The sequence below is a fragment of the Myxine glutinosa genome, chromosome 5, assembly GCF_964187855.1.
Source record: "Myxine glutinosa chromosome 5, kmMyxGlut1.1, whole genome shotgun sequence".
NCBI lineage: Eukaryota > Metazoa > Chordata > Myxini > Myxiniformes > Myxinidae > Myxine > Myxine glutinosa.
The window spans coordinates 138559269-138800015 of record NC_136265.1 but is presented as its reverse complement, the minus strand read 5'-3'; the positions used below and the strand labels follow the sequence as shown (position 1 = coordinate 138800015).

The window sequence follows — 240747 nt, the reverse complement described above, 5'->3', positions numbered from 1 at the left end:
CACATTACATACATCTATCTATAATTCCAGTAATCTCTGTGTGTCTGTGTGTCTGTGTGTTTGTGTGTTTGTGTGTTTGTGTGTTTGTCTGTGACCGCTGTTTCTCGACAACCACGGGTCCGATATACTTGAAACTTGCCAGGTATATTGCTGGGGACCCGAGGATGTGCCTTTTCAAGGTTTGAAATTAATCGGACAAGTGGTTCCCAAGGTATGGTCACCGTACTCGCAAGCCGTTCGCTTTGGCTTTGCGAATGGACCAAACCATATTAATCGGACAAGTAGTTACCGAGCTATGGCGATTTCTTTACCAAACTCCGCAAGCCGTTCGCTTTGGACCAAACCATTTCATGTAAATAGAGGGGGGGGGGGGGGTTCTGTGGTCGTTGCGAATGGACCAAACCATTCATGTAAATAGAGGGGGGGGGGGGGGTTCTGTGGTCGTTACTGCCACGTGGTTTCAAAGTTTTTTTTTGTTGTTGTTGTTTGCACGCATGTTTTTTTGCACCCACGTACGGGCACGCCCTAGGATGTTTACACACACACACCCCTACACAAATTTTTTTTTTTTTTTTTTTTTTGGCAAGGAACGGGCACCCACGTACGGGCACGTCCTAGTTATGTATAAACGAGATAAACAATGAAGGTGAATGTTTGGTAAATAATTTGGAAACAATAAATAAGTTTCGAATTTTAATGTTTGATAAAAGGGAATGTGGGATAGTGCTGTGGGATGCTCGTGGGATAGTCTTGAGGTATGCATTCTTATCTTTCTGTCCTGGGTATGAATCCCGACCCAGGTATGAACTGTCATCCCGGTGTTTCACAGGTAGGGTGATTGATCAATGTGTGTCGGCAATCGGATGGATATTAAACTGGGAATCCCACCTTCCAGAATTAGTTGGTGAACATTAATGACCCCACAATGTCCTTCATGAAGTGGAGGTGAGTTATCACCGGCACCCTGAACAAATTACAAATTCCTACCCTGATTGACTGCTGGGAAGGCAATGGCAAACCACCCAGGATAACCTTGCCAATCAAATTATTTGACAGAACCATCGTTATTTAAGGCGTACGGTACATCATCCTTATCGTTCTTCTCCTCGTCATCCTCATAATTCTTGTAATTTAGATAATCTCAACTCGATTCTCCAAGATGTCGATAAAATGGGTCGTGATATCCGGATGTACGTCAGCAGGATCGCCCGGTCTTAGAGGTTTCAATTTCGTATCTGAGGGCTCCAATGAGGGCCTCCCAGAGAATCGGAGGGGCTCCAATGAGGGCCTCCCAGAGAATCAGAGAGGTTCCAATGGGGGCCTCCCAGAGAATCAGGGGGGCTCCAATGGGGGTCTCCCAGAGAATCAGGGGGCTCCAATGGGGGGCTCCCAGAGAATCAGGGGGGCTCCAATGGGGGCCTCCCAGAGAATCAGAGGGGCTCCAATAGGGGTCTCCCAGAGAATCATGGGGGCCTCCCAAGGAATCAGGGGGCTCCAATGGGGGTCTCCCAGAGAATTAGGGGGCTCCAATGGGGGCCTCCTAGAGAATCAGAGGGGCTCCAATGGGGCCCCCCAGAAAATCAGAGGGGCTCCAATGGGGGCCTCCCAAAGAATCAGAGGGGCTCCAATGGGGGCCTCCCAGAGAATCATGGGGGCTCCAATGGGAGCCTCCCAAAGAATCAGGGGGGCTCCAATGGGGGCCTCCCAAAGAATCAGAGGGGCTCCAATGGGGGCCTCCCAGAGAATCATGGGGGCTCCAATGGGGGCCTCCCAAGGAATCAGGGGGGCTCCAATGGGGGCCTCCCAGAGAATGAGGTGGGCTCCAATGGGAGCATCCCAGAGAATCAGAGGGGCTCCAATGGGGGCCTTCCAGAAAATCAGAGGGGCTCCAATGGGGGCCTCCCAAAGAATCAGAGGGGCTCCAATGGGGGCCTCCCAAAGAATCAGAGGGTCTCCAATGGGGGTCTCCCAGAGAATCAGGGGAGCTCCAATGGGGACCTCCCAGAGAATCATAGGGGCTCCAATGGGGGGCTCCCAGAGAATCAGGGGGGCTCCAATGGCGGCCTCCCAGAGAATCAGGGGGCTCCAATGGGGGTCTCCCAGAGAATCAGAGGGGCTCCAATGGGGGTCTCCCAGAGAATTAGAGGGGCTCCAATGGGGGCCTCCCAGAGAATCAGGGGGGCTCAAATGGGGGCCTTCCAAAGAATCAGAGGGGCTCCAATGGGGGTCTCCCAGAGAATTAGAGGGGCTCCAATGGGGGCCTCCCAGAGAATTAGGAGGGCTTCCAAAGAATCAGAGGGGCTCCAATGGGGGTCTACCAGAGAATTAGAGGGGCTCCATTGGGGGCCTCCCAGAGAATCAGGGGGGCTCAAATGGGGGCCTCCCAGAGAATCAGGGGGGCTCCAATGGGGGCCTCCCAGAGAATGAGGTGGACTCCAATGGGGGCCTCCCAGAGAATGAGGTGGGCTCCAATGGGGGCCTCCCAGAGAATCAGAGGGGCTCCAATGGGAGCCTTCCAGAAAATCAGAGGGGCTCCAATGGAGGCCTCCCAAAGAATCAGAGGGGCTCCAATGGTGGTCTCCCAGAGAATCAGGGGAGCTCCAATGGGGACCTCCCAGAGAATCATAGGGGCTCCAATGGGGGGCTCTCAGAGAATCAGAGGGGCTCCAATGGTGGTCTCCCAGAGAATCAGGGGAGCTCCAATGGGGACCTCCCAGAGAATCATAGGGGCTCCAATGGGGGGCTCCCAGAGAATCAGAGGGGCTCCAATGGGGGCCTTCCAAAGAATCCGAGGGGCTCCAATGGGGGTCTCCCAGAGAATCAGGGGGGCTCAAATGGGGGCCTTCCAAAGAATCAGAGGGGCTCCAATGGGGGTCTCCCAGAGAATTAGAGGGGCTCCAATGGGGGGCTTCCAAAGAATCAGAGGGGCTCCAATGGGGGTCTCCCAGAGAATTAGAGGGGCTCCAATGGGGGCCTCCCAGAGAATCAGAGGGGCTCCAATGGGGGTCTCCCAGAGAATTAGAGGGGCTCCAATGGGGGGCTTCCAAAGAATCCGAGGGGCTCCAATGGGGGTCTCCCAGAGAATTAGAGGGGCTCCAATGGGGGTGTCCCAGAGAATTAGAGGGGCTCCAATGGGGGTCTCCCAGAGAATTAGGGGGGGCTCAAATGGGGGGCTTCCAAAGAATCAGAGGGGCTCCAATGGGGGTCTCCCAGAGAATTCGAGGGGCTCCAATGGGGGCCTCCCAGAGAATCAGGGGGGCTCCAATGGGGGCCTCCTAAAGAATCAGAGGGGCTCCAATGGGGGTCTCCCAGATAATGACAGGGGCTCCAATGGAGGCCTCCCAGAGAATTCAGCGACATTTGTGATGTTGTAAATATATGATCCTGATCAAACAGTTTCTATTTACTTGGTATATCCACACATTATCAGGAAACGTTCTTCTCAATAAAACACTCAGTTATTCTTTCAGACAAAATGAACGTTTGTAACAAATGTGGGGGTCGAGGAGGAAAGTGGGAAATTTAACAAATAACTTACCTGTTGGGACAGACCCCAAGATCATCATCATCAGAGCGCAAAAAATGTGAAAGATCATTGTATTAACTCTGAAGGGAGAAGAAGATCCTCGAGTTGGTGCTGATATGAGATTGGTCCCTGAGATCAGAGATTATGAACCCAGTACCGAGTTCCAGATCCCGATATCAAACACTCCCGATAACACTAAGAACACTTGTGGGTAATTCACTTCACATGCAATCAGAACGTGCCACAATCTCCTCCCACAAGGGGGCGGAGCCTGAACGATATCGAGGAGATTCGAAACACCAACAAATAAATAAATATTTACATCACACTGCACTTGTAGATCAACACACTTATTGTTATTTATTTAATACCGTGGTTATTAACTTTGTACACAACAATGAAATAATGTATAATTGTTTTAATTGTATTTCTGAATGAGGTGAGTAAATCATTCTTTCTGTTGCTTGTTCTGAGAAATACAGAAAAAGAGAAGGAATTAATAGGTTTTGTGTTCATAGTTTGAGGAACTTAAAAATAAAATGGTTTTACATTATGTTCACACATACAGGTTCACATCATACAGGTGCACAAACACATTTATCACATGAATCCATTTTATATGTACACCTGTATCACTGTATCGCCAGGTTTCACTCGAAAAAACAACAATAAGTCTCAATATAAATCATGATAATCCTGATTAATAGTCTGGATAATCATCTCTCTCATTTCTCCATGTTTTTTTTTACTTTAATCTCATTTCAACCTTGTGGGAGGGTCACGTTGGTGTAAGGTGAGCCACCTCTTGGTGATGTAGATCTGGAGTTCAAGGTATCAAATGGTCAAAGATGACATATATCTTGTTTTAAATATCAGTGGGAATATCAGACCTCGCCTGTCAGTGGGATACAAAAGGTAAACTGTTCAACCTGGTGGAGGTATGCGCTCTACAGAGTGCTGTTCTAGCTTTACTTTATGTGTTGTCTGATCTGCTCGTCCACCTGTACCAACGACCCCCCTGACAACCTCCAACCCCTAAAACGTTTGTCCTCCAGCTCTTCCATGAGCCTCAACCTTTAATTATAAATATTGCTTTACAAGGTTGGTCCAGGTCTTCAGTTCCTCCCATTTGGAGTGTTCATTGATTTTAAATGAGAAGATTTTTTGTTGAAGAAGATTTTTTAAAATGATGTTCGATTGTACCAATTATGGGAAACCATCAACCTTACTCAGGATTTATTACTTTAATTAACCTTTTACAGATCCTCCATGATTCAGCACCTCTACAGCTCCTTTCCCTTCCTCAACATTCACCATTTATATTCACAATAATTGTGTTTAATTCCTTAACCTATGAAGTAGAGGATTGGTTAAAAATAAATAATTTATGTGTGAATATATAGATATAGCACCAACTGTGATATGTCATTTCAAACCCTCGCACAAGTTGATGTAAATCTGCCTTGAATCGAGATGCTCCTTCCAGCACCTCCTAACTTGATCAAATTGTTAAATAAAAAACCCGTTTAGTTGAAGCAGCCAATCAGGTGAAAGGATTTCGGTCACGTGATCGATTACGATATTTAAAATGGCAGCCTGCACTGAATCAACACCGTCGAACTGGTGTATAAGGGGGAACAAACTAAGTTCACATGATATGATTACATTTTCTGATTCCTTGTTCCAAAACTGGTAAAGCAATCTCAGGATACCTTCATCTTAAAGAACATGAGTGTCTCAAAACCAAGCACATACGGGATATGTCAAACAAAAACAGCAGAGGAAGGAGGAAACGAACAAACACTGTTGTGTGGTTTGTGAGTGTTGCAATGTTTTATCTTTTTATTTTGAATGCAGGAGTTCAGGCTCAAGGAGGAACCAAACGACTGAGGGCCCAAGTTCACAGGTAACAGAGCGTCCAATGTGGAATATGCAGGTAAATTTAAAAATTCGACGAAGACGCCATTTTGTCTTTCGGTGGTTTCGTCAAAAAACGAACTTGTGGTTTAGAAATAAGACAACTTCATGGGGTTTATATTTCAAATGGTTTCACAATATGGAACACGAAAGCAGAGACAAACAAGTATTGTGAAATTACCTCCACCGGAAAACCCAACAAAGAAGTTTGTGCAAGAATGCGGATCTGATGCCATGAAGAATGTTGTGCAGTTTATTTCTTGTCAATTATCAAGGAGTTAATTATTATTATTATTTTTTTTCTCTATTTAGGATGTGGAGGATTTTCAAAGATGAGGACCTTGAAATGCCAATGAAATATTCCCTCCACCACAAGGTCCTCACAATCCATGGAGTGACACATGTTCATTCTGTGAAGGCAAGCCAGTTCACATCTAGACGATTGCAGACAAAATAAAGAATACCGAGTTGGTGACTGAAGTGGACCATGAGATGATTGTGTCGTTCTGGGATCGTCCCTTCGTCCATGTGTAATCCATAATATAATTTTATCCTTCCTCTTTTCAATTCAAACTTCCTCTCTTTTATTCCTTAATCAAATTAATTTATACCAATTTTATAGTCCTTATCGAGGCCAGGCCTTAAATGAAAGAGCTGCATTGATTTTAAAGTGAAGAAAGAGAGAATTGCCTAAGAGTTTATGAGGAAGTTAAAAAAAATCTGCTTTTGAAAAGGGGAAGATCATAATTGTTGAGAAATACATGGGAAGGTAAAGAGTTCCAGAATTTGGCAGTGGAAAGGAAGAAACAAACATAATACGGGCCCACCCTTGAGTTGCCAATGGCCACACAATAATAATTTGATGTAGTGGCTTGTTGGGTATTCCATGGTCTTGCTCATGGCGGAGGTACACAAGCAGCAAGTTCTTGCGAGCAGAAACCGAAGTAATATCTGGAGAAAAGAGAAAGAGAGCCAACTTTGCGGCGTAGTTCCAGCGGGTCAAGTTTTGAGGTCAGATATTGGGAGAGTTGATAAGTCAGATTACTTTAGATTCAATTCTGTCCAATAAGTATGCGGAGCTAGAACCGCCCCAGATGTGAAAGCAGTACTCGATACAAGGACTAATCAATCCTTTATATAGTTGAAGCAACTGTTGAGAGAAGAATAATCTTCCACATTTGAATCGGACTCTTGGTTTATTAGAGGCAGACCTAGCTATTTGTGTAATGTGTGGATTCCCGGATAAATGTGTTGTCAGGGTAATACCTAGTAGGTTTATTGTATCACATGGTGTAATTGTGGCGATTTCAAACGAGATTGGAGAGTTGAGAGAAGTTTTGGAGTGAAAGATGGGAAGAAATTGAGTTTTAGAAGTATTAAACCCAACTTGATCCATTTGCTTCATTGGGAAATCTCGTACAAATCCAAATTTAAAGAGGTGGCTGTGATTAAACGAGATGTAGATCGAGTGGGGGAAGATGTGGCAGATGGGAAAACATGGAGGAATGTAATGTTGGGGCATCAGCACACAATTGCATTTGGTTATTTGTAGAAGAAAGAAGGTCATTGATATTTTACCTCAATCATTCATTTACCACACCCATACCCTTAAATATTTTGCAAACACAATTTGTAGATGGTTTTGAAGCACGTGTTTGATTGAAATATCGTTAGTCAGACCATGATTTCCGGTTAGGGTTCAGTGGAGAAGATTCTGATCATGATGTGATTTCCAACACCGGAATTCATGTTCCATCTTCTCACGAGAACCTTCTGTGTCGAAATTTTCCTTTTTGGTCAGGTCAGTCTTTTGGAATGCCACCGGTAACATGTAACCCAGTGCTGCCTGCCCCATGAAATGGAACCGACACTCCTCACTGGCTTTGCTGGTGAAGATGGTGACTGTTGCACCTGCCAGGACTAAAAACAACACCTGACAAAGATTGAATGTGCTAACAAAGGGAGCCAATGGCTATTCAGTAAGAAGATGGTGCTCCTAAAAACCACCCATCCAGATTGGACAGGTTCGAGTCACAGCAAAAACTTTGAAAAAATTGGTTGTGCTGCTTCCTTGCTTGACGTTCACATTTAAAAGGATAAATCTCAGAGAATCCCCATCGGTTGGCATCCATCGGGAGGAGGAAATTCCCGCTGAGTACGGTGAGAAAAGAGGTGCCATTGTTAATTGTTGTGATGTCACTGGTACCCAGAGTATCCCAGGAAGTGACGGCAGTAACAGCACTTCCCCTAAGCTCAGCGACTGTGTTGTGTTTGTTTGGCAGTATGTCCATTTGTGTGTGTGCGGGTGTCTCAGCTCAATTACATGCTTTAGACCATGTGTTAAATAAAGAAATAACTTTGTCCTTTTTTTTTTGTCCATAAACTCACCTGAATATCACAAACTAATGGGTTTCTCCACCATATGAATAATGTTCTTTTCTGCTGTGGATTCCGTTTTTCATCCCTTCCTGAGTCAGGGCCAGTAACCTGCAAATTTTAGATGTTTTTGATGATGAACTTTGTTGTTGTGCAGGAGTGAATGGTGTGATGGTCGTGTCGATTTGGTTGCTGAGTTTGCGTCTTGTAATTCATCTTTCCTCTTTTCTGGGTCATTTGTGACTTGTGTTTGTGTAATGGTCCATGAGGATGTTAGCTCATTGTTTTTCTGATGGTATTGTGGTGTTCCTGGTGATTAAAATCTTCCGAGGAAACAGATTTCCGAACGAGCTTTATCTCCGAGGCATTCAGTCAAAAAAATGACGGTATTCTTTACACACGAGGGAAAGGAGAATGACAAACTTACCTGGACGGCCTCCACCCGACGTCTTCACATCTGGATATGTTAACTCAAACAACACGGAATTAAAATGGACAAAAATACCAGATTTTTAAACAAAATGCCGGTCACAAAGAAAACACGATAAAACTATATTCCTAATTGGAGCGTTCCTAGACAGACCCGAATACAGACAAAGGATAAAATAACTGAAAATAAATATGTGTTATTTCGTGGGCACTTAGCTCAAATTGTCTGGTGTATCTCGTCAGGAATCGGCAAAGATCATCTGAGGCCTCCAAGTCTTTGCGCGCGAAACGCACTCGTTGGCGCAAAGTAGGCCTCGCGTGCGGCCCGCTCACTCCTGGCTCCACGCACGAAGCGAACAACCTTGGTGTGCAGCTCACTCCCCCAGCCGTGCTTGTCCTCACGATCTCTGCATGGAAACCGCAGCTCTCCGTCTGCAGTTCCGCCTCCTCACGATCACTCGCAAGATGTCAGAACACGACCGTTCGCGATTAAGCTTCCTTGCTCAAGAGCAATAGCGACCGTTCACCAATAGATCCCAAAACGAGAAGAACCAAAAGGACGTCAATGCTGAGAGAGATAAAATGTCGTTGCTGAGAGAGCTTTTCGGCGACCATTCACCAAAAAAGTCCGGACCCACGAGAGTTGAGAAAATGTCGCCTTCACCACTCGTTCCAAAATGAGAAAGGAAAATGTCCGCCGTTCCAACATTTTGTATGCGCGGCTCTGACGTCATCCGTGCCTGCTTCACCAATCCCATAGCCCCATCATACCTAGCGCTGTGCCAATCAAATCCCGGTCCAATCACTGCCCTTCGGGGCGTGGCTCATGGCCCTGCCTGTGCCTCTGCGCTCACCAAGTCGGTGTTATCAGCGATAGTGCTTGATGCTTGGGTTCCGGTTGGTTTTTAAGTCGTGTGGTTAATGGCCGATTTCTGGCTAGGTGTCTGTAGTGCGGTGTAATAAGGAACACAGTAAAAGATGACAGAGGCAATTACAAACAGGGAATTAATTACCCACAATCCCTTGCTAATTAACAATCCCCACCCCTCTGATGGGGACGAAGATACAAGCTTACCCGACATCCGGTCTACACAAATTTCCTACTTATGATAAATCGAGGTTTCTTGTTCTTCCCGACAGTCGGAGCACACTACCTATGCAATCTACCTGGACGAAGGTATCCCGACCCCCAACAAACATAACCGTATATTGTCTATGGTAGTTGTGGCTGCACGTGAGGGTGTTATTCCGATGTTGGAGTTTTTGATGCTGTTCATGGATTTGTACAAGTGGTTGGTAGTGGTTTAGTGTTTGTAGAAAGGAGCACCAGTTTGGTGTTTTTTCACCAGTATTTTATTGTTGATTTCTGTGTTTCGTGTTTGAATCCTTTCTGCTATGTCTGGTGCTTTGGGTGTTAATGTGTTTTATTTTAGATTGTCTCGTTCGTTGTTGGATGAGGTGTGCGATTTCTGGTGAGTAGTTGGGGTTGTATTTTTTTATATTGCGCGTTGGAATGTATTTGGTAGCTGCGGTTGTAATGATATTGAACTGTTTGATGTGGATGTTCATGGTCGTGATGTTGTTATTTTTGAAATGTTGGAATTTTTGTTGTGTCGTGCTCAAAGTTGTCCCACTTTGTTATTTTGTAATTGGTGAAAGTTTTTTTTTTTGTGTGTTGATGTCTATAGTTGTTTGTGGTAATCATGACAGGTAGGTGATCTGACGAGAGTTGTACTGTTGCGCTGTGGTCCACATGATTGTCGTACAAAGTGATTGAGAATGTTATTGTTGTTGTTGTTCTCCTCTCTGCTTCCTCTTTGTTTAACTTCTGATTTGTCTTTTCTTTTCTTTTCTTCTCAGGACTTTCATCATTTTTTTTCTTTACATTAACTAAAGGTTCATTATAGAGCTTGAACACAAATTATATGGAGGACAAAGACATAGGGAGACAATATTGTACATTCATATGAATTACACAGATGGACCATGGATAGATACACATTGGATATATGGGATTTAAACTTGCATTCCCTTTTAGGCCACAGAGTTCAGATGGGGATTCCTGCAGGTTAACCCATGTGTTGTTCCAGCATAACACGAACCTTTTTACTGCACGTGTGAAGTGTGAAGCGTGTGAAGCAAAAAGCAAGGTTAACCAATTAGTTCACTTTGGCTGTCTCTGCCTCCATCCATGATGCTGTGATGAAGGAACTACTTGATCGCAATTGAATGTTTTATTTTTTGAAATACTGTATAGCATGAATTGGAACACTAATAGGGACACAAACCTGCAGTTTTGGAGTACTTTGGCTCTGGATTTGGCGATTGTTCGGAATCTCGTCCCGATCACACATCCACAAAGAGGAGTAAGGTAATTTTTTTAGCCTGTCTGCTTTTCTGACAAATAAAATTGAAAATCATTCCAAACAGGAAACTTAATGTTTTTGGAATGTCATGAAGAGACAAACAAGAGGCATCAATAACTAATGAAATGTGTTAAATAAGTTGGAGTAAAAGACGGTGGGTAAACCGGGTTTAACTTCTGAAAAACGTTTGTTTTGTTTTTCTTCGACAGCATTTAAAATGTTCATTTATTTCAGTTGAAATATATACAATCACGTGAAAAAGTAAGTACACCCCATGTAAAGTTTTGACTTTTTCAACATATATCAACATACAGCTATTTGATCTTCATTTCAACAATATTGAAAGATAAAGGTGATATAATATAACAAATATCATGAAACATTTACATTTTGTAGTCCATTGTATAATTTAAATAAACATCAATGCAAATTTCGCATGTGGAAAAAGTAAGTACACCCTGACATTTATCACTACTTCAAATACCTAAAATTAGAATCAGGTGCACCAGCTCAGGTGCAAATGATTAGAACATCGTTAGAGAGGATCTTGGAGGAACCTGTCTTACTTAAACCTCAGACATTTCGTTTGGTTTGCTCTTTGTTGTTGAAGTGTGCGGCGTCACAATCCCCAGATCAAAAGAGCTCTCTGAGGCCTTCAGAAAGAAGGTTATAGATGCCTACGAGTCTGGGAAGGGATTTAAAAAGATCTCCAAACAATTTGAAATCAATCATTCGACTGTCCGGAAGATCATCTACAAGTGGAGAAGATTCCATACAACTGCCAACTTGTTCAGGCCAGGCCGCCCCAGCAAGTTCAGCCCGAGAGCAGACCGCAAGATGCTGAAAGAAGTCTCTAAGAACCCCAGAATATCATCACAGGACCTACAGGTAGCTCTTGCCACTGTTGATGTCAAAGTGCACGAATCTACCATTCGAAAGAGGCTGCACAAATTTGATCTACATGGGAGGTGTGCCAGGAGGAAACTTTTGCTGTCCAGAAAGAACATCAGGCAACACTAAAGTTTGCCAATGAACACCGATGCAAAGACCACCACTTCTGGAACAATGTGCTCTGGACAGATGAGTCAAAGGTAGAGCTATTTGGCCACAGTACCAGAAGACATGTTTGGCGAAAACCAAAGACAGCATTTGACCACAAGAACCTGATACCAACTGTAAAGCATGGTGGTGGAAATATTATGGTTTGGGGCAGCTTTTCTGCATCAGGGCCGGTGCAGCTCACCATCATAAAATCCACTATGAATTCTTCATTGTACCAGAGGGTGCTTGAGGATAATGTGAGGCCATCTGTCGGAAAGTTGAAGCTCAGCCGAAGGTAGACCTTGCAACATGACAATGACCCTAAACATACCAGTAAATCCACCAAGGAATGGCTGAAAAGAAAGAAATGGAGGGTTCTGGAATGGCCATTCAAAGCCCGGATCTAAATCCCATCGAGATGTTGTGGGGGGATTTGAAACGAGCTGTGCATGGAGGAAACCCCTCAAAATCGCATAGCTGAAAAAATTCTGCATGGAGGAGTGGGCAAAAATTTCTCCCAGTCGATGTCAGAGACTGGGTAGAGTTATAAGAAATGCCTACTTGAGGTTGTTTCTGCCAAAGGGGGGCAATACCACCTATTAGAGCCAAGGGTGTACTTACTTTTTCCACATGCGAAATTTGCATTTATGTTTATTTAAATTATACAATGGACTACAAAATGTAAATGTTTCATGATATTTGTTATATTATATCACCTTTATCTATCAATATTGTTGAAATGAAGATCAAATAGCTGTATGTTGAAATATGTTGAAAAAGTCAAAACTTTACATGGGGTGTACTTACTTTTGCACGTGACTGTACTTGAGGACACACTGAATAACAAAAACCACATTATTTGCACTTTGAAAAACCTTCCGTTTATTATTACTTGGACACAATATCAATGCCATTTCATGCACTGAGGGCAGGGTAACTGAGAATCGGCATTCATGCCATCTCATGCCCTGAGGGCAGGATAACTGAGAATATATTGTTGCGGTTTTGAGTTTGCACAGTGAGTCTAATAAAGGTTAAAATTTGCCCCATAATAGTTAGTCACACAAGCAACATGTAGCCTCGCGATAGTATAGTTATGTCTTAGTATTTGTAAGCTTAGTCCTTTTCCATTGTTAGTTCTGCGTTGAGTAGAGCCAAGAGAATAGGCCCTACTGTCACCGACATTCCAGCGTCTGTAGCCTCATGCCATTTTGCGCCAACGTTGAGTTCATTTTGGGCGAGTTAACACGAGGCAGGCTAGGAAGGTCAGGAGGACTGAGGCGGAGCGGCAGAAGCGCTGACGGTAAGCCCGAGCCGCCAATCAGAGCTCAGAGGTGGTGGTGGTGGCGTGGCGTCACAGGGCATGGTGAGAGGGTTCGAGAGGGATCCAGAAGGTTCAGGGGACATAGCTATAAAACCCGCTGAGCAAAGCCCTCAAAATGACTGGCGCGCACGCAACAGTAAAGAGGACTCGCGGCAGTTGATGAACTTAATTAAGGACTAGCGCGGGAAAGTCGATGAACAAAGGACTCTCGCAGATGGACTTGCACTCGATAGGACTCGCAAGTGGAGAGCGTCCAAGAACTCACGTGCACTAACCAGCTCAGAGGATCGAGGAAGAAGAGTTGGCAGAGAACTGTGAAAGACGCACGGGCGCAGCCAGACGCGCATGAACCGATATACAGCGCAATTAAGTCGCGCGAGTGAGAACGGCTGAGTAATCGCCAGCCACACTGAGAGTCCCGCCCTTTGCTGTTCCACCTCATCATTTGCCTTGTTCGGGAGAGGCGCTACGAGTTCCAGCCATCGCCTGCTACCATCTTCGCGGGACGTTCTGGGGCCGTGGAGAGCCGGACGGGGACCGTCTCTGGACGACCACGTCGACGCATTGGGGAACATCTACCCATATGCAATTCCTTGTGTGAGTGTTAGACGGGCCCGTTTGTCTGGGGAATAACATAAGATTGTCTAAGGCTGCTCTGTGTCTCTGCGTCCTCGATCAATGTACATACGTGTGGGAATAATGAAACCTGTGTTCTTCCTTTCTTCCATTCGATCGTTTAAGTGGTTTCTTGATTGGCTAAGCATGGTACGAATCGGATCGCTCGAATCGGGTTCCACTAATTAAGACTGCACGGACCACATGGTACTCAATCCGCTCGGCGTACTCAAACCACACATGGCTCGTGCGAGGCTTGTTTCCTCGCTTCCAGGGCAGCGCGGGGAATTAGGTACGAGCAATAAGTGGCCCCGAGACCCTACTCCGCGTTTGTCCGGAAGGGACTTTGCAAGTCTCGGTTCCGCCAGGCCCAGCCAGAACAAGGGGATTAATCCCCCCACCCCCCCTTTGGTAAAGGGAAGTAGGGCGGTGAAGAACCGCAACAATTGGTGCCGGGAGTGGGATTTGGAACCCAACCAAATTTTTTTGGACGAATTGGCTCCAAATTACGAGCGACCAAAATTTCGTATAATACCCAAATTTTAATTAGTACCATGGCTAGTCAAGATGGTCGAATGCCGGTGGGGGTAGAAAATGAGGTAGATGAGGAGGAATTAATGACCCAGGACCAACGGGAAGAATTGGTAGAAGAGGAGGAAGCAGAAGAAGGGCCGGCAGAAGGGGTAGAAAATGGCGGTGCCTCGCATGTGGCGGCGGAAGCCGAGCCCGCGACGCCGAGGTACATGCCACTATTCCTGGCTCAAATAAAAGAAATGAGGGATGAAGCAAGGTGTAATAAGGGCGAGCTGAAGAATGACATAAATAAAATACATGGGAGAATGGACATCCAAGAGAAAAAGATGGACGCCCAAGGTGACAAATCCACCTGAGAAATGAGAGAAATGAAAGACGGGTTAATGGGGCTGGAAAACAAAATGGATGCCCAAAGTGACAAATACATCAGGGGAATAAAAGAAATGGGGGAGGACATTGGGCGCAAGTTGAGCGAGGAGGTCGCATTGGGACACGACTAGGTGACGCGGTGTGAGGAGCGTGTAGCCAGCGAGCTTGGGCAGAGTGCAGCCAAGTTGACCGGAAGCATAGAAATCGCGACTCGGGGTGTGGAAAAGCCGACGGCCGCCAAATTGGAAAAGAAAATTTTGTGCGCGCCGGCAGTCGTCGAGGAAATAATTAAAATAAAGGAAATGATTATAGTTGAAATTGGGGCCGAAGAGACGGCAGAAATAGAGGATATAGCACAGAGGGAAGAAATGGGATTTGCACAAAGTCTGCATTTGCACCGTGATGACGTGCTTGCTAACCCCAATAAAAGTTTGCAGGTGCTGTTGCCAGAGAAGAAGGCCCCCAGGTGAGTAGCGGTGTGTATGGCATGAAAGTGTTTGGCGGGAAAAGATTTTTGGCGCGCTTGGGATCAAGACGAAACCCGGGCGGTCGTGGAAGGTCCGTGGTGCGGTGTGTGAGGGTGACTGGCGCGCGTGTGCGAGAAAGGTGTGCACCGGAGTGCGAGTGTATGATGGAGTGTGTCGGGGAAGAGTGTGTAACAGGAGAGTGTGTTACAGAATGTGCGATGGCCGAGGAGAGTGAGAGAGAATGCACACCAGAGGGTGTTGTAGAGAGTGTGCAGGAGTGCACACCAGAGCATGTTATTGGGTGTGTACCAGGAGAGTGCACACCCGTGGACGTTATGGAGTGCGTAACGGAAGAGTGTGCGCCAGGGTGTGCATGAGGGTGTACGATGGCCGATTGTGTAACGGAGTGTGTGAGTGGTATGAGTGCACCAGGGTGTGCGTGAGGGTGTGTGATAAAGGAGTGTGCGAATGGTGTGAGTGCGCTTAGGTGTGCAGGTGCGAGTATGGTGTGCGAGGGAGAATGCACACCAGAGGATGTAAGAGAAGAGTGTGCACAGGAGAGTGCAGTAACGGAGTGTATGGGAGGCGCAGGGACGCCTAGGTGTGCGAGTGTGGAGGGGGTCGCGTGTGGTGAGAGCGCGGCTCAAGCATCGACGCAGACCGGGGTAGCGTTTTGCGCGACGGATAGCCGACGTGAGCCCTCGGTGAGTTGTGTGATGCAGGGACCGGCGGGGATCAATGCCGCGGCGGTATCACAAGGACCGCCATGCATGATTCGTGCCGGGCCCCGCCCTCTATGGTTGGTGCCGCGCCGTGGCGGCAAAGGCGGTCGGCGAGGTTCAAGAGGAGGTAGGAGAGTTTGGAGCCACGCCCCCTGGCGGGTGCGGTGCTCCGACCGTGGTCGGTTGGGCCATCGTGCGTGGGACCGCGAGGCCCCGCGCAGAGATGGCGCTCTGAACCTCGGCCCTTCCATGCCTCCTCCCCTGGATCGAAAATGCCGGATGGATCCAACCTACAGCAGACTAACCACCTGCACGGATTGCTCAGCCTCTCGAGGTCGAGCCATAATGGCGATGTATTTCAGCACAAAGAGGCTCCAGTGTAGTGGACGAATAGCAATAGTGTTGGGGAATGGTACCCTGCGTGGGGGAATGGCAGTTTTACCATTCCTCACACCGGGCTCATGAGCATTAGATTAGGGGGATGGCAGTGACAAGCACATGGGGGGCCAGCGATGGTTACCTCCATGGGGCACCGAAGCTAGCCAAGGGAGGGCTAGGATAATTGTTAGGGAATTAGATGACTTTGGGAGACATGAGAATTAAGTAGTGACATTTGTTCTGTAGAGGGGACGTAGAGAGATCAGATGGTTGTTAATGACGAAGGGTGTGCTTAGTTTAATGGGATGACAGGGAAGCATGAGTTTTAGGGGAGAAGCAGGTAGTTAGATGATGCTGTGTGTATGAGGAATTGTGTTGAGATAAAAGCAACTGTGTTTGATGTGTGCATGGAAAAACGTGTGAAAGCACGAAAGGTGTGCAAGAGATTTGGGAAGAGAGCACAAAAGGTGTGCGAGATGAAAGGTGTCTGAAATTTATCATTGGTGTGCGAATAAATGGTGTGGAATGCTTGGTGTGGAATAAAAGGTGTGGAATGCATGGTGCGAAGGAGTGAATGGGGGGAGATGGACCCATTCACGAATACCCGGGGATGGTAGTTTAAAGCCAGGTAGAGGGCTTAGGTTAATTGTTTGGATATTGACACCTGTGGTGCGGGAAGTTGCAAGTAGTGCTTTGGTTGGGTGCATGAGTCAGTGACATGGCTGGGCGTGTGGCTTGCTTGGTGTGTATGGTTATTGGGGCACTCTGTCACTGGTGGTTTGTCGGCCAGGTGAGGCCGCAGGTAGGCTCTGGGAGCCAGTTAGAGTAGTCGTGAGTTGTTCAGTGGGGCCCGAGGATCCAAGGGAAGGACCCGGGTAGCCCAATGCCAAGGAGGGCATCAGAGGGGTAAAGTGCCAGGAAGGGGCCTTCCCCAGTTTAGGTAGTCGCAGGAGCAGGTCAGCTCGGGTGGCGACATCAGTGGCGGAGGTGCGCAGGTAGTTGGACCGGCTAGTGGAGCCACACGACCCAGCCACGAAATTGTGCAAGGGCACAGTATGAAAAAATGGGGAGTGAAACCCAAATTCGTAGGGCACCGCAGAGTGGTCAATGGGGATTCGGTTTTTAGAACCACATAGTTTAAAGATGGCCGATTGGCAGGGTACGACCCCGGGTAGTTTAAGAGTTAATGTCAGGAGAGTAGTTAGGATGAGAGAAATTCCCTTCGCGCCATCCACATCCATTCACCAAGGAGAAAGAAGCTCCGCACCAGTACCAAGTGCAATGTTTGAGTGTAAGACGCATCACGACGTAGAGGGACATTCTGTCTGTTCCATTCCTTCCTTCCTGGGAGGGATTGGGAGACGAATTTGGTTTAGAGGGGGATATGGGAGACAGGACGTAGAGACGAATTTGACTTTGTAAATACAGGGAAGGGCAAGGGTAGTGTAAGCTGACGTTGGGGGGTGGGGGGGGGGCACGGGCGGTTAGGGACGAGCCTGCTCTGCTCGCTCTTCTGTGCCCCTTGCGCTGCATTACCTTGTGTTTTTGTGTACCTTTGTGCCCTTTCCGCTTTGCTGGTGGTGCTGTGTCTCTCCCCCCACCCCAGGACCATTTTGGAGGTGGAACTGTGCAGCACCATCGACCTGTGCAGCATTCCAGTGCAGATGCACCTTGCTACACCTGTGCAGCACCCCTGCTGCACTTTGTTACATCGGTGCAGTCAAACTGCGCAGCATTTGCTGCCATATCCTTTTGTAACTTTTCTGCACATTTGCAGCACCCTGCTGCCACAAACACTTTGCTGCACATTATCACATTACACTTATGGACCACAAGTTTTGTGACCTTACGCTTCTGCTGTGCAGCACTTTGCTGCAAACTCACCTTGCTTCTTCGGACCACTTGTTTTGAGTGGCATCAATGTCACGCAGTCGGACCACATAGGGTTGGCCCTGCTGGCAAATAAACGAACACACTTGTTGAGCATTTTTTAATTTTTGTGTGCTAGGGCCAAGAAGATTGTTAGCCTATTAAGCCCCAAAGAGCAGGAATGGCCTGTATGCCGGTCTGGGGGCTTGCCGGTTCGATATGTGCACACAGAAGATAGAAGATGCCAGACAACAGCAAATGAAATGTGATTTTTGAATGTGTATTTGTGCTTTGCTGTGCTTTTTTCCCCTCCAATCTTCTTTCCAAAAAGGACAGGTCCTGGGTCATAGAATTGTAAATAAGGTTAGGTTTTTGTGCTTGTATATAAAAATGCTGCCCACCGGCTCTATGTCTAGTTTGAAAACAATTCCGCAATTCGGTTAATTGTGGGCGTGAGTCTGTTAGAGTAGCTACTCAACGCAGTAGGTGGGACATATTTAGTGTTGTAAAACTGTCGCACACATGGGTTAGAGTAAATGTTAGGGGGAACCATATCTGTATGTCACACGTAATTAAAAGTTCATCCCAGATCTTTCTCAAAACCCGTCGTTCCAGTTTTTGTAGGTTCGATTCGGGGACGAGTCTGATGAGGGAGTGGGGCAGTGTTGCGGTTTTGAGTTTGTACAGTGAGTCTAATAAAGGTTAAAATTTGCCCCTCATAGTTAGTCACACAAGCAACATGTAGCCTCACAATAGTATAGTTATGTCTTCGTATTTGTAAGCTTAGTCCTTTTCCATTGTTAGTTCTGCATTGAGTAGAGCCAAGAGAATAGGCCCTACTGTCACCGACAATCCAGCATCTGTAGCCTCATGCCCTTTTGCACCAACGTTGGGTTCATTTTGTGCGAGTTAACATGAGGCAGGCTAGGAAGGTCAGGAGGATCGAGGCGGAGCGGCAGAAGCGCTGACGGTAAGCACGAGCCGCCAATCAGAGCTCAGAGGTGGTGGTGGCGTCACAGGGCGTGGTGAGAGGGTTTGAGAGGGATCCAGAAGGTTCGGGGGGCGAAGCTATAAAACCCGCTGTGCAGAGCCCTCAAAAGGACTGGAGCGCACGCAACAGTAAAGAGGACTCACGGCAGTTGATGAACTTAAGGACTAGCGCGGGAAAGTCGATGAACAAAGGACTCTCACAGATGGACTTGCACTCGATAGGACTCGCAAGTGGAGAGCGTCCAAGAACTCGCGCGCACTAACCAGTTCAGAGGATCGAGGAAGAAGAGTTGGCAGCGAACTGTGAAAGACATGCGGGCGCAGCCAGACGCGCATGAACCGATATACAGCATAATTAAGTCACGTGAGTGAGAACGACTGAGTAATCGCCAGCCGCGCTGAGAGTCCCGCCCCTTACCGTTCCACCTCGTCATTCGCCTTGTTCGGGAGACGTGCTTCGAGTTCCTACCATCGCCTGCTACCATCTTCGCGGGATGTGCTGGGGCCGTGGAGAGCCGGACGGGGACTGTCTCTGGATGATCATGTCGACGCGTTGGGGAACATCTACCCATCTGCAATTCCCTGTGTGAGTGTGAGACGGGCCCGTTTGTCTGGGGAATAAGATAAGATTGTCTAAGGCTGCTCTGTGTCTCTGCGTCCTCGATCAATGTACATACGTGTGGGAATAATTAAACCTGTGTTCTTCTTTTCTTCCATTCGACCGTTTCAGTGGTTTCTTGATTGGCTAAGAATGGTACGAATAGGATCGCTCGAGTCGGGTTCCACTAATTAAGACTGCACGGACCACGTGGTACTCAATCGGCTCGGCGCACTCAAACCAAACGTGGCTCGTGTGAGGCTTGTTTCCTTGCCTCCAGGGCAGCGCGGGGAATTAGGTACGTGCGAGAAGTGGTCCCGAGACCCTACTCCGCATTTGTCCGGAAGGGACGTTGCAAGTCTCGGTTCCGCCAGGCACAGCCAGAACAAGGGGATTAATCCCCCCTTTGGTAAGGGGAAGTATGGTGGCGAAGAACCGCAACAATATATATATATATATATTTTTTGTGTAGAAGATCGAGCCTCGTGTAAGAGCTAACATTAATCACAAAAAAACAAACTGACACATAAAACATATGATAAAGGGAGTGGGAGACAAGATGGGGAGAGAGAGGGAAGCACACAAGTACAAAAGTGGAGAACAGGGACATTGGAAGATCTGTGGGAGGGAGAGGGCTTGGGGGAGGAGGCACGGGAAGGGAGAGGCATGGGAAGTGGGGAATCGGCATTCATGCCAACTCATATCCTGAGGGAAAGGTAATTGAGAATCGGCATTCATGCCATCTCATGCCCTAAGGGCAGGGTAACTAAGAATCGGCATTCATGCCCTGGGGGCATGGTAACTGAGAATCGGCATTCATGCCATTTCATACCCTGAGGGTAAGGTAACTGAGAATTGGCATTCATGCCATCTCATGCCCTGAGGGCAGGGTAAATGGGAATCGGCATTCATGCCATCTCATACCCTGAGGGCAGGGTAACTGAGAATCAGCATTCATGCCATCACATGCCCTGAGGGCAGGGTAACTGAAAAATCAGCATTCATGCCATCACATGCCTTCAGGGAAGAGTAACTGTGTGAGATTCTACATTCAGATACATATGGCAGCGTCGAGCATTGTTTCACTCTTCAGCGTTGGCTCAAATACCTTATTCACGTTAAATAAAATATCTCCTTTTACCAATAATTCCTTTTTCAAAAAAAAATACATCGGAATCTTCTTCATGTTTATCTGTTCATTGTTTATTCATGTGTAAAGATTCAGAAAACGAAAAAGTAATTGAAATGCCTGAAGGTATCGCAAATCATTCAATCACCAGAAAATGCAAACATGATTTACAATGCCCTTTTTATATATTTATCTAAACAGCCGAAATGGATTTGGACTATAAATGTATGTATTGCCGTACACCCATTGGATGGACAGATGGCCTGACTCCACCCATAATTAAAATCATGCGCTGCCATTTTTATAAGCTGCACAGACGGCAGGCCTCAGGCCTTAGATCTGGGTGTCAGTCCCATGCCAAGTGCAATTGGAATGATCCCAGGTGTATAACTACGATGTAATATATGTGCACATAAGCCATACACATGTTTTTGCTTCATGTATGTACATAGGGTTATTTTTATTATTTTTGGAAATCAAATGTGGCAGCGATCTGTGGCATTATACACTTTCCAAATAAAGGGATGTGTGTGTCCATGAGTTGTGGGAAGGGTTTGTTGCGGGTGTGTGGCTTACTAAATTGGTGTGTTGATTTGAGTGGTGTGTTAGGCTGACAAGATGGCCTCGGAACATGAGGTATGCACACTTGCCTCTCAGTTGACCGTCAGTCCACTCAGTGCTATTTATTCAGGTTGGCTTTGCCCTCTTGGTTTGATGATAGTCAGAAAAAGCACTCCGAGTCTCGGAGGTTTGTGGTTTGATTCTGGCCCTGGCCAAGTCACACTAAAGCCAAAACATGCTACATATTCCTTGACACTCAGCACTAAGGTAATTGAGCATGGAATATATGACATATTAATTATAAGTGTTGGCATAAAGGTCGGGGGTTGGGGGAGAGAGAGAGAGAGAGAGAGAGAGAGAGAGAGAGAGAGAGAGAGGGGGAGAGAGAGAGCGAGAGAGAGAGAGAGCAGGAGAGAGAGAGCGGGAGAGAGAGAGTGGGAGAGAGAGAGCGGGAGAGAGAGAGCGGGAGAGAGAGAGCGGGAGAGAGAGAGCGGGAGAGAGAGAGCGGGAGAGAGAGAGCGGGAGAGAGAGAGCGGGAGAGAGAGAGCAGGAGAGAGAGAATTTGGAAATTGGAACAAGGGGCAGGTTGAGTAAATTAAAATGTAGAGAAACACATGACATGAGGGAGGGATCTAATTCCCAATTCTCTCGTACACCGGGGACTCAGGGACCTGGGAAGTCTTTGCCAGCCCCATGTAAGTCTTGTCGTCGCTCTGATCCTGTTGCGTGAATACAAGAGTTTTCAAAAATGATTATTTTATGATCTGTGCTTAACCATCTGCATGCTACATTTAGATATATGTCAAAACGGCATGCTTTTAATATAAATAGACATATAATAATATTACATATAATATTATAACAGACATTGTGAACAGTAATTAGGGAAACGAGTTTCCTCTTCCATCACATTCGACTTTAGAAAATATAGAGAAATAGAACTGCACAGAAAAAGTGAGAGAAGGATGGAACGGAGGTTTACAGGACAAAAGACCCAGAGAAGTGAAAGGAAAGTGATAATATGGATCTCTTTTGTCCTGTCAACCTCCTTTTCCATAGTCACCTACATTTTCCATCTACCTCCAGATGTACCATTCCTTTTCCAAAAATTGTTTTTTCAAAACCCTCCTCCCAGTCTTTCACCACTCATTTGCACATGTGTATACTCCATGGTAAGTGTAGGTGTCAAATGTAGAAGTATAAAAACTTCCAGGTAAGTGAGTTATCGTGGGCATTCCAATTGAAAACCTGTCCCTTGTCATCTTAATTGATAAAATGCATTATAATGACAACAAACTCCGATGTCGTTCAGTAATTTGATGAATCTTAACAATACTATGCAATAGTTCATAAGAATCTTGTAGGAAAAGGATTCATTATATTATTAAGGATCCGTGTATATATATATATATGTGTTACATTCATCTCAAACTTAGGAATTCAAGAGTATAATTCAGACTCTGGTGGACTCGAGAGTTGCCTTTGTGATGGAAAGATATTCATTTCCAGTTCTGTGTAAATACTAATTGGGGACAAGGTTTGTGAAAGTTGCTGGACAAAGACAATGATCTTTTGGTTCAAGTGACCCACTGAGAAGATAACAGTTTAATCAGGGATCACCCCATACCCCGCTCCATCTCCTCCCCACTCTCTACTTCCTAATCAGTAACCTCAAACCCCGATTTACCCCTTCCTAATCCCTTATCAGAATCCCTCGTCCCCCGATCTCCTCCTTCATACCCCCTCCCACTGTGAGGACTCAATCAAATCGTCTCCATTGTCTTCAATTGCTGCAAGTATTCAAAAAAGGTTCGATCGGGGAAGAATACTCGTGTCGACCCAGGGTCCTTGTGCTGTGTAAGTTGGTTTGACCATGTATTTCTGTTGTAACGGAATGAGTATTTTCCCAGTGTTATGAAATCTTACAAGTATTCAATGAGTGAACACGATTTGGTTTATGTACACAAATTGTTCCACGACACAATGCAGGATATTACATAAACACTAAGATAGTTTTGAAGAATGAAAATGAAGGAGGGAAGGAATGTTGGATTGATTTATGGTGTTCAACTTGTCGTGAAACAAGTTCACTTGTAGTTAAAACAGCTGTTCACCACCATCTCTTATCTTCCCCCATCCAAACCCTCGATCTTTTCTACCCCCGTTAATTCACCCCAGATCCACTTTTATGAAATACCGACTTCTTTCCTGGAAGTCCGAGCAGTGTCCATGTGTTTTTTTTTTACCTCTCCCACCTCCCCACCCTTCCCATGCCTCCTCCCCCCAAGCCCTCTCCCTCCCACAGATCTCCCGATGTCCCTGCTCTCCATCTTATCTCCCGCTGCCTTTATCATATGTTTTATGTGTCAGTTTGTCTTTTTGTGATCAATGTTAGCTCGAACACAAGCCTCGATCTTGTATTCAAAAAAATAAAAAATAAAAATGAATGGAGCTCACCTGCTCTTGGATATCGCTTGTCCCTGTACAACCTGTTCTTCCTGCACGGCAAACAGTTAAATCATCAACAATTTGATAATTACAACAAAATACAGCAACAACAAGAGTGAGAATTGCCTCCCGCAATACATCTCCCCGTCTCATAAGTCTAAAAAGGCATAACTCTGAGAAATTGATGAAAAGACGTGAAACTCAAACTTGTTATGGGAAAAAGGTCTGAAAACCCACAGGTGCGATGGACAGGCAGAGAACAAACAGGTATATTGAGAGAACAAACAGCTATCCCCCTTCCATGAAAACCATAGGGGGTTAATACCAAGAACCACAATGTCACGTGTTGCCAAGTACTGCAATGTGCAACTCGATTGTGCGGATATCATAGGCCCCAGCTCGTGAACAGAAAATAGGTTTTGAGGACGGAAAAGTCAAAGTTTTCTTCAGGAAGATCTCATCATCCTCGAATCAAGGTGTAGCAGAAGAGGAAGAAGAGGGAGTGCGAATCACCATTCACACCGAGCTTGGAAGTGTTTCCGGGCCTGGAATCAAATGTCATTGCACGACCTCTGATTCTCCTTCTTCTTCTTCTTCTTTAACCGGCTATTCATCGATTTTAATATAAACTGGTGGATTAGTGCTTCCATCCCAAAATCAGCCTGTCTAGGATCAGGTCAAGCTCATTGGTATTCCATCTGCAAGCATTCGTTGTTCGATGTTAAAATCCCTCAATATCTTAAGAAGAGAGGAGTTTCAATCATCAGAAACCTGGACAAATTCTGTTGTACAATTAGGAAGGCAAAAGCAAACCACCCAGTGTAATCATTGGACTGTTTGGAAACACTGAATCTGCCTGCATTTGGAGCACCAGAGAGAACAATTGGGGAGAATGTCGAGTCAGGGAATCAATTGAGAGAAAGAGACATGGAGAGAAAATAACTTCAGAAGAGTGAAGATCAGAAGGGAAGGAAACAAGAAATTTTGGAAACATTTCCAACTTGGAAATTCTTCTGTGTTTTTTGTAGTTAATTAGCCTCATCTACTCAGGAGATCGTGACGATCATTTTGTTGCATCACACTCCACATCAGAACGTATAACTCCACCAAAACATGGCTTGCTCTCACACACACACACACACACACACACACACACACACACACACACACACACACACACACACACACACACACACACACACACACACATCTAATCCATTTATGGTAGATAATGATTTATTGAAAATGAACACGTGGAACAAGGAAGGACAGGACACTGTAAATATACAGAACAGATCTGATGGTCGAACAAACACGAATATTGAAGGAAAGAGAGAACAATTCAACTTATCTGCAATAAAACTAAACGCTGCTGATAGTGCCAGGAGTACCACGATCAAACCACACAAAGGGACATAATCACCGAGATGAGTTGTTAAAACAGATGATAGGTTTATTTATTAAACCAGCATTCTCATTATTGATGAAACCAGCACAAACATAACGTGTGATTTAACAGATGAAACCATCACAAAAATAACATGTCATTTAACATCTGAAACTAGCACAAACATAATGTGTGATTTAACAGATGAAACCATCACAAAAATAACATGTCATTTAACATCTGAAACTAGCACAAACATAGTGTGTGATTTAACATCTGAAACCAGCACAAACATAATGTGTGATTTAACAGATGAAACCAGGACAAACATAATGTGTGATTTAACAGATGAAACCATCACAAACATAATGTGTGATTTAACATCTGAAACTAGCACAAACATAATGTGTGATTTAACAGATGAAACCATCACAAAAATAACATGTCATTTAACATCTGAAACTAGCACAAACATAGTGTGTGATTTAACATCTGAAACCAGCACAAACATAATGTGTGATTTAGCATCTGAAACCAGCACAAACATAATGTGTGATTCAACATATGAAACTAGCACAAACATAATGTGTGATTCAACATATGAAACCAGCACAAACATAATGTGTGATTCAACATATGAAACCAGCACAAACATAATGTGTGATTTAACAGATGAAACCATCACAAAAATAACATGTGATTTAACAGATGAAACCATCACAAAAATAACATGTCATTTAACATCTGAAACTAGCACAAACATAATGTGTGATTTAACAGATGAAACCAGCACAAACATAATGTGTGATTCAACATATGAAACCAGCACAAACATAATGTGTGATTTAACAGATGAAACCATCACAAAAATAACATGTGATTTAACAGATGAAACCATCACAAAAATAACATGTCATTTAACATCTGAAACTAGCACAAACATAATGTGTGATTTAACAGATGAAACCATCACAAACATATTGTGTGATTTAACAGATGAAACCATCACAAACATATTGTGTGATTTAACAGATGAAACCAGCACAAACATAATGTGTGATTTAAACAAATGAAACCAGCACAAACATATTGTGTGATTTAACAGATGAAACCAGGACAAACATAATGTGTGATTTAACAGATGAAACCATCACAAAAATAACATGTGATTTAACAGATGAAACCAGCACAAACATAATGTGTGATTTAACAGATGAAACCAGCACAAACATAATGTGTGATTTAACAGATGAAACCATCACAAACATATTGTGTGATTTAACAGATGAAACCAGGACAAACATAATGTGTGATTTAGCATCTGAAACCATCACAAACATAATGTGTGATTTAACAGATGAAACCAGCACAAACATAATGTGTGATTTAACAGATGAAACCATCACAAACATATTGTGTGATTTAACAGATGAAACCAGGACAAACATAATGTGTGATTTAACAGATGAAACCAGCACAAACATAATGTGTGATTTAACAGATGAAACCAGCACAAACATAATGTGTGATTTAACAGATGAAACCAGCACAAACATAATGTGTGATTTAACAGATGAAACCATCACAAACATAATGTGTGATTTAACAGATGAAACCATCACAAACATATTGTTTAATTTAACAGATGAAACCAGGACAAACATAATGTGTGATTTAACAGATGAAACCATCACAAACATATTGTGTGATTTAACAGATGAAACCAGGACAAACATAATGTGTGATTTAACAGATGAAACCAGCACAAACATAATGTGTGATTTAACAGATGAAACCAGGACAAACATAATGTGTGATTTAACAGATGAAACCAGCACAAACATAATGTGTGATTTAACAGATGAAACCAGCACAAACATAATGTGTGATTTAATAGATGAAACCAGCACAAACATAATGTGTGATTTAACAGATGAAACCAGCACAAACATAATGTGTGATTTAACAGATGAAACCATCACAAACATAATGTGTGATTTAACAGATGAAACCAGCACAATCATAATGTGTGATTTAACAGATGAAACCAGCACAAACATAATGTGTGATTTAACAGATGAAACCAGCACAAACATATTGTGTGATTTAACAGATGAAACCAGGACAAACATAATGTGTGATTTAACAGATGAAACCAGGACAAACATAATGTGTGATTTAATAGATGAAACCATCACAAACATAATGTGTGATTTAACAGATGAAACGAGCACAAACATAGTGTGTGATTTAACAGATGAAACCAGGACAAACATAATGTGTGATTTAACAGATGAAACCACGACAAACATAATGTGTGATTTAACAGATGAAACCATCACAAACATAATGTGTGATTTAACAGATGAAACCAGCACAAACATATTGTGTGATTTAACAGATGAAACCAGCACAAACATAATGTGTGATTTAACAGATGAAACCATCACAAACATAATGTGTGATTCAACAGATGAAACGAGCACAAACATCGTGTGTGATTTAACAGATGAAACCAGGACAAACATAATGTGTGATTTAACATATGAAACCAGCACAAACATAATGTGTGATTTAACATATGAAACCAGCACAAACATAATGTGTGATTTAACAGATGAAACCATCACAAACATAATGTGTGATTTAACAGATGAAACCATCACAAACATAATGTGTGATTTAACAGATGAAACCATCACAAACATAATGTGATTTAACAGATGAAACCAGGACAAACATAACTTTTGATTTAACATATCAAACCAGCACAAACATATTGTGTGATTTAACATCTGAAACCAGCACGAACATAATGTGTGATTTAACAGATGAAACCAGGACAAACATAATGTGTGATTTAGCATCTGAAACCAGCACAAACATAATGTGTGATTCAACATATGAAACCAGCACAAACATAATGTGTGATTCAACATATGAAACCAGCACAAACATAATGTGTGATTCAACATATGAAACCAGCACAAACATAATGTGTGATTTAACAGATGAAACCATCACAAAAATAACGTGATTTAACAGATGAAACCATCACAAAAATAACATGTCATTTAACATCTGAAACTAGCACAAACATAGTGTGTGATTTAACATCTGAAACCAGCACAAACATAATGTGTGATTTAACAGATGAAACCAGCACAAACATAATGTGTGATTTAACAGATGAAACCATCACAAACATATTGTGTGATTTAACAGATGAAACCAGGACAAACATAATGTGTGATTTAACAGATGAAACCAGCACAAACATAATGTGTGATTTAACAGATGAAACGAGCACAAACATAGTGTGTGATTTAACAGATGAAACCAGGACAAACATAATGTGTGATTTAACAGATGAAACCACGACAAACATAATGTGTGATTTAACAGATGAAACCATCACAAACATAATGTGTGATTTAACAGATGAAACCAGCACAAACATATTGTGTGATTTAACAGATGAAACCAGCACAAACATAATGTGTGATTTAACAGATGAAACCATCACAAACATAATGTGTGATTCAACAGATGAAACGAGCACAAACATCGTGTGTGATTTAACAGATGAAACCAGGACAAACATAATGTGTGATTTAACATATGAAACCAGCACAAACATAATGTGTGATTTAACATATGAAACCAGCACAAACATAATGTGTGATTTAACAGATGAAACCATCACAAACATAATGTGTGATTTAACAGATGAAACCATCACAAACATAATGTGTGATTTAACAGATGAAACCATCACAAACATAATGTGATTTAACAGATGAAACCAGGACAAACATAACTTTTGATTTAACATATCAAACCAGCACAAACATATTGTGTGATTTAACATCTGAAACCAGCACGAACATAATGTGTGATTTAACAGATGAAACCAGGACAAACATAATGTGTGATTTAGCATCTGAAACCAGCACAAACATAATGTGTGATTCAACATATGAAACCAGCACAAACATAATGTGTGATTCAACATATGAAACCAGCACAAACATAATGTGTGATTCAACATATGAAACCAGCACAAACATAATGTGTGATTTAACAGATGAAACCATCACAAAAATAACGTGATTTAACAGATGAAACCATCACAAAAATAACATGTCATTTAACATCTGAAACTAGCACAAACATAGTGTGTGATTTAACATCTGAAACCAGCACAAACATAATGTGTGATTTAACAGATGAAACCAGCACAAACATAATGTGTGATTTAACAGATGAAACCATCACAAACATATTGTGTGATTTAACAGATGAAACCAGGACAAACATAATGTGTGATTTAACAGATGAAACCAGCACAAACATAATGTGTGATTTAACAGATGAAACCAGCACAAACATAGTGTGTGATTTAACATCTGAAACCAGCACAAACATAATGTGTGATTTAACAGATGAAACCAGCACAAACATAATGTGTGATTTAACAGATGAAACCATCACAAACATATTGTGTGATTTAACAGATGAAACCAGGACAAACATAATGTGTGATTTAACAGATGAAACCATCACAAACATATTGTGTGATTTAACAGATGAAACCAGCACAAACATAATGTGTGATTTAACAGATGAAACCATCACAAACATATTGTGTGATTTAACAGATGAAACCAGCACAAACATAATGTGTGATTTAACAGATGAAACCAGGACAAACATAATGTGTGATTTAACAGATGAAACCAGCACAAACATAATGTGTGATTTAACAGATGAAACCAGCACAAACATAATGTGTGATTTAACAGATGAAACCATCACAAACATATTGTGTGATTTAACAGATGAAACCAGGACAAACATAATGTGTGATTTAACAGATGAAACCAGCACAAACATAATGTGTGATTTAACAGATGAAACCAGCACAAACATAGTGTGTGATTTAACATCTGAAACCAGCACAAACATAATGTGTGATTTAACAGATGAAACCAGCACAAACATAATGTGTGATTTAACAGATGAAACCATCACAAACATATTGTGTGATTTAACAGATGAAACCAGGACAAACATAATGTGTGATTTAACAGATGAAACCATCACAAACATATTGTGTGATTTAACAGATGAAACCATCACAAACATAATGTGTGATTTAACAGATGAAACCATCACAAACATATTGTGTGATTTAACAGATGAAACCAGCACAAACATAATGTGTGATTTAACAGATGAAACCAGGACAAACATAATGTGTGATTTAACAGATGAAACCAGCACAAACATAATATGTGATTTAACAGATGAAACCAGCACAAACATAATGTGTGATTTAACAGATGAAACCAGCACAAACATAATGTGTGATTTAACAGATGAAACCATCACAAACATATTGTGTGATTTAACAGATGAAACCAGGACAAACATAATGTGTGATTTAACAGATGAAACCATCACAAACATATTGTGTGATTTAACAGATGAAACCAGGACAAACATAATGTGTGATTTAACAGATGAAACCAGCACAAACATAATGTGTGATTTAACAGATGAAACCAGCACAAACATAATGTGTGATTTAACAGATGAAACCATCATAAACATATTGTGTGATTTAACAGATGAAACCAGGACAAACATAATGTGTGATTTAACAGATGAAACCATCACAAACATATTGTGTGATTTAACAGATGAAACCAGGACAAACATAATGTGTGATTTAACAGATGAAACCAGGACAAACATATTGTGTGATTTAACAGATGAAACCATCACAAAAATAACATGTCATTTAACATCTGAAACTAGCACAAACATAGTGTGTGATTCAACATATGAAACCAGCACAAACATAATGTGTGATTTAACAGATGAAACCATCACAAAAATAACGTGATTTAACAGATGAAACCATCACAAAAATAACATGTCATTTTACATCTGAAACTAGCACAAACAGAGTGTGTGATTTAACATCTGAAACCAGCACAAACATAATGTGTGATTTAACAGATGAAACCAGCACAAACATAATGTGTGATTTAACAGATGAAACCAGGACAAACATAATGAGTGATTTAACAGATGAAACCAGCACAAACATAATGTGTGATTTAACAGATGAAACCAGCACAAACATAATGTGTGATTTAACAGATGAAACCATCACAAACATAATGTGTGATTTAACAGATGAAACCAACACAAACATAATGTGTGATTTAACAGATGAAACCAGCACAAACATAATGTGTGATTTAAGAGATGAAACCAGCACAAACATAATGTGTGATTTAACAGATGAAACCAGCACAAACATAATGTGTGATTTAACAGATGAAACCAGCACAAACATAATGTGTGATTTAACAGATGAAACCATCACAAACATAATGTGTGATTACCTTCGCAAATGCGGAAGGTTATGTTTTGATCGCTGTGTATTTATTTGTATGTCTGTGTGTGTGTGTGTGTGTGTGTGTATGTTATTCGCATAACTCAAAAAGTATTCAACCGAATTGCATGAAATTTGGTGGGATGATTGGTTATTATACGGGACACATTTGATTAGATTTTGGGAGCAATCGGGTCAAAGGTCAAGGTCAAGGTCACGAAAAGGTCAAAATCGTATTTTTACCATAGCGCGGTCAATTTTTATCCAATTGGCATGCAACTAATGCCAAAATGTTCAGAATTCAATGCCCGATCTTGTGATATACGACATGACCCAGTGAAGACATTACCCTTGTTAGCGGTTGGGGGTCAAAGGTCAGGGGGGTCACGACCTTGCAAAATGTGCGTTTTTTGTCATAACTCGGTCAATTCTTATCCGATTTGCATGAAATCAGCACCAAACTGTTCACTGTTCTGTTCCCTACACTCCCATGCCAAGTACAGAACAGTAGCTGCGGCGAAGGTATGCGCTCTACCGAGTGCCCGTTCTAGTTTAACAGATGAAACCAGCACAAACATAATGTGTGATTTAACAGATGAAACCAGCACAAACATAATGTGTGATTTAACAGATGAAACCAGCACAAACATAATGTGTGATTTAACAGATGAAACCAGCACAAACATAATGTGTGATTTAACAGATGAAACCAGCACAAACATAATGTGTGATTTAACAGATGAAACCAGCACAAACATAATGTGTGATTTAACAGATGAAACCAGCACAAACATAATGTGTGATTTAACAGATGAAACCATCACAAACATATTGTGTGATTTAACAGATGAAACCAGGACAAACATAATGTGTGATTCAACAGATGAAACCAGGACAAACATAATGTGTGATTTAGCATCTGAAACCAGCACAAACATAATGTGTGATTTAACAGATGAAACCAGCACAAACATAATGTGTGATTTAACAGATGAAACCAGGACAAACATATTGTGTGATTTAACATATGAAACCAGGACAAACATATTGTGTGATTTAACAGATGAAACCAGCACAAAAATATTGTGTGATTTAACAGATGAAACCAGCACAAACATATTGTGTGATTTAACAGATGAAACCAGGACAAACATATTGTGTGATTTAACAGATGAAACCAGGACAAACATATTGTGTGATTTAACAGATGAAACCAGCACAAACATATTGTGTGATTTAACAGATGAAACCATCACAAAAATAACATGTGATTTAACATCTGAAACCAGCACAAACATATTGTGTGATTTAACATCTCAAACCAGCACAAACATAATGTGTGATTTAACAGATGAAACCATCACAAACATAACATGTGATTTAACATCTGAAACCAGCACAAACATAATGTGTGATTTAACATATGAAACCAGCACAAACATAATGTGTGATTTACCATCTGAAACCAGCACAAACATAACATGTGATTTAACATCTGAAATGAGCACAAACATAGTGTGTGATTTAACATCTGAAACCAGCACAAACATAATGTGTGATTTAACAGATGAAACCAGCACAAACATAATGTGTGATTTAACAGACGAAACCAGCACAAACATAATGTGTGATTTAACATATGAAACCAGCACAAACATAATGTGTGATTTAACATATGAAACCAGCACAAACATAACATGTGATTTAACATCTGAAACGAGCACAAACATAGTGTGTGATTTAACATCTGAAACCAGCACAAACATAATGTGTGATTTAACAGATGAAACCAGCACAAACATAATGTGTGATTTAACAGATGAAACCAGCACAAACATAATGTGTAATTTAACAGATGAAACCAGGACAAACATATTGTGTGATTTAACATATGAAACCAGCACAAACATAATGTGTGATTTAACAGATGAAACCATCACAAACATAATGTGTGATTTAACAGATGAAACCAGGACAAACATAATGTGTGATTTAACAGATGAAACCAGCAAAAACATAATGTGTGATTTAACATATGAAACCAGCACAAACATAATGTGTGATTTAACAGATGAAACCATCACAACCATAATGTGTGATTTAACAGATGAAACCAGGACAAACATAATGTGTGATTTAACAGATAAAACCATCACAAACATATTGTGTGATTTAACAGATGAAACCAGGACAAACATATTGTGTGATTTAACAGATGAAACCAGCACAAACATAATGTGTGATTTAACAGATGAAACCAGCACAAACATAATGTGTGATTTAACAGATGAAACCAGCACAAACATAATGTGTGATTTAACAGATGAAACCATCACAAACATATTGTGTGATTTAACAGATGAAACCAGGACAAACATATTGTGTGATTTAACAGATGAAACCAGCACAAACATAATGTGTGATTTAACAGATGAAACCAGCACAAACATAATGTGTGATTTAACAGATGAAACCAGCACAAACATAATGTGTGATTTAACAGATGAAACCATCACAAACATATTGTGTGATTTAACAGATGAAACCAGGACAAACATAATGTGTGATTCAACAGATGAAACCAGGACAAACATAATGTGTGATTTAGCATCTGAAACCAGCACAAACATAATGTGTGATTTAACAGATGAAACCAGCACAAACATAATGTGTGATTTAACAGATGAAACCAGGACAAACATATTGTGTGATTTAACAGATGAAACCAGGACAAACATATTGTGTGATTTAACAGATGAAACCAGCACAAAAATATTGTGTGATTTAACAGATGAAACCAGCACAAACATATTGTGTGATTTAACAGATGAAACCAGGACAAACATATTGTGTGATTTAACAGATGAAACCAGGACAAACATATTGTGTGATTTAACAGATGAAACCAGCACAAACATATTGTGTGATTTAACAGATGAAACCATCACAAAAATAACATGTGATTTAACATCTGAAACCAGCACAAACATATTGTGTGATTTAACATCTCAAACCAGCACAAACATAATGTGTGATTTAACAGATGAAACCATCACAAACATAACATGTGATTTAACATCTGAAACCAGCACAAACATAATGTGTGATTTAACATATGAAACCAGCACAAACATAATGTGTGATTTACCATCTGAAACCAGCACAAACATAACATGTGATTTAACATCTGAAATGAGCACAAACATAGTGTGTGATTTAACATCTGAAACCAGCACAAACATAATGTGTGATTTAACAGATGAAACCAGCACAAACATAATGTGTGATTTAACAGACGAAACCAGCACAAACATAATGTGTGATTTAACATATGAAACCAGCACAAACATAATGTGTGATTTAACATATGAAACCAGCACAAACATAACATGTGATTTAACATCTGAAACGAGCACAAACATAGTGTGTGATTTAACATCTGAAACCAGCACAAACATAATGTGTGATTTAACAGATGAAACCAGCACAAACATAATGTGTGATTTAACAGATGAAACCAGTACAAACATAATGTGTAATTTAACAGATGAAACCAGGACAAACATATTGTGTGATTTAACATATGAAACCAGCACAAACATAATGTGTGATTTAACAGATGAAACCATCACAAACATAATGTGTGATTTAACAGATGAAACCAGGACAAACATAATGTGTGATTTAACAGATGAAACCAGCAAAAACATAATGTGTGATTTAACATATGAAACCAGCACAAACATAATGTGTGATTTAACAGATGAAACCATCACAACCATAATGTGTGATTTAACAGATGAAACCAGGACAAACATAATGTGTGATTTAACAGATGAAACCATCACAAACATATTGTGTGATTTAACAGATGAAACCAGGACAAACATATTGTGTGATTTAACAGATGAAACCAGCAAAAACATAATGTGTGATTTAACATATGAAACCATCACAAACATAATGTGTGATTTAACATATGAAACCAGTACAAACATAAAGTGTGATTTAACATCTGAAACCAGCACAAACATAACATGTGATTTAACATCTGAAACCAGCACAAACATAATGTGTGATTTAACATATGAAACCAGCACAAACATAATGTGTGATTTAACATATGAAACCAGCACAAACATAACATGTGATTTAACATCTGAAACGAGCACAAACATAGTGTGTGATTTAACATCTGAAACGAGCACAAACATAATGTGTGATTTAACAGATGAAACCAGCACAAACATAATGTGTGATTTAACAGATGAAACCAGCACAAACATAATGTGTGATTTAACAGATGAAACCAGCACAAACATAATGTGTGATTTAACAGATGAAACCAGCACAAACATAATGTGTGATTTAACAGATGAAACCAGGACAAACATAATGTGTGATTTAACAGATGAAACCATCACAAACATAATGTGTGATTTAACAGATGAAACCAGCACAATCATAATGTGTGATTTAACAGATGAAACCAGCACAAACATAATGTGTGATTTAACAGATGAAACCATCACAAACATAATGTGTGATTTAACAGATGAAACCAGCACAAACATATTGTGTGATTTAACAGATGAAACCAGGACAATCATAATGTGTGATTTAACAGATGAAACCAGCACAAACATAATGTGTGATTTAACAGATGAAACCAGCACAATCATAATGTGTGATTTAACAGATGAAACCAGCACAAACATAATGTGTGATTTAACAGATGAAACCAGCACAAACATATTGTGTGATTTAACAGATGAAACCAGGACAAACATAATGTGTGATTTAACAGATGAAACCAGGACAAACATAATGTGTGATTTAACAGATGAAACCATCACAAACATAATGTGTGATTTAACAGATGAAACGAGCACAAACATAGTGTGTGATTTAACAGATGAAACCAGGACAAACATAATGTGTGATTTAACAGATGAAACCATCACAAACATAATGTGTGATTTAACAGATGAAACCAGCACAAACATATTGTGTGATTTAACAGATGAAACCAGCACAAACATAATGTGTGATTTAACAGATGAAACCATCACAAACATAATGTGTGATTTAACAGATGAAACGAGCACAAACATAGTGTGTGATTTAACAGATGAAACCAGGACAAACATAATGTGTGATTTAACATATGAAACCAGCACAAACATAATGTGTGATTTAACATATGAAACCAGCACAAACATAATGTGTGATTTAACAGATGAAACCATCACAAACATAATGTGTGATTTAACAGATGAAACCATCACAAACATAATGTGTGATTTAACAGATGAAACCATCACAAACATAATGTGATTTAACAGATGAAACCAGGACAAACATAACTTTTGAATAAACATATCAAACCAGCACAAACATATTGTGTGATTTAACATCTGAAACCAGCACGAACTGAATGTTTTATTTAACATATGAAACCAGCACAAACATAATGTGTGATTTAAACAAATGAAACCAGCACAAACATATTGTGTGATTTAACAGATGAAACCAGGACAAACATAATGTGTGATTTAACAGATGAAACCATCACAAAAATAACATGTCATTTAACATCTGAAACTAGCACAAACATAGTGTGTGATTTAAACAAATGAAACCAGCACAAACATAACATGTCATTTAACAGATGAAACCAGGACAAACATAATGTGTGATTTAACAGATGAAACCATCACAAAAATAACATGTGATTTAACATCTGAAACCAGCACAAACATAATGTGTGATTTAACAGATGAAACCAGGACAAACATAATGTGTGATTTAGCATCTGAAACCAGCACAAACATAATGTGTGATTCAACATATGAAACCAGCACAAACATAATGTGTGATTCAACATATGAAACCAGCACAAACATAATGTGTGATTCAACATATGAAACCAGCACAAACATAATGTGTGATTTAACAGATGAAACCATCACAAAAATAACATGTGATTTAACAGATGAAACCATCACAAAAATAACATGTCATTTAACATCTGAAACTAGCACAAACATAGTGTGTGATTTAACATCTGAAACCATCACAAACATATTGTGTGATTTAACAGATGAAACCAGCACAAATATAATGTGTGACTTAACAGATGAAACCAGCACAAACATAATGTGTGATTTAACAGATGAAACCAGCACAAACATAATGTGTGATTTAACAGATGAAACCATCACAAACATATTGTGTGATTTAACAGATGAAACCAGGACAAACATAATGTGTGATTTAACAGATGAAACCAGCACAAACATAATGTGTGATTTAACAGATGAAACCAGCACAAACATAATGTGTGATTTAACAGATGAAACCATCACAAACATATTGTGTGATTTAACAGATGAAACCAGGACAAACATAATGTGTGATTTAACAGATGAAACCATCACAAACATATTGTGTGATTTAACAGATGAAACCAGGACAAACATAATGTGTGATTTAACAGATGAAACCAGCACAAACATAATGTGTGATTTAACAGATGAAACCAGGACAAACATAATGTGTGATTTAACAGATGAAACCAGCACAAACATAATGTGTGATTTAACAGATGAAACCATCACAAACATATTGTGTGATTTAACAGATGAAACCAGGACAAACATAATGTGTGATTTAACAGATGAAACCATCACAAACATATTGTGTGATTTAACAGATGAAACCAGGACAAACATAATGTGTGATTTAACAGATGAAACCAGGACAAACATAATGTGTGATTTAACAGATGAAACCAGCACAAACATAATGTGTGATTTAACAGATGAAACCAGGACAAACATAATGTGTGATTTAACAGATGAAACCAGCACAAACATAATGTGTGATTTAACAGATGAAACCAGCACAAACATAATGTGTGATTTAACAGATGAAACCAGCACAAACATAATGTGTGATTTAACAGATGAAACCATCACAAACATAATGTGTGATTTAACAGATGAAACCAGCACAATCATAATGTGTGATTTAACAGATGAAACCAGCACAAACATAATGTGTGATTTAACAGATGAAACCAGCACAAACATATTGTGTGATTTAACAGATGAAACCAGGACAAACATAATGTGTGATTTAACAGATGAAACCAGGACAAACATAATGTGTGATTTAACAGATGAAACCATCACAAACATAATGTGTGATTTAACAGATGAAACGAGCACAAACATAGTGTGTGATTTAACAGATGAAACCAGGACAAACATAATGTGTGATTTAACAGATGAAACCAGGACAAACATAATGTGTGATTTAACAGATGAAACCATCACAAACATAATGTGTGATTTAACAGATGAAACCAGCACAAACATATTGTGTGATTTAACAGATGAAACCAGCACAAACATAATGTGTGATTTAACAGATGAAACCATCACAAACATAATGTGTGATTTAACAGATGAAACGAGCACAAACATAGTGTGTGATTTAATAGATGAAACCAGGACAAACATAATGTGTAATTTAACAGATGAAACCAGGACAAACATAATGTGTGATTTAACAGATGAAACCATCACAAACATAATGTGTGATTTAACAGATGAAACGAGCACAAACATAGTGTGTGATTTAACAGATGAAACCAGGACAAACATAATGTGTGATTTAACAGATGAAACCAGGACAAACATAATGTGTGATTTAACAGATGAAACCATCACAAACATAATGTGTGATTTAACAGATGAAACCAGCACAAACATATTGTGTGATTTAACAGATGAAACCAGCACAAACATAATGTGTGATTTAACAGATGAAACCATCACAAACATAATGTGTGATTTAACATATGAAACCAGCACAAACATAATGTGTGATTTAACAGATGAAACCATCACAAACATAATGTGTGATTTAACATATGAAACCAGGACACACATATTGTGTGATTTAACAGATGAAACCATCACAAACATAATGTGTGATTTAACATCTGAAACCAGCACAAACATAATGTGTGATTTAACATCTGAAACCAGCACAAACATAATGTGTGATTTAACAGATGAAACCATCACAAACATAATGTGTGATTTAACAGATGAAACCAGGACAAACATAATGTGTGATTTAACAGATGAAACCAGCACAAACATAATGTGTGATTTAACATCTGAAACCAGCACAAACATAATGTGTGATTTAACATCTGAAACCAGCACAAACATAATGTGTGATTTAACAGATGAAACCAGCACAAACATAATGTGTGATTTAACAGATGAAACCAGGACAAACATAATGTGTGATTTAACAGATGAAACCAGCACAAACATAATGTGTGATTTAACAGATGAAACCAGCACAAACATAATGTGTGATTTAACAGATGAAACCAGCACAAACATAATGTGTGATTTAACAGATGAAACCAGCACAAACATAATGTGTGATTTAACAGATGAAACCAGCACAAACATAATGTGTGATTTAACAGATGAAACCAGCACAAACATAATGTGTGATTTAACAGATGAAACCAGCACAAACATAATGTGTGATTTAACAGATGAAACCAGCACAAACATAATGTGTGATTTAACAGATGAAACCATCACAAACATATTGTGTGATTTAACAGATGAAACCAGGACAAACATAATGTGTGATTTAACAGATGAAACCAGGACAAGCATAATGTGTGATTTAGCATCTGAAACCAGCACAAACATAATGTGTGATTTAACAGATGAAACCAGCACAAACATAATGTGTGATTTAACAGATGAAACCAGGACAAACATATTGTGTGATTTAACAGATGAAACCAGGACAAACATATTGTGTGATTTAACATATGAAACCAGCACAAACATAATGTGTGATTTAACAGATGAAACCATCACAAACATAATGTGTGATTTAACAGATGAAACCATCACAAACATAATGTGTGATTTAACAGATGAAACCATCACAAACATAATGTGATTTAACAGATGAAACCAGGACAAACATAACTTTTGATTTAACATATCAAACCAGCACAAACATATTGTGTGATTTAACATCTGAAACCAGCACGAACTGAATGTTTTATTTAACATATGAAACCAGCACAAACATAATGTGTGATTTAAACAAATGAAACCAGCACAAACATATTGTGTGATTTAACAGATGAAACCAGGACAAACATAATGTGTGATTTAACAGATGAAACCATCACAAAAATAACATGTCATTTAACATCTGAAACTAGCACAAACATAGTGTGTGATTTAAACAAATGAAACCAGCACAAACATATTGTGTGATTTAACAGATGAAACCAGGACAAACATAATGTGTGATTTAACAGATGAAACCATCACAAAAATAACATGTGATTTAACATCTGAAACCAGCACAAACATAATGTGTGATTTAACAGATGAAACCAGGACAAACATAATGTGTGATTTAGCATCTGAAACCAGCACAAACATAATGTGTGATTCAACATATGAAACCAGCACAAACATAATGTGTGATTCAACATATGAAACCAGCACAAACATAATGTGTGATTCAACATATGAAACCAGCACAAACATAATGTGTGATTTAACAGATGAAACCATCACAAAAATAACATGTGATTTAACAGATGAAACCATCACAAAAATAACATGTCATTTAACATCTGAAACTAGCACAAACATAGTGTGTGATTTAACATCTGAAACCATCACAAACATATTGTGTGATTTAACAGATGAAACCAGCACAAACATAATGTGTGATTTAACAGATGAAACCAGCACAAACATAATGTGTGATTTAACAGATGAAACCAGGACAAACATAATGTGTGATTTAACAGATGAAACCAGGACAAACATAATGTGTGATTTAACAGATGAAACCAGCACAAACATATTGTGTGATTTAACAGATGAAACCAGCACAAACATAATGTGTGATTTAACAGATGAAACCATCACAAACATATTGTGTGATTTAACAGATGAAACCAGGACAAACATAATGTGTGATTTAACAGATGAAACCATCACAAACATATTATGTGATTTAACAGATGAAACCAGGACAAACATAATGTGTGATTTAACAGATGAAACCAGCACAAACATAATGTGTGATTTAACAGATGAAACCAGGACAAACATAATGTGTGATTTAACAGATGAAACCAGCACAAACATAATGTGTGATTTAACAGATGAAACCATCACAAACATATTGTGTGATTTAACAGATGAAACCAGGACAAACATAATGTGTGATTTAACAGATGAAACCATCACAAACATATTGTGTGATTTAACAGATGAAACCAGGACAAACATAATGTGTGATTTAACAGATGAAACCAGCACAAACATAATGTGGGATTTAACAGATGAAACCAGGACAAACATAATGTGTGATTTAACAGATGAAACCAGCACAAACATAATGTGTGATTTAACAGATGAAACCAGGACAAACATAATGTGTGATTTAACAGATGAAACCAGCACAAACATAATGTGTGATTTAACAGATGAAACCAGCACAAACATAATGTGTGATTTAACAGATGAAACCAGCACAAACATAATGTGTGATTTAACAGATGAAACCATCACAAACATAATGTGTGATTTAACAGATGAAACCAGCACAATCATAATGTGTGATTTAACAGATGAAACCAGCACAAACATAATGTGTGATTTAACAGATGAAACCAGCACAAACATATTGTGTGATTTAACAGATGAAACCAGGACAAACATAATGTGTGATTTAACAGATGAAACCAGGACAAACATAATGTGTGATTTAACAGATGAAACCATCACAAACATAATGTGTGATTTAACAGATGAAACGAGCACAAACATAGTGTGTGATTTAACAGATGAAACCAGGACAAACATAATGTGTGATTTAACAGATGAAACCAGGACAAACATAATGTGTGATTTAACAGATGAAACCATCACAAACATAATGTGTGATTTAACAGATGAAACCAGCACAAACATATTGTGTGATTTAACAGATGAAACCAGCACAAACATAATGTGTGATTTAACAGATGAAACCATCACAAACATAATGTGTGATTTAACAGATGAAACGAGCACAAACATAGTGTGTGATTTAACAGATGAAACCAGGACAAACATAATGTGTGATTTAACAAATGAAACCAGCACAAACATAATGTGTGATTTAACATATGAAACCAGCACAAACATAATGTGTGATTTAACAGATGAAACCATCACAAACATAATGTGTGATTTAACATATGAAACCAGGACAAACATATTGTGTGATTTAACAGATGAAACCATCACAAAAATAACATGTCATTTAACATCTGAAACTAGCACAAACATAATGTGTGATTTTACAGATGAAACCAGGACAAACATAATGTGTGATTTAACAGATGAAACCAGCACAAACATAATGTGTGATTTAAACAAATGAAACCAGCACAAACATATTGTGTGATTTAACAGATGAAACCAGGACAAACATAATGTGTGATTTAACAGATGAAACCATCACAAAAATAACATGTCATTTAACATCTGAAACTAGCACAAACATAGTGTGTGATTTAACATCTGAAACCAGCACAAACATAATGTGTGATTTAACAGATGAAACCAGGACAAACATAATGTGTGATTTAGCATCTGAAACCAGCACAAACATAATGTGTGATTCAACATATGAAACCAGCACAAACATAATGTGTGATTCAACATATGAAACCAGCACAAACATAATGTGTGATTCAACATATGAAACCAGCACAAACATAATGTGTGATTTAACAGATGAAACCATCACAAAAATAACATGTGATTTAACAGATGAAACCATCACAAAAATAACATGTCATTTAACATCTGAAACTAGCACAAACATAGTGTGTGATTTAACATCTGAAACCATCACAAACATATTGTGTGATTTAACAGATGAAACCAGCACAAACATAATGTGTGATTTAACAGATGAAACCAGCACAAACATAATGTGTGATTTAACAGATGAAACCAGCACAAACATAATGTGTGATTTAACAGATGAAACCATCACAAACATATTGTGTGATTTAACAGATGAAACCAGGACAAACATAATGTGTGATTTAACAGATGAAACCAGCACAAACATAATGTGTGATTTAACAGATGAAACCAGCACAAACATAATGTGTGATTTAACAGATGAAACCATCACAAACATATTGTGTGATTTAACAGATGAAACCAGGACAAACATAATGTGTGATTTAACAGATGAAACCATCACAAACATATTGTGTGATTTAACAGATGAAACCAGGACAAACATAATGTGTGATTTAACAGATGAAACCAGCACAAACATAATGTGTGATTTAACAGATGAAACCAGGACAAACATAATGTGTGATTTAACAGATGAAACCAGCACAAACATAATGTGTGATTTAACAGATGAAACCATCACAAACATATTGTGTGATTTAACAGATGAAACCAGGACAAACATAATGTGTGATTTAACAGATGAAACCATCACAAACATATTGTGTGATTTAACAGATGAAACCAGGACAAACATAATGTGTGATTTAACAGATGAAACCAGCACAAACATAATGTGTGATTTAACAGATGAAACCAGGACAAACATAATGTGTGATTTAACAGATGAAACCAGCACAAACATAATGTGTGATTTAACAGATGAAACCAGGACAAACATAATGTGTGATTTAACAGATGAAACCAGCACAAACATAATGTGTGATTTAACAGATGAAACCAGCACAAACATAATGTGTGATTTAACAGATGAAACCAGCACAAACATAATGTGTGATTTAACAGATGAAACCATCACAAACATAATGTGTGATTTAACAGATGAAACCAGCACAATCATAATGTGTGATTTAACAGATGAAACCAGCACAAACATAATGTGTGATTTAACAGATGAAACCAGCACAAACATATTGTGTGATTTAACAGATGAAACCAGGACAAACATAATGTGTGATTTAACAGATGAAACCAGGACAAACATAATGTGTGATTTAACAGATGAAACCATCACAAACATAATGTGTGATTTAACAGATGAAACGAGCACAAACATAGTGTGTGATTTAACAGATGAAACCAGGACAAACATAATGTGTGATTTAACAGATGAAACCAGGACAAACATAATGTGTGATTTAACAGATGAAACCATCACAAACATAATGTGTGATTTAACAGATGAAACCAGCACAAACATATTGTGTGATTTAACAGATGAAACCAGCACAAACATAATGTGTGATTTAACAGATGAAACCATCACAAACATAATGTGTGATTTAACAGATGAAACGAGCACAAACATAGTGTGTGATTTAATAGATGAAACCAGGACAAACATAATGTGTGATTTAACAGATGAAACCAGGACAAACATAATGTGTGATTTAACAGATGAAACCATCACAAACATAATGTGTGATTTAACAGATGAAACGAGCACAAACATAGTGTGTGATTTAACAGATGAAACCAGGACAAACATAATGTGTGATTTAACAGATGAAACCAGGACAAACATAATGTGTGATTTAACAGATGAAACCATCACAAACATAATGTGTGATTTAACAGATGAAACCAGCACAAACATATTGTGTGATTTAACAGATGAAACCAGCACAAACATAATGTGTGATTTAACAGATGAAACCATCACAAACATAATGTGTGATTTAACATATGAAACCAGCACAAACATAATGTGTGATTTAACAGATGAAACCATCACAAACATAATGTGTGATTTAACATATGAAACCAGGACACACATATTGTGTGATTTAACAGATGAAACCATCACAAACATAATGTGTGATTTAACATCTGAAACCAGCACAAACATAATGTGTGATTTAACATCTGAAACCAGCACAAACATAATGTGTGATTTAACAGATGAAACCATCACAAACATAATGTGTGATTTAACAGATGAAACCAGGACAAACATAATGTGTGATTTAACAGATGAAACCAGCACAAACATAATGTGTGATTCAACATCTGAAACCAGCACAAACATAATGTGTGATTTAACATCTGAAACCAGCACAAACATAATGTGTGATTTAACAGATGAAACCAGCACAAACATAATGTGTGATTTAACAGATGAAACCAGGACAAACATAATGTGTGATTTAACAGATGAAACCAGCACAAACATAATGTGTGATTTAACAGATGAAACCAGCACAAACATAATGTGTGATTTAACAGATGAAACCAGCACAAACATAATGTGTGATTTAACAGATGAAACCAGCACAAACATAATGTGTGATTTAACAGATGAAACCAGCACAAACATAATGTGTGATTTAACAGATGAAACCAGCACAAACATAATGTGTGATTTAACAGATGAAACCAGCACAAACATAATGTGTGATTTAACAGATGAAACCAGCACAAACATAATGTGTGATTTAACAGATGAAACCAGCACAAACATAATGTGTGATTTAACAGATGAAACCAGCACAAACATAATGTGTGATTTAACAGATGTAACCAGCACAAACATAATGTGTGATTTAACAGATGAAACCATCACAAACATATTGTGTGATTTAACAGATGAAACCAGGACAAACATAATGTGTGATTTAACAGATGAAACCAGGACAAGCATAATGTGTGATTTAGCATCTGAAACCAGCACAAACATAATGTGTGATTAAACAGATGAAACCAGCACAAACATAATGTGTGATTTAACAGATGAAACCAGGACAAACATATTGTGTGATTTAACAGATGAAACCAGGACAAACATATTGTGTGATTTAACAGATGAAACCAGCACAAAAATATTGTGTGATTTAACAGATGAAACCAGCACAAACATATTGTGTGATTTAACAGATGAAACCAGGACAAACATATTGTGTGATTTAACAGATGAAACCAGGACAAACATATTGTGTGATTTAACAGATGAAACCAGCACAAACATTGTGTGATTTAACAGATGAAACCATCACAAAAATAACATGTGATTTAACATCTGAAACCAGCACAAACATATTGTGTGATTTAACATCTGAAACCAGCACAAACATAAAGTGTGATTTAACAGATGAAACCATCACAAACATAACATGTGATTTAACATCTGAAACCAGCACAAACATAACATGTGATTTAACATCTGAAATGAGCACAAACATAGTGTGTGATTTAACATCTGAAACCAGCACAAACATAATGTGTGATTTAACAGATGAAACCAGCACAAACATAATGTGTGATTTAACAGACGAAACCAGCACAAACATAATGTGTGATTTAACATATGAAACCAGCACAAACCTAATGTGTGATTTAACATATGAAACCAGCACAAACATAACATGTGATTTAACATCTGAAACGAGCACAAACATGGTGTGTGATTTAACATCTGAAACCAGCACAAACATAATGTGTGATTTAACAGATGAAACCAGCACAAACATAATGTGTGATTTAACAGATGAAACCAGCACAAACATAATGTGTGATTTAACATATGAAACCAGCACAAACATAATGTGTGATTTAACAGATGAAACCATCACAAACATAATGTGTGATTTAACAGATGAAACCAGGACAAACATATTGTGTGATTTAACATATGAAACCAGCACAAACATAATGTGTGATTTAACAGATGAAACCATCACAAACATAATGTGTGATTTAACAGATGAAACCAGCACAATCATAATGTGTGATTTAACAGATGAAACCAGCACAAACATAATGTGTGATTTAACAGATGAAACCAGCACAAACATATTGTGTGATTTAACAGATGAAACCAGGACAAACATAATGTGTGATTTAACAGATGAAACCAGGACAAACATAATGTGTGATTTAACAGATGAAACCATCACAAACATAATGTGTGATTTAACAGATGAAACGAGCACAAACATAGTGTGTGATTTAACAGATGAAACCAGGACAAACATAATGTGTGATTTAACAGATGAAACCAGGACAAACATAATGTGTGATTTAACAGATGAAACCATCACAAACATAATGTGTGATTTAACAGATGAAACCAGCACAAACATATTGTGTGATTTAACAGATGAAACCAGCACAAACATAATGTGTGATTTAACAGATGAAACCATCACAAACATAATGTGTGATTTAACAGATGAAACGAGCACAAACATAGTGTGTGATTTAATAGATGAAACCAGGACAAACATAATGTGTGATTTAACAGATGAAACCAGGACAAACATAATGTGTGATTTAACAGATGAAACCATCACAAACATAATGTGTGATTTAACAGATGAAACGAGCACAAACATAGTGTGTGATTTAACAGATGAAACCAGGACAAACATAATGTGTGATTTAACAGATGAAACCAGGACAAACATAATGTGTGATTTAACAGATGAAACCATCACAAACATAATGTGTGATTTAACAGATGAAACCAGCACAAACATATTGTGTGATTTAACAGATGAAACCAGCACAAACATAATGTGTGATTTAACAGATGAAACCATCACAAACATAATGTGTGATTTAACATATGAAACCAGCACAAACATAATGTGTGATTTAACAGATGAAACCATCACAAACATAATGTGTGATTTAACATATGAAACCAGGACACACATATTGTGTGATTTAACAGATGAAACCATCACAAACATAATGTGTGATTTAACATCTGAAACCAGCACAAACATAATGTGTGATTTAACATCTGAAACCAGCACAAACATAATGTGTGATTTAACAGATGAAACCATCACAAACATAATGTGTGATTTAACAGATGAAACCAGGACAAACATAATGTGTGATTTAACAGATGAAACCAGCACAAACATAATGTGTGATTCAACATCTGAAACCAGCACAAACATAATGTGTGATTTAACATCTGAAACCAGCACAAACATAATGTGTGATTTAACAGATGAAACCAGCACAAACATAATGTGTGATTTAACAGATGAAACCAGGACAAACATAATGTGTGATTTAACAGATGAAACCAGCACAAACATAATGTGTGATTTAACAGATGAAACCAGCACAAACATAATGTGTGATTTAACAGATGAAACCATCACAAACATAATGTGTGATTTAACAGATGAAACCAACACAAACATAATGTGTGATTTAACAGATGAAACCAGCACAAACATAATGTGTGATTTAACAGATGAAACCAGCACAAACATAATGTGTGATTTAACAGATGAAACCAGCACAAACATAATGTGTGATTTAACAGATGAAACCAGCACAAACATAATGTGTGATTTAACAGATGAAACCAGCACAAACATAATGTGTGATTTAACAGATGAAACCAGCACAAACATAATGTGTGATTTAACAGATGAAACCAGCACAAACATAATGTGTGATTTAACAGATGAAACCAGCACAAACATAATGTGTGATTTAACAGATGAAACCAGCACAAACATAATGTGTGATTTAACAGATGAAACCAGCACAAACATAATGTGTGATTTAACAGATGAAACCAGCACAAACATAATGTGTGATTTAACAGATGAAACCAGCACAAACATAATGTGTGATTTAACAGATGTAACCAGCACAAACATAATGTGTGATTTAACAGATGAAACCATCACAAACATATTGTGTGATTTAACAGATGAAACCAGGACAAACATAATGTGTGATTTAACAGATGAAACCAGGACAAGCATAATGTGTGATTTAGCATCTGAAACCAGCACAAACATAATGTGTGATTTAACAGATGAAACCAGCACAAACATAATGTGTGATTTAACAGATGAAACCAGGACAAACATATTGTGTGATTTAACAGATGAAACCAGGACAAACATATTGTGTGATTTAACAGATGAAACCAGCACAAAAATATTGTGTGATTTAACAGATGAAACCAGCACAAACATATTGTGTGATTTAACAGATGAAACCAGGACAAACATATTGTGTGATTTAACAGATGAAACCAGGACAAACATATTGTGTGATTTAACAGATGAAACCAGCACAAACATTGTGTGATTTAACAGATGAAACCATCACAAAAATAACATGTGATTTAACATCTGAAACCAGCACAAACATATTGTGTGATTTAACATCTGAAACCAGCACAAACATAAAGTGTGATTTAACAGATGAAACCATCACAAACATAACATGTGATTTAACATCTGAAACCAGCACAAACATAACATGTGATTTAACATCTGAAATGAGCACAAACATAGTGTGTGATTTAACATCTGAAACCAGCACAAACATAATGTGTGATTTAACAGATGAAACCAGCACAAACATAATGTGTGATTTAACAGACGAAACCAGCACAAACATAATGTGTGATTTAACATATGAAACCAGCACAAACCTAATGTGTGATTTAACATATGAAACCAGCACAAACATAACATGTGATTTAACATCTGAAACGAGCACAAACATGGTGTGTGATTTAACATCTGAAACCAGCACAAACATAATGTGTGATTTAACAGATGAAACCAGCACAAACATAATGTGTGATTTAACAGATGAAACCAGCACAAACATAATGTGTGATTTAACATATGAAACCAGCACAAACATAATGTGTGATTTAACAGATGAAACCATCACAAACATAATGTGTGATTTAACAGATGAAACCAGGACAAACATATTGTGTGATTTAACATATGAAACCAGCACAAACATAATGTGTGATTTAACAGATGAAACCATCACAAACATAATGTGTGATTTAACAGATGAAACCAGGACAAACATAATGTGTGATTTAACAGATGAAACCAGCACAAACATAATGTGTGATTTAACATATGAAACCAGCACAAACATAATGTGTGATTTAACATATGAAACCAGGACAAACATAATGTGTGATTTAACAGATGAAACCATCACAAACATATTGTGTGATTTAACAGATGAAACCAGGACAAACATATTGTGTGATTTAACAGATGAAACCAGCACAAACATAATGTGTGATTTAACATATGAAACCAGCACAAACATAGTGTGTGATTTAACATCTGAAACGAGCACAAACATAATGTGTGATTTAACATCTGAAACGAGCACAAACATAACATGTGATTTAACATATGAAACCGGGACAAACATAATGTGTGATTTAACAGATGAAACCATCACAAACATATTGTGTGATTTAACAGATGAAACCAGGACAAACATATTGTGTGATTTAACAGATGAAACCAGCACAAACATAATGTGTGATTTAACATATGAAACCAGCACAAACATAGTGTGTGATTTAACATCTGAAACGAGCACAAACATAACATGTGATTTAACATCTGAAACGAGCACAAACATAGTGTGTGATTTAACATCTGAAACGAGCACAAACATAATGTGTGATTTAACAGATGAAACCAGCACAAACATAATGTGTGATTTAACAGATGAAACCAGCACAAACATAATGTGTGATTTAACAGATGAAACCAGCACAAACATAATGTGTGATTTAACAGATGAAACCAGCACAAACATAATGTGTGATGTAACAGATGAAACCAGGACAAACATATTGTGTGATTTAACATATGAAACCTGCACAAACATAATGTGTGATTAAACAGATGAAACCATCACAAACATAATGTGTGATTTAACAGATGAAACCAGGACAAAGATAATGTGTGATTCATCAGATGAAACCATCACAAACATAATGTGTGATTTAACAGATGAAACCATCACAAACATAATGTGTGATTTAACAGATGAAACCAGGACAAACATAACTTTTGATTTAACATATCAAACCAGCACAAACATATTGTGTGATTTAACATCTGAAACCAGCACGAACATAATGTTTTATTTAACAGATGAAACCAGCACAAACATATTGTGTGATTTAACAGATGAAACCAGGACAAACATAATGTGTGATTTAACATCTGAAACGAGCACAAACATAGTGTGTGATTTAACATCTGAAACCAGCACAAACATAATGTGTGATTTAACATCTGAAACGAGCACAAACATAGAGTGTGATTTAACAGATGAAACCATCACAAATATAATGTGTGATTTAACATATGAAACCATCACAAACATAATGTGTGATTTAACAGATGAAACCATCACAAACATAATGTGTGATTTAACAGATGAAACCAGCACAAACATAATGTGTGATTTAACAGATGAAACCATCACAAACATATTGTGTGATTTAACAGATGAAACCAGGACAAACATAATGTGTGATTTAGCATCTGAAACCAGCACAAACATAATGTGTGATTTAACAGATGAAACCAGCACAAACATAATGTGTGATTTAACAGATGAAACCAGGACAAACATATTGTGTGATTTAACAGATGAAACCAGGACAAACATATTGTGTGATTTAACAGATGAAACCAGCACAAACATAATGTGTGATTTAACAGATGAAACCAGCACAAACATAATGTGTGATTTAACATATGAAACCAGCACAAACATAATGTGTGATTTAACATATGAAACCAGGACAAACATAATGTGTGATTTAACAGATGAAACCATCACAAACATATTGTGTGATTTAACAGATGAAACCAGGACAAACATATTGTGTGATTTAACAGATGAAACCAGCACAAACATAATGTGTGATTTAACATATGAAACCAGCACAAACATAGTGTGTGATTTAACATCTGAAACGAGCACAAACATAATGTGTGATTTAACATCTGAAACGAGCACAAACATAACATGTGATTTAACATATGAAACCGGGACAAACATAATGTGTGATTTAACAGATGAAACCATCACAAACATATTGTGTGATTTAACAGATGAAACCAGGACAAACATATTGTGTGATTTAACAGATGAAACCAGCACAAACATAATGTGTGATTTAACATATGAAACCAGCACAAACATAGTGTGTGATTTAACATCTGAAACGAGCACAAACATAACATGTGATTTAACATCTGAAACGAGCACAAACATAGTGTGTGATTTAACATCTGAAACGAGCACAAACATAATGTGTGATTTAACAGATGAAACCAGCACAAACATAATGTGTGATTTAACAGATGAAACCAGCACAAACATAATGTGTGATTTAACAGATGAAACCAGCACAAACATAATGTGTGATTTAACAGATGAAACCAGCACAAACATAATGTGTGATGTAACAGATGAAACCAGGACAAACATATTGTGTGATTTAACATATGAAACCTGCACAAACATAATGTGTGATTAAACAGATGAAACCATCACAAACATAATGTGTGATTTAACAGATGAAACCAGGACAAACATAATGTGTGATTCATCAGATGAAACCATCACAAACATAATGTGTGATTTAACAGATGAAACCATCACAAACATAATGTGTGATTTAACAGATGAAACCAGGACAAACATAACTTTTGATTTAACAGATGAAACCATCACAAACATAATGTGTGATTTAACATCTGAAACCAGCACGAACATAATGTTTTATTTAACATATGAAACCAGCACAAACATAATGTGTGATTTAAACAAATGAAACCAGCACAAACATATTGTGTGATTTAACAGATGAAACCAGGACAAACATAATGTGTGATTTAACATCTGAAACGAGCACAAACATAGTGTGTGATTTAACATCTGAAACCAGCACAAACATAATGTGTGATTTAACATCTGAAACGAGCACAAACATAGAGTGTGATTTAACAGATGAAACCATCACAAATATAATGTGTGATTTAACATATGAAACCATCACAAACATAATGTGTGATTTAACAGATGAAACCATCACAAACATAATGTGTGATTTAACAGATGAAACCAGCACAAACATAATGTGTGATTTAACAGATGAAACCATCACAAACATATTGTGTGATTTAACAGATGAAACCAGGACAAACATAATGTGTGATTTAGCATCTGAAACCAGCACAAACATAATGTGTGATTTAACAGATGAAACCAGCACAAACATAATGTGTGATTTAACAGATGAAACCAGGACAAACATATTGTGTGATTTAACAGATGAAACCAGGACAAACATATTGTGTGATTTAACAGATGAAACCAGCACAAAAATATTGTGTGATTTAACAGATGAAACCAGCACAAACATATTGTGTGATTTAACAGATGAAACCAGGACAAACATATTGTGTGATTTAACAGATGAAACCAGGACAAACATATTGTGTGATTTAACAGATGAAACCAGCACAAACATATTGTGTGATTTAACAGATGAAACCATCACAAAAATAACATGTGATTTAACATCTGAAACCAGCACAAACATATTGTGTGATTTAACATCTGAAACCAGCACAAACATAAAGTGTGATTTAACAGATGAAACCATCACAAACATAACATGTGATTTAACATCTGAAACCAGCACAAACATAATGTGTGATTTAACATATGAAACCAGCACAAACATAATGTGTGATTTAACATCTGAAACCAGCACAAACATAACATGTGATTTAACATCTGAAATGAGCACAAACATAGTGTGTGATTTAACATCTGAAACCAGCACAAACATAATGTGTGATTTAACAGATGAAACCAGCACAAACATAATGTGTGATTTAACAGACGAAACCAGCACAAACATAATGTGTGATTTAACATATGAAACCAGCACAAACATAATGTGTGATTTAACATATGAAACCAGCACAAACATAACATGTGATTTAACATCTGAAACGAGCACAAACATAGTGTGTGATTTAACATCTGAAACCAGCACAAACATAATGTGTGATTTAACAGATGAAACCAGCACAAACATAATGTGTGATTTAACAGATGAAACCAGCACAAACATAATGTGTGATTTAACATATGAAACCAGCACAAACATAATGTGTGATTTAACAGATGAAACCATCACAAACATAATGTGTGATTTAACAGATGAAACCAGGACAAACATATTGTGTGATTTAACATATGAAACCAGCACAAACATAATGTGTGATTTAACAGATGAAACCATCACAAACATAATGTGTGATTTAACAGATGAAACCAGGACAAACATAATGTGTGATTTAACAGATGAAACCAGCACAAACATAATGTGTGATTTAACATATGAAACCAGCACAAACATAATGTGTGATTTAACATATGAAACCAGGACAAACATAATGTGTGATTTAACAGATGAAACCATCACAAACATATTGTGTGATTTAACAGATGAAACCAGGACAAACATATTGTGTGATTTAACAGATGAAACCAGCACAAACATAATGTGTGATTTAACATATGAAACCAGCACAAACATAGTGTGTGATTTAACATCTGAAACGAGCACAAACATAATGTGTGATTTAACATCTGAAACGAGCACAAACATAACATGTGATTTAACATATGAAACCAGGACAAACATAATGTGTGATTTAACAGATGAAACCATCTCAAACATATTGTGTGATTTAACAGATGAAACCAGGACAAACATATTGTGTGATTTAACAGATGAAACCAGCACAAACATAATGTGTGATTTAACATATGAAACCAGCACAAACATAGTGTGTGATTTAACATCTGAAACGAGCACAAACATAACATGTGATTTAACATCTGAAACGAGCACAAACATAGTGTGTGATTTAACATCTGAAACGAGCACAAACATAATGTGTGATTTTACAGATGAAACCAGCACAAACATAATGTGTGATTTAACAGATGAAACCAGCACAAACATAATATGTGATTTAACAGATGAAACCAGCACAAACATAATGTGTGATTTAACAGATGAAACCAGCACAAACATAATGTGTGATGTAACAGATGAAACCAGGACAAACATATTGTGTGATTTAACATATGAAACCTGCACAAACATAATGTGTGATTAAACAGATGAAACCATCACAAACATAATGTGTGATTTAACAGATGAAACCAGGACAAACATAATGTGTGATTTAACAGATGAAACCATCACAAACATAATGTGTGATTTAACAGATGAAACCATCACAAACATAATGTGTGATTTAACAGATGAAACCAGGACAAACATAACTTTTGATTTAACATATCAAACCAGCACAAACATATTGTGTGATTTAACATCTGAAACCAGCACGAACATCATGTTTTATTTAACATATGAAACCAGCACAAACATAATGTGTGATTTAAACAAATGAAACCAGCACAAACATATTGTGTGATTTAACAGATGAAACCAGGACAAACATAATGTGTGATTTAACATCTGAAACGAGCACAAACATAGTGTGTGATTTAACAGATGAAACCATCACAAATATAATGTGTGATTTAACATATGAAACCATCACAAACATAATGTGTGATTTAACAGATGAAACCATCACAAACATAATGTGGGATTTAACAGATGAAACCAGCACAAACATAATGTGTGATTTAACAGATGAAACCATCACAAACATATTGTGTGATTTAACAGATGAAACCAGGACAAACATAATGTGTGATTTAACAGATGAAACGAGCACAAACATAATGTGTGATTTAACAGATGAAACGAGCACAAACATAATGTGTGATTTAACAGATGAAACGAGCACAAACATAATGTGTGATTTAACAGATGAAACCAGGACAAACATAATGTGTGATTTAACATATGAAACCAGCACAAACATAATGTGTGATTTAACATATGAAACCAGCACAAACATAATGTGTGATTTAACATATGAAACCAGCACAAACATAATGTGTGATTTAACATATGAAACCAGCACAAACATAATGTGTGATTTAACAGATGAAACCATCACAAACATAATGTGTGATTTAACATATGAAACCAGGACAAACATATTGTGTGATTTAACAGATGAAACCATCACAAAAATAACATGTGATTTAACAGATGAAACCATCACAAAAATAACATGTCATTTAACATCTGAAACTAGCACAAACATAGTGTGTGATTTAACATCTGAAACCAGCACAAACATAATGTGTGATTTAACAGATGAAACCATCACAAAAATAACATGTCATTTAACATCTGAAACTAGCACAAACATAATGTGTGATTCAACATATGAAACCAGCACAAACATAATGTGTGATTCAACATATGAAACCAGCACAAACATAATGTGTGATTCAACATATGAAACCAGCACAAACATAATGTGTGATTTAACAGATGAAACCATCACAAAAATAACATGTGATTTAACAGATGAAACCATCACAAAAATAACATGTCATTTAACATCTGAAACTAGCACAAACATAGTGTGTGATTTAACATCTGAAACCAGCACAAACATAATGTGTGATTTAACAGATGAAACCAGCACAAACATAATGTGTGATTTAACAGATGAAACCAGCACAAACATAATGTGTGATTTAACAGATGAAACCATCACAAACATATTGTGTGATTTCACAGATGAAACCAGGACAAACATAATGTGTGATTTAGCATCTGAAACCATCACAAACATATTGTGTGATTTAACAGATGAAACCAGCACAAACATAATGTGTGATTTAACAGATGAAACCATCACAAACATATTGTGTGATTTAACAGATGAAACCAGGACAAACATAATGTGTGATTTAACAGATGAAACCAGCACAAACATAATGTGTGATTTAACAGATGAAACCAGCACAAACATAATGTGTGATTTAACAGATGAAACCAGCACAAACATAATGTGTGATTTAACAGATGAAACCATCACAAACATATTATGTGATTTAACAGATGAAACCAGGACAAACATAATGTGTGATTTAACAGATGAAACCATCACAAACATAATGTGTGATTTAACAGATGAAACCAGCACAAACATAATGTGTGATTTAACAGATGAAACCAGCACAAACATAATGTGTGATTTAACAGATGAAACCAGCACAAACATAATGTGTGATTTAACAGATGAAACCAGCACAAACATAATGTGTGATTTAACAGATGAAACCAGCACAAACATAATGTGTGATTTAACAGATGAAACCATCACAAACATAATGTGTGATTTAACAGATGAAACCAGCACAAACATAATGTGTGATTTAACAGATGAAACCAGCACAAACATAATGTGTGATTTAACAGATGAAACCAGCACAAACATATTGTGTGATTTAACAGATGAAACCAGGACAAACATAATGTGTGATTTAACAGATGAAACCAGGACAAACATAATGTGTGATTTAACAGATGAAACCATCACAAACATAATGTGTGATTTAACAGATGAAACGAGCACAAACATAGTGTGTGATTTAACAGATGAAACCAGGACAAACATAATGTGTGATTTAACAGATGAAACCAGGACAAACATAATGTGTGATTTAACAGATGAAACCATCACAAACATAATGTGTGATTAAACAGATGAAACCAGCACAAACATAATGTGTGATTTAACAGATGAAACCATCACAAACATAATGTGTGATTTAACAGATGAAACGAGCACAAACATATTGTGTGATTTAACAGATGAAACCAGCACAAACATAATGTGTGATTTAACAGATGAAACCATCACAAACATAATGTGTGATTTAACAGATGAAACGAGCACAAACATAATGTGTGATTTAACATATGAAACCAGGACAAACATATTGTGTGATTTAACAGATGAAACCATCACAAACATAATGTGTGATTCAACATATGAAACCAGCACAAACATAATGTGTGATTTAACAGATGAAACCATCACAAAAATAACATGTGATTTAACAGATGAAACCATCACAAAAATAACATGTCATTTAACATCTGAAACTAGCACAAACATAGTGTGTGATTTAACATCTGAAACCAGCACAAACATAATGTGTGATTTAACAGATGAAACCAGGACAAACATAATGTGTGATTTAGCATCTGAAACCAGCACAAACATAATGTGTGATTTAACAGATGAAACCAGCACAAACATAATGTGTGATTCAACATTTGAAACCAGCACAAACATAATGTGTGATTTAACAGATGAAACCATCACAAAAATAACATGTGATTTAACAGATGAAACCATCACAAAAATAACATGTCATTTAACATCTGAAACTAGCACAAACATAGTGTGTGATTTAACATCTGAAACCAGCACAAACATAATGTGTGATTTAACAGATGAAACCAGCACAAACATAATGTGTGATTTAACATATGAAACCAGCACAAACATAACAAGTGATTTAACATCTGAAACGAGCACAAACATAGTGTGTGATTTAACATCTGAAACCAGCACAAACATAATGTGTGATTTAACAGATGAAACCAGCACAAACATAATGTGTGATTTAACAGATGAAACCAGGACAAACATATTGTGTGATTTAACATATGAAACCAGCACAAACATAATGTGTGATTTAACAGATGAAACCATCACAAACATAATGTGTGATTTAACAGATGAAACCAGCACAAACATAATGTGTGATTCAACATATGAAACCAGCACAAACATAATGTGTGATTTAACAGATGAAACCATCACAAAAATAACATGTGATTTAACAGATGAAACCATCACAAAAATAACATGTCATTTAACATCTGAAACTAGCACAAACATAGTGTGTGATTTAACATCTGAAACCAGCACAAACATAATGTGTGATTTAACAGATGAAACCAGCACAAACATAATGTGTGATTTAACATATGAAACCAGCACAAACATAACAAGTGATTTAACATCTGAAACGAGCACAAACATAGTGTGTGATTTAACATCTGAAACCAGCACAAACATAATGTGTGATTTAACAGATGAAACCAGCACAAACATAATGTGTGATTTAACAGATGAAACCAGGACAAACATATTGTGTGATTTAACATATGAAACCAGCACAAACATAATGTGTGATTTAACAGATGAAACCATCACAAACATAATGTGTGATTTAACAGATGAAACCATCACAAACATAATGTGTGATTTAACAGATGAAACCATCACAAACATATTGTGTGATTTAACAGATGAAACCAGGACAAACATAATGTGTGATTTAACAGATGAAACCAGCACAAACATAATGTGTGATTTAACATATGAAACCAGCACAAACATAATGTGTGATTTAACATATGAAACCAGGACAAACATAATGTGTGATTTAACAGATGAAACCATCACAAACATATTGTGTGATTTAACAGATGAAACCAGGACAAACATATTGTGTGATTTAACAGATGAAACCAGCACAAACATAATGTGTGATTTAACATATGAAACCATCACAAACATAATGTGTGATTTAACATATGAAACCAGTACAAACATAAAGTGTGGTTTAACATCTGAAACCAGCACAAACATAACATGTGATTTAACATCTGAAACGAGCACAAACATAGTGTGTGATTTAACATCTGAAACGAGCACAAACATAATGTGTGATTTAACAGATGAAACCAGCACAAACATAATGTGTGATTTAACAGATGAAACCAGCACAAACATAATGTGTGATTTAACAGATGAAACCAGCACAAACATAATGTGTGATTTAACAGATGAAACCAGCACAAACATAATGTGTGATGTAACAGATGAAACCAGGACAAACATATTGTGTGATTTAACATATGAAACCTGCACAAACATAATGTGTGATTAAACAGATGAAACCATCACAAACATAATGTGTGATTTAACAGATGAAACCAGGACAAACATAATGTGTGATTTAACAGATGAAACCATCACAAACATAATGTGTGATTTAACAGATGAAACCATCACAAACATAATGTGTGATTTAACAGATGAAACCAGCACAAACATATTGTGTGATTTAACATCTGAAACCAGCACGAACATAATGTTTTATTTAACAGATGAAACCAGCACAAACATAATGTGTGATTTAAACAAATGAAACCAGCACAAACATATTGTGTGATTTAACAGATGAAACCAGGACAAACATAATGTGTGATTTAACATCTGAAACGAGCACAAACATAGTGTGTGATTTAACATCTGAAACCAGCACAAACATAATGTGTGATTTAACAGATGAAACCATCACAAATATAATGTGTGATTTAACATATGAAACCATCACAAACATAATGTGTGATTTAACAGATGAAACCATCACAAACATAATGTGTGATTTAACAGATGAAACCATCACAAACATAATGTGTGATTTAACAGATGAAACCATCACAAACATAATGTGTGATTCAACATATGAAACCAGCACAAACATAATGTGTGATTTAACATCTGAAACCAGCACAAACATAATGTGTGATTCAACATCTGAAACGAGCACAAACATAGTGTGTGATTTAACAGCTGAAACCAGGACAAACATAATGTGTGATTTAACAGATGAAACCAGGACAAACATAATGTGTGATTTAACAGATGAAACGAGCACAAACATAATGTGTGATTTAACAGATGAAACGAGCACAAACATAATGTGTGATTTAACAGATGAAACCAGGACAAACATAATGTGTGATTTAACATATGAAACCAGCACAAACATAATGTGTGATTTAACATATGAAACCAGCACAAATATAATGTGTGATTTAACATATGAAACCAGCACAAACATAATGTGCGATTTAACATATGAAACCAGCACAAACATAATGTGTGATTTAACAGATGAAACCATCACAAACATAATGTGTGATTTAACATATGAAACCAGGACAAACATATTGTGTGATTTAACAGATGAAACCATCACAAAAATAACATGTCATTTAACATCTGAAACTAGCACAAACATAGTGTGTGATTTAACATCTGAAACCAGCACAAACATAATGTGTGATTTAACCGATGAAACCATCACAAACATAATGTGTGATTTAACAGATGAAACCAGCACAAACATATTGTGTGATTTAACATCTGAAACCAGCACGAACATAATGTTTTATTTAACAGATGAAACCAGCACAAACATAATGTGTGATTTAAACAAATGAAACTAGCACAAACATTTTGTGTGATTTAACAGATGAAACCAGGACAAACATAATGTGTGATTTAACATCTGAAACGAGCACAAACATAGTGTGTGATTTAACATCTGAAACCAGCACAAACATAATGTGTGATTTAACAGATGAAACCATCACAAATATAATGTGTGATTTAACATACGAAACCATCACAAACATAATGTGTGATTTAACAGATGAAACCATCACAAACATAATGTGTGATTTAACAGATGAAACCATCACAAACATAATGTGTGATTTAACAGATGAAACCATCACAAACATAATGTGTGATTCAACATATGAAACCAGCACAAACATAATGTGTGATTTAACATCTGAAACCAGCACAAACATAATGTGTGATTCAACATCTGAAACGAGCACAAACATAGTGTGTGATTTAACAGATGAAACCAGGACAAACATAATGTGTGATTTAACAGATGAAACCAGGACAAACATAATGTGTGATTTAACAGATGAAACGAGCACAAACATAATGTGTGATTTAACAGATGAAACGAGCACAAACATAATGTGTGATTTAACAGATGAAACCAGGACAAACATAATGTGTGATTTAACATATGAAACCAGCACAAACATAATGTGTGATTTCACAGATGAAACCAGCACAAACATAATGTGTGATTTAACATATGAAACCATCACAAACATAATGTGTGATTTAACATATGAAACCAGCACAAACATAATGTGTGATTTAACAGTTGAAACCATCACAAACATAATGTGTGATTTAACAGATGAAACCATCACAAACATAATGTGTGATTCAACATATGAAACCAGCACAAACATAATGTGTGATTTAACATCTGAAACCAGCACAAACATAATGTGTGATTCAACATCTGAAACGAGCACAAACATAGTGTGTGATTTAACAGATGAAACGAGCACAAACATAATGTGTGATTTTACAGATGAAACCAGGACAAACATAATGTGTGATTTAACATATGAAACCAGCACAAACATAATGTGTGATTTAACATATGAAACCAGCACAAACATAATGTGTGATTTAACATATGAAACCAGCACAAACATAATGTGCGATTTAACATATGAAACCAGCACAAACATAATGTGTGATTTAACAGATGAAACCATCACAAACATAATGTGTGATTTAACATATGAAACCAGGACAAACATATTGTGTGATTTAACAGATGAAACCATCACAAAAATAACATGTCATTTAACATCTGAAACTAGCACAAACATAGTGTGTGATTTAACATCTGAAACCAGCACAAACATAATGTGTGATTCAACATATGAAACCAGCACAAACATAATGTGTGATTTAACAGATGAAACCATCACAAAAATAACATGTGATTTAACAGATGAAACCATCACAAAAATAACATGTCATTTAACATCTGAAACTAGCACAAACATAATGTGTGATTTAACATCTGAAACCAGCACAAACATAATGTGTGATTTAACAGATGAAACCAGGACAAACACAATGTGTGATTTAGCATCTGAAACCAGCACAAACATAATGTGTGATTTAACAGATGAAACCAGCACAAACATAATGTGTGATTCAACATATGAAACCAGCACAAACATAATGTGTGATTTAACAGATGAAACCATCACAAAAATAACATGTGATTTAACAGATGAAACCATCACAAAAATAACATGTCATTTAACATCTGAAACTAGCACAAACATAGTGTGTGATTTAGCATCTGAAACCAGCACAAACATAATGTGTGATTTAACAGATGAAACCAGCACAAACATAATGTGTGATTTAACAGATGAAACCAGCACAAACATAATGTGTGATTTAACAGATGAAACCATCACAAACATATTGTGTGATTTAACAGATGAAACCAGGACAAACATAATGTGTGATTTAGCATCTGAAACCATCACAAACATATTGTGTGATTTAACAGATGAAACCAGCACAAACATAATGTGTGATTTAACAGATGAAACCATCACAAACATATTGTGTGATTTAACAGATGGAACCAGGACAAACATAATGTGTGATTTGACAGATGAAACCAGCACAAACATAATGTGTGATTTAACAGATGAAACCAGCACAAACATAATGTGTGATTTAACAGATGAAACCAGCACAAACATAATGTGTGATTTAACAGATGAAACCATCACAAACATATTGTGTGATTTAACAGATGAAACCAGGACAAACATAATGTGTGATTTAACAGATGAAACCATCACAAACATATTGTGTGATTTAACAGATGAAACCAGGACAAACATAATGTGTGATTTAACAGATGAAACCAGGACAAACATAATGTGTGATTTAACAGATGAAACCAGCACAAACATAATGTGTGATTTAACAGATGAAACCAGCACAAACATAATGTGTGATTTAACAGATGAAACCAGCACAAACATAATGTGTGATTTAACAGATGAAACCATCACAAACATAATGTGTGATTTAACAGATGAAACCAGCACAAACATAATGTGTGATTTAACAGATGAAACCAGCACAAACATAATGTGTGATTTAACAGATGAAACCAGCACAAACATAATGTGTGATTTAACAGATGAAACCAGGACAAACATAATGTGTGATTTAACAGATGAAACCATCACAAACATAATGTGTGATTTAACAGATGAAACGAGCACAAACATAGTGTGTGATTTAACAGATGACACCAGGACAAACATAATGTGTGATTTAACAGATGAAACCAGGACAAACATAATGTGTGATTTAACAGATGAAACCATCACAAACATAATGTGTGATTTAACAGATGAAACCAGCACAAACATATTGTGTGATTTAACAGATGAAACCAGCACAAAATAATGTGTGATTTAACAGATGAAACCATCACAAACATAATGTGTGATTTAACAGATGAAACGATCACAAACATAATGTGTGATTTAACATATGAAACCAGGACAAACATATTGTGTGATTTAACAGATGAAACCATCACAAAAATAACATGTCATTTAACATCTGTAACCAGCACAAACATAATGTGTGATTCAACATATGAAACCAGCACAAACATAATGTGTGATTTAACAGATGAAACCATCACAAAAATAACATGTGATTTAACAGATGAAACCATCACAAAAATAACATGTCATTTAACATCTGAAACTAGCACAAACATAGTGTGTGATTTAACATCTGAAACCAGCACAAACATAATGTGTGATTTAACAGATGAAACCAGGACAAACATAATGTGTGATTTAGCATCTGAAACCAGCACAAACATAATGTGTGATTTAACAGATGAAACCAGCACAAACATAATGTGTGATTTAACAGATGAAACCAGGACAAACATATTGTGTGATTTAACATATGAAACCAGCACAAACATAATGTGTGATTTAACAGATGAAACCATCACAAACATAATGTGTGATTTAACAGATGAAACCAGCACAAACATAATGTGTGATTCAACATATGAAACCAGCACAAACATAATGTGTGATTTAACAGATGAAACCATCACAAAAATAACATGTGATTTAACAGATGAAACCATCACAAAAATAACATGTCATTTAACATCTGAAACTAGCACAAACATAGTGTGTGATTTAACATCTGAAACCAGCACAAACATAATGTGTGATTTAACAGATGAAACCAGCACAAACATAATGTGTGATTTAACATATGAAACCAGCACAAACATAACAAGTGATTTAACATCTGAAACGAGCACAAACATAGTGTGTGATTTAACATCTGAAACCAGCACAAACATAATGTGTGATTTAACAGATGAAACCAGCACAAACATAATGTGTGATTTAACAGATGAAACCAGGACAAACATATTGTGTGATTTAACATATGAAACCAGCACAAACATAATGTGTGATTTAACAGATGAAACCATCACAAACATAATGTGTGATTTAACAGATGAAACCATCACAAACATAATGTGTGATTTAACAGATGAAACCATCACAAACATATTGTGTGATTTAACAGATGAAACCAGGACAAACATAATGTGTTATTTAACAGATGAAACCAGCACAAACATAATGTGTGATTTAACATATGAAACCAGCACAAACATAATGTGTGATTTAACATATGAAACCAGGACAAACATAATGTGTGATTTAACAGATGAAACCATCACAAACATATTGTGTGATTTAACAGATGAAACCAGGACAAACATATTGTGTGATTTAACAGATGAAACCAGCACAAACATAATGTGTGATTTAACATATGAAACCATCACAAACATAATGTGTGATTTAACATATGAAACCAGTACAAACATAAAGTGTGGTTTAACATCTGAAACCAGCACAAACATAACATGTGATTTAACATCTGAAACGAGCACAAACATAGTGTGTGATTTAACATCTGAAACGAGCACAAACATAATGTGTGATTTAACAGATGAAACCAGCACAAACATAATGTGTGATTTAACAGATGAAACCAGCACAAACATAATGTGTGATTTAACAGATGAAACCAGCACAAACATAATGTGTGATTTAACAGATGAAACCAGCACAAACATAATGTGTGATGTAACAGATGAAACCAGGACAAACATATTGTGTGATTTAACATATGAAACCTGCACAAACATAATGTGTGATTAAACAGATGAAACCATCACAAACATAATGTGTGATTTAACAGATGAAACCAGGACAAACATAATGTGTGATTTAACAGATGAAACCATCACAAACATAATGTGTGATTTAACAGATGAAACCATCACAAACATAATGTGTGATTTAACAGATGAAACCAGCACAAACATATTGTGTGATTTAACATCTGAAACCAGCACGAACATAATGTTTTATTTAACAGATGAAACCAGCACAAACATAATGTGTGATTTAAACAAATGAAACCAGCACAAACATATTGTGTGATTTAACAGATGAAACCAGGACAAACATAATGTGTGATTTAACATCTGAAACGAGCACAAACATAGTGTGTGATTTAACATCTGAAACGAGCACAAACATAGTGTGTGATTTAACATCTGAAACCAGCACAAACATAATGTGTGATTTAACAGATGAAACCATCACAAATATAATGTGTGATTTAACATATGAAACCATCACAAACATAATGTGTGATTTAACAGATGAAACCATCACAAACATAATGTGTGATTTAACAGATGAAACCATCACAAACATAATGTGTGATTTAACAGATGAAACCATCACAAACATAATGTGTGATTCAACATATGAAACCAGCACAAACATAATGTGTGATTTAACATCTGAAACCAGCACAAACATAATGTGTGATTCAACATCTGAAACGAGCACAAACATAGTGTGTGATTTAACAGCTGAAACCAGGACAAACATAATGTGTGATTTAACAGATGAAACCAGGACAAACATAATGTGTGATTTAACAGATGAAACGAGCACAAACATAATGTGTGATTTAACAGATGAAACGAGCACAAACATAATGTGTGATTTAACAGATGAAACCAGGACAAACATAATGTGTGATTTAACATATGAAACCAGCACAAACATAATGTGTGATTTAACATATGAAACCAGCACAAATATAATGTGTGATTTAACATATGAAACCAGCACAAACATAATGTGCGATTTAACATATGAAACCAGCACAAACATAATGTGTGATTTAACAGATGAAACCATCACAAACATAATGTGTGATTTAACATATGAAACCAGGACAAACATATTGTGTGATTTAACAGATGAAACCATCACAAAAATAACATGTCATTTAACATCTGAAACTAGCACAAACATAGTGTGTGATTTAACATCTGAAACCAGCACAAACATAATGTGTGATTTAACCGATGAAACCATCACAAACATAATGTGTGATTTAACAGATGAAACCAGCACAAACATATTGTGTGATTTAACATCTGAAACCAGCACGAACATAATGTTTTATTTAACAGATGAAACCAGCACAAACATAATGTGTGATTTAAACAAATGAAACTAGCACAAACATATTGTGTGATTTAACAGATGAAACCAGGACAAACATAATGTGTGATTTAACATCTGAAACGAGCACAAACATAGTGTGTGATTTAACATCTGAAACCAGCACAAACATAATGTGTGATTTAACAGATGAAACCAGCACAAACATAATGTGTGATTTAACAGATGAAACCAGCACAAACATAATGTGTGATTTAACAGATGAAACCAGCACAAACATAATGTGTGATGTAACAGATGAAACCAGGACAAACATATTGTGTGATTTAACATATGAAACCTGCACAAACATAATGTGTGATTAAACAGATGAAACCATCACAAACATAATGTGTGATTTAACAGATGAAACCAGGACAAACATAATGTGTGATTTAACAGATGAAACCATCACAAACATAATGTGTGATTTAACAGATGAAACCATCACAAACATAATGTGTGATTTAACAGATGAAACCAGCACAAACATATTGTGTGATTTAACATCTGAAACCAGCACGAACATAATGTTTTATTTAACAGATGAAACCAGCACAAACATAATGTGTGATTTAAACAAATGAAACCAGCACAAACATATTGTGTGATTTAACAGATGAAACCAGGACAAACATAATGTGTGATTTAACATCTGAAACGAGCACAAACATAGTGTGTGATTTAACATCTGAAACCAGCACAAACATAATGTGTGATTTAACAGATGAAACCATCACAAATATAATGTGTGATTTAACATATGAAACCATCACAAACATAATGTGTGATTTAACAGATGAAACCATCACAAACATAATGTGTGATTTAACAGATGAAACCATCACAAACATAATGTGTGATTTAACAGATGAAACCATCACAAACATAATGTGTGATTCAACATATGAAACCAGCACAAACATAATGTGTGATTTAACATCTGAAACCAGCACAAACATAATGTGTGATTCAACATCTGAAACGAGCACAAACATAGTGTGTGATTTAACAGCTGAAACCAGGACAAACATAATGTGTGATTTAACAGATGAAACCAGGACAAACATAATGTGTGATTTAACAGATGAAACGAGCACAAACATAATGTGTGATTTAACAGATGAAACGAGCACAAACATAATGTGTGATTTAACAGATGAAACCAGGACAAACATAATGTGTGATTTAACATATGAAACCAGCACAAACATAATGTGTGATTTAACATATGAAACCAGCACAAATATAATGTGTGATTTAACATATGAAACCAGCACAAACATAATGTGCGATTTAACATATGAAACCAGCACAAACATAATGTGTGATTTAACAGATGAAACCATCACAAACATAATGTGTGATTTAACATATGAAACCAGGACAAACATATTGTGTGATTTTACAGATGAAACCATCACAAAAATAACATGTCATTTAACATCTGAAACTAGCACAAACATAGTGTGTGATTTAACATCTGAAACCAGCACAAACATAATGTGTGATTTAACCGATGAAACCATCACAAACATAATGTGTGATTTAACAGATGAAACCAGCACAAACATATTGTGTGATTTAACATCTGAAACCAGCACGAACATAATGTTTTATTTAACAGATGAAACCAGCACAAACATAATGTGTGATTTAAACAAATGAAACTAGCACAAACATATTGTGTGATTTAACAGATGAAACCAGGACAAACATAATGTGTGATTTAACATCTGAAACGAGCACAAACATAGTGTGTGATTTAACATCTGAAACCAGCACAAACATAATGTGTGATTTAACAGATGAAACCATCACAAATATAATGTGTGATTTAACATACGAAACCATCACAAACATAATGTGTGATTTAACAGATGAAACCATCACAAACATAATGTGTGATTTAACAGATGAAACCATCACAAACATAATGTGTGATTTAACAGATGAAACCATCACAAACATAATGTGTGATTCAACATATGAAACCAGCACAAACATAATGTGTGATTTAACATCTGAAACCAGCACAAACATAATGTGTGATTCAACATCTGAAACGAGCACAAACATAGTGTGTGATTTAACAGATGAAACCAGGACAAACATAATGTGTGATTTAACAGATGAAACCAGGACAAACATAATGTGTGATTTAACAGATGAAACGAGCACAAACATAATGTGTGATTTAACAGATGAAACGAGCACAAACATAATGTGTGATTTAACAGATGAAACCAGGACAAACATAATGTGTGATTTAACATATGAAACCAGCACAAACATAATGTGTGATTTCACAGATGAAACCAGCACAAACATAATGTGTGATTTAACATATGAAACCATCACAAACATAATGTGTGATTTAACATATGAAACCAGCACAAACATAATGTGTGATTTAACAGTTGAAACCATCACAAACATAATGTGTGATTTAACAGATGAAACCATCACAAACATAATGTGTGATTCAACATATGAAACCAGCACAAACATAATGTGTGATTTAACATCTGAAACCAGCACAAACATAATGTGTGATTCAACATCTGAAACGAGCACAAACATAGTGTGTGATTTAACAGATGAAACGAGCACAAACATAATGTGTGATTTTACAGATGAAACCAGGACAAACATAATGTGTGATTTAACATATGAAACCAGCACAAACATAATGTGTGATTTAACATATGAAACCAGCACAAACATAATGTGTGATTTAACATATGAAACCAGCACAAACATAATGTGCGATTTAACATATGAAACCAGCACAAACATAATGTGTGATTTAACAGATGAAACCATCACAAACATAATGTGTGATTTAACATATGAAACCAGGACAAACATATTGTGTGATTTAACAGATGAAACCATCACAAAAATAACATGTCATTTAACATCTGAAACTAGCACAAACATAGTGTGTGATTTAACATCTGAAACCAGCACAAACATAATGTGTGATTCAACATATGAAACCAGCACAAACATAATGTGTGATTTAACAGATGAAACCATCACAAAAATAACATGTGATTTAACAGATGAAACCATCACAAAAATAACATGTCATTTAACATCTGAAACTAGCACAAACATAATGTGTGATTTAACATCTGAAACCAGCACAAACATAATGTGTGATTTAACAGATGAAACCAGGACAAACACAATGTGTGATTTAGCATCTGAAACCAGCACAAACATAATGTGTGATTTAACAGATGAAACCAGCACAAACATAATGTGTGATTCAACATATGAAACCAGCACAAACATAATGTGTGATTTAACAGATGAAACCATCACAAAAATAACATGTGATTTAACAGATGAAACCATCACAAAAATAACATGTCATTTAACATCTGAAACTAGCACAAACATAGTGTGTGATTTAGCATCTGAAACCAGCACAAACATAATGTGTGATTTAACAGATGAAACCAGCACAAACATAATGTGTGATTTAACAGATGAAACCAGCACAAACATAATGTGTGATTTAACAGATGAAACCATCACAAACATATTGTGTGATTTAACAGATGAAACCAGGACAAACATAATGTGTGATTTAGCATCTGAAACCATCACAAACATATTGTGTGATTTAACAGATGAAACCAGCACAAACATAATGTGTGATTTAACAGATGAAACCATCACAAACATATTGTGTGATTTAACAGATGGAACCAGGACAAACATAATGTGTGATTTGACAGATGAAACCAGCACAAACATAATGTGTGATTTAACAGATGAAACCAGCACAAACATAATGTGTGATTTAACAGATGAAACCAGCACAAACATAATGTGTGATTTAACAGATGAAACCATCACAAACATATTGTGTGATTTAACAGATGAAACCAGGACAAACATAATGTGTGATTTAACAGATGAAACCATCACAAACATATTGTGTGATTTAACAGATGAAACCAGGACAAACATAATGTGTGATTTAACAGATGAAACCAGGACAAACATAATGTGTGATTTAACAGATGAAACCAGCACAAACATAATGTGTGATTTAACAGATGAAACCAGCACAAACATAATGTGTGATTTAACAGATGAAACCAGCACAAACATAATGTGTGATTTAACAGATGAAACCATCACAAACATAATGTGTGATTTAACAGATGAAACCAGCACAAACATAATGTGTGATTTAACAGATGAAACCAGCACAAACATAATGTGTGATTTAACAGATGAAACCAGCACAAACATAATGTGTGATTTAACAGATGAAACCAGGACAAACATAATGTGTGATTTAACAGATGAAACCATCACAAACATAATGTGTGATTTAACAGATGAAACGAGCACAAACATAGTGTGTGATTTAACAGATGACACCAGGACAAACATAATGTGTGATTTAACAGATGAAACCAGGACAAACATAATGTGTGATTTAACAGATGAAACCATCACAAACATAATGTGTGATTTAACAGATGAAACCAGCACAAACATATTGTGTGATTTAACAGATGAAACCAGCACAAAATAATGTGTGATTTAACAGATGAAACCATCACAAACATAATGTGTGATTTAACAGATGAAACGATCACAAACATAATGTGTGATTTAACATATGAAACCAGGACAAACATATTGTGTGATTTAACAGATGAAACCATCACAAAAATAACATGTCATTTAACATCTGTAACCAGCACAAACATAATGTGTGATTCAACATATGAAACCAGCACAAACATAATGTGTGATTTAACAGATGAAACCATCACAAAAATAACATGTGATTTAACAGATGAAACCATCACAAAAATAACATGTCATTTAACATCTGAAACTAGCACAAACATAGTGTGTGATTTAACATCTGAAACCAGCACAAACATAATGTGTGATTTAACAGATGAAACCAGGACAAACATAATGTGTGATTTAGCATCTGAAACCAGCACAAACATAATGTGTGATTTAACAGATGAAACCAGCACAAACATAATGTGTGATTCAACATATGAAACCAGCACAAACATAATGTGTGATTTAACAGATGAAACCATCACAAAAATAACATGTGATTTAACAGATGAAACCATCACAAAAATAACATGTCATTTAACATCTGAAACTAGCACAAACATAGTGTGTGATTTAACATCTGAAACCAGCACAAACATAATGTGTGATTTAACAGATGAAACCAGCACAAACATAATGTGTGATTTAACAGATGAAACCATCACAAACATATTGTGTGATTTAACATATGAAACCAGCACAAACATAATGTGTGATTTAACAGATGAAACCAGCACAAACATAATGTGTGATTTAACAGATGAAACCATCACAAACATATTGTGTGATTTAACAGATGAAACCAGGACAAACATAATGTGTGATTTAACAGATGAAACCAGCACAAACATAATGTGTGATTTAACAGATGAAACCAGCACAAACATAATGTGTGATTTAACAGATGAAACCAGCACAAACATAATGTGTGATTTAACAGATGAAACCATCACAAACATATTGTGTGATTTAACAGATGAAACCAGGACAAACATAATGTGTGATTTAACAGATGAAACCATCACAAACATATTGTGTGATTTAACAGATGAAACCAGGACAAACATAATGTGTGATTTAACAGATGAAACCAGCACAAACATAATGTGTGATTTAACAGATGAAACCAGGCCAAACATAATGTGTGATTTAACAGATGAAACGAGCACAAACATAGTGTGTGATTTAACAGATGAAACCAGGACAAACATAATGTGTGATTTAACATATGAAACCAGCACAAACATAATGTGTGATTTAACATATGAAACCAGCACAAACATAATGTGTGATTTAACAGATGAAACCATCACAAACATAATGTTTGATTTAACATATGAAACCAGGACAAACATAATGTGTGATTTAACAGATGAAACGAGCACAAACATAGTGTGTGATTTAACAGATGAAACCAGGACAAACATAATGTGTGATTTAACATATGAAACCAGCACAAACATAATGTGTGATTTAACATATGAAACCAGCACAAACATATTGTGTGATTTAACAGATGAAACCATCACAAAAATAACATGTGATTTAACAGATGAAACTAGCACAAACATAGTGTGTGATTTAACATCTGAAACCAGCACAAACATAATGTGTGATTTAACAGATGAAACCAGCACAAACATAATGTGTGATTTAACAGATGAAACCAGGACAAACATAATGTGTGATTTAACAGATGAAACCAGCACAAACATAATGTGTGATTTAACAGATGAAACCAGCACAAACATAATGTGTGATTTAACAGATGAAACCATCACAAACATAATATGTGATTTAACAGATGAAACCAGCACAAACATAATGTGTGATTTAACAGATGAAACCAGCACAAACATAATGTGTGATTTAACAGATGAAACCAGCACAAACATAATGTGTGATTTAACAGATGAAACCAGCACAAACATAATGTGTGATTTAACAGATGAAACCAGCACAAACATAATGTGTGATTTAACAGATGAAACCATCACAAACATATTGTGTGATTTAACAGATGAAACCAGGACAAACATAATGTGTGATTTAACAGATGAAACCAGCACAAACATAATGTGTGATTTAACAGATGAAACCATCACAAAAATAACATGTCATTTAACATCTGAAACTAGCACAAACATAGTGTGTGATTTAACATCTGAAACCAGCACAAACATAATGTGTGATTTAACAGATGAAACCAGCACAAACATAATGTGTGATTTAACAGATGAAACCATCACAAACATATTGTGTGATTTAACAGATGAAACCAGGACAAACATAATGTGTGATTTAGCATCTGAAACCATCACAAACATAATGTTTTATTTAACAGATGAAACCAGCACAAACATAATGTGTGATTTAAACAAATGAAACCAGCACAAACATATTGTGTGATTTAACAGATGAAACCAGGACAAACATAATGTGTGATTTAACATCTGAAACGAGCACAAACATAGTGTGTGATTTAACATCTGAAACCAGCACAAACATAATGTGTGATTTAACAGATGAAACCATCACAAATATAATGTGTGATTTAACATATGAAACCATTACAAACATAATGTGTGATTTAACAGATGAAACCATCACAAACATAATGTGTGATTTAACAGATGAAACCATCACAAACATAATGTGTGATTTAACAGATGAAACCATCACAAACATAATGTGTGATTCAACATATGAAACCAGCACAAACATAATGTGTGATTTAACATCTGAAACCAGCACAAACATAATGTGTGATTCAACATCTGAAACGAGCACAAACATAGTGTGTGTGATTTAACAGCTGAAACCAGGACAAACATAATGTGTGATTTAACAGATGAAACCAGGACAAACATAATGTGTGATTTAACAGATGAAACGAGCACAAACATAATGTGTGATTTAACAGATGAAACGAGCACAAACATAATGTGTGATTTAACAGATGAAACCAGGACAAACATAATGTGTGATTTAACATATGAAACCAGCACAAACATAATGTGTGATTTAACATATGAAACCAGCACAAACATAATGTGTGATTTAACATATGAAACCAGCACAAACATAATGTGCGATTTAACATATGAAACCAGCACAAACATAATGTGTGATTTAACAGATGAAACCATCACAACCATAATGTGTGATTTAACATATGAAACCAGGACAAACATATTGTGTGATTTAACAGATGAAACCATCACAAAAATAACATGTCATTTAACATCTGAAACTAGCACAAACATAGTGTGTGATTTAACATCTGAAACCAGCACAAACATATTGTGTGATTTAACAGATGAAACCAGCACAAACATATTGTGTGATTTAACATCTGAAACCAGCACGAACATAATGTTTTATTTAACAGATGAAACCAGCACAAACATAATGTGTGATTTAAACAAATGAAACCAGCACAAACATATTGTGTGATTTAACAGATGAAACCAGGACAAACATAATGTGTGATTTAACATCTGAAACGAGCACAAACATAGTGTGTGATTTAACATCTGAAACCAGCACAAACATAATGTGTGATTTAACAGATGAAACCATCACAAATATAATGTGTGATTTAACATATGAAACCATCACAAACATAATGTGTGATTTAACAGATGAAACCATCACAAACATAATGTGTGATTTAACAGATGAAACCATCACAAACATAATGTGTGATTTAACAGATGAAACCATCACAAACATAATGTGTGATTTAACAGATGAAACCATCACAAACATAATGTGTGATTCAACATATGAAACCAGCACAAACATAATGTGTGATTTAACAGATGAAACCAGCACAAACATAATGTGTGATTTAACAGATGAAACCAGGCCAAACATAATGTGTGATTTAACAGATGAAACGAGCACAAACATAGTGTGTGATTTAACAGATGAAACCAGGACAAACATAATGTGTGATTTAACATATGAAACCAGCACAAACATAATGTGTGATTTAACATATGAAACCAGCACAAACATAATGTGTGATTTAACAGATGAAACCATCACAAACATAATGTTTGATTTAACATATGAAACCAGGACAAACATAATGTGTGATTTAACAGATGAAACGAGCACAAACATAGTGTGTGATTTAACAGATGAAACCAGGACAAACATAATGTGTGATTTAACATATGAAACCAGCACAAACATAATGTGTGATTTAACATATGAAACCAGCACAAACATATTGTGTGATTTAACAGATGAAACCATCACAAAAATAACATGTGATTTAACAGATGAAACTAGCACAAACATAGTGTGTGATTTAACATCTGAAACCAGCACAAACATAATGTGTGATTTAACAGATGAAACCAGCACAAACATAATGTGTGATTTAACAGATGAAACCAGCACAAACATAATGTGTGATTTAACAGATGAAACCATCACAAACATAATATGTGATTTAACAGATGAAACCAGCACAAACATAATGTGTGATTTAACAGATGAAACCAGCACAAACATAATGTGTGATTTAACAGATGAAACCAGCACAAACATAATGTGTGATTTAACAGATGAAACCAGCACAAACATAATGTGTGATTTAACAGATGAAACCAGCACAAACATAATGTGTGATTTAACAGATGAAACCATCACAAACATATTGTGTGATTTAACAGATGAAACCAGGACAAACATAATGTGTGATTTAACAGATGAAACCAGCACAAACATAATGTGTGATTTAACAGATGAAACCATCACAAAAATAACATGTCATTTAACATCTGAAACTAGCACAAACATAGTGTGTGATTTAACATCTGAAACCAGCACAAACATAATGTGTGATTTAACAGATGAAACCAGCACAAACATAATGTGTGATTTAACAGATGAAACCATCACAAACATATTGTGTGATTTAACAGATGAAACCAGGACAAACATAATGTGTGATTTAGCATCTGAAACCATCACAAACATAATGTTTTATTTAACAGATGAAACCAGCACAAACATAATGTGTGATTTAAACAAATGAAACCAGCACAAACATATTGTGTGATTTAACAGATGAAACCAGGACAAACATAATGTGTGATTTAACATCTGAAACGAGCACAAACATAGTGTGTGATTTAACATCTGAAACCAGCACAAACATAATGTGTGATTTAACAGATGAAACCATCACAAATATAATGTGTGATTTAACATATGAAACCAGGACAAACATATTGTGTGATTTAACAGATGAAACCATCACAAAAATAACATGTCATTTAACATCTGAAACTAGCACAAACATAGTGTGTGATTTAACATCTGAAACCAGCACAAACATATTGTGTGATTTAACAGATGAAACCAGCACAAACATATTGTGTGATTTAACATCTGAAACCAGCACGAACATAATGTTTTATTTAACAGATGAAACCAGCACAAACATAATGTGTGATTTAAACAAATGAAACCAGCACAAACATATTGTGTGATTTAACAGATGAAACCAGGACAAACATAATGTGTGATTTAACATCTGAAACGAGCACAAACATAGTGTGTGATTTAACATCTGAAACCAGCACAAACATAATGTGTGATTTAACAGATGAAACCATCACAAATATAATGTGTGATTTAACATATGAAACCATCACAAACATAATGTGTGATTTAACAGATGAAACCATCACAAACATAATGTGTGATTTAACAGATGAAACCATCACAAACATAATGTGTGATTTAACAGATGAAACCATCACAAACATAATGTGTGATTTAACAGATGAAACCATCACAAACATAATGTGTGATTCAACATATGAAACCAGCACAAACATAATGTGTGATTTAACAGATGAAACCAGCACAAACATAATGTGTGATTTAACAGATGAAACCAGGCCAAACATAATGTGTGATTTAACAGATGAAACGAGCACAAACATAGTGTGTGATTTAACAGATGAAACCAGGACAAACATAATGTGTGATTTAACATATGAAACCAGCACAAACATAATGTGTGATTTAACATATGAAACCAGCACAAACATAATGTGTGATTTAACAGATGAAACCATCACAAACATAATGTTTGATTTAACATATGAAACCAGGACAAACATAATGTGTGATTTAACAGATGAAACGAGCACAAACATAGTGTGTGATTTAACAGATGAAACCAGGACAAACATAATGTGTGATTTAACATATGAAACCAGCACAAACATAATGTGTGATTTAACATATGAAACCAGCACAAACATATTGTGTGATTTAACAGATGAAACCATCACAAAAATAACATGTGATTTAACAGATGAAACTAGCACAAACATAGTGTGTGATTTAACATCTGAAACCAGCACAAACATAATGTGTGATTTAACAGATGAAACCAGCACAAACATAATGTGTGATTTAACAGATGAAACCAGGACAAACATAATGTGTGATTTAACAGATGAAACCAGCACAAACATAATGTGTGATTTAACAGATGAAACCAGCACAAACATAATGTGTGATTTAACAGATGAAACCATCACAAACATAATATGTGATTTAACAGATGAAACCAGCACAAACATAATGTGTGATTTAACAGATGAAACCAGCACAAACATAATGTGTGATTTAACAGATGAAACCAGCACAAACATAATGTGTGATTTAACAGATGAAACCAGCACAAACATAATGTGTGATTTAACAGATGAAACCAGCACAAACATAATGTGTGATTTAACAGATGAAACCATCACAAACATATTGTGTGATTTAACAGATGAAACCAGGACAAACATAATGTGTGATTTAACAGATGAAACCAGCACAAACATAATGTGTGATTTAACAGATGAAACCATCACAAAAATAACATGTCATTTAACATCTGAAACTAGCACAAACATAGTGTGTGATTTAACATCTGAAACCAGCACAAACATAATGTGTGATTTAACAGATGAAACCAGCACAAACATAATGTGTGATTTAACAGATGAAACCATCACAAACATATTGTGTGATTTAACAGATGAAACCAGGACAAACATAATGTGTGATTTAGCATCTGAAACCATCACAAACATAATGTTTTATTTAACAGATGAAACCAGCACAAACATAATGTGTGATTTAAACAAATGAAACCAGCACAAACATATTGTGTGATTTAACAGATGAAACCAGGACAAACATAATGTGTGATTTAACATCTGAAACGAGCACAAACATAGTGTGTGATTTAACATCTGAAACCAGCACAAACATAATGTGTGATTTAACAGATGAAACCATCACAAATATAATGTGTGATTTAACATATGAAACCATTACAAACATAATGTGTGATTTAACAGATGAAACCATCACAAACATAATGTGTGATTTAACAGATGAAACCATCACAAACATAATGTGTGATTTAACAGATGAAACCATCACAAACATAATGTGTGATTCAACATATGAAACCAGCACAAACATAATGTGTGATTTAACATCTGAAACCAGCACAAACATAATGTGTGATTCAACATCTGAAACGAGCACAAACATAGTGTGTGTGATTTAACAGCTGAAACCAGGACAAACATAATGTGTGATTTAACAGATGAAACCAGGACAAACATAATGTGTGATTTAACAGATGAAACGAGCACAAACATAATGTGTGATTTAACAGATGAAACGAGCACAAACATAATGTGTGATTTAACAGATGAAACCAGGACAAACATAATGTGTGATTTAACATATGAAACCAGCACAAACATAATGTGTGATTTAACATATGAAACCAGCACAAACATAATGTGTGATTTAACATATGAAACCAGCACAAACATAATGTGCGATTTAACATATGAAACCAGCACAAACATAATGTGTGATTTAACAGATGAAACCATCACAACCATAATGTGTGATTTAACATATGAAACCAGGACAAACATATTGTGTGATTTAACAGATGAAACCATCACAAAAATAACATGTCATTTAACATCTGAAACTAGCACAAACATAGTGTGTGATTTAACATCTGAAACCAGCACAAACATATTGTGTGATTTAACAGATGAAACCAGCACAAACATATTGTGTGATTTAACATCTGAAACCAGCACGAACATAATGTTTTATTTAACAGATGAAACCAGCACAAACATAATGTGTGATTTAAACAAATGAAACCAGCACAAACATATTGTGTGATTTAACAGATGAAACCAGGACAAACATAATGTGTGATTTAACATCTGAAACGAGCACAAACATAGTGTGTGATTTAACATCTGAAACCAGCACAAACATAATGTGTGATTTAACAGATGAAACCATCACAAATATAATGTGTGATTTAACATATGAAACCATCACAAACATAATGTGTGATTTAACAGATGAAACCATCACAAACATAATGTGTGATTTAACAGATGAAACCATCACAAACATAATGTGTGATTTAACAGATGAAACCATCACAAACATAATGTGTGATTTAACAGATGAAACCATCACAAACATAATGTGTGATTCAACATATGAAACCAGCACAAACATAATGTGTGATTTAACATCTGAAACCAGCACAAACATAATGTGTGATTCAACATCTGAAACGAGCACAAACATAGTGTGTGATTTAACAGATGAAACCAGGACAAACATAATGTGTGATTTAACAGATGAAACCAGGACAAACATAATGTGTGATTTAACAGATGAAACGAGCACAAACATAATGTGTGATTTAACAGATGAAACGAGCACAAACATAATGTGTGATTTAACAGATGAAACCAGGACAAACATAATGTGTGATTTAACATATGAAACCAGCACAAACATAATGTGTGATTTAACAGATGAAACCAGCACAAACATAATGTGTGATTTAACATATGAAACCATCACAAACATAATGTGTGATTTAACATATGAAACCAGCACAAACATAATGTGTGATTTAACAGATGAAACCATCACAAACATAATGTGTGATTTAACAGATGAAACCATCACAAACATAATGTGTGATTCAACATATGAAACCAGCACAAACATAATGTGTGATTTAACATCTGAAACCAGCACAAACATAATGTGTGATTCAACATCTGAAACGAGCACAAACATAGTGTGTGATTTAACAGATGAAACCAGGACAAACATAATGTGTGATTTAACAGATGAAACCAGGACAAACATAATGTGTGATTTAACAGATGAAACGAGCACAAACATAATGTGTGATTTAACAGATGAAACGAGCACAAACATAATGTGTGATTTAACAGATGAAACCAGGACAAACATAATGTGTGATTTAACATATGAAACCAGCACAAACATAATGTGTGATTTAACATATGAAACCAGCACAAACATAATGTGTGATTTAACATATGAAACCAGCACAAACATAATGTGCGATTTAACATATGAAACCAGCACAAACATAATGTGTGATTTAACAGATGAAACCATCACAAACATAATGTGTGATTTAACATATGAAACCAGGACAAACATATTGTGTGATTTAACAGATGAAACCATCACAAAAATAACATGTCATTTAACATCTGAAACTAGCACAAACATAGTGTGTGATTTAACATCTGAAACCAGCACAAACATAATGTGTGATTCAACATATGAAACCAGCACAAACATAATGTGTGATTTAACAGATGAAACCATCACAAAAATAACATGTGATTTAACAGATGAAACCATCACAAAAATAACATGTCATTTAACATCTGAAACTAGCACAAACATAGTGTGTGATTTAACATCTGAAACCAGCACAAACATAATGTGTGATTTAACAGATGAAACCAGGACAAACACAATGTGTGATTTAGCATCTGAAACCAGCACAAACATAATGTGTGATTTAACAGATGAAACCAGCACAAACATAATGTGTGATTCAACATATGAAACCAGCACAAACATAATGTGTGATTTAACAGATGAAACCATCACAAAAATAACATGTGATTTAACAGATGAAACCATCACAAAAATAACATGTCATTTAACATCTGAAACTAGCACAAACATAGTGTGTGATTTAACATCTGAAACCAGCACAAACATAATGTGTGATTTAACAGATGAAACCAGCACAAACATAATGTGTGATTTAACAGATGAAACCAGCACAAACATAATGTGTGATTTAACAGATGAAACCATCACAAACATATTGTGTGATTTAACAGATGAAACCAGGACAAACATAATGTGTGATTTAGCATCTGAAACCATCACAAACATATTGTGTGATTTAACAGATGAAACCAGCACAAACATAATGTGTGATTTAACAGATGAAACCATCACAAACATATTGTGTGATTTAACAGATGGAACCAGGACAAACATAATGTGTGATTTGACAGATGAAACCAGCACAAACATAATGTGTGATTTAACAGATGAAACCAGCACAAACATAATGTGTGATTTAACAGATGAAACCAGCACAAACATAATGTGTGATTTAACAGATGAAACCATCACAAACATATTGTGTGATTTAACAGATGAAACCAGGACAAACATAATGTGTGATTTAACAGATGAAACCATCACAAACATATTGTGTGATTTAACAGATGAAACCAGGACAAACATAATGTGTGATTTAACAGATGAAACCAGGACAAACATAATGTGTGATTTAACAGATGAAACCAGCACAAACATAATGTGTGATTTAACAGATGAAACCAGCACAAACATAATGTGTGATTTAACAGATGAAACCAGCACAAACATAATGTGTGATTTAACAGATGAAACCATCACAAACATAATGTGTGATTTAACAGATGAAACCAGCACAAACATAATGTGTGATTTAACAGATGAAACCAGCACAAACATAATGTGTGATTTAACAGATGAAACCAGGACAAACATAATGTGTGATTTAACAGATGAAACCATCACAAACATAATGTGTGATTTAACAGATGAAACGAGCACAAACATAGTGTGTGATTTAACAGATGACACCAGGACAAACATAATGTGTGATTTAACAGATGAAACCAGGACAAACATAATGTGTGATTTAACAGATGAAACCATCACAAACATAATGTGTGATTTAACAGATGAAACCAGCACAAACATATTGTGTGATTTAACAGATGAAACCAGCACAAAATAATGTGTGATTTAACAGATGAAACCATCACAAACATAATGTGTGATTTAACAGATGAAACGATCACAAACATAATGTGTGATTTAACATATGAAACCAGGACAAACATATTGTGTGATTTAACAGATGAAACCATCACAAAAATAACATGTCATTTAACATCTGAAACTAGCACAAACATAGTGTGTGATTTAACATCTGTAACCAGCACAAACATAATGTGTGATTCAACATATGAAACCAGCACAAACATAATGTGTGATTTAACAGATGAAACCATCACAAAAATAACATGTGATTTAACAGATGAAACCATCACAAAAATAACATGTCATTTAACATCTGAAACTAGCACAAACATAGTGTGTGATTTAACATCTGAAACCAGCACAAACATAATGTGTGATTTAACAGATGAAACCAGGACAAACATAATGTGTGATTTAGCATCTGAAACCAGCACAAACATAATGTGTGATTTAACAGATGAAACCAGCACAAACATAATGTGTGATTCAACATATGAAACCAGCACAAACATAATGTGTGATTTAACAGATGAAACCAGGACAAACATAATGTGTGATTTAGCATCTGAAACCATCACAAACATATTGTGTGATTTAACAGATGAAACCAGCACAAACATAATGTGTGATTTAACAGATGAAACCATCACAAACATATTGTGTGATTTAACAGATGAAACCAGGACAAACATAATGTGTGATTTAACAGATGAAACCAGCACAAACATAATGTGTGATTTAACAGATGAAACCATCACAAAAATAACATGTCATTTAACATCTGAAACTAGCACAAACATAGTGTGTGATTTAACATCTGAAACCAGCACAAACATAATGTGTGATTTAACAGATGAAACCAGCACAAACATAATGTGTGATTTAACAGATGAAACCATCACAAACATATTGTGTGATTTAACAGATGAAACCAGGACAAACATAATGTGTGATTAAACAGATGAAACCATCACAAACATATTGTGTGATTTAACAGATGAAACCAGGACAAACATAATGTGTGATTTAACAGATGAAACCAGCACAAACATAATGTGTGATTTAACAGATGAAACCAGCACAAACATAATGTGTGATTTAACATATGAAACCAGCACAAACATAATGTGTGATTTAACAGATGAAACCAGCACAAACATAATGTGTGATTTAACAGATGAAACCATCACAAACATATTGTGTGATTTAACAGATGAAACCAGGACAAACATAATGTGTGATTTAACAGATGAAACCAGCACAAACATAATGTGTGATTTAACAGATGAAACCAGCACAAACATAATGTGTGATTTAACAGATGAAACCAGCACAAACATAATGTGTGATTTAACAGATGAAACCATCACAAACATATTGTGTGATTTAACAGATGAAACCAGGACAAACATAATGTGTGATTTAACAGATGAAACCATCACAAACATATTGTGTGATTTAACAGATGAAACCAGGACAAACATAATGTGTGATTTAACAGATGAAACCAGCACAAACATAATGTGTGATTTAACAGATGAAACCAGGCCAAACATAATGTGTGATTTAACAGATGAAACGAGCACAAACATAGTGTGTGATTTAACAGATGAAACCAGGACAAACATAATGTGTGATTTAACATATGAAACCAGCACAAACATAATGTGTGATTTAACATATGAAACCAGCACAAACATAATGTGTGATTTAACAGATGAAACCATCACAAACATAATGTTTGATTTAACATATGAAACCAGGACAAACATAATGTGTGATTTAACAGATGAAACGAGCACAAACATAGTGTGTGATTTAACAGATGAAACCAGGACAAACATAATGTGTGATTTAACATATGAAACCAGCACAAACATAATGTGTGATTTAACATATGAAACCAGCACAAACATATTGTGTGATTTAACAGATGAAACCATCACAAAAATAACATGTGATTTAACAGATGAAACTAGCACAAACATAGTGTGTGATTTAACAGATGAAACCAGCACAAACATAATGTGTGATTTAACAGATGAAACCAGGACAAACATAATGTGTGATTTAAGAGATGAAACCAGCACAAACATAATGTGTGATTTAACAGATGAAACCAGCACAAACATAATGTGTGATTTAACAGATGAAACCATCACAAACATAATATGTGATTTAACAGATGAAACCAGCACAAACATAATGTGTGATTTAACAGATGAAACCAGCACAAACATAATGTGTGATTTAACAGATGAAACCAGCACAAACATAATGTGTGATTTAACAGATGAAACCAGCACAAACATAATGTGTGATTTAACAGATGAAACCAGCACAAACATAATGTGTGATTTAACAGATGAAACCATCACAAACATATTGTGTGATTTAACAGATGAAACCAGGACAAACATAATGTGTGATTTAACAGATGAAACCAGCACAAACATAATGTGTGATTTAACAGATGAAACCATCACAAAAATAACATGTCATTTAACATCTGAAACTAGCACAAACATAGTGTGTGATTTAACATCTGAAACCAGCACAAACATAATGTGTGATTTAACAGATGAAACCAGCACAAACATAATGTGTGATTTAACAGATGAAACCATCACAAACATATTGTGTGATTTAACAGATGAAACCAGGACAAACATAATGTGTGATTTAGCATCTGAAACCATCACAAACATATTGTGTGATTTAACAGATGAAACCAGCACAAACATAATGTGTGATTTAACAGATGAAACCAGCACAAACATAATGTGTGATTTAACAGATGAAACCATCACAAAAATAACATGTCATTTAACATCTGAAACTAGCACAAACATAGTGTGTGATTTAACATCTGAAACCAGCACAAACATAATGTGTGATTTAACAGATGAAACCAGCACAAACATAATGTGTGATTTAACAGATGAAACCATCACCAACATATTGTGTGATTTAACAGATGAAACCAGGACAAACATAATGTGTGATTTAACAGATGAAACCATCACAAACATATTGTGTGATTTAACAGATGAAACCAGGACAAACATAATGTGTGATTTAACAGATTAAACCAGCACAAACATAATGTGTGATTTAACAGATGAAACCAGCACAAACATAATGTGTGATTTAACAGATGAAACCAGCACAAACATAATGTGTGATTTAACAGATGAAACCAGCACAAACATAATGTGTGATTTAACAGATGAAACCAGCACAAACATAATGTGTGATTTAACAGATGAAACCATCACAAACATATTGTGTGATTTAACAGATGAAACCAGGACAAACATAATGTGTGATTTAACAGATGAAACCAGGACAAACATAATGTGTGATTTAGCCTCTGAAACCAGCACAAACATAATGTGTGATTTAACAGATGAAACCAGCACAAACATAATGTGTGATTTAACAGATGAAACCAGGACAAACATATTGTGTGATTTAACAGATGAAACCAGGACAAACATATTGTGTGATTTAACAGATGAAACCAGCACAAAAATATTGTGTGATTTAACAGATGAAACCAGCACAAACATATTGTGTGATTTAACAGATGAAAGCAGGACAAACATATTGTGTGATTTAACAGATGAAACCAGGACAAACATATTGTGTGATTTAACATCTGAAACCAGCACAAACATAATGTGTGATTTAACATATGAAACCATCACAAACATAACATGTGATTTAACATCTGAAACCAGCACAAACATATTGTGTGATTTAACAGATGAAACCATCACAAAAATAACATGTGATTTAACATCTGAAACCAGCACAAACATATTGTGTGATTTAACATCTGAAACCAGCACAAACATAATGTGTGATTTAACAGATGAAACCATCACAAACATAACATGTGATTTAACATCTGAAACCAGCACAAACATAATGTGTGATTTTACATATGAAACCAGCACAAACATAATGTGTGATTTAACATCTGAAACCAGCACAAACATAACATGTGATTTAACATCTGAAACGAGCACAAACATAGCGTGTGATTTAGCATCTGAAACCAGCACAAACATAATGTGTGATTTAACAGATGAAACCAGCACAAACATAATGTGTGATTTAACAGACGAAACCAGCACAAACATAATGTGTGATTTAACATATGAAACCAGCACAAACATAATGTGTGATTTAACATATGAAACCAGCACAAACATAACATGTGATTTAACATCTGAAACGAGCACAAACATAGTGTGTGATTTAACATCTGAAACCAGCACAAACATAATGTGTGATTTAACAGATGAAACCAGCACAAACATAATGTGTGATTTAACATATGAAACCATCACAAACATAATGTGTGATTTAACAGATGAAACCAGCACAAACATATTGTGTGATTTAACATCTGAAACCAGCACAAACATAATGTGTGATTTAACATCTGAAACCAGCACAAACATAACATGTGATTTAACATCTGAAACGAGCACAAACATAGCGTGTGATTTAACATCTGAAACCAGCACAAACATAATGTGTGATTTAACAGATGAAACCAGCACAAACATAATGTGTGATTTAACAAATGAAACCAGCACAAACATAATGTGTGATTTAACATATGAAACCAAGACAAACATAATGTGTGATTTAACAGATGAAACCTCCGCTCTGCTGGTACCAACCTCCTGACCCCCTCCATCCGGACCAAATTCAGATCCTGGGGGGACAGGGCCTTCTCCATCGCTGCTCCCACCCTCTGGAACTCACTACCTCACACCATCAGAGACTCCTCCTCACTCACCACATTCAAAACATCACTAAAGACCCACCTGTTCAACGCTGCATTCAACATTCAACCCACAGCATTTAACCCCTGACTATCTCTTCTCCTTCTCCCTCCTTTTGCTTTAAATATTTCCCTATTGATTCTTGTCTTGTCTTTTTGATTCTTGTCTTATATATATGCCGTATATCGCTGCTGTTTGTTTTCTTGATTCTTGTCTTTTTGCAATTGTTGTTTTCATGTATTGTTATGCATTATGTTTTCCACTCTGTCAAAGCGCCTTTGGGCTTCTGGAAAAGCGCTATACAAAATAAATGAATTATTATTATTATTAACAGACGAAACCAGCACAAACATAATGTGTGATTTAACATATGAAACCAGCACAAACATAATGTGTGATTTAACATATGAAACCAGCACAAACATAACATGTGATTTAACATCTGAAACGAGCACAAACATAGTGTGTGATTTAACATCTGAAACCAGTACAAACATAATGTGTGATTTAACAGATGAAACCAGCACAAACATAATGTGTGATTTAACAGATGAAACCAGCACAAACATAATGTGTGATTTAACAGATGAAACCAGGACAAACATATTGTGTGATTTAACATATGAAACCAGCACAAACATAATGTGTGATTTAACAGATGAAACCATCACAAACATAATGTGTGATTTAACAGATGAAACCAGGACAAACATAATGTGTGATTTAACAGATGAAACCAGCACAAACATAATGTGTGATTTAACAAATGAAACCAGCACAAACATAATGTGTGATTTAACATATGAAACCAAGACAAACATAATGTGTGATTTAACAGATGAAACCATCACAAACATATTGTGTGATTTAACAGATGAAACCAGGACAAACATATTGTGTGATTTAACAGATGAAACCAGCACAAACATAATGTGTGATTTAACATATGAAACCATCACAAACATAATGTGTGATTTAACATATGAAACCAGTACAAACATAAAGTGTGATTTAACATCTGAAACCAGCACAAACATAACATGTGATTTAACATCTGAAACGAGCACAAACATAGTGTGTGATTTAACATCTGAAACGAGCACAAACATAATGTGTGATTTAACAGATGAAACCAGCACAAACATAATGTGTGATTTAACAGATGAAACCAGCACAAACATAATGTGTGATTTAACAGATGAAACCAGCACAAACATAATGTGTGATTTAACAGATGAAACCAGCACAAACATAATGTGTGATGTAACAGATGAAACCAGGACAAACATATTGTGTGATTTAACATATGAAACCTGCACAAACATAATGTGTGATTAAACAGATGAAACCATCACAAACATAATGTGTGATTTCACAGATGAAACCAGGACAAACATAATGTGTGATTTAACAGATGAAACCATCACAAACATAATGTGTGATTTAACAGATGAAACCATCACAAACATAATGTGTGATTTAACAGATGAAACCAGGACAAACATAACTTTTGATTTAACATATCAAACCAGCACAAACATATTGTGTGATTTAACATCTGAAACCAGCACGAACATAATGTTTTATTTAACATATGAAACCAGCACAAACATAATGTGTGATTTAAACAAATGAAACCAGCACAAACATATTGTGTGATTTAACAGATGAAACCAGGACAAACATAATGTGTGATTTAACATATGAAACCATCACAAACATAATGTGTGATTTAACAGATGAAACCATCACAAACATAATGTGTGATTTAACAGATGAAACCATCACAAACATAATGTGTGATTTAACAGATGAAACCATCACAAACATAATGTGTGATTCAACATATGAAACCAGCACAAACATAATGTGTGATTTAACATCTGAAACCAGCACAAACATAATGTGTGATTCAACATCTGAAACGAGCACAAACATAGTGTGTGATTTAACAGATGAAACCAGGACAAACATAATGTGTGATTTAACAGATGAAACCAGGACAAACATAATGTGTGATTTAACAGATGAAACGAGCACAAACATAATGTTTGATTTAACAGATGAAACGAGCACAAACATAATTTGTGATTTAACAGATGAAACCAGGACAAACATAATGTGTGATTTAACATATGAAACCAGCACAAACATAATGTGTGATTTAACATATGAAACCAGCACAAACATAATGTGTGATTTAACATATGAAACCAGCACAAACATAATGTTCGATTTAACATATGAAACCAGCACAAACATAATGTGTGATTTAACAGATGAAACCATCACAAACATAATGTGTGATTTAACATATTGTTGCGGATATGGGATTTGGCCTCCATCCATATCCGCTTGTAAATATTCCCCTATTTCCCCAATACTCCCCAACTATCCCCAATCCCCCATTCCCTAGTCCCATTATCTGTAAACAACACTCTGTAGCCCCGACCTTCCCCTTTTTCCCCCATTAAATGTCGTACCCAGGTTCACCGCATCTCACGTAGACAACTATAGGACATCTTGCTAGTTATTCTTAGTCTATGTCAGTTAAGGACTCGTTTCCATTAATTCTGACTCTTCGTTGCACCAGAATGTGATTGTATGGCACCGTTAGAAAGTTTAGGACCTCCCAATACCTCCCCGCAGCTCTTCCTCATGCTACAACCACAACAACAACAACAGCGGCGGCGGCGCGGGGAGTGTGCGTCCTCACTCCGGCTTGGTTAGCCGCCATTGAACATGTGCTCCGACGGGGTTACCACGCAGGGGCTCACTGTCAGCTCCTCGTCAAGGGCGGAGCCCGGTAACCCCCCGCACCCAATAAGAAGCGGCGGACCGATTCTATCTGGGGCGGAGCTAACGAGCCGAGGGCGTGTCACTCCCCGCTGGGCATGCGCAGGAAGACGGAGGTGACGTCAGATGCGCCTCAGCTTGGAGAAGAAAGGACGCCACCTCCTAGCGCTGAGAAATACCTCCCCGCCTCTCTGGACCGGACCGGGTCGATTCTGCCCCTGAGCCAAGGTGCACCTTGAGCTATCGACTGCCTGCCCTCCCCTGCCATCAATCCCCATGTAAGTCAGTCTTGTCCCGTTTGTCTGTGGTCTGTCGGGAATAAGATAAGACTGTGTCTAAGTGCCCATCTTGCTGTGCTTTACCTCTTGCCGTGTAATCTAACCGTTCTGCATAACCAATATTATATCCTCCTCCGGAGGTCTTGAGAACTGTACCCCTTGTGTCGTTGCCTTAATCCCAGCCGTTGTGTCCTTTCCTTCATTGATTTAGCATAGCGCGATTCGGCCAACGTTCGAGTGTAATCGGGTAAACTGTGCGAACACGGCGGCCATTCCGCTCGGTCAAGCAACATCTAAGTCGTGTCCGTAACAATATGAAACCAGGACAAACATATTGTGTGATTTAACAGATGAAACCATCACAAAAATAACATGTCATTTAACATCTGAAACTAGCACAAACATAGTGTGTGATTTAACATCTGAAACCAGCACAAACATAATGTGTGATTCAACATATGAAACCAGCACAAACATAATGTGTGATTTAACAGATGAAACCATCACAAAAATAACATGTGATTTAACAGATGAAACCATCACAAAAATAACATGTCATTTAACATCTGAAACTAGCACAAACATAGTGTGTGATTTAACATCTGAAACCAGCACAAACATAATGTGTGATTTAACAGATGAAACCAGGACAAACATAATGTGTGATTTAGCATCTGAAACCAGCACAAACATAATGTGTGATTTAACAGATGAAACCAGCACAAACATAATGTGTGATTCAACATATGAAACCAGCACAAACATAATGTGTGATTTAACAGATGAAACCATCACAAAAATAACATGTGATTTAACAGATGAAACCATCACAAAAATAACATGTCATTTAACATCTGAAACTAGCACAAACATAGTGTGTGATTTAACATCTGAAACCAGCACAAACATAATGTGTGATTTAACAGATGAAACCAGCACAAACATAATGTGTGATTTAACAGATGAAACCAGGACAAACATAATGTGTGATTTAGCATCTGAAACCAGCACAAACATAATGTGTGATATAACAGATGAAACCAGCACAAACATAATGTGTGATTCAACATATGAAACCAGCACAAACATAATGTGTGATTTAACAGATGAAACCATCACAAAAATAACATGTGATTTAACAGATGAAACCATCACAAAAATAACATGTCATTTAACATCTGAAACTAGCACAAACATAGTGTGTGATTTAACATCTGAAACCAGCACAAACATAATGTGTGATTTAACAGATGAAACCAGCACAAACATAATGTGTGATTTAACAGATGAAACCATCACAAACATATTGTGTGATTTAACAGATGAAACCAGGACAAACATAATGTGTGATTTAGCATCTGAAACCATCACAAACATATTGTGTGATTTAACAGATGAAACCAGCACAAACATAATGTGTGATTTAACAGATGAAACCATCACAAACATATTGTGTGATTTAACAGATGAAACCAGGACAAACATAATGTGTGATTTAACAGATGAAACCAGCACAAACATAATGTGTGATTTAACAGATGAAACCAGCACAAACATAATGTGTGATTTAAGAGATGAAACCAGCACAAACATAATGTGTGATTTAACAGATGAAACCATCACAAACATATTGTGTGATTTAACAGATGAAACCAGGACAAACATAATGTGTGATTTAACAGATGAAACCATCACAAACATATTGTGTGATTTAACAGATGAAACCAGGACAAACATAATGTGTGATTTAACAGATGAAACCAGCACAAACATAATGTGTGATTTAACAGATGAAACCAGGACAAACATAATGTGTGATTTAACAGATGAAACCAGCACAAACATAATGTGTGATTTAACAGATGAAACCATCACAAACATAATGTGTGATTTAACAGATGAAACCAGCACAAACATAATGTGTGATTTAACAGATGAAACCAGCACAAACATAATGTGTGATTTAACAGATGAAACCATCACAAACATAATGTGTGATTTAACAGATGAAACCAGCACAAACATAATGTGTGATTTAACAGATGAAACCAGCACAAACATAATGTGTGATTTAACAGATGAAACCAGCACAAACATATTGTGTGATTTAACAGATGAAACCAGGACAAACATAATGTGTGATTTAACAGATGAAACCAGGACAAACATAATGTGTGATTTAACAGATGAAACCATCACAAACATAATGTGTGATTTAACAGATGAAACGAGCACAAACATAGTGTGTGATTTAACAGATGAAACCAGGACAAACATAATGTGTGATTTAACAGATGAAACCATCACAAACATATTGTGTGATTTAACAGATGAAACCAGGACAAACATAATGTGTGATTTAACAGATGAAACCAGCACAAACATGTGTGATTTAACAGATGAAACCAGGACAAACATAATGTGTGATTTAACAGATGAAACCAGCACAAACATAATGTGTGATTTAACAGATGAAACCAGCACAAACATAATGTGTGATTTAACAGATGAAACCAGCACAAACATAATGTGTGATTTAACAGATGAAACCAGCACAAACATAATGTGTGATTTAACAGATGAAACCATCACAAACATAATGTGTGATTTAACAGATGAAACCAGCACAAACATAATGTGTGATTTAACAGATGAAACCAGCACAAACATAATGTGTGATTTAACAGATGAAACCAGCACAAACATAATGTGTGATTTAACAGATGAAACCAGGACAAACATAATGTGTGATTCAACATATGAAACCAGCACAAACATAATGTGTGATTTAACAGATGAAACCATCACAAAAATAACATGTGATTTAACAGATGAAACCATCACAAAAATAACATGTCATTTAACATCTGAAACTAGCACAAACATAGTGTGTGATTTAACATCTGAAACCAGCACAAACATAATGTGTGATTTAACAGCTGAAACCAGGACAAACATAATGTGTGATTTAGCATCTGAAACCAGCACAAACATAATGTGTGATTTAACAGATGAAACCAGCACAAACATAATGTGTGATTCAACATATGAAACCAGCACAAACATAATGTGTGATTTAACAGATGAAACCATCACAAAAATAACATGTGATTTAACAGATGAAACCATCACAAAAATAACATGTCATTTAACATCTGAAACTAGCACAAACATAGTGTGTGATTTAACATCTGAAACCAGCACAAACATAATGTGTGATTTAACAGATGAAACCAGCACAAACATAATGTGTGATTTAACAGATGAAACCAGGACAAACATAATGTGTGATTTAGCATCTGAAACCAGCACAAACATAATGTGTGATATAACAGATGAAACCAGCACAAACATAATGTGTGATTCAACATATGAAACCAGCACAAACATAATGTGTGATTTAACAGATGAAACCATCACAAAAATAACATGTGATTTAACAGATGAAACCATCACAAAAATAACATGTCATTTAACATCTGAAACTAGCACAAACATAGTGTGTGATTTAACATCTGAAACCAGCACAAACATAATGTGTGATTTAACAGATGAAACCAGCACAAACATAATGTGTGATTTAACAGATGAAACCATCACAAACATATTGTGTGATTTAACAGATGAAACCAGGACAAACATCATGTGTGATTTAGCATCTGAAACCATCACAAACATATTGTGTGATTTAACAGATGAAACCAGCACAAACATAATGTGTGATTTAACAGATGAAACCATCACAAACATATTGTGTGATTTAACAGATGAAACCAGGACAAACATAATGTGTGATTTAACAGATGAAACCAGCACAAACATAATGTGTGATTTAACAGATGAAACCAGCACAAACATAATGTGTGATTTAACAGATGAAACCAGCACAAACATAATGTGTGATTTAACAGATGAAACCATCACAAACATATTGTGTGATTTAACAGATGAAACCAGGACAAACATAATGTGTGATTTAACAGATGAAACCATCACAAACATATTGTGTGATTTAACAGATGAAACCAGGACAAACATAATGTGTGATTTAACAGATGAAACCAGCACAAACATAATGTGTGATTTAACAGATGAAACCAGGACAAACATAATGTGTGATTTAACAGATGAAACCAGCACAAACATAATGTGTGATTTAACAGATGACACCATCACAAACATAATGTGTGATTTAACAGATGAAACCAGCACAAACATAATGTGTGATTTAACAGATGAAACCAGCACAAACATAATGTGTGATTTAACAGATGAAACCATCACAAACATAATGTGTGATTTAACAGATGAAACCAGCACAAACATAATGTGTGATATAACAGATGAAACCAGCACAAACATAATGTGTGATTTAACAGATGAAACCAGCACAAACATATTGTGTGATTTAACAGATGAAACCAGGACAAACATAATGTGTGATTTAACAGATGAAACCAGGACAAACATAATGTGTGATTTAACAGATGAAACCATCACAAACATAATGTGTGATTTAACAGATGAAACGAGCACAAACATAGTGTGTGATTTAACAGATGAAACCAGGACAAACATAATGTGTGATTTAACAGATGAAACCATCACAAACATATTGTGTGATTTAACAGATGAAACCAGGACAAACATAATGTGTGATTTAACAGATGAAACCAGCACAAACATAATGTGTGATTTAACAGATGAAACCAGGACAAACATAATGTGTGATTTAACAGATGAAACCAGCACAAACATAATGTGTGATTTAACAGATGAAACCAGCACAAACATAATGTGTGATTTAACAGATGAAACCAGCACAAACATAATGTGTGATTTAACAGATGAAACCAGCACAAACATAATGTGTGATTTAACAGATGAAACCATCACAAACATAATGTGTGATTTAACAGATGAAACCAGCACAAACATAATGTGTGATTTAACAGATGAAACCAGCACAAACATAATGTGTGATTTAACAGATGAAACCAGCACAAACATATTGTGTGATTTAACAGATGAAACCAGGACAAACATAATGTGTGATTTAACAGATGAAACCAGCACAAACATAATGTGTGATTTAACAGATGAAACCATCACAAACATAATGTGTGATTTAACAGATGAAACCAGGACAAACATAATGTGTGATTTAACAGATGAAACCAGCACAAACATAATGTGTCATTTAACATATGAAACCAGCACAAACATAATGTGTGATTTAACATATGAAACCAAGACAAACATAATGTGTGATTTAACAGATGAAACCATCACAAACATATTGTGTGATTTAACAGATGAAACCAGGACAAACATATTGTGTGATTTAACAGATGAAACCAGCACAAACATAATGTGTGATTTAACATATGAAACCATCACAAACATAATGTGTGATTTAACATATGAAACCAGTACAAACATAAAGTGTGATTTAACATCTGAAACCAGCACAAACATAACATGTGATTACCTTCGCAAAAGCGGAAGGTTATGTTTTGATCGCTGTGTATTTATTTGTATGTCTGTGTGTGTGTGTGTATGTTATTCGCATAACTCAAAAAGTATTCAACCGAATTGCATGAAATTTGGTGGGATGATTGGTTATTATACGGGACACATTTGATTAGATTTTGGGAGCAATCGGGTCAAAGGTCAAGGTCAAGGTCACGAAAAGGTCAAAATCGTATTTTTGTTGTTCTGTTCCCTACACTCCCATGCCAAGTACAGAACAGTAGCTGCGGCGAAGGTATGCGCTCTACCGAGTGCCCGTTCTAGTTTAACATCTGAAACGAGCACAAACATAGTGTGTGATTTAACATCTGAAACGAGCACAAACATAATGTGTGATTTAACAGATGAAACCAGCACAAACATAATGTGTGATTTAACAGATGAAACCAGCACAAACATAATGTGTGATTTAACAGATGAAACCAGCACAAACATAATGTGTGATTTAACAGATGAAACCAGCACAAACATAATGTGTGATGTAACAGATGAAACCAGGACAAACATATTGTGTGATTTAACATATGAAACCTGCACAAACATAATGTGTGATTAAACAGATGAAACCATCACAAACATAATGTGTGATTTAACAGATGAAACCATCACAAACATAATGTGTGATTTAACAGATGAAACCATCACAAACATAATGTGTGATTTAACAGATGAAACCAGGACAAACATAACTTTTGATTTAACATATCAAACCAGCACAAACATATTGTGTGATTTAACATCTGAAACCAGCACGAACATAATGTTTTATTTTACATATGAAACCAGGACAAACATATTGTGTGATTTAACATATGAAACCTGCACAAACATAATGTGTGATTAAACAGATGAAACCAGCACAAACATAATGTGTGATTTAACAGATGAAACCAGCACAAACATAATGTGTGATGTAACAGATGAAACCAGGACAAACATATTGTGTGATTTAACATATGAAACCTGCACAAACATAATGTGTGATTAAACAGATGAAACCATCACAAACATAATGTGTGATTTAACAGATGAAACCATCACAAACATAATGTGTGATTTAACAGATGAAACCATCACAAACATAATGTGTGATTTAACAGATGAAACCAGGACAAACATAACTTTTGATTTAACATATCAAACCAGCACAAACATATTGTGTGATTTAACATCTGAAACCAGCACGAACATAATGTTTTATTTTACATATGAAACCAGCACAAACATAATGTGTGATTTAAACAAATGAAACCAGCACAAACATATTGTGTGATTTAACAGATGAAACCAGGACAAACATAATGTGTGATTTAACATCTGAAACGAGCACAAACATAGTGTGTGATTTAACATCTGAAACCAGCACAAACATAATGTGTGATTTAACAGATGAAACCATCACAAATATAATGTGTGATTTAACATATGAAACCATCACAAACATAATGTGTGATTTAACAGATGAAACCATCACAAACATAATGTGTGATTTAACAGATGAAACCATCACAAACATAATGTGTGATTTAACAGATGAAACCATCACAAACATAATGTGTGATTTAACAGATGAAACCATCACAAACATAATGTGTGATTCAACATATGAAACCAGCACAAACATAATGTGTGATTTAACATCTGAAACCAGCACAAACATAATGTGTGATTCAACATCTGAAACGAGCACAAACATAGTGTGTGATTTAACAGATGAAACCAGGACAAACATAATGTGTGATTTAACAGATGAAACCAGGACAAACATAATGTGTGATTTAACAGATGAAACGAGCACAAACATAATGTTTGATTTAACAGATGAAACGAGCACAAACATAATGTGTGATTTAACAGATGAAACCAGGACAAACATAATGTGTGATTTAACATATGAAACCAGCACAAACATAATGTGTGATTTAACATATGAAACCAGCACAAACATAATGTGTGATTTAACATATGAAACCAGCACAAACATAATGTTCGATTTAACATATGAAACCAGCACAAACATAATGTGTGATTTAACAGATGAAACCATCACAAACATAATGTGTGATTTAACATATTGTTGCGGATATGGGATTTGGCCTCCATCCATATCCGCTTGTAAATATTCCCCTATTTCCCCAATACTCCCCAACTATCCCCAATCCCCCATTCCCTAGTCCCATTATCTGTAAACAACACTCTGTAGCCCCGACCTTCCCCTTTTTCCCCCATTAAATGTCGTACCCAGGTTCACCGCATCTCACGTAGACAACTATAGGACATCTTGCTAGTTATTCTTAGTCTATGTCAGTTAAGGACTCGTTTCCATTAATTCTGACTCTTCGTTGCACCAGAATGTGATTGTATGGCACCGTTAGAAAGTTTAGGACCTCCCAATACCTCCCCGCAGCTCTTCCTCATGCTACAACCACAACAACAACAACAGCGGCGGCGGCGCGGGGAGTGTGCGTCCTCACTCCGGCTTGGTTAGCCGCCATTGAACATGTGCTCCGACGGGGTTACCACGCAGGGGCTCACTGTCAGCTCCTCGTCAAGGGCGGAGCCCGGTAACCCCCCGCACCCAATAAGAAGCGGCGGACCGATTCCATCTGGGGCGGAGCTAACGAGCCGAGGGCGTGTCACTCCCCGCTGGGCATGCGCAGGAAGACGTAGGTGACGTCAGATGCGCCTCAGCTTGGAGAAGAAAGGACGCCACCTCCTAGCGCTGAGAAATACCTCCCCGCCTCTCTGGACCGGACCGGGTCGATTCTGCCCCTGAGCCAAGGTGCACCTTGAGCTATCGACTGCCTGCCCTCCCCTGCCATCAATCCCCGTGTAAGTCAGTCTTGTCCCGTTTGTCTGTGGTCTGTCGGGAATAAGATAAGACTGTGTCTAAGTGCCCATCTTGCTGTGCTTTACCTCTTGCCGTGTAATCTAACCGTTCTGCATAACCAATATTATATCCTCCTCCGGAGGTCTTGAGAACTGTACCCCTTGTGTCGTTGCCTTAATCCCAGCCGTTGTGTCCTTTCCTTCATTGATTTAGCATAGCGCGATTCGGCCAACGTTCGAGTGTAATCGGGTAAACTGTGCGAACACGGCGGCCATTCCGCTCAGTCACGCAACATCTAAGTCGTGTCCGTAACAATATGAAACCAGGACAAACATATTGTGTGATTTAACAGATGAAACCATCACAAAAATAACATGTCATTTAACATCTGAAACTAGCACAAACATAGTGTGTGATTTAACATCTGAAACCAGCACAAACATAATGTGTGATTCAACATATGAAACCAGCACAAACATAATGTGTGATTTAACAGATGAAACCATCACAAAAATAACATGTGATTTAACAGATGAAACCATCACAAAAATAACATGTCATTTAACATCTGAAACTAGCACAAACATAGTGTGTGATTTAACATCTGAAACCAGCACAAACATAATGTGTGATTTAACAGATGAAACCAGGACAAACATAATGTGTGATTTAGCATCTGAAACCAGCACAAACATAATGTGTGATTTAACAGATGAAACCAGCACAAACATAATGTGTGATTCAACATATGAAACCAGCACAAACATAATGTGTGATTTAACAGATGAAACCATCACAAAAATAACATGTGATTTAACAGATGAAACCATCACAAAAATAACATGTCATTTAACATCTGAAACTAGCACAAACATAGTGTGTGATTTAACATCTGAAACCAGCACAAACATAATGTGTGATTTAACAGATGAAACCAGCACAAACATAATGTGTGATTTAACATCTGAAACCAGCACAAACATAATGTGTGATTTAACAGATGAAACCAGCACAAACATAATGTGTGATTTAACAGATGAAACCAGCACAAACATAATGTGTGATTTAGAATCTGAAACCATCACAAACATATTGTGTGATTTAACAGATGAAACCAGCACAAACATAATGTGTGATTTAACAGATGAAACCATCACAAACATATTGTGTGATTTAACAGATGAAACCAGGACAAACATAATGTGTGATTTAACAGATGAAACCAGCACAAACATAATGTGTGATTTAACAGATGAAACCAGCACAAACATAATGTGTGATTTAACAGATGAAACCAGCACAAACATAATGTGTGATTTAACAGATGAAACCATCACAAACATATTGTGTGATTTAACAGATGAAACCAGGACAAACATAATGTGTGATTTAACAGATGAAACCATCACAAACATATTGTGTGATTTAACAGATGAAACCAGGACAAACATAATGTGTGATTTAACAGATGAAACCAGCACAAACATAATGTGTGATTTAACAGATGAAACCAGCACAAACATAATGTGTGATTTAACAGATGAAACCAGCACAAACATAATGTGTGATTTAACAGATGAAACCAGCACAAACATAATGTGTGATTTAACAGATGAAACCAGCACAAACATAATGTGTGATTTAACAGATGAAACCATCACAAACATAATGTGTGATTTAACAGATGAAACCAGCACAAACATAATGTGTGATTTAACAGATGAAACCAGCACAAACATAATGTGTGATTTAACAGATGAAACCAGCACAAACATATTGTGTGATTTAACAGATGAAACCAGGACAAACATAATGTGTGATTTAACAGATGAAACCAGGACAAACATAATGTGTGATTTAACAGATGAAACCATCACAAACATAATGTGTGATTTAACAGATGAAACGAGCACAAACATAGTGTGTGATTTAACAGATGAAACCAGGACAAACATAATGTGTGATTTAACAGATGAAACCAGGACAAACATGTGTGATTTAACAGATGAAACCAGCACAAACATATTGTGTGATTTAACAGATGAAACCAGCACAAACATAATGTGTGATTTAACAGATGAAACCATCACAAACATAATGTGTGATTTAACAGATGAAACGAGCACAAACATAATGTGTGATTTAACATATGAAACCAGGACAAACATATTGTGTGATTTAACAGATGAAACCATCACAAAAATAACATGTCATTTAACATCTGAAACTAGCACAAACATAGTGTGTGATTTAACATCTGAAACCAGCACAAACATAATGTGTGATTCAACATATGAAACCAGCACAAACATAATGTGTGATTTAACAGATGAAACCATCACAAAAATAACATGTGATTTAACAGATGAAACCATCACAAAAATAACATGTCATTTAACATCTGAAACTAGCACAAACATAGTGTGTGATTTAACATCTGAAACCAGCACAAACATAATGTGTGATTTAACAGCTGAAACCAGGACAAACATAATGTGTGATTTAGCATCTGAAACCAGCACAAACATAATGTGTGATTAAACAGATGAAACCAGCACAAACATAATGTGTGATTTAACAGATGAAACCATCACAAACATATTGTGTGATTTAACAGATGAAACCAGGACAAACATAATGTGTGATTTAGCATCTGAAACCATCACAAACATATTGTGTGATTTAACAGATGAAACCAGCACAAACATAATGTGTGATTTAACAGATGAAACCATCACAAACATATTGTGTGATTTAACAGATGAAACCAGGACAAACATAATGTGTGATTTAACAGATGAAACCAGCACAAACATAATGTGTGATTTAACAGATGAAACCAGCACAAACATAATGTGTGATTTAACAGATGAAACCAGCACAAACATAATGTGTGATTTAACAGATGAAACCATCACAAACATATTGTGTGATTTAACAGATGAAACCAGGACAAACATAATGTGTGATTTAACAGATGAAACCATCACAAACATATTGTGTGATTTAACAGATGAAACCAGGACAAACATAATGTGTGATTTAACAGATGAAACCAGCACAAACATAATGTGTGATTTAACAGATGAAACCAGGACAAACATAATGTGTGATTTAACAGATGAAACCAGCACAAACATAATGTGTGATTTAACAGATGAAACCATCACAAACATAATGTGTGATTTAACAGATGAAACCAGCACAAACATAATGTGTGATTTAACAGATGAAACCAGCACAAACATAATGTGTGATTTAACAGATGAAACCATCACAAACATAATGTGTGATTTAACAGATGAAACCAGCACAAACATAATGTGTGATTTAACAGATGAAACCAGCACAAACATAATGTGTGATTTAACAGATGAAACCAGCACAAACATATTGTGTGATTTAACAGATGAAACCAGGACAAACATAATGTGTGATTTAACAGATGAAACCAGGACAAACATAATGTGTGATTTAACAGATGAAACCATCACAAACATAATGTGTGTTTTAACAGATGAAACGAGCACAAACATAGTGTGTGATTTAACAGATGAAACCAGGACAAACATAATGTGTGATTTAACAGATGAAACCATCACAAACATATTGTGTGATTTAACAGATGAAACCAGGACAAACATAATGTGTGATTTAACAGATGAAACCAGCACAAACATAATGTGTGATTTAACAGATGAAACCAGGACAAACATAATGTGTGATTTAACAGATGAAACCAGCACAAACATAATGTGTGATTTAACAGATGAAACCAGCACAAACATAATGTGTGATTTAACAGATGAAACCAGCACAAACATAATGTGTGATTTAGCAGATGAAACCAGCACAAACATAATGTGTGATTTAACAGATGAAACCATCACAAACATAATGTGTGATTTAACAGATGAAACCAGCACAAACATAATGTGTGATTTAACAGATGAAACCAGCACAAACATAATGTGTGATTTAACAGATGAAACCAGCACAAACATATTGTGTGATTTAACAGATGAAACCAGGACAAACATAATGTGTGATTTAACAGATGAAACCAGGACAAACATAATGTGTGATTTAACAGATGAAACCATCACAAACATAATGTGTGATTTAACAGATGAAACGAGCACAAACATAGTGTGTGATTTAACAGATGAAACCAGGACAAACATAATGTGTGATTTAACAGATGAAACCAGGACAAACATAATGTGTGATTTAACAGATGAAACCAGGACAAACATAATGTGTGATTTAACAGATGAAACCAGCACAAACATAATGTGTGATTTAAACAAATGAAACCAGCACAAACATATTGTGTGATTTAACAGATGAAACCAGGACAAACATAATGTGTGATTTAACATCTGAAACCAGCACAAACATAATGTGTGATTTAACAGATGAAACCAGCACAAACATAATGTGTGATTTAAACAAATGAAACCAGCACAAACATATTGTGTGATTTAACAGATGAAACCATCACAAACATAATGTGTGATTTAACAGATGAAACGAGCACAAACATAATGTGTGATTTAAAAGATGAAACCATCACAAACATAATGTGTGATTTAACATATGAAACCAGGACAAACATATTGTGTGATTTAACAGATGAAAACATCACAAAAATAACATGTCATTTAACATCTGAAACTAGCACAAACATAGTGTTTGATTTAACATCTGAAACCAGCACAAACATAATGTGTGATTTAACAGATGAAACCAGCACAAACATATTGTGTGATTTAACAGATGAAACCAGCACAAACATAATGTGTGATTTAACAGATGAAACCATCACAAACATAATGTGTGATTTAACAGATGAAACGAGCACAAACATAGTGTGTGATTTAACAGATGAAACAAGGACAAACATAATGTGTGATTTAACATATGAAACCAGCACAAACATAATGTGTGATTTAACATATTAAACCAGCACAAACATAATGTGTGATTTAACAGATGAAACCATCACAAACATAATGTGTGATTTAACATATGAAACCAGGACAAACATATTGTGTGATTTAACAGATGAAATCATCACAAAAATAACATGTCATTTAACATCTGAAACTAGCACAAACATAGTGTGTGATTTAACATCTGAAACCAGCACAAACATAATGTGTGATTTAACAGATGAAACCAGCACAAACATAATGTGTGATTTAACAGATGAAACCAGCACAAACATAATGTGTGATTTAACAGATGAAACCAGCACAAACATAATGTGTGATTTAACAGATGAAACCAGCACAAACATAATGTGTGATTTAACAGATGAAACCATCACAAACATAATGTGTGATTTAACAGATGAAACCAGGACAAACATAATGTGTGATTTAACAGATGAAACCATCACAAACATAATGTGTGATTTAACAGATGAAACCATCACAAACATAATGTGTGATTTAACAGATGAAACCAGGACAAACATAACTTTTGATTTAACATATCAAACCAGCACAAACATATTGTGTGATTTAACATCTGAAACCAGCACGAACATAATGTTTTATTTAACATATGAAACCAGCACAAACATAATGTGTGATTTAAACAAATGAAACCAGCACAAACATATTGTGTGATTTAACAGATGAAACCAGGACAAACATAATGTGTGATTTAACAGATGAAACCATCACAAAAATAACATGTGATTTAACAGATGAAACCATCACAAAAATAACATGTCATTTAACATCTGAAACTAGCACAAACATAGTGTATGATTTACCATCTGAAACCAGCACAAACATAATGTGTGATTTAACAGATGAAACCAGGACAAACATAATGTGTGATTTAGCATCTGAAACCAGCACAAATATAATGTGTGATTTAACAGATGAAACCAGCACAAACATAATGTGTGATTTAACAGATGAAACCATCACAAAAATAACATGTGATTTAACAGATGAAACCATCACAGAAATAACATGTCATTTAACATCTGAAACTAGCACAAACATAGTGTGTGATTTAACATCTGAAACCAGCACAAACATAATGTGTGATTTAACAGATGAAACCAGCACAAACATAATGTGTGATTTAACAGATGAAACCAGCACAAACATAATGTGTGATTTAACAGATGAAACCATCACAAACATATTGTGTGATTTAACAGATGAAACCAGGACAAACATAATGTGTGATTTAGCATCTGAAACCATCACAAACATATTGTGTGATTTAACAGATGAAACCAGCACAAACATAATGTGTGATTTAACAGATGAAACCATCACAAACATATTGCGTGATTTAACAGATGAAACCAGGACAAACATAATGTGTGATTTAACAGATGAAACCAGCACAAACAAAATGTGTGATTTAACAGATGAAACCAGCACAAACATAATGTGTGATTTAACAGATGAAACCAGCACAAACATAATGTGTGATTTAACAGATGAAACCATCACAAACATATTGTGTGATTTAACAGATGAAACCAGGACAAACATAATGTGTGATTTAACAGATGAAACCATCACAAACATATTGTGTGATTTAACAGATGAAACCAGGACAAACATAATGTGTGATTTAACAGATGAAACCAGCACAAACATAATGTGTGATTTCACAGATGAAACCAGGACAAACATAATGTGTGATTTAACAGATGAAACCAGCACAAACATAATGTGTGATTTAACAGATGAAACCAGCACAAACATAATGTGTGATTCAACAGATGAAACCAGCACAAACATAATGTGTGATTTAACAGATGAAACCAGCACAAACATAATGTGTGATTTAACAGATGAAACCATCACAAACATAATGTGTGATTTAACAGATGAAACCAGCACAAACATAATGTGTGATTTAACACATGAAACCAGCACAAACATAATGTGTGATTTAACAGATGAAACCAGCACAAACATATTGTGTAATTTAACAGATGAAACCAGGACAAACATAATGTGTGATTTAACAGATGAAACCAGGACAAACATAATGTGTGATTTAACAGATGAAACCATCACAAACATAATGTGTGATTTAACAGATGAAACGAGCACAAACATAGTGTGTGATTTAACAGATGAAACCAGGACAAACATAATGTGTGATTTAACAGATGAAACCAGGACAAACATAATGTGTGATTTAACAGATGAAACCATCACAAACATAATGTGTGATTTAACAGATGAAACCAGCACAAACATATTGTGTGATTTAACAGATGAAACCAGCACAAACATAATGTGTGATTTAACAGATGAAACCATCACAAACATAATGTGTGATTTAACAGATGAAACCATCACAAACATAATGTGTGATTTAACAGATGAAACGAGCACAAACATAGTGTGTGATTTAACAGATGAAACCAGGACAAACATAATGTGTGATTTAACATATGAAACCAGCACAAACATAATGTGTGATTTAACATATTGTTACGGACACGGCTAAAGATGTTGCTTGACCGAGCGGAATGGCCGCCGTGTTCGTACAGTTTACCCGATTACCCCCAACTCACCCGATTCCACTCGAACGTTGGCCAAATCGCGCTATGCTAAATCAATGATGGAAAGGACACAACGACTGGGATAAATGAAACGACGCAAGGGGTACAGTTCTCAAGACCTCCGGAGGAGGATATAATTAGTGGTGGAGAAAAGGGGTAGATTACAAGGTAGAGTGAGGTAAAAGACACAGAAGAGATAGGCACTTAGATACAATCTTATCCAGCCCAGACAGACCACAGACAAACGGAACAAGACTGACTTACACAAGGATTGATGGCAGGGAAGGACAGGTCGGTTGATAGCACAAGGTGCACCTTGGCTCAGGGACAGGATCAAGCACGGTCCAAAAGATGCAGGGAGGCCTCACAGCGCTCGGAGGTGGCGTCCTTCTTTTCCAAGCTCAGCGCGCATCTGACGTCACCTCCCTCTTCCTGCGCATGCTCAGCGGGGAGTGACACGCCCTCGGCTGGTTGACTCCGCCCCAGATGGGACCGGTCCGCCGCTTCTATTGGGTGCGGGGGTTACCGGGCTCCGCCCTTGACGAGGAGCTGACAGCGAGCCCCTACGTGGTAACCCCGTCGAGCACATGTTCGATGGTGGCTCGTTGGAAAGGCCTGGTGCCCTCCCAACACCCCCTACCAACCAAGCCGGAGTGAGGACGCACACTCCCCGCGCCGCCGCCATTGCTTTTGTTGTTGTTGTTGTTGTTGTTGTTGCTGAACCGTGAGGAAGAGCTGCGGGGAGGTATTGGGAGGTCCTAAACTTCCTAACGGTGCCATACAATCACATTCTGGTGCAACGAAGAGTCAGAATTAATGGAAACGAGTCCTTAACTGACATAGACTAAGAATAACTAGCAAGATGTCCTATAGTTGTCTTACATGAGATGCGGTGAACCTGGGCACGACATTTAATGGGGGAAATAGGGGGAGGTCGGGTCTACAGAGTGTTGTTTACAGAAAATGGGACTAGGGAATGGGGGATTGGGGATAGTTGGGAAGTATTGAGGAAATAGGGGAATATTTACAAGCGGATATGGATGGATGTAAATCCCATATCTGCAACACTGCACCCTTCTCTACCTCGGGGCGTCCCGACCCGATAAATTTTTACCTACTTTAGTGTGGCACTCAGATGTAGTTCCCTCTACTATTAACTCAACCCTGAGTGCGACAGTTTTACAGATGTTCACAAATGAGTAAATATGTCCCCCTGCGACGTTGCACCCTTCTCCTAACAGAAACACACCCACAGGATAACCGAATCGCGGAAAGCATCCTCAAATTAAACATACAGCCGGTAGGGAGCATTATTTACAATTGACGCTACTTTATTTACAAGACTAACCCAGGACCTGTGATTGTTCTTTCTGGGGGGGAGACAGTCTGCTCTGCATCAACGCACCATGAAAACACCCAAAACGCACCAATACATTCTCAAGCACCAATCGGTGCAGTCACCATTGTTCATGAAAATAAAAACAACAACCCCTAACCCTGCAGGTGTCTCTTGCTCTTTGGCTCCCTCTGCTGGTTATTACTTTCTTCCAGATGTTGTAATTTCCTTTCATTTTCTTACTGGCGGCCTATTTGAGCATAAAATGAAATGCACCCAACGTGTCCATTTTTATTTATTTATGGCCCACAGGGCCGACTAGTGTGGTTCACCTGTGGGGCATCGGTGCCCTGTGGCCAAGGTCCGCCAGCAAGATTTCGGGCCCTCATGGCCGGTTCCAGCAGAGGGGCCATGCCCCAACCCATGGGGTCCATAAGTGGTGCTCGGCCACAGACATGTGGTCCATAATGTGGTGCATCGATGCAGACAGCTGGTTCTGAGAGTGCCGGGCGCACAATGGCCGACTCACGCACGCTCCCCTCGGCACCCAATGGCGCACAGGTCATGTGGGAGACAAAAGAGACAAATGAGCGAGGGGTAAGGTCACAAGGGTACACATCAATAAGGCAATGCAAGGCGAAATGCGTACGGAGAGCGAAATGAGAAGCTCGTCCCTACCGTACGTCACCCCCCCTGTCACCTACACTACCCTTGCCCTTACCCCATATTTACAAAATCTACGCATTTACAAATTCGTCGCTAATGTCTCGTCTCCCCATATTTCTCCAATACCAAATTCGTCACCACAATCCCTCTACTTCAAAATTTGCCATCACCCAATTCATCATCAATCCTCATAAGGAGGAAGAGATGGAACATCAAGCACAATGTCACACCCACGTCATGATGCGTCTCACATTCCAAACATCTGCACAATAAAATAACAAAACATGGCATGGTGTGGAGGTACGTCATCTCAGGTGAGTGGATGCAGATGGTGCGAGGAGACTTCAATCCTAACTATCCTCTAAATGACTTTAACACACTTTACACTACCCGGGGTCTTTCCCTGCCAATCCATTGGCCAGCTTACACTATGGGTTCTAAAAACCAATTCCCATTGACCAAACTGTGGTGCTCATCAATTTGGGGTCTCACTCCCCCGATTCATCTCCCGGTGCCCTTGCACAATTTCTGGGCTGTGACGTGTAGCTCTCCCAGCAGGTCTACCCACCTGCACACCTCCACCACTGCAGTTGCCACCCGAGCTTACCTGCTCCTTAACCTAACCTATCTACTGGGGAAGGCCCCTCCTGGCTCTGTCACCCCACTCGGTGCCCTCTGGCACTGGGCTACCCGGGTCCGTCCTCCGGATCCTCGGGCCCCATCCACAACTACCGGCTCCCAGAGCCCACCTGCGGCCTCACCTGGCCGACATCCTCACAGTGGTGGAGTGCCCAAACCAACTACACACACTAACAGGCTACACGCCCAGCCATTTCCACAACACTAATGCACCCATCCAAATACCATTCTGTCACCCGCACCACAGATGCCAATATCCACCACAATTTACCTATACCCTCTACCTAACACTTACACTACCCGCCCCGGGTATTCATGATGGGGGTCCACTCTTCCCCCATTCACACCTTCGCACCACCCACTCCACTCTATCGTTTCCACCATACTCACTCCATGACCATCCATTCCAATACTCCACTTATTCCACACTCCATGTCTTCCACACAACCATTTATTCCATTCACCTGTTGGTGCACACCTGTGCACTCACACCTGGTGCCACCTGCACCCTTCTCTCCCCCAAGCGCATTCGCGCTGATCCACAACACTCACTACTCATACACTGCTCCACACACCTGTCCAGTTCTCACACAGCATCATCTCATCTAACTACTCCCCTCTGAAACTTGCGCTTCCCAGTCGCCCCTTTAAACTATTGCGCTCCCTCGTCATTATCATCCACTCTACTCTACCTGCGTCCCCACTACAGGTGTCATTGTCACTAACTAATCTTAACGTTACCTAATGTCATCTTCTAGGGCCCTACACACAATATCCTAACCCACCCGGGCTAGTTTTCACTGCCATCAACCCCCTAAGCTAGTGCTCCTTTGCCCCCCCCCCCCCCTTACTGTGAGGGATGGTGGATTTGCCATCCCTCCACATCGGGGAGGTCCCACTATCAATTTTGCACATCCAAATTCCACAAATCAAACATTTTCTATTTACTGCCAATTCTATTCACTATTCTAAATTTCGTATCAAATCACTATCACTATCATCACAGTCCACTATATCCTAGCCTCGGTGCGTCGTGACATCATTAAACTCGCTTCGTAAAGCCGAGCAATGAATTCGGGTGGTTTGGTCGCCTGCAGGTTGAATCCGTCCGGCTTTCGGTTCAAGGGAGGTGGTTTGGTTGGGCCGAGATTCCACGCACCATCTCGGCGCGGCACCTTGCGGTCCCGGGCCTGATGGCTCAATCTCCCCCGGTCGGAACCCCGTCCCCACGAGGGGGCACCGTTCCGCTTCCTCCCACTCGCCCTTGAACCGGACCGGTCGCCTCGCCCGCCAAGGCCCGGACTCGACCGTGCGGGGCGGGGCCAAGCCCGAATCGGCAACGACGCTTCGAAGAGAAGCGACGCAGCTTCGATCCGCGCCGGGCCCTGCATCCAACAAAGGGCTCCTCGCACCGAGTGCTCGCATCGGCTATCCGTCGCTCTAACCGCTAACCCGGTTACCGTCGATGCTTCACCGGCATGCTCACACGCATACGCTACCCCTTTCACCCTCACAAAACCCGGCGTTCCAAAGCCGTCTGTACATTCCACCAACGCTCTCCCTGTTACACACCACACCTCTCGCGCACACTCTTGCGCACACCTCTCCTCCGTTACGTCCTCCGTAACACTCACCATGGGCGTGCACTCTGGCATCCACCCACTAACGCGCTCACACGGGCTCTCCCACACTCGCGCTACCACCAACTCAGGTGTGCTTCCTCGCACACGTTCCACCACCACCTTACTCTCCGTGTCACACTACGCACACCCCGACGTGCATTCTCGCTCGCACTCGGTTTCACACTCGCGCTCTGATGTGCCCTCTCGCACCTGCGCCATCACCAACTCACTATTCGTGTCACACTCCGTACACCCCGACGTGCATTCTCGCTCGCACTCGGTATCACACTCGTGCTTCGTAACACGCTCACCCCTTGACGCACACTTTTTTCCACACGCGTGCCATTTCCACTCACACGGGACCCTTCACCAACGCCCGGATGCTTCCTCGATCCCAAGCGCGCGACAATTCTTTTGTCGCTAAACATCCTCCTGCAAAATCTACCCGCACAATATACAGCACGACTCACCTGGGGGATCCTTTTCTCCACGCGCACCTGCCAACTTCCATTCGGGTTAAGCACAGCATCGTGATTTGAGCAGGGACTTTGTACATATTCCATCTTTTCCTGCAATTCCCGGGCTACCTCCGTCATCTCTTCAATTTTAATTCCCAGCACTGCTTTTTCTTTATTCTCCTCGACGACCGCTGGCTTTAATAAAACACCCTCCTCTACCTCAGCGGTCGCCGGCTTTTCCAAACCCCGGGTCGCGATTTCTACCCCTGTCATTGTACCCGTGCTTTTCTCAACTTCGTTCAACCGGCGCTTCTCGACCCGCGTTACTTCCTCGTGCACCCCTGGGACCCTTTCGCCCAACTTGCGGTCTCTGTCCCTCTGCTCCCTATCGGCCCTCATTCCGTTCGTTATTTCCTCCATACTGTTGTTCAAATCTCCAATTTTTCCCATAAGGGCCCTCATTTGCAGGAAAAAAAGGTTCGAATCCACCAGCGGCACTGCTATGGTTGCGGGCGCGGTCGCCGTAGCCATGTGCGAGGCGCCATTTTGCGCGCCCGTAACCTCGTGCGCGAGGACGCCATTTTGCGAACCTGCCGCCCTCACTGCTTCGCTCTCCTCTTGTCCCTCAATTTGGTCCTGGATCGACCCTGCCTCACTCTCCTCTACCGGAACCCAGCCGTCTTGATCTGCCATAGCGCGACTTTCAAAATTCGGGTTTTCCTTTAAAAAACAAAACAATTTGCAACTGCTTGTAATTTTGAGCGCGTTAAGCGCGCTTCTGGCCTCGTATCTCACTCCTCGACACCAATTGTTACGGACACCGCTAAAGATGTTGCTTGACCGAGCGGAATGGCCGCCGTGTTCGTACAGTTTACCCGATTACCCCCAACTCACCCGATTCCACTCGAACGTTGGCCAAATCGCGCTACGCTAAATCAATGATGGAAAGGACACAACGACTGGGATAAATGAAACGACGCAAGGGGTACAGTTCTCAAGACCTCCGGAGGAGGATATAATTAGTGGTGGAGAAAAGGGGTAGATTACAAGGTAGAGTGAGGTAAAAGACACAGAAGAGATAGGCACTTAGATACAATCTTATCCAGCCCAGACAGACCACAGACAAACGGAACAAGACTGACTTACACAGGGATTGATGGCAGGGAAGGACAGGTCGGTTGATAGCACAAGGTGCACCTTGGCTCGGGGACAGGATCAAGCACGGTCCAAAAGATGCAGGGAGGCCTCACAGCGCTCGGAGGTGGCGTCCTTCTTTTCCAAGCTCAGCGCGCATCTGACGTCACCTCCCTCTTCCTGCGCATGCTCAGCGGGGAGTGACACGCCCTCGGCTGGTTGACTCCGCCCCAGATGGGACCGGTCCGCCGCTTCTATTGGGTGCGGGGGTTACCGGGCTCCGCCCTTGACGAGGAGCTGACAGCGAGCCCCTACGTGGTAACCCCGTCGAGCACATGTTCGATGGCGGCTCGTTGGAAAGGCCTGGTGCCCTCCCAACACCCCCTACCAACCAAGCCGGAGTGAGGACGCACACTCCCCGCGCCACCGCTGTTGCTGTTGTTGTTGTTGTTGTTGCTGAACCGTGAGGAAGAGCTGCGGGGAGGTATTGGGAGGTCCTAAACTTCCTAACGGTGCCATACAATCACATTCTGGTGCAACGAAGAGTCAGAATTAATGGAAACGAGTCCTTAACTGACATAGACTAAGAATAACTAGCAAGATGTCCTATAGTTGTCTTACATGAGATGCGGTGAACCTGGGCACGACATTTAATGGGGGAAATAGGGGGAGGTCGGGTCTACAGAGTGTTGTTTACAGAAAATGGGACTAGGGAATGGGGGATTGGGGATAGTTGGGAAGTATTGAGGAAATAGGGGAATATTTACAAGCGGATATGGATGGATGTAAATCCCATATCCGCAACAATATGAAACCAGCACAAACATAATGTGTGATTTAACAGATGAAACCATCACAAACATAATGTGTGATTTAACATATGAAACCAGGACAAACATATTGTGTGATTTAACAGATGAAACCATCACAAAAATAACATGTCATTTAACATCTGAAACTAGCACAAACATAATGTGTGATTTAACAGATGAAACCAGCACAAACATAATGTGTGATTTAACAGATGAAACCAGCACAAACATAATGTGTGATTTAACAGATGAAACCAGCACAAACATAATGTGTGATTTAACAGATGAAACCAGCACAAACATAATGTGTGATTTAACAGATGAAACCATCACAAACATAATGTGTGATTTAACAGATGAAACCAGCACAAACATAATGTGTGATTTAACAGATGAAACCAGCACAAACATAATGTGTGATTTAACAGATGAAACCAGCACAAACATAATGTGTGATTTAACAGATGAAACCAGCACAAACATAATGTGTGATTTAACAGATGAAACCAGCACAAACATAATGTGTGATTTAACAGATGAAACCAGCACAAACATAATGTGTGATTTAACAGATGAAACCAGCACAAATATAATGTGTGATTTAACAGATGAAACCATCACAAACATATTGTGTGATTTAACAGATGAAACCAGGACAAACATAATGTGTGATTTAACAAATGAAACCAGGACAAACATAATGTGTGATTTAGCATCTGAAACAGCACAAACATAATGTGTGATTTAACAGATGAAACCAGCACAAACATAATGTGTGATTTAACAGATGAAACCAGCACAAACATAATGTGTGATTTAACAGATGAAACCAGGACAAACATATTGTGTGATTTAACAGATGAAACCAGGACAAACATATTGTGTGATTTAACAGATGAAACCAGCACAAACATATTGTGTGATTTAACAGATGAAACCAGCACAAACATATTGTGTGATTTAACAGATGAAACCAGGACAAACATATTGTGTGATTTAACAGATGAAACCAGGACAAACATATTGTGTGATTTAACAGATGAAACCAGCACAAACATATTGTGTGATTTAACAGATGAAACCATCACAAAAATAACATGTGATTTAACATCTGAAACCAGCACAAACATATTGTGTGATTTAACATCTGAAACCAGCACAAACATAATGTGTGATTTAACAGGTGAAACCATCACAAACATAACATGTGATTTAACATCTGAAACCAGCACAAACATAATGTGTGATTTTACATATGAAACCAGCACAAACATAATGTGTGATTTAACATCTGAAACCAGCACAAACATAACATGTGATTTAACATCTGAAACGAGCACAAACATAGTGTGTGATTTAACATCTGAAACCAGCACAAACATAATGTGTGATTTAACAGACGAAACCAGCACAAACATAATGTGTGATTTAACAGATGAAACCAGCACAAACATAATGTGTGATTTAACATATGAAACCAGCACAAACATAATGTGTGATTTAACATATGAAACCAGCACAAACATAACATGTGATTTAACATCTGAAACGAGCACAAACATAGTGTGTGATTTAACATCTGAAACCAGCACAAACATAATGTGTGATTTAACAGATGAAACCAGCACAAACATAATGTGTGATTTAACAGATGAAACCAGCACAAACATAATGTGTGATTTAACAGATGAAACCAACACAAACATAATGTGTGATTTAACAGATGAAACCAGCACAAACATAATGTGTGATTTAACAGATGAAACGAGGACAAACATATTGTGTGATTTAACATATGAAACCAGCACAAACATAATGTGTGATTTAACAGATGAAACCATCACAAACATAATGTGTGATTTAACAGATGAAACCAGGACAAACATAATGTGTGATTTAACATCTGAAACCAGCACAAACATAATGTGTGATTTAACAGATGAAACCAGCACAAACATAATGTGTGATTTAACAGATGAAACCAGCACAAACATAATGTGTGATTTAACAGATGAAACCAGCACAAACATAATGTGTGATTTAACAGATGAAACCAGCACAAACATAATGTGTGATTTAACAGATGAAACCAGGACAAACATATTGTGTGATTTAACATATGAAACCAGCACAAACATAATGTGTGATTTAACATATGAAACCAGCACAAACATAATGTGTGATTTAACAGATGAAACCATCACAAACATAATGTGTGATTTAACAGATGAAACCAAGACAAACATAATGTGTGATTTAACAGATGAAACCATCACAAACATATTGTGTGATTTAACAGATGAAACCAGGACAAACATATTGTGTGATTTAACAGATGAAACCAGCACAAACATAATGTGTGATTTAACATATGAAACCATCACAAACATAATGTGTGATTTAACATATGAAACCAGTACAAACATAAAGTGTGATTTAACATCTGAAACCAGCACAAACATAACATGTGATTTAACATCTGAAACCAGCACAAACATAATGTGTGATTTAACATATGAAACCAGCACAAACATAATGTGTGATTTAACATATGAAACCAGCACAAACATAACATGTGATTTAACATCTGAAACCAGCACAAACATATTGTGTGATTTAACATCTGAAACCAGCACAAACATAATGTGTGATTTAACAGATGAAACCATCACAAACATAACATGTGATTTAACATCTGAAACCAGCACAAACATAATGTGTGATTTAACATATGAAACCAGCACAAACATAATGTGTGATTTAAGAGATGAAACCAGCACAAACATAATGTGTGATTGAAGAGATGAAACCAGCACAAACATAGTGTGTGACTTAACATCTGAAACCAGCACAAACATAATGTGTGATTTAACAGATGAAACCAGTACAAACATAATGTGTGATTTAACAGATGAAACCAGCACAAACATAATGTGTGATTTAACATATGAAACCAGCACAAACATAATGTGTGATTTAACATATGAAACCAGCACAAACATAACATGTGATTTAACATCTGAAACGAGCACAAACATAGTGTGTGATTTAACATCTGAAACCAGCACAAACATAATGTGTGATTTAACAGATGAAACCAGCACAAACATAATGTGTGATTTAACAGATGAAACCAGCACAAACATAATGTGTGATTTAACAGATGAAACCAGTACAAACATAATGTGTGATTTAACAGATGAAACCAGCACAAACATAATGTGTGATTTAACAGATGAAACCAGGACAAACATGTTGTGTGATTTAACATATGAAACCAGCACAAACATAATGTGTGATTTAACAGATGAAACCATCACAAACATAATGTGTGATTTAACAGATGAAACCAGGACAAACATAATGTGTGATTTAACATCTGAAACCAGCACAAACATAATGTGTGATTTAACAGATGAAACCAGCACAAACATAATGTGTGATTTAACAGATGAAACCAGCACAAACATAATGTGTGATTTAACAGATGAAACCAGCACAAACATAATGTGTGATTTAACAGATGAAACCAGGACAAACATATTGTGTGATTTAACATATGAAACCAGCACAAACATAATGTGTGATTTAACAGATGAAACCATCACAAACATAATGTGTGATTTAACAGATGAAACCAGGACAAACATAATGTGTGATTTAACAGATGAAACCAGCACAAACATAATGTGTGATTTAACATATGAAACCAGCAGAAACATAATGTGTGATTTAACAGATGAAACCAGGACAAACATAATGTGTGATTTAACAGATGAAACCATCACAAACATATTGTGTGATTTAACAGATGAAACCAGGACAAACATATTGTGTGATTTAACAGATGAAACCAGCACAAACATAATGTGTGATTTAACATATGAAACCATCACAAACATAATGTGTGATTTAACATATGAAACCAGTACAAACATAAAGTGTGATTTAACATCTGAAACCAGCACAAACATAACATGTGATTTAACATCTGAAACCAGCACAAACATAATGGATGATTTAACATATGAAACCAGCACAAACATAATGTGTGATTTAACATATGAAACCACCACAAACATAACATGTGATTTAACATCTGAAACCAGCACAAACATATTGTGTGATTTAACATCTGAAACCAGCACAAACATAATGTGTGATTTAACAGATGAAACCATCACAAACATAACATGTGATTTAACATCTGAAACCAGCACAAACATAATGTGTGATTTAACATATGAAACCAGCACAAACATAATGTGTGATTTAACATCTGAAACCAGCACAAACATAACATGTGATTTAACATCTGAAACGAGCACAAACATAGTGTGTGATTTAACATCTGAAACCAGCACAAACATAATGTGTGATTTAACAGATGAAACCAGCACAAACATAATGTGTGATTTAACAGATGAAACCAGCACAAACATAATGTGTGATTTAACATATGAAACCAGCACAAACATAATGTGTGATTTAACATATGAAACCAGCACAAACATAACATGTGATTTAACATCTGAAACGAGCACAAACATAGTGTGTGATTTAACATCTGAAACCAGCACAAACATAATGTGTGATTTAACAGATGAAACCAGCACAAACATAATGTGTGATTTAACAGATGAAACCAGCACAAACATAATGTGTGATTTAACAGATGAAACCAGGACAAACATATTGTGTGATTTAACATATGAAACCAGCACAAACATAATGTGTGATTTAACAGATGAAACCATCACAAACATAATGTGTGATTTAACAGATGAAACCAGGACAAACATAATGTGTGATTTAACAGATGAAACCAGCACAAACATAATGTGTGATTTAACATATGAAACCAGCACAAACATAATGTGTGATTTAACAGATGAAACCATCACAAACATAATGTGTGATTTAACAGATGAAACCAGGACAAACATAATGTGTGATTTAACAGATGAAACCATCACAAACATATTGTGTGATTTAACAGATGAAACCAGGACAAACATATTGTGTGATTTAACAGATGAAACCAGCACAAACAGAATGTGTGATTTAACATATGAAACCATCACAAACATAATGTGTTATTTAACATATGAAACCAGTACAAACATAAAGTATGATTTAACATCTGAAACCAGCACAAACATAACATGTGATTTAACATCTGAAACCAGCACAAACATAATGTGTGATTTAACATATGAAACCAGCACAAACATAATGTGTGATTTGACATATGAAACCAGCACAAACATAACATGTGATTTAACATCTGAAACGAGCACAAACATAGTGTGTGATTTAACATCTGAAACGAGCACAAACATAATGTGTGATTTAACAGATGAAACCAGCACAAACATAATGTGTGATTTAACAGATGAAACCAGCACAAACATAATGTGTGATTTAACAGATGAAACCAGCACAAACATAATGTGTGATTTAACAGATGAAACCAGCACAAACATAATGTGTGATGTAACAGATGAAACCAGGACAAACATATTGTGTGATTTAACATATGAAACCTGCACAAACATAATGTGTGATTTAACAGATGAAACCATCACAAACATAATGTGTGATTTAACAGATGAAACCAGGACAAACATAATGTGTGATTTAACAGATGAAACCAGCACAAACATAATGTGTGATTTAACATATAAAACCAGCACAAACATAATGTGTGATTTAACAGATGAAACCATCACAAACATAATGTGTGATTTAACAGATGAAACCATCACAAACATAATGTGTGATTTAACAGATGAAACCAGGACAAACATAATGTGTGATTTAACAGATGAAACCATCACAAACATATTGTGTGATTTAACAGATGAAACCAAGACAAACATATTGTGTGATTTAACAGATGAAACCAGGACAAACATAATGTGTGATTTAACATATGAAACCAGGACAAACATAATGTGTGATTTAACAGTGGGGTTTTGTACACAGGGTGGGGTTTGGGCGGAGAAGGAGGGCAGGGTGCAGATTAAGACGAGGAAGGGATGAAGTGTTTGCTGGACTTGCTTTCAGAACCAAATAAGATGTAATATTACATCACATAAATAATGTGATATAATAAGATATGATACATATGATGTATTGTAATATGCACGATATGATATGTTATGACATAACACAGATAATGAAGGAGCTGGGCTCCAACGCGAGTTGAAAGAATTGACGCGACCAAAGATGGAAATTCGTCCGAGTAGGTTTAATAAATGTATCACACTCGGGTACTCTGAAAAGCCCGTTTATCGGGCAGCAATATATATACACATTTATGTCGGGAAGTTTGCTCGGCAAAAGCTATACCGGGCATGCCCGGGTATCAAGGGCGAGCCTTGGAAAGGCGAGTCTGGACCTGCCCGGGCGTGTTTGGCTGCGGCCTGGCAAGTCGAGGCTGGGCGTGCCCGGGCGCTCTGGACGAGCACTGGAAAGGCGATAGCGGGCATGCCCGGACGCTCTGGGCGAGCCCTGGAAAGGCGATAGCGGGCATGCCCGGGAAAGACGAGACCGGGCGTGCCCGGGAGGTTCGGGCGTGCCCGGGAACAGTGAGTCCGGGCATGCCCGGGAGAGGCGCGTCTGGCCGTGTTCTGGCCGGTGCAAGGCGATTGTGTGCATCCAGCGGTAACCGCTACACACACCCCTCCAGAATCGACCTACACCGGCAGGGTCAATTTAAGGGGGGTCCGGATGACCCGGCCGAAGCGACCCCTGGAGGGTCATGGGGAGGGGTCCGACGTGGTGGTGGGTGGTCGAGCGGGGGGAACTGTGGACGGGGGGCGGCCTCGCCGCGGAGGAAGGGCCAACCGTGGTGGTCGGTCGACGTCCATGTGCGCCGGTTTGAGGCGGTCCACAGAAATCCGGTCCGGCCGGCCGCCGAAGTCGACGATGAAAGACTTGTCGCCCCGTCGCAGGACCCGGAAGGGCCCGTCGTACGGCGGCCGGAGTGGCCCCCGGTGCGCGTCATGACGCACAAAGACGTACTCCGCTGTGCGAAGCGCCGGGGGGACGTAGGACTGGGGGCCACCGTGGCGGGACGTCGGCACGGGGGCAAATCGTCGGGCAGCCTCCTGGAGGTCCGAGCGCTGGCGAGCGGCGGACCAGGGACTGGTAGCGTCGGGCACGAATTCGCCCGGGACGCGGAGCGGCTGGCCGTAGACGAGCTCGGCGGCGGACGCCTGGAGGTCTTCCTTGGGGGCCGTGCGAAGGCCCAAAAGGACCCACGGCAGCCGGTCGGCCCAACCGTCGTCCTGAAGGCCGGCCATGAGTGCGGCCTTCATGGAGCGGTGAAACCGCTCGCACAACCCATTGGCTTGGGGGTGGTAGGCCGTGGTGCGGTGCAGCGTGACCCCCAACGAACGGGCGACCGCGCCCCAAAGCTCAGACGTGAACTGTGGGCCGCGGTCGGACGAGATGTCCGCTGGTGCGCCGAAGCGCGTGACCCAGGTGGCGATGAATGGCTGCGCCACGTCGGCGGTGGTGGTGGAGGTGAGGGGCACGGCCTCCGGCCACCTGGTGGTCCTGTCCACCATGGTGAGCAGGTGGGTGAACCCCCGCGAGGGGGGCAGGGGACCCACCCGGTCCACGTGGACGTGGTCGAAACGCCGTTCAGGCACGGCGAAAGGTGCCAGTGGGGCCTGGGTGTGGCGGTGGACCTTGGCTCGCTGGCAGGCCGTGCAGGCGTTGGCCCAGTCGCGGATGTTTCGTTGAAGGCCGTGCCAGACGAAACGCGCCGACACCAGCTTCTGAGAAGCTTTCCGGCCCGGGTGAGAAAGGCCGTGGATGGAGGCGAAGATGCGGCGCTGCCAGGAAACGGGCACGATGGGGCGAGGCTGGCCCTGGGAGACGTCACAGAGCAGGACGGTGCCCGCGAAGGGGATGTCGGCCAGGCGGAGGCCCGTGTCCGCCGCACGGAGTGCCTGCACCGAGGCGTCGGTGGTCTGGTCGGCCGCCATGAGCGCGAAGTCCATGCCGAGGTGGACCGCGTTCGCGCTGGCCCGCGAAAGGCAGTCGGCCACGGCGTTGTCTTTGCCGGCGACGTGCCGGATGTCCGTGGTGAACTCCGACACGGCGGAGAGGTGGCGCTGCTGGCGGGCCGACCACGGCTCCGTGACCTTAGCCATTGCGTAGACCAACGGCTTGTGGTCGATGAAAGCCGTGAACGGGCGGCCCTCCAGGAGGTGTCGGAAATGGCGAACGGCCAGGAATAGCCCGAGCAGCTCGCGGTCGAACGTGCTGTAGTTTAACTCGTTCGGCCGGAGTTGCCGGCTGAAAAAAGCGAGTGGCTGCCAAACCCCGTCCACCCATTGCTCATGGACGGCACCCACCGCGTAGTTGGAGGCGTCCGTAGTGAGGGCGATGGGCGCGTTGAGCACCGTGTGAGCCAGCAGTGTTGCGTCGGCGAGGGCCCGTTTGGCGCTGGCGAAGGCCGCGTCCATGGCCGCGGACCAAACAATGTCATGCTTGGCCGGCTTGCCCCAGAGGGCCTCGTAAAGGGGCCGCATGAGCTGAGCAGCGCGGGGCACGAATCGGTGATAAAAATTCACCATGCCGAGGAACTCTTGGAGGGCCTTGATGGAACGGGGACGCGGGAACGTGGTGATGGCCTCGACCTTGGTCGGCAGCGGCACGGCCCCGCTCTTGGTGATGCGGTGGCCCAAATAGTCAACGGTCGTCGCGCCGAAGTGGCATTTGACCGGGTTGACAATTAAGCCGTGCTCGCTGAGGCGACCGAACAGTGTTCGGAGGTGGAGGAGGTGCTCGGCGCGGGACGTGCTGGCGACGAGGATGTCGTCCAGATAGACGAAAAGAAACGGCAGGTCGCACAGCACGCCGTCCATCAAGCGCTGGAACGCCTGGGCCGCGTTCTTGAGGCCAAACGGCATCGGCAAAAATTCGAACAGGCCGAACGGCGTGATGACGGGCGTCTTCGGGACGTCGGCCGCCCGGACAGGTACCTGGTGGTAGCCCCGTATCAGGTCAATTTTCGAAAAGATGACCCGTCCCGCCAAACGGGCGGAAAAGTCCTGAATATGCGGGATCGGGTACCTGTCGGGGGTGGTAGCGTCATTGAGATGGCGGTAGTCGCCACACGGGCGCCATCCACCCCCCGGCTTTGGCACGATGTGCAGTGGCGAGGCCCACATGCTATCGGAGCGCCGCACGATGCCGAGGTGCTCCAACGCGTCGAATTCGGCCTTCGCCACGGCGAGCTTGGCTGGGTCGAGGCGGCGGGCCCTGGCGTAGACCGGCGGGCCCGTAGTGGGTATGTGGTGCTCGATCCCATGCCGCACCACGACGGCCGAAAACGTCGGGAAGTTTGCCCGGCAAAAGCTATACCGGGCATGCCCGGGTATCAAGGGCGAGCCTTGGAAAGGCGAGTCTGGACCTGCCCGGGCGTGTTTGGCTGCGGCCTGGCAAGTCGAGGCTGGGCATGCCCGGACGCTCTGGACGAGCACTGGAAAGGCGATAGCGGGCATGCCCGGACGCTCTGGTCGAGCCCTGGAAAGGCGATAGCGGGCATGCCCGGACGCTCTGGGCGAGCCCTGAAAAGGCGATAGCGGGCATGCCCGGACGCTCTGGGCGAGCCCTGGAAAGGCGATAGCGGGCATGCCCGGGAAAGACGAGACCGGGCGTGCCCGGGAGGTTCGGGCGTGCCCGGGAACAGTGAGTCCGGGCATGCCCTGGAGAGGCGCGTCTGGCCGTGTTCTGGCCGGTGCAAGGCGATTGTGTGCATCCAGCGGTAACCGCTACAATAACATAATTAAATATAATCCAATTTTTGATGAAACCTAGTTTGGAAACATTCAGATTTGTAAAGAAAAATGTGGATTCAGAGCTTTCACCTTGGTTTTTGCATTTCTTCTGGAAGATATAGAATCCAACAGTGAGGAGAACAAGAAGTAGAACAATGCTGAGGAGAGTTGTCCAGAGAACCAGTCTCCAGGAGACTTTTTGTGATTTTTGTTCGAAGGTCACATATTTGTGATCCTCTCCATGCATGTTCTGTACCAGGCACTTGAACTTCCCTTCAATCAGTTTGTTTGTGATGATCAAACCACTCATGAAATTTTGTGTTTTTTTTGGATACATTTCATCAACTCCCACTTGGCTTGCATTCAGATTGAGTCCTTGAGGGCTCCACCAGGTGATGTTTGGTTCCGGCTTGGCCTCGGCCTCACAGAACAGTTTCCAGGAGTTGCTGGAGTTCACAAACGCTCTTGAGATGTTCAGGATCTTCGGACGCACTGTGGGATCACGGGGTCATGTTTATACACCATATACCGTGGTACATGATACATACATGTACCGTAACATACAATCTATATGATAAGGAAAGTAATATTATTAAAATTGAATTGTCATTTGATATCATGATTATTTCATTTCAATTAAGATGGAAATGTTTATCCCTGATAGTTTCACCCTCACATTATTTTCCCAATCCATTGAAATATCCAGACTTTCCTGAATCTGATCTCCTCCCTCTCGGTTATCGACCAACCATTGAGGATTTGTTTTATCTGCAAATTTGGAAATCTGAACCTTTTCCTCATTATCAAAATAATTTTTTTGTAAATTCGAAAAAATATAACGACACTCTTCAACATCACGACGTCGACCGATATGCTTCCTCCCACAGTATTACATCATTATACATACGTGTACGAAGTTTGATTTCAATCCATTCAGCTGTTTTGAAGTATCACAATTTTACCCGACATGACCTCTGACCTCACCAAAATTAAAAATCACCTCACTCCTCACCGTTGATGCCAAAATCTAATCAGTTAAACTTTGCATAATAATATATATTCTTACAAAGTTTGGTCAAAATCCCATCACTTGTTCACAAGTTAAAAGAGTAACATAATTTTTACTTAACATGACCTCTGACCTTTCACCTAATAATGCCATAGTCTAATCAGTTCATCTTTGCATAATAATATATAATCTTACAAAGTTTGGTCAAAATCCCATCACTTGTTCACAAGTTAAAAGAGTAACATAATTTTTACTTAACATGACCTCTGACCTTTCACCTAATAATGCCATAGTCTAATCAGTTCATCTTTGCATAATAAAATATAATCTTACAACGTTTGGTCAAAATTCCATCACTGGTTCACAAGTTGGCATGGCAACATAACTTTTACTTAACATGACCTCTGACCTTTCACCTAATAATGCCATAATCTAATCATTTCATCTTTGCATAATAATATATAATCTTACAAAGTTTGGTCAAAATCCCATCACTTGTTCACAAGTTAAAAGAGTAACATAATTTTTACTTAACATGACCTCTGACCTTTCACCTAATAATGCCATAATCGAATCAGTTCATCTTTGCATCATATATACTTCTACCAAGTTTGTTCAAAATCCCATCACTTGTTCACAAGTTGGCATTGCAACATAAATTTTACTTAACATGTCCTCTGACCTTTGACCTCTTGACCCCAAAATATAATCAGTTCATCTTTACCTAATTCCACATACCTGTACCAAATGTGACTAAGATCCCTTCAGCCATTCTCAAGTTATTGCAGAAACGAAAACCTATCAGGACGGACAGATAGATGGACGGACCGACGGACAACCCAAAGACATAATGCCTCCGGCGACTTCGTCCTTTGGCGAAGGTGACAATTGGTAAAGCCGTGTTTAATACCTTAAATATTTATATTTGTATAATTGGATCCACATCTGATCCATATTTAACTTCTCCAACATCGTCGCCACAACTTAAGTTAAACTAACGAGTCTGTCGTTCTCTGATTCCTCTCCTGATCCGTTTATTAAATAAAGGTGTAACATTTACGACTTGATAAACCTCTGGTACCTGTCCTGACCATTCGTGTTCTCATAATAAACATTTTTATTATTGTTATTCATTATTTTACAATATAAAACGATAATCCTCATTGTGATTATAATCTGGAATATAATGTGGGAACTTACCATCGACCTGAAGATTTGTTCTTCTGCTTTCGCCGATTGAACATCCATCTTTTTTTCCATTTGATTTTGTCCATTCAAACCGAAACTGATACCTTTCCTGATCCTCCATCGTCAGGTTTCTGATTCTCACCGACCCATCACCTTCACCTGGGTTCCCTGCAGGTTCGATCCTCCCTTTAAAATCATCAGCTGTATCGTTTGAGGAACTGTTATAAACTAAATTTTGTTTTGGGTTGTGTCTATTCCCTTTATTTTTGTACAAAACCAAATATAAATCTTTGAAGGTGTTTTGTTTAATGTGATTAAACCGACAGGGAAGAATCACCTCCTCGCCCCTTATACCGATCACCTCTTGTTGTGCACAAACTTTAAATATAAACACTCCACCTTTTTCCACATTTGTGCAGTTATTCGTTGCATAGATTTCTTGTGCTGTCGGAAATGTAAATAACAATATCAGTTACACACATGATATACATTATGCATAAACTATATAAACAATGAAGGTGAATGTCACACATTACATACATTATGCATAAACTATATAATCAATGAAAGTGAATGTCACACATTATATACATTATGTATAAACTATATAAACAATGAAGGTGAATGTCACACATTCTACACATTATGTATAAACTAGATAAACAATGAAGGTGAATGTCACACATTATATACATTATGCATAAACTATATAAACAATGAAGGTGAATGTCACACATTACATACATTATGCATAAACTATATAAACAATGAAAGTGAATGTCACACATTATATACATTATGTATAAACTATATAAACAATGAAGGTGAATGTCACACATTCTACACATTATGCATAACCTAGACAAACAATGAAGGTGAATGTCACACATTATATACATTATGTATAAACTATATAAACAATGAAGGTGATTGTCACACATTATATACATTATGCATAAACTAGCTAAACAATGAAGGTGAATGTCACACATTATATACATTATGTATAAACTAGATAAACAATGAAGGTGAATGTCACACATTACATACATTATGTATAAACTAGATAAACAATGAAGGTGAATGTCACACATTATTTACATTATGTATAAACTATATAAACAATGAAGGTGAATGTCACACATGATATACATTATGCATAAACTATATAAACAATGAAGGTGAATGTCACACATGATATACATTATGTATAAACTATATAAACAATGAAGGTGAATGTCACACATTATATACATTATGTATAAACTAGATAAACAATGCAGGTGAATGTCACACATTATATACATTATGCATAAACTATATGAACAATGAAGATGAATGTCACACATTATATACATTATGCATAAACTATATAAACAATGAAGGTGAATGTCACACATTATATACATTATGTATAAACTACATAAACAATGAAGATGAATTTCACACATTATCTACATTATGCATAAACTATATAAACAATGAAGGTGATGGTCACACATTATATACATTATGCATAAACTATATAAACAATGAAGGTGAATGTCACACATTATATACATTATGCATAAACTATATAAACAATGAAGGTGAATGTCACACATTATATACATGATGCATAAACTATATAAACAATGAAGTTGATGGTCACACATTATATACATTATGCATAAACTATATAAACAATGAAGGTGAATGTCACACATTATATACATGATGCATAAACTATATAAACAATGAAGGTGAATGTTTGGTAAATAATTTGTAAACAAAAAATAAGTTTCGAATTTTAATGTTTGATAAAAGGAAATGGATGCTGGTGGGATAGTCTTGAGGTATGCATTCTCATCTTTCTGTCCTGGGTATGAATCCCGACCCAGGTATGAACTGTCATCAAGGTGTTTCACAGGTAGGGTGATTGATCAATGTGTGTCGGCAATCGGATGGATATTAAACTGGGAATCCCACCTTCCATAATTAGTTGGTGAACATTAATGACCCCACAATGTGCTTCATGAAGTGGAGGTGAGTTATCACCGGCACCCTGAACAAATTACAAATTCCTACCCTGATTGACTGCTGGGAAGGCAATGGCAAACCACCCAGGATAACCTTGCCAATCAAATTCTTTGACAGAACCATCGTTATGTAAGGCGTACAGTACATCATCCTTGTCGTTCTGCTCCTCGTCATCCTCATCATCTATCTATAATTCCAGCAATCTCTGTGTGTATGTTTGTATGTTTGTATGTTCGTATGTTTGTATGTTTGTATGTTTGTATGTATGTTTGTCTGTGACCGCTGTTTCTCGACAACTACCGGTCCGATATACTTGAAACTTGCCAGATATATTGCTGGGGACCCGAGGATGTGCCTTTTCAAGGTTTTAAATTAATCGCAGAAGTAGTTACCGAGCTATGTCCAAAAAACGATTCAACCAATCAGAGAGCAGCGAGCTATCACGTGTGCCGAACGTGGCGAACAGACTCTGCCTCGGATGGCACATTTGAGAGCGTATTCATTTATTTCCCGTCGGCAAACTATGTTGGCGCTATGTTGGCGTTAAACGATGTTTTAAAACTAATTAAAACTAATTTGCGATTCTTTCGCTTTCCTGCGATATGCGACCTTCCGGACAGTCAAATGAGGACGTCACTTCCGGACTTACGTAGCGGCGAGCGGGCGCCATTTGGAGGAGCTGGGAGGACTCAGTCGTGATAGAGTGAGCCTGAGTGAGTATATCAAGACAAGAACAAGATCTAGAAGGAGGTATGTACGGTGCGATTCATATAATATATTGTTTAGTTATCGTCGATGAGGAATTTGGGGGCCCGATTAACTGCAGCGCCATCCGAGCTGCGGCGTCGGGACGATACATTCATTGTACGGTAACATCACGCACTTACGGGCACGTCCTATATATATAGTACGGGCATGCCCTCGTCTATCTATAATTCCAGTAATCTCTGTGTGTGTGTACGTGACCGCTGTTTCTCGACAACCACGGGTCCGATATACTTGAAACTTGCCAGGTATATTGCTGGGGACCCGAGGATGTGCCTTTTCAAGGTTTGAAATTAATCGGACAAGTAGTTACCGAGCTATGGCGATTTAGCCGTTCGCCGTTCGCTTTGGCTTTGCGAATGGACCAAACCATTTCATGTAAATAGAGGGGGGGGGGTTCTACCGTACTCGCAAGCCGTTCGCTTTGGACCAAACCATTTCATGTAAATAGAGGGGGGGGGGGGGATTGTCACCGTACTCGCAAGCCGTTCGCTTTGGCTTTGCGAATGGACCAAACCATTTCATGAAAATAGAGGGGGGGGGGGGGGATTGTCACCGTACTCGCAAGCCGTTCGCTTTGGCTTTGCGAATGGACCAAACCATTTCATGTAAATAGAGGGGGGGGGGGATATCATTTTAGATATATATATAGTACGGGCATGCCCTAGTTCTTGTAATTTCGATAATGTCAACTCGATTCTCCAAGATGCCGATAAAATGGGTCGTGATATCCGGATGTACGTCCACAGGATCGCCCGGTCTTAGAGGTTTCAATTTCGTATCTGAGGGCTCCAATGAGGGCCTCCCAGAGAATCAGGGGGGCTCCAATGGGGCCTCCCAGAGAATCAGGGGGGCTCCAATGGGGGGCTCCCAGAGAATCAGGGGGGCTCCAATGGGTGGTCTCCCAGAGAATCAGGGGGGCTCCAATGGGGGTCTCCCAGAGAATTAGGGGGCTCCAATGGGGGCCTCCCAGAGAATCAGAGGGGCTCCAATGGGGGGCTCCCAGAGAATCAGGGGGGCTCCAATGGGGACCTCCCAGTGAATCATAGGGGCTCCAATGGGGGGCTCCCAGAGAATCAGGGGGGCTCCAATGGCAGCTTCCCAGAGAATCAGGGGGGCTCCAATGGGGGTATCCCAGAGAATCAGGGGGCTCCAATGGAGGCCTCCTGAAGAATCAGAGGGGCTCCAATGGGGGTCTCCCAGATAATGACAGGGGGCCTCCCAGAGAATTCAGCGACATTTGTGATGTTGTAAATATATGATCGTCATCAAACTATATAATGTCAATAATAATAATAAACTATATAATGTCAATAAACTTTGAACAATGAACTAATGAACTAATGAACTAAAAATGAACTAAATGAACTAATTTGAACTAATGAACAATAAAACACTCAGTTATTCTTTCAAACAAAATGAACGTTTGTAACAAATGTGGGGGTCGAGGAGGAAAGTGGGAAATTTAACAAATAACTTACCTGTTGGGACAGACCCCAAGATCATCATCATCAGAGCGCAAAAAATGTGAAAGATCATTGTATTAACTCTGAAGGGAGAAGAAGATCCTCGAGTTGGTGCTATGAGATTGGTCCCTGAGATCAGAGATTATGAACCCAGTACCGAGTTCCAGATCCCGATATCAAACACTCCCGATAACACTAAGAACACTTGTGGGTAATTCACTTCACATGCAATCAGAACGTTCCACAATCTCCTCCCACAAGGGGGCGGAGCTTGAACGATATCGAGGAGATTCGAAACACCAACAAATACAAAAATATTTACATCACACTGTACTTGTAGATCAACACACTTATTGTTATTTATTTAATACCGTGATTATTAACTTTGTACACAACAATGCAATAATGTATAATTGTTTTAATTGTATTTCTGAATGAGGTGAGTAAATCTTTCTTTCTGTTGCTTGTTCTGAGAAATACAGAAAAAGAGAAGGAACTAATAGGTTTTGTGTTCATAGTTTGAGGAACTTAAAAAGAAAATGGTTTTACATTATGTTCACACATACAGGTTCACATCATACAGGTGCACAAACACATTTATCACATGAATCCATTTTATATGTACACCTGTATCACTGTATCGCCAGGTTTCACTCGAAAAAACAACAATACGTCTCAATATGAATCATGATAATCCTGATTAATAGTCTGGATAATCATCTCTCTCATTTCTCCATGTTTTGTTTTACTTTAATCTCATTTCAACCTTGTGGGAGGGTCACGTGGGTGTAAGGTGAGCCACCTTTTGGTGATGTTGATCTGGGGTTCAAGGTATCGAATTTACAAAGATGACATATATCTTGTTTTAAATAGCAAGTACAAGTGCACAGTTTGTGAGCACTGATTGTGAGCGTCCACTTATAAGGACAGTTTTCCTTTGAAGTGGTCGTGGCATCATATTTTCAAAATGTCCGCCAGGTGGGCTGAGGTTACGTTTTCACCTGTTTGTTTGTCTGTGAGAATGATATCTCAAAAAGTTGTGCAGAAGTTATGACAAAACTTGTTGGATGAGTTGCTCAGGTGACAAGAACAAGCCGGTTAGATTTTGGTTCAGGTCAGCAGATCTCGCCTATCAGTGGGATACAAAAGGTAAACTGTTCAACCTGGTGGAGGTATGCGCTCTACAGAGTGCTGTTCTAGCTTTACTTTATGTGTTGTCTGATCTGCTCGTCCACCTGTACCAACGACCCCCCTGACAACCTCAAACCCCTAAAACGTTTGTTCTCCTGCTCTTCCATGAGCCTCAACCTTTAATTATAAATATTGCTTTACAAGGTTGGTCCAGGTCTTCAGTTCCTCCCATTTGGAGTGTTCATTGATTTTAAATGAGAAGATTTTTTGTTGAAGAAGATTTTTTAAAATGATGTTCGATTGTACCAATTATGGGAAACCATCAACCTTACTCAGGATTTACTACTTTAATTAACCTTTTACAGATCCTCCATGATTCAGCACCTCTACAGCTCCTTTCCCTTCCTCAACATTCACCATTTATATTCACAATAATTGTGTTTAATTCCATAACCTATGAAGTAGAGGATTGGTTAACAATAAATAATTTATGTGTGAATATATAGATATAGCACCAACTGTGATATGTCATTTCAAACCCTCGCACAAGTTGATGTAAATCTGCCTTGAATCGAGATGCTCCTTCCAGCACCTCCTAACTTGATCAAATTGTTAAATAAAAAACCCGTTTAGTTGAAGCAGCCAATCAGGTGAAAGGATTTCGGTCACGTGATCGATTACGATATTTAAAATGGCAGCCTGCACTGAATCAACACCGTCGAACTGGTGTATAAGGGGGAACAAACTAAGTTCACATGATATGATTACATTTTCTGATTCCTTGTTCCAAAACTGGTAAAGCAATCTCAGGATACCTTCATCTTAAAGAACATGAGTGTCTCAAAACCAAGCACATACGGGATATGTCAAACAAAAACAGCAGAGGAAGGAGGAAACGAACAAACTCTGTTGTGTGGTTTGTGAGTGTTGCAATGTTTTATCTTTTTATTTTGAATACAGGAGTTCAGGCTCAAGGAGGAACTAAAGGACTGAGGGCCCAAGTTCACAGGTAACAGAGCGTCCAATGTGGAATATGCAGGTAAATTAAAAAATTCGACGAAGACGCCATTTTGTCTTTCGGTGGTTTCGTCAAAAAACGAACTTGTGGTTTAGAAATAAGACAACTTCATGGGGTTTATATTTCAAATGGTTTCACAATATGGAACACGAAAGCAGAGACAAACAAGTATTGTGAAATTACCTCCACCGGAAAACCCAACAAAGAAGTTTGTGCAAGAATGCGGATCTGATGCCATGAAGAATGTTGTGCAGTTTATTTTTTGTCAATTATCAAGGAGTTAATAATTTTTTTAATTTTTTTTCTCTATTTAGGATGTGGAGGATTTTCAAAGATGAGGACCTTGAAATGCCAATGAAATATTCCCTCCACCACAAGGTCTTCGCAATCCATGGAGTGACACATGTTCATTCTGTGAAGGCAAGCCAGTTCACATCTAGACGATTGCAGACAAAATAAAGAATACCGAGTTGATGACTGAAGTGGACCATGAGATGATTGTGTCGTTCTGGGATCGTCCCTTCGTCCATGTGTAATCCATAATATAATTTTATCCTTCCTCTTTTCAATTCAAACTTCCTCTCTTTTATTCCTTAATCAAATTAATTTATACCAATTTTATAGTCCTTGTCGAGGCCAGGCCTTAAATGAAAGAGCTGCATTGATATTAAAGTGAAGAAAGAGAGCATTGCCTAAGAGTTTATGAGGAAGTTAAAAAAAAATCTGCTTTTTGAAAAGGGGAAGATCATAAGTGTTGAGAAATACATGGGAAGGTAAAGAGTTCCAGAATTTGGCAGTGGAAAGGAAGAAACAAACATAATACCGGCCTACCCTTGAGTTGCCAATGGCCACACAATAATCCTGTGATGTAGTGTCTTGTTGGGTATTCCATGGTCTTGCTCATGGTGGGGTTACGCACACAGCAAGTTCTTGGGAGCAGAAACCAAAGTAATATCTGGAGAAAAGAGAAAGAGAGACAACTTTGCGGCGTAGTTCCAGCGGGTCAAGTTTTGAGGTCACATATTGGGAGAGTTGATAAGTCAGATTACTTTGGATTCAATTCTGTCCAATAAGTATGCGGAGCTAGAACTGCCCCAGATGTGAAAGCAGTACTCTATACAAGGACTAATCAATCCTTTATATAGTTGAAGCAACTGTTGAAAGAAGAAGAATCTTCCACATTTGAATAGGACTCCTGGTTTATTAGAGGCAGACCTAGCTATTTGTGTAATGTGTGGATTCCCGGATAAATGTGTTGTTAGGGTAATACCTAGTAGGTTTATTGTATCACATGGTGTAATTGTGGAGACTTCAAACGAGATTGGAGAGTTGAGAGAAGTTTTGGAGTGAAAGATGGGAAGAAATTGAGTTTTAGAAGTATTAAACCCAACTTGATTACATTTGCTTCATTGGGAAATCTCGTACAAATCCAAATTTAAAGAGGTGGCTGTGATTAAACGAGATGTAGATCGAGTGGGGGAAGATGTGGCAGATGGGAAAACATGGAGGAATGTAATATTGGGGCATCAGCATACAATTGCATTTGGTTATTTGTAGAAGAAAGAAGGTCATTGATATTTTACCTCAATCATTCATTTACCACACCCATACCCTTAAATATTTTGCAAACACAATTTGTAGATGGTTTTGAAGCACGTGTTTGATTGAAATATCGTTAGTCAGACCATGATTTCCGGTCAGGGTTCAGTGGAGAAGATTCTGATCATGATGTGATTTCCAACACCGGAGTTCATGTTCCATCTTCTCACGAGAACCTTCTGTGTCGAAATTTTCCTTTTTGGTCAGGTCAGTCTTTTGGAATGCCACCGGTAACATGTAACCCAGTGCTGCCTGCCCCATGAAATGGAACCGACACTCCTCACTGGCTTTGCTGGTGAAGATGGTGACTGTTGCACCTGCCAGGACTAAAAACAACACCTGACAAAGATTGAATGTGCTAACATAGGGAGCCAATGGCTATTCAGTAAGAAGATGGTGCTCCTAAAAAACACCCATCCAGATTGGACAGGTTCGAGTCACAGCAAAAACTTTGAAAAAATTGGTTGTGCTGCTTCCTTGCTTGACGTTCACATTTAAAAGGATAAAACTCAGAGAATCCCCATCGGTTGGCATCCATCGGGAGGACGAAATTCCCGCTGAGTACGGTGAGAAAAGAGGTGCCATTGTTAATTGTTGTGATGTCACTGGTACCCAGAGTATCCCAGGAAGTGACGGCAGTAACAGCACTTCCCCTAAGCTCAGCGACTGTGTTGTGTTTGTTTGGCAGTATGTCCATTTGTGTGTGTGCGGGTGTCTCAGCTCAATTACATGCTTTAGACCAGGGGTCGGCAACCTTTTTGACATGAAGTGCCAGTTTGAAATGTTCTTGTTAATTAGTGTGCCATATCAACATTAAGTTTAACATTAAGTTTAATTTTGACACCACATCAAAAAAATATTTCCAAGACATGGAATTTTATTCCATCCATATCGGCTACATGCATAGCAACAACATTTTAAAGAAACATTTACCGAACATCTACCGAACCTGAACCGCTTCACTGCAATTCCTGTGGGAAATGTGAGCGGGAGGCCATACCATCAATCAAACTAAACAAGCATTCTGAGTATTGCGCTGCAATACATGTCCCCTACCGGCATTGGGTAGCACTGTCATAGAAGACAGTATTATGACTCACCGCACTCCAAATTATAGTCTGGAAAACTGTTGGGGAAATTACCAAAGTTCAAAGTGCCATAACTTTGTCAAAAATGATCGAAACGTCGTGAAGTTCGAACTTGATCTGTAACTTGTCATGACGAAACCATGTACCAAGTTTGAAATCATTAGCATTAAGAGTTTAGAAGAAAAAAAAGTCCGGAAAGCTGTTCTTTGCATGACGGACTGACGGATCGACAGACTGACAGACGGAGGGACGGAGTGCAAACCTATAGTCCCCTACGGTGTATACCGGTAGGGGACTAATAAGACAGGTCGCGTGTTACGAGAAAAACTACTATCCCCATTTTCCTTACTACCACCCCATAAAAAAAACTCAAAATAATGACGAGATCAATATTAAAACGCAGAAGGCAGCCTGAATGATAACAAAGAGTGGAGATGCAACCGCTGACCACCGGATGTTAACAGCACAGCCGCTCTTACATCACCTCAGGTTGCCGCAAACGGCATATCGGAAGGCACCAATCCTGCATCTCCTGTTTTATATCTGCGATTTTTATACAATTCAGAATAATGATGATTAATAATATTAAAACGAAGAAACCAGTCCGAATAATAATAATGAGTGGAGATGCAGCCTCGGACCATCTGCTGTGAACAACACCACTGTTCTTACAGCACATCCGGTTGCCGCAAATATTGTGTTTGAATGCGCCAGGCCGGCCTTGCTTTCCAATAAAGAACATCTCATGTTGTGCATCTTTGATTATTATTCCAGTAATAGAATTTGGAATTGGAATGGTGACTCTGCTCTGATCCATCTACCTCATCACCCTGCACAATCACACCGGAATACTGTTATAGTGCAACACGCGCAACAGCCAATGGCTGTTCAAGAGGTGATTTGGCATGCAGCGGAGAGGGCACTGCTTTCGCCAGTGTGCCAATGACTACGCTGCCGCGTGCCAATGGTGGCACGCGTGCCTAAGGTTGCCGACCCCTGCTTTAGACCATGTGTTAAATAAAGAAATAACTTTGTCCTTTTTTTTTTGGTCCATAAACTCACCTGAATATCACAAACTAATGGGTTTCTCCACCATATGAATAATGTTCTTTTCTGCTGTGGATTCCGTTTTTCATCCCTTCCTGAGTCAGGGCCAGTAACCTGCAAATTTTAGATGTTTTTGATGATGAACTTTGTTGTTGTGCAGGAGTGAATGGTGTGATGGTCGTGTCGATTTGGTTGCTGAGTTTGCGTCTTGTAATTCATCTTTCCTCTTTTCTGGGTCATTTGTGACTTGTGTTTGTGTAATGGTCCATGAGGATGTTAGCTCATTGTTTTTCTGATGGTATTGTGGTGTTCCTGGTGATTAAAATCTTCCGAGGAAACAGATTTCCGAACGAGCTTTATCTCCGAGGCGTTCAGTCAAAAAAATGACAGTATTCTTTACACACGAGGGAAAGGAGAATGACAAACTTACCTGGACGGCCTCCACCCGACGTCTTCACATCTGGATATGTTAACTCAAACAACACGGAATTAAAATGGACAAAAATACCAGATTTTTAAACAAAATGCCGGTCACAAAGAAAACACGATAAAACTATATTCCTAATTGGAGCGTTCCCAGACAGACCCGAATACAGACAAAGGATAAAATAACTGAAAATAAATATGTGTTATTTCGTGGGCACTTAGCTCAAATTGTCTGGTGTATCTCATCAGGAATCGGCAAAGATCATCTGAGGCCTCCAAGTCTTTGCGCGCGAAACGCACTCGTTGGCGCAAAGTAGGCCTCGCGTGCGGCCCGCTCACTCCTGGCTCCACGCACGAAGCGAACAACCTTGGTGTGCAGCTCACTCCCCCAGCCGTGCTTGTCCTCACGATCTCTGCATGGAAACCGCAGCTCTCCGTCCGCAGTTCCGCCTCCTCACGATCACTCGCAAGATGTCAGAACACGACCGTTCGCGATTAAGCTTCCTTGCTCAAGAGCAATAGCGACCGTTCACCAATAGATCCCAAAACGAGAAGAACCAAAAGGACGTCAATGCTGAGAGAGATAAAATGTCGTTGCTGAGAGAGCTTTTCGGCGACCATTCACCAAAAAAGTCCGGACCCACGAGAGTTGAGAAAATGTCGCCTTCATCACTCGTTCCAAAATGAGAAAGGAAAATGTCCGCCGTTCCAACATTTTGTATGCGCGGCTCTGACGTCATCCGTGCCTGCTTCACCAATCCCATAATCCCATCATACCTAGCGCTGTGCCAATCAAATCCCGGTCCAATCACTGCCCTTCGGGGCGTGGCTCATGGCCCTGCCTGTGCCTCTGCGCTCACCAAGTCGGTGTTATCAGCGATAGTGCTTGATGCTTGGGTTCCGGTTGGTTTTTAATTCGTGTGGTTAATGGCCGATTTCTGGCTAGGTGTCTGTAGTGCGGTGTAATAAGGAACACAGTAAAAGATGACAGAGGCAATTACAAACAGGGAATTAATTACCCACAATCCCTTGCTAATTAACAATCCCCACCCCTCTGATGGGGACGAAGATACAAGCTTACCCGACATCCGGTCTACACAAATTTCCTACTTATGATAAATCGAGGTTTCTTGTTCTTCCCGACAGTCGGAGCACACTACCTATGCAATCTACCTGGGCGAAGGTATCCCGACCCCCAACAAACATAACCGTATATTGTCTATGGTAGTTGTGGCTGCACGTGAGGGTGTTATTCCGATGTTGGAGTTTTTGATGCTGTTCATGGATTTGTACAAGTGGTTGGTAGTGGTTTAGTGTTTGTAGAAAGGAGCACCAGTTTGGTGTTTTTTCACCAGTATTTTATTGTTGATTTCTGTGTTTCGTGTTTGAATCCTTTTTGCTATGTCTGGTGCTAGGGTGTTGATGTGTTTTATTTTAGATTGTCTCGTTCGTTGTTGGATGAGGTGTGCGATTTCTGGTGAGTAGTTGGGGTTGTATTTTTTTATATTGCTCGTTGGAATGTATTTGGTAGCTGCGGTTGTAATGATATTGAACTGTTTGATGTGGATGTTCATGGTCGTGATGTTGTTATTTTTGAAATGTTGGAATTTTTGTTGTGTCGTGCTCAAAGTTGTCCCACTTTGTTATTTTGTAATTGGTGAAAGTTTTTTTTTTTGTGTGTTGATGTCTATAGTTGTGTTTGTGGTAATCATGACAGGTAGGTGATCTGACGAGAGTTGTACTGTTGCGCTGTGGTCCACATGGTTGTCGTACAAAGTGATTGAGAATGTTATTGTTGTTGTTGTTCTCCTCTCTGCTTCCTCTCTGTTTAACTTCTGATTTGTCTTTTCTTTTCTTTTCTTCTCAGGACTTTCATCATTTTTTTTCTTTACATTAACTAAAGGTTCATTATAGAGCTTGAACACAAATTATATGGAGGACAAAGACGTAGGGAGACAATATTGTACATTCATATGAATTACACAGATGGACCATGGATAGATACACATTGGATATATGGGATTTAAACTTGCATTCCCTTTTAGGCCACAGAGTTCAGATGGGGATTCCTGCACGTTAACCCATGTGTTGTTCCAGCATAACACGAACCTTTTTACTGCACGTGTGAAGTGTGAAGCGTGTGAAGCAAAAAGCAAGGTTAACCAATTAGTTCACTTTGGCTGTCTCTGTCTCCATCCATGATGCTATGATGAAGAAACTCCTTGATCTCAAATGAATGTTTTATTTTTTGAAATACTGTATAGCATGAATTGGAACACTAATAGGGACACAAACCTGCAGTTTAGGAGTACTTTGGCTCTGGATTTGGCGATTGTTCGGAATCTCGTCCCGATCACACATCCACAAAGAGGAGTAAGGTAATTTTTTTAGCCTGTCTGCTTTTCTGACAAATAAAATTGAAAATCATTCCAAACAGGAAACTTAATGTTTTTGGAATGTCATTAAGAGACAAACAAGAGGCATCAATAACTAATGAAATGTGTTAAATAAGTTGGAGTAAAAGACGGTGGGTAAACCGGGTTTAACTTCTGAAAAACGTTTGTTTTGTTTTTCTTCGACAGCATTTAAAATGTTCATTTATTTCAGTTGAAATATATACAATCACGTGAAAAAGTAAGTACACCCCATGTAAAGTTTTGACTTTTTCAACATATATGTTGAAACAAAGAACATATGTTCTTTCGTTCTTCGTTCTTTTGCTCTTTCGTTCTTCGTTATTTGTTCTTTCGTTCTTCGACCACGTTGTTCGAGATCACGTGATCAAGTTGTTAATTCATGTTTCATCTGTCGCCTGAAGAACTTTATTATTATGTCATATTCTATAACACTTTTTTCTACTTCTATAAAAGGATGCTTTCGACTTGCTCACCAATTCTATTCATTCAAAAAAAAAATTCCATCTCTTACAGTGAATCTTTCATTCATTCCCTAAACTCTCCAGAACTCCACCCATCCTTCAGCGTCCTCAAACGTATTTTTGACTCGAATGTCTCAAGAAACTCATTTTGCAATAAATGTTCGTTTCCCATTAATCGTACACTTTTCAAAATCCAATCACACCCCTCCCCTCCAAATGTTCCCCATCACCCATCTCTGTCAAATCTTCCCCCTTGCCCCTCCCCCCCAAATATTCCCAAACACCCATCCCTTTCAAATCTCCCCCCCTGCCCCTTCCCTCCTAAACTCCCCCCACACCCCTCCCCTCCGAGACTCTCCCTCACTCCTCCCCTCCGAGACTCCCCTCTCACCCCTCCTCCTCAAAGCGTCCTCCCCGCTTCTTCCCCCTTCCAACTTTCACCTTCATCTTCCTCAACCTTCTGCCTCACTCTTCCCCCTCCTCAAATAACACCTCACTGCGCCTCACCCAAACACCATCAAACCTTTTGTCCGCCCCATTCTTCCCTTTCTCCAAGCTATTCTGTAATCTCTGACACACCTGCAACAGCTCTCCCTACCTCTTCCTCCTCTTCCACATCCTGCCCTACCGCTCCCCCCCCCCCCCCCCCTGTTCTGTATCCGATGCTCCCCCTCCCTCTTCCTTAACAGTATGGACCTCAAACATCCGGGGCCTTCGCTCAAACCTAACTGATCTCTCCATAAAGGTTCCTTCTGACAAACCAGACGTGATCTGCTTAACAGAAACCTTCCTCCTTCATGATGTCTCTGATTCCTTGGTATCTCTCCCAGGTTACTCCCTCCTCCGGTATGATAGACCTGAGCCTCGTCCTGGAGGTGCTGTTGCTATCTTTATAAAAAACTCTCTTCCTCACTCGCCCTGCACTGCCCTCTCTCCAACTCACCCCCAGGAATACCTTTGGCTACGGCTTCCCCTTCGCTCCCACCTTTTGTTCATATGCGTGTTGTACCGTCCACCAAACAGTGATGACTCCATCTACATCTCGCTGTCTGATAATATGGACCAACTTCTATCTACCCATCCCAACTCTCTCTTCCTCATATGTGGTGATTTCAACTGTCACCATGCCAGTTGGCTGGGTGTGGGTACCTCTCTCACCAGCCATGGCTCTTCAGCAAAGGACTTCTGTGACTCACTGGGACTGACACAATCTGTCAATTTCCCAACCCGGATCTCAGTCAACGGAGAATCTTCTCTTCTGGACTTGGTTATGAATAACTTCCCTGAAAATGTCTGCTGCTCTTCTTCTGCTCCAATCGGCTCTTCTGATCATGTGCTTGTTAAAGTGGACATCTCTCTGACCATTTTCAGAGAGCCTCCTCAGCGTCGACGAGTCTGGCATTTCACTCAGGCCAACTGGCACGGTCTTCAAGCAGCCATCAATCATCTGGACTGGTCTCCCATCTCTACTGCCTCTGACATCAACTCATCCTGGGAATTCTTCCAAAGTAAATTGCTCTCTCTCATGCACAGATTTATCCCTTCTCGTCTTCAGTTGTCATACCCTTCCTCCCGTCCATGGTACACGGAATCTTGTGGTGAGGCTATTGCCCAGAAAAAAACTTGCTTTTGTCGACTGGAAAGCAAATCTAACGGAAGGAAATCTCATTTCCTTTCACAAAGCCCGAAACAAGTGTGTGTCCACCCTCAGGAGAGCCAGGAAACAATATCTCTCCGTCCTCAGGACCGAACTCTCTTATCTGTCTCCCTCTTCCAAATCCTGGTGGCGTCTGGTGAAATCTGTTTCTGGTGTTTGTTCCCCCTCCATCCCCTCCCTCACCTTAAATGGCCACACGGCTGACTCCGCACGTGAAAAAGCTGAATGCCTCAACTCTGTGTTTGCCTCTAAATCTTGTGTCCCAAACCCATCCCTCTCTGTACCCACCGTACCCAGTCATACCCTGCTGCTCCTGGACTCTGTGTCCTTTCCTCCTGACAAGGTGGAAAAGTTTCTGTCAACCCTCGACTCTGATTCTGCAACTGGACCTGACGGCATCAGCACACGGGTCCTAAAATCCTGTTCTTCCGCTCTTTCACTCCCTCTCTCTGTTCTCTTCACCCTCTCTTTTGCTCAAGGGCATCTTCCATCTGCTTGGAAATCTGCCAACATCACCGCTTTGCACAAAAAAGGTGCAAAAACAGATCCCAGCAACTTCAGACCAATCAGCCTTCTCCCAATTATCAGCAAAATCATGGAATCCATCATTGCTTCAGATATGAAATCTTTCCTCTTCTCCAATGGCTTGATCTCTGATCATCAATTTGGTTTCAGACCTGGACACTCCACTCAGTACATGCTGCTTCTGCTTTCTCAACAATGGATGGAGGTCCTCAATGCCAAACAGGAAATTAGAGCAGTCTCCCTTGACATATCACGTGCCTTCGATACGGTCTGGCACACCGCTCTGCTCACCAAACTATCCTCTTTTGGTATCCATGGAAATCTCCACGCATGGCTGGCGGACTTCCACTCTAGTCGTAGTCAACGTGTGGCCCTGAATGGGTTTCTCTCATCTCCTCTTCCTGTTCAGGCTGGGGTTCCCCAAGGCAGTGTTCTGGGCCCTGTGCTTTTTCTGGTCTTCATCAATGATCTCTCTGACTCTCTTGAAAATCCTCTCTATCTCTTTGCTGACGACTCTACTCTCTGTCGCTCCATTCTTCATTCCTCAGATCGGCAATCTGCAGCCTCCTCACTCTCTGCAGACCTTGACAAAATCACAGACTGGGAAAACAAGTGGAACATGTCTTTCAATCCTGACAAATCTCACACTCTTACGATGTCTCTCCAAAAAGACCGACTGGACAACCCTCCCATCCACTTTCTGAATAATCCTCTCCAAGAAGTTCTGTCACTCAAGCTTTTGGGTCTCACTATCTGCCATGATCTTTCCTGGAAAAACCACATTTCAAATCTGGCCTCCAAAGCCAGTCGCCGACTGGGCATCCTCCGTCATGCGAAGTCCTTCCTTGGCACACCTGAGCTCCTCACCACATACAAGGCTTTCATCCGCAGCTCAATGGAATACTGCTCTCCCCTCTGGGCTGGAGCTCCTGACTCACACCTAGCTTGCCTTCGCGCTGTTGAAACCAAAGCATTCAGAATCATTGTAATCTCCCGCGATGAAGCTAACTCCAAGGGCCTCTCACTCACTCACCGCAGGCAGGGTGGTGGTCTTTCCGTCTTCTACCGACTCCTCTCTGGCCTTGCCCCCCCCAGCTCTCTCTGGGCTCTGTCCCGCAAATATTCCTACAGGTCGCACAAGATCTGCCTGCAACCCTCTTTTGGTTAAACTGCCAAAATCAAGACTCTCTGCTCACCTTCACTCCTTCATTCCTCTTTTCTCCTGCCTCTGGAACAAACTCCCTCACTCTCTTCAATCCCACTCCACCCTCCAAGTCTTTAAAACAGCTGTTCACCACTATCTCTTATCTTCCCCCATCCAAAACCTTGATCTTTTCTACCCCCGCTAATTTCACCCCAATTCCACTTTTTGAAATACCAACTTCTGTCCTGGAAGTCCTTGGTGTCCTTGTGCTTTATACTTCCCCCTCCCCCCCCCTTTCCCATGCCTCCTCCCCCAGGGCCCTTTCCCTTCCACACATCTCCCTGCTCTCGGATGTTGTGTTTGTCTGGTCTGGTCGATTGGTCGATTTGTTTGTCTGGTCGATTTTGTTGTCTGGTCGATTTGTTTGTGAAGTAAATGTTAGCTCTTTCACGAGCCTCGATTCAGTATACAAAAAAAATAAATAAATATATATATATATATATATATATATATATCAACATACAGCTATTTGATCTTCATTTCAACAATATTGACAGATAAAGGTGATATAATATAACAAATATCATGAAACATTTACATTTTGTAGTCCATTGTATAATTTAAATAAACATAAATGCAAATTTCGCATGTGGAAAAAGTAAGTACACCTCTACATTTATCACTACTTCAAAGACCTAAAATTAGAATCAGGTGCACCAGCTCAAGTGCAAATGATTAGAACATCGTTAGAGAGGATCTTGGAGGACCTGTCTTACTTAAACCTCAGACATTTAGTTTGGTTTGCTCTTTGTTGTTGAAGTGTGCGGCGTCACAATGCCCAGATCAAAAGAGCTCTCTGAGGCCTTCAGAAAGAAGGTTATAAATGCCTACGAGTCTGGGAAGGGATTTGAAAAGATCTCCAAACAATTTGAAATCAATCATTCGACTGTCCAGAAGATCATCTACAAGTGGAGAAGATTCCATACAACTGCCAAGTTGTTCAGGCCAGGCCGCCCCAGCAAGTTCAGCCCGAGAGCAGACCGCAAGATGCTGAAAGAAGTCTCTAAGAACCCCAGAATATCATCACGAGACCTACAGGTAGCTGTTGCCACTGTTGATATTAAAGTGCATGAGTCTACCATTAGAAAAAGGCTGCACAAATTTGATCTACATGGGAGGTGTGCCAGGAGGAAACCTTTGCTGTCCAGAAAGAACATCAGGGCAAGACTAAAGTTTGCCAATGAACACCTGTGCAAAGACCACCACTTCTGGAACAATGTGCTCTGGACAGATGAGTCAAAGGTAGAGCTATTTGGCCACAGTACCAGAAGACATGTTTGGCGAAAACCAAAGACAGCATTTGACCACAAGAACCTGATACCAACTGTAAAGCATGTTGGTGGAAATATTATGGTTTGGGGCAGCTTTGCTGCATCAGAGCCTGGGCAGCTCACCATCATAGAATCCACTCTGAATTCTTCATTGTACCAGAGGGTGCTTGAGGATAATGTGAGGCGATCTTTCGGAAAGTTGAAGCTCAACCGAAGGTAGACCTTGCAACATGACAATGACCCTAAACATACCAGTAAATCCACCAAGGAATGGCTGAAAAGAAAGAAATGGAGGGTTCTGGAATGGCCATTCAAAGCCCGGATCTAAATCCCATCGAGATGTTGTGGGTGGATTTGAAACGAGCTGTGCATGGAGGAAACCCGTCAAACATCGCACAGCTGAAAGAATTCTGCATGGAGGAGTGGGAAAAATTTCTCCCAGTCGATGTCAGAGACTGGGTAGAGTTATAAGAAATGCCTACTTGAGGTTGTTTCTGCCAAAGGGGGCAATACCACCTATTAGAGCCAGGGGTGTACTTACTTTTTCCACATGTGAAATTTGCATTTATGTTTATTTAAATTATACAATGGACTACAAAATGTAAATGTTTCATGATATTTGTTATATTATATCACCTTTATCTATCAATATTGTTGAAATGAAGATCAAATCTCCCGCGATGGAATCTCCCGCGATGAAGCTAACTCCAAGGGCCTCTCACTCACTCACCGCAGGCAGGTTGGTGGTCTTTCCGTCTTCTACCGACTCCTCTCTGGCCTTGCCCCCCCCCAGCTCTCTCTGGGCTCTGTCCCGCAAATATTCCTACAGGTCGCACAAGATCTGCCTGCAACCCTCTTTTGGTTAAACTGCCAAAATCAAGACTCTCTGCTCACCTTCACTCCTTCATTCCTCTTTTCTCCCGCCTCTGGAACAAACTCCCTCACTCTCTTCAATCCCACTCCACCCTCCAAGTCTTTAAAACAGCTGTTCACCACCATCTCTTATCTTCCCCCATCCAAAACCTTGATCTTTTCTACCCACGCTAATTTCACCCCAATTCCCCTTTTTGAAATACCAACTTCTGTCCTGGAAGTCCTTGGTGTCCTTGTGCTTTATACTTCTCCCTCCCCCCCCCCCCTTCCCATGCCTCCTCCCCCTGGGCCCTCTCCCTTCCACACATCTCCCTGCTCTCGGATGTTGTGTTTGTGTGCTTCCCCTTTTCTCCCCATCTTGTCTTCCGCTCCCTCTTTTTGTGTATTTTGTTTGTCTGGTCGATTTGTTTGTGAAGTAAATGTTAGCTCTTTCACGAGCCTCGATTCAGTATACAAAAATAAAAATAAAAAAAAATAATAGCTGTATGTTGAAATATGTTGAAAAAGTCAAAACTTTACATGGGGTGTACTTACTTTTGCACGTGACTGTACTTGAGGACACACTGAATAACAAAAACCACATTATTTGCACTTTGAAAAACCCTCCGTTTCGTATTACTTGGACACAATATCAATGCCATTTCATGCGCTGAGGGCTCGGTAACTGAGAATCGGCATTCATGCCATCTCATGCCCTGAGGGCAGGATAACTCAGAATATATTGTTGCGGTTTTGAGTTTGTACAGTGAGTCTAATAAAGGTTAAAATTTGCCCCATAATAGTTAGTCACACAAGCAACAAGTAGCCTCGCGATTGTATAGTTATGTCTTAGTATTTGTAAGCTTAGTCCTTTTCCATTGTTAGTTCTGCGTTGAGTAGAGCCAAGAGAATATGCCCTACTGTCACCGACATTCCAGCGTCTGTAGCCTCATGCCCTTTTGCGCCAACGTTGGGTTCATTTTGGGCGAGTTAACACGAGGCAGGCTAGGAAGGTCAGGAGGACTGAGGCGGAGCGGCAGAAGCGCTGACGGTAAGCCCGAGCCGCCAATCAGAGCTCAGAGGTGGTGGTGGCGGCGTGGCGTCACAGGGCGTGGTGAGAGGGTTCGAGAGGGATCCAGAAGGTTCGGGGGACATAGCTATAAAACCCGCTGAGCAAAGCCCTCAAAAGGACTGGCGCGCACGCAACAGTAAAGAGGACTCGCGGCAGTTGATGAACTTAAGGACTAGCGCGGGAAAGTCGATGAACAAAGGACTCTCACAGATGTGTTCTTCCTTTCTTCCATTCGATCATTTCAGTGGTTTCTTTATTGGCTAAGCATGGAACGAATCGGATCGCTCGAATCGGGTTCCACTAATTAAGACTGCATGGACCACGTGGTACTCAATCCGCTCGGCGTACTCAAACCACACATGGCTCGTGCGAGGCTTGTTTCCTCGCTTCCAGGGCAGCGCGGGGAATTAGGTACGAGCAATAAGTGGTCCCGAGACCCTACTCCGCATTTGTCCGGAAGGGACTTTCCAAGTCTCGGTTCCGCCAGGCCTAGCCAGAACAAGGGGATTAATTCCCCCTTTGGTAAGGGGAAGTAGGGCGGCAAAGAACTGCAACAATATATATATATATATATTTTGTGTAGAAGATTGAGCCTCGTGTAAGAGCTAACATTAATCATAAAAAATAAAAACTGACACATAAAACATATGATAAAGGGAGTGGGAGACAAGATGGGGAGAAGGAGGGAAGCACACAAGTACAAAAGTGGAGAACAGGGACATCGGAAGATCTGTGGGAGGGAGAGGGCTTGGGGGAGGAGGCACGGGAAGGGAGAGGCATGGGAAGGGGGGAATCGGCATTCATGCCAACTCCTACCCTGAGGGAAAGGTAACTGAGAATCGGCATTCATGCCATCTCATGCCCTGAGGGCAGGGTAACTGAGAATCGGCATTCATGGCCTGGGGGCAGGGTAACTGAGAATCGGCATTCATGCCATCTCATACCCTGAGGGAAAGGTAACTGAGAATTGGCATTCATGCCATCTCATGCCCTGAGGGCACGTTAAATGGGAATCGGCATTCATGCCATCTCATGCCCTGAGGGCAGGGTAACTGAGAATCGGCATTCATGCCATCACATGCCCTGAGGGCAGGGTAACTGAAAAATCAGCATTCATGCCATCACATGCCTTCAGGGAAGAGTAACTGTGTGAGATTCTACATTCAGATACATATGGCAGCGTCGAGCGTTGTTTCACTCTTCAGCGTTGGCTCAAATACCTTATTCACATTAAATAAAATATCTCCTTTTACCAATAATTCCTTTAAAAAAAAAAACACATCGGAATCTTCTTCATGTTTATCTGTTCATTGTTTATTCATGTGTAAAGATTCAGAAAACGAAAAAGTAATTGAAATGCCTGAAGGTATCGCAAATCATTCAATCACCAGAAAATGCAAACATGATTTACAATGCCCTTTTTATATATTTATCTAAACAGCCGAAATGGGTTTGGACTATAAATGTATGTATTGCCGTACACCCATTGGATGGACAGATGGCCTGACTCCACCCATAATTAAAATCATGTGCTGCCATTTTTATAAGCTGCACAGATGGCAGGCCTCAGGCCTTAGATCTGGGTGTCAGTCCCATGCCAAGTGCAATTGAAATGATCCCAGGTGTATAACTACGATGTAATATACATAAGCCATACACATGTTTTTGCTTCATGTATGTACATAGGGTTATTTTTATTATTTTTGGAAATCAAATGTGGCAGCGATCTGTGGCATGATACACTTTCCAAATAAAGGGATGTGTGTGTCCATGAGTTGTGGGAATGGTTTGTTGCGGGTGTATGGCTTACTAAAGTGGTGTGTTGATTTGAGTGGTGTGTTAGGCTGACGAGATGGCCTCGGAACATGAGGTATGCACACTTGCCTCTCAGATGACCGTCAGTCCACTCAGTGCTATTTATTCAGGTTGGCTTTGCCCTCTTGGTTTGATGATAGTCAGGAAAAGCACTCCGAGTCTCGGAGGTTTGTGGTTTGATTCTGACCCTGGCCAAGTCACACTAAAGCCAAAACATGGTAAATACTCCTTGACACTCAGCACTAAGGTAATAGAGCATGGAATATATGACATATTAATTATAAGTGTTGGCATAAAGGTCGGGGGGTGGGGGGGAGAGAGAGAGAGAGAGAGAGAGAGAGCGGGAGAGAGAGAGTGGGAGAGAGAGCGGGAGAGAGAGAGTGGGAGAGAGAGAGAGTGGGAGAGAGAGAGAGCGGGAGAGAGAGAGAGCGGGAGAGAGAGAGAGCGGGAGAGAGAGAGAGAGCGGGAGAGAGAGAGCGGGAGAGAGAGAATCTGGAAATTGGAGCAAGGGGCAGGTTCAGTAAATTAAAATGTAGGGAAACACATGACATGAGGGAGGGATCTAATTCCCAATTCTCTCGTACACCGGGGACTCAGAGACCTGGGAAGTCTTTGCCAGCCCCATGTAAGTCTTGTCGTCGCTCTGATCCTGTTGCGTGAATACAAGAGTTTTCAAAAATGATAATTATTTTATGATCTGTGCTTAACCATCTGCATGCTACATTTAGATATATGTCAAAACGGCATGCTTTTTATAATAGACATATAATAATATTACATAAAATATTATAATAGACATTGTGAACAGTAATTAGGGAAACGAGTTTCCTCTTCCATCACATTCGACTTTAGAAAATATAGAGAAATAGAACTGCACAGAAAAAGTGAGAGAAGGATGGAACGGAGGTTGACAGGACAAAAGACCCAGAGAAGTGAAAGGAAAGTGATAATATGGATCTCTTTTGTCCTGTCAACCTCCTTTTCCATAGTCACCTACATTTTCCATCTACCTCCAGATGTACCATTCCTTTTCCAAAAATTGTTTTTTCAAAACCCTCCTCCCAGTCTTTCACCACTCATTTGCACATGTGTATACTCCATGGTAAGTGTAGGTGTCAAATGTAGAAGTATAAAAACTTCCAGGTAAGTGAGTTATCGTGGGCATTCCAATTGAAAACCTGTCCCTTGTCATCTTAATTGATAAAATGCATTATAATGACAACAAACTCCGATGTCGTTCAGTAATTTGATGAATCTTAACAATACTATGCAATAGTTCATAAGAATCTTGTAGGAAAAGGATTCATTATATTATTAAGGATCCGTGTATATATATATATATGTGTTACATTCATCTCAAACTTAGGAATTCAAGAGTATAATTCAGACTGTGGTGGACTCGAGAGTTGCCTTTGTGATGGAAAGATATTCATTTCCAGTTCTGTGTAAATACTAATTGGGGACAAGGTTTGTGAAAGCTGCTGGACAAAGACAATGATCTTTTGGTTCAAGTGACCCACTGAGAAGATAACAGTTTAATCAGGGATCACCCCATACCCCGCTCCATCTCCTCCCCACTCTCTACTTCCTAATCAGTAACCTCAAACCCCGATTTACCCCTTCCTAATCCCTTATCAGAATCCCTCGTCCCCCGATCTCCTCCTTCATACCCCCTCCCACTGTGAGGACTCAATCAAATCGTCTCCATTGTCTTCAATTGCTACAAGTATTCAAAAAAGGTGCGATCGGGGAAGAATACTCGTGTTGACCCAGGGTCCTTGTGCTGTGTAAGTTGGTTAGACCATGTATTTCTGTTGTAACGGAATGAGTATTTTCCCAGTGTTATGAAATCTTACAAGTATTCAATGAGTGAACACGATTTGGTTTATGTACACAAATTGTTCCACGACACAATGCAGGATATTACATAAACACTAAGATAGTTTTGAAGAATGAAAATGAAGGAGGGAAGGAATGTTGGATTGATTTATGGTGTTCAACTTGTCGTGAAACAAGTTCACTTGTAGTTAAAACAGCTGTTCACCACCATCTCTTATCTTCCCCCATCCAAACCCTTGATCTTTTCTACCCCCGTTAATTCACCCCAGATCCACTTTTCTGTTATACCGACTTATGTCCTGGAAGTCCTAGCAGTGTCCATGTGTTTGTTTTTTTTACCTCTCCCACCTCCCCACCCTTCCCATGCCTCCTCCCCCCAAGCCCTCTCCCTCCCACAGATCTGCCGATGTCCCTGCTCTCCATCTTATCTCCCGCTGCCTTTATCATATGTTTTATGTGTCAGTTTGTCTTTTTGTGATCAATGTTAGCTCGAACACAAGCCTCGATCTTGTATACAAAAAAATAATAATAATAATTAATGGAGCTCACCTGCTCTTGGATATCGCTTGTCCCTGTACAACCTGCTCTTCCTGCACGGCAAACAGTTAAATCATCAACAATTTGATAATTACAACAAAATACAGCAACAACAAGAGTGAGAATTGCTTCGCCATACATCTCCCCGTCTCATAAGTCTAAAAAGGGCATAACTCTGAGAAATTGATGAAAAGACGTGAAACTCAAACTTGTTATGGGAAAAAGGTCTAAAAACCCACAGGTGCGATGGACATGCAGAGAACAAACAGGTATATTGAGAGAACAAACCCCTTCCATGAAAACCATAGGGGGTTAATACCAAGAACCACAATGTCACGTGTTGCCAAGTACTGCAATGTGCAACTCGATTGTGCGGATATCATAGGCCCCAGCTCGTGAACAGAAAATAGGTTTTGAGGACGTAAAAGTCAAAGTTTTCTTCAGGAAGATCTCATCATCCTCGAATCAAGGTGTAGCAGAAGAGGAAGAAGAGGGAGTGCAATCACCATTCACACCGAGCTTGGAAGTGTTTCCGGGCCTGGAATCAAATGTCATTGCACTACCTCTGATTCTCCTTCTTCTTCTTCTTCTTCTTTAACAGGCTATTCATCGATTTTAATATAAACTGGTGGATTAGTGCTTCCATCCCAAAATCAGCCTGTCTAGGATCAGGTCAAGCTCATTGGTATTCCATCTGCAAGCATTCGTTGTTCGATGTTAAAATCCCTCAATATCTTAAGAAGAGAGGAGTTTAAATCATCAGAAACCTGGACAAATTCTGTTCTACAATTAGGAAGGCAAAAGCAAACCACCCAGTGTAATCATTGGACTGTTTGGAAACACTGAATCTGCCTGCATTTGGAGCACCAGAGAGAACAATTGGGGAGAATGTCGAGTCAGAGAATCAATTGAGAGAAAGAGACATGGAGAGAAAATAACTACAGAAGAGTGAAGATCAGAAGGGAAGGAAACAAGACATGAACACCAAGATGTCCTTTGGGAAAAAAACAACAGACAGGATACCCGAGCAACTAATGGGTTTCATCAAGGGGTTTGATTTTCTTTCATCAAAACTCATGACCTACCTGAGCACAGGGACGTAAAAAGTTCAAGAAAAGACAATTCTCATCTCCTTCTTCAACAATTTTCTTCCTGCTCTTGTCATTTGCTGCCTTTAACCAATTAATCATGAGTTTTTGTTAATATTGTTGTGTTTGATCTGAACCTGGCGTGCGTTTAAAACTTGGAAATTCTTCTGTGTTTTTTGTAGTTTATTAGCCTCATCTACTCAGGAGATCGTGACGATCATTTTGTTGCATCACACTCCACATCAGAACGTATAACTCCACCAAAACATGGCTTGCTCTCACATATACACACACACACACACACACACACACACACACACACACACACACGCACACACACACACGCACACACACACACACACACACACACACACACACACACACACACACACACACACACACACACATCTTATCCATTTATGGTAGATAAGGATTTATTGAAAATGAACACGGGGAACAAGGAAGGACAGGACACTAAATATACAGAACAGATCTGATGGTCGAACAAACACGAATATTGAAGGAAAGAGAGAACAATTCAACTTATCTCCAATAAAACTAAACGCTGCTGATAGTGCCAGGAGTACCACGATCAAACCACACAAAGGGACATAATCACAGAGATGAGTTGTTAACACAGATGATAGGTTTATTTATTAAACCAGCATTCTCATTATTGATGAAACCAGCACAAACATAATGTGTGATTTAACATATCAAACCAACACAAACATATTGTGTGATTTAACATGTGAAACCAGCACAAACATAATGTGTGATTTAACATATGAAACCAGCACAAACATAATGTGTGATTTAAACAAATGAAACCAGCACAAACATAATGTGTGATTTAACATATCAAACCAACACAAACATATTGTGTGATTTAACATATCAAACCAGCACAAACATATTGTGTGATTTAACATATGAAACCAGCACACACATATTGTGTGATTTAACATGTGAAACCAGCACAAACATAATGTGTGATTTAAACAAATGAAACCAGCACAAACATAATGTGTGATTTAACATATCAAACCAACACAAACATATTGTGTGATTTAACATGTGAAACCAGCACAAACATAATGTGTGATTTAACATATGAAACCAGCACAAACATAATGTGTGATTTAAACAAATGAAACCAGCACAAACATAATGTGTGATTTAACATATCAAACCAACACAAACATATTGTGTGATTTAACATATCAAACCAGCACAAACATATTGTGTGATTTAACATATGAAACCAGCACACACATATTGTGTGATTTAACATGTGAAACCAGCACAAACATAATGTGTGATTTAAACAAATGAAACCAGCACAAACATAATGTGTGATTTAACATATCAAACCAGCACAAACATATTGTGTGATTTAACAGATGAAACCAGCACAAACATATTGTGTGATTTAACATATGAAACCAGCACACACATATTGTGTGATTTAACATGTGAAACCAGCACAAACATAATGTGTGATTTAAACAAATGAAACCAGCACAAACATAATGTGTGATTTAACAGATGAAACCAGCACAAACATAATGTGTGATTTAACAGATGAAACCATCACAAACATAATGTGTGATTTAACAGATGAAACCATCACAAACATAATGTGTGATTTAACAGATGAAACCATCACAAACATAATGTGTGATTTAACAGATGAAACCATCACAAACATAATGTGTGATTCAACATCTGAAACGAGCACAAACATAGTGTGTGATTTAACAGATGAAACCAGGACAAACATAATGTGTGATTTAACAGATGAAACCAGGACAAACATAATGTGTGATTTAACAGATGAAACCATCACAAACATAATGTGTGATTTAACAGATGAAACGAGCACAAACATAATGTGTGATTTAACAGATGAAACCAGGACAAACATAATGTGTGATTTAACATATGAAACCAGCACAAACATAATGTGTGATTTAACATATGAAACCAGCACAAACATAATGTGTGATTTAACATATGAAACCAGCACAAACATAATGTGTGATTTAACATATGAAACCAGCACAAACATAATGTGTGATTTAACAGATGAAACCATCACAAACATAATGTGTGATTTAACAAATGAAACCAGCACAAAAATAACATGTCATTTAACATCTGAAACTAGCACAAACATAGTGTGTGATTTAACATCTGAAACCAGCACAAACATAATGTGTGATTCAACATATGAAACCAGCACAAACATAATGTGTGATTTAACAGATGAAACCATCACAAAAATAACATGTGATTTAACAGATGAAACCATCACAAAAATAACATGTCATTTAACATCTGAAACTAGCACAAACATAGTGTGTGATTTAACATCTGAAACCAGCACAAACATAATGTGTGATTTAGCAGATGAAACCAGGACAAACATAATGTGTGATTTAGCATCTGAAACCAGCACAAACATAATGTGTGATTTAACAGATGAAACCAGCACAAACATAATGTGTGATTCAACAAATGAAACCAGCACAAACATAATGTGTGATTTAACAGATGAAACCATCACAAAAATGACATGTGATTTAACAGATGAAACCATCACAAAAATAACATGTCATTTAACATCTGAAACCAGCACAAACATAGTGTGTGATTTAACATCTGAAACCAGCACAAACATAATGTGTGATTTAACAGATGAAACCAGCACAAACATAATGTGTGATTTAACAGATGAAACCAGCACAAACATAATGTGTGATTTAACAGATGAAACCATCACAAACATATTGTGTGATTTAACAGATGAAACCAGGACAAACATAATGTGTGATTTAGCATCTGAAACCATCACAAACATATTGTGTGATTTAACAGATGAAACCAGCACAAACATAATGTGTGATTTAACAGATGAAACCATCACAAACATATTGTGTGATTTAACAGATGAAACCAGGACAAACATAATGTGTGATTTAACAGATGAAACCAGCACAAACATAATGTGTGATTTAACAGATGAAACCAGCACAAACATAATGTGTGATTTAACAGATGAAACCAGCACAAACATAATGTGTGATTTAACAGATGAAACCATCACAAACATATTGTGTGATTTAAAAGATGAAACCAGGACAAACATAATGTGTGATTTAACAGATGAAACCATCACAAACATATTGTGTGATTTAACAGATGAAACCAGGACAAACATAATGTGTGATTTAACAGATGAAACCAGCACAAACATAATGTGTGATTTAACAGATGAAACCAGGACAAACATAATGTGTGATTTAACAGATGAAACCAGCACAAACATAATGTGTGATTTAACAGATGAAACCAGCACAAACATAATGTGTGATTTAACAGATGAAACCAGCACAAACATAATGTGTGATTTAACAGATGAAACCAGCACAAACATAATGTGTGATTTAACAGATGAAACCATCAGAAACATAATGTGTGATTTAACAGATGAAACCAGCACAAACATAATGTGTGATTTAACAGATGAAACCAGCACAAACATAATGTGTGATTTAACAGATGAAACCAGCACAAACATATTGTGTGATTTAACAGATTAAACCAGGACAAACATAATGTGTGATTTAACAGATGAAACCAGCACAAACATATTGTGTGATTTAACAGATTAAACCAGGACAAACATAATGTGTGATTTAACAGATGAAACCAGGACAAACATAATGTGTGATTTAACAGATGAAACCAGCACAAACATAATGTGTGATTTAACAGATGAAACCAGCACAAACATAATGTGTGATTTAACAGATGAAACCAGCACAAACATATTGTGTGATTTAACAGATGAAACCAGCACAAACATAATGTGTGATTTAACAGATGAAACCATCACAAACATAATGTGTGATTTAACAGATGAAACGAGCACAAACATAGTGTGTGATTTAACAGATGAAACCAGGACAAACATAATGTGTGATTTAACATATCAAACCAGCACAAACATAATGTGTGATTTAACATATGAAACCAGCACAAACATAATGTGTGATTTAACAGATGAAACCATCACAAACATAATGTGTGATTTAACATATGAAACCAGGACAAACATATTGTGTGATTTAACAGATGAAACCATCACAAAAATAACATGTCATTTAACATCTGAAACTAGCACAAACATAGTGTGTGATTTAACATCTGAAGCCAGCACAAACATAATGTGTGATTCAACATATGAAACCAGCACAAACATAATGTGTGATTTAACAGATGAAACCATCACAAAAATAACGTGATTTAACAGATGAAACCATCACAAAAATAACATGTCATTTAACATCTGAAACATGCACAAACATAGTGTGTGATTTAACATCTGAAACCAGCACAAACATAATGTGTGATTTAACAGATGAAACCAGCACAAACATAATGTGTGATTTAACAGATGAAACCAGGACAAACATAATGTGTGATTTAACAGATGAAACCAGCACAAACATAATGTGTGATTTAACAGATGAAACCAGCACAAACATAATGTGTGATTTAACAGATGAAACCATCACAAACATAATGTGTGATTTAACAGATGAAATCAGCACAAACATAATGTGTGATTTAACAGATGAAACCAGCACAAACATAATGTGTGATTTAACAGATGAAACCAGCACAAACATAATGTGTGATTTAACAGATGAAACCAGCACAAACATAATGTGTGATTTAACAGATGAAACCAGCACAAACATAATGTGTGATTTAAGAGATGAAACCAGCACAAACATAATGTGTGATTTAACAGATGAAACCATCACAAACATAATGTGTGATTTAACAGATGAAACCAGCACAAACATATTGTGTGATTTAACAGATTAAACCAGGACAAACATAATGTGTGATTTAACAGATGAAACCAGGACAAACATAATGTGTGATTTAACAGATGAAACCATCACAAACTTAATGTGTGATTTAACAGATGAAACGAGCACAAACATAGTGTGTGATTTAACAGATGAAACCAGGACAAACATAATGTGTGATTTAACAGATGAAACCAGGACAAACATAATGTGTGATTTAACAGATGAAACCATCACAAACATAATGTGTGATTTAACAGATGAAACCAGCACAAACATATTGTGTGATTTAACAGATGAAACCAGCACAAACATAATGTGTGATTTAACAGATGAAACGAGCACAAACATAGTGTGTGATTTATCAGATGAAACCAGGACAAACATAATGTGTGATTTAACATATCAAACCAGCACAAACATAATGTGTGATTTAACATATGAAACCAGCACAAACATAATGTGTGATTTAACAGATGAAACCATCACAAACATAATGTGTGATTTAACATATGAAACCAGGACAAACATATTGTGTGATTTAACAGATGAAACCATCACAAAAATAACATGTCATTTAACATCTGAAACTTGCACAAACATAGTGTGTGATTTAACATCTGAAACCAGCACAAACATAATGTGTGATTCAACATATGAAACCAGCACAAACATAATGTGTGATTTAACAGATGAAACCATCACAAAAATAACGTGATTTAACAGATGAAACCATCACAAAAATAACATGTCATTTAACATCTGAAACTAGCACAAACATAGTGTGTGATTTAACATCTGAAACCAGCACAAACATAATGTGTGATTTAACAGATGAAACCAGCACAAACATAATGTGTGATTTAACAGATGAAACCAGGACAAACATAATGTGTGATTTAACAGATGAAACCAGCACAAACATAATGTGTGATTTAACAGATGAAACCAGCACAAACATAATGTGTGATTTAACAGATGAAACCATCACAAACATAATGTGTGATTTAACAGATGAAACCAGCACAAACATAATGTGTGATTTAACAGATGAAACCAGCACAAACATAATGTATGATTTAACAGATGAAACCAGCACAAACATAATGTGTGATTTAACAGATGAAACCAGCACAAACATAATGTGTGATTTAACAGATGAAACCAGCACAAACATAATGTGTGATTTAACAGATGAAACCAGCACAAACATAATGTGTGATTTAACAGATGAAACCATCACAAACATAATGTGTGATTTAACAGATGAAACCAGCACAAACATATTGTGTGATTTAACAGATTAAACCAGGACAAACATAATGTGTGATTTAACAGATGAAACCAGGACAAACATAATGTGTGATTTAACAGATGAAACCATCACAAACTTAATGTGTGATTTAACAGATGAAACGAGCACAAACATAGTGTGTGATTTAACAGATGAAACCAGGACAAACATAATGTGTGATTTAACAGATGAAACCAGGACAAACATAATGTGTGATTTAACAGATGAAACCATCACAAACATAATGTGTGATTTAACAGATGAAACCAGCACAAACATATTGTGTGATTTAACAGATGAAACCAGCACAAACATAATGTGTGATTTAACAGATGAAACCATCACAAACATAATGTGTGATTTAACAGATGAAACGAGCACAAACATAGTGTGTGATTTATCAGATGAAACCAGGACAAACATAATGTGTGATTTAACATATCAAACCAGCACAAACATAATGTGTGATTTAACATATGAAACCAGCACAAACATAATGTGTGATTTAACAGATGAAACCATCACAAACATAATGTGTGATTTAACATATGAAACCAGGACAAACATATTGTGTGATTTAACAGATGAAACCATCACAAAAATAACATGTCATTTAACATCTGAAACTAGCACAAACATAGTGTGTGATTTAACATCTGAAACCAGCACAAACATAATGTGTGATTCAACATATGAAACCAGCACAAACATAATGTGTGATGTAACAGATGAAACCATCACAAAAATAACGTGATTTAACAGATGAAACCATCACAAAAATAACATGTCATTTAACATCTGAAACTAGCACAAACATAGTGTGTGATTTAACATCTGAAACCAGCACAAACATAATGTGTGATTTAACAGATGAAACCAGCACAAACATAATGTGTGATTTAACAGATGAAACCAGGACAAACATAATGTGTGATTTAACAGATGAAACCAGCACAAACATAATGTGTGATTTAACAGATGAAACCAGCACAAACATAATGTGTGATTTAACAGATGAAACCATCACAAACATAATGTGTGATTTAACAGATGAAACCAGCACAAACATAATGTGTGATTTAACAGATGAAACCAGCACAAACATAATGTGTGATTTAACAGATGAAACCAGCACAAACATAATGTGTGATTTAACAGATGAAACCAGCACAAACATAATGTGTGATTTAACAGATGAAACCAGCACAAACATAATGTGTGATTTAACAGATGAAACCAGCACAAACATAATGTGTGATTTAACAGATGAAACCATCACAAACATAATGTGTGATTTAACAGATGAAACCAGCACAAACATAATGTGTGATTTAACAGATGAAACCAGCACAAACATAATGTGTGATTTAACAGATGAAACCAGCACAAACATAATGTGTGATTTAACAGATGAAACCAGCACAAACATAATGTGTGATTTAACAGATGAAACCAGCACAAACATAATGTGTGATTTAACAGATGAAACCAGCACAAACATAATGTGTGATTTAACAGATGAAACCAGCACAAACATAATGTGTGATTTAACAGATGAAACCATCACAAACATATTGTGTGATTTAACAGATGAAACCAGGACAAACATAATGTGTGATTTAACAGATGAAACCAGCACAAACATAATGTGTGATTTAACAGATGAAACCAGGACAAACATATTGCGTGATTTAACAGATGAAAGCAGCACAAACATATTGTGTGATTTAACAGATGAAACCATCACAAAAATAACATGTGATTTAACATCTGAAACCAGCACAAACATATTGTGTGATTTTACATCTGAAACCAGCACAAACATAATGTGTGATTTAACATCTGAAACCAGCACAAACATAACATGTGATTTAACATCTGAAACGAGCACAAACATAGTGTGTGATTTAACATCTGAAACCAGCACAAACATAATGTGTGATTTAACAGATGAAACCAGCACAAACATAATGTGTGATTTAGCAGATGAAACCAGCACAAACATAATGTGTGATTTAACATATGAAACCAGCACAAACATAATGTGTGATTTAACATATGAAACCAGCACAAACATAACATGTGATTTAACATCTGAAACGAGCACAAACATAGTGTGTGATTTAACATCTGAAACGAGCACAAACATAATGTGTGATTTAACAGATGAAACCAGCACAAACATAATGTGTGATTTAACAGATGAAACCAGCACAAACATAATGTGTGATTTAACAGATGAAACCAGGACAAACATATTGTGTGATTTAACATATGAAACCAGCACAAACATAGTGTGTGATTTAACATCTGAAACGAGCACAAACATAATGTGTGATTTAACAGATGAAACCAGCACAAACATAATGTGTGATTTAACAGATGAAACCAGCACAAATATAATGTGTGATTTAACAGATGAAACCAGCACAAATATAATGTGTGATTTAACAGATGAAACCAGCACAAATATAATGTGTGATTTAACAGATGAAACCAGCACAAACATAATGTGTGATTTAACAGATGAAACCAGCACAAACATAATGTGTGATTTAACAGATGAAACCAGGACAAACATAATGTGTGATTTAACAGATGAAACCAGCACAAACATAATGTGTGATTTAACAGATGAAACCAGCACAAATATAATGTGTGATTTAACAGATGAAACCAGCACAAACATAATGTGTGATTTAACAGATGAAACCAGCACAAACATAATGTGTGATTTAACAGATGAAACCAGGACAAACATATTGTGTGATTTAACATATGAAACCAGCACAAACATAATGTGTGATTTAACATATGAAACCAGCACAAACATAATGTGTGATTTAACAGATGAAACCATCACAAACATATTGTGTGATTTAACAGATGAAACCAGGACAAACATAATGTGTGATTTAACAGATGAAACCAGCACAAACATAATGTGTGATTTAACAGATGAAACCAGCACAAACATAATGTGTGATTTAACAGATGAAACCAGCACAAACATAATGTGTGATTTAACAGATGAAACCATCACAAACATATTGTGTGATTTAAAAGATGAAACCAGGACAAACATAATGTGTGATTTAACAGATGAAACCATCACAAACATATTGTGTGATTTAACAGATGAAACCAGGACAAACATAATGTGTGATTTAACAGATGAAACCAGCACAAACATAATGTGTGATTTAACAGATGAAACCAGGACAAACATAATGTGTGATTTAACAGATGAAACCAGCACAAACATAATGTGTGATTTAACAGATGAAACCAGCACAAACATAATGTGTGATTTAACAGATGAAACCAGCACAAACATAATGTGTGATTTAACAGATGAAACCAGCACAAACATAATGTGTGATTTAACAGATGAAACCATCAGAAACATAATGTGTGATTTAACAGATGAAACCAGCACAAACATAATGTGTGATTTAACAGATGAAACCAGCACAAACATAATGTGTGATTTAACAGATGAAACCAGCACAAACATATTGTGTGATTTAACAGATTAAACCAGGACAAACATAATGTGTGATTTAACAGATGAAACCAGCACAAACATATTGTGTGATTTAACAGATTAAACCAGGACAAACATAATGTGTGATTTAACAGATGAAACCAGGACAAACATAATGTGTGATTTAACAGATGAAACCAGCACAAACATAATGTGTGATTTAACAGATGAAACCAGCACAAACATAATGTGTGATTTAACAGATGAAACCAGCACAAACATATTGTGTGATTTAACAGATGAAACCAGCAAACATAATGTGTGATTTAACAGATGAAACCATCACAAACATAATGTGTGATTTAACAGATGAAACGAGCACAAACATAGTGTGTGATTTAACAGATGAAACCAGGACAAACATAATGTGTGATTTAACATATCAAACCAGCACAAACATAATGTGTGATTTAACATATGAAACCAGCACAAACATAATGTGTGATTTAACAGATGAAACCATCACAAACATAATGTGTGATTTAACATATGAAACCAGGACAAACATATTGTGTGATTTAACAGATGAAACCATCACAAAAATAACATGTCATTTAACATCTGAAACTAGCACAAACATAGTGTGTGATTTAACATCTGAAGCCAGCACAAACATAATGTGTGATTCAACATATGAAACCAGCACAAACATAATGTGTGATTTAACAGATGAAACCATCACAAAAATAACGTGATTTAACAGATGAAACCATCACAAAAATAACATGTCATTTAACATCTGAAACATGCACAAACATAGTGTGTGATTTAACATCTGAAACCAGCACAAACATAATGTGTGATTTAACAGATGAAACCAGCACAAACATAATGTGTGATTTAACAGATGAAACCAGGACAAACATAATGTGTGATTTAACAGATGAAACCAGCACAAACATAATGTGTGATTTAACAGATGAAACCAGCACAAACATAATGTGTGATTTAACAGATGAAACCATCACAAACATAATGTGTGATTTAACAGATGAAATCAGCACAAACATAATGTGTGATTTAACAGATGAAACCAGCACAAACATAATGTGTGATTTAACAGATGAAACCAGCACAAACATAATGTGTGATTTAACAGATGAAACCAGCACAAACATAATGTGTGATTTAACAGATGAAACCAGCACAAACATAATGTGTGATTTAAGAGATGAAACCAGCACAAACATAATGTGTGATTTAACAGATGAAACCATCACAAACATAATGTGTGATTTAACAGATGAAACCAGCACAAACATATTGTGTGATTTAACAGATTAAACCAGGACAAACATAATGTGTGATTTAACAGATGAAACCAGGACAAACATAATGTGTGATTTAACAGATGAAACCATCACAAACTTAATGTGTGATTTAACAGATGAAACGAGCACAAACATAGTGTGTGATTTAACAGATGAAACCAGGACAAACATAATGTGTGATTTAACAGATGAAACCAGGACAAACATAATGTGTGATTTAACAGATGAAACCATCACAAACATAATGTGTGATTTAACAGATGAAACCAGCACAAACATATTGTGTGATTTAACAGATGAAACCAGCACAAACATAATGTGTGATTTAACAGATGAAACGAGCACAAACATAGTGTGTGATTTATCAGATGAAACCAGGACAAACATAATGTGTGATTTAACATATCAAACCAGCACAAACATAATGTGTGATTTAACATATGAAACCAGCACAAACATAATGTGTGATTTAACAGATGAAACCATCACAAACATAATGTGTGATTTAACATATGAAACCAGGACAAACATATTGTGTGATTTAACAGATGAAACCATCACAAAAATAACATGTCATTTAACATCTGAAACTTGCACAAACATAGTGTGTGATTTAACATCTGAAACCAGCACAAACATAATGTGTGATTCAACATATGAAACCAGCACAAACATAATGTGTGATTTAACAGATGAAACCATCACAAAAATAACGTGATTTAACAGATGAAACCATCACAAAAATAACATGTCATTTAACATCTGAAACTAGCACAAACATAGTGTGTGATTTAACATCTGAAACCAGCACAAACATAATGTGTGATTTAACAGATGAAACCAGCACAAACATAATGTGTGATTTAACAGATGAAACCAGGACAAACATAATGTGTGATTTAACAGATGAAACCAGCACAAACATAATGTGTGATTTAACAGATGAAACCAGCACAAACATAATGTGTGATTTAACAGATGAAACCATCACAAACATAATGTGTGATTTAACAGATGAAACCAGCACAAACATAATGTGTGATTTAACAGATGAAACCAGCACAAACATAATGTATGATTTAACAGATGAAACCAGCACAAACATAATGTGTGATTTAACAGATGAAACCAGCACAAACATAATGTGTGATTTAACAGATGAAACCAGCACAAACATAATGTGTGATTTAACAGATGAAACCAGCACAAACATAATGTGTGATTTAACAGATGAAACCATCACAAACATAATGTGTGATTTAACAGATGAAACCAGCACAAACATATTGTGTGATTTAACAGATTAAACCAGGACAAACATAATGTGTGATTTAACAGATGAAACCAGGACAAACATAATGTGTGATTTAACAGATGAAACCATCACAAACTTAATGTGTGATTTAACAGATGAAACGAGCACAAACATAGTGTGTGATTTAACAGATGAAACCAGGACAAACATAATGTGTGATTTAACAGATGAAACCAGGACAAACATAATGTGTGATTTAACAGATGAAACCATCACAAACATAATGTGTGATTTAACAGATGAAACCAGCACAAACATATTGTGTGATTTAACAGATGAAACCAGCACAAACATAATGTGTGATTTAACAGATGAAACCATCACAAACATAATGTGTGATTTAACAGATGAAACGAGCACAAACATAGTGTGTGATTTATCAGATGAAACCAGGACAAACATAATGTGTGATTTAACATATCAAACCAGCACAAACATAATGTGTGATTTAACATATGAAACCAGCACAAACATAATGTGTGATTTAACAGATGAAACCATCACAAACATAATGTGTGATTTAACATATGAAACCAGGACAAACATATTGTGTGATTTAACAGATGAAACCATCACAAAAATAACATGTCATTTAACATCTGAAACTAGCACAAACATAGTGTGTGATTTAACATCTGAAACCAGCACAAACATAATGTGTGATTCAACATATGAAACCAGCACAAACATAATGTGTGATGTAACAGATGAAACCATCACAAAAATAACGTGATTTAACAGATGAAACCATCACAAAAATAACATGTCATTTAACATCTGAAACTAGCACAAACATAGTGTGTGATTTAACATCTGAAACCAGCACAAACATAATGTGTGATTTAACAGATGAAACCAGCACAAACATAATGTGTGATTTAACAGATGAAACCAGGACAAACATAATGTGTGATTTAACAGATGAAACCAGCACAAACATAATGTGTGATTTAACAGATGAAACCAGCACAAACATAATGTGTGATTTAACAGATGAAACCATCACAAACATAATGTGTGATTTAACAGATGAAACCAGCACAAACATAATGTGTGATTTAACAGATGAAACCAGCACAAACATAATGTGTGATTTAACAGATGAAACCAGCACAAACATAATGTGTGATTTAACAGATGAAACCAGCACAAACATAATGTGTGATTTAACAGATGAAACCAGCACAAACATAATGTGTGATTTAACAGATGAAACCAGCACAAACATAATGTGTGATTTAACAGATGAAACCAGCACAAACATAATGTGTGATTTAACAGATGAAACCATCACAAACATAATGTGTGATTTAACAGATGAAACCAGCACAAACATAATGTGTGATTTAACAGATGAAACCAGCACAAACATAATGTGTGATTTAACAGATGAAACCAGCACAAACATAATGTGTGATTTAACAGATGAAACCAGCACAAACATAATGTGTGATTTAACAGATGAAACCAGCACAAACATAATGTGTGATTTAACAGATGAAACCAGCACAAACATAATGTGTGATTTAACAGATGAAACCAGCACAAACATAATGTGTGATTTAACAGATGAAACCATCACAAACATATTGTGTGATTTAACAGATGAAACCAGGACAAACATAATGTGTGATTTAACAGATGAAACCAGCACAAACATAATGTGTGATTTAACAGATGAAACCAGGACAAACATATTGCGTGATTTAACAGATGAAAGCAGCACAAACATATTGTGTGATTTAACAGATGAAACCATCACAAAAATAACATGTGATTTAACATCTGAAACCAGCACAAACATATTGTGTGATTTTACATCTGAAACCAGCACAAACATAATGTGTGATTTAACATCTGAAACCAGCACAAACATAACATGTGATTTAACATCTGAAACGAGCACAAACATAGTGTGTGATTTAACATCTGAAACCAGCACAAACATAATGTGTGATTTAACAGATGAAACCAGCACAAACATAATGTGTGATTTAGCAGATGAAACCAGCACAAACATAATGTGTGATTTAACATATGAAACCAGCACAAACATAATGTGTGATTTAACATATGAAACCAGCACAAACATAACATGTGATTTAACATCTGAAACGAGCACAAACATAGTGTGTGATTTAACATCTGAAACGAGCACAAACATAATGTGTGATTTAACAGATGAAACCAGCACAAACATAATGTGTGATTTAACAGATGAAACCAGCACAAACATAATGTGTGATTTAACAGATGAAACCAGGACAAACATATTGTGTGATTTAACATATGAAACCAGCACAAACATAGTGTGTGATTTAACATCTGAAACGAGCACAAACATAATGTGTGATTTAACAGATGAAACCAGCACAAACATAATGTGTGATTTAACAGATGAAACCAGCACAAATATAATGTGTGATTTAACAGATGAAACCAGCACAAATATAATGTGTGATTTAACAGATGAAACCAGCACAAATATAATGTGTGATTTAACAGATGAAACCAGCACAAACATAATGTGTGATTTAACAGATGAAACCAGCACAAACATAATGTGTGATTTAACAGATGAAACCAGGACAAACATAATGTGTGATTTAACAGATGAAACCAGCACAAACATAATGTGTGATTTAACAGATGAAACCAGCACAAATATAATGTGTGATTTAACAGATGAAACCAGCACAAACATAATGTGTGATTTAACAGATGAAACCAGCACAAACATAATGTGTGATTTAACAGATGAAACCAGGACAAACATATTGTGTGATTTAACATATGAAACCAGCACAAACATAATGTGTGATTTAACAGATGAAACCATCACAAACATAGTGTGTGATTTAACATCTGAAACGAGCACAAACATAATGTGTGATTTAACAGATGAAACCAGCACAAACATAATGTGTGATTTAACAGATGAAACCAGCACAAACATAATGTGTGATTTAACAGATGAAACCAGCACAAATATAATGTGTGATTTAACAGATGAAACCAGCACAAACATAATGTGTGATTTAACAGATGAAACCAGCACAAACATAATGTGTGATTTAACAGATGAAACCAGGACAAACATATTGTGTGATTTAACATATGAAACCAGCACAAACATAATGTGTGATTTAACAGATGAAACCATCACAAACATAATGTGTGATTTAACAGATGAAACCAGGACAAACATAATGTGTGATTTAACAGATGAAACCAGCACAAACATAATGTGTGATTTAACATATGAAACCAGCACAAACATAATGTGTGATTTAACAGATGAAACCATCACAAACATAATGTGTGATTTAACAGATGAAACCAGGACAAACATAATGTGTGATTTAACAGATGAAACCATCACAAACATATTGTGTGATTTAACAGATGAAACCAGGACAAACATATTGTGTGATTTAACATATGAAACCATCACAAACATAATGTGTGATTTAACAGATGAAACCAGCACAAACATAATGTGTGATTTAACAGATGAAACCAGCACAAACATAATGTGTGATTTAACAGATGAAACCAGCACAAACATAATGTGTGATTTAACAGATGAAACCATCACAAACATATTGTGTGATTTAACAGATGAAACCAGGACAAACATAATGTGTGATTTAACAGATGAAACCAGCACAAACATAATGTGTGATTTAACAGATGAAACCAGGACAAACATATTGTGTGATTTAACAGATGAAAGCAGCACAAACATATTGTGTGATTTAACAGATGAAACCATCACAAAAATAACATGTGATTTAACATCTGAAACCAGCACAAACATATTGTGTGATTTTACATCTGAAACCAGCACAAACATAATGTGTGATTTAACATCTGAAACCAGCACAAACATAACATGTGATTTAACATCTGAAACGAGCACAAACATAGTGTGTGATTTAACATCTGAAACCAGCACAAACATAATGTGTGATTTAACAGATGAAACCAGCACAAACATAATGTGTGATTTAACAGATGAAACCAGCACAAACATAATGTGTGATTTAACAGATGAAACGAGCACAAACATAATGTGTGATTTAACAGATGAAACCAGGACAAACATAATGTGTGATTTAACATATGAAACCAGCACAAACATAATGTGTGATTTAACATATGAAACCAGCACAAACATAATGTGTGATTTAACATATGAAACCAGCACAAACATAATGTGTGATTTAACATATGAAACCAGCACAAACATAATGTGTGATTTAACAGATGAAACCATCACAAACATAATGTGTGATTTAACATATGAAACCAGCACAAAAATAACATGTCATTTAACATCTGAAACTAGCACAAACATAGTGTGTGATTTAACATCTGAAACCAGCACAAACATAATGTGTGATTCAACATATGAAACCAGCACAAACATAATGTGTGATTTAACAGATGAAACCATCACAAAAATAACATGTGATTTAACAGATGAAACCATCACAAAAATAACATGTCATTTAACATCTGAAACTAGCACAAACATAGTGTGTGATTTAACATCTGAAACCAGCACAAACATAATGTGTGATTTAGCAGATGAAACCAGGACAAACATAATGTGTGATTTAGCATCTGAAACCAGCACAAACATAATGTGTGATTTAACAGATGAAACCAGCACAAACATAATGTGTGATTCAACATATGAAACCAGCACAAACATAATGTGTGATTTAACAGATGAAACCATCACAAAAATAACATGTGATTTAACAGATGAAACCATCACAAAAATAACATGTCATTTAACATCTGAAACCAGCACAAACATAGTGTGTGATTTAACATCTGAAACCAGCACAAACATAATGTGTGATTTAACAGATGAAACCAGCACAAACATAATGTGTGATTTAACAGATGAAACCAGCACAAACATAATGTGTGATTTAACAGATGAAACAATCACAAACATATTGTGTGATTTAACAGATGAAACCAGGACAAACATAATGTGTGATTTAGCATCTGAAACCATCACAAACGTATTGTGTGATTTAACAGATGAAACCAGCACAAACATAATGTGTGATTTAACAGATGAAACCATCACAAACATATTGTGTGATTTAACAGATGAAACCAGGACAAACATAATGTGTGATTTAACAGATGAAACCAGCACAAACATAATGTGTGATTTAACAGATGAAACCAGCACAAACATAATGTGTGATTTAACAGATGAAACCAGCACAAACATAATGTGTGATTTAACAGATGAAACCATCACAAACATATTGTGTGATTTAAAAGATGAAACCAGGACAAACATAATGTGTGATTTAACAGATGAAACCATCACAAACATATTGTGTGATTTAACAGATGAAACCAGGACAAACATAATGTGTGATTTAACAGATGAAACCAGCACAAACATAATGTGTGATTTAACAGATGAAACCAGGACAAACATAATGTGTGATTTAACAGATGAAACCAGCACAAACAAAATGTGTGATTTAACAGATGAAACCAGCACAAACATAATGTGTGATTTAACAGATGAAACCAGCACAAACATAATGTGTGATTTAACAGATGAAACCAGCACAAACATAATGTGTGATTTAACAGATGAAACCATCACAAACATAATGTGTGATTTAACAGATGAAACCAGCACAAACATAATGTGTGATTTAACAGATGAAACCAGCACAAACATAATGTGTGATTTAACAGATGAAACCAGCACAAACATATTGTGTGATTTAACAGATTAAACCAGGACAAACATAATGTGTGATTTAACAGATGAAACCAGGACAAACATAATGTGTGATTTAACAGATGAAACCATCACAAACTTAATGTGTGATTTAACAGATGAAACGAGCACAAACATAGTGTGTGATTTAACAGATGAAACCAGGACAAACATAATGTGTGATTTAACAGATGAAACCAGGACAAACATAATGTGTGATTTAACAGATGAAACCATCACAAACATAATGTGTGATTTAACAGATGAAACCAGCACAAACATATTGTGTGATTTAACAGATGAAACCAGCACAAACATAATGTGTGATTTAACAGATGAAACCATCACAAACATAATGTGTGATTTAACAGATGAAACGAGCACAAACATAGTGTGTGATTTAACAGATGAAACCAGGACAAACATAATGTGTGATTTAACATATCAAACCAGCACAAACATAATGTGTGATTTAACATATGAAACCAGCACAAACATAATGTGTGATTTAACAGATGAAACCATCACAAACATAATGTGTGATTTAACATATGAAACCAGGACAAACATATTGTGTGATTTAACAGATGAAACCATCACAAAAATAACATGTCATTTAACATCTGAAACTAGCACAAACATAGTGTGTGATTTAACATCTGAAACCAGCACAAACATAATGTGTGATTCAACATATGAAACCAGCACAAACATAATGTGTGATTTAACAGATGAAACCATCACAAAAATAACGTGATTTAACAGATGAAACCATCACAAAAATAACATGTCATTTAACATCTGAAACTAGCACAAACATAGTGTGTGATTTAACATCTGAAACCAGCACAAACATAATGTGTGATTTAACAGATGAAACCAGCACAAACATAATGTGTGATTTAACAGATGAAACCAGGACAAACATAATGTGTGATTTAACAGATGAAACCAGCACAAACATAATGTGTGATTTAACAGATGAAACCAGCACAAACATAATGTGTGATTTAACAGATGAAACCATCACAAACATAATGTGTGATTTAACAGATGAAACCAGCACAAACATAATGTGTGATTTAACAGATGAAACCAGCACAAACATAATGTGTGATTTAACAGATGAAACCAGCACAAACATAATGTGTGATTTAACAGATGAAACCAGCACAAACATAATGTGTGATTTAACAGATGAAACCAGCACAAACATAATGTGTGATTTAACAGATGAAACCAGCACAAACATAATGTGTGATTTAACAGATGAAACCATCACAAACATAATGTGTGATTTAACAGATGAAACCAGCACAAACATAATGTGTGATTTAACAGATGAAACCAGCACAAACATAATGTGTGATTTAACAGATGAAACCAGCACAAACATAATGTGTGATTTAACAGATGAAACCAGCACAAACATAATGTGTGATTTAACAGATGAAACCAGCACAAACATAATGTGTGATTTAACAGATGAAACCAGCACAAACATAATGTGTGATTTAACAGATGAAACCAGCACAAACATAATGTGTGATTTAACAGATGAAACCATCACAAACATATTGTGTGATTTAACAGATGAAACCAGGACAAACATAATGTGTGATTTAACAGATGAAACCAGCACAAACATAATGTGTGATTTAACAGATGAAACCAGGACAAACATATTGTGTGATTTAACAGATGAAAGCAGCACAAACATATTGTGTGATTTAACAGATGAAACCATCACAAAAATAACATGTGATTTAACATCTGAAACCAGCACAAACATATTGTGTGATTTTACATCTGAAACCAGCACAAACATAATGTGTGATTTAACATCTGAAACCAGCACAAACATAACATGTGATTTAACATCTGAAACGAGCACAAACATAGTGTGTGATTTAACATCTGAAACCAGCACAAACATAATGTGTGATTTAACAGATGAAACCAGCACAAACATAATGTGTGATTTAACAGATGAAACCAGCACAAACATAATGTGTGATTTAACATATGAAACCAGCACAAACATAATGTGTGATTTAACATATGAAACCAGCACAAACATAACATGTGATTTAACATCTGAAACGAGCACAAACATAGTGTGTGATTTAACATCTGAAACGAGCACAAACATAATGTGTGATTTAACAGATGAAACCAGCACAAACATAATGTGTGATTTAACAGATGAAACCAGCACAAACATAATGTGTGATTTAACAGATGAAACCAGGACAAACATATTGTGTGATTTAACATATGAAACCAGCACAAACATAGTGTGTGATTTAACATCTGAAACGAGCACAAACATAATGTGTGATTTAACAGATGAAACCAGCACAAACATAATGTGTGATTTAACAGATGAAACCAGCACAAACATAATGTGTGATTTAACAGATGAAACCAGCACAAATATAATGTGTGATTTAACAGATGAAACCAGCACAAACATAATGTGTGATTTAACAGATGAAACCAGCACAAACATAATGTGTGATTTAACAGATGAAACCAGGACAAACATATTGTGTGATTTAACATATGAAACCAGCACAAACATAATGTGTGATTTAACAGATGAAACCATCACAAACATAATGTGTGATTTAACAGATGAAACCAGGACAAACATAATGTGTGATTTAACAGATGAAACCAGCACAAACATAATGTGTGATTTAACATATGAAACCAGCACAAACATAATGTGTGATTTAACAGATGAAACCATCACAAACATAATGTGTGATTTAACAGATGAAACCAGGACAAACATAATGTGTGATTTAACAGATGAAACCATCACAAACATATTGTGTGATTTAACAGATGAAACCAGGACAAACATATTGTGTGATTTAACATATGAAACCGTCACAAACATAATGTGTGATTTAACAGATGAAACCAGCACAACAAACATAATGTGTGATTTAACAGATGAAACCAGCACAAACATAATGTGTGATTTAACAGATGAAACCAGCACAAACATAATGTGTGATTTAACAGATGAAACCATCACAAACATATTGTGTGATTTAACAGATGAAACCAGGACAAACATAATGTGTGATTTAACAGATGAAACCAGCACAAACATAATGTGTGATTTAACAGATGAAACCAGGACAAACATATTGTGTGATTTAACAGATGAAAGCAGCACAAACATATTGTGTGATTTAACAGATGAAACCATCACAAAAATAACATGTGATTTAACATCTGAAACCAGCACAAACATATTGTGTGATTTTACATCTGAAACCAGCACAAACATAATGTGTGATTTAACATCTGAAACCAGCACAAACATAACATGTGATTTAACATCTGAAACGAGCACAAACATAGTGTGTGATTTAACATCTGAAACCAGCACAAACATAATGTGTGATTTAACAGATGAAACCAGCACAAACATAATGTGTGATTTAACAGATGAAACCAGCACAAACATAATGTGTGATTTAACATATGAAACCAGCACAAACATAATGTGTGATTTAACATATGAAACCAGCACAAACATAACATGTGATTTAACATCTGAAACGAGCACAAACATAGTGTGTGATTTAACATCTGAAACGAGCACAAACATAATGTGTGATTTAACAGATGAAACCAGCACAAACATAATGTGTGATTTAACAGATGAAACCAGCACAAACATAATGTGTGATTTAACAGATGAAACCAGCACAAACATAATGTGTGATTTAACAGATGAAACCAGGACAAACATAGTGTGTGATTTAACATCTGAAACGAGCACAAACATAATGTGTGATTTAACAGATGAAACCAGCACAAACATAATGTGTGATTTAACAGATGAAACCAGCACAAACATAATGTGTGATTTAACAGATGAAACCAGCACAAATATAATGTGTGATTTAACAGATGAAACCAGCACAAACATAATGTGTGATTTAACAGATGAAACCAGCACAAACATAATGTGTGATTTAACAGATGAAACCAGGACAAACATATTGTGTGATTTAACATATGAAACCAGCACAAACATAATGTGTGATTTAACAGATGAAACCATCACAAACATAATGTGTGATTTAACAGATGAAACCAGGACAAACATAATGTGTGATTTAACAGATGAAACCAGCACAAACATAATGTGTGATTTAACATATGAAACCAGCACAAACATAATGTGTGATTTAACAGATGAAACCATCACAAACATAATGTGTGATTTAACAGATGAAACCAGGACAAACATAATGTGTGATTTAACAGATGAAACCATCACAAACATATTGTGTGATTTAACAGATGAAACCAGGACAAACATATTGTGTGATTTAACATATGAAACCATCACAAACATAATGTGTGATTTAACATATGAAACCAGTACAAACATAAAGTGCGATTTAACATCTGAAACCAGCACAAACATAACATGTGATTTAACATCTGAAACCAGCACAAACATAATGTGTGATTTAACATATGAAACCAGCACAAACATAATGTGTGATTTAACATATGAAACCAGCACAAACATAACATGTGATTTAACATCTGAAACCAGCACAAACATATTGTGTGATTTAACATCTGAAACCAGCACAAACATAATGTGTGATTTAACAGATGAAACCATCACAAACATAACGTGATTTAACATCTGAAACCAGCACAAACATAATGTGTGATTTAACATATGAAACCAGCACAAACATAATGTGTGATTTAAGAGATGAAACCAGCACAAACATAATGTGTGATTTAACAGATGAAACCAGCACAAACATAGTGTGTGATTTAACATCTGAAACCAGCACAAACATAATGTGTGATTTAACAGATGAAACCAGCACAAACATAATGTGTGATTTAACAGATGAAACCAGAACAAACATAATGTGTGATTTAACATATGAAACCAGCACAAACATAATGTGTGATTTAACATATGAAACCATCACAAACATAACATGTGATTTAACATCTGAAACGAGCACAAACATAGTGTGTGATTTAACATCTGAAACCAGCACAAACATAATGTGTGATTTAACAGATGAAACCAGCACAAACATAATGTGTGATTTAACAGATGAAACCAGCACAAACATAATGTGTGATTTAACAGATGAAACCAGCACAAACATAATGTGTGATTTAACAGATGAAACCAGGACAAACATATTGTGTGATTTAACATATGAAACCAGCACAAACATAATGTGTGATTTAACAGATGAAACCATCACAAACATAATGTGTGATTTAACAGATGAAACCAGGACAAACATAATGTGTGATTTAACATCTGAAACCAGCACAAACATAATGTGTGATTTAACAGATGAAACCAGCACAAACATAATGTGTGATTTAACAGATGAAACCAGCACAAACATAATGTGTGATTTAACAGATGAAACCAGCACAAACATAATGTGTGATTTAACAGATGAAACCAGCACAAACATAATGTGTGATTTAACAGATGAAACCAGCACAAACATATTGTGTGATTTAACAGATGAAACCAGGACAAACATAATGTGTGATTTAACAGATGAAACCAGGACAAACATAATGTGTGATTTAACAGATGAAACCAGCACAAACATAATGTGTGATTTAACATATGAAACCAGCACAAACATAATGTGTGATTTAACAGATGAAACCATCACAAACATAATGTGTGATTTAACAGATGAAACCAGGACAAACATAATGTGTGATTTTAACAGATGAAACCAGCACAAACATAATGTGTGATTTAACAGATGAAACCAGGACAAACATATTGTGTGATTTAACAGATGAAACCAGCACAAACATAATGTGTGATTTAACAGATGAAACCATCACAAACATAATGTGTGATTTAACATATGAAACCAGTACAAACATAAAGTGTGATTTAACATCTGAAACCAGCACAAACATAACATGTGATTTAACGTCTGAAACCAGCACAAACATAATGTGTGATTTAACATATGAAACCAGCACAAACATAATGTGTGATTTAACATATGAAACCAGCACAAACATAACATGTGATTTAACATCTGAAACCAGCACAAACATATTGTGTGATTTAACATCTGAAACCAGCACAAACATAATGTGTGATTTAACAGATGAAACCATCACAAACATAACATGTGATTTAACATCTGAAACCAGCACAAACATAATGTGTGATTTAACATATGAAACCAGCACAAACATAATGTGTGATTTAACATCTGAAACCAGCACAAACATAATGTGTGATTTAACAGATGAAACCATCACAAACATAATGTGTGATTTAACAGATGAAACCAGGACAAACATAATGTGTGATTTAACAGATGAAACCATCACAAACATATTGTGTGATTTAACAGATGAAACCAGGACAAACATATTGTGTGATTTAACAGATGAAACCAGCACAAACATAATGTGTGATTTAACATATGAAACCATCACAAACATAATGTGTGATTTAACATATGAAACCAGTACAAACATAAAGTGTGATTTAACATCTGAAACCAGCACAAACATAACATGTGATTTAACATCTGAAACCAGCACAAACATAATGTGTGATTTAACATATGAAACCAGCACAAACATAATGTGTGATTTAACATATGAAACCAGCACAAACATAACATGTGATTTAACATCTGAAACCAGCACAAACATATTGTGTGATTTAACATCTGAAACCAGCACAAACATAATGTGTGATTTAACAGATGAAACCATCACAAACATAACATGTGATTTAACATCTGAAACCAGCACAAACATAATGTGTGATTTAACATATGAAACCAGCACAAACATAATGTGTGATTTAACATCTGAAACCAGCACAAACATAACATGTGATTTAACATCTGAAACCAGCACAAACATAATGTGTGATTTAACAGATGAAACCAGCACAAACATAATGTGTGATTTAACAGATGAAACCAGCACAAACATAATGTGTGATTTAACATATGAAACCAGCACAAACATAATGTGTGATTTAACATATGAAACCAGCACAAACATAACATGTGATTTAACATCTGAAACGAGCACAAACATAGTGTGTGATTTAACATCTGAAACCAGCACAAACATAATGTGTGATTTAACAGATGAAACCAGCACAAACATAATGTGTGATTTAACAGATGAAACCAGCACAAACATAATGTGTGATTTAACAGATGAAACCATCACAAACATATTGTGTGATTTAACAGATGAAACCAGGACAAACATAATGTGTGATTTAGCATCTGAAACCATCACAAACATATTGTGTGATTTAACAGATGAAACCAGCACAAACATAATGTGTGATTTAACAGATGAAACCATCACAAACATATTGTGTGATTTAACAGATGAAACCAGGACAAACATAATGTGTGATTTAACAGATGAAACCAGCACAAACATAATGTGTGATTTAACAGATGAAACCAGCACAAACATAATGTGTGATTTAACAGATGAAACCAGCACAAACATAATGTGTGATTTAACAGATGAAACCATCACAAACATATTGTGTGATTTAAAAGATGAAACCAGGACAAACATAATGTGTGATTTAACAGATGAAACCATCACAAACATATTGTGTGATTTAACAGATGAAACCAGGACAAACATAATGTGTGATTTAACAGATGAAACCAGCACAAACATAATGTGTGATTTAACAGATGAAACCAGGACAAACATAATGTGTGATTTAACAGATGAAACCAGCACAAACATAATGTGTGATTTAACAGATGAAACCAGCACAAACATAATGTGTGATTTAACAGATGAAACCAGCACAAACATAATGTGTGATTTAACAGATGAAACCAGCACAAACATAATGTGTGATTTAACAGATGAAACCAACACAAACATAATGTGTGATTTAACAGATGAAACCAGCACAAACATAATGTGTGATTTAACAGATGAAACCAGCACAAACATAATGTGTGATTTAACATATGAAACCAGCACAAACATAACATGTGATTTAACATCTGAAACGAGCACAAACATAGTGTGTGATTTAACATCTGAAACGAGCACAAACATAATGTGTGATTTAACAGATGAAACCAGCACAAACATAATGTGTGATTTAACAGATGAAACCAGCACAAACATAATGTGTGATTTAACAGATGAAACCAGGACAAACATAATGTGTGATTTAACATATGAAACCAGCACAAACATAACATGTGATTTAACATCTGAAACGAGCACAAACATAGTGTGTGATTTAACATCTGAAACGAGCACAAACATAATGTGTGATTTAACAGATGAAACCAGCACAAACATAATGTGTGATTTAACAGATGAAACCAGCACAAACATAATGTGTGATTTAACAGATGAAACCAGGACAAACATATTGTGTGATTTAACATATGAAACCAGCACAAACATAGTGTGTGATTTAACATCTGAAACGAGCACAAACATAATGTGTGATTTAACAGATGAAACCAGCACAAACATAATGTGTGATTTAACAGATGAAACCAGCACAAACATAATGTGTGATTTAACAGATGAAACCAGCACAAATATAATGTGTGATTTAACAGATGAAACCAGCACAAACATAATGTGTGATTTAACAGATGAAACCAGCACAAACATAATGTGTGATTTAACAGATGAAACCAGGACAAACATATTGTGTGATTTAACATATGAAACCAGCACAAACATAATGTGTGATTTAACAGATGAAACCATCACAAACATAATGTGTGATTTAACAGATGAAACCAGGACAAACATAATGTGTGATTTAACAGATGAAACCAGCACAAACATAATGTGTGATTTAACATATGAAACCAGCACAAACATAATGTGTGATTTAACAGATGAAACCATCACAAACATAATGTGTGATTTAACAGATGAAACCAGGACAAACATAATGTGTGATTTAACAGATGAAACCATCACAAACATATTGTGTGATTTAACAGATGAAACCAGGACAAACATATTGTGTGATTTAACATATGAAACCGTCACAAACATAATGTGTGATTTAACAGATGAAACCAGCACAAACATAATGTGTGATTTAACAGATGAAACCAGCACAAACATAATGTGTGATTTAACAGATGAAACCAGCACAAACATAATGTGTGATTTAACAGATGAAACCATCACAAACATATTGTGTGATTTAACAGATGAAACCAGGACAAACATAATGTGTGATTTAACAGATGAAACCAGCACAAACATAATGTGTGATTTAACAGATGAAACCAGGACAAACATATTGTGTGATTTAACAGATGAAAGCAGCACAAACATATTGTGTGATTTAACAGATGAAACCATCACAAAAATAACATGTGATTTAACATCTGAAACCAGCACAAACATATTGTGTGATTTTACATCTGAAACCAGCACAAACATAATGTGTGATTTAACATCTGAAACCAGCACAAACATAACATGTGATTTAACATCTGAAACGAGCACAAACATAGTGTGTGATTTAACATCTGAAACGAGCACAAACATAATGTGTGATTTAACAGATGAAACCAGCACAAACATAATGTGTGATTTAACAGATGAAACCAGCACAAACATAATGTGTGATTTAACAGATGAAACCAGCACAAACATAATGTGTGATTTAACAGATGAAACCAGGACAAACATAGTGTGTGATTTAACATCTGAAACGAGCACAAACATAATGTGTGATTTAACAGATGAAACCAGCACAAACATAATGTGTGATTTAACAGATGAAACCAGCACAAACATAATGTGTGATTTAACAGATGAAACCAGCACAAATATAATGTGTGATTTAACAGATGAAACCAGCACAAACATAATGTGTGATTTAACAGATGAAACCAGCACAAACATAATGTGTGATTTAACAGATGAAACCAGGACAAACATATTGTGTGATTTAACATATGAAACCAGCACAAACATAATGTGTGATTTAACAGATGAAACCATCACAAACATAATGTGTGATTTAACAGATGAAACCAGGACAAACATAATGTGTGATTTAACAGATGAAACCAGCACAAACATAATGTGTGATTTAACATATGAAACCAGCACAAACATAATGTGTGATTTAACAGATGAAACCATCACAAACATAATGTGTGATTTAACAGATGAAACCAGGACAAACATAATGTGTGATTTAACAGATGAAACCATCACAAACATATTGTGTGATTTAACAGATGAAACCAGGACAAACATATTGTGTGATTTAACATATGAAACCATCACAAACATAATGTGTGATTTAACATATGAAACCAGTACAAACATAAAGTGCGATTTAACATCTGAAACCAGCACAAACATAACATGTGATTTAACATCTGAAACCAGCACAAACATAATGTGTGATTTAACATATGAAACCAGCACAAACATAATGTGTGATTTAACATATGAAACCAGCACAAACATAACATGTGATTTAACATCTGAAACCAGCACAAACATATTGTGTGATTTAACATCTGAAACCAGCACAAACATAATGTGTGATTTAACAGATGAAACCATCACAAACATAACGTGATTTAACATCTGAAACCAGCACAAACATAATGTGTGATTTAACATATGAAACCAGCACAAACATAATGTGTGATTTAAGAGATGAAACCAGCACAAACATAATGTGTGATTTAACAGATGAAACCAGCACAAACATAGTGTGTGATTTAACATCTGAAACCAGCACAAACATAATGTGTGATTTAACAGATGAAACCAGCACAAACATAATGTGTGATTTAACAGATGAAACCAGAACAAACATAATGTGTGATTTAACATATGAAACCAGCACAAACATAATGTGTGATTTAACATATGAAACCATCACAAACATAACATGTGATTTAACATCTGAAACGAGCACAAACATAGTGTGTGATTTAACATCTGAAACCAGCACAAACATAATGTGTGATTTAACAGATGAAACCAGCACAAACATAATGTGTGATTTAACAGATGAAACCAGCACAAACATAATGTGTGATTTAACAGATGAAACCAGCACAAACATAATGTGTGATTTAACAGATGAAACCAGGACAAACATATTGTGTGATTTAACATATGAAACCAGCACAAACATAATGTGTGATTTAACAGATGAAACCATCACAAACATAATGTGTGATTTAACAGATGAAACCAGGACAAACATAATGTGTGATTTAACATCTGAAACCAGCACAAACATAATGTGTGATTTAACAGATGAAACCAGCACAAACATAATGTGTGATTTAACAGATGAAACCAGCACAAACATAATGTGTGATTTAACAGATGAAACCAGCACAAACATAATGTGTGATTTAACAGATGAAACCAGCACAAACATAATGTGTGATTTAACAGATGAAACCAGCACAAACATATTGTGTGATTTAACAGATGAAACCAGGACAAACATAATGTGTGATTTAACAGATGAAACCAGGACAAACATAATGTGTGATTTAACAGATGAAACCAGCACAAACATAATGTGTGATTTAACATATGAAACCAGCACAAACATAATGTGTGATTTAACAGATGAAACCATCACAAACATAATGTGTGATTTAACAGATGAAACCAGGACAAACATAATGTGTGATTTTAACAGATGAAACCAGCACAAACATAATGTGTGATTTAACAGATGAAACCAGGACAAACATATTGTGTGATTTAACAGATGAAACCAGCACAAACATAATGTGTGATTTAACAGATGAAACCATCACAAACATAATGTGTGATTTAACATATGAAACCAGTACAAACATAAAGTGTGATTTAACATCTGAAACCAGCACAAACATAACATGTGATTTAACGTCTGAAACCAGCACAAACATAATGTGTGATTTAACATATGAAACCAGCACAAACATAATGTGTGATTTAACATATGAAACCAGCACAAACATAACATGTGATTTAACATCTGAAACCAGCACAAACATATTGTGTGATTTAACATCTGAAACCAGCACAAACATAATGTGTGATTTAACAGATGAAACCATCACAAACATAACATGTGATTTAACATCTGAAACCAGCACAAACATAATGTGTGATTTAACATATGAAACCAGCACAAACATAATGTGTGATTTAACATCTGAAACCAGCACAAACATAATGTGTGATTTAACAGATGAAACCATCACAAACATAATGTGTGATTTAACAGATGAAACCAGGACAAACATAATGTGTGATTTAACAGATGAAACCATCACAAACATATTGTGTGATTTAACAGATGAAACCAGGACAAACATATTGTGTGATTTAACAGATGAAACCAGCACAAACATAATGTGTGATTTAACATATGAAACCATCACAAACATAATGTGTGATTTAACATATGAAACCAGTACAAACATAAAGTGTGATTTAACATCTGAAACCAGCACAAACATAACATGTGATTTAACATCTGAAACCAGCACAAACATAATGTGTGATTTAACATATGAAACCAGCACAAACATAATGTGTGATTTAACATATGAAACCAGCACAAACATAACATGTGATTTAACATCTGAAACCAGCACAAACATATTGTGTGATTTAACATCTGAAACCAGCACAAACATAATGTGTGATTTAACAGATGAAACCATCACAAACATAACATGTGATTTAACATCTGAAACCAGCACAAACATAATGTGTGATTTAACATATGAAACCAGCACAAACATAATGTGTGATTTAACATCTGAAACCAGCACAAACATAACATGTGATTTAACATCTGAAACCAGCACAAACATAATGTGTGATTTAACAGATGAAACCAGCACAAACATAATGTGTGATTTAACAGATGAAACCAGCACAAACATAATGTGTGATTTAACATATGAAACCAGCACAAACATAATGTGTGATTTAACATATGAAACCAGCACAAACATAACATGTGATTTAACATCTGAAACGAGCACAAACATAGTGTGTGATTTAACATCTGAAACCAGCACAAACATAATGTGTGATTTAACAGATGAAACCAGCACAAACATAATGTGTGATTTAACAGATGAAACCAGCACAAACATAATGTGTGATTTAACAGATGAAACCATCACAAACATATTGTGTGATTTAACAGATGAAACCAGGACAAACATAATGTGTGATTTAGCATCTGAAACCATCACAAACATATTGTGTGATTTAACAGATGAAACCAGCACAAACATAATGTGTGATTTAACAGATGAAACCATCACAAACATATTGTGTGATTTAACAGATGAAACCAGGACAAACATAATGTGTGATTTAACAGATGAAACCAGCACAAACATAATGTGTGATTTAACAGATGAAACCAGCACAAACATAATGTGTGATTTAACAGATGAAACCAGCACAAACATAATGTGTGATTTAACAGATGAAACCATCACAAACATATTGTGTGATTTAAAAGATGAAACCAGGACAAACATAATGTGTGATTTAACAGATGAAACCATCACAAACATATTGTGTGATTTAACAGATGAAACCAGGACAAACATAATGTGTGATTTAACAGATGAAACCAGCACAAACATAATGTGTGATTTAACAGATGAAACCAGGACAAACATAATGTGTGATTTAACAGATGAAACCAGCACAAACATAATGTGTGATTTAACAGATGAAACCAGCACAAACATAATGTGTGATTTAACAGATGAAACCAGCACAAACATAATGTGTGATTTAACAGATGAAACCAGCACAAACATAATGTGTGATTTAACAGATGAAACCAACACAAACATAATGTGTGATTTAACAGATGAAACCAGCACAAACATAATGTGTGATTTAACAGATGAAACCAGCACAAACATAATGTGTGATTTAACAGATGAAACCAGCACAAACATAATGTGTGATTTAACAGATGAAACCAGCACAAACATAATGTGTGATTTAACAGATGAAACCAGCACAAACATAATGTGTGATTTAAGAGATGAAACCAGCACAAACATAATGTGTGATTTAACAGATGAAACCATCACAAACATAATGTGTGATTTAACAGATGAAACCAGCACAAACATATTGTGTGATTTAACAGATTAAACCAGGACAAACATAATGTGTGATTTAACAGATGAAACCAGGACAAACATAATGTGTGATTTAACAGATGAAACCATCACAAACTTAATGTGTGATTTAACAGATGAAACGAGCACAAACATAGTGTGTGATTTAACAGATGAAACCAGGACAAACATAATGTGTGATTTAACAGATGAAACCAGGACAAACATAATGTGTGATTTAACAGATGAAACCATCACAAACATAATGTGTGATTTAACAGATGAAACCAGCACAAACATATTGTGTGATTTAACAGATGAAACCAGCACAAACATAATGTGTGATTTAACAGATGAAACGAGCACAAACATAGTGTGTGATTTATCAGATGAAACCAGGACAAACATAATGTGTGATTTAACATATCAAACCAGCACAAACATAATGTGTGATTTAACATATGAAACCAGCACAAACATAATGTGTGATTTAACAGATGAAACCATCACAAACATAATGTGTGATTTAACATATGAAACCAGGACAAACATATTGTGTGATTTAACAGATGAAACCATCACAAAAATAACATGTCATTTAACATCTGAAACTTGCACAAACATAGTGTGTGATTTAACATCTGAAACCAGCACAAACATAATGTGTGATTCAACATATGAAACCAGCACAAACATAATGTGTGATTTAACAGATGAAACCATCACAAAAATAACGTGATTTAACAGATGAAACCATCACAAAAATAACATGTCATTTAACATCTGAAACTAGCACAAACATAGTGTGTGATTTAACATCTGAAACCAGCACAAACATAATGTGTGATTTAACAGATGAAACCAGCACAAACATAATGTGTGATTTAACAGATGAAACCAGGACAAACATAATGTGTGATTTAACAGATGAAACCAGCACAAACATAATGTGTGATTTAACAGATGAAACCAGCACAAACATAATGTGTGATTTAACAGATGAAACCATCACAAACATAATGTGTGATTTAACAGATGAAACCAGCACAAACATAATGTGTGATTTAACAGATGAAACCAGCACAAACATAATGTGTGATTTAACAGATGAAACCAGCACAAACATAATGTGTGATTTAACAGATGAAACCAGCACAAACATAATGTGTGATTTAACAGATGAAACCAGCACAAACATAATGTGTGATTTAACAGATGAAACCAGCACAAACATAATGTGTGATTTAACAGATGAAACCATCACAAACATAATGTGTGATTTAACAGATGAAACCAGCACAAACATATTGTGTGATTTAACAGATTAAACCAGGACAAACATAATGTGTGATTTAACAGATGAAACCAGGACAAACATAATGTGTGATTTAACAGATGAAACCATCACAAACATAATGTGTGATTTAACAGATGAAACGAGCACAAACATAGTGTGTGATTTAACAGATGAAACCAGGACAAACATAATGTGTGATTTAACAGATGAAACCAGGACAAACATAATGTGTGATTTAACAGATGAAACCATCACAAACATAATGTGTGATTTAACAGATGAAACCAGCACAAACATATTGTGTGATTTAACAGATGAAACCAGCACAAACATAATGTGTGATTTAACAGATGAAACCATCACAAACATAATGTGTGATTTAACAGATGAAACGAGCACAAACATAGTGTGTGATTTATCAGATGAAACCAGGACAAACATAATGTGTGATTTAACATATCAAACCAGCACAAACATAATGTGTGATTTAACATATGAAACCAGCACAAACATAATGTGTGATTTAACAGATGAAACCATCACAAACATAATGTGTGATTTAACATATGAAACCAGGACAAACATATTGTGTGATTTAACAGATGAAACCATCACAAAAATAACATGTCATTTAACATCTGAAACTAGCACAAACATAGTGTGTGATTTAACATCTGAAACCAGCACAAACATAATGTGTGATTCAACATATGAAACCAGCACAAACATAATGTGTGATTTAACAGATGAAACCATCACAAAAATAACGTGATTTAACAGATGAAACCATCACAAAAATAACATGTCATTTAACATCTGAAACTAGCACAAACATAGTGTGTGATTTAACATCTGAAACCAGCACAAACATAATGTGTGATTTAACAGATGAAACCAGCACAAACATAATGTGTGATTTAACAGATGAAACCAGGACAAACATAATGTGTGATTTAACAGATGAAACCAGCACAAACATAATGTGTGATTTAACAGATGAAACCAGCACAAACATAATGTGTGATTTAACAGATGAAACCATCACAAACATAATGTGTGATTTAACAGATGAAACCAGCACAAACATAATGTGTGATTTAACAGATGAAACCAGCACAAACATAATGTGTGATTTAACAGATGAAACCAGCACAAACATAATGTGTGATTTAACAGATGAAACCAGCACAAACATAATGTGTGATTTAACAGATGAAACCAGCACAAACATAATGTGTGATTTAACAGATGAAACCAGCACAAACATAATGTGTGATTTAACAGATGAAACCATCACAAACATAATGTGTGATTTAACAGATGAAACCAGCACAAACATAATGTGTGATTTAACAGATGAAACCAGCACAAACATAATGTGTGATTTAACAGATGAAACCAGCACAAACATAATGTGTGATTTAACAGATGAAACCAGCACAAACATAATGTGTGATTTAACAGATGAAACCAGCACAAACATAATGTGTGATTTAACAGATGAAACCAGCACAAACATAATGTGTGATTTAACAGATGAAACCAGCACAAACATAATGTGTGATTTAACAGATGAAACCATCACAAACATATTGTGTGATTTAACAGATGAAACCAGGACAAACATAATGTGTGATTTAACAGATGAAACCAGCACAAACATAATGTGTGATTTAACAGATGAAACCAGGACAAACATATTGCGTGATTTAACAGATGAAAGCAGCACAAACATATTGTGTGATTTAACAGATGAAACCATCACAAAAATAACATGTGATTTAACATCTGAAACCAGCACAAACATATTGTGTGATTTTACATCTGAAACCAGCACAAACATAATGTGTGATTTAACATCTGAAACCAGCACAAACATAACATGTGATTTAACATCTGAAACGAGCACAAACATAGTGTGTGATTTAACATCTGAAACCAGCACAAACATAATGTGTGATTTAACAGATGAAACCAGCACAAACATAATGTGTGATTTAGCAGATGAAACCAGCACAAACATAATGTGTGATTTAACATATGAAACCAGCACAAACATAATGTGTGATTTAACATATGAAACCAGCACAAACATAACATGTGATTTAACATCTGAAACGAGCACAAACATAGTGTGTGATTTAACATCTGAAACGAGCACAAACATAATGTGTGATTTAACAGATGAAACCAGCACAAACATAATGTGTGATTTAACAGATGAAACCAGCACAAACATAATGTGTGATTTAACAGATGAAACCAGGACAAACATATTGTGTGATTTAACATATGAAACCAGCACAAACATAGTGTGTGATTTAACATCTGAAACGAGCACAAACATAATGTGTGATTTAACAGATGAAACCAGCACAAACATAATGTGTGATTTAACAGATGAAACCAGCACAAACATAATGTGTGATTTAACAGATGAAACCAGCACAAATATAATGTGTGATTTAACAGATGAAACCAGCACAAACATAATGTGTGATTTAACAGATGAAACCAGCACAAACATAATGTGTGATTTAACAGATGAAACCAGGACAAACATATTGTGTGATTTAACATATGAAACCAGCACAAACATAATGTGTGATTTAACAGATGAAACCATCACAAACATAATGTGTGATTTAACAGATGAAACCAGGACAAACATAATGTGTGATTTAACAGATGAAACCAGCACAAACATAATGTGTGATTTAACATATGAAACCAGCACAAACATAATGTGTGATTTAACAGATGAAACCATCACAAACATAATGTGTGATTTAACAGATGAAACCAGGACAAACATAATGTGTGATTTAACAGATGAAACCATCACAAACATATTGTGTGATTTAACAGATGAAACCAGGACAAACATATTGTGTGATTTAACATATGAAACCATCACAAACATAATGTGTGATTTAACAGATGAAACCAGCACAAACATAATGTGTGATTTAACAGATGAAACCAGCACAAACATAATGTGTGATTTAACAGATGAAACCAGCACAAACATAATGTGTGATTTAACAGATGAAACCATCACAAACATATTGTGTGATTTAACAGATGAAACCAGGACAAACATAATGTGTGATTTAACAGATGAAACCAGCACAAACATAATGTGTGATTTAACAGATGAAACCAGGACAAACATATTGTGTGATTTAACAGATGAAAGCAGCACAAACATATTGTGTGATTTAACAGATGAAACCATCACAAAAATAACATGTGATTTAACATCTGAAACCAGCACAAACATATTGTGTGATTTTACATCTGAAACCAGCACAAACATAATGTGTGATTTAACATCTGAAACCAGCACAAACATAACATGTGATTTAACATCTGAAACGAGCACAAACATAGTGTGTGATTTAACATCTGAAACCAGCACAAACATAATGTGTGATTTAACAGATGAAACCAGCACAAACATAATGTGTGATTTAACAGATGAAACCAGCACAAACATAATGTGTGATTTAACAGATGAAACGAGCACAAACATAATGTGTGATTTAACAGATGAAACCAGGACAAACATAATGTGTGATTTAACATATGAAACCAGCACAAACATAATGTGTGATTTAACATATGAAACCAGCACAAACATAATGTGTGATTTAACATATGAAACCAGCACAAACATAATGTGTGATTTAACATATGAAACCAGCACAAACATAATGTGTGATTTAACAGATGAAACCATCACAAACATAATGTGTGATTTAACATATGAAACCAGCACAAAAATAACATGTCATTTAACATCTGAAACTAGCACAAACATAGTGTGTGATTTAACATCTGAAACCAGCACAAACATAATGTGTGATTCAACATATGAAACCAGCACAAACATAATGTGTGATTTAACAGATGAAACCATCACAAAAATAACATGTGATTTAACAGATGAAACCATCACAAAAATAACATGTCATTTAACATCTGAAACTAGCACAAACATAGTGTGTGATTTAACATCTGAAACCAGCACAAACATAATGTGTGATTTAGCAGATGAAACCAGGACAAACATAATGTGTGATTTAGCATCTGAAACCAGCACAAACATAATGTGTGATTTAACAGATGAAACCAGCACAAACATAATGTGTCATTCAACATATGAAACCAGCACAAACATAATGTGTGATTTAACAGATGAAACCATCACAAAAATAACATGTGATTTAACAGATGAAACCATCACAAAAATAACATGTCATTTAACATCTGAAACCAGCACAAACATAGTGTGTGATTTAACATCTGAAACCAGCACAAACATAATGTGTGATTTAACAGATGAAACCAGCACAAACATAATGTGTGATTTAACAGATGAAACCAGCACAAACATAATGTGTGATTTAACAGATGAAACCATCACAAACATATTGTGTGATTTAACAGATGAAACCAGGACAAACATAATGTGTGATTTAGCATCTGAAACCATCACAAACATATTGTGTGATTTAACAGATGAAACCAGCACAAACATAATGTGTGATTTAACAGATGAAACCATCACAAACATATTGTGTGATTTAACAGATGAAACCAGGACAAACATAATGTGTGATTTAACAGATGAAACCAGCACAAACATAATGTGTGATTTAACAGATGAAACCAGCACAAACATAATGTGTGATTTAACAGATGAAACCAGCACAAACATAATGTGTGATTTAACAGATGAAACCATCACAAACATATTGTGTGATTTAAAAGATGAAACCAGGACAAACATAATGTGTGATTTAACAGATGAAACCATCACAAACATATTGTGTGATTTAACAGATGAAACCAGGACAAACATAATGTGTGATTTAACAGATGAAACCAGCACAAACATAATGTGTGATTTAACAGATGAAACCAGGACAAACATAATGTGTGATTTAACAGATGAAACCAGCACAAACAAAATGTGTGATTTAACAGATGAAACCAGCACAAACATAATGTGTGATTTAACAGATGAAACCAGCACAAACATAATGTGTGATTTAACAGATGAAACCAGCACAAACATAATGTGTGATTTAACAGATGAAACCATCACAAACATAATGTGTGATTTAACAGATGAAACCAGCACAAACATAATGTGTGATTTAACAGATGAAACCAGCACAAACATAATGTGTGATTTAACAGATGAAACCAGCACAAACATATTGTGTGATTTAACAGATTAAACCAGGACAAACATAATGTGTGATTTAACAGATGAAACCAGGACAAACATAATGTGTGATTTAACAGATGAAACCATCACAAACTTAATGTGTGATTTAACAGATGAAACGAGCACAAACATAGTGTGTGATTTAACAGATGAAACCAGGACAAACATAATGTGTGATTTAACAGATGAAACCAGGACAAACATAATGTGTGATTTAACAGATGAAACCATCACAAACATAATGTGTGATTTAACAGATGAAACCAGCACAAACATATTGTGTGATTTAACAGATGAAACCAGCACAAACATAATGTGTGATTTAACAGATGAAACCATCACAAACATAATGTGTGATTTAACAGATGAAACGAGCACAAACATAGTGTGTGATTTAACAGATGAAACCAGGACAAACATAATGTGTGATTTAACATATCAAACCAGCACAAACATAATGTGTGATTTAACATATGAAACCAGCACAAACATAATGTGTGATTTAACAGATGAAACCATCACAAACATAATGTGTGATTTAACATATGAAACCAGGACAAACATATTGTGTGATTTAACAGATGAAACCATCACAAAAATAACATGTCATTTAACATCTGAAACTAGCACAAACATAGTGTGTGATTTAACATCTGAAACCAGCACAAACATAATGTGTGATTCAACATATGAAACCAGCACAAACATAATGTGTGATTTAACAGATGAAACCATCACAAAAATAACGTGATTTAACAGATGAAACCATCACAAAAATAACATGTCATTTAACATCTGAAACTAGCACAAACATAGTGTGTGATTTAACATCTGAAACCAGCACAAACATAATGTGTGATTTAACAGATGAAACCAGCACAAACATAATGTGTGATTTAACAGATGAAACCAGGACAAACATAATGTGTGATTTAACAGATGAAACCAGCACAAACATAATGTGTGATTTAACAGATGAAACCAGCACAAACATAATGTGTGATTTAACAGATGAAACCATCACAAACATAATGTGTGATTTAACAGATGAAACCAGCACAAACATAATGTGTGATTTAACAGATGAAACCAGCACAAACATAATGTGTGATTTAACAGATGAAACCAGCACAAACATAATGTGTGATTTAACAGATGAAACCAGCACAAACATAATGTGTGATTTAACAGATGAAACCAGCACAAACATAATGTGTGATTTAACAGATGAAACCAGCACAAACATAATGTGTGATTTAACAGATGAAACCATCACAAACATAATGTGTGATTTAACAGATGAAACCAGCACAAACATAATGTGTGATTTAACAGATGAAACCAGCACAAACATAATGTGTGATTTAACAGATGAAACCAGCACAAACATAATGTGTGATTTAACAGATGAAACCAGCACAAACATAATGTGTGATTTAACAGATGAAACCAGCACAAACATAATGTGTGATTTAACAGATGAAACCAGCACAAACATAATGTGTGATTTAACAGATGAAACCAGCACAAACATAATGTGTGATTTAACAGATGAAACCATCACAAACATATTGTGTGATTTAACAGATGAAACCAGGACAAACATAATGTGTGATTTAACAGATGAAACCAGCACAAACATAATGTGTGATTTAACAGATGAAACCAGGACAAACATATTGTGTGATTTAACAGATGAAAGCAGCACAAACATATTGTGTGATTTAACAGATGAAACCATCACAAAAATAACATGTGATTTAACATCTGAAACCAGCACAAACATATTGTGTGATTTTACATCTGAAACCAGCACAAACATAATGTGTGATTTAACATCTGAAACCAGCACAAACATAACATGTGATTTAACATCTGAAACGAGCACAAACATAGTGTGTGATTTAACATCTGAAACCAGCACAAACATAATGTGTGATTTAACAGATGAAACCAGCACAAACATAATGTGTGATTTAACAGATGAAACCAGCACAAACATAATGTGTGATTTAACATATGAAACCAGCACAAACATAATGTGTGATTTAACATATGAAACCAGCACAAACATAACATGTGATTTAACATCTGAAACGAGCACAAACATAATGTGTGATTTAACAGATGAAACCAGCACAAACATAATGTGTGATTTAACAGATGAAACCAGCACAAACATAATGTGTGATTTAACAGATGAAACCAGCACAAACATAATGTGTGATTTAACATCTGAAACGAGCACAAACATAATGTGTGATTTAACAGATGAAACCAGCACAAACATAATGTGTGATTTAACAGATGAAACCAGCACAAACATAATGTGTGATTTAACAGATGAAACCAGGACAAACATATTGTGTGATTTAACATATGAAACCAGCACAAACATAGTGTGTGATTTAACATCTGAAACGAGCACAAACATAATGTGTGATTTAACAGATGAAACCAGCACAAACATAATGTGTGATTTAACAGATGAAACCAGCACAAACATAATGTGTGATTTAACAGATGAAACCAGCACAAATATAATGTGTGATTTAACAGATGAAACCAGCACAAACATAATGTGTGATTTAACAGATGAAACCAGCACAAACATAATGTGTGATTTAACAGATGAAACCAGGACAAACATATTGTGTGATTTAACATATGAAACCAGCACAAACATAATGTGTGATTTAACAGATGAAACCATCACAAACATAATGTGTGATTTAACAGATGAAACCAGGACAAACATAATGTGTGATTTAACAGATGAAACCAGCACAAACATAATGTGTGATTTAACATATGAAACCAGCACAAACATAATGTGTGATTTAACAGATGAAACCATCACAAACATAATGTGTGATTTAACAGATGAAACCAGGACAAACATAATGTGTGATTTAACAGATGAAACCATCACAAACATATTGTGTGATTTAACAGATGAAACCAGGACAAACATATTGTGTGATTTAACATATGAAACCATCACAAACATAATGTGTGATTTAACAGATGAAACCAGCACAAACATAATGTGTGATTTAACAGATGAAACCAGCACAAACATAATGTGTGATTTAACAGATGAAACCAGCACAAACATAATGTGTGATTTAACAGATGAAACCATCACAAACATATTGTGTGATTTAACAGATGAAACCAGGACAAACATAATGTGTGATTTAACAGATGAAACCAGCACAAACATAATGTGTGATTTAACAGATGAAACCAGGACAAACATATTGTGTGATTTAACAGATGAAAGCAGCACAAACATATTGTGTGATTTAACAGATGAAACCATCACAAAAATAACATGTGATTTAACATCTGAAACCAGCACAAACATATTGTGTGATTTTACATCTGAAACCAGCACAAACATAATGTGTGATTTAACATCTGAAACCAGCACAAACATAACATGTGATTTAACATCTGAAACGAGCACAAACATAGTGTGTGATTTAACATCTGAAACCAGCACAAACATAATGTGTGATTTAACAGATGAAACCAGCACAAACATAATGTGTGATTTAACAGATGAAACCAGCACAAACATAATGTGTGATTTAACAGATGAAACGAGCACAAACATAATGTGTGATTTAACAGATGAAACCAGGACAAACATAATGTGTGATTTAACATATGAAACCAGCACAAACATAATGTGTGATTTAACATATGAAACCAGCACAAACATAATGTGTGATTTAACATATGAAACCAGCACAAACATAATGTGTGATTTAACATATGAAACCAGCACAAACATAATGTGTGATTTAACAGATGAAACCATCACAAACATAATGTGTGATTTAACATATGAAACCAGCACAAAAATAACATGTCATTTAACATCTGAAACTAGCACAAACATAGTGTGTGATTTAACATCTGAAACCAGCACAAACATAATGTGTGATTCAACATATGAAACCAGCACAAACATAATGTGTGATTTAACAGATGAAACCATCACAAAAATAACATGTGATTTAACAGATGAAACCATCACAAAAATAACATGTCATTTAACATCTGAAACTAGCACAAACATAGTGTGTGATTTAACATCTGAAACCAGCACAAACATAATGTGTGATTTAGCAGATGAAACCAGGACAAACATAATGTGTGATTTAGCATCTGAAACCAGCACAAACATAATGTGTGATTTAACAGATGAAACCAGCACAAACATAATGTGTGATTCAACATATGAAACCAGCACAAACATAATGTGTGATTTAACAGATGAAACCATCACAAAAATAACATGTGATTTAACAGATGAAACCATCACAAAAATAACATGTCATTTAACATCTGAAACCAGCACAAACATAGTGTGTGATTTAACATCTGAAACCAGCACAAACATAATGTGTGATTTAACAGATGAAACCAGCACAAACATAATGTGTGATTTAACAGATGAAACCAGCACAAACATAATGTGTGATTTAACAGATGAAACCATCACAAACATATTGTGTGATTTAACAGATGAAACCAGGACAAACATAATGTGTGATTTAGCATCTGAAACCATCACAAACATATTGTGTGATTTAACAGATGAAACCAGCACAAACATAATGTGTGATTTAACAGATGAAACCATCACAAACATATTGTGTGATTTAACAGATGAAACCAGGACAAACATAATGTGTGATTTAACAGATGAAACCAGCACAAACATAATGTGTGATTTAACAGATGAAACCAGCACAAACATAATGTGTGATTTAACAGATGAAACCAGCACAAACATAATGTGTGATTTAACAGATGAAACCATCACAAACATATTGTGTGATTTAAAAGATGAAACCAGGACAAACATAATGTGTGATTTAACAGATGAAACCATCACAAACATATTGTGTGATTTAACAGATGAAACCAGGACAAACATAATGTGTGATTTAACAGATGAAACCAGCACAAACATAATGTGTGATTTAACAGATGAAACCAGGACAAACATAATGTGTGATTTAACAGATGAAACCAGCACAAACAAAATGTGTGATTTAACAGATGAAACCAGCACAAACATAATGTGTGATTTAACAGATGAAACCAGCACAAACATAATGTGTGATTTAACAGATGAAACCAGCACAAACATAATGTGTGATTTAACAGATGAAACCATCACAAACATAATGTGTGATTTAACAGATGAAACCAGCACAAACATAATGTGTGATTTAACAGATGAAACCAGCACAAACATAATGTGTGATTTAACAGATGAAACCAGCACAAACATATTGTGTGATTTAACAGATTAAACCAGGACAAACATAATGTGTGATTTAACAGATGAAACCAGGACAAACATAATGTGTGATTTAACAGATGAAACCATCACAAACTTAATGTGTGATTTAACAGATGAAACGAGCACAAACATAGTGTGTGATTTAACAGATGAAACCAGGACAAACATAATGTGTGATTTAACAGATGAAACCAGGACAAACATAATGTGTGATTTAACAGATGAAACCATCACAAACATAATGTGTGATTTAACAGATGAAACCAGCACAAACATATTGTGTGATTTAACAGATGAAACCAGCACAAACATAATGTGTGATTTAACAGATGAAACCATCACAAACATAATGTGTGATTTAACAGATGAAACGAGCACAAACATAGTGTGTGATTTAACAGATGAAACCAGGACAAACATAATGTGTGATTTAACATATCAAACCAGCACAAACATAATGTGTGATTTAACATATGAAACCAGCACAAACATAATGTGTGATTTAACAGATGAAACCATCACAAACATAATGTGTGATTTAACATATGAAACCAGGACAAACATATTGTGTGATTTAACAGATGAAACCATCACAAAAATAACATGTCATTTAACATCTGAAACTAGCACAAACATAGTGTGTGATTTAACATCTGAAACCAGCACAAACATAATGTGTGATTCAACATATGAAACCAGCACAAACATAATGTGTGATTTAACAGATGAAACCATCACAAAAATAACGTGATTTAACAGATGAAACCATCACAAAAATAACATGTCATTTAACATCTGAAACTAGCACAAACATAGTGTGTGATTTAACATCTGAAACCAGCACAAACATAATGTGTGATTTAACAGATGAAACCAGCACAAACATAATGTGTGATTTAACAGATGAAACCAGGACAAACATAATGTGTGATTTAACAGATGAAACCAGCACAAACATAATGTGTGATTTAACAGATGAAACCAGCACAAACATAATGTGTGATTTAACAGATGAAACCATCACAAACATAATGTGTGATTTAACAGATGAAACCAGCACAAACATAATGTGTGATTTAACAGATGAAACCAGCACAAACATAATGTGTGATTTAACAGATGAAACCAGCACAAACATAATGTGTGATTTAACAGATGAAACCAGCACAAACATAATGTGTGATTTAACAGATGAAACCAGCACAAACATAATGTGTGATTTAACAGATGAAACCAGCACAAACATAATGTGTGATTTAACAGATGAAACCATCACAAACATAATGTGTGATTTAACAGATGAAACCAGCACAAACATAATGTGTGATTTAACAGATGAAACCAGCACAAACATAATGTGTGATTTAACAGATGAAACCAGCACAAACATAATGTGTGATTTAACAGATGAAACCAGCACAAACATAATGTGTGATTTAACAGATGAAACCAGCACAAACATAATGTGTGATTTAACAGATGAAACCAGCACAAACATAATGTGTGATTTAACAGATGAAACCAGCACAAACATAATGTGTGATTTAACAGATGAAACCATCACAAACATATTGTGTGATTTAACAGATGAAACCAGGACAAACATAATGTGTGATTTAACAGATGAAACCAGCACAAACATAATGTGTGATTTAACAGATGAAACCAGGACAAACATATTGTGTGATTTAACAGATGAAAGCAGCACAAACATATTGTGTGATTTAACAGATGAAACCATCACAAAAATAACATGTGATTTAACATCTGAAACCAGCACAAACATATTGTGTGATTTTACATCTGAAACCAGCACAAACATAATGTGTGATTTAACATCTGAAACCAGCACAAACATAACATGTGATTTAACATCTGAAACGAGCACAAACATAGTGTGTGATTTAACATCTGAAACCAGCACAAACATAATGTGTGATTTAACAGATGAAACCAGCACAAACATAATGTGTGATTTAACAGATGAAACCAGCACAAACATAATGTGTGATTTAACATATGAAACCAGCACAAACATAATGTGTGATTTAACATATGAAACCAGCACAAACATAACATGTGATTTAACATCTGAAACGAGCACAAACATAATGTGTGATTTAACAGATGAAACCAGCACAAACATAATGTGTGATTTAACAGATGAAACCAGCACAAACATAATGTGTGATTTAACAGATGAAACCAGCACAAACATAATGTGTGATTTAACATCTGAAACGAGCACAAACATAATGTGTGATTTAACAGATGAAACCAGCACAAACATAATGTGTGATTTAACAGATGAAACCAGCACAAACATAATGTGTGATTTAACAGATGAAACCAGGACAAACATATTGTGTGATTTAACATATGAAACCAGCACAAACATAGTGTGTGATTTAACATCTGAAACGAGCACAAACATAATGTGTGATTTAACAGATGAAACCAGCACAAACATAATGTGTGATTTAACAGATGAAACCAGCACAAACATAATGTGTGATTTAACAGATGAAACCAGCACAAATATAATGTGTGATTTAACAGATGAAACCAGCACAAACATAATGTGTGATTTAACAGATGAAACCAGCACAAACATAATGTGTGATTTAACAGATGAAACCAGGACAAACATATTGTGTGATTTAACATATGAAACCAGCACAAACATAATGTGTGATTTAACAGATGAAACCATCACAAACATAATGTGTGATTTAACAGATGAAACCAGGACAAACATAATGTGTGATTTAACAGATGAAACCAGCACAAACATAATGTGTGATTTAACATCTGAAACCAGCACAAACATAATGTGTGATTTAACAGATGAAACCATCACAAACATAATGTGTGATTTAACAGATGAAACCAGGACAAACATAATGTGTGATTTAACAGATGAAACCATCACAAACATATTGTGTGATTTAACAGATGAAACCAGGACAAACATATTGTGTGATTTAACATATGAAACCATCACAAACATAATGTGTGATTTAACAGATGAAACCAGCACAAACATAATGTGTGATTTAACAGATGAAACCAGCACAAACATAATGTGTGATTTAACAGATGAAACCAGCACAAACATAATGTGTGATTTAACAGATGAAACCATCACAAACATATTGTGTGATTTAACAGATGAAACCAGGAGAAACATAATGTGTGATTTAACAGATGAAACCAGCACAAACATAATGTGTGATTTAACAGATGAAACCAGGACAAACATATTGTGTGATTTAACAGATGAAAGCAGCACAAACATATTGTGTGATTTAACAGATGAAACCATCACAAAAATAACATGTGATTTAACATCTGAAACCAGCACAAACATATTGTGTGATTTTACATCTGAAACCAGCACAAACATAATGTGTGATTTAACATCTGAAACCAGCACAAACATAACATGTGATTTAACATCTGAAACGAGCACAAACATAGTGTGTGATTTAACATCTGAAACCAGCACAAACATAATGTGTGATTTAACAGATGAAACCAGCACAAACATAATGTGTGATTTAACAGATGAAACCAGCACAAACATAATGTGTGATTTAACATATGAAACCAGCACAAACATAATGTGTGATTTAACATATGAAACCAGCACAAACATAACATGTGATTTAACATCTGAAACGAGCACAAACATAGTGTGTGATTTAACATCTGAAACGAGCACAAACATAATGTGTGATTTAACAGATGAAACCAGCACAAACATAATGTGTGATTTAACAGATGAAACCAGCACAAACATAATGTGTGATTTAACAGATGAAACCAGCACAAACATAATGTGTGATTTAACAGATGAAACCAGGACAAACATAGTGTGTGATTTAACATCTGAAACGAGCACAAACATAATGTGTGATTTAACAGATGAAACCAGCACAAACATAATGTGTGATTTAACAGATGAAACCAGCACAAACATAATGTGTGATTTAACAGATGAAACCAGCACAAATATAATGTGTGATTTAACAGATGAAACCAGCACAAACATAATGTGTGATTTAACAGATGAAACCAGCACAAACATAATGTGTGATTTAACAGATGAAACCAGGACAAACATATTGTGTGATTTAACATATGAAACCAGCACAAACATAATGTGTGATTTAACAGATGAAACCATCACAAACATAATGTGTGATTTAACAGATGAAACCAGGACAAACATAATGTGTGATTTAACAGATGAAACCAGCACAAACATAATGTGTGATTTAACATATGAAACCAGCACAAACATAATGTGTGATTTAACAGATGAAACCATCACAAACATAATGTGTGATTTAACAGATGAAACCAGGACAAACATAATGTGTGATTTAACAGATGAAACCATCACAAACATATTGTGTGATTTAACAGATGAAACCAGGACAAACATATTGTGTGATTTAACATATGAAACCATCACAAACATAATGTGTGATTTAACATATGAAACCAGTACAAACATAAAGTGCGATTTAACATCTGAAACCAGCACAAACATAACATGTGATTTAACATCTGAAACCAGCACAAACATAATGTGTGATTTAACATATGAAACCAGCACAAACATAATGTGTGATTTAACATATGAAACCAGCACAAACATAACATGTGATTTAACATCTGAAACCAGCACAAACATATTGTGTGATTTAACATCTGAAACCAGCACAAACATAATGTGTGATTTAACAGATGAAACCATCACAAACATAACGTGATTTAACATCTGAAACCAGCACAAACATAATGTGTGATTTAACATATGAAACCAGCACAAACATAATGTGTGATTTAAGAGATGAAACCAGCACAAACATAATGTGTGATTTAACAGATGAAACCAGCACAAACATAGTGTGTGATTTAACATCTGAAACCAGCACAAACATAATGTGTGATTTAACAGATGAAACCAGCACAAACATAATGTGTGATTTAACAGATGAAACCAGAACAAACATAATGTGTGATTTAACATATGAAACCAGCACAAACATAATGTGTGATTTAACATATGAAACCATCACAAACATAACATGTGATTTAACATCTGAAACGAGCACAAACATAGTGTGTGATTTAACATCTGAAACCAGCACAAACATAATGTGTGATTTAACAGATGAAACCAGCACAAACATAATGTGTGATTTAACAGATGAAACCAGCACAAACATAATGTGTGATTTAACAGATGAAACCAGCACAAACATAATGTGTGATTTAACAGATGAAACCAGCACAAACATAATGTGTGATTTAACAGATGAAACCAGGACAAACATATTGTGTGATTTAACATATGAAACCAGCACAAACATAATGTGTGATTTAACAGATGAAACCATCACAAACATAATGTGTGATTTAACAGATGAAACCAGGACAAACATAATGTGTGATTTAACATCTGAAACCAGCACAAACATAATGTGTGATTTAACAGATGAAACCAGCACAAACATAATGTGTGATTTAACAGATGAAACCAGCACAAACATAATGTGTGATTTAACAGATGAAACCAGCACAAACATAATGTGTGATTTAACAGATGAAACCAGCACAAACATAATGTGTGATTTAACAGATGAAACCAGCACAAACATATTGTGTGATTTAACAGATGAAACCAGGACAAACATAATGTGTGATTTAACAGATGAAACCAGGACAAACATAATGTGTGATTTAACAGATGAAACCAGCACAAACATAATGTGTGATTTAACATATGAAACCAGCACAAACATAATGTGTGATTTAACAGATGAAACCATCACAAACATAATGTGCGATTTAACAGATGAAACCAGGACAAACATAATGTGTGATTTAACAGATGAAACCAGCACAAACATAATGTGTGATTTAACAGATGAAACCAGGACAAACATATTGTGTGATTTAACAGATGAAACCAGCACAAACATAATGTGTGATTTAACAGATGAAACCATCACAAACATAATGTGTGATTTAACATATGAAACCAGTACAAACATAAAGTGTGATTTAACATCTGAAACCAGCACAAACATAACATGTGATTTAACATCTGAAACCAGCACAAACATAATGTGTGATTTAACATATGAAACCAGCACAAACATAATGTGTGATTTAACATATGAAACCAGCACAAACATAACATGTGATTTAACATCTGAAACCAGCACAAACATATTGTGTGATTTAACATCTGAAACCAGCACAAACATAATGTGTGATTTAACAGATGAAACCATCACAAACATAACATGTGATTTAACATCTGAAACCAGCACAAACATAATGTGTGATTTAACATATGAAACCAGCACAAACATAATGTGTGATTTAACATCTGAAACCAGCACAAACATAATGTGTGATTTAACAGATGAAACCATCACAAACATAATGTGTGATTTAACAGATGAAACCAGGACAAACATAATGTGTGATTTAACAGATGAAACCATCACAAACATATTGTGTGATTTAACAGATGAAACCAGGACAAACATATTGTGTGATTTAACAGATGAAACCAGCACAAACATAATGTGTGATTTAACATATGAAACCATCACAAACATAATGTGTGATTTAACATATGAAACCAGTACAAACATAAAGTGTGATTTAACATCTGAAACCAGCACAAACATAACATGTGATTTAACATCTGAAACCAGCACAAACATAATGTGTGATTTCACATATGAAACCAGCACAAACATATTGTGTGATTTAACATCTGAAACCAGCACAAACATAATGTGTGATTTAACATCTGAAACCAGCACAAACATAACATGTGATTTAACATCTGAAACCAGCACAAACATAATGTGTGATTTAACAGATGAAACCAGCACAAACATAATGTGTGATTTAACAGATGAAACCAGCACAAACATAATGTGTGATTTAACAGATGAAACCAGCACAAACATAATGTGTGATTTAACATATGAAACCAGCACAAACATAATGTGTGATTTAACATATGAAACCAGCACAAACATAACATGTGATTTAACATCTGAAACGAGCACAAACATAGTGTGTGATTTAACATCTGAAACCAGCACAAACATAATGTGTGATTTAACAGATGAAACCAGCACAAACATAATGTGTGATTTAACAGATGAAACCAGCACAAACATAATGTGTGATTTAACAGATGAAACCATCACAAACATATTGTGTGATTTAACAGATGAAACCAGGACAAACATAATGTGTGATTTAGCATCTGAAACCATCACAAACATATTGTGTGATTTAACAGATGAAACCAGCACAAACATAATGTGTGATTTAACAGATGAAACCATCACAAACATATTGTGTGATTTAACAGATGAAACCAGGACAAACATAATGTGTGATTTAACAGATGAAACCAGGACAAACATAATGTGTGATTTAACAGATGAAACCAGCACAAACATAATGTGTGATTTAACAGATGAAACCAACACAAACATAATGTGTGATTTAACAGATGAAACCAGCACAAACATAATGTGTGATTTAACAGATGAAACCAGCACAAACATAATGTGTGATTTAACAGATGAAACCAGCACAAACATAATGTGTGATTTAACAGATGAAACCAGCACAAACATATTGTGTGATTTAACAGATTAAACCAGGACAAACATAATGTGTGATTTAACAGATGAAACCAGGACAAACATAATGTGTGATTTAACAGATGAAACCATCACAAACTTAATGTGTGATTTAACAGATGAAACGAGCACAAACATAGTGTGTGATTTAACAGATGAAACCAGGACAAACATAATGTGTGATTTAACAGATGAAACCAGGACAAACATAATGTGTGATTTAACAGATGAAACCATCACAAACATAATGTGTGATTTAACAGATGAAACCAGCACAAACATATTGTGTGATTTAACAGATGAAACCAGCACAAACATAATGTGTGATTTAACAGATGAAACCATCACAAACATAATGTGTGATTTAACAGATGAAACGAGCACAAACATAGTGTGTGATTTAACAGATGAAACCAGGACAAACATAATGTGTGATTTAACATATCAAACCAGCACAAACATAATGTGTGATTTAACATATGAAACCAGCACAAACATAATGTGTGATTTAACAGATGAAACCATCACAAACATAATGTGTGATTTAACATATGAAACCAGGACAAACATATTGTGTGATTTAACAGATGAAACCATCACAAAAATAACATGTCATTTAACATCTGAAACTAGCACAAACATAGTGTGTGATTTAACATCTGAAACCAGCACAAACATAATGTGTGATTCAACATATGAAACCAGCACAAACATAATGTGTGATTTAACAGATGAAACCATCACAAAAATAACGTGATTTAACAGATGAAACCATCACAAAAATAACATGTCATTTAACATCTGAAACTAGCACAAACATAGTGTGTGATTTAACATCTGAAACCAGCACAAACATAATGTGTGATTTAACAGATGAAACCAGCACAAACATAATGTGTGATTTAACAGATGAAACCAGGACAAACATAATGTGTGATTTAACAGATGAAACCAGCACAAACATAATGTGTGATTTAACAGATGAAACCAGCACAAACATAATGTGTGATTTAACAGATGAAACCATCACAAACATAATGTGTGATTTAACAGATGAAACCAGCACAAACATAATGTGTGATTTAACAGATGAAACCAGCACAAACATAATGTGTGATTTAACAGATGAAACCAGCACAAACATAATGTGTGATTTAACAGATGAAACCAGCACAAACATAATGTGTGATTTAACAGATGAAACCAGCACAAACATAATGTGTGATTTAACAGATGAAACCAGCACAAACATAATGTGTGATTTAACAGATGAAACCATCACAAACATAATGTGTGATTTAACAGATGAAACCAGCACAAACATAATGTGTGATTTAACAGATGAAACCAGCACAAACATAATGTGTGATTTAACAGATGAAACCAGCACAAACATAATGTGTGATTTAACAGATGAAACCAGCACAAACATAATGTGTGATTTAACAGATGAAACCAGCACAAACATAATGTGTGATTTAACAGATGAAACCAGCACAAACATAATGTGTGATTTAACAGATGAAACCAGCACAAACATAATGTGTGATTTAACAGATGAAACCATCACAAACATATTGTGTGATTTAACAGATGAAACCAGGACAAACATAATGTGTGATTTAACAGATGAAACCAGCACAAACATAATGTGTGATTTAACAGATGAAACCAGGACAAACATATTGTGTGATTTAACAGATGAAAGCAGCACAAACATATTGTGCGATTTAACAGATGAAACCATCACAAAAATAACATGTGATTTAACATCTGAAACCAGCACAAACATATTGTGTGATTTTACATCTGAAACCAGCACAAACATAATGTGTGATTTAACATCTGAAACCAGCACAAACATAACATGTGATTTAACATCTGAAACGAGCACAAACATAGTGTGTGATTTAACATCTGAAACCAGCACAAACATAATGTGTGATTTAACAGATGAAACCAGCACAAACATAATGTGTGATTTAACAGATGAAACCAGCACAAACATAATGTGTGATTTAACATATGAAACCAGCACAAACATAATGTGTGATTTAACATATGAAACCAGCACAAACATAACATGTGATTTAACATCTGAAACGAGCACAAACATAGTGTGTGATTTAACATCTGAAACGAGCACAAACATAATGTGTGATTTAACAGATGAAACCAGCACAAACATAATGTGTGATTTAACAGATGAAACCAGCACAAACATAATGTGTGATTTAACAGATGAAACCAGGACAAACATATTGTGTGATTTAACATATGAAACCAGCACAAACATAGTGTGTGATTTAACATCTGAAACGAGCACAAACATAATGTGTGATTTAACAGATGAAACCAGCACAAACATAATGTGTGATTTAACAGATGAAACCAGCACAAACATAATGTGTGATTTAACAGATGAAATCAGCACAAATATAATGTGTGATTTAACAGATGAAACCAGCACAAACATAATGTGTGATTTAACAGATGAAACCAGGACAAACATATTGTGTGATTTAACATATGAAACCAGCACAAACATAATGTGTGATTTAACAGATGAAACCATCACAAACATAATGTGTGATTTAACAGATGAAACCAGGACAAACATAATGTGTGATTTAACAGATGAAACCAGCACAAACATAATGTGTGATTTAACATATGAAACCAGCACAAACATAATGTGTGATTTAACAGATGAAACCATCACAAACATAATGTGTGATTTAACAGATGAAACAATCACAAACATAATGTGTGATTTAACAGATGAAACCAGGACAAACATAATGTGTGATTTAACAGATGAAACCATCACAAACATATTGTGTGATTTAACAGATGAAACCAGGACAAACATATTGTGTGATTTAACATATGAAACCATCACAAACATAATGTGTGATTTAACAGATGAAACCAGCACAAACATAATGTGTGATTTAACAGATGAAACCAGCACAAACATAATGTGTGATTTAACAGATGAAACCAGCACAAACATAATGTGTGATTTAACAGATGAAACCATCACAAACATATTGTGTGATTTAACAGATGAAACCAGGACAAACATAATGTGTGATTTAACAGATGAAACCAGCACAAACATAATGTGTGATTTAACAGATGAAACCAGGACAAACATATTGTGTGATTTAACAGATGAAAGCAGCACAAACATATTGTGTGATTTAACAGATGAAACCATCACAAAAATAACATGTGATTTAACATCTGAAACCAGCACAAACATATTGTGTGATTTTACATCTGAAACCAGCACAAACATAATGTGTGATTTAACATCTGAAACCAGCACAAACATAACATGTGATTTAACATCTGAAACGAGCACAAACATAGTGTGTGATTTAACATCTGAAACCAGCACAAACATAATGTGTGATTTAACAGATGAAACCAGCACAAACATAATGTGTGATTTAACAGATGAAACCAGCACAAACATAATGTGTGATTTAACATATGAAACCAGCACAAACATAATGTGTGATTTAACATATGAAACCAGCACAAACATAACATGTGATTTAACATCTGAAACGAGCACAAACATAGTGTGTGATTTAACATCTGAAACGAGCACAAACATAATGTGTGATTTAACAGATGAAACCAGCACAAACATAATGTGTGATTTAACAGATGAAACCAGCACAAACATAATGTGTGATTTAACAGATGAAACCAGCACAAACATAATGTGTGATTTAACAGATGAAACCAGGACCAACATAGTGTGTGATTTAACATCTGAAACGAGCACAAACATAATGTGTGATTTAACAGATGAAACCAGCACAAACATAATGTGTGATTTAACAGATGAAACCAGCACAAACATAATGTGTGATTTAACAGATGAAACCAGCACAAATATAATGTGTGATTTAACAGATGAAACCAGCACAAACATAATGTGTGATTTAACAGATGAAACCAGCACAAACATAATGTGTAATTTAACAGATGAAACCAGGACAAACATATTGTGTGATTTAACATATGAAACCAGCACAAACATAATGTGTGATTTAACAGATGAAACCAGGACAAACATAATGTGTGATTTAACAGATGAAACCAGCACAAACATAATGTGTGATTTAACATATGAAACCAGCACAAACATAATGTGTGATTTAACAGATGAAACCATCACAAACATAATGTGTGATTTAACAGATGAAACCAGGACAAACATAATGTGTGATTTAACAGATGAAACCATCACAAACATATTGTGTGATTTAACAGATGAAACCAGGACAAACATATTGTGTGATTTAACATATGAAACCATCACAAACATAATGTGTGATTTAACATATGAAACCAGTACAAACATAAAGTGCGATTTAACATCTGAAACCAGCACAAACATAACATGTGATTTAACATCTGAAACCAGCACAAACATAATGTGTGATTTAACATATGAAACCAGCACAAACATAATGTGTGATTTAACATATGAAACCAGCACAAACATAACATGTGATTTAACATCTGAAACCAGCACAAACATATTGTGTGATTTAACATCTGAAACCAGCACAAACATAATGTGTGATTTAACAGATGAAACCATCACAAACATAACGTGATTTAACATCTGAAACCAGCACAAACATAATGTGTGATTTAACATATGAAACCAGCACAAACATAATGTGTGATTTAAGAGATGAAACCAGCACAAACATAATGTGTGATTTAACAGATGAAACCAGCACAAACATAGTGTGTGATTTAACATCTGAAACCAGCACAAACATAATGTGTGATTTAACAGATGAAACCAGCACAAACATAATGTGTGATTTAACAGATGAAACCAGAACAAACATAATGTGTGATTTAACATATGAAACCAGCACAAACATAATGTGTGATTTAACATATGAAACCATCACAAACATAACATGTGATTTAACATCTGAAACGAGCACAAACATAGTGTGTGATTTAACATCTGAAACCAGCACAAACATAATGTGTGATTTAACAGATGAAACCAGCACAAACATAATGTGTGATTTAACAGATGAAACCAGCACAAACATAATGTGTGATTTAACAGATGAAACCAGCACAAACATAATGTGTGATTTAACAGATGAAACCAGCACAAACATAATGTGTGATTTAACAGATGAAACCAGGACAAACATATTGTGTGATTTAACATATGAAACCAGCACAAACATAATGTGTGATTTAACAGATGAAACCATCACAAACATAATGTGTGATTTAACAGATGAAACCAGGACAAACATAATGTGTGATTTAACATCTGAAACCAGCACAAACATAATGTGTGATTTAACAGATGAAACCAGCACAAACATAATGTGTGATTTAACAGATGAAACCAGCACAAACATAATGTGTGATTTAACAGATGAAACCAGCACAAACATAATGTGTGATTTAACAGATGAAACCAGCACAAACATAATGTGTGATTTAACAGATGAAACCAGCACAAACATATTGTGTGATTTAACAGATGAAACCAGGACAAACATAATGTGTGATTTAACAGATGAAACCAGGACAAACATAATGTGTGATTTAACAGATGAAACCAGCACAAACATAATGTGTGATTTAACATATGAAACCAGCACAAACATAATGTGTGATTTAACAGATGAAACCATCACAAACATAATGTGTGATTTAACAGATGAAACCAGGACAAACATAATGTGTGATTTAACAGATGAAACCAGCACAAACATAATGTGTGATTTAACAGATGAAACCAGGACAAACATATTGTGTGATTTAACAGATGAAACCAGCACAAACATAATGTGTGATTTAACAGATGAAACCATCACAAACATAATGTGTGATTTAACATATGAAACCAGTACAAACATAAAGTGTGATTTAACATCTGAAACCAGCACAAACATAACATGTGATTTAACATCTGAAACCAGCAAAAACATAATGTGTGATTTAACATATGAAACCAGCACAAACATAATGTGTGATTTAACATATGAAACCAGCACAAACATAACATGTGATTTAACATCTGAAACCAGCACAAACATATTGTGTGATTTAACATCTGAAACCAGCACAAACATAATGTGTGATTTAACAGATGAAACCATCACAAACATAACATGTGATTTAACATCTGAAACCAGCACAAACATAATGTGTGATTTAACATATGAAACCAGCACAAACATAATGTGTGATTTAACATCTGAAACCAGCACAAACATAATGTGTGATTTAACAGATGAAACCATCACAAACATAATGTGTGATTTAACAGATGAAACCAGGACAAACATAATGTGTGATTTAACAGATGAAACCATCACAAACATATTGTGTGATTTAACAGATGAAACCAGGACAAACATATTGTGTGATTTAACAGATGAAACCAGCACAAACATAATGTGTGATTTAACATATGAAACCATCACAAACATAATGTGTGATTTAACATATGAAACCAGTACAAACATAAAGTGTGATTTAACATCTGAAACCAGCACAAACATAACATGTGATTTAACATCTGAAACCAGCACAAACATAATGTGTGATTTAACATATGAAACCAGCACAAACATAATGTGTGATTTAACATATGAAACCAGCACAAACATAACATGTGATTTAACATCTGAAACCAGCACAAACATATTGTGTGATTTAACATCTGAAACCAGCACAAACATAATGTGTGATTTAACAGATGAAACCATCACAAACATAACATGTGATTTAACATCTGAAACCAGCACAAACATAATGTGTGATTTAACATATGAAACCAGCACAAACATAATGTGTGATTTAACATCTGAAACCAGCACAAACATAACATGTGATTTAACATCTGAAACCAGCACAAACATAATGTGTGATTTAACAGATGAAACCAGCACAAACATAATGTGTGATTTAACAGATGAAACCAGCACAAACATAATGTGTGATTTAACATATGAAACCAGCACAAACATAATGTGTGATTTAACATATGAAACCAGCACAAACATAACATGTGATTTAACATCTGAAACGAGCACAAACATAGTGTGTGATTTAACATCTGAAACCAGCACAAACATAATGTGTGATTTAACAGATGAAACCAGGACAAACATATTGTGTGATTTAACATATGAAACCAGCACAAACATAATGTGTGATTTAACAGATGAAACCATCACAAACATAATGTGTGATTTAACAGATGAAACCAGCACAAACATAATGTGTGATTTAACAGATGAAACCAGGACAAACATATTGTGTGATTTAACATATGAAACCAGCACAAACATAATGTGTGATTTAACAGATGAAACCATCACAAACATAATGTGTGATTTAACAGATGAAACCAGGACAAACATAATGTGTGATTTAACAGATGAAACCAGCACAAACATAATGTGTGATTTAACATATGAAACCAGCACAAACATAATGTGTGATTTAACAGATGAAACCATCACAAACATAATGTGTGATTTAACAGATGAAACCAGGACAAACATAATGTGTGATTTAACAGATGAAACCATCACAAACATATTGTGTGATTTAACAGATGAAACCAGGACAAACATATTGTGTGATTTAACAGATGAAACCAGCACAAACATAATGTGTGATTTAACATATGAAACCATCACAAACATAATGTGTGATTTAACATATGAAACCAGTACAAACATAAAGTGTGATTTAACATCTGAAACCAGCACAAACATAACATGTGATTTAACATCTGAAACCAGCACAAACATAATGTGTGATTTAACATATGAAACCAGCACAAACATAATGTGTGATTTAACATATGAAACCAGCACAAACATAACATGTGATTTAACATCTGAAACCAGCACAAACATATTGTGTGATTTAACATCTGAAACCAGCACAAACATAATGTGTGATTTAACAGATGAAACCATCACAAACATAACATGTGATTTAACATCTGAAACCAGCACAAACATAATGTGTGATTTAACATATGAAACCAGCACAAACATAATGTGTGATTTAAGAGATGAAACCAGCACAAACATAATGTGTGATTTAACAGATGAAACCAGCACAAACATAGTGTGTGATTTAACATCTGAAACCAGCACAAACATAATGTGTGATTTAACAGATGAAACCAGCACAAACATAATGTGTGATTTAACAGATGAAACCAGCACAAACATAATGTGTGATTTAACATATGAAACCATCACAAACATAACATGTGATTTAACATCTGAAACGAGCACAAACATAGTGTGTGATTTAACATCTGAAACCAGCACAAACATAATGTGTGATTTAACAGATGAAACCAGCACAAACATAATGTGTGATTTAACAGATGAAACCAGCACAAACATAATGTGTGATTTAACAGATGAAACCAGCACAAACATAATGTGTGATTTAACAGATGAAACCAGGACAAACACATTGTGTGATTTAACATATGAAACCAGCACAAACATAATGTGTGATTTAACAGATGAAACCATCACAAACATAATGTGTGATTTAACAGGTGAAACCAGGACAAACATAATGTGTGATTTAACATCTGAAACCAGCACAAACATAATGTGTGATTTAACAGATGAAACCAGCACAAACATAATGTGTGATTTAACAGATGAAACCAGCACAAACATATTGTGTGATTTAACAGATGAAACCAGCACAAACATAATGTGTGATTTAACAGATGAAACCATCACAAACATAATGTGTGATTTAACATATGAAACCAGTACAAACATAAAGTGTGATTTAACATCTGAAACCAGCACAAACATAACATGTGATTTAACATCTGAAACCAGCAAAAACATAATGTGTGATTTAACATATGAAACCAGCACAAACATAATGTGTGATTTAACATATGAAACCAGCACAAACATAACATGTGATTTAACATCTGAAACCAGCACAAACATATTGTGTGATTTAACATCTGAAACCAGCACAAACATAATGTGTGATTTAACAGATGAAACCATCACAAACATAACATGTGATTTAACATCTGAAACCAGCACAAACATAATGTGTGATTTAACATATGAAACCAGCACAAACATAATGTGTGATTTAACATCTGAAACCAGCACAAACATAATGTGTGATTTAACAGATGAAACCATCACAAACATAATGTGTGATTTAACAGATGAAACCAGGACAAACATAATGTGTGATTTAACAGATGAAACCATCACAAACATATTGTGTGATTTAACAGATGAAACCAGGACAAACATATTGTGTGATTTAACAGATGAAACCAGCACAAACATAATGTGTGATTTAACATATGAAACCATCACAAACATAATGTGTGATTTAACATATGAAACCAGTACAAACATAAAGTGTGATTTAACATCTGAAACCAGCACAAACATAACATGTGATTTAACATCTGAAACCAGCACAAACATAATGTGTGATTTAACATATGAAACCAGCACAAACATAATGTGTGATTTAACATATGAAACCAGCACAAACATAACATGTGATTTAACATCTGAAACCAGCACAAACATATTGTGTGATTTAACATCTGAAACCAGCACAAACATAATGTGTGATTTAACAGATGAAACCATCACAAACATAACATGTGATTTAACATCTGAAACCAGCACAAACATAATGTGTGATTTAACATATGAAACCAGCACAAACATAATGTGTGATTTAACATCTGAAACCAGCACAAACATAACATGTGATTTAACATCTGAAACCAGCACAAACATAATGTGTGATTTAACAGATGAAACCAGCACAAACATAATGTGTGATTTAACAGATGAAACCAGCACAAACATAATGTGTGATTTAACATATGAAACCAGCACAAACATAATGTGTGATTTAACATATGAAACCAGCACAAACATAACATGTGATTTAACATCTGAAACGAGCACAAACATAGTGTGTGATTTAACATCTGAAACCAGCACAAACATAATGTGTGATTTAACAGATGAAACCAGGACAAACATATTGTGTGATTTAACATATGAAACCAGCACAAACATAATGTGTGATTTAACAGATGAAACCATCACAAACATAATGTGTGATTTAACAGATGAAACCAGCACAAACATAATGTGTGATTTAACAGATGAAACCAGGACAAACATATTGTGTGATTTAACATATGAAACCAGCACAAACATAATGTGTGATTTAACAGATGAAACCATCACAAACATAATGTGTGATTTAACAGATGAAACCAGGACAAACATAATGTGTGATTTAACAGATGAAACCAGCACAAACATAATGTGTGATTTAACATATGAAACCAGCACAAACATAATGTGTGATTTAACAGATGAAACCATCACAAACATAATGTGTGATTTAACAGATGAAACCAGGACAAACATAATGTGTGATTTAACAGATGAAACCATCACAAACATATTGTGTGATTTAACAGATGAAACCAGGACAAACATATTGTGTGATTTAACAGATGAAACCAGCACAAACATAATGTGTGATTTAACATATGAAACCATCACAAACATAATGTGTGATTTAACATATGAAACCAGTACAAACATAAAGTGTGATTTAACATCTGAAACCAGCACAAACATAACATGTGATTTAACATCTGAAACCAGCACAAACATAATGTGTGATTTAACATATGAAACCAGCACAAACATAATGTGTGATTTAACATATGAAACCAGCACAAACATAACATGTGATTTAACATCTGAAACCAGCACAAACATATTGTGTGATTTAACATCTGAAACCAGCACAAACATAATGTGTGATTTAACAGATGAAACCATCACAAACATAACATGTGATTTAACATCTGAAACCAGCACAAACATAATGTGTGATTTAACATATGAAACCAGCACAAACATAATGTGTGATTTAAGAGATGAAACCAGCACAAACATAATGTGTGATTTAACAGATGAAACCAGCACAAACATAGTGTGTGATTTAACATCTGAAACCAGCACAAACATAATGTGTGATTTAACAGATGAAACCAGCACAAACATAATGTGTGATTTAACAGATGAAACCAGCACAAACATAATGTGTGATTTAACATATGAAACCATCACAAACATAACATGTGATTTAACATCTGAAACGAGCACAAACATAGTGTGTGATTTAACATCTGAAACCAGCACAAACATAATGTGTGATTTAACAGATGAAACCAGCACAAACATAATGTGTGATTTAACAGATGAAACCAGCACAAACATAATGTGTGATTTAACAGATGAAACCAGCACAAACATAATGTGTGATTTAACAGATGAAACCAGGACAAACACATTGTGTGATTTAACATATGAAACCAGCACAAACATAATGTGTGATTTAACAGATGAAACCATCACAAACATAATGTGTGATTTAACAGGTGAAACCAGGACAAACATAATGTGTGATTTAACATCTGAAACCAGCACAAACATAATGTGTGATTTAACAGATGAAACCAGCACAAACATAATGTGTGATTTAACAGATGAAACCAGCACAAACATAATGTGTGATTTAACAGATGAAACCAGCACAAACATAATGTGTGATTTAACAGATGAAACCAGCACAAACATAATGTGTGATTTAACAGATGAAACCAGCACAAACATAATGTGTGATTTAACAGATGAAACCAGCACAAACATATTGTGTGATTTAACAGATGAAACCAGGACAAACATAATGTGTGATTTAACAGATGAAACCAGGACAAACATAATGTGTGATTTAACAGATGAAACCAGCACAAACATAATGTGTGATTTAACATATGAAACCAGCACAAACATAATGTGTGATTTAACAGATGAAACCATCACAAACATAATGTGTGATTTAACAGATGAAACCAGGACAAACATAATGTGTGATTTAACAGATGAAACCATCACAAACATATTGTGTGATTTAACAGATGAAACCAGGACAAACATATTGTGTGATTTAACAGATGAAACCAGCACAAACATAATGTGTGATTTAACATATGAAACCATCACAAACATAATGTGTGATTTAACATATGAAACCAGTACAAACATAACATGTGATTTAACATCTGAAACCAGCACAAACATCATGTGTGATTTAACATATGAAACCAGCACAAACATAATGTGTGATTTAACATATGAAACCAGCACAAACATAACATGTGATTTAACATCTGAAACCAGCACAAACATATTGTGTGATTTAACATCTGAAACCAGCACAAACATAATGTGTGATTTAACAGATGAAACCATCACAAACATAACATGTGATTTAACATCTGAAACCAGCACAAACATAATGTGTGATTTAACATATGAAACCAGCACAAACATAATGTGTGATTTAACATCTGAAACCAGCACAAACATAACATGTGATTTAACATCTGAAACCAGCACAAACATAATATGTGATTTAACAGATGAAACCAGCACAAACATAATGTGTGATTTAACAGATGAAACCAGCACAAACATAATGTGTGATTTAACATATGAAACCAGCACAAACATAACATGTGATTTAACATCTGAAACCAGCACAAACATATTGTGTGATTTAACAGATGAAACCATCACAAACATAATGTGTGATTTAACAGATGAAACCAGGACAAACATAATGTGTGATTTAACAGATGAAACCAGCACAAACATAATGTGTGATTTAACAGATGAAACCAGGACAAACATATTGTGTGATTTAACAGATGAAACCAGCACAAACATAATGTGTGATTTAACAGATGAAACCATCACAAACATAATGTGTGATTTAACATATGAAACCAGTACAAACATAAAGTGTGATTTAACATCTGAAACCAGCACAAACATAACATGTGATTTAACATCTTAAACCAGCACAAACATAATGTGTGATTTAACATATGAAACCAGCACAAACATAATGTGTGATTTAACATATGAAACCAGCACAAACATAACATGTGATTTAACATCTGAAACCAGCACAAACATATTGTGTGATTTAACATCTGAAACCAGCACAAACATAATGTGTGATTTAACAGATGAAACCATCACAAACATAACATGTGATTTAACATCTGAAACCAGCACAAACATAATGTGTGATTTAACATATGAAACCAGCACAAACATAATGTGTGATTTAACATCTGAAACCAGCACAAACATAATGTGTGATTTAACAGATGAAACCATCACAAACATAATGTGTGATTTAACAGATGAAACCAGGACAAACATAATGTGTGATTTAACAGATGAAACCATCACAAACATATTGTGTGATTTAACAGATGAAACCAGGACAAACATATTGTGTGATTTAACAGATGAAACCAGCACAAACATAATGTGTGATTTAACATATGAAACCATCACAAACATAATGTGTGATTTAACATATGAAACCAGTACAAACATAAAGTGTGATTTAACATCTGAAACCAGCACAAACATAACATGTGATTTAACATCTGAAACCAGCACAAACATAATGTGTGATTTAACATATGAAACCAGCACAAACATAATGTGTGATTTAACATATGAAACCAGCACAAACATAACATGTGATTTAACATCTGAAACCAGCACAAACATATTGTGTGATTTAACATCTGAAACCAGCACAAACATAATGTGTGATTTAACAGATGAAACCATCACAAACATAACATGTGATTTAACATCTGAAACCAGCACAAACATAATGTGTGATTTAACATATGAAACCAGCACAAACATAATGTGTGATTTAACATCTGAAACCAGCACAAACATAACATGTGATTTAACATCTGAAACGAGCACAAACATAGTGTGTGATTTAACATCTGAAACCAGCACAAACATAATGTGTGATTTAACAGATGAAACCAGCACAAACATAATGTGTGATTTAACAGATGAAACCAGCACAAACATAATGTGTGATTTAACATATGAAACCAGCACAAACATAATGTGTGATTTAACATATGAAACCAGCACAAACATAACATGTGATTTAACATCTGAAACGAGCACAAACATAGTGTGTGATTTAACATCTGAAACCAGCACAAACATAATGTGTGATTTAACAGATGAAACCAGCACAAACATGATGTGTGATTTAACAGATGAAACCAGCACAAACATAATGTGTGATTTAACAGATGAAACCAGGACAAACATATTGTGTGATTTAACATATGAAACCAGCACAAACATAATGTGTGATTTAACAGATGAAACCATCACAAACATAATGTGTGATTTAACAGATGAAACCAGGACAAACATAATGTGTGATTTAACAGATGAAACCAGCACAAACATAATGTGTGATTTAACATATGAAACCAGCACAAACATAATGTGTGATTTAACAGATGAAACCATCACAAACATAATGTGTGATTTAACAGATGAAACCAGGACAAACATAATGTGTGATTTAACAGATGAAACCATCACAAACATATTGTGTGATTTAACAGATGAAACCAGGACAAACATATTGTGTGATTTAACAGATGAAACCAGCACAAACATAATGTGTGATTTAACATATGAAACCATCACAAACATAATGTGTGATTTAACATATGAAACCAGTATAAACATAAAGTGTGATTTAACATCTGAAACCAGCACAAACATAACATGTGATTTAACATCTGAAACCAGCACAAACATAATGTGTGATTTGACATATGAAACCAGCACAAACATAATGTGTGATTTAACATATGAAACCAGCACAAACATAACATGTGATTTAACATCTGAAACGAGCACAAACATAGTGTGTGATTTAACATCTGAAACGAGCACAAACATAATGTGTGATTTAACAGATGAAACCAGCACAAACATAATGTGTGATTTAACAGATGAAACCAGCACAAACATAATGTGTGATTTAACAGATGAAACCAGCACAAACATAATGTGTGATTTAACAGATGAAACCAGCACAAACATAATGTGTGATGTAACAGATGAAACCAGGACCAACATATTGTGTGATTTAACATATGAAACCTGCACAAACATAATGTGTGATTTAACAGATGAAACCATCACAAACATAATGTGTGATTTAACAGATGAAACCAAGACAAATGTAATGTGTGATTTAACAGATGAAACCATCACAAACATAATGTGTGATTTAACAGATGAAACCAGGACAAACATAATGTGTGATTTAACAGATGAAACCAGCACAAACATAATGTGTGATTTAACATATGAAACCAGCACAAACATAATGTGTGATTTAACAGATGAAACCATCACAAACATAATGTGTGATTTAACAGATGAAACCAGCACAAACATAATGTGTGATTTAACATATGAAACCAGCACAAACATAATGTGTGATTTAACATATGAAACCATCACAAACATAATGTGTGATTTAACAGATGAAACCATCACAAACATAATGTGTGATTTAACAGATGAAACCAGCACAAACATAATGTGTGATTTAACATATGAAACCAGCACAAACATAATGTGTGATTTAACATATGAAACCATCACAAACATAATGTGTGATTTAACAGATGAAACCATCACAAACATAATGTGTGATTTAACAGATGAAACCAGGACAACATAATGTGTGATTTAACAGATGAAACCATCACAAACATATTGTGTGATTTAACAGATGAAACCAGGACAAACATATTGTGTGATTTAACAGATGAAACCAGGACAAACATAATGTGTGATTTAACATATGAAACCAGGACAAACATAATGTGTGATTTAACAGTGGGTTATTTGTACACAGGGTGGGGTTTGGGCGGAGAAGGAGGGCAGGGTGCAGATTAAGACGAGGAAGGGATGAAGTGTTTGCTGGACTTGCTTTCAGAACCAAATAAGATGTAATATTACATCACATAAATAATGTGATATAATAAGATATGATACATATGATGTATTGTAATATGCACGATATGATATGTTATGACATAACACAGATAATGAAGGAGCTGGGCTCCAACGCGAGTTGAAAGAATTGACGCGACCAAAGATGGAAATTCGTCCGAGTAGGTTTAATAAATGTATCACACTCGGGTACTCTGAAAAGCCCGTTTATCGGGCAGCAATATATATACACATTTATGTCGGGAAGTTTGCCCGGCAAAAGCTATACCGGGCATGCCCGGGTATCAAGGGCGAGCCTTGGAAAGGCGAGTCTGGACCTGCCCGGGCGTGTTTGGCTGCGGCCTGGCAAGTCGAGGCTGGGCGTGCCCGGGCGCTCTGGACGAGCACTGGAAAGGCGATAGCGGGCATGCCCGGACGCTCTGGGCGAGCCCTGGAAAGGCGATAGCGGGCATGCCCGGACGCTCTGGGCGAGCCCTGGAAAGGCGATAGCGGGCATGCCCGGACGCTCTGGGCGAGCCCTGGAAAGGCGAGAGCGGGCATGCCCAGGAAAGACGAGACCGGGCGTGCCCGGGAGGTTCGGGCGTGCCCGGGAACAGTGAGTCCGGGCATGCCCGGGAGAGGCGCGTCTGGCCGTGTTCTGGCCGGTGCAAGGCGATTGTGTGCATCCAGCGGTAACCGCTACACACGCCCCTCCAGAATCGACCTGCACCGGCAGGGTCAATTTAAGGGGGGTCCGGATGACCCGGCCGAAGCGACCCCTGGAGGGTCGTGGGGAGGGGTCCGACGTAGTGGTGGGTGGTCGAGCGGGGGGAACTGTGGACGGGGGGCGGCCTCGCCGCGGAGGAAGGGCCAACCGTGGTGGTCGGTCGACGTCCATGTGCGCCGGTTTGAGGCGGTCCACAGAAATCCGGTCCGGCCGGCCGCCGAAGTCGACGATGAAAGACTTGTCGCCCCGTCGCAGGACCCGGAAGGGCCCGTCGTACGGCGGCCGGAGTGGCCCCCGGTGCGCGTCATGATGCACAAAGACGTACTCCGCTGTGCGAAGCGCCGGGGGGACGTAGGACTGGGGGACACCGTTGCGGGACGTCGGCACGGGGGCAAATCGTCGGGCGGCCTCCTGGAGGTCCGAGCGCTGGCGAGCGGCGGACCAGGGACTGGTAGCGTCGGGCACGAATTCGCCCGGGACACGGAGCGGCTGGCCGTAGACGAGCTCGGCGGCGGACGCCTGGAGGTCTTCCTTGGGGGCCGTGCGAAGGCCCAAAAGGACCCACGGCAGCCGCTCGGCCCAACCGTCGTCCTGAAGGCCGGCCATGAATGCGGCCTTCATGGAGCGGTGAAACCGCTCGCACAACCCATTGGCTTGGGGGTGGTAGGCCGTGGTGCGGTGCAGCGTGACCCCCAACGAACGGGCGACCGCGCCCCAAAGCTCAGACGTGAACTGTGGGCCGCGGTCGGACGAGATGTCCGCTGGTGCGCCGAAGCGCGTGACCCAGGTGGCGATGAATGCCTGCGCCATGTCGGCGGTGGTGGTGGAGGTGAGGGGCACGGCCTCCGGCCACCTGGTGGTCCTGTCCACCATGGTGAGCAGGTGGGTGAACCCCCGCGAGGGGGGCAGGGGACCCACCAGGTCCACGTGGACGTGGTCGAAACGCCGTTCAGGCACGGCGAAAGGTGCCAGCGGGGCCTGGGTGTGGCGGTGGACCTTGGCTCGCTGGCAGGCCGTGCAGGCGTTGGCCCAGTCGCGGATGTTTCGTTGAAGGCCGTGCCAGACGAAACGCGCCGACACCAGCTTCTGAGAAGCTTTCCGGCCCAGGTGAGAAAGGCCGTGGATGGAGGTGAAGATGCGGCGCTGCCAGGAAACGGGCACGATGGGGCGAGGCTGGCCCTGGGAGACGTCGCAGAGCAGGACGGTGCCCGCGAAGGGGATGTCGGCCAGGCGGAGGCCCGTGTCCGCCACGCGGAGTGCCTGCACCGAGGCGTCGGTGGTCTGGTCGGCCGCCATGAGCGCGAAGTCCACGCCGAGGTGGACCGCGTTCGCGCTGGCCCGCGAAAGGCAGTCGGCCACGGCGTTGTCTTTGCCGGCGACGTGCCGGATGTCCGTGGTGAACTCCGACACGGCGGAGAGGTGGCGCTGCTGGCGGGCCGACCACGGCTCCGTGACCTTAGCCATTGCGTAGACCAACGGCTTGTGGTCGACGAAAGCCGTGAACGGGCGGCCCTCCAGGAGGTGTCGGAAATGGCGAACGGCCAGGAATAGCCCGAGCAGCTCGCGGTCGAACGTGCTGTAGTTTAACTCGTTCGGCCGGAGTTGCCGGCTGAAAAAAGCGAGTGGCTGCCAAACCCCGTCTACCCATTGCTCATGGACGGCACCCACCGCGTAGTTGGAGGCGTCCGTAGTGAGGGCGATGGGCGCGTTGAGCACCGGGTGAGCCAGCAGTGTTGCGTCGGCGAGGGCCCGTTTGGCGCTGGCGAAGGCCGCATCCATGGCCGCGGACCAAACAATGTCATGCTTGGCCGGCTTGCCCCAGAGGGCCTCGTAAAGGGGCCGCATGAGCTGAGCAGCGCGGGGCACGAATCGGTGATAAAAATTCACCATGCCGAGGAACTCTTGGAGGGCCTTGATGGAACGGGGACACGGGAACGTGGTGATGGCCTCGACCTTGGTCGGCAGCGGCACGGCCCCGGTCTTGGTGATGCGGTGGCCCAAAAAGTCAACGGTCGTCGCGCCGAAGTGGCATTTGACTGGGTTGACAATTAAGCCGTGCTTGCTGAGGCGACCGAACAGTGTTCGGAGGTGGAGGGGGTGCTCGGCGCGGGACGTGCTGGCGACGAGGATGTCGTCCAGATAGACGAAAAGAAACGGCAGGTCGCGCAGCACGCCGTCCATCAAGCGCTGGAACGCCTGGGCCGCGTTCTTGAGGCCAAACGGCATCCGCAAAAATTCGAACAGGCCGAACGGCGTGATGACGGCCGTCTTCGGGACGTCGGCCGCCCGGACAGGTACCTGGTGGTAGCCCCGTATCAGGTCAATTTTCGAAAAGATGACCCGTCCCGCCAAACGGGCGGAAAAGTCCTGAATATGCGGGATCGGGTACCTGTCGGGGGTGGTAGCGTCATTGAGATGGCGGTAGTCGCCACACGGGCGCCATCCACCCCCCGGCTTTGGCACGATGTGCAGTGGCGAGGCCCACGCGCTATCGGAGCGCCGCACGATGCCGAGGTGCTCCAACGCGTCGAATTCGGCCTTCGCCACGGCGAGCTTGGCTGGGTCGAGGCGGCGGGCCCTGGCGTAGACCGGCGGGCCCGTAGTGGGTATGTGGTGCTCGATCCCGTGCCGCACCGCGACGGCCGAAAACGTCGGCCGCGTGAGGGCCGGGAATGCCACGAGCAGGCGAGCGAACTCGTTCGTTGCCGGGAGGGCGCACGCCAGTTCGGTCGGCGCGGAGCTGCTCATTGTGCACGCCAGGGAGCTGAAGGTCTCGGCGTGGACAAGGCGACGTCGTTTGACGTCGACCAGCAGCCCGTGCGCGCAGAGGAAGTCGGCGCCCAGCAAAGCCACGGGGACGCTGGCGGTAACAAAAGTCCATTGAAAGCGCTGGCTGCCGAAGCAGAGGGTGACGACACGTGGGCCGAAAGTGCGTATGGCCAAGCCATTAGCAGCGACCAAAGAGGGGCCGCAAACTGTGTCCAGCCTGTCCTGCTCGGAGGCGGGTATGACGCTCAGTTGGGCGCCGGTGTCGCACAGGAAACGCCGCCCAGACGCTTTGTCCCGAATAAACAGCAAGTTGCCCGAGTGGCCGGCGCTCATGGCTGGGAATGAACGCCGGCCCGGCCGTTTCCCGACCTGCCGAAAGTGCACGGGGGCCGGCACGTCCGAGCCTTGTGTCCGAATCTGGCGTGGTAATAACACCACGCCCGGTCAGGTGGAGGCCCCGGCCGTCGTGTCGGAAGCGGGCGGTGCGGCGTGGCGGCCGCCAGTTGCACCGGCAGTTCGGCCTCCAACCGCGCAGGGCGCTAGGGTGTCGTGGGCGTCGCCTCGGACGGCGGCGGGCTCCAGGTAACCGCGCCGATGTGCTGGCCCGCCGAGGAGATCTTATCGGCTTCCCTGGCGAGGGCGCGGGAATCCATGATCAACGTGCCAGCCAAGGCGAGGCGTACCGGGTGAGGCAGCTGGCGAAGGAACAGCTCGCGGAACAGAAAATCCGGAGAGTGCTCACCGAGCAACGACAGCATATAGTCCATGCGCTCGGACGGGCGCGTGTCGCCGAGCTCGGGCAGGTCAAGCAGGCGCCGTGCGCGTGCTGCCGGTGAGAGGGCGAAAGCGTCGAGGAGGAGTGTCTTCAGCGCGTCGTATTTGTCAGCAGCCGGCGGGTGCTGGAGGAGGCTCAAGGCGCGGGCCACGGTGGCGGAACCGAGCGCCGCCACAACATGGTGGAAGCGGGTGTCGTCCGCGGTGATGCCTCGCAGGGCGAACTGAGAGTCCGCCTGAGCAAACCAAACAGCCGCATGAGCCTCCCAGAAGGTAGGCAGTTTAAGCGTCACTGCCGTATCCATGTCGGTAGGTCACCAATGAAGGAGCTGGGCTCCAACGCGAGTTGAAAGAATTGACGCGACCAAAGATGGAAATTCGTCCGAGTAGGTTTAATAAATGTATCACACTCGGGTACTCTGAAAAGCCCGTTTATCGGGCAGCAATATATATACACATTTATGTCGGGAAGTTTGCCCGGCAAAAGCTATACTGGGCATGCCCGGGTATCAAGGGCGAGCCTTGGAAAGGCGAGTCTGGACCTGCCCGGGCGTGTTTGGCTGCGGCCTGGCAAGTCGAGGCTGGGCGTGCCCGGGCGCTCTGGACGAGCACTGGAAAGGCGATAGCAGGCATGCCCGGACGCTCTGGGCGAGCCCTGGAAAGGCGATAGCGGGCATGCCCGGACGCTCTGGGCGAGCCCTGGAAAGGCGATAGCGGGCATGCCCGGACGCTCTGGGCGAGCCCTGGAAAGGCGATAGCGGGCATGCCCGGACGCTCTGGGCGAGCCCTGAAAAGGCGATAGCGGGCATGCCCGGACGCTCTGGGCGAGCCCTGGAAAGGCGAGAGCGGGCATGCCCGGGAAATACGAGACCGGGCGTGCCCGGGAGGTTCGGGCGTGCCCGGGAACAGTGAGTCCGGGCATGCCCGGGAGAGGCGCGTCTGGCCGTGTTCTGGCCGGTGCAAGGCGATTGTGTGCATCCAGCGGTAACCGCTACAATAACATAATTAAATATAATCCAATTTTAATGAAACCTAGTTTGGAAACATTCAGATTTGTAAAGAAAAATGTGGATTCAGAGCTTTCACCTTGGTTTTTGCATTTCTTCTGGAAGATATAGAATCCAACAGTGAGGAGAACAAGAAGTAGAACAATGCTGAGGAGAGTTGTCCAGAGAACCAGTCTCCCGGAGACTTTTTGTGATTTTTGTTCGAAGGACACATATTTGTGATCCTCTCCATGCATGTTCTGTACCAGGCACTTGAACTTCCCTTCAATCAGTTTGTTTGTGATGATCAAACCACTCATGAAATGTTGTGGTTTTCTTTGATACATTTCATCAACTCCCACTTGGCTTGCATTCAGATTGAGTCCTTGAGGGCTCCACCAGGTGATGTTTGGTTCCGGCTTGGCTTCGGCCTCACAGAACAGTTTCCAGGAGTTGCTGGAGTTCACAAACGCTCTTGAGATGTTCAGGATTTTTGGACGCACTGTGGGATCACGGGGTCATGTTTATACACCATATACCGTGGTACATGATACATACATGTACCGTAACATACAATCTATATGATAAGGAAAGTAATATTATTAAAATTGAATTGTCATTTGATATCATGATTATTTCATTTCAATTAAGATGGAAATGTTTATCCCTGATAGTTTCACCCTCACATTATTTTCCCAATCCATTGAAATATCCAGACCTTCCTGAATCTGATCTCCTCCCTCTCGGTTATCGACCAACTATTGAGGATTTGTTTTATCTGCAAATTTGGAAATCTGAACCTTTTCCTCATTATCAAAATAATTTTTTTGTAAATTCGAAAAAATATAACGACACTCTTCAACATCACGACGTCGACCGATATGCTTCCTCCCACAGTATTACATCATTATACATACGTGTACGAAGTTTGATTTCAATCCATTCAGCTGTTTTGAAGTATCACAATTTTACCCGACATGACCTCTGACCTCACCAAAATAAAAAATCACCTCACTCCTCACCGTTGATGCCAAAATCTAATCATTTAAACTTTGCATAATAATATATATTCTTACAAAGTTTGGTCAAAATCCCATCACTTGTTCACAAGTTGACATGGCAACATAACTTTTACTTAACATGACCTCTGACCTTTCACCTAATAATGCCATAATCTAATCAGTTCATCTTTGCATAATAATATATAATCTTACAAAGTTTGGTCAAAATCCCATCACTTGTTCACAAGTTGGCATGGCAACATAACTTTTACTTAACATGACCTCTGACTTTTGACCCCAAAGTATAACTTCATGTTTTCATCATTATACATACCTGTACCAAGTTTGATTAAAATCCCCTCAGCTGTTCTCAAGTTATAACATTTTTACCTGACATGACTTCTGACCTTTGACCTCTTGATGCCACAATCCAATCAGTTCATCTTTGCATCATATATACTTCTACCAAGTTTGTTCAAAATCCCATCACTTGTTCACAAGTTGGCATTGCAACATAAATTTTACTTAACATGTCCTCTGACCTTTGACCTCTTGACCCCAAAATATAATCAGTTCATCTTTACCTAATTCCACATACCTGTACCAAATGTGACTAAGATCCCTTCAGCCATTCTCAAGTTATTGCAGAAACGAAAACCTATCAGGACGGACAGATAGATGGACGGACCGACGGACAACCCAAAGACATAATGCCTCCGGCGACTTCGTCCTTTGGCGAAGGTGACAATTGGTAAATCCGTGTTTAATACCTTAAATATTTATATTTGTATAATTGGATCCACATCTGCTCCATATTTAACTTCTCCAACATCGTCGCCACAACTGAAGTTAAACTAACGAGTCTGTCGTTCTCTGATTCCTCTACTGATCCGTTTATTAAATAAAGGTGTAACATTTACGACTTGATAAACCTCTGGTACCTGTCCTGACAATTCGTGTTCTCATAATAAACATTTTTATTATTGTTATTCATTATTTTACAATTAAAACGATAATCCTCATCATGATTATAATCTGAAATATAATGTGGGAACTTACCATCGACCTGAAGATTTGTTCTTCTGCTTTCGCCGATTGAACACCCATCTTTTTTTCCATTTGATTCTGTCCATAAAAACCGACACTGATACCTTTCCTGATCCTCCATCGTCAGGTTTCTGATCCTCACCGACCCATCACCTTCACCTGGGTTCCCTGCAGGTTCGATCCTCCCTTTGAAATCATCAGCTGTATAGTTTGAGGAACTGTTATAAACTGAATTTTGTTTTGGGTTGTGTCTATTCCCTTTATTTTTGTACAAAACCAAATATAAATCTTTGAAGGTGTTTTGTTTAATGTGATTAAACCGACAGGGAAGAATCACCTCCTCGCCCCTTACACCGATCACCTCTTGTTGTGCACAAACTTTAAATCTAATCACTCCACCTTTTTCCACAATTGTGCAGTTATTCGTTGCATAGAGTCGTTGTCCTGTAGGAAATGTAAATAACAATATCAGTTACACACATGATATACATTATTAGTGGGGTTCCCACCATGAACAAATTTTCATTTTCACTTCAAGTTTTTGAAAAAGTTTAGTTTTTGGTACCAGGTCGAAGCTTAGGGTCTAAGTAACAATTTTGGTCCGAGTGGACAAAGATCACATGGAGTCTTCATACATTCCCGCCATTTTCCAAGATGGCCGCCATCAAAATCTAATACTGACAATATCTCGGAAACTAATCAACCTAGAAACATGAATTTGGTGTCTATACCTAGGTTTTCATGGTCAAGGAATCAAATAAAACCATTTCTGACTACATCAGAGTATTTATTTGTCCCGAAATGGTAAAATTCAAGATGGCCGCCACCAAAATCCTATATCGGCTATACTTCCAAAACCACTAAACCTTCAGTCATGCTGTTGGTGTCCATGCCTAGAATTTTATGGCCAGGGAAGCAAACAGTTATGTCTCTAAATCAGTAGGTGTATCTCTGTTCCCCAAAAGTAGAAAAATAACCATGGCAATTAGGATCTCACATTTATCCTTTGTGATCATGGAATCAGCTTAGGTTGTTTGCTGGAATATCTGTGCAGTACACGAACTCATTAGCACATTTTCTAGTCGCATTATATATCTGTTGATATATCAGTATGTATCCAAATATCTAAATACAATAGCCATTGTGTTATATAAGTCAGCACACATGAATACATTTTGTATATTTGGAAATCGGTTTGGATAATTCATATGTATGTGCAACTGCTTCTGCTGAATCCCTACTTGTCAGATTTTTGTGTTATGTTATGTCCATGTATACTTGATTATGCTTGGTTATTATATACTTACATGTATTTTCTTTTCGTTCCAGGCTAGTGTGATGGCTGAGACAACGAACTGTGAGTTGTGTGTCCTCTGCCAAGAAAAAACAAACGAAGAACTTGTCTGTCCTCTTGACAACCCAGTTGGTGTACGTAGGGCGGAGGCATACAAAGATATTATCAGCCTTGTAAATCAATTCCGAGATGTTGATGCTGCACCTCACCCAAACTTGGAACTTCCAGATGAAGGATCTATGCAAGCAAATCGAGCATCCTGGCACAAAACATGTCGTCAGTTGTACAAGGCATCAGCACTTGACCGGGCAAAAACACGTTCTTCCAAAGGCTTGCCACCTCTACGAAAACGACCAAGAAGATCTAGCACAGAAACTAATCGAAATTTATGTCTCTTCTGTAATGAAGAAACGAGTAAAGATGACCATTCATTCAAAAAAGTTTCCCTCACCGAGAACATCCATGACAAAGCAGTTTCATTGGGAGAGGATCGCATTGTAGCACGGCTTGCAGAAGGAGATCTGGTAGCTATTGAAGCTAACTATCATCGATATTGCTACACTAAATTCAACCGTCGGCATTATGAAATGCTAATCAGTACAAAACAAGGTCAAGTCACCCAAGACACTGAAATCACAGTAGAAAATGAGCTACTACAATTCGTCAGTGAAGAAATTTCTGGAGGACGTAGAATCTTTGCTCTCCAAGATTTGACAGATATGATGACGGAAAGGTTGGGACAGCATGAGATTCGTAAGACAGTGAACTGCACACGCCTGAAAGAGAGAGTACTTGAACACTTCCCACATCTGACAGAAGAAAAAGGGATCCGAAATCGAGTATTCCTTGTTTGCTCAGAGACAGCTCGAAAAATCATCTCCAGCGCGAGCCAGACACCAGAGGAAGAATCACGTACCTTACTGTTGGCAGCATCAATTCTACGTAAAGCAGTTTTGGATCATGATACTGCTTTCAATTTCAAGGGGTCATTTCCTGAAGGTTGTGAGGAATCTGCTGTTCCAACAAAGCTGAAATATTTCTTTCGTCAACTGCTTACTGGTCCTAAATCATCTCCTATGCAAGACAATTCCAGGACAGTTCTCTCCATGAGTCAACTAACCATGTTGAACATCACTTCTCTTCCTGCAAACTAGAGATGTGAGCCTCCTCTTGCAGTGTTTTTGGCCTTAAAACTGCATTCCCAAACAAGGAGCAAGAAACTGGTACAACTGCTACATCAGTATTGCCTTAGCGTGTCATATAAGAGAGTGCTTACCATTGAAGTTGGATATGCACAAGCTACTGCTGAAAGAGCACATGCCAACGCTGATATAGTCTGTCCTAGCAACCTTCGTCAGCAGATTTTTACGGTTGCAGCCCTTGACAATCTAGATCACAATCCTACGTCCAGAACAGCCACATCCTCATTTCATGGAACAGGTATCTCCATGTTTCAGTTTCCTTCAGTAGAAAACCCAGGGCTGGACCAAGAACCTATAGAAATCGACTTCCATCGATGAGCATCAAGCACCAAGGGACCAATGCTGCCTCCTCTGTACACGTTTGTTCCACCTATGAGCCGGAATCTTGTCACCCAACCTCCTGTGAAAGACGTGCAGCCACAGTCCATGGCGTCATTTGACAAGGAGGAACACCATGAAAAGGCCTGGATGAAAATGGTGCAGGAAAATATGCAAATGGAATTTGAAAGTGAAACTGTTCCTCCAATTATGTGGTCGGCATATCATGCTTCTCGATCGGATGCTGTGGGATCAACAGAGAAATGTATTGAAGCCATGCTACCACTATTCCGTGATAAAGCAGCTACACCAAAAATGATTCGACATGGAATGGACCTGGTCAAGAAAACAACCGAGTTCCTCAACCCACAGCAAATCCCAATCATGGCAGTGGACCAGCCACTCTTTGATATTGCCAAGAAAATGCAATGGACCTTTCCTGAACTCTTTGGAGAAGATACGTTTCTGGTGATGTTGGGAGGGCTCCACATCGAAATGGCTTTGTGGGCGACTATGGGAGATTTCCTACGAGGGTCTGGATGGCCTGAAGCCTTTGCAGAGGCTGGCATTGCCTTGACAGTAGCTGCAGCGACATCTTACTTGAGAGCAAATGATCCAATGAGAACACGGTATGCTCACCAGATTACTGTTGTGGTGCTCGATAGTCTACTGAAACGAGCCTATGAGGACGGCGGAAGTGAAATGACCTTCGACGACTGGGTCTCTGTAGCTTGCAAAGAGAAACCAACAGTGCAGTTCTGGTTACTCATTCACAAGTACGAACAGCTCATCTTCATGTTTATTAGATCACACAGAGAGCGAAAGTTCAAACTTATGGTGGCTACTCTGCAAAACCTTGTGCTTCTGTTCTTTGCACTTGATCACCAGAATTATGCAAGGTGGGTTCCCGTATTCATCAGAGACCTTGAAAGTCTTCCATCTAGCATCCAAGAGGAGTTTGAAGCAGGTCACTGGGCAATAAGTCGAAGCAATCATCGTTACTCTTCCATTCCGATTGATCAAGCACACGAGCAGGCCAACAAACGGGTGAAAGGGGTTGGGGGAGTGATCGGGATCACAGAGAACCCTGAGATGCTAGAACGCTGGATTGCAACTGGTCCAGAAATTAGCCGTGTTCTAGAGCAATTCACTGATGTAGATGACGACGAAGATCAAGAGCTCCCTCATCACGAGGAAGGAAGTACATCCCAGCACCGATTTAGGCGTCATGTCACAAATCTCATGGATGTGCTGCAAAGCAGAGGGAATCCCTTTGAAGAGAGTAGTGCAGAACTAGTTACATTAGACAATAAAGTGTGTGTTGACAAGTCTGCCGCCACATCGGTCCGTGTCTTAGAATCTAGAGGACAAGAGCAGTATGCTGTGCTGGACTCAAATGATGTACCTCTGGCAGCTCCGATCAAGAAAAACAACTTGCTGCTGTTCCATGAGGAGAAAACTCGAAAAAAGACAGCACTTCAGAAGAAGGTGCAGCACTTCAAACAACATACAGAGCTGTATGGACAAGCATTCATTATGGTTGATAGCCGGGGTGGAAATTTGGAGGAATTTTTCCGTCACGAATCCTCCTCATCACCAGATGCACTGGCTTCTGATGGGTCCATCAACTCTTGCACCAAGTCAGATTTATTGGCGTGCATTATGGAAGCAAGTGCAAGTACCGGACTATCCGCGGATGAGGAGCTCGTCGCACCAGATGATTATGGGGTCATCGTTATTGATGGTGGTGCACTGATCCACTCTCTTCCTGGCACAACTGTCCAAGGCAAAACATTTGATGAATATTTCACCAAAGTATTCTGCCCAAGAATCCAGCATGAGTTGAAAAGAGCAGCGAGAGTGGATATTGTATGGGATCAGTATCGCACAATGTCAATCAAAGCGACCACAAGAGAAAAGCGAGGAACAGGCACACGACAGCGAGTATCTGGTTCTGCCAAAGTGCCTGGAAACTGGCAAAACTTTTTGGCTAATGCCGAAAATAAAAAAGAGCTCTTCTCATTCCTGTCAACAAGCATTGTGCAAACACCATTCCAAGATGGCAAACAGGTTTATATCACTTCTGGTGACCATGTCCTCAATGCAGGGAATGGACCGCCCATGGGACGATGTAATCATGAGGAGGCAGACACTCGTGTCCTGGTACATCTTCTTCATGCCCTCCAATATTCATCACTGGGAATGGTCTATACTGGCGACACAGACGTTGTCGTAATACTTCTGTGTAACTTCCACCACATCAAGGCGGTGAATCCGGAGTCAGATATCTGGATTTCTTTCAAAGCAGGAAAGACAGTCAAAATGATCTCCCTCAACAACATTGCCTCAAGTTTGGGTGTGACAACGTTCAAAGCCTTGGCTCTCTTTCATGCATTCACTGGATCAGACAGCACATCAGCTTTCAAATTCAAGGGCAAGCGATACTGCTTCAAGCGGAAAGATGAGGTTCCACCCCTCTTGAGTGAGTTTGCGACAATTGCTAGCACCCCGTTTCTTACATCGCCAGAGTTGAGGAAAGTGGTGAGTCACTTTGTTTGCAAAATGTACTCCAACGAACCTATCACTGATGACACCAACGTTGACCTTGTTCGAATGAGGGTTTTCTGTCACAGGACTAGGGATGTGGAAAGAATACCCCCTACAAGTGATGCGCTGGACCAACATCTCAAAAGGAGTGTCTTCCAGGCGAGCATCTGGACTACAGCGCACGAGCCACTGGCACTAGTCCCAAGCCCAAGCAATCATGGATGGATGGAAAAAGATGGCCAACTGGTTCCCATCTGGACCACGTTGCCCCTTGCCAGGGATGTGTTTGATCTAGACGTAAAATGCGCGTGCACAAAACCTTGCTCGTCATGCAAGTGCAAAAAAGCTGACTTGAAGTGCTCACGTTTATGCAAGTGCACATGTCCCAACTAAATGACCATGATGGTTGTGAGAATGAGTAATGATTTTTTAGTTGCACTTACCTAATCAATCAAATATCACTAAGAACAATGAAAATAGAATGTTCGGTTTATATTCATGGTATTTTATAGAATTTACGTTCGTATGTGCTTAATTGTTAACATGCATAATTCTGCTAAATTCTGCTATAACGTTTTTTTTTTTTTTGTTTTTTTTTTTTTTTTTTTTTGTATACAAGATCGAGGCTCGTGAAAGAGCGAACATTTATCACACAGAAAGACAAACAGACACATAAAACAAATAACATCGGGAGCGGTAGACAAGATGGGGAGAGAGGGGGAAGGACACAAACACAACATTTGAGAGCAGGGACCGAGAGACATGGAGACATCGAGAGATCTGTGGGAGGGAGAGGGCTTTGGGGGGGGAGGCATGTGAAGGGGGGGGGAGGCATGTGAAGGGGGGGAGGCATGTGAAGGGGGGGAGGCATGTGAAGGGGGGGGGTGGGAGAGGTATAAACATATGGACACTGCCAGGATTTCCAGGAAATAAGTTGGAATTTCAAACAAGGTGGATCTGGGGTGAATTAGTGGGGGTAGAAAAGATCAAGGTTATGGATGGGGGAAGATAAGAGATGGTGGTGAACAGCTGTTTTAAAGACCTGGAGGGAGGAGAGGGATTGAAGGGAGTGTGGGAGTTTGTTCCACAGGCGGGAGAAAAGAGGAATGAAAGAGTGAAGGTGAGCAGAGAGCCGAGATTTCGGCAGTTTAACCATCAGAGGGTTGCTGGCAGATCTTGTGCGACCTGTAGGAATATTTGGGGGACAGAGCACAGAGAGAGCTGGGGGAGCAAGGCCGGAGAGGAGTCGGTAGAAGACAGAAAGACCACCTACCTGCCTGCGGTGAGTGAGTGAAAGGCCCTCAGAGATAGCTTCATCGCGGGAGATTCCAATGATTTTGAAAGCTTTGGATTCAACAGCGTGAAGCCGAGCCAGGTGTGAGGCAGGAGTTTGTTGTGTAATTTACCATTTCGGGACAAATAAATACACTGATGTAGTCAGAAATGGTTTTATTGGATTCCTTGACCATGAAAACCTAGGTATAGACACCAAATTCATGTTTCTAGGTTGATTAGTTTCCGAGATATTGTCAGTATTAGATTTTGATGGCGGCCATCTTGGAAAATGGCGGGAATGTATGAAGACTCCATGTGATCTTTGTCCACTCGGACCAAAATTCTTACTTAGACCCTAAGCTTCAAAATGGTACCAAAAATCAAACTTTTTCAAAAACTTGAAGTGACTGATGCCCCAGGCCCCCCCCCTATATGCATAAACTATATAAACAATGAAGGTGAATGTCACACATGATATACATTATGCATAAACTATATAATCAATGAAGGTGAATGTCACACATGATATACATTATGCATAAACTATATAATCAATGAAGGTGAATGTCACACATGATATACATTATGTATAAACTATCTATCTATAATTCCAGCAATCTCTGTGTGTCTGTCTGTGTGTCTGTGACCGCTGTTTCTCGACAACCACGGGTCCGATATACTTGAAACTTGCCAGGTATATTGCTGGGGACCCGAGGATGTGCCTTTTCAAGGTTTGTAATTAATCGGACAAGTACCTACCGAGCTATGTCCAAAAAACGCTTCAACCAATCAGAGAGCAGCGAGCTATCACGTGTGCCGAACCGTTAATGCAATGCAAGCGTTAATGCGTTAATGCAAGGCTTTTCTTTTTTTCCCTCTTCTCTTTCTACTTTTCCTTGCGATTAAATTGCAAACAGCCAAAATACGTTGGCGCTAATTGAATAATTGGCCATTAACACTAAAATAATCGTAACTGCGATATGCCAACTTCCGGACAGTGCAGCCTTCCATGTTGTTGTTGTTTGCAGCAGCTGTTTGCAGCAAGGCAAGGCTTTTCTTTTTTTCCCTCTTCTCTTTCTACTTTTCCTTGCGATTAAATTGCAAAAAGCCAAAATACGTTGGCGATAATTGAATAAATGGGCATTAATAGATAGATAGATAGATATGCGATATGCGAACTTCCGGACAGTGTGCGCGTTACGAGCTGACCGCCATTACGGTACGTAATTCGATTTCTTATGCGCATTATTTCTCCCAATTCAGTCAGAGCGAAGGGCGGAAGCGAAGAGCGTTGTTATTTTTTGTTTACGGGCGTACGGGCGGGGTAGAGCGTACGGGTAGCGTTTTTTTTTTTTTTTGGCAAGGAACGGGCACCCACGTACGGGCAATGCCCTAGTATAAACAATGAAGGTGAATGTCACACATTATATACACTAGGGCATGCCCGTACTATATATATATCTAAAATTATATCCCCCCCCCTCTATTTACATGAAATGGTTTGGTCCATTCGCAAAGCCAAAGCGAACGGCTTGCGAGTACGGTGACAATCCCCCCCCCCTCTATTTACATGAAATGGTTTGGTCCAAAGCGAACGGCTTGCGAGTACGGTGACAATCCCCCCCCTCTATTTACATGAAATGGTTTGGTCCAAAGCGAACGGCTTGCGGAGTTTGGTAAAGAAATCGCCATAGCGTGCACAAACGCGCAGGAAAGCGAAAGAATCGCAAATTAGTTTTAATTAGTTTTAAAACATAGTTTAACGCCAACATAGCGGCAACATAGTTTGCCAACGTGAAATAAATGAATACGCTCTCAAATGTGCCGTCCGAGGCAGAGTCTGTTCGGCACGTTCGGCACACGTGATAGCTCGCTGCTCTCTGATTGGTTGAATCGTTTTTTGGACATAGCTCGGTAACTACTTGTCCGATTAATATGAAACCTTGAAAAGGCACATCCTCGGGTCCCCAGCAATATACCTGGCAAGTTTAAAGTATATCGGACCCGTGGTTGTCGAGAAACAGCGGTCACAGACAAACAAACATACACACAGAGATTACTGGAATTATAGATAGATTATGCATAAACTATATAAACAATGAAGGTGAATGTCACACATGATATACATTATGCATAAACTATATAATCAATGAAGGTGAATGTCACACATGATATACATTATGTATAAACTATATAAACAATGAAGGTGAATGTCACACATTATATACATTATGTATAAACTAGATAAACAATGAAGGTGAATGTCACACATTATATACATTATGTATAAACTAGATAAACAATGAAGGTGAATGTCACACATTATATACATTATGTATAAACTAGATAAACAATGAAGGTGAATGTCACACATTATATACATTATGCATAAACTATATAAACAATGAAGGTGAATGTCACACATTATATACATTATGTATAAACTAGATAAACAATGAAGGTGAATGTCACACATTATATACATTATGCATAAACTATAAAACAATGAAGGTGAATGTCACACATTATATACATTATGCATAAACTATATAAACAATGAAGGTGAATGTCACACATTATATACATGATGCATAAACTATATAAACAATGAAGGTGAATGTCACACATTATATACATGATGCATAAACTATATAAACAATGAAGGTGAATGTCACACATTATATACATGATGCATAAACTATATAAACAATGAAGGTGAATGTCACACATTATATACATTATGCATAAACTATATAAACAATGAAGGTGAATGTCACACATTATATACATGATGCATAAACTATATAAACAATGAAGGTGAATGTCACACATTATATACATGATGCATAAACTATATAAACAATGAAGGTGAATGTCACACATGATATACATTATGCATAAACTATATAAACAATGAAGGTGAATGTCACACATGATATACATTATGTATAAACTATATAAACAATGAAGGTGAATGTCACACATTATATACATTATGTATAAACTCGATAAACAATGAAGGTGAATGTCACACATTATATACATTGTGCATAAACGATATAAACAATGAAGGTGAATGTCACACATTATATACATTATGTATAAACTAGATAAACAATGAAGGTGAATGTCACACATTATATACATTATGTATAAACGAGATAAACAATGAAGGTGAATGTCACACAATATATACATTATGCATAAACTATATAAACAATGAAGGTGAATGTCACACATTATATACATTATGTATAAACTAGATAAACAATGAAGATGAATGTCACACATTATATACATTATGCATAAACTATATAAACAATGAAGGTGATGGTCACACATTATATACATTATGCATAAACTATATAAACAATGAAGGTGAATGTCACACATAATATACATTATGCATAAACTATATAAACAATGAAGGTGAATGTCACACATTATATACGTGATGCATAAACTATATAAACAATGAAGGTGAATGTCACACATTATATACATTATGCATAAACTATATAAAAAATGAGGTGAATGTCACACATTATATACATGATGCATAAACTATATAAACAATGAAGGTGAATGTCACACATTATATACGTGATGCATAAACTATATAAACAATGAAGGTGATGGTCACACATTATATACATGATGCATAAACTATATAAACAATGAAGGTGAATGTCACACATTATATACATTATGCATAAACTATATAAAAAATGAAGGTGAATGTCACACATTATATACATGATGCATAAACTATATAAACAATGAAGGTGAATGTCACACATTATATACACTAGGGCATGCCCGTACTATATATAAGCTAGGACGTGCCCGTACGTGGGTGCCCGTTCCTTGCCAAAAAAAAAAAAAAAAAAAAAATTTGTGTAGGGGTGTGTGTGTGTAAACATCCTAGGGCGTGCCCGTACGTGGGTGCAAAAAAACATGCGTGCAAACAACAACAACAAAAAAAAAATTTGAAACCACGTGGCAGTAACGACCACAGAACCCCCCCCTCTATTTACATGAATGGTTTGGTCCATTCGCAACGACCACAGAACCCCCCCCTCTATTTACATGAAATGGTTTGGTCCAAAGCGAACGGCTTGCGGTGTTTGGTAAAGAAATCGCCATAGCTCGGTAACTACTTGTCCAATTAATTTCAAACCTTGAAAAGGCACATCCTCGGGTCCCCAGCAATATACCTGGCAAGTTTCAAGTATATCGGACCGGTAGTTGTCGAGAAACAGCGGTCACAGACAAACATACACACATACACACATACAAACACACATACACACATACACACAGAGATTAATGGAATTATAGATAGATGATGCATAAACTATATAAACAATGAAGGTGAATGTTTGGTAAATAATTTGTAAACAAAAATTAAGTTTCGAATTTTAATGTTTGATAAAAGGAAATGGATGCTGGTGGGATAGTCTTGAGGTATGCATTCTCATCTTTCTGTCCTGGGTATGAATCCCGACCCAGGTATGAACTTTCATCCCGGTGTTTCACAGGTAGGGTGATTGATCAATGTGTGTCGGCAATCGGATGGATATTAAACTGGGAATCCCACCTTCCAGAATTAGTTGGTGAACATTAATGACCCCATAATGTCCTTCATGAAGTGGAGGTGAGTTATCACCGGCACCCTGAACAAATTACAAATTCCTACCCTGATTGACTGCTGGGAAGGCAATGGCAAACCACCCAGGATAACCTTGCCAATCAAATTCTTTGACAGAACCATCGTTATGTAAGGCGTACGGTACATCATCCTTATCGTTCTTCTCCTCGTCATCCTCATCATTCTTGTAATTTAGATAATCTCAACTCGATTCTCCAAGATGTCGATAAAATGGGTCGTGATATCCGGATGTACGTCCGCAGGATCGCCCGGTCTTAGAGGTTTCAATTTCGTATCTGAGGGCTCCAATGAGGGCCTCCCAGAGAATCAGAGGGGCTCCAATGAGGACCTCCCAGAGAATCAGAGAGGCTCCAATGGGGGCCTCCCAGAGAATTAGGGGGGCTCCCATGGGGGCCTCCCAGAGAATCAGAAGGGCTCCAATGGGGGCCTCCCAGAGAATCAGAGGGGCTCCAATGGGGGCCTCCCAGAGAATCAGCGGGGCTCCAATGGGGGTCTCCCAGAGAATCAGGGGGACTCCAATGGGGATCTCCCAGAGAATCATGGGGGCTCCAATGGGGAGCTCCCAGAGAATCACGGGGGCTCCAATGGGGGCCTCCCAGAGAATCAGCGGGGCTCCAATGCGGGTCTCCCAGAGAATCAGGGGGGCTCCAATGGGGGGCTCCCAGATAATGACAGGGGCTCCAATGGGGACCTTCCAGAGAATTCAGCGACATTTGTGATGTTGTAAATATATGATCGTGATCAAACAGTTTCTATTTACTTGGTATATCCACACATTATCAGGAAACGTTCTCCTCAATAAAACACTCAGTTATTCTTTCAAACAAAATGAACGTTTGTAACAAATGTGGGGGTCGAGGAGGAAAGTGGGAAATTTAACAAATAACTTACCTGTTGGGACAGACCCCAAGATCATCATCATCAGAGCGCAAAAAATGTGAAAGATCATTGTATTAACTCTGAAGGGAGAAGAAGATCCTCGAGTTGGTGCTATGAGATTGGTCCCTGAGATCAGATATTATGAACCCAGTACCGAGTTCCAGATCCCGATTTCAAACACTCCCGATAACACCAAGAGCACTTGTGGGTAATTCACTTCACATCCAATCAGAACGTTCCAAAATCTCCTCCCACAAGGGGGCGGAGCCTGAACGATATCGAGGAGATTCGAAACACCAACAAATACAAAAATATTTACATCACACTGTACTTGTAGATCAACACACTTATTGTTATTTATTAAAATACCGTGATTATTATTAACTTTGTACACAACAATGAAATAATGTATAATTGTTTTAATTGTATTTCTGAATGAGGTGAGTAAATCTTTCTTTCTGTTGCTTGTTCTGAGAAATACAGAAAAAGAGAAGGAACTAATAGGTTTTATGTTCATAGTTTGAGGAACTTAAAAAGAAAATGGTTTTACATTATGTTCACACATGCAGGTTCACATCATACAGGTGCACAAACACATTTATCACATGAATCCATTTTATATGTACACCTGTATCACTGTATCGCCAGGTTTCACTCGAAAAAACAACAATACGTCTCAATATGAATCATGATAATCCTGATTAATTGTCTGGATAATCATCTCTCTCATTTCTCCATGTTTTGTTTTACTTTAATCTCATTTCAACCTTGTGGGAGGGTCACGTGGGTGTAAGGTGACCCACCTTTTGGTGATGTTGATCTGGGGTTCAAGGTATCGAATGGACAAAGATGACATATATCTTGTTTTAAATAGCAAGTACAAGTGCACAGTTTGTGAGCACTGATTGTGAGCGTCCACTTATAAGGACAGTTTTCCTTTGAAGTGGACGTGGCATCATATTTTCAAAATGCCCGCCAGGTGGGCTGAGGTTACGTTTTCACCTGTTTGTTTGTCTGTGAGAATGATATCTCAAAAAGTTGTGCAGAAGTTATGACAAAACTTTTGGATGAGTTGCTCAGGTGACAAGAACAAGCCGGTTAGATTTTGGTTCAGGTCAGCAGATCTCGCCTATCAGTGGGATACAAAAGGTAAACTGTTCAACCTGGTGGAGGTATGCGCTCTACAGAGTGCTGTTCAAGCTTTACTTTATGTGTTGTCTGATCTGCTCGTCCACCTGTACCAACGACCCCCCTGACAACCTCAAACCCCTAAAACGTTTGTTCTCCTGCTCTTCCATGAGCCTCAACCTTTAATTATAAATATTGCTTTACAAGGTTGGTCCAGGTCTTCAGTTCCTCCCATTTGGAGTGTTCATTGATTTTAAATGAGAAGATTTTTTGTTGAAGAAGATTTTTTAAAATGATGTTCGATTGTACCAATTATGGGAAACCATCAACCTTACTCAGGATTTACTACTTTAATTAACCTTTTACAGATCCTCCATGATTCAGCACCTCTACAGCTCCTTTCCCTTCCTCAACATTCACCATTTATATTCACAATAATTGTGTTTAATTCCATAACCTATGAAGTAGAGGATTGGTTAAAAATAAATAATTTATGTGTGAATATATAGATATAGCACCAACTGTGATATGTCATTTCAAACCCTCGCACAAGTTGATGTAAATCTGCCTTGAATCGAGATGCTCCTTCCAGCACCTCCTAACTTGATCAAATTGTTAAATAAAAAACCCGTTTAGTTGAAGCAGCCAATCAGGTGAAAGGATTTCGGTCACGTGATCGATTACGATATTTAAAATGGCAGCCTGCACTGAATCAACACCGTCGAACTGGTGTATAAGGGGGAACAAACTAAGTTCACATGATATGATTACATTTTCTGATTCCTTGTTCCAAAACTGGTAAAGCAATCTCAGGATACCTTCATCTTAAAGAACATGAGTGTCTCAAAACCAAGCACATACGGGATATGTCAAACAAAAACAGCAGAGGAAGGAGG

The 240747-nt window shown here is 37.5% G+C and overlaps 2 protein-coding genes across 2 annotated transcripts; both read right to left on the bottom strand.

Annotated features, from left to right (window-relative positions):
• Positions 1-20704: 20704 nt before the first annotated feature.
• On the bottom strand, positions 20705-130541 carry LOC144892383 (sialic acid-binding Ig-like lectin 15). Its single transcript, XM_078778791.1, has 5 exons — positions 130348-130541; positions 126095-126526; positions 123976-124377; positions 23669-23709; positions 20705-21930 (listed from the first exon to the last, which is right to left on the bottom strand). Exons 1-5 carry the CDS (start codon positions 130403-130405, stop codon positions 21844-21846), a joined length of 1020 nt encoding a protein of 339 aa, XP_078634917.1. The 5' UTR covers positions 130406-130541; the 3' UTR covers positions 20705-21843.
• A 16853-nt stretch (positions 130542-147394) lies between these two features.
• On the bottom strand, positions 147395-238908 carry LOC137428236 (sialic acid-binding Ig-like lectin 15). Its single transcript, XM_078777212.1, has 5 exons — positions 238736-238908; positions 226549-226980; positions 224589-224990; positions 150304-150344; positions 147395-148564 (listed from the first exon to the last, which is right to left on the bottom strand). The coding sequence occupies exons 1-5, from the start codon at positions 238791-238793 to the stop codon at positions 148478-148480; spliced, it is 1020 nt and encodes a 339-aa protein (XP_078633338.1). The 5' UTR covers positions 238794-238908; the 3' UTR covers positions 147395-148477.
• Between the last annotated feature and the right edge of the window lie 1839 nt (positions 238909-240747).

Coding starts and splice junctions, on each gene's coding strand:
- LOC137428236 (XM_078777212.1), bottom strand. CDS start 238,793: ATGATCTTTCACATTTTTTGCGCTCTGATGATGATGATCTTGGGGTCT. Junction 224,991..226,548: donor AACAAATCTTCAGGTCGATG/GTAAGTTCCCAC, acceptor GTGATCCCACAG/TGCGTCCAAAAATCCTGAAC. Junction 148,565..150,303: donor CAAGCGATATCCAAGAGCAG/GTGAGCTCCATT, acceptor TTCACGCAACAG/GATCAGAGCGACGACAAGAC.
- LOC144892383 (XM_078778791.1), bottom strand. CDS start 130,405: ATGATCTTTCACATTTTTTGCGCTCTGATGATGATGATCTTGGGGTCT. Junction 126,527..130,347: donor CTTGGGGTCTGTCCCAACAG/GTAAGTTATTTG, acceptor CATTTCCGACAG/CACAAGAAATCTATGCAACG. Junction 21,931..23,668: donor CAAGCGATATCCAAGAGCAG/GTGAGCTCCATT, acceptor TTCACGCAACAG/GATCAGAGCGACGACAAGAC.